The sequence below is a fragment of the Cnephaeus nilssonii genome (genome assembly GCF_951640355.1).
Source record: "Cnephaeus nilssonii genome assembly, chromosome: 17".
In the NCBI taxonomy this organism is placed as follows: domain Eukaryota; kingdom Metazoa; phylum Chordata; class Mammalia; order Chiroptera; family Vespertilionidae; genus Cnephaeus; species Cnephaeus nilssonii.
In genome coordinates this window covers 9,955,128-10,203,802 of record NC_137088.1, presented here as the reverse complement: position 1 = coordinate 10,203,802, position 248,675 = coordinate 9,955,128, and the positions used below count along the sequence as shown (strand labels likewise).

Genomic DNA, 248,675 nt, shown 5'->3' with positions numbered 1-248,675 from the left:
CCAAGGCATGGTGGGTAGGAGGAGGATGGTGTGAGTGCCTGCAGGATGCGGTTTCATACATGGCATAGGGGCCATAGATACTGACATCATCTACCATTTGAATGTGGTTTCTGAGCTGTCCCAGGAAGGGGCACAATGCTGTAGCCAACTGCAAGCAACCCAAATAGTGCTCTTTATTTGGGTACAGCTGCATGAGAAGAAACCCACAAAGCTAGATGTGGCAGAGATTGTAGTTGGAGGACATGACTGCGGCCTTGCACTTGGTGGGCAGTGGGTGATGGAAAATGGTGGAAGAGACCTTAACTAAGTGTGGCTAGTTGGAGATGTACCCAACTGCTGCTGGCTTTGCAGAAACCATAAATATTTGGTGGTGGGGAAAGGGCAAATTTAGGAAGAACAATTCCCTTGTAATGCAATTGGGGGGTGGGGGGTGGGGGAAGGAAAGGTTTAGAAAGAAAAATTCCTTTGTAATGCAACTCAGGTTTATCATAACGCAAATTAATGTATCTGTTCTAAAGTAGTATATGCTAAAAGCCAAAGATCGGTTTATTTATTTTTTTACAAAAATCAACCAAGTTGACAAACCTCTACCTGCACTAAGAAAAAAGAAAAGATATAAATAACTAAACTTGGATATAAGTGGGGATATTACTACTGACTTTACAGAAATAAAAAAGATAAGAGAATACTACAAATAATTAAGTAACGTAAATGAAATGGCAAATTCCTAGAAACAAATAAATTACCAAAAATGGACTCAAGAAGAAATAGAAAATCTGAAAAATAATCTGTAAAAGAAAAAGAGATTGAATCAGAAATTAAAAACTTCCCAACAGGAAAACATCCAGGACTAGATGGCTTTATTGATGAGTTCTACCAAACATTTAAAGAAAAGTTAACATCAGCCCTTCTCAAACTCATCCTAAAAATAGAAGAGAAGGGAACATTTTCTAACTCATTCTATGAAACCATCATCAGCATGATAGGAAATCTAGACAAAGACACCGTAAGAGAACTGCAGACCAATATTTGCTTATAAATACAGATGCAAAACTCTCAATAAAATGCTAGCAAACCGAATCAAACAGCATATAAAAGGATTATACACTATGGCCAAGTGGAATTTATCTAAAGAATTCAAGGGTGGTTCAATATACAAAAATCAACCAATGTAATTATGCAACAGTAACAGAATATTATCATTTCAATTGACATAGAAGCATTTAACAAAATCCAACACCCTTTCATAACAAAAGCACTTAAAAAAGTAGAAATGTGAGAAAACTTCCTCAAAATGATAAAGGACATTTGTGAAACCCTATAGGAAGCATCAGATTCAATGGTAAAAGATGAAAACCTTTTCAGGATTCTAAGATCAGGAACAAGATAAAGATGCCCACTTTCACCACACTAGTCAGCACTGTACTGGAAGTTTTAGCCAGAGCAATCAGGCAAGGGAAGGAAATACAAGGCATCCAAATGGGAAAGGAAGAAGTAAAACCATTTCTATTCACAGATGATAGGGTCCTATATGTAGAAAACCCCAAGAATCCACAAAAACTTACTAAAACTAATAAATTCAGCAAAGTTGCAGATAACAAAAGCAATACACAAAAATCAGTTGTGGTTTTGTGCACAACTGATTGGAAACAATTGGAACAAACAACCGGAAAAGGAAATTAAGAAAATAATTCCATTCACAATAACATCTAAAAGAATTAAATACTAGGACTAAATTTAATCAAGGAGGTGAAAGACTTATATACTAAAACTATAAAACATTGCTGAAAGAATAGCACATGTTCATATACTGGAAGACTTAAAATGGTTGAGATGGCAATATTGCCCAAACCTATCTAAAGATTTAATGCAATCCCTATAAAAATTCCAATGATCTTTTGCAGAAATAGAAAAGCTGATCCTTGAATTCATATAAAGTTTCAAGGGAACCTGAATAGCCAAAACAGTCTTAAAAATAATAACAACAAAAAACAACTTCAGAGTACTTGAACTTCCTGATTTTAAAACTTACTACAAATCTACAGTAAGAATGGACATATAGATCAATGAAATAGAATTGGGAGGCCAGAAATAAGCTCATACATCTATTGCCAGTTGATTTTCAACAAGGAAGTCAAGACCATTGAATGGGGAAAGAATATTCTCTTGAACAAATGGTTCTGGGACAACTGGGTATCCACATGCTGGACCCATTATTCACATCTTTACAAAAATTAACTCAAAATGAATCAATGATGGAAATATAAGAGCTAAAACAATAAAATTCTTAGAAAAAAACATAGAGGTAAATCTTTAAGACTTTTGATTTGAAATAAATTCTTAGGTATGACATCAAAAGCATGATTAACAAAAGGAAAAGAAATAAACTGGACTGCATTAAAATCAGAAACCTTTGTGCATCAAAAGATGTTACCAATAAAGTGAGAAGAAAATATTTTTAAATCATGTAATTGCTAAGGGTTTAGTATCCAGACAATATAAAGAATATCCCAACAACAAAAGGGCAAACAACCCAATTTAAAAATGGGCAAAGCACTTGAAGACCCATTTCTCCACAGAGGAGATACAAATGACCAACAAGCACACGAAAAGATACTCAACCTCATTAGTCATTAGGGGAAACACAAATCAAAACCACAATGAGATACTACTTCCTACCTAGAATGTTTTAATAATAAGTGTTGACAAGGATGTAGAGAAATTGGAACTCTCTATGTTGCTGGTGGGGATGTGAAATGGTGCATCAGATTTAGAAAACAGTTTGACAGTTCCTTAAAAAAAAAAAAAAAGAAACATAGGATTATCATATGACTTTGAAATTCCAGTCCTAGATATGTACCCCCCAAAACTGAAAACAATCAAATACAGCTACACCAATGTTCATAACAACACTATTTACAATAGCCCAAAGATGGAAACAACCAAAATGTTCGTCAGCGGATGAATAGATAAGGAAATTTTGGTCTGTATATACAGGTATCCATAAAATGAAATGTACTGATACATGATGCAATGTGTGAGCCTCAGAAACATCATGCTAAGTGAAGGAAACCAGACATAAGAGTTGCATATTGTGTGACTCTATTTCTATGGAGTATCCAGAATAGGTAGAGTCAGAAAGCAAACTGGTGGTTGCTGGGGCTGGGGGCGGAGAGAAAGGGGAGTAACAGCTTAATGGGTACAGGGTTTTATTCTGGGGTGATGAAAATGGTTTGCAAGTTGATAGAGTGGTGGTTGCACAACATTGTGAATGCACATCTCCCCTATAGTCCCTTGATTTATAGGTTTGTTTTTTGTTATTATTATTTATATGGCATTGAAGTCATGTCCATATATGTATATATCGTTTTGTACCTTTTAGTTTTTCCACTAAACAAGCCAATTTTTTTCCATGTTGCAAATTCTTTATAAACATAATTGTAATGGCTGCATACTGATAAAATGGTTTATGTATTTATTTATTCATTCAACAAATGAATATTCAGAGTCTGTACCAGTTTAGGCTGGATAATGGATATAAAAAAATAAAATATACCCATCTTTGGCCCTTAAGAAACTTCTGCATTCAAATGTAGTAGAAGGATGTTAAGCAACAACAACAACAAAAAACACAATATATAGCTACAAATTCGTATACATACAGGGACAAAAAAGGACAGGATCCTATGAAATCTAGCTTATATCGAAGAGTCAGGGTAGACTTATTTGAAAAGTAATATTTTAACTGATATTTAAAATATGAAGAACAAATAGGAGTTTAATATACAAGGTGATATAATAATGATGGTGGTGATGATGGAGATATTGATGGTGATGTTGATAGTGATAATGGTGTTGGTAGGGATACTGATGGTGATGATGGTGATGGTGAGGATACTGATGGTGATGATGGTATGGCAGACATTTCTTAAATGCTTACTGGCACTGTTTTGTGCTTCACATATAGTGGCCACATCTAATCCTTATCACAATTCTATGAGCTCAATATTATTATTATACTCAATTTTTGCAAGAGAAATTGAAGCACTAAGAGATTCAGAATCTCTCCTGAGGTCAACTTGGTGCTGAGACAATCTGTCTGACTCTACACCTCCTCTCTTACGATGGCATAAAGAATCCAGGCAGCCCTAACCAGTTTGGCTCAGTGGATAGAGCATCGGCCTGCGGACTGAAGGGTCCCAGATTCGATTCCAGTCAAGGGCATGTACCTTGGTTGTGGGCACATCCCCAGTAGGGGGTGTGCAGGAGGCAGCTGATCTATGTTTCTCTCTCATCGATGTTTCTAACTCTCTATTCCTCTCCCTTCCTCTCTGTAAAAAAAAAATCAATAAAATATATTATATATATTAAAAAAAAGAATCCAGGCTGAGGGAGACACAGGTGAAGGCCAGGACGTAGAAAGGAGCTAGCTAGAAAAAGTATGCATGTGTGACTTTTATTTTTTAAATGGACTATTTGAATATACAGAAATGTTCAAAGAATAATGACAGAATGTTGTGTACCTACTGCCCAACTTTAACAATCTTATTTTGCCATATTCACTCTATTTTTAAGAAGCAAAAATTTAGAGCTACAACTGAAATTAACCTGTGTACCTCCCCCTATCCCCCATTATCTTTCTCAATTTTCCTTTCCAGTGTCAACTTTATCATTCTTATGCACGATCTATTTATTTTACTACATTTGTAGTATTGTTTTATATGTTTTATTTATTTTTTAAATTTATGTATGTGTTGATTGATTTCAGAGAGGGGGGGAGAGAGAGAGAGAAAGAAAGAGATAGAGAGAAAGAAATCGCTTTGTTATTCCACTTATTTATGCCTTCATTGGCTGTTTCTAGTATGTGCCCTGACCAGGGATCAAACCTGAAACCTTGGCATATCAGGACAATGCTATAACCAACTTAGCTAGCCCGCCAGGGCCTTTTTTATGTGTTTTAAAATAAAAAGTGATATACAATCTGTAACTTCATGATTTTTAAGATTTATCTCACTTGTATTATTGCCTCTTTGGGGAAAATTGCTAAAAGTAGGAGTACCGTATCGAAGAATATGTTCACCGTAAACTTTCATGCACAATAGAGAAAAGCCCAGGAATCCGATCCTGGTTGTAATGGTTCTGGTGCAAAAGGTTTCCATCTGGTGAAATGAAAACCCAGTTACTTCATGAAAATTTTCATTGCATGAATAAACCACAATTTAAAAAAAAATTTTCTCCTGCTGATGGATATATTAATTGATTTCAGTTTTTCACTATTTAAATAATGCAACAACAAGCCCTCTTTAGATACTTAGCAGAATTTCTCTAGGCTATATGCCAAAGCCAGTGTGGTTATTGGGGGTAAGGCTAAAAGGCTAGGTTGGGTCATGGAAGTCATGGATGACCTTGAGTGATAAGTTCAAGAGTCTTAGGCAATGAGGAGGAAAAGAAGGTTTTGAATTCCAAACCTGCCTTAAATGAATTGGTGCTTTGATAGGGTAAATCTGATGGAGAGGGCAGTATAGACTGAGACCAAAGAAACCTACTAGATGGGTGAGCTAGGAGGCCATTACAAGAATTACCTGGTGTGAGGTAACTGAAAGGAAGGCAATGGAGGGGAAAGGATGGGTGGGTATAGATGAGAGAGCCAAAGGGAAAATGAATGGGATTGTGTGTGTGACTAATTAGGAGCAGAAGTGAAGACATTAGGTTCTTATTCCACATCACCTTGAGCAGTCTTCAAATTAGGGATTTTAGAGCCTCACTACGCAAACACCCGGGAGCTTGTTAGAAAACCATTGGTCGAGAGAAAGAGGTTTTCTGTAGGAGAAAGCGCACTAGATCTGCAGTGAACATTGAGTACGGGTTCAGTGCTGCCCCCTAATGATCTGGATGACAATTCATGCAGCCTTCCTGGGTAGGCAGGCTCTGGAGACAGATAGCATACACTTTGATTGCAGCTCTTCCAGGCCCACCTGGTGAGATCATACGTAAGGCCTCAAAAAATGGGAGCTCCTAGTATTATTTCCTTGTCTGCACAATGACACAATGGACCCAGCATTCCATGCTTCTAAGAATGCTCTCCAAGGTTGCCCTAGCTGACACTATTTTATCTGCAAGTGACAAGTGCTAAGTCTGATCTAGGAGTTCCTTGGGGTAACTATGCTGATTTTCAAGGCAGAAGACTCAGTTGCAGTGTTCGCCCTTTCTCTCTAGACCTACCATCCCAGCACTTGGTTACCCTCCTTGGACCTCACCTTGGAGGTCATAAAACAGGTATATCAGTACCTGACTTTCTACTCTCAGAGGTATTAAGAGAACTCCGCCCTTCCCTCACCAATAAAAAATGCGGAGTAAGAGCTCTTTTGTAAATCCTAATGTACATGTTCATCATTATTCTACTAATATAATGCATACCAGGGATATTCTTGCATTAGCAATCCTCCAACCTCAGTGCATCAGATCTCTCTGGTAGGGCCCTGACCGGTTTGGCTCAGTGGATAGAGTGTTGGCCTGCAGACTCAAGGGTCCCAGGTTCGATTCCAGTCAAGGGCATGTGCCTTGGTTGCGGGCACATCCCCAGTGGGGGGTGTGCAGGAGACAGCTGATTGATGTTTCTCTCTCATCAATGTTTCTAACTCTCTCTCCCTCTCCCTTCCTCTCTGTAAAAACATCAATAAAATATATTTAAAAAAAAAAAACAAACAAAAAAGAACTCTCTGGTAGGCTTGTTAAGACTGGCTTCTGCCGCCTGGGGTTTCTGATTCCGTAGGCCTGGGGTTGGGCAGAGAATGTGAATTTCTGACAAGTTCCCAGGTGCTGCTGCTGTCTGGGGACCTCGCTCTGAGAACCACGGACTTGGATGTGAACCTTGTACTGAGAAAACCTCCAAGGAGAGATGCCAATTCAGTGCAATGAATACACCTTATTGATATGGGAGTCCACTGCAAAGAGCACAGGACAGATGCCAGGAAATGACTTCCTGGCCTGTCTCTGACCCTCGATAGCTCTGTGACCCCTAGAGAGCTTCGGTGGCCTCTCAGCCTCAGTGTTCCTCTCTGAGGTGGGACTTTTTTGAGAAAAACTCTTTTCAGCTTCAACATATCTTTAGTCAAGAAATTACCCAACTCTTCAGATTGTTTGAATTCTCAGCCGTAACGGTGCAGACACTTATTTTTCTCAGAGCTGTTTCCCATTGACTATTTTTCCCTTTTTTGATGGAGTAGTCAAGGGAAGAGGGGGAAGCTTCTGGAGTTTCTTTGTAAAAAAATTCAATTTCCATTCCTCTTTTTTTTTGTAACTAAAATTTTATCTTCCTCTTTTTGTTTCTTGGTGCCGAGCCCTGCCTTTTCTGAAATGTTTCAGTTCCTTCTCTTGTATTTTTAGACCAACTTTCCATCTTTCAACAGATGTCCTTTTTGCATAGCTCTTTAGGGGCCAGGACCCCTGAGGAAGACCCTTTCTGGAAGAGACATGAAGTGGGTCCTCAAATTCTTTCTCCGTTTCTTCAAGGCATGTGGCTTTAAGTGTTTTTGGTTGTTTGAAGCTTGCACTCCAAGCTGGAGGGCTGGAGTCTTCCTGGGAAGTCGCTAATGAGAGTAAAGGCAAAGCCATTTCATTCAGAGATGCTCAGTCAACTCCGATCAAGAATTTTTGCCTATCCTGGTACCTTCTTTTTTCCTTCTTTTGTGATCTATTGAACACCTTTGGGAAAATAGAAGTATATACAGCACAATACATTATGCTCACAAGATACTTCTCTCTCCCTCTTTTTCTTTTCTGATCTCTCAGTATTATTGGCCATGAGGTTAATAAAATGGTCTCTTACTTAGCAAATGTCTGAATTTCATTAACCCCGAGAATAGATTAAAAAGTCTTTCAGACCATGAAAAACTGAAGATTAGGAAAAGATAAGGGTGCCTGATTTTACTACTTCTATTCAACATAGTACTGGAAGTCATAGCCAGAGCAATTAGGCAAGGAAAAGAAAAAGAAGACATCAAAACCGGAAAGAAAGAAGTAAAATGATCTCTGTTGCAGATGACATGATATTGTATGTAGAAAACCCTAAACATTTCACACACACACACAAAAAAACACCTGTTAGAACTACTAAATGAATTCAGCAGAAGGGCATAATGCAAAATAACACACAAAAATTAATTAAATTTCTATACAGTAAATGAGCAAAGCAAAAAGAAAGTTAAGAAAACAATTTTATTTACAAAAGCACACAAAAAAGTAAAATACTTAGGAATAAACTTAACCAAAGAGGTACACTGGAACTATAAAACACTTAAAGAGGACAGAAATAAATGGAAACACAAACGATGTTCATGTATTGAAAGACTTAATATTGTGTTAAGATGCTAATACTAACCAAAGTGATATACAGATTCTATGCAATCCTCATAAAAATCCCAATATTTTTTTTGTAGAAATAGAAAAATCCACCCTAAAATTCATATGGAATTTCAAAGGACCCTAACTAGCCAAAATAACCTTGACAGAGAACAAAATTGGAGGTCTCACATTTCTTAATTTCGCTTAGCATAATGCTCTCCAATTCTATTCATGCTGTTCAAATGGTAAGATTCTTTTATACTGCAGCGTAGTATTCCATTGTGTATATATACCACAGTTTTTTAATCCACTCATCTGCTGATGGGCACTTAGGCTGTTTCCAAATCTTAGCTATGGTAAATTGTGCTGCTATGAACATAGGGGTGCATATATCCTTTCTGATTAGTGTTTCTGGTTTCTTGGGATATTTTCCTAGAAGTGGGATCACTGGGTCAAATGGGAGTTCCATTTTTAGTTTTTTGAGGAAACCCCATACTGTTCTCCACAAGTGGCTGCACCAGTCTGCATTCCCACCAGCAGTACATGAGGGTTCCTTTTTCTCTGCATCCTCACCAGCACTTGTCGTTTGTTGATTTGTTGATGATAGCCATTCTGACAGGTGTGAGACGGTACCTCATTGTAGTTTTGATTTGCATCTCTCGGATGATTAGTGACTTTGAGCATGTTTTCATATGTCCCTTGGCCTTCCTTCTGTCTTCTTTCGAAAAGTATCTATGTTTCTCTCTGTCTTTTCCTCTCTCTTCTACTCTCTCTCTCTCTAAAATCAATGGAAAAATATCCTCAGGTGAGGATTTAAAAAAATAAAAAATCAAACTATAAAAATATTAGAAGAAAACATAGGGGAAAAACTTTATGACATTGGATTGGGCAGTGACTTCTTGGATCTCACACCAATGCGCAGGCCACAAAAGAAAAAAAATTGATTAATTGTATTTCATCAAAATTAAAACTTTTCTTCATCAAAGGATACTATCAACAGAATGAAAAGGCAATCCACTGAACTGAAAAAAAATTATAAATCATATATCAGATAAGAATTTAGTATCCAAAATCTATAAAGAACTCCTACAGTTCAACAACAAAACCCCAAACAATCCAATTTAAAAATGGGCAAAGGACTCAAATAGCTCTATCTCCGAAGAAGAAAATGCAAAGCCCATGCAAAGCTGTCGTACATCACTTATCTTTAGAGAAAAGCAAATCAAAATGCAGATGCCACTCCCCACCCATTTGAATGATATTTTTAAAAACTCAGAAAATAACAAGTGTTGATGAAGTGTGGAGAAATTGGAAAACTTTGCTGATGGGAATGTAAAGTGCTGCAGTCATTGTGGAAAACAGTCTGGCAGTTCCTCAAAGAGTTAAATATAAATTACCTTATGATCCAGCAATTCTACTTCAAGAATCGAAAGCAGGACTCCCTCCCAAGCAGGTGTTTGTACATCTATGGTTATAGCAGCATTATGCACAATAGCCAAAGGTAGAAGTAACCCAAGTGCTCATCAGCAGATGGACAGATCAGCACAATGTGGTATATCCACACTGGAATATTATCCAGTCTTAAAAAGGAAGGAAATTCTGACACCTGCTACCCCATGGATGAACCTTAAAGACATGCTAAGTGAAAAAAACAGTCACAAAAGGACAAATATGTGATTCCACTTACATGAGGTTCCTAGAGTAGTCAAATTCATAGATACAGAAAGTGGCATAGTAGTTGCCAGGGGCTGGGGGAAGGGGGAATGGGGAGTTCGTGTTTAATGGATATAGAGTTTCAGTTGAGCAAGATAAAAACAGAGGTAGATGGTGGTGATGGTTGCACAACTGAAATGTACACTTAAAATGGTTAAAATGATAAGTGTTATGTTCTGTATATTTTACCACAATAAAAAAACACACATCTCTTTGACTGAATTTCATCATATCATGGGCTTGTAGAGCTGGGAGTGATCTTTCTGGTTATTGGGGCAAACCACCCATGTTACAGCTGCAGAGACTGAGCCCTGAGCAATGGCATGACTTGATCGAGGCTGCATAACCACGAGTGGCACAGCCACGATGTGTTATTGCCCTGCACTAAACTCCCACGTGGCTTCCGCAACTGGCCATCTTGCCCTTGACTCTCCTGCCCCCAGTCCCACCCCAAACTTATCACACATCCCCTGCAAAACCTCCAGACTGCTCATTTGAGATTGAAGTTCAGATGTGTGTTCCCCTGATTAAAATCTTCCATGTCACTCCCCGTGACCCGTGATGTAATGAAGATTAAATTCTCTAGTGGGGCATAGCAGACCTTCTGAGATCTGGCCCTCTGCCTCCCCACCCTCTCCTCCTGCTGCTACCCAACGTGAGCTCCAACCCCAGCACACTCTCTCTAGTTCTCCGAAGGTATCACCCAGCGTCACACTGTCTCCTGCCTGAATACCTTTCCTTCTCTCGGCTGTCTGCAAGGCACCATTTCAAGTGCCCTCTCCTCCAGGCAGCCTCATGGATGCCCTGTCCAGGATCAGCCCCGCCCATGTTGATGGCAACATTGTACGGAGTAACACTGCTCCCACCTCCCACTATTATTGCCTTTGTACCCTGCATTGCTGGACCATAGAGGACGGGGGCCAAGTCTCTGATCTTGTTCATAAGCAATTCTCAGTCATGGTCGTGTACCAGCCCCAGTCAAGGGACTTTACAGCAATGCAGATGTCCAGGCCTCCCCCTATACCTGCTGAATCAGATTCCAGCAGCAAAGTGTGTGGCACATCTGGGGGATAGTGAAGGACCAACCTCAGGTATTGGTGGGTTTATGTAGGAAAATGGGAGATAAGCCAGAAAATAAGAAGGTTGGCACCATGGCAGGATCTGGTCCAAAGAAGTGCCACGTGAAATACGCATTCTAAGAAGGTAAGGTTATACGAATTGGGAGGAGAAGAGGCTGTGGGCAGAGGGTTGAGTGAGGGTTGTAAGAGCTGTTTCATATTTGCATTTCTGGTGCCTAATGTGGTGCCTGGTACAAAATAGATACTCAGTAAATGAATAAGTGCATCAACGAACTAGGTAGCAGAAATAGAGCGGAAAACTTTGTCCTGGATTTCAGCTCAACCGCAGACAGTGAGCTCAAGGGTCAGTGCAAAATTTTTCTTTGGCATCTTTTAGAATTTTAATGTGTGTTTTTGTTTGTTTTTCTAACATCTGAGACCGTGCTCATTACACTCTGGCCCCGTGGTGCTGGCAGGAGCGGAACATGTACTAGTACACAGACACACACACACACACCCTGAACAGTGATTGTAGCTGAGCTCAGCAGATTTCTGCCCCACTTCCCCTGCTTCTCTGAGTCATGCCTTTTCCTGGACACACACAGACTTTCTGTAGGTCAGAGAGGAGTTGGCGTTTCAAGGTTAGGGGTGTTGAAACCAGTGCTTCTCAATCTTCGATGTGCACACGAGTCCTCTGGAGACCTTGTTAGGATGTGGATCCTGCTTCCTCAGGCCTGGGGAGGGCCTGCGATTTGCATTTATAAAAAGCTCTTGGTTGATGCTGAAGCTGCCGGGCCCCAGACCATTGTGTGAGGATCAAGGTTCTGCAGAGCTTTCCAAGTGGTGCTGCCAGTGAATGAAAGGATCTCAGGGGGGCCAACAGGTTAAGTCCCCAGCTGCCAGTAGCTTCATCTTGTTTAGGCCAATATACTGAATGTGGCATTTTCTATGATGGTACAATATGAGAATGATTGAGACGTACTGCACAAAAGCATTGGTTCTCTGGTCTGGGTAGGTATCAGAATCACCTGGGAAACTTGGTAAATCTACAAAGGGCCATGCCCCATCCTACATTAAAAAAAAACCCTGTCTTCTAGATGATTCTAATACACACCAAGGTTTGAAAACCACTGCACTAATAGATAACTTTAGATGCCCTAGGTAGTAAGGTCTAGGCTGCAGGAGAAGAGCAAAGCAACTGATCTACTGGTCAGAAATAGGGAGACTCGCTTCCCCCTCCCCCAGTTCTATTGAGGTATGATTGACAAAAGTTAGGGAGGCTCATTTTTGTTCATACATTCACTTATGTATCCGGTCACTCAACAAATGTATGGAGTTAGGCATGGTTTGAATGCAGAGATCATGGGAGCACAGAGATAAGTCAGACATGAATTCCGCCCTCAAGAAGTTTACAGTTTAGTGGGGAGACAGATGCTAAATAGGTCACTGGATTACAGTTATCAGTACCTGGTGTTCATACTCTGGAAGAAACAGAGTAAAACATGAATTCATGACCCATAAAACAGCTATTCTGGGCCAGTTGCTAGGTTACAAAGATGGAATGAAACAGAGTTATGTCCACTAGAAACTCTTAGGCTAGTCACAAAGAAGGAATCTGAAAAGGTTAGCGTGTTGGGGTTCCTTGGAGTCCTGGATAGTAACTCAGAGAAGACAAGGACTCTTCTGACTCACAGATTCTTGAAATTGATGCCTAGTGGGTCACCATGGAAATCGGGTGGGTTCTCATTTGAGGAAGCTAGTGCTCACAAATATTTTTAAGTGCCTAATTGATAGTATTTTTCTTCTGCTCCATCCCAATTACGTCCCACCCATGATCATAATCCATATCACAGGAAACTGGAGGAAGGTAGGGTTTTTGACATTTAATCTTTACAGGGTTTCATCCTTGTTTGACATTCCATGGCCAATGATACCACCATTGTCTGCAAACAGCTCCAGTGCTTGATATTTCAAATCCATATAGGAGACGTAGACTTTGAACACCAGAGAAGAGAGACGTGCCTCTTGCTTTTCCTCATTAGAAGCCTGCAACTCACTTTGAACAGAAATGGGTCACTTCCTCTGGCCCCTCTCTGCTTTGATGTTAAGATTCAGAACTACGTGGCTCAAGTCAGGACTGTGAGAAAAGTTCGGCTGGTAGGACTCATGTGTCTACAGCTGCAATTGTTCTTGTAACAAGCTCAGTAGTAAGGTCATGGACCTGAAATAGAATGTGTTTGTCATGTTCACCATAAACTTACAAACATTAACTATTATCATCATTTGACATTTTTAAGATGTATTTTTATGCATATAAAAACAAGACTTGATATTTATTTCTATTAGATTTTATCCTCTTAGTTTTAACTAGTTATTTTAGGCTGTCAAGATGATTTGTAAATCTGATTCTCTTACTAACCTTATTAGCTGTCACTCTCAATTTTTTTTGCCGGTTCACATAACAGTGAGGCATAGCTATCGTCCTCATTTAAATTAGTGAAAGAAAAGAGTTCAATGTGGTGCATGTTAGCTTTCTCCTAACATGAACCCATGAATCAATTATTCTTAGTACCATTGTTGAACCAGTCTTCATTCTCCTTTAACTATCATTCAATCCAATGCAATCATATTTATTTCTCATTATTTGAGTTCCAAATGCCAAGATATATACTAGGCAGCAGAGAGTCTGCCAATTTCTTGTTATTAATGAGCTTCATCAGCCATTCCTGGATTTACCAATTGGGTAACTTAGTTAAAAAAGGGAAATGTGGTTGGTATGGCATACATTGTCATGAGTGGATTTATGTTGTCCTGTAGTGGAAGAGTTAGTTGCTCTGTGAGGGGAGTTGGGTGGCACAAGGCCAAGGGATTAAGCAACAACAAAACTGGGGGTGGACAAGTGAGGTGGAACTGAGAAGTTGCTTAAGCAGCATGAGAAGGGATAAACCAGAAGTTCCTAAGCGTAGTCAACTAATTGCAGGGAAATTTAGGTCAGAGATTGGGGGGTGGAAATAAAAGACTGATATTCAATAAGTTCATGAACTTTAGACATTGAATATACCAGAATTAATGAGTAAGCATTTGTTTCATAAATCCCCCACCACTTTCTATCCCTACCCTCCATCCTTATCATGTCTGAGGCCCACCTTACTACTTGCCCCTGGGCAGGGCTGACCCTTTATGATTATGTCTTTTTAAACAATATATATAGTTATTGATTTCAGAGAGGAAGGGAGAGGGAGAAAGAGATAGAAACATCCATGAGAGAGAATCACTGATTGGCTGCCTCCTGCATGCCCCCCCATTCGGGATCGAGCCCAAAGCCCAGGCATGTGCCCTGACTGGGAATTGAACCTTGACCTCCTGGTTCATAGGTTGATGCTCAACCACTGAGCCATGCTGGCTGAGCTATGATTATGTCTTTTAATATTCATAAGCTAGCATTTCATTATTCTGCCCAGCCTTTGTGAAAGTTCAGTGCCAATTTCTAGCATAAGTTAATATGCCAGAACTGAACAAAGATATTTTTACCTAATTCCAGTCTTTTGCCTTCTCTTTTATTCTCCAAATATTATTGGAAACAATTTTCCAGTCATACCTGCAAATTCTTCTATAACTCTAATATGATTTATTTGAATAAAGCTCTTTTGGGCCATAGCCAGTTTGGCTCAGTGGATAGAGCATCGGCCTGCAGATTGAAGGTTCCGGGGTTCAATTCCGGTCAAGGGCACATGCCAGGTTGCAGGCTTGATCTCCAGTAGGGGTGCACAGGAGGCAGCTGATCAATAATTCTCTCTCATCATTAATGTTTCACTCTCTCTCCCCTCTCCCTTCCTCTCTGAAATCAATAAAAATATATTTTAAATAAATAAATAAAAAGAATAAAGCTCTTTTTTTGGGGGGAAAAATGGGTGCTTTCAATATATTTCATCTATCTTGGGCTTTAATTTCTTCTATTAAAAAGTTTATTTCTTTCATTGTAAAGGTGATACATTTTGGAAAAATTGATTACCATATATAGAGGAGAGTATATCTATAGTTCTACCATCAAAAGTCTATGTGCATTATGGAGATTTAGTTATATTTCTTTTCAGTATTTTTTTCTTCATGTGTTTATTACTGAATGGCACAATCACCTGGGCATTGGACCAGTTCCTGAAATTGTTGTGATAAACAAATCAGATATGGCTCTTATATTCTAGCTGTGGAAAAAGGGCATAAAAATAAACAAATAGAAACTTTCAGGAAGATGGAGTAAAAGTAATGTTTTTTATTCCTCCCACTGGCATGATTAAAACCCCTGATCATCATATGTAAAACAAACATAAAAATACTACATATGCTGATGAAAGAAATCAAAGATCTTTGCAAATGAAGAGACTTACTGTGCTCATGGATTAGAAAGCTCAACATAGTAATGGTATCATTTATCCCCCAACTGATATACAGGTTTAATGCAATTCCTTTAAAAAATCCCAGCAAGGGACTATATATATATTTGTAGACATAAACAAGATTATTGTATAATTTATATGAGAAGGCAAAGGAACTAGATAGCTATAACAATTTTGGAAATGAAGAATAAAGTGAGAGAAACTAGTCTACTATATTTCAAGACTTGTTATATAGCTACTAGAGGCCCGGTGCACGAATTCGTGCATGAGTGGGGTCTCTCGGCCTGGCTGGTGATCGGGGCTAATCAGGGTCATGGGAGGTTGGCTGGGGGGAGGGGCCATGGGAGGTTGGCCATTAGAGGTTTTGATTGGGGTCATCGGGACCAGCTAGCCAGGGCGGGGGCTGCAGGAGGTTCCGATCGGGACTGGCTGGGGGGAGGTTGGCTGTAGGAGCGCACTGACCACCAGGGGGCAGCTCCTGCATTGAGCATCTGCCCCCTGGTGGTCAGTGTGTGTCATAGCGACTGGTCGACCAGTCGTTTGGTTGCTTAGGCTTTTATATCTACACTAATAAAAGAGAACCATGCAAATTGACCGTACCTCTGCTATGCCCACCAGCCAATCAGAGCAAGTTTGCAAATTAACAAAGATGGTGGCGTCCACGGAGCTGGAGTGAGCAGGAGGCTTGGGTTTCCCCCAGCGATGGAGGAAGCCAAGCTTCCTGCCCGCCCTGGCTGGCCCTGGCCTCCGTTCAAGGCTACAAAGTTTCAATTATAGAAGATAAATAAATCCCAAAAAGATGGTGGCAGCCACGGAGCTGGAGCAAGCAGGAGGCTTTGGTTGCTCCCGGCAATGGAGGAAGCCAAGCTTCTAGCCGGCCCTGGCCTCTGCTCAAGGAGGCACTAAAAAAAAAAAAGAAAAAAAAGAGGGGCTGGGAGCTTGGGTCGCCGGGGGGCGTGGCCAGCCTGCAAACAGCCATCAGCCCCTCACCCAGGCTAGCCAGGCACCCCAGTGGGGACCCCCACCCTGAAGGGGGTGTGGCCAGTTTGAAAACAGCCCTCAGCCCCTCACCCAGGCTGGCTACGCCCCCCCCAACGGGGATCCTCACCCCATGGGGGTGTGGCAGGCCTGCAAACCACCACAGGCCCCTCGCCCAGGCTGCCCCATGCCCCAAGGGAACCCCCACCCTGATCTGGGACACCCTTCAGGGAAAATCAGCCGGCCCCCACCCATGCACCAGGCCTTTATCTATACTAATAAAAGGGTAATATGCTAATTAGACTGGGAAACCTTTCAAGAGACCTTCCGAATGTTCTTCTGGACAAAGCCATGGTGGCAGGGCCAAGGTAGAGGTGGTTAGAGGCCAAGAGGGGAGGGCAGTTGTGGGTGATCAGGCCAGGATGGGACGGTAGTTGTGGGTGATCAGGCTGGTGGGGGGCGGGGCTGTTGGGGGTAAGCAGACCAGCAGGGGGGCCAGTTGGGGGTGAGCAGGCTGGCAGGGGAAGCAGTTGGGGATGATCAGGCTGGTGGGGGGGGGGGGCGGGCATTTGGGGACGAGCAGGCCAGCAGGCAGAGTGGTTAGGGGCAATCAGACAGGCAGGCAGGCAGGTGAGCGGTTAGGAGCCAGCAGTCTTGGATTGTGAAAGGGTTGTCCGACTGCCGGTTTAGGCCCAATCCCTGTAAACCAGCGGTAGGACATCCTTCGAGGGGTCCCAGATTGGAGAGGGTGCAGGCCGGGCTGAGGGACGACCCCCCCCCCGCCCCCCGTGCATGAATTTCATGCACCGGGCTACTAGTATATAGATAGTAATCAATATTGTATGAAATTAGTGGAAATATACTCACATAGATAAATAGAACAGAATAGAGAATCCAGAAACAGACCCACACAAACATGGCCAACTGATTGTTGACAAAGGCACAAAAGCTACTCAATGGAAGAAGAATAAGCTTTTCAATAAATAGAAAGCAAAGCCCTAATGGGTTTGGCTAAGTGGATAGAGTGTCGGCCTGCGGACTCAGTGTCCCAGATTCAATTCCGGTCAAGGGCATGTACCTTGGTTGTGGGCACATCCCCAGTAGGGGGTGTGCAGGAGGCAGCTGATTGATGTTTCTCTCTCACCAAAGTTTCTAACTCTCTCTCCCTCTCCCTTCCTCTCTGTAAAAAAAAATCAATAAAATATATATATATTTTAAAAGAAAGCAAATAACCCTCCCAGGCAAACAAACAAACAAACATATAAACAAATAAAAAAAAACCAAACCAAACCAAAAACCCCCTTTATACCTTATACAAAACTCAACTCAAAATGGATCATGAACTTCAATGTTAAATATAAACAATATAACTTTTATTTAAAAAAAAACAAAACCTTTTGTGATCTAGGGTTAGGCAGAGAGAGCTCTTAGGTTTGACAACAAAAGCTTTATTCATAAAAGGAAAAAATTAATAAATTAAACTTTTTCTAAATTAAAATTTTTTGGTCTGCAAAAGATTCTCACATGAGGGTGAAAAGACAAGATACAGTGGAGAAAATATTTTCAATAATATTCAAACTGGGTTTTTTTTCTGATTTCTGAAGGTATAAATACTTGTAATAAAAAGGGCCTGTATGATTTCCTTATTAGCTATAAAAAAGTATAAGGTAATATAAACTAATGACACGGTAGAGCTTACCTTAAAACATTGTGTGTGGTTGATTATTGTCATGTCATTATCTTACTCCTGGGCTTCTTGTTATATGATACTAGAGGCCTGGTGCACAAATTCGTGCACAGGTGGGGTCCATATGGCCTGCCCCGACCGAGGCTGATTGGGCTGGGCCAGCTGGAGGGAGGGGCCATGGGTGATTGGGGGGCCAGCCCTGCCCCCTATCAGGGTGGGGGTGGCCGATCAAGGGTGGGAATGGCCAGGGCAAGGGGCAGTGGGCAGTTGGCCAGCCACCCCTCCCCCCCCCCCCCCCCCCCCCGTTGAACTCCTGGTCAAGGGGACAATTTGCATATTAGCCTTTCATTATATAGGACAACTCTTATTGTTTTAGTCATTTTTAGTTGTCTTTTCTGTTGGTTGTGTCTAAAATCATAATGATTCAAATTTACTCTAAGTGAAATTAATTATTAATTAATTGATAAAAGACTTTATGGTGCCCTAGCCAGTTGCTCAGTGGTTAGAGCGTTGAACCCCCAGACTGAAGGGTCTCGGTTTGATTCTGGTCAAGAGCACATAGCTTGGTTGCAGGCTTGATCCTTGGCTCCAGTCAGGATGCATTCAGGAGGCAATCAATCAATGTGTCTCTCTTACATTGCTGTTTCTCTCTGTCTCTCCCCCTCCTTCCACTCTCTCTAAAAATTAATGGAAAAAATATCCTTGGGTGAGGATTAACAACAACAACAAAAAGGACTTTATGGTAACTGTATTTAGTAATTCACAATAATATGTGTAAGCATATCTTAAATGGATCCAAGCTATATCTAAACATATATCTAAACTGTAGTACATCAGCCATATAGACACTTCAAAATTGTCAGAGAGAAATGATTAGTTTTATGCTAGATGACAAAGAAGCATTTAAAGAAAATGACTGCCAACCTGGAGAATTTATACCCTGCTAATTTATCATTCAAGAGTGAAGACAAGTTAGAGATCATAAGACAGACACAGATTAGGGAATATTACTGTCTATTGGCACTCAATAATAGAATGATTAAAAAATGTGCCTCAACAAGAAGAAAAAGAAACCTAGAAGGAAATCATGGGATACATAAACAACAACAACAACAACAAAACAGCTGTAAGGCTAAAACCTGATAAAGTGTCTTGGTAAATTTAACTTCTAATGGAAGAAAACTTTGTTGTTGTTGTTGAAAATGTAAAAACAAAACCAAAACAAACTACAAAGCAGTGATGACTACATGGTAGGGAAGTGATATTCAATGGGTAAAGTATGAAAAAAATCAGTTTGTGTTTAGAAGGAAAATATAAATAGTAAAACAAACTTCAGAATCTGTTAGAAAAATGTGTTATTAAATATGCTAAAAAGTAAGAATAACTGCAAAGAGAATTGACTGTAATCTTTAGCTTCCAAAACAGCAGGGTGAGGGTAGGGAGAACCAAAGACAGGAAAAGAGATTTAAGAAAGAAAAAAAGATGATAAACAGAAAAAAACCCACAAGATGGCTAAAGTAAGTCTGATTATATCAGTAACCACAAAAAAAAAAAAAAAGATAAAATGTAAATGGATTAACATCATCTGTTAAAAGACAAATTACCATTTACTGCTTTCACAAGAACTCCTATAAGAAAGCCACATAGATTGAAAATAAAGAGATGGAAAGAGCTATTCTAGAAAAAATATTAACCCAAAGAATGCTGAGTTATACAGTAATATCAAAGTAGAATTTAAGGCAAAACCATTAATTTAGGAATAAGAAAAATGACATAATAGTAAAGGAATGATCTATTAAGAAAGTAATTTTCATTTTGTTAATATTATAGTTAAAATAAGAAATGTAAAATTCACATTATAAAATATCACACACTGACTTTTAAATAAATTTCACAAATAAAATATTTTCCCATTTTTTAAGATGATAAATGAGGTTGCACCCACAGACATAAACCTTTGTCATATATAATGCTGGAAATTGCTGGATACATTTCAGATCAAGATTTTTAATGATAATAATGTCAAGTTTTTGATAATCACCACTAGTGAGAAACTTTAGTCACATAAATAGGTGGTAAAAATTAAAGCAAAATATGTGCAGCTGTACAAAATGTTGCAATAGTTGCAATTATACTGGAGAATCTAATAGTTCTTCTTTCTCTTTCATTAACCAATGTGATGTTGACATTTCTTATATCAAAATACAAAAGCATATCAAAGGCAATCAAATGTTTTATATTAAGTTTTAAAAACGATGCAGCTCTGCTTTACAAATCACACATCATCGTTAGCACAGTCACCCCTGTAGCTGATTTGAATGCCACTAACACGGCACATCAGCCACACGTGGACAGAAGTGGCTGAAATATACAAAGCAGAGAGCGGGCGCTGCTGCCTGGAGCTATGTCTTCCAGGAGCTCCCACTGAGCCTCCCTAGCCCCCAACTTCTACCTGACGCCTTGGCCTTGCAGCATTCCGTGGGCACCTGGAGCATGAACGAACTCCTTCTACAAGGCCACGGACCCCTTGTCTTTGACAGGCAGCGTGAGCTCTGCCGCTGGCTGGTGACATTGGTGTCCACCAAGAGATGCCTCCTTGGCTGGCTTTAGCTCTTTAGTACAGACACAAGGGCTGGATGCAGATCCAGTGGTCGCTGCCTATGGGGGATACCAGGTGAGCTTCCTGAGTGAGGGGCCGCCCTCTAGGAGTGCAAATGAGGTTGCTCATGGTAAGGCCCTGCCAGGCCCAGCTGACCTGAGGGCTGAACAAATCAACGTGTTACCACACACCTAAATGCATTCATGGCTCGCCTGCCAACTGAGAAATTCTGAAACCAAGAATATACAGAGACCTTTGATAAAAGCTGACTGTGTCCAAGTACGTAATAGAGTTATTAGCAAATATGAAAGAAATGGTATCACACAGACCACATTCTCTGACCATCATTTATCAAATTAAAGATAATTTTTATTTCCGTTAGAAAAAACAAAAAAATGGTTTTGAGACTGAAAAGTAGATTTCTAAATGCCTTATGAGTTAAAGGGAAAGCAGAACAAAAATCACAAAGCAATTGGAGTGAATGAAAGTGAAAACCGAGATCCATCACCCATAGTCCACAATTCTGAAACCTCAAAGGCTCTGAAAACGGAAACCTTTGTCCATAACTCCTTCGGTGGCAAAGCCTGAGGTGAGGCTACATACAGTCTTCATTATTCCACCTCTAGCCAGACGGATGAAGGAAAAACAAGAGAAAAGGCACAAATTAGCACTACTAGCAAACCAGCTGTGTGACCCTGCCCTTCGGCCTTGTGCGGTTAGGAGCAGGCCCCACCCTGGCTGGGCTGAGCAGGGCTGTGTGAGCTGCCACCAGGTGGATTGCAGTCACCAAAGGTCACCTGCCCCGTGGGCAGGGGCAGCACCCTTGTTCAGGGCACGACCTGCACAGCTGTCCTTGCCCACCTTCCTCCAATCCACATGTTGGTAAAACCCAGAGCTAGGAGCAAAGATGGCTTTGTTTTGGTTCGGTCTGGTTCCTCTTTTTAAAACAAATCCATATTAACTTTTTTTTTTGCTGTCTGTTCACCTCTTTCTGCATCCCCCACAGGCCACATCCATCCACCCAGCTCAGCCTGGACTCGCCACTTCCTTTTCTTAGGAGTGACACATTAACCACCATGAGCATCTTTCTTTTTGTAGTTCTACAAAGTTCAGGCTCTTAACGTTGATGCTTTTCATAATTCTCTATGCAATGTTTTAGCGATTTCCCCCTGTTGGATACTTCCCAGATCCATTTAAATACTAGAGGCCCATTGCACGAAGATTTGTGCAATAGGTCTCCCTTCCCCTGGCTGCTGGCACTGTTTTTCCTCCAGCACCCGGGACTCAGGCCTTCGCTCCGGCTACAATGGAGAAGCCAAGCCTCTCCACTCTTCAGTTTTCAGTCTTCAGTCTTCAGTCTTTAGTCTTCACTCAGGCCGGAGCCTTCAGTCTTCGTTCCGTGCCTACGTATGCAAATTAACCCGCCATCTTTGTTGGATTAATTTGCATACTCACTCCTGATTGTCTGGTGGACATCATGGAGACACAGTCAATTTGCATATTTCTCTTTTATTTGTGTAGATGAGAACTTAGGGGCTGTGGCTTTCTTTTGCTGTGGCTCTATAAAATGTCCTGTCTTCTTCCTCTCCTTTTCCTCCTTCCCTTTCTTGGTAGAGCTGTATGAATATGCTAATTGTAAAGTCGTGGTGGTTTTAGGCTTACCTGGTTTGGTGCACGTGAACAGCTCTTACTAATGATAATGGTGGGATGTCGGGTTTGATGATTTGACTGGGGATTCAACAAAAAGATGCAACTCTTATGTTCCCTAACTCCACTGGCTGGTTCCAAGTTGGTCTTAATTACTCACACAGCTGTCACATGGCTTCATTTTGCTGTATGTTCTGACTTTTCTCTTTGACCTACAAAAGTTCCATTTAAAAAATATGCTTTTATTTATTTTTTTAGAGAGAGAGGAAGGGAGAGGAAGAGAGATAGAAACATCAATGAGAGAGAAACATCCATCAGCTGCCTCTTGCATGCCCCCCACTGGGGATTGAGCCCGTAAACCGAGCATGTGCCCTGAGTGGGAATCGAACCGGTGACCTCTTGGTGCATGGGACAATGCTCATTCCTCTGAGCCATACCAGCTGGGCAAAAGTTCCATTTTTTATCATGATAGCTTGACACTGAGAGGCCTCAGCTTCAATCCTGACTCTTCTAATGAATGGGAGACAATGGCCAGGGCTTGTTACCCTGCAGGGCCTCAGTTTCCCCAAAAGTGAAGAGGGATGATCAGACTCTCTCCCAGCTCCAACAGCCCATGGAATTGAGAAGTTGTCTCTTGCTATGCATCCTGCGTTAAAGAAAGAAAAGCAGACAGGAGCCACCACCCTGCATGCTTTTTCTTCTGACGTCTCTTTTGCTTATTTCATTATGACTCAACGGAAGCGGAGTGAAAGACAGGCAGGGTTACAAAAATGATTGTCTCCCTGGTTAAATGGGGGGTTTTTGCACTGCTTCTGAGCCCTCCCTAAGGGTGGTCTCCAACTCGTCCTGACTGATGCCCAGATTGACAAGCCCACCTAGAGAGCTTCTGGCTCAGTAGGTCTGGGTGGGTGGGGCCCAAGACAGCTTTTCTATCCACATGTCGCTGGTACTGCTGGTCTGGGCATCACGCTTTGAGAACCAAGGCTCTATAGGACCAGGCTCAAAGCTTGTGACTCCTAGATGTCATAGTCTCACCATGACCTCTTTCCCATGTGCCTGATTGGCTTTCCAAGCGCAGGAGACCCCATTCAATCAGCACCTCACTTCCATCCACTTGGGATAGGGGAAGGGCACCTGTGATCAGACTGGGAGCCTCAGCCCCCAAAGCACAATTAGTGGGTGCAGGTGTGGGTTGCCTGAAACTAGCGGGGCCAATGAGCCTCTTCCAGGGGAACCTGGAGTTGAAACTGCGAGAGTTCAGCGTCTGGGTCTGGCAGCTCTCTATGGCAGACACCCTCAGCCTGTGGAAGTAGAAACAAAGAAAGCTCATTTGCAGCCCAGGAAGAGAAAGGCAGAGGTGAGAGAGGAGAGGTGAGTGAAGGAGCACACAGACTCCCATTTCCCCGGCGCCCATCTCTGTCGGCTGCCCATCTTCCAGGCCCTGCGGCACCTCTGTCTTCAGATTCCCCGAAGAGCCTTGTGTCCTTGAAATAAAGTCCTCTCTTGGCGTCCACCAGCAGCTTCCCCGGGAATGGGTTGTGAAAATACATGGCTGGGTGTCGTTCAGAATTTCTGATTCGGCAGGTCTGCCTTTTTATCGAGTTCCCAGTTGATTGGATGCTGCTGGGAACCTGACTTTGAGAACCACTGGCTCACCCATGTCTCTGTTTGTGTGCTAACAGCTAGAGAGTATCGGTTCAGCCTGGTGCTCTTCCAGGTATCTCTGTCATGGCCTACGGAGTTTAACTCCTCAATCCCCACATGCCCCTTGGGGAGAGGGATGTACAATTACCAGTTTAAAGATGAGAAAGCCTTGGTTGTGGGAAGTAACATGACTGATGTCCCTCTCAGAGGGCCCGTCTGACTTGGAAGCATATGTTCTTAACTAGTACTTCAATTTCACTTCCCATTCTGGCCAAATTGGTCTGTTGCCACCCTCTGGACACAGCCCACACCCCAGCCCTCTGTGCCTTTGCTTACACTGGCCCTGTCTGGTGTGCTTCTCTGCCATGGGCTCTGCTCCGTCATCCTCAGAGGCCATTTCAAAGGCTTCCTCTCCTGTGAAGCCCCTCTGGATTTCCTGCTGTCTCCCTACTCCCAGTCCAGGCTGTTGATAATGCCTTCCTCCTTAGAGCATTCTTTGCACTTTGTCTTGCGTCTTAATTGTTCCTTTCCCCAGCTCCATTGCATGAGGCTGTGAGCTCCTGGAAGGCTGGCACTGGTGCTGGTTTGGGTTTGCATTCACTCGCCCCTCCCCCCAGCACCTGCCCAGGGCTCAGGCACACAGGCATTCAGCAGAAGTCCGTTAGGTTAAACTTGGTGCGGGCTGTGCCCCTGGGAAATGAGTCTGCGGTGACTATTGGGAGTGTTTAGGGAGAGTGTCGGTGGGAGGGATGGACAGGAAGTAGGACCAGGAGGTGGGAGGAGCTGGGCAGCCCTGCAGTCTCAACCAAGTCCATGGGGAGCCATGGATGAAGGCTGCCCTGGGAAGGGGATGTGACTTTGGGCAAAGTGATTGTTTTTAGTCAAAGCGCTTCCAAAAATAAAAGGCTGGCAGCTGAGGCTGTGCTGGCCGCACTCCCTGACCCAAGGGGAATGGACCTGTCGACTCTGAAGGGGACCTTGGGTGCAGCATACTGACCACTGCACCCTCTGAGATGCCGCTGTCCTGGCGCTTCCCTTCCAGTCCCTGCAGCTTGCTTTCTGCATCTTGTACTCAACTCAGGCATTTGGGGTGGTCCTGCCTGGCAGATCACACCGGCCGATCGCCCACACCCACACCCCTGCCTTTGCTACTAACTGTGATTATGTTGAGGACAGCCTCCCTTGCAGCTAGAGGTGGCCATGCGGCACCGTACTGGCCAATGAGACCGACGTGAATATGTACTGGAGATTCCTGGGAAATTTTTCTTTCCTCGTATTGTCACTGCTCCTTCCTCCTCCTCTTAGCTGATTTCTTCTTTTTTTCTTCCTGCTTAGAATGCAAATAAGAAGCTGGCGGTGGACCAGCCACCTGGAGCTCGTGTGGCAACCAGGGGGACGAAAGCTTTACTCTAGGATGCCAGAAAGAGAGCCGGATGAAGCAGCTGGGGCATCAGTGTGGGTAAGACAAGGCCATAATTAGTCAAGCCCCTCACCCCCTGTGGCTGAGTTTCCGTCGTGTGCAGTGTGGGGGAGACTCAGCTGGAAGGCACTGGAATGGCCACTCGTGGGTACGATGGCCGCTGTCTGTGCTGAGGCCTCAGTGCATTGTTCTGGTACGCGTGGCCGTCTAGAAATGCATGGGCTGGAGCTGGCTTTTTCTCTGCTGTGAAGAAGCCTCCTCGTTATGGCTTCATGCCTGGTAAGCAGAGCCGTGTCCTGGGTTGGATCATCCCAGGGAAGTTTGATGGGCAGAGGGCAGGCGGGATGCTAGATGCTCCTGACTTCCTGTGTGTGAAGTATTTGAAATGGGCCTTGAGGGCTTCGCCTGTTCTTCCATCCCCGCACTCCTAAATCCACTCCACATCCACATTCAAGATTTGTCCAAGACCCAGCTTGTCCATGAAGCTTCCAGTAGCAACCCGACTCCAGGCAGTGTCTCCCTTCTGCCCCATTGCCTTTACCAGTGTTCCTCAAACTGTCATGTGCCTGCATGTTTTCTGGGGATCTCCCTTCTCCCCATTGCCTTTACCAGTGTTCCTCAAACTGTCATGTGCCTGCATGTTTTCTGGGGATCTTGCTAACAGTGCAGATTCTGATTCAGTCCGTCTGGGGTGAGGCTTGATATTTGGCCTGTCTGATTAGTAACCAGGTGATGTGGATGTTGCAGGTCCACCAACCTCACGTTGACCAGGGGGCCCACATCAGAGCAGTTAGTGCTGTGGCTTCATGTGGAAACTAGGTCTTACATTTCCCCTGCACGTCCCATCATGCTTTCTTTGCTCAGTGCGGCTTCCATGGCATTGCTTTCTAAATGTTTGGTGGGCACCATGGGAGCGATCAGAAAGCCACACACACAAAAAAAACAACCCAAAAAACACAACCTAATTCCTCAGACCTTCATGGATTGGAGTTAAGATCATGGGCACTTGGAGAGAAGAAAATGTCTTCGCCTGTCTCTCAGCCTCCCACCCCCACCTCAGTTTTGATTCCTGTGTTGAAATCCCCTCTCCTCACCTGTCCTTTTGCCTTTTCGTCTCAGCTTCCGCAGAAGGACCGAAACTAGCAACCTTTGAGTTTAAGTCCTTAGAGTAATTCCCTTCTTGCAGGTTTTGAATTATCGGCATGACTCATCTCTCCCCTGCCTTTTGACAGCCTGCATTTCCTGACCCCTTCTCACCCCAAGCCCACCCACTCCTGCGACGTGTCAGTTGCTTCATCCAGTTTCCCCGAGAGACTCCCCACCTTGCTCTGTCACATTGGCCTTCTCTCTGGGGCAGAGAGACTGGTTGATGCCTCCCCCCCCGCCCCCCCCCCCCCGCCCCCGCCCGGTCCGCACCTTCCTAGCTGCTTCTTGGTGTTTCCACGCACAGCTGCAGCTGCCGCTCTTGGGCTGCTGTGCTTTCTGCAGGAGACCCACACATCCTCCAGGAGAAACGGGATGGCTCCCGGGTCATGGAGGCTGCACACACACGGGCTGGGACCATGACCTAGCTCAGAAACTGGTGGACTCATCACTTTAGGATCGTCTCACCTTACCCCACGTCCCCAGGCAATGTCCAAGCCATTGTAAGGAACACATGCAGATCGGCTGGCAGCGGGAGAAACTGGGCCTGGCCTGGACTCGGGGCAGGAAAGTGGCTGGGCTGTAGACTTGCACCTGGAGGAGTAGGGGCATATGTAGCATCTTACCTTGGGCCCAATGGGGTGTCCTGACCCAGGGTCCTGATTCCATTCAAACCGCTCAGTACATGGGGTGGGGCCTGGTGGTAAAAGGACAGATGTCATCTAAACTGGCATCCAAAACCCAGCGGCTCTGTCCTCCAGGGCCACACTGCAGATTGGGAAGGCTGAGGACAGCCAGGGCAGGGGGACAGCACCTTCCACAGCTCGGCAGGATCTCAGGGCCCCGCAGAGATGAACTAGAATCCGTAGGGGCTACTCTCAAACCTGAGTTGGAAATCACTGCCCCAGAGCCTAAGAGGGGGCGGAGTTGCTCTTTCCTCCCCCACGAAGGCAGCCTGGCACGAGGTACGAGCTAGACTCTGGGGACATGCTCTTTTAGGTGGTGGGTTTGAAAGGAGGTACACATGCTTTCACCTTTACATGATTACTTTTGAACGTGTGCTGAAAGCAGCCTTGTAATCTGGTTGTTAATCTAGAACGGTTTGCTTTGCTAGAAGCGAGCCTTTGGAGGGGAAACCTGCTATCTGCGGTATGAAGTCTATTCCTTATCTCATCAAGGTGTGCCTTTCAACATGTTATATTGGGTTTATTTTTTTTATCTATTTTGTTCTGTAAAATTTTGAAGAAGTTATATAAGCAAATATGTTTGTCTTTTCTTGCCTCTGGATTCCTGTGTCACTGTTGTTAGTCTAAGGAAAGCCATCGGTATTTGTGTGTTCCAGAAGTTTCTTCCTCTTGGGGTTTCAAGACATAGGAACATGCAAAGTTGTACTGATTTTTTCCTTGTTGTACTCACTGTGGCTGTTAGACCCTCTAAGATGATATTTGATATTAAGTTATAATGGTGATGGCCAGCATCTATATATGGTTCCTGAAATGAATTGGCTTAGTTTTAATATTTTATCATTTGGGGTGATACTTTTAGAGGATTTTCGCAATTGATCTCATTGCATATTGTTCTACAATTTCCCCTCTTTTAGAAATCATTGCTGCTATTTTATCAAATAATTTTTCAGTAGCTCTTAATGCAATCCTTTGACTTTTGTTCTTTAATTGGTTAATCTAATACAGAGATTTTCAACCTTTTTCATCTCATGGCACATATAAACTAATTACTATAATTCTGTGGCATAACAAAAAGTTTTATATTTTTTCCCATCTGACAAAAAAATTGGTATAATTTTTATTCATTCACATCTTGTAACTATTGTTGTGTTGGCTGTTGTCATTTTTTAAATTTGACAAACTGAGGGAAAAGAGGTCAGTGCCCCTGACTAAAGTCAGGGATTGCATGTTTTAAAATTTCCATGGCACATTGGTTGAAAATCAGTGGTCTAATGCATTAAGGGAACAGCGCTCCTAATTTGGGTCGCTTTTCATATTCAGATGACATGAATTGACCATAGAATAGTATTCTTTTTCTTTACTGTTGGCTTTTATTCACTAATGCTTTGACTTTGACTTATGAACCCATAAGCAACATTGATATGTAGTTGAATTCTATCTTTAAAATAGACTGGCCTCACAAAATAAGATGGGAAGTCTTCCATCTTTTTCTATGAGCTGCAATAACTTAAATATCATAGAAACTACCTATTCTTTAAACGTAAGGTGGAACTTAGCTGTGAAAACATTTGGTTCTGGTATCTTTTTTTAAAGGTAGGAACTAGTTTGCCTTCCTAATTTTTCTATGTGAATTAATCCATTCGTAGTTCCACTTCTTCTTGGATGAATTTTGATCATTTAAAATTTTCTAGGAGATCTTCCATTTCCTCAGGGTTTCCAAATGTGTCACCATAGTGATGGATGCAGAATTCATCTATGCTTATTTACCCCTTCCACGTTTGTGAATATGTCCCCTGTCTTATCCCTAATGAATGGGCAGTTCACAGAAGAACAAATCCAAATGTTTACAAAAGTAATACAAATGTGCACCAGCACACAAAGTCCACTAAAAGTGGACCGTCACCCTGAGCGCATCACAGGCACCACACTGGAGGAGTGGAACGCCTGGCGTGATGAGTTGGTGCTGGGCAGGAGAAGCGAGAGCTTTCCTCAGACACTGTCTGTGAACAAGAAGTGGTTGGTGTTGTTTCAGAAGCTAAACTGGCAGGGTCTTTCAGACCCAAAGTACATGCCTTGCGCCCCACCAATCCCACTCCTGGGAACCAATGCCATTGAAGTAACAGTACCAGAGTGAGGGGCAGTTATGTAAGAAGTCCGGCTGCCCAGCTGGAGACACCATGTGAGGAGCCCTGAGACCACCTGGGGAGAGAAAGATTTGGCTTCTCAGCCATGCCTATGACGGGGCCAAACTGTGAGTGGAGCTGTCTGCATTCTCTGTCTCGGCAGCCCTGGAATACAGCGCTCTCTCTCTCTCTCTCTCTCTCTCTCTCTCTCTCTCACACACACACACACACTCTCTCTCTCCTCTCTCTCTCTCTCTCTCTCTCTCTCTCTCTCTCTCTCTCACACACACACACACACACACACACACACACACACACACACACCATTCAACACTTGTTCCTTAGGAAGTTTTAAATCTTGAACGAACTCTTGTCTGTGCAGCATACTTGACCAAATCCTGGTTGCCTATCTCAGAATAGTTCTTAACTAGCTTCTCTGAGTCTCCTTTCTCCAGTCCCATCCACGGTATCCTGTGATACCAAATCAAACTCCCTAAAGTAGCCCTACATTTATGTCCACATCAGTTAGTTTCTTCAGAAAGCTACTAAAACTGATGCTTAAGTTCTAAATGGATTTGTTGCAAGGATGCACAGGAAGCTTATGGAATGGAAGGATAAGCAGGACCATCTGGTGTCTGGAAGGACAGGGACTGTGGAAACTTGGGCACCTCAGCAGTAGGGCTCCCGGGACCTGCTCCCTGGAAACCTACCTTAAGATAACTCAGTTCTGTCTACCTTTGGTTCCAGACTGTTTTCATTGAGAGGTTCAAAACTATTTTATTGGAAATCTTTAAATCTGATCATGCAGTGTGGGTCATCCCCAAAGCCAGGCAGCAGAGTGGGTGAGCATGGTCACTGTGGGAATTTCTGTGGACAGCTCTCTGGGTGTTTATCACAGTCCACCCCTTGGCTACATGCAAACATACACTTGATCTTTTTTTCCTGATTATCCAAAGGTGACCCAGGATACCAGGATAAATGTGAAAGCACTCAGACCTTCCATGGGGACCTGGGGGTGGTGGTGGTGGGTGGAGAGCAGTTCAAAGTCAACACCCACTGCTGCACCTAGAAATGAGTTCTCGAGTTCACTGTCATCCAAGTCCATGTGTTCCCAGTGAGGTCAATTTCTACTGGACTTTCACTATGAGCTCATATTGATCATCTGCAGCCTATGAACCAATGTTAAAGTTAACTGCAACCAGCATAACTTATACACAATAACAGGAGGAGTAAAGGAGAAAGAGAATTACAAACAGAAATAATCATACTTATTTTGCAACCGGGATGTAAGAACCACCCTCCACTCCTGTTTCCTGTTTCCTTTCTTTTGGCCACCACCTCCAGGGGTGGAGTCCTTTGAGGTGGCCCAGTCTGTCATTCCTCAATCATTTGAGACCTGCCTGCATAGGATGGTGGTAGTTTCTGTTAACTCCTACTTTGGGGTGGAATAGTACAAGGAGATGCCTAAAATGTTTTCCTACATTTCACACATATGGTATATGCGCTTCTGAAATATATATATATATATTTTCTTTTCTTCCCGCCCCCCTTTTTCTCATTGAGTAAGGAAATGGCAGTTGGTCAGGTGGCATTCTCAGTTTCCAGTTGAGAACTTTTGGGGGTACCTTGGGCACTAAAACTTTAAAACAGTGGAACTTAGTGGTGTGAGGACAGGAAGCAATATTGTGATCATTAGGTAAGAATGTGAGGTGTCACTACCTCCTGCCTCTCCCCACGCATCTCCACCTGCGGCCCCTGGACCTGTGCACTCAGGCTGTGGTTCAGAGGCTAGATCATCGCCATCGTCCAGAATATCTCCGTTGGTAGCTTAGCTAAATGTTTACATAATTTAAAATATTGATTGACTTTTCAGTCATTAAGAAAAAGAAAAGCATTCTACCAATGCATCTTTAGGCTTCTTCTAAGGTTTCCTGAAACATCTATAGTTCATGAAAGAACCACACTAATGTTGCTCTCTTCTTTTCTTTTTTAACCCCTATGAGTCATGAGACTAAATAGTACATGGATTTTTTGACAAGCACCCAGTAGAGATATAACTTATGTAAGAATTCACTGCTGCACAAAGTGGGTTGAGGTAATAGGAGATAGGGGAAAATATGATTAAAAGAATCTAATGTTGGTTTTAACTTTAGAAGGGCAAAAAAGCTAGATGCCTGCATCATCATCATTTTGGGGATTTCTGAGCTTATGCATGATCAGTGGTCATGTGATCATGTAGGTTTTCATCATTTCAGTGCATGTAACACAAGCACACGTTTATTGTAAATAACTGAATATTCAGTTCCAAATGTAACTAAGCATTTGGATATAACTTAGAGTGAAAAATCTCCTTATGTGTTTTATATGTTGAAATTCTGTCAGCCAATTGAAACACAAATGTACATTAAATATTGCAAGAGTATGATGCTGCAAACTAATGACAATATAAGCTGTCAATATTATGTGCAAAAATTAAGATGCTTCAAGTGGTTAAATAAATAAAAAAGATAGAGTGGAGTTAAAACAAGTAATAAGATGCCTGGCAGGCATGGCTCAGTGGTTGAGTGTCGACCTGTGAGTCAGGAGGTCATGGTTCAATTCCTGGTCAGAGCACATGCCCAGGTTGCAGGCTCGGTCCCTGTGGGGGGTGTGCAGGAGACAGCCAATCAATGGTCTTCTCTCATCATTGATGTTTCTATCTTGCTCTTCCTCTCCATTCTTCTCAGAAATCTATAAAAATATATACTTTTTAAAAAGACAAGTAATAAGAGACAGTACATGTTATCTGAATGCTATAGGAAGCATATTGTGTCAGTGTTGGGCTGAGAGATGTTTATAAACATAAATAACATTAAAAGGTAGGATAGAGATTATGGCGATTCAATTATATAATTTTCATATTTGCAGTTATTTGACCTGCTAGAATTATTCATAAAATTAAACAAAATGACCTTTAAGAACTGTAGTTAATTTTTAGGTTAGTCAATTCAATTTCAGCCAGAATCTTTCCAGGAGATTTTCTAAGTGAGAATTCTTCTCATCTTAAAAGCAGAATGACAAGAGTCCCACCTAAAAATTTCCCAAAAGGACTCCAGAAGAATGTGCAAAAATATCCATGATAAACCTTCTTTGATCCAGGCATAAAGAGAATATAAGGCATCAAGAAGAAAAAAAATGTTGAGGAAAGAAAGAAACCACAAAGCATATTTTAATTCACTAGTCAAACTTCGAAACAATCAACTTCACAAGAATGTTTTACTTTTAAAGACACAGCCTTCATCTTCCTAAGACAACTTAAAGCATAGAGGTTAAAATTTAACCAAAAACCTTATCAAAATGATCGCTAGAGATTGCCAACCCTTTTCAGAAATAGAAAGATTTTGAGATTTGTCCAGGCTGTGAATTCTAGATGCAAAGATCCTTCTAGAAGACATTTGACTGTTGGGGTTCTGTGCACAAAAGGGTTCCTGACAATACTGACCATGCCGGTCCTGCTGATCTTGTGCCCTGTGCACCTGGTGTTGGGACATGCAGAGACAACCAGATATCCCTTCCTAAAAATATGTTTTATTGATTTTTAGAGAGAGAGGAAGGGAGAGGGAGATGGGGGTGGGGGGAGAGAGAGAAACATCGATGAGAGAGAAACATTGATTGTCTGCCTCCTGCACGCCCCCTACTGGGGATTGAGCTGGCAACCCAGGCATGTGTCCTGACTGGGAAAAGAACCAGTGACCTCTTGGTGCATGGGATGAAGCTCACACTGGCTTGGCAGGTATCTCTTTTTGTAAAAGTTTGCGATCACAGAGGAATCACACTGAAACACAATAGGCTTTTACTTATCTGCTTGTCAAGAGATTGCTGCGTCTCAAACAGATAGCAACACAGTGAACCTGAAAGAAAAAAGCTCTATCGGATGGAAAATCAATAGAGCGAAACTGTTCTGTAGTTGTCATTGAAAATGGAAAATGATGGTGGAGCGATAAGTGACTTGTGGATCACGAGCCTGAGGTGTTGGCACCTTTCAGTGGGGCTTTCTGAAAGTCCCTGCCACAGGGCATCCCGTCGCAGAGATGCTGGCCGCACACAAAAGGGGTGGAAGGCCAGGTGTGGCTCTCGGGCTTCAGCAGACGGTAAACCGTGCGACACATGGAGATAGTGAGACTGTTCCACACACACTTACCCCAGGGGCACAGCATCCACGCTGCGCTGGAAAGGCTGTTTGGCGAAAAGAAGGTGTAATGCACGTTACAGGTGACAAGGTGTAATGCACGTTACAGATGACAAGGTGTAATGCACATTACAGATGACAAGACTGGGTAGTAGAACTTGCTAGCAACCAATAGTTGTGGAAAAAATAGCTGGTTTACTGGAACCCACTGAAGAAGTCATCTTGAAAGCACCGTCCTGCTGACTCGGCACGGCTGAGAGGACCCTGCCATCCTTCCTCTCCAGAGGCGGGTGTGTGACAGCTGAGCTGCAACCTGGGGCCGTTTATTAAAACACCGAATGCCCGTCACATTTGCTCCACGGCCCGTTCTTAGATTCAAGGTTTCAGAACCAGCTTTTCTCAGGTGCTTGTATGGAACCCCAAGTGCATGGAAAACTAGGAGAGATGGATAAAAGGAAAGTGAAGGCAGTAATCAGGAGCTGTGTCTTGGCTTGCGGTCCCCAGAAGGCAGAGTCCCAGATCCAGGCTCAGGTGCTGGAGTTTTATCTGGGAATGTGATCATCCGGTATTGTGATCTCAGGCTGCAGGGGTGAGGGACAGGGTAGAAAGCAGGGAAAGAGGAAGGACCAGGACAAGGATGCCTGGCGGCCACCACCCCGGGTGCTGGCAGCTATGAGACGCTTCTCCAGACTGTCCATCTTGGGGATGGAGCTGGACACATTTCTCCATCAGCCCCAGTTTCTCACTAATCAAAGCTTTGCCCCAGTGGATGTCAAGTCCCCTGCACGTCCAGTTTGCATGAGTGGGTGCTGAGTGTCAATGGAGGAGTCCTGGGACCAGTGAGAGGGTGACCCAGCCCGGACCAGGTGCCATCAGGCTGCACCTGTGCAAGGCAACTGGTGCCCACGGCAGAAAAGGGGGATGGGAAGTGGCTCCCAAGAGGTGTCCATATAGTCAGCTTCTGAGAACACAGTCATAAGGTGTCTTCTTCAAGCAGCGCACAATGAAATTGCATTATCACCAGCGATGATATCTTTAATTCCAAGAGTTGGGGAGGAGACCAACTGTCACCTTAGTGGATTACCATGAGATAAAGAAAGGAAAGCGGAATAATTCAGTGCTAACATGGCTGTGAGCACTTTCCCATACTGGCAGTGAAACCCCAAACCGCTCCTCCATCAACCTCGGTTGGACGCCAGGGACTATATCGTATCTCACAGGTGCTACATGGTGACCACAGGAGCCACTGAACGCTGACAGTCCTGAGAAGCAATGCCACACTTTAAAATGAGAGCGCTCACTTTTAATATTACATTGCAGTTATCATAGCATGTTGAAACGAGATCTCAGATTGTTCTTAAATCCCAGCTTTTTTTTTTTCCCTGTGATGGTGACCAACAGTCTTGGCCTTAGATGTGGCCAGGTACTGAGTTTTAGCTAACACTGGGCCACTCAGCATTTACCTAAAACGTGCAGTCTGTTGGCCTCTAATTTAATATTGTTCTAATCATTGTTTAGTGACTGTATTAGACAGTGTTTGCTCTTTGTTTGGGTTACTAAGAAGTGCAGGGTCAAGTGCGTGTTTACAGCTTTCAATGGTCAGGGCCTTAGTGTATGCAATAGGAATTAATTCTGTTATGGCTTAATCTGACTCCACTGTTCTTGTTTTCTATTTGCTCTTATTTCCTTATCTAATAACATCACATTTTTAAAGTTACTTTTTATGACAGTTATCATGGAGCATAATAAGCAATTAGAAATAGCATCTCCTGCTCCATCCCTGCCCACTCATCCGAGGCAACCACTTTCATTTCTTTTGGCCATTTCTCCTGGTGCTGACCGCCGCATTGTTAAGTAATATGCTTATACTGCAGCCTCACAGTGTATCAGTTTTTGACATTACTTGCTGATTTCCTGTTCTTGTTTTCCTACTCATTGTTCTCTTTCAAACCTTGTGTTAACTTTTCTTTTAAAATTTCTGATATTATATTTTTAATTTCCAAGAGTGTTTTCCTCTTTTCTAATTGTTCCCATTGTGCCCTGACTGAATTCCTGACCCGGAAATTATATAGGGCTGTAATGACTTGTTTCAGCAAGGGAACCAAATTTAGAAGAACACACACGATTGAATCACTCTCAGATTTAGTTGCAATACTCTACTGTTATTCTCCATTACCCATCCGTTTTTTTATGTCAGTCAACGGGAGAATTAAAAAGAGATATGAACCCTACCCAGTGTGGATCAGTTGGTTTAGTGTCATCCCATGCACCACGAGGGCGCCGGTTCGATTCCCAGTGAGGGCACATGCTGGGTTGTGGGCTTGATCTCCAGTAGGGGGCGCACAGGAGGTCTCTCTCTCTCTCTCTCTCTCTCTCTCTCTCTCTCTCTCTCTCTCTCATTGATATTTTTTTCTCTCTCTCCCTCTCCCTTCCTTCTCTCTAAAATCAATAGAAACATAGTTAAAAGCGAGGTTTGATAAGAGCTTCTAGGTCTGCCTCTTTCTCATCTGTGAGGGGACACTAATCTGCTATTTTTCCCTGGGGGATAGTGTGTTTGTTTTGATTGACAGGACAGGAAGTCTCCAATGGCTTCTACATGGATGAGCCTCTCAGAGTAACCTTTTTCTACTGTCTGAAAGCCAGTGTGGGAATCCCACCCTTTGCTGACCTCAACGATTTCCTGGGTTATTTATTTATTTATTTTTAACACTATACTATTTACAAAGATTTTCTCTCTCTCTCTCTCTCTTTAGAATTACTGTAATTTACAACTGGCATCCAATGATGCCTAACAAGTTTGAATATCATTTTCCCCAGTACATGTGATTCCAGCAAAGTGGCTGCAGGCCCACTTGGGAAAGGCTAGAGTGAGGGTTCCCATGAGTGGCGATAGCGTAAAGCTCTTCCTCAAAGATGTGTGGTTTCCTTATCAGCAAGAAGTGTGGTTTGTGAAATGACCCACTTCTGAGAATTTGGAGAGAGGCCACATTCTCTTTAAATCAACTCAAGACAGGCCTGGTTTTGGCCAGACCTAACATTTTCTTGAGTAAGTCGTGATAGAATTCCTGGGATGGCCATGGTGAATGAACACACTCAGGGGTCTCTGGATGCCAGATGACTCCTCCCGCCCTGATCGCTACCCTTTTTCTGTTGGCTTTTATAATGGCCACACCTGTGTTGTTTCTGGCAGGTCAAACATCCACACTTAGTATATTCCCTAATATACTAAGGTCAAGGATTTGAGGTCAAGGATTGTATTTGAATTACAGCTTCTCCCACTGCCATTCTAGATGACCTTCCTCTCCAATCTTGTCTTCATGACAAAGGACAGGAGGGTCTTCTCCACTACATAGAGAGAGTGAGGTAGAGTGATCAGAGCTCACCTACTATGGACCAGTATTTGGTCCAAATCTGTAGTAGCCCAATCAGAAACCTCTTAGACCTTAGCCATTGAGTTCAGTGTTTCTGGTGAGTGCACATACCAATAAATTCAGCCCAATCCAAAATTCTGTCCTGCCCTCTTTTATGAAGCACTCTCAAAAGCCAAACTCAGCTTTTTGATACGACATAGGAAACAAGTCCTGTAATTCCTTAGGAAATCGTCTTCCCTGCTCTGATTCTGCATGTTATCTTCTGGGCCATGTTAAATTCAAATCCTATTTACTAAGTGGACGTGAAGAGTGGTACATGGGATGAGCTGGGAACTTTCTCATGCTCAGGAAAACGGCTTCGTTAGGAATGAGGGGTGTAGAAGACAGCGTGTCTGAGGGCACAGGAGGCTCAGGGCTTCCCAGCTCCTCTGCGTCCTTCCACATATTCCCAGCCCCATGGATTCTCCCTCTATCTCAATGCTTTCCATTCATACATGGTTTTCTCTTGACTACCTAGGGCCTGCTGTGGCTCGGCATTAGCGAGGGCCCCCTAGTGTTCCCATTTCGCACTGCAACTGTAACTGAAGCTGCTGTTAGCAAGCAAGGGACCATTTGAGGCCAATTTGCCAGGACAAACTGAACCAGGAAGAACCTTGTCCTACCTGAAAATTGAGAGGCTTTCCTCAGTTCAGAAAGTCTAGACTGCATCTGTTTATATCTCTCTGTATATTTGATATAATTGCTTTCCCCCCTCTGCCTTATTTCTCAGCCAGGATCTGGGTCTCTCACAACTTTTTAAACCCTGCAGGCTTGTCCTGAAAATTCATGTGAGCTCCAGTGCACACGAGAGGGCTGAAATTTTGGGGTTTTGAATTCGCCACCAGTATGTTGAACCAACAGGATCCACATGGTATAAACAGAAAGATTATTTATCATTGGGTCTCATGTCCCTTTCAATTGAATTAGAGGGTGAAGTTCTAGCCCCAGGAAAAACTTGGGCAGTCCCATGACCTTTGTCATCACACTTAGGTCCTAAACGTCCCCTAACCACTTGAGGTCACAGAAGGACAGAGCTTTAATTCAGAAATAGAAGAGTTGATCCCCATAGGGATATCAAAATTCAAATTGATTTGACATTTATATCTTACTCTCCATCCCTGCTCCAAGCTGGCTAAGGGATGAACCCATTGCAGGAGAGAGAAATGGGGGTGCCATCCTTGGTTCCACTCTCCCTCCCTGGCATTCCTCCCATCCCCCCAGCTTGCTAAGCATGGTTTCCAGACCTCCGACTGGGTGGGCACTGGGATGGGGAGGAAAGTCGGGGTTAGGAAAGTTTCTGGCCCCAGCATAAGAAGATGTGACCCTTGGGACAGGCTGGTGTTAAAAAGTTGATTCTTTCTCCCACAGACTGCCTTGTAGACATTGGGCACATCCCTGGGAATATTTAACATAAGCTCTGGGATTTTAAAGAAATGCATTTTCCCTGGCTGACAGCGTCCCACTAGCTTCTGTTGTCTGGCGTCCCCTGTACACACATTTGCTCATGGGGTCCCACAGACAGGCTCCATCTGGGCAGTCTTTGGGGGCAAGATTAGAAATCCTCCAGTCAGCACTCTCTCATCTGGTCCATGGAAAAGAAACCCCACAAAATCAACTCTGATGACCCTCGTTAGGTGACCCTAACTATCTGAAAGTAGATCCATCCTAAAGCAGTGGCAGTTTTTCTCTACTTCACCCCCAAAGCAGCCAACTGGCCAGTCTCTTGTCCTCTGATTTCCTGGGCGAGAGTCAGATCCCAATGCACAATGCTTCCTTAACCGTGATGACCTGTCTCAGGCGTACATGACCACTGTATATCAGTGACATTGGCATCGCTCTTACTAAGGCTTGAGAGACTAGCACCCATCATGCCTTCCCCTCCCCCATCCAGGGTAGGTGGCACCAGCAGCCCTTAACAAGGAAATATCTCCCTAACTGTCATCAGTCTCATCTCTTTGTCCCCAGTACAGGTGAGGGGTCTCAAGGGTCAGGACACCTGTTTCTACAATGCCTTTGTCAATTCTGCACATCCAAGATCTCTGGGCTCCTGCTTCCATGGAAACTTCCAATCTGCTACTTTGGCACAGCATTATTTTACTTCACAATTTAACCCTATTTAGTTTGCTTTGAACTGCACCCAAGGTCAAGGTAGAACTATCCAAGGGATCTAAGCAGCTTGTCTACAGACCTCACATCCTGACTCCCCCCCACCCACCCACCCCCCCACACACACACACCCAACCTGGTCTCCCTGGTTAAGGTGTGACTATCCAAGCCCCAAACCCTGCGGGAGGTGGATTGTCAGGGTTAAGAAATTTCTCTAAAGGACAAAAAAGTGAATATTTTAGAACGTGTGGGCCATGCAATCTTTGTCATAATGACTCAACTCTGTCATGGGGCAAAAGCCACTCAGCCAATTGGTGAACAATTGAGCGTGGCCATGTTCCAGCGAATTCATGGTGCAGGCACGGGCCGGATGTGGCCTGTGGCTCACATTACACCCACCCCTGGATCAGATCGGTGCACAGAGAAAGAGAGTGGTGACCTGCCTGTACTGGGGTTTTACCCAGGGGCAGAAATGGAAGAAAACCCAGCGAAGTTATTGGTGGCCCAAAGGCTAGGAAAGAGAGGAACCTGCTTTGTTCAGGAGATGTCATGACTAAAATTTTAGTTCTGGAATTTGAAGAAAACCCAGAAATTCAAACTGGGGAAGGATCATCTTTTTTTTTTTTTTTTAATAGCAGAGTATGATGCTCAACACAAAGGAGGAGGAACAGAAAGTCCACGCTGCCGTGTGTTCATGATCCCCTGCCATTGTCAAGGTCAGATGGTTCCACCATCTGTGTAGTGCCTTTTCGGTCACTATGCCTTCCAACCAATGGACCCCCCTGCCTGGGCACCACCCTCACTTCCACCCTTTGCTTCATGAAAAAGTGGTTCACAAACCAGTTTGAATATGTTGCAGATGCTCCAGCCTTAACTGAGTATTTCCCACACCCAGCTTCCCGGGAGCTTTCCCCAAACTAGGCAGGGCCCTGGGCCAGAGTGCTGGGAAATCAACATCCCCCGGGAGCAGCCCTCAGGAGTGCAAAGTAAATACCCCAATCCCCTTACCCCTGGAGTGGGATAACTGAGGTGTGACCCACACTGTTTCTCAGAGTTTTCTAGCAGTTTTGAGCTCCAGGTGCCCCCCCTGGAAGGAGCTTGGTGATGTGCCCTTTGCTGGCATCTTCCTTTTCCTTCCCCACTCCCTGCTGGAGTTTCTTGTACTTTCCATATAAACCCTTGGCTCTCCTATCCTTGCCCAGGCACTGCTCTTGGGGGAACCCAACCTAAGCAGAATGTCACTCTCTCTGTGTCCGTTGTGAAATGTCTTCATTCTGCTTTCTGCAACAGGGTCCCTGGGTCACCTGTCACATTTCATTACGGTCATTTGAGTCAGATGGGTCTCCTCCACTGAACAATGAGTGAGTTTTCTAGAAATGGGTCTTGTTTGATTTTGTTTGCATCACCGGCATTTCCCCCGGTCTGTGGCACAGTGTTCAAGGCATGTGTGTGCTGACTACAGGAAGCTGGTTGCGTAGGTAGAGTAGAGGTGAAGGGGCGAGTTTGAAGGAAATGACTGCACTACTTAACACATGAAGAAGCCACTAGCTTCACGTGACTATTAAAATTGAATAGAAACTGCCCTGGCTGGTGTGGCTCAGTTGGTCAGTTGGTCGGGCGTTGTCCTGTGCACCAAAAGGTTGCCAGTTCCATTTCTGGTCAAGGCACATGCTTGGATTGTGGGCTCAATCCCCAGTGGGGGTGTGCCGGAGGCAACTGATTGATGTTTCGCTCTCACACCGATGTTTCTCTCTCTCTCTTTCTCTCTCTCTCTCTCTCTCTCTCTCTCTCTCTCTCTCTCTCTCTCTCTCTCCCTCCCTCCCTCCCCCTCCCTCCCTCCCTTCCTCCCTCCCTCCCTCCCTCCCTCTCTCCCTCTTTCCCTTCCTCTGCCTAAAAAACTCAATTAAAATTGAATAAAAATTAAAATTTCAGTTCCTCAGTCACACTAGCCATATTTCAAGTGCTCATAGCTGCACGTGCTGGTAATGAGCACACTGGATGGTACAGATGTGCTGGGCTGGGGAGCACAGTGGAGCACCCTGAAGTCATGATGTGATTGTGGGCAGTTTGTGTGGGTCACAAAGCTCCTAAAAGCCTTCAGGGACCAGGGGAGCATCTAAACAAGCACCTCTATCGGGCACTGTAATTACCTAAGGGCAGACACTACTTCTCAATGAAAGTCTCTCTCTCTCTCTCTCTCTCTCTCTCTCTCTCTCTCTCTCTCATATGATCTTGGCCTTTGATTTTTTTTCAATCAACCATATATCACTCCTGGTGCTTTGACGTCATGCTGTCTCTTGGCCAAGTTCTTCTCTGGGTGGTCCTGCCACCTGTCTTCCCAGCTGTTGCTCTTTCGTTGCCTCCACACTTGCACTTGTCCCCTAACTTATCTCCTGCATGGTTCTGGGACCTCCCCTCCATCTTCGGCGTGTGACCTGATTTATCTTCCTCAGGCACCATGTTGTTAATTTGCTCAGAACATTTTACTAGCTCCCCTTGCCTTCCCAACAAAGCCCAAGATGCTTTGCCTGAAATTCATGACCCTTCCTGGCCCACCAGGCCCACCCTTCCCTCCACACATGTTCGTGCTCTCCCCTCTCACCTTTGTACTGGGCATTTTTGGCTTAAGGTGCCTCCCAAATCCCCTCCTTTGCCAATCCTCTTCCTCCTTCATAAACCTGCTCAAAAGCCACTTCCTCCATGAAGTCTTCCTCTCTCAGACTCCCCCTTCCTGGACCAGGTATAGCATTGAGTATGTTCCTCTTTGCACTGGTGTTATTTGTTTCTGTCTTACACCCCTACTCAGTGAAAGGTTTCCTGGAGGCAAAGATTGTGTTTGTCTTATATATTTTGCAAACTTCCCTTAGCTATGGTTGTGCATCCTGTCTATATCACCTCACACACAGTCGTTGAATGAGTGGTGAGCCAGGCATTTAGGAGTACAGTGTCTGTACATTTCAGTGCTAAGAAATGTCTATGAGCAGGCCTTTATTCTCTATATTGAAAATGCCAAATTGCTCTTCTGTTGAGTCACTCATGGGAAATGTGGTCATTTGGTGTGAATAGAAAATCAACTCAATATTAGAAATGATCAGAGCAGGTGTGGCATATCATTATATTGCTTGAAAATACATAGCCATAAACTGTAAAAAAGAAATAAACAAAAAAAACCCAAACAAGCTCTAGCCGGTTTGGCTCAGTGGATAGAGCGGTGGCCTGCAGACTGAAGGGTCCCAGGTTTGATTCTGGTCAAGGGCATGTACCTTGGTTTTGGGCACATCCCCAGTAGGGGGTGTTGCAGGAGGCAGCTGATCGATGTTTCTCTCTCATCGATGTTTCTAACTCTCTATCCCTCTCCCTTCCTCTCTGTAAAAAATCAATAAAATATATTAAAAACAAACAAACAGAACCTTTTTATCAAGCAAGGAAAGAGGTAGGCACCTTAAGAAGTAACATAATTGATTTATTGTATTTTGTGAAATATGTTTCATTCATATCAATAGCTGGCTGAAGTGAAGATTTAAAATATACAAAGCTTTGCCTGTTTGTAGCTGCATATACTAACTCTCTAACACGTGCGTTAAAATGTATGATAACTCTTCACAAGCAAGGCTCTGCTTTTCAGCATTGACAATAAGTAAATTGGCCAGCCATTGGCCTCTGGTAATGACTTCATGGTGCAAAGATGTACCACAACCATTGTGTCTATATTTTTAATGTCTTCAAGAGCTTTTTCAGTCAGTGTTCAAAGCACGGATGTCATTGGCTCAATGCATTTGCTTCATGTGCCCAGCGCATTTTCTGGAGGCAGCTTCCTGCATCCGACCTAAAATACAGCAGAGAATTCCTGCTCCCCTGTTGACGGGGACACAGAGCTGGTTCTTTCCAGTTTCTCACTGGGAAGGAATAGGTGGCATTTGCCCAGGCGCACCACCACCTGCCTGTGGAAGAAGTGGCGCAGGTGCTGCCGGAACCTCTCCCCGACGAAGGCGTAGATGACGGGGTTGACGCAGCAGTGCGTGTAGGAGATCACCTCCGTCACCTGCAAGGCCATGTCCAGCTGGTTGCTCCGCGCACAGCTGATGTCAAAGATCTCTTGAAAGGCAGAGAGAAGGACCACCAGGTTATAGGGCGCCCAGAAAATGAAAAAGACCACCATGATGACAAAAATGAGCCGGATGGCCTTGTGCTTTTTCCTGCTGGGGCATCTCATCAGCGTCTTGATGATTCCGGAGTAGCAGACAACCATAACGAGCAGGGGCAGAGCCAGGCTCAAGAGGTTCATTCTCAGAGCATAAAACCGCTTCCAGGCGTCCTCCTCGTCCTCGGGGTACAGGGAACTACAGAACAGCATTCCGGACTGCTCCTGGGCCTTATGGAAGATAAATTCCGGGAGGGCCACCAGCCCCGCCAGGGCCCACGTGAGGACACTGCTTACGATGCCAATAGTGACGGTCCGGGTTCGCAGGGCAAACACGGCGTGGACGATGGCCAGGTACCGGTCTAAGGTCAGCAGGATGATGAAAAAGATCTCCCCGTACAAGCCGATGCAGTAAAGCCCCGAGAGCAACTTGCACATCCAATGGCCAAAAATCCACTCATTCCACTTCAGGTAGTGGATCCAGAAGGGCAGCGTGAAGAGGAAGAGCAAGTCACAGATGGCCAGGTTGAGCAGGTAGATGTTGGTGAGAATGCAGAGGCGCCTGTATTTTGTGAGGATCACCACCACCATCACGTTGCCCAGCAGCCCCACCCCGAACACCAGGGCGTAGAGTGGGGGCAGCAGCTGGGTCCCCAGCACTTGGACATCGAGTTTGACACATGGTGTGGAGAGCCCATACTCGTAGAAGGTGGTCTCTTCCTCGATCTCAGGCCAGACTTCAATTGTGGTTGCCATGTCTCTGGTCCCTGCGGTAGAAGAAGCAGAAACAACCCCACAATTACTCGTGGGCACGACCACTGTTTCTGAATCCCAACAAAACTAAGAGCGATAAGCAGCCCGTACGTGCCAAGGTTCTTCAGTGTGTCCATCAGAGCTGCTGTGAGGGAGGAGTCAGAAATGCCAGATGGAAGATTGGAAAGCCGCGATGAGAAAGGAGACAGAAAGGCTGTGGGTGGCGGTGAAGATGGGGGACATTGATTTCTGAAAGTATTTGAAAGAAGTACAAAACAGGAAACCACAGGCTGGACAACAATGACAATAACAATAATATAATCGTTATTCCTATTACTGTAACTTTTAAGATAGTTTGCATTTTATGTTTTGCGGTTTATATATGACTTTCAAAATCATCTTACCTATTTAAAAACTAAATGCTTTTACTAATAATAGTGATTATTATTATTACAAAAAATGGCCTCTCTCCCTGGCCTCATGATAATGTGCTGTTCACCAGAGCTAATGGGGAAATTGAACCTTGAAGAAATTTCGTCATTTACCCCAAACTCTCTAACAAGTGAATACAAAAGTTCAGGTTAGCTCTGGCTGGTGTGGCTCAGTTGGCTGGAATGTCATCTCATTCAGGTTATGGGTTCGATTCCCGGACAGGGCACTTACCCAGGTTTCCTCCTGTTGGGGTGCATACAGGAGGAAATCAATTGATGTTTCTCTCTCACATGGATGTTTCACGCCCCCTTCCTCTCTCTCTGAAAATCAATGAAAGTGTGTCCTAGAGTGAGGATTAAAAAAAAATATTTTTGCCCAGCCAGTGTGGCTCAGTGGTTGAGCGTTGACCTATGAACCAGGAGGTCACAGTTCGATTCCCAGTCCAGGCACATGCCCAGATTTCAGGCTCAATTCCCAGCAGGGGTTGTGCAGAAGGCAGCCAATCAATGACTCTCATCATTGATGTGTCTTTCTCTCTCTCCCTCTCCCTTCCTCTCTGAAATCAATAAAAATCTATTAAGATATATATATATATATATATATATATATATATATATATATATATTTAAGTTCAGGCTAGATCTTCAGTATCTATGACCAATTTTCTCATCACTAGAGTCAAATGCAGTGATTTTTAAGTTTAACTTTTGATGATGTAGCTATGAGATTTATTACTAACAATTACAGCTATAAGCAGTATTAACCTAGGTTAATTAACCCCCTTTCTGCTTCTCATAATACTGAGACGAGCCTGTCATGTAGGCCAATGGGATGGATTCCTTATCAAATTTGATATTTTTAAGATCAGGATCCCCAGGATCAGTGCCTGCTTTTCTTACAATTACACACTTCACCGGAGAAAAAGGAAAACTAGACAAGGAGGGAGTCCTGCACTACTGCCTCGGAAGAAATTCTTCTGACTTAATCCTCTCCATGCGGAGGATGGGGAAGGACATGAATGTTTAAGTCAATGCGTGTGTCTCAAGGCAAGTCATAGAAAAGCCACAACTGGAGCCAATGGCCAGGACTTGTCTTTGCTCCCTAACAGAGCACTGAGCCCCCAAAGATCTGCCCTGCCAGGGTTCTGTGTGGGTGGGAGGCACAGCAGCCGGTCCTGGCCCTTCCTCTCACCAGCTGCAGGCCTGGGACAAGCCCTCACCTCTGAGCCTCATTAGCTCACCTCGAAAATAAGGATCATGATACCACTCGAGGTTGTGGTAAGGACCAGATGAGACAGTGCACATGAGACCACATGTGAAACTCAGAACAGCTGTAACATGGGAAAGAAGCAGAAGTGAAAGAAAGGCAATGAGAAGCCATTTGCAGATGAAATTAGGAAAAATGGGGTCTCTGTGGATCTGTTTTCATGGCTCTGTCCCAGTACATCAGTGACACAGGCAGGTTTTCCAGGTGGAACACGGAGGAATGGCTGATTGATCTGATCTTATCAGCATTCTTATTCCTAATGGCATAATCCACAGCAGCTGAGAAAAAACCCACATCGTTCTATATGTTATGCATTTACAACCACAGAGAGCGTCGCTCTCTGCTTTAATGTCAAAGGAGTAGAGCTGCCTGCTCCAGACAGCAAAGGTGTAGTAGCCTCTATTCAGCATTAATTCTTTGTATTTTCTTTCCTTCTCTCCCAGACTGATCTAAAAACAAGTCCATTTAAAAATTTTTCCTGAAGTTTTGTTCAACTTGATGACTGTGCCTTTAAATCATGTGTCACTTCCATAAAATCAACATGATCGGTGAGCTAACATTGGAGAACCTTTAGGGGGCGCTAGAGTGCAACGCATAGGGGAGCACACAAGCAGATTCTATAGAGTCAAGAGCCAAGTCCAGGATTACTAGTCACATGGGGTCAGAAGTATGAAAACTGACCTCATGTAGTTAGATGCGCTTTTCATCTGTCTACACAGTCCTAAAGAAAATGAATGCTTAAATCTGAAATAGTTAGGAGGTTTGAATTAGGCTTTTAAAAATGGCTATTTACATTTTGGAAAAATAAGACAATAATAGTAAAGAAACAAACATCAACAATAAAGAAAAGCAAAAAACAAATGTTGAAAAGCACCCCAAATCTCGCCATGCTGAGTTTAGCACTAATATTAACATTTCTCCCTGTGATGTGTACACATGGGTATACACTATACCAAAAAGCGACAGAGAGAGAGAGAGAGAGAGAGAGAGAGAGAGATGATACTCTTTAGCTGGTTCGCTAAAATTGCTCATCGTACAGCTCCACTATGCAATGCAAATAAAGCCTCTTTAGTGTCCAAATTATTTGGATCTCTGTTATCAGCTTTGCACCCGCTGGGGAGCCAAAAAAAGAATTCACAAATTTGAGTCAAAGTGGTTTAAACTTAGCCTGGCAACATATAGAGAAATTAGTAAAACCTAAAGTTGTTGCCAGCTCATAATTTTAGTTTCTTGTCTTCTCTCATTGGTCCTTTCTAAAATGGCAGTGGTGCCTGGCTGACATGGCTCAGTGGATGAGCATCAACCTATGAACCAGGAGGTCACAGTTCATTTCCCAGTCAGGGCACATGCTTGGTTTGCAGGCTTGATCCCCAGTGTGGGGTGTGCAGGAAGCAGCCGATCAATGATTCTCTCTCATCGATGTTCCTATCTCTCTCTCCCTCTCCCTTCCTCTCTGAAATCAATAAAAAATATATTTTTAAAATACAGGGCTGAGGAGACCTAGTCCCAACCCTGAGCCTTTTGCTGGCATGTGCTGCAATGGTTTGTAGCTAATGGCATCATGACCCGTGGGTTCTTGGTCTTCCCTGGGCACTGTGATCTCTCCCAGGGGAAAGTGTTCCCTTAGCTCTGGCTGGAACCGAGACCCCTCTGTCAATGCCACATCCCATCAGGGTCCTGGCTCAGGACCTGTGCCCCTTCTCAATGGACAGGCACCCAGGCCTCATACAAACCAGGAACTCTCAAGAGGGCAAACTAGATTTTTTTGCCGCCTGACCACCTACTTAACTGCTATCCCATGTGGGTAAAGAGGTGAGTTGCAAGGAGACATCCTCTTAGGGTTCCCCCCAATTTATTAAAGAGTCCTCTGTACACACAAACTCTAAAGCAAAGCCTGGATGGGAAAGATAGGGAACCACAGGTGTGATGGCTTCACCCATGACCATTGTCTCTTTCCTCTTGATTCCTGGAGGCAGAAGGAGAGGAGCCTCCTCCCCACATTCCTGTCCAGCCAGGTCCAAAGAAATATATATGTTAGGTCCGTGCCCACAGGAGCCAGGTGAAGAGACCTCATTATCATGTTGGGACCAAGCCATGTTGCAGTAGAAAATGAGCCCCTTGGGACTCATGTTGGCTGTGAAGTAAACACATTGCGGACGGATCACGAGAATTCTCGTGTTTTCTGTTCTAAGGCTTGTGGCCAATCATCCTTTAAAAAGATATTAGCTTGTAAGAACATGTAATAAATAACTTCAAAATGCAATGGGTATTTAATTTTAAAGCGTGCCTTTAACGTTTATGTAAAATGTTTTTTGTACTCATTCAATAGAAACTTATCTGGCCACTGGGTAAAGCTAGCAATAAAACTACTGGTCTGCAACGTGCTAAGATCCCATAAGAGGCAACCCAAAGGGTTCCTGGTTCCCCATAATGGGTTGGTGTGGTGGAGAAGGGGATAGGTGAGTAAGAAGTTTATACCGGAGGTGAGAAGTCCAAAGGGGAGGTGACCCAACCGGAGAGAAGAGGAAGGCTGACTGCTAGGTTAAGGCGTCCCACTAACACAGGGTAGCCAGGGGGTCTGGCCCTGGAAGAGTGGACCCTCCTGCCTCACATTCGAGGACTTTAGTGAGGCAAAAGCTGGCAAATCAGAGGGTCAAGGGAAGGGATGCTTTTCAGAAATTTGAGTGGACGGTGTGGTCTGGAGAAGCCTGAAGCCAGGAGTGGAGGTTCCCACAGGCCCGTGGTTTGGGCACCAAAATGTTAGGTCTGCAGGGACAGAAGCCAAGTAAGGGATGTTGTGAGAGTATTTTTGCATTCTCTCACAATAAACCATTGTGTGTGGATGTCAGCCCCACGGGGTGGTTAGGTTCTCTTATGTAGGGTAGAAGTATGCAATATAGGGAGGGTCAGGGTGTCTAGCAGAGGGAATGGAGGGGAGGGGAGAGCAGGAGTCATACAGGAAGCAAGGGAGGAGAGTGCACAGGTCAGTCAGGCGGAGAGGAGTTCTTATCTTGCAGACACCATCTGTCTGCCCCAAGCTACGGAAAAGGCTTATAACAATGTATATTTCAGAAACATGTCTGAGCAGAAGAGATTAGGGGTAGTTCATCCTAACAATATACAGGCAACCTCCCTTGTTAGTGTGGAATATTTAGCAATTACCTCTCCATATTGACAAGCATCATCTTGTATACATAGGTTTAAATTTTAATGAATTTTGCAAAGCTGAATTGAGTATAATCATCTAGGATTTGGAGACACTTCTTTAGAAAATATATTTAGGTTTAGAATGCCATTTTAATGATCACAAAAAAAACAAATTTTAATGATAACACTCAGTGCTGGTGAGGTTGCTCCCAGGAACCTGGAGCACCGAGTCATTGTTTAATAAGTTTTAGAAATCTTATATATAACAAAAACCATCAAGAGACAACGGGCTTTCTTTGATTGAGTAGTTCATCTCCTAGGAATTTACCCTAAAGGGGAAAACACAATTGTGCACAAAGGTGTCCATTGTGGCATCATTTTCATTATAGAAAGAGACAAAGAAATGGAAACTGTCTAAATGTTGGATACATGAAGGATATTCTGAACAAACTGTAGTCCATTTACACAATGGAGTATTTATTATGCAGTCATTGTAGGCAGTTCTGGAGACCAGGTAGAAACACAGACAAATGTTCATGGAAAATGGAGAGAAAGGACGGTGCCTAAATTGAGATCACAACATGAAACTATATGTACATATAAAAGGCAATGGACAAAAAGTACAAATAGTGGTGGCAGGAAAGTGGATTACCATTTTTAAAGTTGTAAAATTTGAAATTTTTCTATATTTTCTTACAATTAAATTGTAACAGAAGGCAAGTGCTTAGAAGCAGTGACCACTGGAAGACTTAGCCAATACCTAAAGGTAATTGGGTTGAAAACCTAGGCAAATTACAAGACAAAGGGCTTACTCATCAGAACTAGAAACCACAGCAGAAACCTAAGAAACCTGAGGTGGAGGCTATGTTAGGTGAAGCATTTGATTTTTGCTTAGAAATGTTAGTGGCTTGCTTCTCCTTTTTGATCTTGTGGGGAGCTGATGTACACAACCACCCAGACTGGGGACTTACTTTTGACCAATTTAGGATGCTGTGTAAATGGTCACTTTCCATGATTTGCATACAACATTTCTGTTAATGTGATCTAAGTTCACATGGAGGGAGTTTTTTTCAAAAACCTCATCACAAGCTAACCTTATGGTCACCTAGAATTACAGATTAGCATGTGATGGGTTTTTTAAAGTGGTCCAAGACTGTCTCCAGAGCACTGTGCTAGGTCCCAGGCAAGACATTTAATGCAAATATTGCCCAACTGAAATGCAGTCAAGAGGAAACCCTAGTGAAGATGAGTGAAGGAGCTAGGGGCAACCACCCTGCAGAAATGACACTTGGGGAGGAGAGGGAGCAAGGTGCTGGCTGTGGCTGGGGGTGTTCAGCATGATCACAGGGTTCAGCTTCCTGGCCCCTGGTCCTTCCACCCCCACCTGTGCCACGGAGAGAGAACCACTGTCTCTTTTCTAGGTAACATGTGTGTTATCATTGATATCACCCTTGTGAATTATTTTATATTCTGACAGTTTAAATTTTATATCCTGTACCTAGTCCCATGTGGTTAAAAATTATCAGAAAATATAATTCGTAATGATTCCAACATATTGTATAGATAGATATTGGTGATTATTTAATCATTGTCTTATTGATAAATAATTGTTTCCAATTTGAACTTTTATAAATAATGCCGCAATAAAAAAACATATTTGTCTGCATTTTTTGTTATTTCCTTAAAGTAGATTTCCCAAAGCACCATTTCTACTTGTAGTCATATTGCTAAGGCTCTTGATGCATTTTGCCAAATTGCTCCCAGAAAGTGTGTAACAATATATTTACTCTAGGTACTAGTAGGTGATGATACCCTTCTCAGCAAGCATCCATCAACACAGAGAAGATTTAAAAGAATGTAATTCTTTTGCCAATTATATGGCCAAAGGGATGTCATTATTGTCATAACTAACATTTATTTAATTTCTTTTTAAACTGTAATTATTAGTCATGTGTATTTCCTTTTCTATGAATTATCTGTTTGTGCCCTTTACCCTTTTTATTCTACTGGCTATGTCTGTTTTTTTTTTTTTCTTACTGAGTCATACAGTGCTTTCTTTCCCTCAGCAGAAGTAACTCAGCCTGCAATGTTATCATCACCACCTTCTGACAAGAGCTGCAAATGTGTTCCAACTCCTATTGCTTCCATATGCTAAAGACCCCATATTCCCACCTTCCTCCCCCAAAACACTCATCAAATAACACCTCATTGCCATCTCCAGCCAATCCAAGGTTTCCTAGATTAGAAAGGATTTCTATCCCTACCTACACTCTAACACAGATCCATGCAAAGCAGTCAACCCAGGCAAAAAGATACCAAATCAGTCCACTGATTCATCTAATAGTCTGACTCAGAAAACAAGTTTTCTTACAAGTCAGTATCAATAAACACAAAACTACTAAGTGTAACCCTCATGAAGTGGTCATCTTCTCAATTAGTTGAGAATTTATGAAAGCCTTAGGGAAGGCAACATGGGCACAGTTATGGGCTATTGACCGAACAGGCATAAAAGGTTGAGTTAGGATGAGTGGAAGAGGCAAACGTATCATGGTATGAGTGGGAGAAAGACAGGGAAATGGGAGAAAGCAAGAAGACAATGGACATATTATACAACACACTCTCCCACTTTGGCCCCATGTTACTTATTAATTGGGGTGGATCTCCCTCCCCTCTGCCTCCTTTACTCAAGAGCACTCCTGGGAGGTATTGCTTCCGCCCACCAAAACCCCTTGCTCCATCTCCTCTTTCCTAGAAACCTGACATTCTACCTGGAAGTCTCTTCTAAAAAAAAAACCCAGCTTCTTTTGCAATTAGTAAATCCTCCCCCAGCTGAAAATAAAAAGAAGACAAATGGTACCTGCTAATTTAGCAAAGTCCTTTAGGCGTCCAGTGACAGCTTAGGTCTCGCCACTGATGAAGCGGAGGTACCATCTGTTCTGAGACATTAGAAAGGTAAGAGACAACCTGACTTCCTCTTCTGAACAGGCTACTGTCTCAGGTTTTGCAAGTTTTCAGAAAGATATCAAGTTTAGTGCAGTTCTTGTTTTCAGTGATCAATATCGCACACTCCGTTGAGTAACCCCTTACAAGAACGCTGCTGATGTTGAGCAGTTCCTAAGGGGTTCTTAAGGGTTCTGCATTCGCTTGGCATTGCTCATTTTTGAGAAAGGGGTGATAATTCTTTTTTTAAAAAAAAATATATTTGTATTGATTTCGGAGAGGAAGGGAGAGGGAGAGAGAGAGAGAGAGAGAGAAACATCAATGATGACAGAGAATCATTAATCGGCTGCCTCCTGCATGCCCCACATTGGGGATCAAGCCTGCAACCCAGACATGCGCCCTAACCGGGAACCAAACCATGACCTTCTGGCTTATAAGGTTGATGCTCAACCACTGAGCCACGCCGGCTAGGCAGGGGTGATGATTCTTGAATAATTATTGCTTTAACCCACGGAGAAGCAGGATAATAAAACAAGACTGGAATTTCCCGGTGCAGGAAGAATGTTGACTAGAGGATAACTTAATTGTTCTGCAGAGCTCAATAGGATATTTCAATGAGGCAGGTTGTAGCACAAGTTTACACAACCCAAGAAAACTGGAGGTTGAGTTTCAGTTGTAGTACCTATAGCTGCATGACCTTGGGTTAATCGTATAGTCTATCTGGACCTCAGCTGTCTCGCCTATAAATTGGGAATAATAACCACATCACAGGGGTGTCATGGAGCCAACTGGATACATGTGCAAAAGGGCTAAGCAAACATGATGTGTGTAGAGTAACATATGGCATAAGCTTCACAGGGCAGAGCCAAGTGCCTGCTGCTGTGCTGATGTGTGCAGGGGGCTTAGCATGGTGCTGGGCACAGAGCAGGTGCTCACCCTACATTTGTGGGAAGAGCTCTGACCATGTTTGGTGCCATCTTTGATGAAATGGCGAAGTGGACAAGTCAGGGAAATTCACCACGTGTTTACGAACCTCTGCTATGTATGTAGGACTGTGCTATATGCTTCAAATGATGCAGAAAAGATAGGAAGAAAGGACAGGCATTCTACCAGGAGGGCATCTGGGCATCCTGGGGCTGCAGCTGGAGGGAACTTAACAGCCAGCACTCAGCCAGCTGGGTCAGCGGAACCCCTGTCAGAGAAGAGGTAGAGGAACTGGAAGCTTCTGGTCTGAAAAAGAGAAGCTAAGAAGTTCTTAGTTGTTTTATGTTATTAGAAAATTGTCCTTTGCCATGGGTTATGTGAGGCATCCCTGGGTGGAGAGGCTACCAGGGCCTGATTTCTAGCCGCTTGAACAAGAACGGTGTTAGGAGGGTCTCCCAGAAGGGGGGCCGTCCTGGGAGCCCACTTCATCCAGAAATTCAGCTTGAGAAAAAGTTAAAATGGGGGTCAATTCACGTGAGGATAAACACAACCACATACGATTCCTGATAGAAATATGACTCAGGAGTCTGTAGACTCTGGCAGGCCATGAGGTGACTCTGGGGATCTTGTTCAGGTTCTTCCCAGGTGGCCTAAAGCTCTCTCCTGGGCCATTTTTGGTATCAAGAGCCTCCGTGTCTTTCAGGTTGTGGCTCCTCTTTGGCTATCACTGGTTAAACTAACTAATCTATCCAATGTATTTGATGTCTCTTATGATCCGAGCATTAACATGATAACTGTCAAGATGATGCCTGTGTCCTCCATTGAAGGACTGTTGTGTTCTCTAATCTGCCATTGCTCAAAAGGGTGTTGTGTGGAACCTCCCGTTTTCTACATAATGCTTCTCTCATACACTGTTTGGAAAACACTCACGGAGATTCAGAGTACACACAAGTCTCTGAGAAGTCCTGCAGTGAGGAACCGATTTATATTCTGTTAACCCAGAACTTCCCAAACCTATTCTTAACATTGAAAGTTCTTTTCCAGATAACACCCATTAACATCCCTCAGAACTAGGGTTCCTTAGGAGAACTCTGGGAGATGCTGGCCTCATGCGTGGCCATCACGGCACAGTTGCCAACTGCTCTTTGGCCCATTCTCTCATTTTGACAGGGGTCTCCCCAGCAGCCCCAGGAGGTCGGCAGGGATGCTCTTGCTACCTTGTGTTATAGACGAGGAAACGGAGATTCAGCCAGGACTTGGCAAAAGCCACCGAGAGAGTGACAGGCAGAGCTGGGCCGACCTCTCAGGTGCTCTTTTCCACCTGCATCATACTGCCATCAGACGGACAGATGCCTGCTGTCCTTCAGCTGAAGATGAGGATGACATCGTGACCAAATGTGAAGGCAGGACCCGTAGCGTTTTCCCTGAGATCTACAGGGGCTTATTCTGTCCTGGCCCTTCCCAAGATGGGCAAGATATTGTTGGTGCTTCTTTCAGGCTACCCATGGTCCTCAGCTCACAGGTAAACTAAGTTATATGTAGCAACCTGACCCCAAAACTATTACCCTCCGATCTTCCAGATTCTCAATGTCACATCAACTAAAGCAGAAATCTTTCAGGAGGAAACAACCAAAACAACAGCTACAACAAAGCAAGCAGCAGTCGGATTAGGACATAGGAGCGTGTGAAAAACAAACAAACAACCTGCAGAAGTTATGAAAGGGCCAGAAGTTTCTTGCAGGAGAGCTCAGGTCAACCCCAGCCTTGAGTGTGTGGAAGGAAGTAATTGCCAGAGCAGCAGGGAGGAGTGCACAGCTTCCTTTCATTAGACCCATCCTGTCCCAGCTCCTGGGGGCAGAGTCTTGGGGCCTACCTGGGACAGGAGGGTTGGGCTCAAGCCAACACCTCCTTCCACTAATCTTTCTCTCAGGAAGTTAATGCAAGGATCTTTGTAGCCAGCAGGGCCAGCCTCTCACACATTGGTGGAGTGTCTGAGTAGGTAAAGGCATATGTATCATTTGACCTACCAGTAGACAGTTTTCCAAGTGGTTGTACCAATTTATACTTCCACCAGCAGCGTATGAGCATTCCAGTTGACCCATGTTAACTTGGCTTCACAGAAGAGGAATGAGACACTTAGGAGCTGAATTAACGTGCCCACAGTCAGTAAAAGGTAGGCTTAGGACAGTGGTCAGCAAACTGCGGCTCTGTTGACTAATGAGTTTGCTGACCACTGCTAGACTAAATGTTACCGTGTAGTTGGAAGCTGTGAGGATGAGGCAATTGTGGCATATTGTGTGCAAAGAGGTAAAGGGTAGTATATGACAGTGGTAGGCAAACTCATTAGTCAACAGAGCGGCAAACCGCAGCTCGCGAGCTGCATGTGGCTCACGAGCCGCAGTTTGCCGACCACTGGCCTAGGATGTAAACAAAAGACTGTCTGATTTCAGAGGCTTGTCACTGGCATGCACCCCTCCACATACACCCTGCTCTCTGCACAAAGGAGGCAAGTTCCAGGCCGATGGCCATCGTTGTCAATCTGTTACCTTTTTACCTCTCTCTTCCACCATCTCTCTGTGGCCAGGCTGTCAAAGAGGGGAGACCCAACCCAGCAGTCTCATGGGATGTTCCCAGGAAGGGGGCACTCGGGCACCTCGTCTGAAGTCTTCATGTTTACAGATGAGGAAACCGAGCCTTGAAAAACTGAGCATTTTCAAAGCACGTTCAGGTTTATGATTTCTGCATGGCACTTTGCGGCAGACTGTGAGAAAGGCTAGCAGAGCCCCTGTTTTACAGGAAAGCAGATGGAAACTGAGATAGACTCAAGCACAGAGCAGGTTTTGGTAGTTGTGGAGAGAATCGTAATAAGCATCACTCATCAGACATTTTCCCTTGTGCCAGATGCTCATGACATTTTTCACACAAGAAGACCTCATACATCCTCCTATGAGCCTAAGCATTCAATAATCTCATTTGATGGAGGGGGAACCAAGACTTAGAAAGGCTAGTGATCTGCCCATGTCTCAAGCGGAGAGCTGGGATTTGAACTTGGCCTGTGTTGGACCATTGCATGAAATAGGAGCCCGGACTCAGAAGAGGTGGCCAAACTCTATCCTACAGACCTGTATTCACTTCAGGCTGGAGGCTCCTCTAAGTAAAATCAACTCTATGGGGTTTGGGGGCTGGGGGTGGGGGAGGGGGCAAACTGGGGAGAAGAGGACAGTGAGCAGTCAGAAGTGAAGAATGTAGAGGGCGCCAAAGAGAAGCTGCTGCCTCTAGTTTATCAGCCAGGTCATTTTGAGGAACAAAGGACTTGATGTTCCGGTTTAAATCCTCCCACTTGCAGTCTTTATTTTTTTAAAAAAAAAGGAAAAAAAAAAAAAAAGGCTACTCACTGACCACAAGAACTCCACGCCCTGCATCTGCCTATCCTTCCATTCCCAGCCCTCAATTGCTCCACAAGTTCTGGGAACACCTCATTGCCACCTCCCTCGCCCAACTCAACTCCACCCCACCCTACCCTATCCAATCCCCTTAAGACAGAGCTCCCCAGAGAGAAGTGCAGTCAAGTGACCAAAAAAAACACACCAAAACCCTTCGAGTGAACTCAGCTCCAGGAAGTGGCCACCGGTGGGCATTGTGGCCATTCATGGACACCCAACTCGACAAAAAGAAGAATTTTTCCCCCTTTCTTATTCTGATCACCTGAGAACCCCCAGAGTCCTATCTCCATCATTACACAGGAAGCTGAGGACTTCCTACTCTATCAGGATCTTGAACCTTGCAAACAGAGACTCTGAAAGCTCTAGAAACAAAGACTTCGTGGACAAAATCCCTTGACGCCAGAGTAAGTGGCACCTGTCTTTTCTGTCTTGTCAGTTTCTGTGTAGGGCACTCTTGGTTTGAATACATGTAGGTAACTAGGCAGGACTGTGGTCCTGCTCACGTTGCAGGGGATCATTGCTTTATCTGTCTATCTCCTCAAACGGAAAGTGGGGGGAGGGATTCTTCGAGGACCAGGCAGATGTCTGAGTAGCCAGTTGATGCACTTGTAAGGCAGTGAACCGTGTAGCCATACCGAGAGTGGGTAGATTTATAAGACTGGGTACTCATGCATAAAATAGGTTTTCATTTTTTGCTAAGTAAGGGAGGCTTTCTTGAATGATAGGTTGTTGGTTACTGATTTAAAAAGTCAGCCCAGTATTAAGGGACAAGAGGCACTTTCTGTGGAAGGCTATTCAAGAGGAAATTACTTGCCAAGTTTCCCCGTGTAAATGAAAGCCATACGTGTTGTATGAAGTCATTGTAGCAAGAGGGAGGTAGGAATTAGAAAAGCCCCTGCAGGTGCAAGGACGCTCTGGTACTGAACCAACTTCTTAAGAAGACTAGAACCAGGGATCCTCAAAGTCAGACGGTGGGCTGAGTTTGAAGGAGGTAGAATTTCACTCCCCTGAAGGCAGGGAGTTGGCCAGATGACTTCTTGGGATGCATCTATTCTGTTTTACTAACAAAGAGGCAGCAGAATTTTGTTCCAAAGATGGAGGGGCACGGAGGCTGCTTGGAGGTATCTACTTCAACTGTTCCTCCGTATCTGGAGGGTCTCAGATTTCCAGAGTTAGAAGTTCCCAGAAGTTTGCAAAACCTGCCACCAGGCTGGGTGCCACTCATTGACTTGTTAGTCCCCGCTCTGACTGGCAGGACAGCTCTTAGGCTATTGAGACTGGGGCTGGGGGGTGGGGGAGGCATTGATGTGCTGCTAAATATTTCATAATAGGTTCTCCTGAAAAGAGCCCTGATTTCTAGTCGTGCCAATTTCCGCGTGTAAATATTCCAACTGTGGTTGATTTCAAGCTACCAAATGCTGAATGTGGAGTTGGGAGGACATGCAAACAGTTGGTTCTTATGAGCCAGGGTAAGCCAGCTGCACACCACCAGGCCCAATGTCTTTACCCTCGCAGACTGCCCTTTCTCTGCTCAGAGACTCTTCAATTCCCAGGCGGGAGGATAATGGCATTGAAAGGTTCCTGGCTCCAGGACCAGAACTGACCACTGTGTAATGACCTGGGGGCAGACTTTTGCAGCTAAAACTACAGCATAGCTGGCAGGTTGGATGGCAACAGGGTCCTTGGTTTCTCCTCTAAGTCCCCTCACCCCCCCAGCCCATCTCCCTTTGGGAGTGAAAGGTTCGGAGTGGGTCAGGATCGAACACCTATGACATGAAGCCATAATGTATCAACAGAGCTTTTATTTCAGACGTCTGGGTGCAGGTGGGCTGAATCCAAAAAAAGGAGTCAGCCTCCACTGAAGGAGGGGAAGGCTTTTTTTCAGCTATTGCTGGCTGCAGGCAGTTTCTGCTGGCGTAAGGGTCCGGTCCTTCTATCTCCCATCACCAGATGTCCTCTGATTATCTAATCTATTCGGTGCTCAAGGCTGCAAGCTTTCTGCAAGATATCTGCTAAGCACAATAAGTTTCCTCTGCCCCGTTTTATTCTCTTTAACCCTTTCAGGGAGCAGTGTGTCCTGGAGTTACTCCATGGTGCCCAACAAGTTGGGAAAACAGGGACTGGAGTTGGAGGTCGGGGGTATGGAGATGGCTCTGCTTAAATGGCATCTGACAATGCTGACTCAATGTGCCTTCACCTTGGCCAAAATTCCCCCCAAAACTGGGCTCATGGGGTCAGTCTTACACTAGTTGTTCTTTGTGCTTCCAAAGTGCTTGTTGCTTCCCTGTAAACCCACTGGGCCCCGAAATGCTGACTGTCGAGCTGATCTGCCAGCACTGGCAATGGCAGCAGAAATCCGAAGTTGTCAACACAGCTTTGTTAGTGACTGCCAGCCTAGGTTTCTCCAGAAAGAGGGCTAATTATTCAATCAAGGGCCAAGTCCAAAGGTGGAGGAGTGAGCCAGAGGAATGGATTTGGCAGGAAATAACAGCCCCCCAGCTGGGGTACCCAACACCCCCCATGTGCATTAATTTCCAATGGCCACTGCAGAAGTGTACATTAATAAGCAGGAAGCGTTCATTAAGCAGTGTAGAAGGAAGAGCACTAGAAACTCCAGATTGAAGATGGGGATTCTGATATTGCTAGGATCACCAAAGGAGGAACGCATGAGGCCGAAAGTGGTAAAGAATTGTAAGTTTATTAGGTCATCTGGAAACCAGATGGGCTGAGCCCCCAAATGGCATCCCTGACCCAGGGACAGGGAGTCAGAGATTTTAAAAGACTCTAGATGTTGTTGTTTTTTTCCGTGTGGAATTCTCTGGGTGGGTCCAGATCCTGGGCAAGTCCGGAGGGGAAAGTTACTGGTCTTAGCAAATAGAATGTGGTCTAAGTGAAAGGGAATGTCGGTTTCGAAATGATCTAAAGGTCGGTTTTGAAATGATCTAAAGGTCAGGAGTATCAATTCGATTATTTGATCAGGCCTAACATTCCAGCCTTTTCGTTTTATGGAATAGGGACAGAGGTCATTTCTTCCATAGTTATTTCCTGCTGAGAGGGGACATCAAGATCAAAAGGGGATGGACTTTGATTACAGTTGGCTAGAACACTGTATAGATGCCTCCTGGTTGGAGCGAGGGGTTGCAGCAGCATAATTTCCCCGAGAGACTGGTTGGCAAAGGCTCAAAGGTGGTCCTAAAGGAAAGATGAAAAATGGCGCAGAATACAGGGGTCAAAAACAATGATGCGGAATAGGAATGTTAATGGTCCTATGATGGGAAGTAGGCAGGTATACCAATTTATATTTTTTAGCCAGTAGTCCAATGAAGTTGACTGACCTCTAATCTTTGTGGCCCTTTCTGTTAATTTTTGGATGGCATCCCTGACTAGGCCAGACTGATTGACATAAAAACAATATTCTTCTTCAAGAAAGAGGTGTAGTTAGGATGTGTAGACCTCTCTGATTTTGGAAGGTGACAGCCGCTAATGAATCTATCTGATCCTGGATTTGAACTAAACTTTTGGCAAGGTCATCTAGGCTTTCTTGTAGGTCCTGAGACAGGAGTTCAAAATATGATAGAGCAGTGTTTAAGCCCCTATGCCAGTTCCAGCACCTGCTGAGATACTAAGGGTTATGAGGAGAGGGGTTATCTGGACTCCCCTTTTGTGTTGGATATGATGGGTTACGGGGACAGGTAAGACTAATTATTAGGGGCTACGTCCTCGTTGGGTGAGAGAAAGACTGGAGTACAGGACCCCGTCCAGTTGCTCACCCCTGTTTTGAGTAGAACTCTGTCTCCTGTTAAGAAGGGATGTAGAAAAAAAAAATCTCTAGCACATGCCAAATCATTAATTACAGTCAGTGTTTGATTAGGATGCGGGGTGGAGTTTATATGTGATACCCAAGGCTGAGGAAACCTGTTGAGTGACTTGGGAAGTAAAAGCTTGTCCTGAGGCAGCCACCGTGTCACTTGTCTGGTTTTGCTGCTTTTCTGGGCCTGGAGCTGAAATACAACTGAGGCCTAGATGTTATTTTTAGGAAGGAAAAGGTCAGGGGTCCAAACTGCCTGACTAGTGATAGAAAAGGGGAGGACAGGTTATCCTGGGGGCAAGGTTCTTGTTTTCCCAGTTTTGCCCAGAGCTTTCTGCCCTGGTGAGTCCATCATCCTTGCTCTGGGGGGTCTCTCTAACATTTCCCTCCTCAAGGATTTTTTGGCACTGAATTTTTTCCCTTCAAAGGGACGATGAGGCATTTGTGATGGTGTCTAGGGGTGGTATTTCCTGAGTACAAATAGGGCTTGTAACCTGGTGGAGATAAACTGTGTTGTACATTTTACTATTATTGGGGCCAAAGCTAGAATGACAAGAATTATGACAAATGGTCTGGTGAAAGGAAAGAGACATTAGTTTGGAGCCAAATATTATAAAGTTTATATTTTTAGGTTCAGTATAGAGTTTTAAATATATATAAGAGGTACCTGTTACCCCTGAGAATTTGCTGTTTGAACTCAGCTCTGAATCTTTGTAAGTTCCTTCCTAGAGCAGGCTGAATTTTCTAGAATATTATTTTAAAACATTATACGCCAGTGGTGCCACCGGGAGGCAGAAAACACATATATACAGACAGACAAACATATGTATACAGATAGACAAATACGTGAAGACCATACACATGATTTAAATTATAAATTTTTCCTTTGCTTTTGATGACTTTTAAGAATGTTAGGAAAGGGGAGAGAAATTCCTAAATGCCAAGCAGGAAGACTTGGTGAGGCTTTGAATGGTAGTGTCAAGGACTGTGAACGAGCAGTGGAAATAAAAGTCTAGGCTCCAATCTAAGAGCTTAAGCAACAGGAGAGAGCCTGGATGGGGCTGCTTTAGCTTACTAGGGGTCCCTTCGGACATCAGGGATGATCAGGTCCTGATTCACTGGACAAACTCTTCTACAGCTTTCACAAACCTTTCTACAATTTGCACAAACCTTTTTTTCTCATTCAGAAATAACCAACATTGGAATAACTCCATTTCAATCCTTGTATTAAACTCATACAATTTTTCCAACTTAATTAGAATTCTTAACTCTTAGAAAAGCTAAGAGCAGGCAAATTTAAAACTTGTCTAGCAATCAATGTTTCAGTATTTTATGTTATTTTAAAATATTTAGATGTTGGTCATTTAACCGAACAATGCTCCAAAGCTTTTAAGTTACCAAAATTTTTGGAAAATTACATATAGGCATAGGAGGCTGGAGAAAAGGTGGAGGGGAGAAGGGAGCAGGCCCCTCCAGCCTGTTCTAGGACTGCAGTTTCCAGGCCTCCAGCCACTTGGATTTAAAACTGCCACATTTTTCCTTAGCGACAACACGCTGAGGTTTGGGTGATAATGAGTTCAGCTTCTGGTAGTAGCAGGACCGTTAAGTAATCGTTTGCGGTTTTGCAGTCCAGAAAGTTGTTCTTTGGGAAGGAGGAGGTGAGAAGGCGCTGAGGTGAGTGCAGTTTTCAGAGCATTAAAGGGGGTAAGAATGCTGGCCTTGGGATCTAAAGGCTCAGTGAGGGGTCCCTTTGCCATCATAGAGGGGCTTTTTGAGAAGACTCAAGTTGGGAACTCAGAGGCAAAAGTGCCCAGTGAACCTGAGAAAGGAGAGTATTTCTTGTCCAGAGTAGGGGACAGTCATGGAGGAGATAAGGCATTTATGGTCTAAGGTAATGGCTTGGCTTTATGGGGTGAGAGTGAAACCGAGGTAGGTGATTATGAGGGGATGCACAGTGGCCCCGGTTGGGCACTGAGGTAGGAAGAGAAAAGAGTGGATAAAGGGGGTGTCTAGTAAGATGATGTAAGGTGGCTGTGAGACTAATCCATCAACCCCCATAATAGAGACTAAGGAGGGGATGAGGGTCCTGGTGAACTTGAGGAAGGCAGAATAAGTGGCCCCAGTGTCAATTAAAAAGGAGATCGGCTTACCTGCCACCATAATTGTTCCCCGAGGCTCTGTCCTGGTGATGTAAGTCTGTGGGCTTTGTCAGGGCCTGGGCAGCTTCAGTCTTCGGTGGCCAGTCCCAGGAGGTCTGGGAGCTGCACACCGGGTCCAGAGGGTGGCCTTGCTGGACTGGCTGAGGTCTGACCTGGAGGGGCCAGACTACAGTCTGATTTCCAGTGGCCTTCCCTTCCGCACCTTGGGCAGGGCCCAGGAGGGGTCTCAGGTTTGGGCAGGACTTGGCCCAGTGTCCTTCCTTGTTGCATTTGAAGCACGGGCCCGGAGGAGGCTTAGCCCTTACTTACCCTTGTTGGAGGACCGGCACTTCATTTGGGGTTCGTGAGAGTGGTGGCTAGGAGCTGAAAGGCCTCCTTCTGGGCCTCAGCCTTGGCCTGATCTCACCTTTGTTTTTGGATTTGGGTCTTATTGTCTCTATTATTAAAGACCTTAAAGGCCAGGTTAACCAGGTCTTTTTGAGGGGTGTGTGGGCCTGTGTCTATTTTTTGAAGTTTATGGTGTATGTTGGGGGCTGATTGGGCTGATGGATGTTCAGAAGAAGGATTCCCTCAGGGAAGGTGGGGTCCAAGGTGGTAAATTTCTTTAGGCCTCTGTGAGGCAGGAGAGGAAGAGAGCTGGGTTTTCGCCAGGGCCCTGAGTGATTTCATTGAGTTTGTCATAGTTGACCACCTTATGGGCAGCCTTTTGAGTCTGGCAATGAGACAGGTGATTATATGGCTATGGAGCCAGCGCCCTGGAGGATTAACCTGATAGTCCCATCTCAGGTCAGTTTGGGGACCGCGCCAGAACCAAACAGGTTGGCCGTTGTGTCCTCTCTATGGAGAGCATGGGCATAGTCCTGAGCTGCTAGCCATACGTGCTCCTTCTTCTCTGGGGTGAGCGAGGAGGACAGGATGACTTAGATGTCGTGCCAGGTCAGTCATAGGACTGGGTCGGGTACTCAAATTCCTTAATAAAAATGGTCGGATTGGTGGAAAAATAACCTCATCTTTTTCCAATCTGGGAAAGGTCAGATGTAGAGAATGGGATGTGTACCCGGACTATCCCCTTGGTTCCTGCTCCTCCCCTCAGGGGTAGAATGGGCGCAGGAATAGAAGTGGCTGTTGAGGAAGGCAGTCTTTGGTGGCCCAAGAGCGAGGGTTAGGTGGGGAAAAGCTGTATTGAACTCAAGTTCTCAGGATTTGGGCTCTCAGGGGCCTGGAGAAAAGGTGGTTGCTGGTTAGGGGGGTGGGGTCTGGGTTTGGGGAATCTAGAGCAGGTGAGAGAGGTCGGTGGTCTGCCGTGTCAAAAGAAGATTCAGAATCAGAAGTGTTAGGGGTATGATGTTTTGTATGAAGGAGAAGGATCTGATTAAGGGTAAAAAAGGCCTGGACATAGGGAATGTCTTTTCCATTGCAGTGACAGCAATTACCTAAATCGCACCATGTGTTAAAATCAAAAGTGCCCTTTTCAGGCCCATTGAGACTCATTGTCTAGTTTATATTGTGGGCAAACAGTGTTACAAACGAAAACGAGGCTCTTGGGCCTGATCTCCTCCATGAGTCTAAGGCGGTCAAGATTTTTAAGGAGACAGCCAAGAGAGGTTGTTTTAGGGGGTGCGGAGGGAGTGTTCCTCATGATAAGGAGAATAAGTGTGGCCCATGAGAGAGGAAGGGTGAGTGACAGACCACAAGTCCAAAGGTGACTGTTTAGGGCAGACATCCCTACCACTATACAAATCACCAGGAGAAACGAGGGGTGACGCTCCAGACAGGGCGCCCCCAGTCTAGAAGGACCTGAGGCTGTACAGCCAAGGCGTCTTCTGGCCTAGCGCTAGGACTTTTGAGAAGACAGACTTTTGAGAAGCCAGTGAGAGTAAGTGGACAGAAGACTCACGATAAGGGAAATCATCACTCACCTAGAGAAGATTAGCCGGTGTGGGGTGGAGGGTCAGCAATGGGAAGGAGAGGTTCCCGATCTGGTGGCCTCCTTGGCTGGTTCGGAAGGAGGCCTAATTGAGTCCTATGATCATGTCACTCCAGTAGAATTTGGAAGTAAGCCCAGGACGAGCTGCCGCTGCCTACCTCTCTCTGAGGAGCAAACTTGGGGTGACCGAAGCTGGGGCAATGGCTCCCATCCCCTGGGGAACCCTCCTGGCACCAAATGTTAGGGTCACTGAAGGAGGTACGCACAAGGCCTAAAGTGGTAAATAATTATAAATTTATTAGTTCATCTGGAAACCAGATGGGCTGAGCCCCCAGATGGCATCAGCACCTAGGGATGGGGAGTCAGAGATCTTAAAGGACTCTAGGCAGGCCTTTTTTTGGCAGGGAATTTTCTGTGCAGGTCTGGATCCTGGGCAAGTCCAGAGGGGAAAGTTACTGGTCTTAGCAGATGAAATGTGGTCTAAGTGAACAGGAATGTCAGTTTTGAAATGATCTAAAGGTCAGTTTCCCAGGGAGGGGATATTGATTCGATTATTTGATCAGACCTAACAAATATAGATGCCACCTACTTTACTGACTGGTGTTTAAGTCAAAGCAATTCAGATTGGCAGAAACATATTGAAAATTTCAAAGCACAGTTCACATGGGAAGGGCTGTTGTGTTCATCATTGTCAGGCAGAATTCACTTTCTAGATTTACTACATAGAGATGGGGGGTGGGGCTGGGAGGACTTGGGGGACATCAGCCAGAATAGGATTGCAGCCTGGGACACATCTGGTGGCAACAGGCCTCAGGGAAGGAAGTCCCCTAATACTTACTAAGGTCCTGGTAAGTGTCCGGGGTGGCTTTTCTCATACTTTACCTTACAGTAGCCCTTCAAGGTAACTGTTACTTTCTCACACTACAGGTGAGGAACTGAGGCTCAGAGAGGTAGATTAACTTCTTCAAGGTCACACAGTTGGTCAGTTACACCAAAGCCCATGCTCCCTTTGGGGAGGTGTCTTCAATAGGTGGTCAGAAAGAATTGAAAAGGACGGTTAAAAAGCCGGGGTTGAGGCGTCCTGTAATAGCCATCTATCATTTTGTTTGTGTTTGTTTTTGCTTGTCTCAAGGCAACCTTGGGTAAAAATATTTAAAAGCTTAGGAAGCAGAATTTCAGTGTCCATCTGGTTGTTGTGTAACACCTCATGGCTTGAGGCTGTTCTGAGCTCTTCCTCCTCAGAAGCTCCTCCTCTTCTCACCAGGTTGCCCCACTCCACCCAGCCTGAGCTTTCCTCTGAATCCTTACAGCTCTCACAGGAGGCCCACAGTTACTGTAGACCTGCCTGTGCCCCATCAGGGCCATGTAATGTGGGCCAGGCTGAGCTCACCTTCGTGTCCTTGATGCCTTCTATGAAGAGATGGGGTTGGCCTCCTAGAATTTAACTATGGCAACACTACTGGGGTTTGGGTGGGATAATTTCTGCCCTGTAGCACATCCTTGGCCCTGCCTAACAGATGACAGGAGCATCCCTAGCCTTCGTGGCAACCAAAAAAAGATCTAAAGTCTACACATTTTCACATGCCCCCCCCCCCCCACACCCTGTGTCACTCCAGCTGAGAAACTTTTTAGCCCCAAAAGCCATGAAGACCCATTGGTTAGTTTTTGACTCTCAGCCAGGACTGTTTTCCTTCCCATGTCCTTCTCTGGACTCCAAAGTGCAAGGTCATTGCTCTGTAATTGGAGGCAGTGGTTTCGGGGATGGGCACCGGGTTGGAGCTCCAGCTCTCATTCTCACCAGATATGTGCTCTAACCACTCGGAACTTCCGTGTCATCGCCTCTAAAATGGGGAACAATATTGGTGCCCCTCCAGGCTTGTTTAACACCAAGTCCAATGCCAAGTCCATAGGAAACACGAGGGAAGCATTGGTGATGAAGAATGTGGGGAGGTCTCCCTTTGTCTGGGTTCTCCATCCATCGGACTTTTCCTTCACAATGCTCATCGCCAAAGTAATTGAATTCATGACATGTGCGCTCAGTTGTTTACTGTCCCTGTCCCCTCCATTAATCTCTAGTTTCCATGAGGGCAGAGAGGACCTGGGTCCCCCTTGCTTAGCGTTGGGTCCCAGGGCGTGGTGCACAGGAGGCACTCAGCAAACAGTTGTCAAGTGGATGAGGACATATAATCACTGCCTTGTCTTTGTTGTCCATAGACCACTGCCTTTGACAGCAAAGTAATACAGAAACCATCTTCCTGGACCCATGGGAGAAGCCAGCATGGAAAATTCAACCACTCCACAGGTCTATGATGTGACCACAGAATATGACTATGAGGACTCAACCCCATGCCAGAAAGGAGAGGTGAGGGCTTTAGGGTCTCAGCTGCTGCCCCCCTTGTACTCCCTGGTATTTGTCATTGGCCTGGTTGGCAACATCCTGGTGGTCCTGGTCCTCATGCAATATAAGAGGCTCAAGAGCATGACCAGCATCTACCTCCTCAACCTGGCCGTGTCTGACCTGCTCTTCCTCTTCACGCTGCCCTTCTGGGTTGACTACAATCTGAAGGATACCTGGAGGTTCAGCGAAGGCACGTGTAAGTTGCTGTCGGGGCTTTACTACATAGGCCTGTACAGTGAGATCTTTTTCATGATCCTGCTGACCATCGACAGGTACCTGGCCATTGTCCATGCCGTGTTCGCTCTGCGGGCCCGGACTGTCACCTTTGGTATCATCAACAGCCTCATCACCTGGGTCCTGGCCATCCTGGCTGCCATCCCGGGCTTTTACTTTTCTAAGATCCAGTGGGAGGTCACTCATTACACCTGCAGCCTTCATTTCCCTCACCAACACCTAAAACAGTGGCAACAGTTCCAGGCTCTGAAAATGAACATCTTGGGACTGATTCTGCCCCTGGTGATCATGATCGTCTGCTACACAGGAATTATAAAGATTCTGCTCAGACGTCCCAATGAGAAGAAGGCCAGAGCCGTCCGCCTGATTTTTGTCATCATGATCCTCTTCTTTCTCTTTTGGACCCCCTACAACCTGACTGTGTTTATTTCTGCTTTTCAAAGTGACATTTTGGTTAATGAGTGTGAGCAGAGCAAACAGCTGGACCTGGCCATCCAGGTGACGGAGGTGATCGCCTACACGCACTGCTGCGTCAACCCCATCATCTATGTCTTTGTGGGCGAGAGGTTCCGCAAGTACCTGCGCCAGCTGTTCCACAGGCTCCTGGTCGTGCGCCTGGGCAAATGGCTCCCCTTCCTCCGCACCGAGAGGCTGGAGAGGACCAGCTCCACGTCCCCCTCCACCGCGGAGCAGGAGCTCTCCAATGGGTTCTGACTAAGACCACTGCAAGAGCCGCCTGGCCGGCCCGCTGGCGGAGAGGAGGCAGCTGGGCTGTCCCCGGCAGACCCGGACCATAGGCACGGCGTGGAAAGACGGGCACCCTCTAGGGTTGAGGTGGTCTTAGCCTAAATCACCTCTGGGGCTTGCGTCTTCTCTATGAACTTCTCCCTGGAAATGAATGAGTGAACGGGAGACCATTCCAGAAGACCAGACAAAGGGTGCCCGTGAAGGGCTTGGGCCCAAAAAAGGGTTTCAGACTTGTGAACATTCACATTTGTAAACAAAGCCACTGAGCACCCCCTCTCCTCTATCCCCGCCACCAAGGAACTTGCAAATAGTGACTTCCCACCCGTGACTTGGCTCAGAGCCTGGAGCCAGTCAGGAGCCAGCAGCTGCCTCCCCTGCAACCCCCCACCCCACTGCAGGGTTTGGGCTCCTGGAAACCCTGAGAAACATAGAACTCGTGATGGAAGAACTTGAGTCCTAATGGGAAATAGGACTGGGAAACTGCTGTTGGCAGTGGAACTTCCCTTAAGGAGGATTTTTGTATCTACAAATAGCAAGCAGTTCAGGCAGTGGTCTCCACACAGACCATGTGGGTAATGTGTGTGCTTGTGGAAACAGCCATAGAAGGGAGGGGAGTCATTATTCCCATGACCATTCCTTTCTTCCTGAATATTTCTGGAATCTCCCTTCCCTGTCAGTCAGGTGCTGGGGCAGGAGATTCTGATGGCTTTATGGCAGAAATTACTAACAGGCTAAAGGAGACTGGCTTGCTTTTCTTCCTCTGGATCTCTGGCTCCCACCTTGCGCCCATCATTAGAAAAACGACCAGTGTGTGAGCTGATGGCGTTGAGGCTGGAAGACAAGAGACTGTCTACAGGCAGCACGGGGTGGGGACTCTGTCTTGATGTAGGAGGTTGAGAGGGACCTTAACTCATTTACCCTAAATGTCTCTAACACTTCACCACTCACCAGGCACCTCCCATTTATCATGCTCTGTTCCCTTGTTCCTAAGATTTGTATTTCCTTAAAAACCATTTTCCAATAACAAAAATTGTTTCTAAAAATGCTTTAAAACACAAAGGGGAAAAAACTCGGACATCAAAATCACCCACAAATCCCACTGCCTAAAGGCAACCGCTGTACATTTTTTGTATACTTTCTTTTAGTTTGTTTTTTCTCTGGTGCGTGTTTATGATTATAATGAAGATGGACTTTGGTATTCACCCTTCTGCTCTTGTTGTTCTTAAGTAGTAGTGTGTTCGATTGCTCTTCCAATAAATTATTTCAAAGCTTTGTTTTGGTGTCTGCACTGAATTCTATGAAACAGATACACTTGAACTTGCCTGTTTTCCTTTATTTTTGCTTGCACAAATCAATTCAATCCCATGCGGCAACTGAGGACCTGCTCCAGTCAAAGCAAACCTTGGGAAGCACAGGTACAGGATGGAGGTCTCCTCTCCAAGAGCCCTCTGCTCAGTGAGGTGGACAGACACAAGGACACCAACAGAGCCCAGGTGGGATGGGTGGGGCAGCCATGGAGCCCATGGTGCCAGGACAGCCAAGGGAAGGAAGAAATGCACCCGAAGGGACTGGGCACCCCCCCTACAACACAGTGACACCACTGGGCTGGCCTCTCTCTTTAGACATGCTCTTACCAAGCCACCCTTCCATTCAGGTGGGGACCTACTATGTGTTTTCTTAAATGTTTTTATTGATTTCAGAGAGATGAAGGGAAAGGGAGCGAGGGATAGAAACATCAATGATGAGAGAGAATCATTGATAGGCTGCCTCCTGCATGCCCCACACTGGGAATCGAGCCAGCAACCTAGGCACTGTTTGGGAATTGAACCGTGACCTCCTGGTTCAAGGGTTGATGCTCAATCACTGAGCCACACTGGCTGAGCAGGGGAACTGCTATGTTTGCAGGTAATCTTTTTGCAAAGAAACTCGTACCATGAAGGGTTAGCAAACTTTTGTCTGGGGAGAAGGAGGTCACACTGCCCTAGGGTTTTCTTGACCCAGCAATCCCACTTCCGGATATATATCCAAAGGATCATGATCTCAAACAGAAATCTGTGTCCCCTTGTTTATTACCGAATTATTCACAATAGCCAAGGGCTGGAAATAACCTGTTAGCAGATGAATGGGGGAAATGGAATGACCCAAAGCCAAAGTCCCATTCTGAGGTTTTTAATGTGTATCATTTTCTTTTCTTTTTTCTGTATTTATTTTGTGGTAAGATACACATAAAATATACCATCTTAACCATTTTTAAATGCACAGTTAAGTGATAGTAAATACATTTATAATGTGCAACCATCACCACCATCCAACTCCAGAATTCTTTTTATCTTGTAAAACAAAGTCCATACCATTAAAAAATAACCTCTCACTTCCCACCCCACCCCCGGGCCCTCATGGAATTGTGGGATCACACAGTATTTGTCCTTTTGTGAATGGCTATTTCACTGACCGTAAAGTCCTCAAGGTTCATCCATGTTGTAGCCTACATCAGAATCGCCTTCCTTTTTACAGATGAATAATATTCCATGGTACATATATACTACATTTTGCTTATCCACTTATTCATTGATGGATACTTGACTTGCTTTCATGTTTTAGCTATTGTGAATAATGCTGCTATGAATATGAAGGTACAAATATCTCTTTGAGACCCAGTTCTTGGACATCCCAGGAACTACAAGTTTGAGGTAGTTTACAGTTTCAATATTAGACTGTAGTACATTCCTTTCAAAGTTGCTATATCTTTGCAGAGCAGTTTCCAGTGGTTTGAGAAAAAGCCGTGGGGAGCAGGAACTGAGGGTGACAGTATCCAGGGGATTCCAAGATTCGAGAATGGGGCTGTGCCCAACAGGTATGCATATCCCACTGACACTGATTATTTAAAAATAAAATCAAATATGTTTTCTTCCAATTTGTGTGTATTTGCAAACAGCTATACACAAAAGCACTTAAATTGTTTGAATCTAACCACTTAACCCTTTGCACTCGCTTGCTTTTTTCTCGATTCCTTTATTCTAATGCTAACCGTGTCGAGTCACACTCGACATCCGAGTGCAAAAGGTTAATAGGTGGAACAGTTTGGTGTTTCTTTGGCCTCAGGGCACTGAGGAGAAAGTACTGAAATGGGAGGGACTCTGAACTGAAAACGTTGGCGCTCCTCTGGACCAAGGACTTGCTTAGAAGCTAGAGAGTATGTGATCGTGGGAGCTGGCATGAGTCTGTGCAGGCTACTGCCTGGCATCCAGTACTGGGAGGGAATCTCTGTGGATCAGCCACACAGGCAGTCAGGGAGAAAAGCTAGGTGTGGACAACAGCGAGGACCAAGTGGAACCTGGCAGGACTAACCGCAATGCACGTGGACAATTAGGCCTCACGAGGACAAAGCGTGTGCATAGTGACCTGCATGCCAGGCACCCAGCCCAGGACTCAGCGGGGAAGCAGTGGGACCTGCAGTCGCTGTGAGGCCAGGTGCTCCCCGACTCCCCCAAGAGCAGCCAGCAGGTGGACTACAGTGCGTGGAAGCCACCATGGGCCCGGTGCCTGCTTGCATCTGCAGAGCATGACATTGTTGCTTCACTCTTACAAATGGCTCGCTAATTATCTCTCCTGGAGGACACTCACATGGACCCCTATAGGCCAGGGCTTCTGGGAAATGTCGGTCCAGCTTAACTAGACTGACACTGGACAAAGCCACCAGGAAGGGTGAAGTTCATTTTCATCTGTGCCCTCTTTCAGTGCTATCTTTTTAACCCTTTGCACTCGCTTGCTTTTTTTCTCGATTCCTTTATTCTACTCGGGATTTAATTTTTTAAATACCCCAGATTTTACAAAGCGCGGCCGTAGAATAAAAAACTGGAGTTTCTTTTCATACAAACTTATTTATTTGGATTTTTTTATATTTCAAATTATTGATACATTCAAAGAGTAATTTTAATCTCTATAATTTTTCATGGTGTGATATTTTTTGAAACATTCATCCACATGAAGACCTGGTTTACATTCACATGTTTCGCAAATATAAATCGCCTCTCTTCTTCCTCCTTTGATTTTTCTGTTAGAACAAACAACACAATCTTTGTGTTTTTTGTTAGGGTGAGGTGTGATTATATGGAGCTTTCCATCTAAACATTGCTCAAAGTTAGTGGATAATAATCTACCCCTGGAAGTTAGTGTACCATCTCTGAATTCTCCAACAAGATCATGTACTAGTTTCCTAATAAATTTCACAAGCGTTATCGGTTTTTCATTTTTTCTTTTTTGGCATTCTTTGTACAATATATAGGAATTTACAACACTGACCTCAAGCCCCCAGAAAAACAATTTACACCACCATTTTAGAGTCTTCCTCATAAAACAGTATGTGCCTGTGTAGCTATATCAACACTCCCCATAAACTTTGTATAGTTGGTCACGACCTTGGGTTTGAGAACTATTTCCTTCCCACCACCACGCACTCTCCTTTCCACAGACTCAGTCTCTGAAGTGTCCCATGTACTGAGCATTGTGACTATCCTCTTGTCTTTCCACACAAGAAGCATTACATTTTCATCCCTGAAAGCCACTATCTCTCCTTTCATTAGCTTTGGATGTTTGATAACAGGTGGATTATCTTTCCTATTGGGCATTATTGTCCCTGTCAAGTGTGTTTTTTCCTTGAACAATTCCTTTGCAAGAGTGACACTAGTGTAATACCTGTCAGTGAAGAAATGATAACCTTGAGAACCAGGTACTGAGTTCTTCAGTCTTTCATGAAGCTCTAAAACTATTCTGCTAGTAAAAGGGAGATCAGGTCTCACCAACATTTCAGATGTTATTCCTCCATAATAAGGGACAAATGAATGTACGTAACCACATTTTGAATCTGAGATGACATATAAACGAATACCCCATTTTGTTGGCTTTTTAGGATTATATGTGATGAAGTGTATCTTTCCCTTGAAACCAACAACAGCCTCGTCAACAGCAATCTCTCTTCCAGGACAGAATCTCTCCCTAAATTTCATATCAAGGTATGACAAGAAGCAGTTTACCTTCTCGGTTCTTGTTCTCAAATCTTTACTTGACTTTTGGTCATTTTTCAAGTGTAACATCCAAAATATTTGCAAGAACCTTTCTCTTTTGAAAACAGATTGAAAAAAATGGTATATGAAACTCAAAATCCATGGACCAATAACTCTGCAAGTTGGGTGATTCAATACACCCATATTTAGTATTACACCAAGAAAAGCCTTCATTTCCTCTATCGTCACATCTTTCCAATTATTCCAAGTGGATCGCTGGGATAGTTCTTTCTGGCTAATTTTATGCCTAGCATACTCATTTGTCTCATCCATTATATTTTTTATCAATGTCTCAGTAAAAAACAACTGAAAAAAGTCTATTGGTGTGGCACATCCAGAAGGAACTTGAGGTCCAACATGTAACTGACCAGTGGAGAAAGGGATTCTGCTAGGCTCTTTGTCATTCACAGATGTAGATGCCACTTTTCTTTTTCCTGTTTTCCCCTAGAAATGTAACTTTCACTGGGTCTTATACCCGATTTCTCAATGATATCACCTATATCTCCATCACTCTCACTCAAATAAACAATTGTGCGTCTTCGTTTTGCCTTTATGAATTCAATGTCACCGTCACTGTCAGTACTTTCAGCCAGATCTTTGGGCAAAGCAAGGGACTTTTTCCTTTCTGTAGTTCCACTAGGACCAGCGATTTGTTCATCATCTCCACTCGCATCCTCGGAGAACTCACTTTCGTCACTATTACATTTTTCACTTTTTTCTTCGTTTTCAAAGTAAAATTCATCATCGCTGCTTTCTATGTCTTTGGAAAACTTATCCATCCTGAGGAGGGGAAATTAACTCAGAAGGTGCGACTGCTAGGGGGCAAACCAATCATCCAACTAAACCCTGTGTCATAACAACATCTGTGATATGCTAATAGAAACCTAAACAAACCTAGGAGACGAAAAGATAAGGAAGGTTCTTTACCAAGGGAAGATGATGCAAGCTCAAAAAGGCATGATGCACGACTCATGCCTTGGACCCTCCTACTCAAGATTGCTGCCTATGCAAAAGATAAGCTTAGGTGGTGGCATCAGTTGAGACGGCATTTACATTTTACTTGTCCTTTCATGCTAATGAAAACAAGAAAAGATACTGGAAAAATAGACAAAAATCTCCCTTCCCCCGCGGTGAAACTATGTGTCAAGTGTGGCTCGACATACGAGCTGCTACCGATGCTAACTAACCGTGTCGAGTCATACTCAACATCTGAGTGCAAAAGGTTAAAAAACAAAAACAAAACGCATCATAAGAAAATCTATTCTTTGTGGGGGAAAAAAGTGAAGAAAGAGAGGGATGAGGGGAGGGAAGAGCAAGGGGGAAAGTTGAGGAAAGAGAGACAGAGAAAAGAAGATGAGAAGTTGTTTCTGAAAAGAACAAGTTTGGGATGAGCATGTCAGAATGAGGGTATGGTGTCAGTGGAGACCCTGAAACATGACACCGTCTGGGAACCAAAATGTTGGGTAGGATTTCCACAGTGTGCATGGGGAGCCACCCGGCACCGGGGTGGGAGGGATGAGCTGGCAGATGGTCAAGAGCGAAAGGCCACCAACAAATATTGAAGTTGAGCCTGGCCGGCGTGGCTCAGTGGTTGAGCATTGACCTATGAAGCAGGAGGTCGCGGTTCGATTCCTGGTCAGGGCACATGCCCGGGTTAGGAGCTCCGTCTCTAGTGTGGGGTGTGCAAGAGGCAGCTGATCCATGATTCTCTCTCATCATTGATGTTTCTATCTCTCTTCCTCTCTCTGAAATCAATAAAAATATATTTAAGAAATATATTGAGTTTGAATTTTCTATCAGGAGGTGACTCACACTTTGAGCACAGGCTTTCTAAGATGGTATTCATATACCAGGAGACCCTGGGTAACATCCCTCTGAACTTCACTTTTCATATTAATAGAAAAGTGTAGTTAAAATAGTGGGGGTTATGAAGACTCGAGATAAAGTCCTTGTCCGGTAGTACTAATTGCTCAGAACCCTCCTGTCCCCACAACTCCTACTGCTGAACCTCCTACTGCTCACCCCTCCTGGGTATCCCAGGCCTCTTTCCGCCTGGTAACAGAGTGGAGCACACTGGGTGGATTGCCGCAGAGCTGCAAAAGGGGATTTAATAACTGAACTGTCCATGAGGAGCTGCTGCCCCAGAGTGGCCCCCATATTTTAGTTTTACTTCTAACAAAGTTTTCTGAAAAGGAAGTTTGAGTGTCTTTTCTTTGAAACAGTGTCACACTTCAGTGATTTCCTTGTATTACTTGGATGCCCAAGACACCCTCAGGAAGCTGCTGCTGTGGCCATTCACACCAGGCATCACTGGGGTCTCTCAGGACGACTGCTGAGCCCTGCGGGGCTGCTTAATTCGATACTTGGTTCCCGAGAAGGAGAGAAAAAGGAGAAGTCACCCACATAACTTCGATTCTGAATATGTGTCTTTGCAAAATTGCAGAAGTTCAAGCAGCTTTGTACTTCTGCTTTGTCAAAATTCGGTCTTCTTTATTTTCACCAGGAAGCTAGGCTGGGAGTTGTCCTGAAAGTAAATAGAATGGCATTACTAAATGTGACCACAGAAAGGCTGCAAGGATGTTGCCCACAGCTGTGCCTGTTTTGAGAGAAAATGAGGTACTTCCTGGAGGGCCAGCATTCATTTAAAGCAGTGAATAAAATAGACTGCTGCTTCCTGCTTTCTTGGACACCTTTTATACATTGAAAGTAAAAGGGGGAACAAACAAGAAGCAAACAAAAAAAAAACAGAAAACCCCAGGGGATTGGTCAAATAGATCCAGTAATGATGTTCTGCAGCCCAAGAACCAATTGTGTGATCTCTTTCCCAACTCCTTAATAAGTCATATAACATTGGTGTCTTGCAACTGGACATGGTTAGCATATTTACACCAGGGAAATTGGCAATGCTACAAATCAGGGCTGAGGTTTTTTATTTTTTTTGGTTCATTTTCTGTTCTGTTTTTTGCTTCTTTTGAGAGACAGTGATTAAACATGAGGACCCCACTGTTTGTAGTATATTCATGAAATGGAATATTAAGCTCTTATCAATATTAACATTACAGAAGAATGTTTCATGATAAAATAGTATGTGTAAGGAAAAGATCAACTTAGACCCTCACCTCACACAACACACAAAGATGAACTCAACAAAAGTCAGACTTAGATGTAAGAGCTAAAACAAACCTTTAAAAGAAGACAGGAGAAAATCTTCAGACTTTGAGCTAGGCCAAGATTTGCCCAATGCAATACCAAGAGCATGGATCATAAATGGGGGAAAAGTGAGAAAATGGATTTCATCAAAATTCAAAACGTTTGCACTTTCAAAGATACCATTAAGAAAATGAAAAGACAGGAAATAGACCAGGAGAAAATATTTGCAAAACATATATCTGATAAAAATACTTGTATCCAAAATTCACAAAGAACTCACACAACCTAAATTCCTACAAGTAAGGAAGAGGAAGGTAGAGGGAGATTTGGCTGCTGAAGAAGAAAGGCAATGCAACAACAAAAGCAGAGATTAGAGTGGGGGGTGGGAGGACGGTCACAAGTCAAGGAATATGTCAGCCAAAGATATTGAAAAAGTCAAAGAACAGATTTTCCCCTGGAGCCACGAGGAGGAACAAGGCCTGCCAACACCTTGATTTTAGCCTCATAAGATTCATTTTAGACTTGTGGCCTCCACAACTGCAAAAAAATAAATTTATGTTGTTTTAAGTCACTACATTTATGTTAATTTGTTACAGCAACCATAAGAAACTAATACAGACACCCCGGTCACAATTTCCATCCTTCCTGGAGCTGGTCATCCAATCACCATCCATCACTTTACTCCTTCTCCATCCAGACACTTGATCCCAAGCTGTCCTCGTGGCATCTATTATTTTTAATATTTGAAATTTTATTTCAAGAATTTCTTGACAGCTATTGAATGTTGCAAGACTAGAGTCAAAACTCACTCATGACTTTCAGTTCCACATTTGACCCTTTTGGAGGTTGAAAGACTCTTCAGATGGTCATTTCGATGTGGCAATACCCCCTGCGATAGGCCAACCAAAAGCCATCCGGCCCCTTTTGCATTCTTCTAGTAACTGGGAACTTGCTTTCTTCTAAGAATTTACAAAGAGAGTGTGCCCTTGTTCAGGTCAGCCAATCTCTAACTAGCCTGAGACCCAAGAACCACAACAGATGTTGAGAACAGAGGAGCATCTGAAAAACAAAAAACAAACAAAAAAACAGGATCAGAATTGAGACCTCATTTCTAACCACCCACATCTAGAGCATTTGACCAACTACTTGGTATGAAGGGGCTTCTGAGTTATATGTGTGGCCATTGTTGAATATGTGCCCCAACTGGTTATTATTTTAACCCAGAGGTAATTTATCCACCGTATTCTTTTGATTCTCCCCAAGTGTTGGGAGAGTGGGGAAAGAGGAGTAGAGTTCCTTTGTTTTCTAAGTCTAGAGATATTCAGATCTCTGTAATCAGTTTTCCAGAAAAGTGTCACAGGGTTGGTTATTATTGATCTAGTTGTAGGGTAAGTCTTTTCCACTTTTGACGTAGTTGTTTCCCCTGAACTGCTTTCCATCAGATCTTACCATCTAGTTCTTGTGCATGACTAATGTTTTAAGTATGAGAGCATGAATTTACTTTCTTTCCTAGGAGATCTCATCTTGTTGGTTTCAGTTCGGCAGCCCAGTTAATCAAGATCCATTGGAATCTTCATCTTTGCTGTTCCCCTTTGCATTGCAGTCATAACCCATGTTCTCCCTCTCAAAACTGACAAGCTGTAAATGCTTCATGGGAGGTTATTGTGTGAAGTGTTATCAGCTCTGTAAGAAAACTAAAATTTTGAGCTGTATTCACTTTCTCTCCCTTGAGGAAGTCAAAGGTCAATGCAGTAGAGATAGGAGTAGTACAGAGTTCACTGGGCACTGTGGCTTAGGAGCTGTGATTACAGAGCAGAGGATCCTGGTGTGTACTCACGCATGTGCACAAAGAGCAAAAAAAAAGAGGGCTTCTGTGAAAGAAAGGGATCTGGGAGGGTAGAACCAGCCCATCGAGATGAAGACCAGGAAGAGTGGACACCAAGACTCCTTGAGGTGCCTTGTAACTACTTGCATGACGTTAAAGTTGTTATCTGCTCTGTATTCAGGTCCCGTGGAGTGAAGGAGAGAAGGAACCTCAGCAATTCAAAGGCCTTTTGCAGAGAGATCAACTCATGGAGAAGGGAAGCAGAGGCATATAAGTGAGTGTGGGCAGAATGCAAGGCAATTGAGGGAGGAAGGGGGTGCGTGGATACCCAGCTCAGACCCTTAGGCAGAGCCATCCCTGTCCCCACACAGGTGGGGAGCAGCAAGATAGGATGGAAAGCAAAAATCTCTAAACTTTTTTAAAAAATTATTTTTAATTGATTTCAAAGAGGCAGGAAGAGGGAGAGAGAGATAGAAACATCAATGATGAGAGAGAATCATTGATCAGCTGCCTCCTGCACGCCCCCTAATGAGTATCAAACCCTAACTTCCTGGTTCATAGGTCAACGCTCAAACACTGAACCAGGCCGGTTGGTCAGGTCTCTAACCTTTTGAGGACAGGCTGCTGTCAATAAGTGCTGGGCAAGTCTCTCCAATATGGGAATACTCATTTATTTATTATGACATATGTGTCCCAGCTCCACTTTTCTTAGCTATGTGACTGTGGGCAACACTTCATTTTCTCTCAGCCTTCGTTTCCTCATCTGGGAGGTGGACATTGACCTCAGTATTCACAACAGAGAATGTAGAGCCTCGGGGAGGGTTCAGAGATACTTATACCATCCAAGGGAGTGTGTGACATCTGGGGGTCAATAAAAGCTCATGTCTCTAATTATGACCAAGGAGAAAGGAGGAGGGGATTTGGGAAGTCCTGGTCTTTAGTTTAGTTCAGTCCTCCATGGCCTAAGCAGGTCATTTTCCCTCCCCGGGTTCCAGTTCCTCCATTTACAACAGGAAGCCGTTGGGCCCAGCACTGACATCGCAGAGGAAGCTGTAGACCGGGGTGTTAGGTCTGCACTGAAAGACATTGCGAGAGTTTAAGCAATTGTATTACTCTCTCTCTCACACAGAGAACAGTGTGTTGGTGTCAGCCCCAAGGGGGTGGTTAGGTTCTCTTTTCTAGGTTAGAAGTATGTAACATAGGGTCAGGGTATGGGTGCGCCAGATGGTCAAGTGGAGGGCATGGAGGGGAGGGGAGGGCGTGAGTGGGTCAAGGGAGGCAAGGGAGGAGAGTGCACAGGTCAGTCAGGTGGAGAGGAGTTCTTATCTTGCAGATTCCAGCTGTCTGCCCCAAGCTATGAGAAAAGGCTTATAACAATTTATATTTCAGAAACATGTCCAAGCAGGAGACGTTAGGGGTAGTTCATCCTAACAAGGGGAACAATGATCAGGGATGTCCTGAGTCCTTATGGGGTGAATAACCTGGTTCAGACTCAGTCAGATAAGCCTTAAGCAATGATCACATGATCTAATCAATTAGACTTTATATTCCCTGTCTCATTCACGTGACCAGCTTAGGGTATGTATTGTCATTTGCTACATTAACAAAAGAAACACCTAAAGCTTGCTGTCCTAAAATAACAAAACTACTTATTATCTGGCATAATCCTGTGGGTGCTGAGGGGTTCTTCCGGGTCACGTGGCCTTGGCTGGGTGCCGGGAAGGCTGGAAAGTCCAGATTCACCCAGTGTTAATATTTGGGCCCCCTCTTGTGCTATCATTCTCCTCCCCCTCCATGTGTAATATACCCATTATTTTCCTGGTCAATGAGGAGGAAGTGGTAGATATCATGTCCTGCAAACTTTCTAAATACTTCAGGGTGTATTTCCTAAGAACAAGGACATTCTTTTGTGTAGCCACAGAACAATGATGAAAATCAGGAAACTTAACATCCATCAGATCCACGGTCCATAGTCACATTTTGCCAATTGCCCTGAAACAGCCCTTGGCAAGCTATCTCCCCACAATCCAGATCCAACCTGGGATCCTGCTTTACAGCAAGCTGCCACGTCTCTGTCTTCAGCCAATTTTCACCTGGAAGAGCCCTCGGCCTTTCATGGTCCACACCTGCTCTTTAGGCAAGTGGATTTCTGTGTGAGGGCTGGGGGTGCTTAGAGCCATCTCCTTCCTGCCACACCCGCTGCCTGGCCCATAAGAGTCCATTAGAGTCCATTAGTCTATTTGCTCTTTGTCCCTAATCCTTCTGTGGGGTAGACCAGGAAGCCCCACTGAGCAGCCTCGCCCTGGGGCTGAGAGAAGAGAGAGGGAACGTAAAGTATTCCTCCTGTGTTGTTTTCTTGTGACTTCTTTCCAGCCAGGAAAATGTGATTCTGGTAACCCATGCTTGTTCCCTTTCCTTTTAACCACATTTTGTTACAAAAACAATATGCTGGCCATCATAAAGGGAACTTCGCGACAAGGACTTTCCTCTCTGAACCTGTTTTTTTTTTTTTGACAGGTGCCGGTCTAGCGATGCATTTTGGATTTTTGAGAGAGATAGAAACACCGATGATGAGAGAGAATCATTGATCAGCTGCCTCCTGCACGCCTCTATTGGGGATCGAGCCTACAACCTGGGCATGTGCCCTGACCGGGAATGACGTTCAACCATTGAGCCACGCTGGCAGAGCTAGCAATGCATTTTATACACTTGAAGCCACTATGCTATGCCTGTGTCTTCTGCTTTTTCACATTTTCTAAAATCTGATTGTTCCCTGTCACTCCCCTCCACGTAGGACATGCAGAATAAGGTGGGGACATGACCTCGAGTGGCTTGGGAGACCCCTGCCTGTTCTCACCCCAACACGTGGCTCCTGTGCTCCACACCAGACCACCAGGCTCTCTCTCAGCTGTGCCTTTCCCTGCCACTGATCATAGTGCCACCTGTTAAATGTCCCTCGGGGTGGCCGAAGCATCACCTCCTGCTCTCACCACCCCAGCCGCAACCCCAGACCAGACCAGTCACTCTCGCTGACTCCAAGTAGCTGTTACCACTGTTTTGTAAATGGGCTCACGTGCCTGCCTCCCCGACTGGACTATCATTTCCTTGGGGTTTCAATGTCCCCAGCACCACATGGAGGTACCCCCGAAACTCTGGGGATGAATAAGGCAGATGTGAGGATCAGTATCAGAACCTTTATCCTGATTTCACTTCTAAGCCGTGCTCGTAACACTCCTCTCTTTTAGCATCATGACATTTGCTGTGCCTCCCCCCACCCCCGCATCCCCACCGACTTCACCCCCTGGTCTGACAGCTCCTTTTTGGATTCTAAGTCTGTTTAACTCTAACAAAGTTCTTTGCTTGATCAAACTTGAATCAGGCTCCTGAACCTTCTCCTAGGCCCATACATCAGGGCACTTCTTTGTAAAATTCGTTTTTTTATCAAGAATCCTGCAGAGTGGTTGTAGTAAGAGCTTCCACCCTCGATATCTGATCACCCTTAGCCCCTGACTGGGTTCCTCAGGCTCCACCACCCCATGTGAGGTCCGGCCACCCTGACCAGCCTCAGCAAGAATCCTGTTACCTTGCTTTCGCCAGAAAAACCCCTGCACCCCTAGTGTTTCCTTGAAGTCATTTTCCATGCACTGCCCCCCACCCATTCCTGGGTTATAAATTCCCACTGTTGTCCTCACTGCAGTGGTCCCTGCGCCCATTGTGATAGCTTGAACCAAGTGCTTTCACAGGTGTCAGTGAACTTGATTCCCTCTAACAATTCCATCTCCCCCGGGGACCAGCTGTGTAAAAAGGGACACTACCCTTCTGTCCTTGAGTTTCTTGACCTCAAATCCTTTGTCCTCCCCACCCTTCAGCCACCCACACTACAAACCTTGTCACCTCCAGAATCTGCCTTACCAAGAAATCTTTAACTTAGCATCTCCCTCTCTGACCACAACTTCCTACCGTTCCCATCCCCTCTTACCTTCCTGTTTTCCACGCTGTCAAGATCTCTGGCAACTTGGACCTGCTATTTTTATTATTATTATTATTATTATTATTATTATTACTAGAGGCCCAATGATGCATGAAATTCGTGCATGGGGCTTGGTCCTTGCAGCCCCAGCTTTGTCCAGAAGGTCGTTTGGCTGTCTGGTCTAATTAGCATATTATGCTTTTATTATTATAGATAATTATTATCAGCCCCATGCTGTCTTTTTGTTTTGTTTTGTTTTGTTTTGTTTTGTTTTGTTTTGTTTTGTTAATCCTCACCCAAGGATATTTTTTCCTTTGATTTTTAGAGAGAGTGGAAGGGAGGGGTTGAGAGACAGAGAGAGAAAAACATCGATGTGAGAGAGATACATCAATTGGTTGCTTCCCTCAGGGTGGAGCCTGCAACTGAGGTATGTGCCCTTGACCAGAATTGAACCCACAACCCTTCAGTCCGAGGGCCAACACTCTAACCACTGAGACAAATGAGTCAGGGCCTCATACTGTCTTGACTTAATTCTTCCTCCAACCAGACACATGGTCACTACCTCAGTCCATCTGGTCCCAATACAATCTACACACTGCCCTCTGGCACCTCTGCCTCAAGGAGCCCTGGCTCTATCTAGCAATTCCACTTCTGTATTTATGCTCGGCCTTCTAGAGAACTTCACCCATGTGTGACGACTCCACAGACTCATGGTCTCCAATGTCAAGTCCTGGCTCTGCCACTTCAGGCCATGAAATGCTTGTTACTCCATCTCTGCAAGGCTTGGCTTCCTCACCACCAAGTGGGAATCAAGAGCACATGGCTCTCTGGAGTGCAGGGGAGGATCGGAGCGGGCATGCAGCACACTGTAGTAAATGTTAGTGACAGCAGTTGCCATCATTGCTGATGGCCAACCCTCCACACTAGGGCAAGGGGAGGTTTCTCTGAAACCACTCACAGCTGGTCCAAGCCTCCATCTTAATTCTCCAGCCCCTCATCCCGCCTCTTCCGTGATCGTTCACCACTCAGCTCCTCCTTCCTGGAGGAGACGAAGCCACTGGCGTAGGTCTGGGCATTCTGTCTCATTCTCATTTCACCCTCCGCCCATTCTAGCTCTATATTTAGGATGTGCTCTTACCCTTCCCCTGCCCAGGGCTGATTCCCCTCCTCGGCCTTCAGGTGCCAGCCTTGCCCTCGTGTCAGCTTCCATCAGCGGGTCCCTCACTGTCTCGCACCTTTGACCTCTCCAGTGGCCCCATCCTTCCAGCAACAAAAAGCAAGCACCTACAGAGACGTCCACTTCTGAGAAGATGGAGTCAATATCGTTTTCCTGTTCCCTTTTCTAAGTACAACTAAAAACCCAGGACGTTATATAGAAGACAAACATAGGAAGACTGAAAGGTGGAGAGAGGAAGACAGACTGACTACGGATCCCAGGACTAGAGGAAGTACACGGTGGTGAGTTACCTGGGTTTTCTTTTTCCCTTATCTATCCCAAAATTGGAGCGATAGAAGCCAGCAACCAGGAGACACCAACAGGGAAGGAGGCAAAAAGCCCTGCTAGGGTTGCTGTAATGAAATACCACAGATTGGATGGCTTTGGTATTGGGATAATGCTTGTCTCATAGATGTGAGGTAGGTAGAAACTGTTTCTTCCTCTTCAATTTTTGAGAAGAGTTTAAGAAGGATTGGTGTTAATTCTTCTTTATGTGTTTGGTAAAACTCACCGCTTAAGCCACCGGGTCCAGGACTTTTCTCGGTTCAGAGATTTTTGATTACTCATTCAATCTCTGAACAAGCGTTATCCGAATACCAAAGCCAGATGAAGAGACAAGAACACTACAGACCAATATCCCTTATGAGTATTTATTCAAAAATCCTCAACAAAACACGAGTAAATCAAATTCAGCAGCATATTAAAAGGAATACATACCATGACCACGAGGGGTTTATTCCTGGAACGCAGCTATGGGTCAACACCCACAAAACTCCGTCAACATAATATACCATTCAGGAACTGCAGCTACAGTGTTAATAAATCATCACAGGCTTTTCTGCTTGCTATGTGCTTCTTCCACATTTTGCATTCTCATCAGCATGTGACCTGTTCTGACTAAACGGATCAGCTGAGATTGAATTAATTCATTTATTTCAGCAAAAGCATGAGGATGTGCGTGCGGACGGACGGACCTCTCATTCACAGCTGGCGGAGGTGCGTGGATGCTCGCCCCCTCTCTAGAGGGTGTCTTTCTCTAACTATATTGTAGATCTTAAAATTGTTCATACCTTTTGACCCAGGAACTTCATTTCTAGATATGACCCTAAAGAATTAATCAGGGGTATGTGTGCAAGAATATTCAATGTTCTATCAGCATTCATACTGAAAAGTGAGAGAGAGCTTAACCGCCTAACAGTACGTGTCTGGCTAAATCAATTATGGTATACCCATGTGACGAACTGTATGTGGTTATTACAAATTATTTTAGAGAATTGGAATGATATAGGGAAATACAATGCCATGCTAAGTGAGAAAAATGGAAAACAATTTGATTTCAGTTTCACCTAAATTGAAGCTAGAAGGAAATACTTCAAGTTATAAGTAGTTATTGCTGAGTTGTCTTATTGATTGGGGGGTGAAGTCTTGTTTCTATTTTTGTGGTAGTTCTCTAAGTTTTTGTTAGTAACTCTATATTTCCTTTCTAATGGTTTTCATTTATTATGAAATATTTCAAACATTCAAAAAAATAGAAAGAAATGAGCAGATATAAAGATTTCAGGATACTGCACATTATTTTTTTTTAAACACTGAAGATATACATTAGGTCTCTACCTCATACAATAAAAAAAATTAATTCCAGATTAATTAATTAATTCCAGACTGTGGTACAAAAATATGAAAAGCAAAAGGGAGAGACTCTGAAAAGAGAATATAGAAGAGCCTGTCTGATCTCAAGGTAAGGACCTCTCCTGCTGATCTCTTCAGCAAAACACGTGCTGTTTCAATATTCCCGTCTAACAAGCCAGCCCAAAACTCAGTGGCTTAAAGCAGCAACCAGCTTTCCCTGTTGACAATTCTGCAGTTGGGCAGTTTAGTCTGGGCTCAGTGGGGCAGTCCTTGAAGTCTTTACTGGGGTCATTCATGTCACTGTGGCCGGCTGTCAGGTTAGCTGGGGACTGGCTGTTGGCTGGGTCACAGGGTGTCTGGGCCACACATCCATCATCCAGGAGGCTAGCTTGAGCGCATGTACCTGGCAGCTGGCAGGGTTCCAGGCCTCTGAGCTCAGAGCTCCCACAGCCTCACTCCCACCGCATTCCCTTGGCCAAAGCAGGTGCTGAGAGCCCAGTAGGGTAGCGATAGGTCCACCTCCTGACCGGAGGAGCTGTACAGACATTGCACGGATGCAGGAACACAGGGAGTGGAAAGATGGCGCCATCTGTGCAATCGACCATAAGGAATAAAATGCACAAACCATAAAGGAAAAGATTGATAGTCTGAATACATAAAAATGAAAAACTTCTGTAGGAAAAATGACACCATATATGTATTACTTTTATAATCCTAAAACAAAGTTAAAATAAAGATTTCAGGATTCTGCACATTATTTTTTTAAAAAAGCACTGAAGAAAATATCTGTGTGAAAATCTGAACTTCCAAAGTGGGGAAATAATTGGATCAATGGTTTCATTATAGTTGGATGCTTTCTCCTCAGATAGGCGTATTACAAGACTCAGTCAAATAGTAAAGCCCACCTCCTGCATTTGAAAAGGAATTCCTTCCACAGAAATTCTTATTACATATCTATTATACAGTACATAACAAATTGTGTCTATTTAAAATTGTAAGTGCTGCCTTAGCCAGTTTTGCCCAGTGGATAGAGCATTGGCCTGAGGACTAAAGGATCCCGGGTTCAATTCCGACCAAGGGCACACGCCCGGGTTGCTAGCTCCATCCCCAGTAGGGAGTGTGCGGGAGGCAGCCGATCAATGATTCTCTCTCATCATTGATGTTTCTATCTCTCATTCTCCCTCCCTCTCTAAAATCAATAAAAAAATATTTTTTAAAATAAATAGTAAATAATAAATACATAAATAACAAATAAAAAATAAAATTATAAGTGCTTCATCTTAATTCTTCTAATTCCAGGAAGATTATCGAATCAATCACCAGAATCTTGGAGGTCTCCTGTTAAAGAAGCAGGAACATTGAGGGGATTGAGCTTTCCTGTCTTCAGAGACAGTGAGTAAGAAGGGACTGGGTCTAAGCACAGACTGAGGGACCTACACTTTCTTTTCTTTCTGAATCAGTGCTCAGAAATCCAACCTTTGCCTTTTGTATGACTCTGGAAGTGCCCAAAACACCAGCCCCTGAGGCCCCCTCCAAGGCCAAGCATGAACAGTTTGGGTCAGACCATGAGTTACCCTAGTGGCTCATGGCCCGTCACAGTGTGAACAAGAGGGGGTTGCGGTATCTCAAGGACGTGATCACAAATGCACCCCTGAGCAGCAACAAGCCTGCTGTGTGTATCACATGCTCAGAAAGCAAACTTTCAGCTGAGAGCAGCAGCCCTGGTCCCTTTCTGGCTTGTACCCACAGATGAAAAAAGAAAGGGAGTACCAGAGATCGAGTGAGTGGAGGGGCACAGAATTCTCGGGGTGCCTCCATTCACCTGCCCGCCCTTCATACCCACCGCGCCGGCCGGCATCCTGGAAAGAGCCCCGTTTCGGCTCAGAGACCCTCATGTCAGAACACCTGGGTAGTGAGTCACCTCTGTCTTCGAAGGACCCACCAAGGTGACAGCTGAGAGCTGATGTAATCTCTTCACCCAGCTTCCTGCCCAAGTGGCTAGAACCGCAAACTGCAGCTCGCGAGCCACATGCGGCTCGTTGGCCCCTTGAGTGTGGCTCTTCCACAAAATACCACGGCCTGGGAGAGTCTATTTTGAAGAAATGGCGTTAGAAGAAGTTTAAGTTTAAAAAATTTGGCTCTCAAAAGAAATTTCAATCGTTGTACTGTTGATATTTGGCTCTGTTGACTAATGAGTTTGCCAACCACTGGGCTAGAACACCAATCACACCCCCTTGCTGTCTGCTGGCCCAGCTCCATGAGGGGGAGGGGGCGGCAGCATGGTACCCCATCTACATGTGTCAGGGCCCTGCTTCATGCCTGTGGCGTTGCTTGATGATAAATATGGCAATTTCGCCTTTACCAATATTTACCTGCACCTCCAAGGGCCACAGGGAGGATTCACAAACACTTGGTTTCTCACAGAAACGCTCTGCAAAGGGGAAGGGGAGGGTCTCTTTCCCTTGTAGCCACCAGGAAAGCTCAGCGTTTTAATCTACCTTCACGTGGGTGAGGGTAAGGCTTGGACCTGGAAGCACGGGCCTCCCTTCCCCAGTTCTGCGGGAGATTCCAGCCGGCTACCCGCTACCCTAGGGACGGGCAGAAGGAAGTGACTGAGGACCAGTGGCCAAGAGAAGGGCAGTGTGTTTGTGACCTGGGAGATGGGAACTGTTCTCCTGGGGGTGGGAGTGGGGTTGGGGTGGGTTTGAAGTGGGGGTGTAGGGGAGACAGGTGCCTCTGGTTTGCTTCGAGCTGATGGTTTAGCAAGGAGCGTGGCAGAGGCAGTTCGGGGTCATTTCTGTGAACAGCGCCTCCAGTTGTCCTTGGCGTCCACAGGTGCTGAGATGCTCCTAGCTCAGTGCACAGGAAGTGCTGACCACGTGTGAAACCGACCCTTGTCGCAGGTCTAGTCTCGGAAGGGCCACTGCATGGGCCCCGGGGGTCTCTTCCTGTGGGCTCAGACTCCCCTTGGGGGCCCACTTTTGACACATACGCCATCCCACCTCTGCGTGGAGTGCAGTCATTTCCCGCAACAGAAAATGTCCAGAGTTGCTTCTGCAAACTGCAGATGTTGTCTACAGTACCCCATCCCCCACTCAAATCATGGGTGTCATGGAGACGGTGGTGACCTGAGCGGGAGGAAACATTATCTCTGGAAGAGCAGAGGAGCCCCCAAGGTGACTGTGGAGATCAGTCTGTTGAACCCAGAAACATCTCCCCCAAGAAAAATGATGCTGACTCAGCTGCAGAGAGACTCAGAGACTCCAGGAGGACTGGTATGCTACGGCTGAATAAAAGAGCATGTGGTCAGCCCTGGCCAGTTTGGCTCAGTGGATAGAGTGCTGGTCTGAAGACTAAAGGGTCCCGGGTTCAATTCTGACCAAGGGCATATGCCCAGGTTGTGGGCTCGATCCCCAGTAGGGGGTGTGCAGGCGGCAGCCGATCACTGATTCTCTCTGATCATTGATGTTTCTATCTCTCTCTCTCCCTCTCCCTTCCTCTCTGAAATCAATTATATATATAAAGAGTATGTGTTCAGAACCCATCACTAGGTCCTCGTTTTCTCTCCTTGTGAATTTTGTATGGTTTCAAGGCCCCATGCGAACAGCCCTTGCATGAAGTCTGCCTGCGTTCCTCCATCCCCAGCTGCCTCTGATCTTGCCCTTCTCCCACCACTCCCCAGGCCAGAGCCTGGGTTGGCTTCTTCTGTGGCACCCTCATACCCACTGAAGAACTGAATGATTGCAACACTTTAAAATGTTCTGACTTCAGGAGCAAGAAGTGGTCTTTATAGAACACCCAAGGAAATAACAAAGAAGAAAATTTTTAACAAGAATGAACCAGACTGAACGTATTTCCCTGCCTTCTAGAACACCCTTTTGGTGCTTCTGGACCATGGTTTACTTGAGGGGGCAGAGCACAGTGATGAAAAGTGTGGCTCTGGAGTTGGACTGCCTGAGTTGAAAGGCTCGGTGACCTTCAGCAAATCAGTTAACTTCTCTGAGCCTCAGTTTCTTTATCTGTAGAGTGGGGATATCCCTCACTGGTTTGTTGTGAATACAAATGTATCTAAAGCACTTAAACAGTGTCTGGCCCATGGAAGCACTATATTAGCATCCACCGTGTTCTTGCTTTATTCAGTCTTATGGACTTGAGCATATACTAGTAAAGGTCAATGTTACTACTCTAAGTATCACTGCATTGACCATCATGGGTTTGTATGGGTTGTTTTTTTTTTTTTTTAAGGATAAATGGAACTTCTGCACATTCTTAAGGTTTTTCTGTGTATGTCAAGTTCTATTGACATGGAACCAGTTTTAAAACCACTAGTGCCCGTCGACAAGGAATGATGGAGCATTTTGAGGCAGAGGAAGACCTATCAGGTCATAGAAGGCTCAGCAGTGTCCTACTCATCCACCTATTACTACTCTAGATAGTACTGGACTCTATGTCAAACCAAGACCCCATTCAGGCTAATACATTTGTGCAAAGAGCTATTAAAAGCAAACAAAACCAACAAAATAAAGCCAAAACAAAGAGTTTTGGTTTTTTTTTCCATTGAAAGCGGGAAATGCATGGGAGTTGTCTATGCTTTTAATATTAATTGTATTAGGTGGAAGTCGAAACAGATGTCATATTCTCACTCCCCCACAAATCCAATAAACACCAGAGTTCTGTTGTTTTAAAACAGGCAAAAGTGCTCCAGCGGCTCTCAAACCAACAAAGGAACAAATGTCACAATATGTACTGCTTTGCAAAGTGCTGTCGAAAACAGAACTACAACATTCCTGACGTCAAGTGGCTGCCCCAGAAGCGAGTGATGGCACTGGGGCGGGGAGCAGGAGGAAGTGCCCTGGAAGCTGAGTGGACAGAGTGTGCAAAGTGTGACTTAAACCCCCCAATTTTAAGGAAGTAGATGGAGATGAGCAGTTTCTAGAATAGAAGCCCTTCCTACCAACATGTCAGGGGTAAAACGAAACTCACAACAAGTACAAAGAAGAAAATAAGCATTATTTGCTATCTCTTCCCTCACTGATAACACTATGAATATGTGTTTTACATCATCGAAATTATGTGATACATACAATTTTTTACCCTTTTTTCACTATTACATCAAAAAAGTTATCCCACATAATTAAAAATTGCCCACAAACATCACTTTTAAGAACTATAAAGTATTTGTAGATGATACCATAATTTTCTTATTTCTTTATTGGTAGATATTTGCCCCAATTTTTCTTTCCTTTTTATTGATTTCAGAGAGAGGAAGGGAGAGAGAGAGAGAGAGAGGGAAAGAAACATTAATGATGAGAATCATCCATCGATCAGCTACTTCCCGCACACCCCCCACTGAGGACTGAGCCCGCAACCCAGGCATGTGTCCCAACTGGGAATAGAACTGGTGACCTCCTTGTTCATGGGTTGACTCTCAACTACTAAGCCACACCAGCCAGACCCAAATTTTCAATATTATAAATAATACATCAATAAAACCACTGTGTATCCTACCTATGTTTTCCAGAGATATACTTCTCTCTTAACTTTTCCTTGTAAACACCCAGAAATAACTATGACAAATTTTGGAAAAGAGAAAACACTCATATTGTTATGAAAATAGAGGTTAATGGGCTGGTAAAATGCAAAGATATTATATTATAACATATCACATTATTAGAATATAATTTTACCCACAAACTTGAGGATATTTGGATCATTTAATTATTTCCCAAATTATCTACAATGAATATATATTACTTTATAACCAAGAAAATGACAAAAAGAGGATAATTTGTGAAAAAAAAATACAGAAAGTGTCAATTCAGGTTGGCCAATATATGTGTAATAGGAGTTTCAAAAAAGAAGAGGAGTGAAAATGGAGAACATTATCAAAGAAGTACCAGAAAAAGATTCTCCCAGGGCTGAAGAAAGACAAAAGGATTAGTCTGAAAAATCCTGAGTACCCGGTACAATGAACAAAGAACAATTCATAGAAGCAACCTCATGGAATTTCAGAGTTCCGATAATAAAAAGAGATCCTAAAACACTCAGCGAGAGATAAGAAACAGATAACCAACGAAAGACTAAGTCATTCTTCTCATCAGCAACATTGAGGCTTGAAGATAATGGAGCAACTACCTTCAAAGTCCATAGAAATAATTTTGTACCTAGAATTTGATATCTTGCCAAATGATGGATCCGGTGTCATGCAGGAACTTGGACTCCCATATAGTTTTTGGAAATAAAATTACTTGATGATGTACAACCCAAGCAAGAAAAGACTATGAGAATTAAAACCAATTTAACCAGACTCGAAAGGCAATTTGAAGAAACTCCATTATAAATGCACAGTTATCCTAGCCGAAGGTCTGTATATTTGGAGCAAATAAATGATATTATTAAAGAGCTGGAAGGTATTTGTAATATTATAAAGAAGATACATGCTTCTTTGTCAATCAAGTAAAAATTCCAGAAAGTAGTAAGTTATGAACACACACACACACACACACACACACACACACACATATCATGGCCCAAATATAAAGCCAACCAATATGTATGATTTTGTACAGTTGATGGAGTCTAAGAAAAGAAGACCCACTTGGCCTTGACATTGAAACATTCCCCTCTACAGATCCCAACATAATACCTGCTTCTGTAGAGACTAATATTTACAATATCTGTACTTTAAATACAGCTTGTTCATTGGCTTTCAATGATCAGACTTAACTGACAGAACATGGAGAACAAATTTACAAATTTGCTATAAGCCTTGGCAACCTTACAGAGGTGGTATAGCTGAGAGAGGGTGAGGAGTAGACGGGAGAGAAGCAGTGGACGGAAAAAGGGGGGTATTAATTTTCCATCTTACATAGAGGGGGGAACCAAGAGTTACCACCAACAATTAATGGGTCAATAAACAGAAATTGAATATTCTGTAAAATCATAAGGTTAACCATCAGAAGAAATAAAAATACACAACTATTCATGATTTGCAGGTGAGAGAAGGGGATCGATAAGTGAATAAGTTTCTCACCTATCACAGCTAAAATTCTTTCAATAATGCTTGGAGCTGATAATTGAAGACATAAGTGTAGTATGCTACTTAGCACTATCAAGCTAAATGCCAGAAGAAATAGAAACAGAAAGAATCAAATGAAGAAATCTATTAGGAGGAAACTAGGAAATGAATGGGAAAGAAAACTTACTTTTTATGGTGTTCTATGTGGTTTTAATGTTTATTTCCAGGCAACTATATTTTAATAATTAAAAAGCAAAATAAGAAAAATACCAAAGGATTTTAAAGTAGTAGATATGCATCAGGTCAATAGGTGTTTTTTCCCTCTGTTTTCTAATTATACTGTATGTAATATGGTATTTGTTATTTCCATAATGGAAAAATTCATGAAGAAAAGATAAATAATTAATGCATCATTTTTATCACATCATGGTTAGAAGTTGTAGGAAATGAGGATGACGAGGCAAAGAAATGCATCTAAAATATCCAAGGGAGGATTTTCTACAATGGTCATGAAGGCCAGGCTAGCTGTGCGATCTTGGCTAAGTCACTTAGCTCCTCTGGTCTCAGTTTACACCCCTGAAACACTGAGGAGTTGCCTTTAGAAATTTTCAGGCCAAGTTCGGCTCCCAGAACGTATGAATCTCTGAATTTCCAGCAACTGTGAGCATTGCCATTGAGATCAGTGACCCAGGCAATCTTGACTACAAAATAACTGGCTCCTCTTTTCTGTTGTTGAGGGGCTGTTTCCTCTTGGAAGGTGAAGCTGTGAGGTGCTGCAAACCTCATGTTTTTCTAACAGAATTGCAGTTGTTTGCTCCAACAACAAGTACAAGGTTCACATAGATTATTTGCCCTGGTGTGTGCTCAGAAAAAGGCCAAAGGCCTTGCCGTGAGGACCAAGGATGTACCCCAGGTCCGACTCAAGCCCTCGAAGAAACCTGTCATCATTGGGGCTGTCACTGTTTTACAAGAAACACAGGAAGTGTGTTGAAAGCCATAACCACAATAAAACTGCCACATCAATCCAGGAGGTATCTTTTAAACACGGGAAATCATGCACCACCAGGACCCGGCTAGAACCAGATCCCGCTGCCTGCGGGGTTCACCATCTCTCTAAGTCTTGGCATTTCATCCACATTGAAGTTCTGCCTCTAGTAGGTTATTAACAACAGCAACAAAACAGAAATGAAAATAGAAAGTTTGTGGTGAGATCAAGTAACAGATGACAGTTCATTTGCTTTTAGTAATAGTGTCTGAAATTGTCCGGTCAGGTTTTGAACACTGAGGGGCAGTATCTAAGGAATATCTACAGGTCAGTGGTAGAGTCTATACTCTTGCCATAGGAAGCATGGTCCCCAGAGCAGTGGCATCCTGGGAAGCTTTCACATGTACAGAAGTTTAGGCCCCAAACAGACATGCCCAATCAGACACGGCCTTTTACCAAAATCTCCAGGTGACACTTTTGGGCAATAAAGTTTGAGAGATGCTGGTATACAAGACCTGTGAAGTCCACACACCTACCCACATCAAAAACTGAGGATTTAACTATACACAAGGTCAAGTACCTAAGTCCACAAAGCTCTACAAGGAAGATGATTTTTGTTGTTGTTATTCTTATTATTCCTCCCATGTACAGATGAGGAAACTTGGGTTAACATCAGCAGGACTGGGCTACCAGGAGCTTGCAGAGAAGGCTTAGAGAAGTTAGAAACTTGCCCAAGGTCATAGGTAGCAAAGGGCAGAATTGAGATTTGAAACAAGATCCCTTTAAATCCCAGACTCATGTTCTTAGCCATTACTTTCAGTTGCCTCGCTAGAGTTGAATGTTTTCAAGGGACTCCAGCAGGCTGATATACAGGCTGCCACCATTGAATCCAGTTGGTAGCATGTCAAGAACCGTTTTCCAGAAGATCAACCTTAGGAGACATCCTCGGGAAGCTTCTTTCTCACCCCTCCCCCGACCATCAGGGGTAGATATGGATGTTCTGGGAGGGATCCTGCCAGAGAGTGTGACCCTTCTAGGCAATTGAGTCTGAGTTAGCCAGCCCCAGAATAAAGCCTAAGAAACGCCTGTGTTTAAAAACAGAAGGCAAAGCTTCCGGGAAGGATGACCTATTTTATGATACCTTATGGTTTCAGAATGACTGTGGGTCCCTTCACCTACCTCCTGTGGGCTAAACACCATCATCTACCCTTTGACACTATTGGGTCTAGAGACAGAAGGGTAGGGGGTGGAGGCAATTGCAGCTGACAGGAACCTTGATTTTCAAGAACCTAGGTTCCCGGCCAAGGTTCCCCGAGCCCCTCATGGTATGACTTGGGGACATAAGGGTTTTCTAGAAAGTCATGCATGCTTTTCCTGGGAGGGAAGTGGGAGGACCCAACAGCGACCTTCTCAGCAGTCCATTCTTCAGCCCCACTTACTTGGTGACACCATATGGGGTTCATCTTCTCTATTTGCAAGAACTAGATTCAACTGCAAACAATAGAAATGATGATGATCAGGATGATTGTGATGATGGCTTAAATCAATGCTCTTCGAAGCATCATGTGCTCATGAATCACCTGTGAACCTTGTTGAAGTACAGATTCTGATTCAAAAGGTCCAGGGCCGGCCCTGAAGTTCAGCATTCCTCACAGGCTCCTGGGGTGCCCGTGCTGCTGGACCACAAAACACACTGAGAAGTGAGGGCTTCAGCAAGACAAAAGCTTATTCCTCACTTAGGTCCAGAGTACCTGGAGGCTGACCCTCCAGCTCTAGGGCACCATAGCAGCATCAGAGGCTCTAACTCTGAGCTCTCTGCTCTTCCCTCTTCAGCACGTGGCTTCCATCCTTAAGATCACCTAGCGATCCAAGAAGGATCCTGGAGACCCAGCCCGCCCAGCCGTGCTGCAAACCTGCAGAAGAGTTTCTACTAACCAAACCAGCTCCTCTGAAAGAAGGTATGCGGGCCTTCTGCTTTGTCCCTTGGCCACCCCTAACCCGCAGAGAGTCTGAAAATTGGGTTTCTTTTCCTAAAAGAGGGCAGAATGAGGGCTGATGGGCAATTAGGATGTCTGCCCATCTCTCCATCCCACCCATCTTTCCATCATTTTGAAACTTTAGAGGAATACGACCTTGGCAGCCCCTCTTTTCCAGAAATTACTCTGGGGAAGAAGAAGCTGGGCCCCACTGTGCATTGTCTGGATGACTGTGAGCCATGGGTAGGAGCCAGTGAGAATGAATGAAAACATGCTGACAGCAGGGCAGCAGGGAAGATGAATCCAGCGGAGTGGTCTGAAATCTGCTAGAGTCAGGCAGAAAAGTGAAAGATCATGGGCAGACCTTGTACCCCACATTTGAAAACTGTCTTTGGTCTTGCTTCTGACACTTAAGCTCTACTTTGCACCCCCATGTACCTGACAGTCTCTTTTAGTCTCCTTGGAACACAAGTCCTTTCTTCCATGTCCCAGCTGGGCTCTTCCCAATCTCCCTCCATACCCAGAAGTGCTCCAGCCAAAGCCTGGAGCCTCACTTTTGGCTCATGCCACTAGCACCTGGTCTTAACCCATTCTGAGGTCCCTTATCATGCTTTCACTAGAACCTCTGGTGCTAAAACCTGCCAGAATCATCAGAAGTGGCTGCAGCCAATTCCTTAATGCTTTAGGTGTGTTGTTGTTTTTCTATGCCCAATGCCCCTTTGACTGAAACTGCCTAGCATACAGCCCCCAACCCACCTACCCACCTACCTAGGGAAAGCAGTTATGGGATAACTTTTGGACCGGAGTGACCACAGAAGGGACCAGGAGTGGACACCCTACTATAGATTGCTAGTGGCTTATGACATGGTCTGATGCAAAGGGAGCTGACAAAACTAAAGTGATAACATTCATTGAGCCAATCAGAGTCCCTCACCAGGGAATTTAACATGAAGTTACTGGATAGAAAGAGGCAGTTGTGGTTGCCATGGAGTCAGATTAAGGATACCTCAAACTCCCATTGATGATGTCCCCAGCTCTCAACACCACTGAGCTTGGAATTTCCAACCTGGTGTTGTTCATCCTGCTTGTTATCTAGGAACTCCACAGATATTCAGACAGACACAGTTGACATCCTTTTCTATTCATCTAGTGAAAATGACCTGTGACATCTTGTGATGTATACAGTTAATGCTGTGCGAGTCTCTGGTTTTGATGGCTGCCCTGCCATAGTATATGTCCCTTCCTGGCTGAAACTGCCCTTCCCACAGGTATTCTCTGTGGTAAGATGGTCACTGATTGGGCCAAAGGACCCCAACCATCGGCTTTCCAGTTGAGGCTGCTGACTCGTGTTTTCCTAAAGGTAACAGTGGCTCAGCTGCCATGGTCAAACCCCAGTCACATGGTTAAAACAAATCTATGTTTCCTTTTTTCTCTTGTGGAAGTCTACACTAGTATGGCAGCTCTATTCTGCAAAGGTGTCAGGGACCCAGGCACTCTCTATCTTGTTGCTCTGCCAACTCTATAGTTTTGTCCTCATCTTCACTGTCCAAGATGGCTTGCAGCATCCACATTCCAGTAAGTAGGAAAGGAAAAAGGACCCTGGAGGACATGCCCCTTCCCTTTAAAAGCTTAACCTGAAAGTTGCATAGATAACTTGTACTCGCATCCCATGGACAAAAACATGAGCATATGGCCACACCCAGGTGCAAGGAAGGCTGGGAAATGTTAGTCCTATACTAGTCAGCTATGTGCCTAGTTAAAAAATCGGGGTTCATATAAAGTAGGGTTACAGTTGTGAGTATACAAAACACAGAGTTTATTATTTATTAATTATTGTAATATTTTCCATACAAACAACCATAAACCTACTTTTGCCCCACCCTGTATTCTGTGCCTAGCTAAAAATTAGAAGTCCTATTATTTTGAAAGAGAATGAATAAGAGGGGGCATGTCCAGTCTCTGCTGGTCAGACCAGCTCTGTCTAGAGTCTGGGCCTGAAGAAACCAGAGATGTAAGAGGAGAGTAAGAGGAGATAGATGGTGACAGGCAAAAAGAGTCACAGCCATGAGGCCCATGAAAGCATTCAAGAGCATGGATACACCCCAAACCACCTGTGACACCAGACAGCTCCCACTCCTGCTCTCTGCTCTCCCACAAGGTGTCCTCTTGGAAAACTCCCTTCTCTTAAGGAGCGTGAGACACTCAGAAGTCTTTGCTGCAGGTCCAGGGCAGTCCTGTTGGAGGTGAGGAGCGAACAGTGTTTTAACAATGGTCCCATTCTCCAGATGAGATAGCTAAACCCTAGGTGCTTCATCATCTGTCCTCAGGCAAAGGAGAAAACTGCATGAGAATCTGCTGCTTCAGCCTCTAGGTCAGAGATGAAAACAAGCCATCGGTACACGTACACAATGCTATCTGGCTTCCTCTGTGTGGAAAGTGCTGATAGGAATCGAGAGGGTCCTGTTTGCCGAGACCACAAGCTCCGGGTAAGTCAGTGTAGAAATACATCAATAGATGAGATGTGAAGCTGGGTATGTAAATAAACACTGAACACCTGACACACAGGCCTCACTGAGGCTCCGAATGTGTGAGGCCTTTCTGGAGACCACTGAGCAGTTAGCCACAGTGCACACAGTAGGGCCTGCGGACAGGTGGGAAAGGAGAATGCGGTCAGGACCTGGGCCCCAGCTAGCGCCACGGGGACAAGATTAGTCTCAGGTCCTGGGGCCAGAAGTCCTTCTCAGAAGGCAGAAATAGTTCCTGAAGAGGATGGCCAGTATGATACCTTCCCTGACAATATAACTTTCAAAAGCAAGACACCCAAATCACTTCTCAGGCCTTAATTGATTTGCAATATGCCTGATCTGGCAGTGGGCAAGTCCAGAGGTCATAGGCAACCTGCAGCCCCGAGTGGGGGCGTCTGCCAGACACACTGGCCACAGGCCACCTGCACTGGAATTCTGAGGTCTCTGTTTGGGCCTGGGTAGACCCCGGGTTTGGATTGAGACACACTGGGCAGCATGGGGAGGACACAGTGGGTGACCATAGTCCATATCAGCAAGCACCAGGGACTCCAGCAGCACAGGGCTCCCACAAAGAGTGAAAGTTTGGTCCTGTTCAGCAACTACTGACTACTGTTGACGGTGAAAAAATTAATCAGATACTTAACTTTCACCAGCATGAGCAAAAAAGGGAATCTGTGGGCTGCATAACCAACCCGCGCAAAGTACGGCGGTACAGCTGGACCCAGGGGGGACGGCCAGATTCAGAGATTCAGCTATTATCCAGACTTTCTCCCCAGTTTGGGCTGCTATAAAAAAAAAAATACCACAGATTTGGTGGTTTAAACAGCAGGCATTTCTTTCTCACAGCCCTGGAGGCCAGGAAGCCTAAGATGAAGAAACTAGCATGTTCAGTGCGTGGGGAGAGACAGCTGCCTGGCTTGTAGAAGGCCGCCTTCTTGCTGTGTCCTTGCCTGGTCTCTTCTCTGTGTGAGTGCACATGGGGAGAGAGCGTGAGCTCTGGTGTCTCTTCCTCTTCCTAGAAGTGTGCTAATCCCATCATGGGGGCCCCAGCCTCTTGACCTCATCCAAACCTAATTGCCTCCCAAAGGCCCCACCTCCTAATTTAGTCACATTAGGGTTAGGACTTCAACATATGAATTTGGTGAGGGAGGGGTATGGGATATAACCATTCAGTGCATGACTTAGGTCTCTGATTTTCTTTGCATTTTGAATTCATTCTCACAATGTAGCTTTCCCCCTCAAGGCAAAAGTCATGAATGCATGCAGCTTTGGACCTAAATACTATCGAGGAGAGAGAGTGTCCTCATCAACTCTGGCTTGAAAAATGCCTCCAGGCAGTCTCTTGATTGGCTTTGCAAGCCCCTTGCCTATTCCTGGACAATCACTTTGACCAAAAGGATGTGGCTACTATGATTGGCCCAAGCAGGTCACTGATGGTTGGACTGGGAAGAAGCAGCTTGCCCCCCAAATGAGGAGTGCTGCTGGAGGCCTGCCCAGGATCAGATGCCCATTGCTAAGGGAGCTGAGGGTGAAAGGGATGAAGTGGGAGCTGTGCTGAGCTAGCGAGTGGCACTAATGGGGAATCTGTGAGAGATGCCTGGGGTGCCTAGAAGTAATTCAGGGGATGTAGTTTGTAAAGGGCTGAAAACCATGGAATAATGTCTTGTAAGCCAAAAACATGCAGTTTATTCCTATTAATATAGAGATTGGGGTGTTCTGGTGCTATGATATCTACCATTGACTTTGAAATTCTTTATCACTGGAAGTGCAATCTAAGGGTGAGTGGCTCCTTTTAATCCACACCCTAGAGGACTCCTGTCACCCTAACTATGGTGACTCTAGCAGTGGTCAATAGAATGTAATCAGAAGGCCATTTGTGAGGCAATCCCTCTTCTGGGTATCTACCCCAAAATTTTGAAAACATTTATTCATAGAGATAAATGTACCCCTATGTCCATTTTAGCATTATTCATAGTGGCCAAGACATGGAAATAACCAAAGTGTCCTTCAATAGATGTTTGGATATATATATATATATATATATATATATATATATATATATATATATATATAACAGAATACTACTCAGCCATAGGAAAGATAAAATATTGCCTTTTGCAACAACATGGATGGATCTTGAGAATATCATGCTAAGCAAAATAAATCAGATGGGGAAAGTCAAGAACCATATGATTTCACTCATATTTGGGATATAAAAGCAACAAATGAACAAACAAACAAACAAAAACTTATAGACACAGACAACAATATGGTGATTACCAGAGAGTAAGAGGGATAGGGTAGAAGAGGGTAAAGGGGGTCACATATATGGTGACAGAAGGAGAGTTGACTTTGGGTGGTAGGCACACAATGCAATATACAGATGATGTATCATAGAATTGTACACTTGAAACCTATATAATCTTATTAACTATTGTCACCCCAATAAATTTAATAAAATTTTTAAAAATATTTTTATTGATTTCAAAGAGGAAGGGAGATGGAGGTAGAAACATCAATGATGAGAGAGAATCATTGATCAGCTACCTCCTGCAATCCCCTGGGGACTGAGCCCACAACCCAGGCATATGCCCTGACTGGGAATCGAACCTCCACCTCCTGGTTCATAGGTCTACACTCAACCACTGAGCCATGCTGGCTGGGCTTAATAAAATTTTGAAAAGAAGGCCATAGGCCAGAGGTACTCCCACAAGTGCTTCAGCTATCTTTATCTCTGATCAATACCAGAGGTCTTGTTAATTAGCATAATGCATGGAGAGATGGGCTTTCATTGGTGATACATGAAGAAACTCCACAATACATAGAAACAGGGATTAGACTCTAGTGAGCCTTCCTCCTCCCCTCTTAGGAACGCTGCCCATGGCTATGCCCAGCTGCTGATTCCAGAGAATATGGGCCAGCCTGAGTCTGACTGGGTGGTGCGCCAATCCCACTATGAGAGTCTTGTCACATTTGCCCCAAGTGAAACTTTCTTTCATGCACAGAGCTCCCTACAGAAGAGAGAGTTTGGACTTTGTCAAGCACACAAGGCGGAGTGATTGATTTGTGCCTACTTGCTGTTAAACATCTGTTTGAGGGAAGAACTCAGCCTGAGACTTGCTTGTCTGGGGACCTGGAGCAAGGCTGCAGGGAGGAGCTGGCCCTTGACTCCTGTAACTAGTGGTGGCTGCTGATAGTAACCAAGAGGAACCCCAGGGTTCTATGTGGCCAAAGTGGGGAGTAGGAGGTGCCCTTGCAAGCCCAGGGGCTTATCAGTTTTCCTCAGAAAGATCTGTCACGCATTAGGTCTTAGGGTTCCAGCTGGGGCAGGAGTCCAACCCCCAAAGGTGGGGAAAAGCTGTTAGGTACAAGGCAGGACCTACTCAGAGTGAGACTGAGAAATGAACAGGTGTCCATGAGGCAGAGAGGAGGCGACTCAAGAAATGAGGCAAAAGCCCAGTAGCCAGAACTGGAGGATGACCTTGGGACCCAAGGATGACCTTGAATGTGGGCCTCAGAGTGGGCCGCAGCCTCCTTAGAGACCTGGCAGAGGGGAGCTTGAAGGAAATGTTGGATGGGGCGGGGAGGGGGCTGCAGAGACTGAAACCAGGCCCAGGCTGGCAGCTCTCTACCAACCCAGGGACACCCGGACCACCCCAAGGAAAAGCAAAGAGATTGGAACTCCTGATGCCTCACTCTAGCGACAGCTTTGAATCATGAACCTTTTTCTGCACTGACCACCATGTTAAAGATAATTGCAAAGACTATGGAGAAACATCTCTGTAGCTGCTGGCATGAAAGCTTCTTTGAGAAGAAAGGGTCTTTGAGAAGTCTGCTTTTCAAAGGGTGGAAAGGGAGTTTCCAGCCTCGACTTTGAACCCCTCCTACGTTTTCTGGAGAAGGAAGGGGCTTTTCTGGAACACAAAGGAGGGAGGAGGAAGGGGAGGGCTGGTGTTGAGGTCAAAAAGACAAGGAAGAGAAGAGAGTTGCCTACACAGCCCAGAGGAAGGTCTCAACAAACCTGCTGGACACATATGTGTGAGGTTAACTTGCCCTGCTTCCCCCCTCTCCCCACAAGCCCCTGAAATCTTTAGCAAATTCCCCACTGCTCATTAATGCATGTGTACCTCCTACCCCTCCCCCCACTCTGCCCCTTAACTTCACTCCAGGTCACCAGAAGAGCAAGTCTCAGAATGAATTCTGCCCCCAAATACTGATATTTGTTAGCAAGCAGGAAATCCTTTGAAGTGCAAGGAAATCATTTGGGGCCACAGAGAGGTGGTGAGGATGAAAACAGAGACCTCAAGCGAAGATGAACATATCTTAGTGAGAACTGATGTAGATGCCTTTCTGTATATTTCTTTATATACGCCTAGTACTTCATTCCAAATCTTATTGGAGGCAGGGACTACTTATTTTGCTTTCACAATCGCATGTGACCTCACTCCCCAACCAGCAGGGGAGAAATATGTTAAAACGTGAACAGCATACAAATGAGCCTTCTGCACTGTGAAACATGAAAGGTTTGACTTGAAGGTATAACTATGGGATGTTGTACCTCCCAAACCAAGCATTTCCCCCCAAAGTGTCCAACAGGAAGATCTACATGGAGATGCCCTGGAGGAGACACAAAGGGAGGGGCAGGCTTCATCTGTCCAGCTGCAGGGGAGGGAGGAGGTCCGGTCCAGCTGCAGGAGCAGAGTGTCCGGCATCTGCATGGTACAACACACAGAAACCAGGTGAGCATCCGGTGCTGGGGTCCGGCCAGCCATGCACCAAGAGGTGCAGAACTCAACTCAAGAAAGAGGACCCCAACAACAGAGCCTTCCAAATTCAGGAAGGTGGCAAGTGTGGGTAGAAGGGCATCTGGGACAACAGTAGGTTAAAAGGCTGCAGCCACTGGAGTGAGATTTGGGAAGAGCAGAGGACTCCAGCCCTGAGAAGAAACTGAGGATAACAGGAGCAATAAGAGTGGGTTCTGGAGGGACTGAGCCTGTGACAGGTGGAGGTTAGGGACGGAGAGTGAGAGAAAATCCCAGTTACCGGAAACCACGTCAGGTCAGGGCACACTGCCCATTCCTGAGGCTTAGGCCTGGCATGTGAGTTAAATCTCTTTGAAGGTTCCTTCCTAAAGTCAGGGCTAATGCTAGAAACAGAAGGTTTTTATTTTTTTCATTTTTTAATAGATTTCAGAGAGAAAGGGAGAGGGAGAGAGAGATAGAAACATCAATGATGAGAGAGAATCATTGATCGGCTGCCTCCTGCATGCCCCATACTGGGGATTGAGCCCAAAACCCAGGCCTGTGCCCTGACCAAGAATTGAACCGTGACCTCCTGATTGGTAGGTTGATGCTCAACCATTGAACCATGCTGGCCAGAAGGAGTATTTTAATTAGGAGGCATTTAGCTGCAAGTAACCAGAAGCTGAATTAAAAGTGACTTTAACAAGAAGGAGATCATTGACTCACAAATGAAAGGACAGTAGAGCAGGCCTATGGTTGACCAATACAGTGGCTCCAACTCCACTTTTTGGTGACTTTTTTTTACTCTGCCTGTCATGGGATGGTGGCTTCATCTGCAGGCTTCATCCTGCCATGCTGGTCTTGGGTGTGGACAGAGCGACATTGCAGGCTCAGCTTCCTTTGGGCTATGAACCATGTGGGCAGGATAGACACCTGCACAAAATTATTCTTCTGTTAGGAAGAAGGAAGGAAATGATACCAAGGGCAGGATGAAGTGCAGGTGGGTGGCTGACTTGGGTTCTTCCTACTGATCCTCTGACTAGCTGTGTGAGCTGGGGGAAGCCACTTCCGCTCTCGAGGTCTCATCTGATAACAAAGAGATTGTTCTAGAGAATCTTTAAGTGGTCTTGGACTCTATCCAATGAGATGTTCATGGATTACTCAATGCAGGCCTTCGAGTGTGGGAAACGATTCTAGTCGTTTGTGGAAGATGGTACTTCCCAGAGATGACCCCAGCAACTTCTCCATCCCACACACTCATCTGCAGTGGAACCTTGCCACTCCACCATCAGGAGACGGAGTCTAATTCTCAGCCCCTTGAATCTATGCTAGCCTGATGACTCGCCTGGACCCAGCGGGCCACAGTAGCTTATACCTAATAAACTGTAGGACAAGTGACACTGAAAAGGCCATGCAGTCTCCAGTTGGTTCTCTCAGAACACCAGCTGCAGGAGAATCCAGCGCCATATAAGAAACCCAGCTACTCTGAGATGGCCTTGCTGGAGAGGCCCTGCAAGGCATTCATGTGGACAGCTCAGCTGAGCTTCCAGCCCAGAGCCAGCATCAGCTGCCCACAGTGAGTGTGCGCCACCTTGGACCTCCTGCCCAGGCTGACCTTCAGATGATTGAACCCTCAGCTGACATCAGATCGCAGCTCCATGAGACATCCCACAGGATAGTCCCGCTAAGCCTGTCCAGAATTCCTAACCCAGAATATCAAGAGCAAAAGAAGATGATTGCCGTCTTCACCCTTACGTTTCAGAGTGATTTGTTATGCATCAGTGGTAACCAGGATATCCTTAGAGTGGAGTGGGCATAAGTGAACCAGGAAAGATTTAGACTCAACTTTGAGAAGTTGTTTCTGATAGTTGCAAAGCATTGAAAATATTTTGATTCTTTTTTTATGGCTACTTACGAAATCAGGAGGAGAGATTCTTTGAGGAATGACCTGGGGGAGTCTTGCCAGGAGGTCATAACAATGACCTTCTCATTTAGGCAGCCCTTTGGAGTTTGGGAAGGGCAAATGAACTCATTTGAATGTCAGAACGAAGGGCTAGGGCACAATTCAAGCCCCATCTTTATTCAGTCCCCCTCCTGGAATTCCTGATCCTTGCCCACCTGTTTTTCTTAGAGAAGACTAATGGATGAGCAAAACCTCCCTTCAGTGAGCACCCATATGTAATGGGCCAACTTCCTAATCGTCTCCACATTATACTTTCACATGGGGACAGCAAAGAAGGCTGGAGGCCTCTGAGCTACAAGTTTCCTTGTTGGCCCTCCTGTGTTCCTCTGATGGTCTCAGGGTCCAGCCCCAGCAGCCCCTAGTACAGCTGTTTTTAGCAGCTGCTGCCTTGGCCCTTAGCAGAAGCACCTTTGATTAATGGTTTTTCTTGAAGTTATACAAACAAAACCAATGATGGCTCTGTGAGGCGGGCAGAGCAGATGTTATTAACACTATCGTGGTAGCCAGCCTTTGAGATGGCTCCCGATAGTTTGTACCTCCTGGTATTCTCATCCTTCAACAGGTTGACTTGGGAAACAAATGGGATAGAGTTTAACTTTAGAGGCTATGTCATAATCGAGTGTGGCTTCTGTCTTGCTCTCTCAGATTGCTCACTCTGGGAAAGGCCAGCTACCATGTCAGGAGGACCCTCAAGCAGCCCCATGGAGAGACTCCTGCCAATAGCCATGTGAGTGAGCTGTCAGTAAGCAGATCCTCCAGCCCCAGTCCAGCCTTCAGATGACTGGGGCCCCAGCAGACACCTTGACCCCATCTCATGAAAGATCATGAGCCAAAACCACACAACTGAGTTGCTCCTAAATTCCTGACCTAAGAAAATTGTTTGAGATAATAAATGTTTATTATTTAAGTATTTATTAAATCTTTATTAAATATATTTATTAAATCATATATATGATTTCAGGGAGGAAAGGAGAGGGAGAGAGAGCTAGAAACATCAATGATGAGAGAAAATCATTGCTCAGCTGCCTCCTGCATACCCCCCACTGGGGATTGAGCCCACAACCCGGGCATGTGCCCTGACCAGGAATCTAACTGTGATCTCCTGGTTCATAGGTCGATGCTCAACCACTGAGCCACGCTGGCCAGGTTAAACTACTAAGTTTTAAGGAATTTAAAAAAGAGTAATAAGTAATTACAAGTGAGAAGCTGAGGCTCAGAGTCATACAGTGACTAGCCCAAAGTGGCAGAGCTGGAACTGGGAAGAGTGCCCTCATCTTGTGCTGCTGATTCATTCAGACAGGTTCTGTTAGCCCATGACTCAGCCATTCTGTAATTTAGCCCCAGAAGAGGGGGAGATGAGGCTGCAGGCATAGAGCAGTGGCGGCCCAAGCAACCCTGCCACACTCAGGCCGCAGACCCACACGGCTCCTCCCCAGGAATCCAGGGCTAGGGAGAGTGGCTGAGACCCTTGGCCCCCACTTGCATGGGGTCTCCATGATGAGGAGAAACAAGCCAGCATCCGGACCTTCTCACCTGGTCAGACCCACGCACACGTGTTCTGGGCCTCAGCCCTGTCCACTAAGGACACAATTGCTGAGCCAGGATGCTGCAATCCTGCTGGGCTGTGGCGCAGATGTGTGTGGGGGGACTAGGGCCTAAGATCCCTGACGAGGACTCAGGGTCTGGCCTGGTCTCCAGTGCCCTCACTGCTGACTCAGGTGTCCTCTTTAGAGAAGTCACTCCCGTGAAGGGTGCTTTCAGTTCCCATGTGAATCACTGGCCACATGATGACCGGTCACCCTGCCGCAGGCTGTGCCTGTGGCCTACGTGAGCTCTCAGCGGTGACAGTGTGGGTTGGTCATGCGGTCAGCATGGGGCAAGTCTATCTGGCTGTTTCTTCATCCTTCCAGCTAAATGGGACTTATTCCAGCAAGAGCCACTATGCTCTTTCCACCCCCTGCATAGAACTGGGTTTGGGCAGGTCAAGAGGATGGTTTAAAACAAAGGGTAAGCAGTTGCTGCTTGTCTTCAGGGTCTCAAGTCTGGCTGTCGGCGCTGTGGAGGGAGCACCAGATAGAGGCCTAAAGCAGGGGCTGGGATTGGCAGCAGGAAGTGGAGAAATGCTCACAGGGTGGGCATAGGATGCGGCGGGGAGCAGCCCCTTGGCTGTGCAGACCTGTGGAAGGAAGCAGGGAGAGACCCAAGGTGACGTTTCTTGATAAAGGACCTCAACAGCCCAGCGGAGGGTCTTATGCCCATGACCTTGTGTGGCATTCAAGGACTTCCATGACAGAAGAGGAAAAATCCAGTTATAGGAGACCTGGGTTCTAATCTACTCAAGATTCCATCACTTGGATAACCTTGGAAAAGTTGTTGGCCAATCTGGGCCTCGGTTTCTTCATGAGTCAGGTCAAGCAAATGGTATTCAGACTGGGTTCCCTGGAACCCTAGGGTTCTGCAGACCTACCTTAGAGTTTGCCATTAGGAGGGAGCCTCTAAACCAGTGCTGTCCAATAGAAATATAAAGTGAGTCACATGTACAATTTTAAAAATTTTTAGTAGCCACATTTTAAAAAATCTAAAAACAAATAGGTAGAATTAATATTAATAGTACCTTTCAACATATAACCAATTTATTAAGTTTCTTAAGACATTTTAAATTCCACGCTTTGTACTAATTTTTCAATATTTGGTGTATAATTTGTGCTTAAGCACAACTCAATTCGGACCAGCCACTCTTCCAGTGCTCCTTAGCTGACCTGTGCAAAGGCGGAATCAAGGCTTTAAGAGCAGAAGCCTCCCCCTGGTGGACAAAGCGGAAAGTACAGGAGAGACCAAAGGATTTAAATGAGTAAAACACCTGAAAGCACAGAGAAGACTGATAAGTTGGGGGCGGCGGTGGCTCAGTCCAGCCAGAGCGTAAAGGTAGGGGAAGGAGTGTATCAGAGAGGTCATGAACTCACTTGGCTTCCTCCAGCATCATGGGTTTTCATGACATCGAGTCAAGGTCTCAGTTCCTTGATTGAATGATAATGTATAATGCGGGCATCTGTGAGGGCATCTGGGGAGAGCACGGGCCAATCAGAGATGCAGGTCACGGCCAAACTCCTGAGGGATTTGGGAGCGAGAACTGATGCAGACTCACTGCTGGGAAGCGAGGGAATGTGTCACAGGGGGATGGGGCATGGACGAGGGTGTGTTGAGCAGGAAAAACCTATTTGGACAATAATCCAGGCTGCAGAACAACTGGCGCCATCGAGTCAAAGGAGCCAGAGGCATTCAAGAGGCAAAATAGCAGAGGTGTTAGGAATAGACTCTGGAGCCAGCTTCGCTGCTTGCTGGCTGTGTGACTTTGGATAACTTACCTTCCGGGCCTCAGTGTCCTCATCTGTATAATGGAGGCGATAATAGCACCTGCCCCTTGTGTCTGCAGTGTGATGAGTTGTGTTTGTGACGATAGATTCTTTCTTTCCTAATAGCATATGTCAAATGCGTAGAATAGAGATAAGAAAGTGCCATGGCTTCCCTTTTATAATTACAGGGATTGCTTTAGAAGGACAACGTTTTCTGTGAGTGCTCACGCAGGAGCCAGCCTCGTCCCCAGTGAGTTGACGTTCAAGTGCAATCACAGGACAAGTCTGTTCTCTACTTAGAAATGGCAATATTGTTTCAGTAGAGGGCAGTGGCCAGCCGCGTATTTCTCTAGCGTCTTCAAATGGAAGCTGCCAACAAGGCCAGCTTCCTGACCTGGTGGGGAATCAGGACCACAGAGGTTCAGCCCTTGTGTTAGGTTTCCCTCTTTCCCAGGGAAAATGTGGGTGTATCAGGATTCACAGTTCTCTCTTCTAACTTTGATGAATCCAATGATCTTCTCATTTAAAAAAATAATAATAATAATGGCTTCGGTTCGTGGAGCCACCTCTAAGTGGCAGTCAGTGACCAACATCCCATCTACGCCATTCAAGTCTGCAAGGCCTTTGTCTCCCGTTTCAAAGCTGAGGACCCTGAGGCTCAAGTGTCATCAGAATTTGCCTAAATGACAGGATTCCCTGGAGCAATTGTTTGACGTATAAAATCTGAGCCCTGGGCCGTGGTGCTCAATCTTGCTATACCTGGAATCATTGGGGTGAGAAGGAGATGGGGGGGTGGGGAGTGACCTTGTAAAATCCTGGCAGTGCAGGCCCACCCTCCAAGTCAATCAAACTGAAACTTCCTGCTGTGAGACCCAGACATCAGTGTTTTCAAACTTCCTGAGTGAGTTAGTATGGAGCCCAGATTGAAAGCCACCCATTCGGAAGTGGTTGTTCTGGTTCCCAAACCTGACCAATCAATCCCCAGTATCATGCCTGGAACATTTTTGCAAGTTGCCTAGATGCACGGAATTGAGTGGATGTTCTCCTCACCATGGCCTGCTGCAATCACTGGTGGTCCATGCCAGAGGAATATGTATTTATGTTCTTGAAAACTCCAGTGTGCGTGCATTTAGTTTACGAAAGTGACACTGTGCCATCAAATATCATTTGGGATGTGTTGTTTTTTTTTTAATTCAGCTTGATGTTTTTGTTTTTAAATATATTTTTATTGATTTCAGAGAGGAAGGGAGACGGGGAGAGAGAAACATCAATGATGAAAGAGAAACATTGATCGGCCCCCTACTAGGGATCGAGCCTGCAACCAGGCATGTGCCCTTGACCAGAATCAAACCCGGTACCCTTCAGTCTGCAGACCGACACTCTAGCCACTGAGCCAAACCAGCCAGGGCAGCATGATGCTTTTCTGAGCTAGACCCATGCAGCTGTAGTAAATGTATTTCTGATTTCTGTTTTGTCTTCCTGCGTGTCCACGTATCAACATTTTATGTGTCCGTTCCCTAGGGATAGACACTCCAGACTTTGCCACCAACTACACTGCCCTGAGCATCTTCCCACAGTCTCCTGGTGATCCAGCCACGTTTCTCTGGGTGCGCAGCCTAAGAGTGGAGCTGCCCAATCAGAGGGTATGTGCGCCTTCAGTTGTCCCAGCTTGTCTTCAGGACGCTATACCAATTCACACTCCCACAGGCTTGCCTCGAGGGGCCTCTCTTTCCCCATCCTTGTCAGCCCTTGATATTATCTGTGGTAGGTCCGCAGAAAGCAGCCAGGCCCAGAGATGTTATGAGAGTTTTTAAGAAATTTTATTGCGCTCTCTCACAGCGGGCTGAGACCAGTGTGTGGGTGTCAGCCCCGAGGGGATGGTTGGTTGGGTTCTCTTATCTAGGGTAGAAGTATGCAACATAGGGTCAGGTTGTGGCAGCACCCGTCAGTCAAGTGGAGGGAATGGAGGGGAGGGCACGAGTGGGTCAAGGTCACAGGTCAGTCAGGCGAAGGGGGATTCATCTTATCTTGCTTCTGCAGGCGCCAGCTGTCTGCCCCGAGCTATGGGAAAAGGCTTCTAACAAAATATATTTCAGAAAACATGTCCAAGTAGGAGAGATTAGGAGTGGTTCGTCCTAACAATCTGACTTTCTAATTTTTGCCAAACACATGGGTAAAGAAATGACATCTGACAGCTTTCATTTGCATACACCCGATCCTTCCAGACTTGAATTCACAGCTATTCTATGACTTGCCTCCTGCTACCTCTGTAGTCACACCTGCCCCCACCATCCCTAACCACTGGCAACCACACCTGCCTACCATCTCTATGGTTTTGTCATTTCAAGAATGTTATGTAAATGACATTGCACAGTACGTGACCTTTTGAGAGTGCTTTTTTTTTTTTTTTTAACTAATCATAAAGCATGAGTTGGGAAGTGTTCTCTCTTCTTTAAACATTTGGAGTAGTAGCCCATGATATGGAATTTAGCCATTCATTCATTAAGAGACATTTTGGTTGTTTCCAAGTTGGGGCTATTAAGAATAAACCTTCTATAAACATCATGCATAGTTTTTTGTGAAAACATGAATTTTTGTTTCTTTGTCATAAATGCCTAACAGTGCAATTGTGGGATCATGCAGTGTGTGTTCCAGTTTTTTTAGAGGACGGCCCAGAACAAGGCAAGGATGTCTCTTGTATGTTGACTATGATGAATCTTCCAACCCATGAAAATGATATGTTTCTCCATTTATGTAGATGTCCTTTGGTTTATCAGCATTTTGTGGTTTCAGCATACCTGTTTTGTACACGTTTTGGTGATTTATGCATAAGTGTTTCTTTCTTGGGAGAAATGTTATACATTAATTGTACATTAATTTTGCTTTCCACACTTCTGTTGCTACTGCATAGAAATGCAATTGATTTTTACATGTTGCTCTTGTATCCACAGCTTTGCTTATTATTCTAGGCACCATTTCAGTTTTTTGTTTTTGTTGGTTTTTTTTAATATTCTTTGGTATTTTCTATGTAGACCATCATGTCGTCTCCAAACAGGGACAGTTTTATTTCTTCCTTTCCAATGAGTATTCCTCCCCCACTTATTAAGCTGTCTGGGACTTCCAGCACTAGATTGAATAACAGTATTGATAGCTGACATCCTCACCTTGTTTTCAGTCTTATGGGGAAACACTCAATCTTTCACCTTTAATATGAGGTTAGCCATAGGTTTTTAAATAGATATTCTTTATCAAGTTGAGGAAGTTCCCCCACCCCTGTTTTTTCTGAGAGTTTTATCATAAATGGCTGTTGAATTTTGTCAAGGGTTTTTTCTATATCAGTTGATATGATCATGTGATTTTTCTTCTTTAGCCTTTCAATATAGTGGATTACACCGATTGACTTGAAGTGTTGAACCAGCCCTGCATCTCTGGAATAAACCCCATATGCTACTTGCTAATATTTTGTTAAGGATTTTATTCATGTACGTGTGTGAGGGATATTAGTCTGTGGTTATATTTATTTTTGTACTGTCTTTGTCTAGTTTTGGTTTTCAGGTTGATACCGGTCTCACAACATGAGTTGGGAAGTGTTCTCTCTTCTTTAAACATTTGGAAGAATTCTCCAGTCAAATTACCTGGATCTGGAGATTTCTGTCTTGAGAGTTTTAAATTATGACGTCAGTTTCCTTAATAATTGTCAGGCTAATCAAGTTATTTCATATTGGTGAGTTGTGGTAGTCTGTGTTAGTTGAAGGATTAGTCCACTTCCCTAAGCTGTAGAGCTGTTCGTAGGATTTGATTAATATTTATTGATGGCTGCAGAGTCTGTAGTGCTATCTTCTATTTCATTCCTGGTATCAGTCATTTGTGTCTTTCTCTTTTTTGTCATTCTTCTAGAGGGTTATCACTTTTATTGATCTTTTCAACCAGCATAAATTTTTTTTATCTCATTTCACTGTTGTTTTCAATTTTATTTCTGCTCTTATCTTTATTTTTCCTTCTTTCTACTTAATTTGGATTTATTTTGCTTTATTTTCTATGTTTTTAAAGTAGGAGTTTAGATACTTATGTGAGACATAATGTGGGCTTCTAGTGCTATAAATTTCCCTCTCAGCACTGCTTTAGCTGTTTCCCACAAAGTATGATGTGCTGTATTTTTATTTCATTCAATGTATTTTTTACTCCCCTAGAGACTTCTTTGATCCTTGGATTATTTAAAAGTATGCTATCTAGTTTTCAATAACGCACTTGGTGAAGATTTTCAGGTACAGTAACTTGGTTTACTATTTTATTTTATGTTTTTTCAGCTGATAATTTCATAGTGAGGATGGGCTACAAAGAGAACCACATCTTTTGTTATCAAAGGAGCCTGGAACATGGTGAGCTAACTTTGTTAACATGGCAACATATATAAAACCACACATACATTCATGCACACATACTCACACATGCATACATACATATATACATACATGGCACTTATACCCACACTTATCCAGCAGAGTTCAAACTCTCATTTTCAAACAAAAAAAAAATGAACAGGAAAAGGAAGAATAAAAATATCAGGTCAGCAATACACCTCTAAAAAATTTAAGCCAAACCAGAAACCTCTGGCAGAAATATCAGATTTGGGGGTGACCGTACACAAGCTGTATTTCTTGTAGGTTAGCAAAACCCACCTCTAAGCCAATGTCCTACCTCACCACTGCCCCCATCATAGCAAGAGCAATCCACCCATTCTGCTTTGAAATTTTGGGGGGAAAAAATGAAGGGCACTCCATTTAACACAACAGTGGAATGGAGATTTCAGGAACTAAAGATGTATCCCATAGAAAGAAAGGTATGTCCTGTATCCCATAGAAAGAAAGGTCTATCAGCATGAATAGATAATAATTCCCAGGTCTGATAGATAATAATTCCCTTCTCCAATGGCATGTGCTGAGGAGCATGGATGTAGTCTATTTATGTGTAGTGTGTGTAAACATATAAGTATCTTTATAAGGCCTTTCCTATCCTATTATAACTCTTTCTGCCTTCCTGGTTTAATGGTTTAATTTCTTACACTTAAACCATACAAAGTGTGGCTTTATAGTACATTACATATCTGGCAGTGTCTAGGGTCACTCAGAAGCTAAGCCAGACAATGGGATCTTCGGACTCTAAGCTCCGAAGAGTGAGGGAGGGAACTCTACCTTCCCCACTTAAGCTAAGGGCACCCAATCAGTTGAGGCCAGGGCTTTGCAACCTCGGTGCTATTGCCATGTCGGTAATTCTCTTTCATGCGAGTTTGTCCTGTTTGGCTCCATCCTTGGCCTCTACCTGCTAGACGTCATGAGCTTCTCCCCAGTTGTAATAACCAAAAATTCCCCCAGACGAGAGCCACTCCTTGAGACAGATGCCTCCTCGCTTCCTGTTCTGGATGTTGTAGAAGCCACATTGGCCGGAGCCATAGCAGCCACCTTGCCATCCTGAGGAGTGAAACCACAGAGAGGCTGCGGCTGGGGTAAGAGATAGATAGGGCCCTGGCTCTTGCTGACAGGGCAGAGCTGCTGCACCAGCCCTGGCATTTTCTTCCTAAGGGAACTCAGCAGCCTCCCACTACGTAGGCCGTTGTAGCCATGTGCTCTGTCCCTTACATCCAAGAGTATCCCGGTGAACCCACTGATCACCCTATTCCTCTGCTGAGACCTTCACTAGGTCTCACTCAGCAGGAATTTCAAACGCCTTAGTTTAACCCAGTTGTCGGCAAACTGCATCTTACAAGCCACAAGCGGCTCTTTGGCCCCTTGAGTGTGGCTCTCCCACAAAATACCACGTGTGGGCGCGCACGTACAGTGCGATTGTAACTTCGTAGCCCACGCGCAGAAGTCGGTTTTCGGCTCTCCAAAGAAATTTCAATCGTTGTACTGTTGATATTTGGCTCTGTTGACTAATGAGTTTGCCGACCACTGGTTTAACCCAAAGGCCTTTGCCTCCCTCTCCTCGTGTCTCACCGGTCCTCTCCTTTAGAGCCATAACTGGAGTCCTTCGAGCCAGCCCTGATTCTCACACTGGCTGACCTTCTCCACCCCACGTCCTTCCTCCTTTTGTCTTCCTCTTCATTTCTACTCACCTTCCAAGAGTTAGCCCCCGTCATCTTCCCCTGGGAGTTTTCCCTGAACCTCCATGAGGTGGTCCGGAAGCATGGACCCACCATTATTTAACACTTTTCTCATTGAGAGTGCTCACGTGTTTCCGTGGGCGGGGAGTCGGGCCTCTGTGGCTTCTTGTACCAAGGCAGAGTGCTGGCTGACTGGTCCAGGGCGAGTGCTGTTGTTTGGTACACCAGGTGGCCTTCGTGGTAAGGATGTGCCGTGTGTGAGATGAGCTGGCCAGAGCCGAAGGCATCGGGGACCCAATTCAACCCAGAGAGGTTGCGCATCTTTCCAGCCTCAAACCCTGACAGTCCTGCCTCTCACGCTACAGACCTCATCCGCTCTGACTCAGCAGGCGGCCCAGAACGTGCACTACAGCGTGTGTTCCCCAGCACGTGGCGTTCAGCCCCTGGATGACTCCTACTCATCCTTCAGAACTTCCTTTGACGTCACCTCCTCTAGGAGGCCTTCCTTGCTCTCCAAGGCTGGTGTGCTCAGAGCCAGCCGCTCACATCGCACTTACCACCCTGCATCCCGATCGCCCATTTCCACACCTGTAAGCCTCGAGCATCTTAGGGGCAAGGAACACGATATAGTCCTTCTCGAGCCCTCTGCACCTACAATAATGCCAGGCCTGACATGGCACAGTCAGTGAGGTGGGTGCTGTAATTCTCTGCAATTCATCTAGGGAAACCGAGGCACCAAAACTACACGGGCACTGCATCTTGAAGTCCGAGTTGAAACCCTAGCAGCCTACTTCCAGCGCCCCTGATGTTACGCTCACTGCTTGGCTTCCTCCTCCTGAGCCGCCTGGACACCTGTTACAAAGGCAGAGGCCGGCCTGGGTCAGGGAGGGCCTGGGAAACCGCGTTCATCATGAGCCCCAGACAGCACTGTGTCCACACCAGCTTCCTGCTGAGAAAGGATGGCTGTGACCAGGAGCAGAAGGAGAGTCCAGGGCTCTTCAAGGCCCCGCCTTCACATGCTTGTCTCGCTAAATCACAAACACATCCTCCCTCTTCCCCAAACTCTTGTTCTGCCAGAAACACTGTTACCTTCCCCCCACCCACCCAAGCAATGGGAGAGTGAGAAGAGGCTCCCCCCTCCCCGCCCTACTCAGGAGGAGCTGGCACATGCCCCGGGCCCCAGGGACATCCCCACAGGACCCTTCCAGAGGCTCCGGGGCAGGTCCAGAGGCCCCAAGCTTCTCGGGTGTCTGTTTAGTCATTAGTGCTACCAGAAACATCCAGAATTCTCCACACTTTGGGAGCGCACCCACCAGGGGTCAGTCCTCTAACTGCAAGCCGTGGCTGCCCTCCGATGTGGCTGCCCTCCGATGCCCCGATGGTTCCAGAGGCGCTTTGCTCGGCGTACACCCTGGGAAGCAAGGTGGTGTGTCCAGGGGCAGCCCCCGGCCAGCCGCCCGCGTTTCCCCAGCTCCCGTGTGCACACCCTCCAGCCAGACCCTGCGTGGTCCGGGGGGCAGAGCATGCTAATAAGGAAAGGACCCGAGTCAGTGAGTTTGCTGCCACCAAGGTCGAAGGGGTGCCGTGTGAAGACTTGGCAGGGGGCCCGGAGCAACTCCGCTGTCACTTGGGGGATTTCCCGGCTGTGCTGCAGATGGAAGCTGAGTCGAGAGGGCACCCGCCTTCAAGCCACATTAAAGGGGAGTTGCTGGAGAGTTCACAAAACTCCGGGTGGTGATGTTTATCTGAGAGTGTGGGATGGCTGAAGGCAGGATGGAAAAATAGGCTGGGATTTCCCCCTAAGCAATCTTACACGTTCTGTATGCGGTCTCCTAAAGCACCCAAACAGAAGCTTAAAAGGAGCACCATTTCATTATTTCTCATAATTTTGTGACTCAAGAACTTGAGCGGGACTCAGCTGGTGAGTGTGTGTGAACGTGTGTGTGTGTGTGTGTGTGTGTGTGTGTGTGTGTTGCATCAATGGAGGTCCCTTGGTGCTACCGAGCTGGTGGATGGCTTTTGGCAGAGGAGACCAGTGAGCTGGGCCCAGACGCTCCCAGGAGGTCTTACCAGCACGGCAGCCTCAGGACAGTGGACTTCAAAAGTGGTGGCTCAGCCTCAGCCGGTTTGGCTCAGTAGATACAGCATCAGCCTATAGACTGAAGGGTCACAGGTTCGATTCAGGCACGCCCATCCCCAGCCTGGTAGGAGCAGTTCAGGAGGAAACCAATCAATGTATCTCTTTCATATCAATGTTTCCCACCCCCCCCCCTCCCTTCCACTCTCTCTAAAAATCAATGAAAAAAATATCCTCAGATGAGGATTGAAAAAAAAAAATACAAAAAAAGTAGTGGTTCAGGGCTCCCAACCAGGATGTCCCCAGACATTCTGAAGGCTGCAGACTTCCTATGACCTAGAAGTCCCAGAATGTCCCCTGCACTGGGTTCTATTGGTCAAGCGAATCGCTAAGACCAGCTTATATTCAAGAAGAGTGGAATTAACAGTTAAAACTTCACACTAGGAAATACTTGCTAGTCTTGCTGTGGGGACTTTTTAACCCCACGTTTGCTGAACTCCTAGTGTGCGCCAGGCACTGTCCCAGACACTGGAAAGAGAGAGAGCAAAGAACAAGACACAACGTGGTCCCTGCCCTCATGGAGACGTGCTCTAGACAACCGTCTAACAAATAGTTACCGTGTCTGGCATCAGTGCTCAGCACATGTTGGCCGCTGGCATTATGACTGTTCAATAAATCATTATTGGATAAAAATGTTGTCGTAAGAAGAGCCATGCTTTGAAGAATGACAGGGCGCAAAAAACCACAATCAACACAAGAGCCTGACCTGTTCAGGAGGGGGAAGTTTAAGCCCAGGAGGAGGAGGAATGAACTCGGGGAGGGTGGCCAGGAGAGCCTTCAGGCAGAGGAGACAGCGGAATGCGGTGGGCCAGGGAAGCGCGCACTGAATGGGGCAGGATGGGGATGGATCTCCCATAGCTCTGAACTGGTGTCTTCCCTTCTCCACCCTGCCCCGTGCTCCCATGAATGGGCTGTATCACCAGGCTCCCTCGCCTCCTTGCTGGTGCCAGGGGAAGGTACCAGCAGGAATTGGGTGGGGTGAAATGGGGAGGAGAAAGAGGTTGGAGCATGTATTCCTCTGGGTCCCTTTCTGCTGGGCTAGGGCTGGAAGTGACTTGTTCCTCAGCCAAAGGCCAGGTCCCAGGTCCAGCCGCCTTCTCCGGGCTGTAGGTCTCACCAGCCTCTGCAGTGGCTTTCCCCTGCCCACGCTGCTGGGTCAGGGGCGCTTCACCGTTGCTCCTTGCCTTTCCCACACCCTGACCCCGGGTCCCAGCTGCGTCCAGTGCACACTGAGGCTGCATGCCACTCCCCCCACACTCCCTGCTGCTCTGGCCAGTGTCTGCGTTTGGCAGGTAGCCGATCCCTTTCATTCCCACCCGAACCAGAATTCCCCTACGCTCTGCTGGTCTTGGTTCCAAAGGGAGGAATGCTTACACCAGGAGACACAACAATGATTCCACTGAACTAGAAGTTGAGGCTGCCATCAGGCACTTCGGGTCCTCTTACCTCTGAATCAGCAGGTAAAGGAGGGAGTCGCTGCGCAGGCTGGCATGAAACTGACCTGCCACTACACAGTAGACGTAAGAAAGAATATGTCTGGAACATGAGTGACTCCTTGGGGTGTCTCTTAGTACTACGTGCTGAAATGCTAATGGTCCAGGTTTTAGGAATGAAGGGTTGGATCAGCAAAGAACCATGACCAGCTAAAGTATTTGCGGAGGGCAACGAGAGTATGAAGTGGGTAGTGAAAGAAGGTAGCTGTCAATACCAGCTATGACTATGTGGCCAGGTGCAGAAATGTGAACCAGAACTGTTATAAGTATCTCTTCCTTATTTTGTCATGAATATGTCTATATACGTATGTATTAAAGCAGATAAATGTGTCTGCCTTCTCTTATCCTCTAACGTAAGATATAACAAATAACAAATAAACTGTACATTATGTATTCAAGTTACCAGATATCCAGGAAAAGAAAGAATATCACCCAAGAACTTTGAAACCTGTCTAAGGAAAGGGTTAGCACATTCTCAGTGGTACCCAGATAGTGGTATCACGTAGGAACAAGTATGACTTTGTTATTGTAACTGTGTGTATACTTGTTATTATAAATGTATCTATAAATATATATGTATATAGTAACTGTATATATTTATAATTTATATTATATATAAATATATGATTTGATAGTATATAGAAATACGTATTTATAAATATATCTAAATATCATATATATGGATGTAGGTGTATATATACAGGTTGTCCCAAAAAAATATATACACACTTTGAATAATTATTAATCCCAATGGGTTAAATCTGAAAAGAAAGAAACATCAATTGAGCTATTTTTTGGGACATGATATATATATATATATATATATATATATATATATATATATATATATATATATAGAGAGAGAGAGAGAGAGAGAGAGAGAGAGAGAGAGAGAGATTGCTTTTTCATCCTACTGATTCTCTTTTTCTGGTCGAACCTGCCTAATACATACCTCAATAAAATCGAACCAAAAAATAAATCTGGGAGGCTCCAGTGGTCATGGGTAGTTGGACCTTGGTCAAGTGACAGGGAAACGTGGCCAGGCACCCTTTCCTCTTTTTGGCTAGAAACGGGAAACGCAAGCTGCATGTTCTGTAGAAGTAAAAGTGAGAGTCCTTTCCTCTCTATACCCCAAACTGGGAACCAGGAAACCAAGATTTCCCCTCCGAAATCAACTCGCAAATGTGATGCGCACAGGCTGCGATCGGTGGGACTGGACCCAGGCACTGTCTGGAAACAACATGACTGAGAGCATGGGTACCCATTGCTCTTCCCAAGCAAGTGAACAAGCAGGTGCAGTGCTCCAAGGTCTGCCCGTTGGGAGGACTGCCCCTCACCGCTGTCCTTCCGGGATGTCCAGCAAGAAGCTGCAGTGCCTCTCCGGTGGACCCCTTTTGGGCGGTGTCTGCAGGTCTCCCAGAACCATCTGTAAACCAGACATGAGTTTTTCTCCTCCTCATTCAACTGGACATAGGGAATTCCTCGTGAGGTCACAGGTTGTGTGGCCGGGCGTAAGAAGGCGGTGTAGCAAGAGCAGGGGCCGTGGGCATTTGGGTCACTTCCTCATGTAACTTACCTGTGCTTTCAGGGCCTGCTTGGTCCTGTCTCATGTATGACATCTCCGTTCGATGATGGCTTGGTGGGTCATACAGAGGTGGAAGGGCTGCTTCTACTGGCCACGGAGGGGTTCCATACCCCCAGCTTCCTTGGGATCTTCCCATAGGTTCCCGTCCCAATTTTCAGGATCTCTCTTTCCCAATGCCCTCACGTTAACAGAAGATACCCTGCAAGGCTGTAGATTTGGTTTGCATTATGATTTGGCCACTGCCGATTGAGAGGTGATTTTGGTTTCCAGAAATCTCAGTCTGCTGGCCACAGGAGATGGATTTCTTTAAGGACAGATACAGAAGTTTTCATGTCACTCATGCAGAACTTGAGCTGACAATCGGAAGCCCTGAGCTAATCTTCTTCTTTGCTCACTTTCTCTAGGACAATGGAGAGCCAGCAGCCAATGTCATTATACGCCTTAGACTGAGTAAAGCATCTTAAAGTATCAAATACATGGATGGTCACCCAGAACCTTACCTTTGTAAGTATTTGATGAAGAGCACACATTGGCAATATTTTCCATATCTCTATTGCCACATCACAACAAGAGAACCAACTTTGTATCACCCCCAGAAGTTTCATCATGCCCCATTGTATTCAAACCCTATCTCCACCCTCAACTCAGGCAACCACTGGATCTGATTTCTGTCACTGCAGATTAGTGGGCATATTTTACAACATTCTAGAAATGGAATCACCCAGTCTATCCTCTTTCTCACTTCCTTCACTCAGCATCATTTTGAAATTCATCTGTGTTGTAGCACGTGTTAATAGTTGGTTCCTTTTTATTGCTAAGAGCATTCCACTGTTATGGGTATTCCACAGTTTATGTATCCATTCACCTGATGATGGACACCTGGACTGCTTCAAGTTTTGCACTATTACAGATATAGCGGCTATGAATAGCAGATATAGCTGCTATTATGAACAAAATTTTGTATGGACATTGATTTTATTTCCTTTTTTAAAAAATATGTTTTTATTGATATAAGAGAGAGGAAGGGAGAGGGATAGAGAGATAGAAACATTGATCAGCTGCCTCCTGCACACCCCTTACTGGGGATTGAACCCCCAACCCAGGCATATGCCCTGATCGGGAATTGAGCCAGTGACCTCTTGGTTCATGGGTTAACGTGCAACCACTGAACCACACCGGCTGGAGCTGGGTTTTGTATTCTTGAGTAAATACATAGGCGTGGGATGGCTGGATCACATAAGTGTGTGTTTAAATTTTGAAGACTCGGTCAAATTGTTTTCCAGAATGGTTATATCGTCCCTTCAAGTTAAAGCTGTCACCAAATAGCCCTTCATTGATCATGTGGGTCAAAATCTTTGTGTGAAAAGAAATCAGTGTTGAAATGAAATCCTGAAATGCTAGTCTGACAGATATAATGAGGACTGAACCTCCTCCAGGCATTTCCAAAAGCAGTAAGAAGACAGATGGAGGGGGACATTCCACCCCAGCCTAAAAGGTCAGATACTCTTTAACATCCCCAACCCCAACTCTATGCCCAATCTTGGAAAACAGCTTGAACCAAGCCACCCCCAAGAAACCTGAGTCCTTGGAGTCAGGCAGCCTGGGCTGAATCCCACTCTGCCACCTCACAACAAGATGCGGGATATGATCCTAGGTTGGATCTTGACTGGAGGGGAAAGCTATTATAAAGAACATGATTGGATCAACGGACTAAGCCAGAATACCCATAAGTAGATTCGACACCAGTGTTAACGTCAACACAGAATTTACTGATATTGATAACTGCACTTTCTTGCTATTTGACTGTGGCCCAGTGACTTAACCTCTGGGCAGCTCTGCTGGCTCATCCATAAAATTCAAATATCGATAGTGCACTCCTTACCGAAATGTTGCTATGAGGTCTAATCAAGTCAAGGGTTGGCAGAGATGGAGGCTCCCTAAAGCCATGCTTGTCTATGCAGATCCTCCTGCTAGACAGGCAAGAATCCCAACAGCCTTGGGCTTTTGAAGTTATGGAATCAGGGCCTCCAGAGGGGCGTCTGGGCCCTCTGTTCATTCCTTCCCAGCCTGAACCCACTTCAGAGGGCACCTAGGGATACAACTTAGGAGAACTTCTCTTGCTCCCACTCCAAGGTCCAGATGTCTTATCTGCTACAGATTCCACCAACGAACGAATGGACTACTTGGCCAGAGGGGGAAGTTCGGAGTACTATACTAACAATGAAGACTTCTGTAGGAAGCAAATGGAAAAGCAAGGCCATTTGGGTGACTCTGAGGAGGCGGAAACTCTTTGAGGAGGCTGAAACTCTCTAGATCATGATTTCATGCAAAAATAACCTGATTGTATTTGCAAAGAGAAACTTTGGAAGAAAACAGCAAGAAATTAATCAAAGTGGTTCGAAGGGGGACAGGAAAATAAGGTCTTGCACCGTCTACTTTTTGTTTGTTTTTAACTTTTAAACTCTTGATTTGAAAAGAATTTCAAACTGAGAAAGATGACAGGACTAAGAACAGCACATACAGAACTCACACTGTTGCCACTGTCACTGACTGTTCCTAACATTTTGCCCCACAGCATGTGCTTGCAGGCATTCTCTCTCTCTCTCTCTCTCTCTCTCTCTCTCTCTCTCTCTCTCTCTCTCTCTCTCTCATCTCTTTTTCTGAATTAGTTAAAAATAAATTGCATAGCCCATGACTCTTCAATCCTAAATATTTCAGTGTGTACTTCCTGAGAATAGGAATGATGTATTACATAACCACAGTGCAGTTATCAATGTCAGTAAATTCTGTGTTGACATTAACACTTGTGTCTAATCTACTTCTGGCTATTCGCCTCAGTCAGTTTACCCCTTCATGTTCTTTATAACAAGTTTTTCACTCCAGGCAAGATCCAACCTAGGGTCATATCCTGCATCTGGTTGTCATGTCTCTTTACCTCCTTTAATCTGGAATCGTTTCTCAGCCTTTCTTAGTCTTTCTGGCCTTGGCATTTTTGAGGAATAGAGCTCCCCTCTTTCTTTTTCTTTTTCTATTAATTCCTGAGAGGAAGGAAGAAGGAGAGAGAGAGTTAGAAACATCAATGATGAGACAGCATCATCTATTCTCTGGCTCCTCCACACCCCCCACTGGGGATTGAGCCTGCAACCGGGCATGTGTCCTGGCCGGGAATTGAACGGTGACCTCCTGGTTCATAGGTTGACGCTCAACCACCGAGCAATACCAGCCAGGCAAGCTCCCCCACTTCTGAATAGAGCATTCCACATGTTGAGTTCCATGAGTTGTCATCTTTGGATTTGGGTGATGCCTCCCTGGCTGGAATAGTGATATTGTATCCTTCTCAGGACATCACATCTGGAGGCACGTGATGTCCACCTGCATGCTCATTGGGGATGTTAAATTTGATCATTTTGTCAAGATGTTGTCCAATTTCTCTGCTATATAATTACTATTGTTCAGTAAGTAGTCTGTGAGGAGACACTTTAAGACCAGGAAAATATCCTACTTCTCAGTAAAATTCCTCACCCTTAGACTTAAGCGTCCATTGATGGCTCTTGCTTGAACCAACCTTCACTATGATGACTGCACAGTGATTTTCCAACTCCAGCTCTCCCTCCACTTTGACCTGCTGGCCTCCAGTCCTCTCCTGTATGCAGAGCCCTCCCCTCTCACCTATCTATTTTCTTACTTGCTTTCTTACTATCAATATGGAATCGTTTCTCAATATGTATCTTTGATTTTGATCAATGATTCACATTGACTCCTGTGACTGTATTACTGATGCAATAAGAATAATGTGCAGTGACCTACAGTGACCTTCATAGAGTCACATCTTTCTGTAACTATTGAAGCTAAAGCTATTTCATGTCCTCCTGTAGATCTAACTCTGCCTTAGACTCTGACATTAATAGAAGGGCCCAAATTCTCCAGCCTAACACTCAAATAGGTCACTCTGACTTCAAAATTCAGATTACATTGGCCCTCGCAAATACATAGCCCCCATGGCAGGACCTCAGCACTAGTCTTCCTAACTCTCATCTCCCAAAGCTTATTCAGTACATAATGAGGTACCTGAGATGGCCTCATGTGTTGTCATCAACAAGGCTGCAGTATTCTTCCTTTCCATCCCTTCAAGGTATCCTTGGCCTGCTCGGCTACCCAAGGCTGCCCCTCATCACTGCCATGGTTGCATATGTTCCCTGTGATTATACTGCTCACTGAAGCCAGGATGCTCTCCCCAAGGGCTCCCAATGCTGCAAGACTTTTGATGTGAATAGGCCTATGACTGGCCTCATGTCCACGGGGCTGAGGCTCAAACAGAGCCATCCATGTTGCTGGACTTGGTCCCATTAGATCATGAGACCGTGGAGACCTACAGTCAGCAGTTCATGTATTAATAGCAATTCATTCCTGCCAAGGACTCCACTCTGATGCGGATGCCAAAGACCTCTGACGCTGTTCTCTGCCCTGGATCCTACTTTCCCACAGACGGGTCCAGACCTTAACAGTGGTAACCAGGTCGCTGTTCACACTGTGATATACCCAAGACTGGACTTCTCCTTTTGCATGTTGAGTTTGCATGAGGCTGGAACTCAGCCCCACCTCTGTGCAGCCTGACCACTGTATTAGAACTTTCTGTTTTAAAATGTATACACTGACCCTGGAAAGGAAGAAGTAAAACCATCTCACTATGATAATTGCATGATTTTACAGAAAATCCTACATTTATAAAAACAAAACAGAACAAACAAACAAAAAAAACTAAAAAAAAACCAAAAAAACACCACTATTAAAGCTAGTAAAAGATGAAGAATTTAAGATCAGTATTTAACAATCAGTTGTATCTTTATACTCTATTAATGAACAATCTGAAAATAAAAGTAAGGAAATAATTTCATTTACAACAGCATAAAATTAAATACTTAGGAATACATTTAAGCAAGAATGCATGAAATCTATATATCAAAAACCACAAAACACCATGGGAAAAAGTTAAAGAATACCTAAGTAAATGCAGTGTTCATGGATTGAAAAACTCAATATTGCTAAGATAGCAATACTCCCCAAATTGATCTACAGGTTCAAGGCAATCCCTATTAAAGTTTCTTTTCTATTTATTCATAGTGTCCTTTGACCCACAACAGTTTTGTAGTTTTAGTTCTTACAATTGGGCCCTTAATCCATTTTGAGTTAATTTTTGTATCTCACATGAAGTAGGAGTCCAAATTTATTCTTTTGTATCTGGTTGTCCCTGCAACATTTGCTAAAAAGGCTAATATTCTCCCCCTGAGTAGTCATGGCACCCTTGTTAACACCATTTGCAATCATACTCCATTTATCTATTTACAATCTTAAACAGAAGAATACAGTTGGAAGCCGCATATTTCCTGATTTCAAAACTTACTACAAAGTTACAGTAATCAAAACAGTGCGATGCTGGCCTAAGACAATAATGGAATATAATTAAGAGTTCAAAGCTAAAACTGAAAAACTCTGGGCAGGAAACAGGTACAAATCTTTGTGACTTTGGGTTAGACAATGGTTTTTTAAATATGACACCAAAGCCACAAGAAACAAAAACATCTTATAAATATACCTTTATCAAAGTTAAAAACTTTTGTGTATGAAAGGACACCAGCAAATAATTAAAAAGGAAACCACAGGATGGATAAAGTTATTTGCATATCACATATCTGATAAGAGACTAGTGTCCAGAATCTATATATATAAAAGCCTAATATACAAAGTGTCCCCTCGGGAGTTCGACCACCCCGGAGTTTGATCACTCACTATGACGTGCGCTGACCACCAAGGGGCAGCGCAGAATGAAGGAAGGCCTCAGCTGGCAGCCAGCAGCTGCTAGGGACCCTACCCATGCACGAATTTTGTGCACTGGGCCTCCAATCCTATCTAATAATAGAGTAACATGTAAATTACCATCACTCCGCTACGCCCACGATTGGGCGGTGGGAGGCTGGGGGGCGGGACTCGGGGTGGCCTATCCGGCCATTGAGAGGCACGGACCCGCTGCCACTGAGGGGGGCTACCCTGCGCCTCTCAACAGCCAGATCCCCGGCCGCTGAGGGGGCCTGCCGCGGACACCCAGCTGCGCCTCTCAACGGCAGGGTAGCCAGGTGTCTGCGGCAGGCCCCCTCAGCGGCCATTGAGAGGCGCAGGGGGTGGGAGCCCCGCCCCCCGCGCCTCTCAACAGCAGGGTAGCCCCCCTCAGCGGCCGCAGACCATCAAAAGTGGGGGAGCTGGGTGCCTGTCTGCTCCAGAACCAGCGGACAGGCACCCAGCTCCACCGCGGAAAGCGAAAGCGTGTAGGGGACCCTACACGTGCATGATTCAATCATGCACTGGGCCTCTAGTATATAAATAACACTTTTAAAAATAAAAAGCCAAATAACCCAAATTTTCAAAAGGCAAATGTTCTGAATAGATACTTCCCCCAAAAAATACCCAATAAATTTCCAAATGACATGGAAAGATACTCAACATTGCTATTTATTAAAGAAATGTGAATAAAAATCATAATGAGTCATCATTACATACCCTATAATTTTTTTTAAAGAAAGGAAACTAACAAGCATTGGTAAAGATGTGGAGAAATTGAAACTCTCATACAATATTGGTAGGAAAGTAAAATAGTGCAGCTTTGTGGAAAACAGTTTGGCATTTCCTCAAAGAGTTAAACGTAAAGTTACCATACAATCCAGAAAGTTCACAACCCAAGAGAATTAAAAATATATGTCCACATAAAATGTGTACATGAATTTCAGAGCAGCATTATTCATAATAGCCAAAAAGTGCAACCAACCTAAATGTTTGAATGGATAAATGAAATGTGGTTTAATCATACAATGGGATTATGCAACCATTACTTAGTTATTTAACCTTAAAAATTAAAGAAGTACTGACATGCCACAGCATGGATGAACCCCTTCAAAATGTGCTAAGTGAAAGAAGCCAGACACAAGAGATCTCATATTGTATGATTCCATTTACATGAAATGTCCAGAATAGAGAAAACTCTGGAGACAGAAAGTACATTAGTGGTTGCCAGGGGATGGAGAGAGGTGGGGAGTGGGATTGATTACTAACAAGCATGGCATTTCTTTAGTGGGGGATGGTAATGGAGACGTTCTGAAATTAGATAATAATGATGATTGTACATTGTGAATATTCTAAAAACTTCTGGATTCCACAACTTAAAATCATAAATTTTTGCCTGGTCAGTGTTGCTCAGTGGTTGAGCATTAACCTATGAACCAGGAGGTCACGGTTCCAATCCCGGTTAGGGCACATGTCTGGGTTGCAGGCTCGATCCCCAGTAGGGGACCTGCAGGAGGCAGCCAATCAATGATTCTCTCATCATTGATGTTTGTATATCGCCCCCCAATCCCTTCCTCTCTGAAATCAATAAAAAAACATTTAAAAAATAACTAAAATAGTGAATTTTACGTTACATGAATTTTATCTTAATTTAAAATAATCATAATTATTTATAACTGGTACATTAATCAAATACAATTTTTGATAAAATAAAAATACAACTTAAAAAATGCATTATCCTTTCATATCCCTTCTAACTCCAAAATTACCCGAACCTACACTTGATAGATTCCAGGTAACAAGCCTGGTGGTGGGAGGAGGAGGGATTAGTCAAGACTCCATCTCCCACCTTCCTCCAGCCTACTGGGAAGGGCATGTTTTGGTTTCTCTGAGCGAAATATGAGAAGCACCATTTCTGCCTGAAGGCGCGTGGAAAGAGGTGTAGCTCTAGGTGAGTTCCTTTTAAAGTTACATTTTCCTCTCATTTTAACAGGGATTCTTAGACTCTGGTGGCCAGCAGAACCACCTCAGGAGCTGATAAATGGGCAGATTCCTGAGCCCTCCCTCCAGAGGCTGATTCCATGGGTCGGTGGATGGTGCTTGGAGTAGAACGGTCACATATAACCCTTTTCTTTTCCTTATGCTAAAGAAAGTAGATTTAACTGGTTATACGTTTTTATGTAAGGTGTGGTTGTTATTGGTAGTTGGATAATTTAGAACTGTGTTTCTCAATCCAAAATATATTGCGGACCAGAAAGATAAGTTTACTCACGTAGGGTTGAGAGGGCCAAGGAGGTGGGAGGGAGAGCAATGACAGGCAAAAGGGAACCAAACGAGGATGTAACTCAGAGTGGTGTGGGCTCTGGCAACATTCTCCTTCATACCCCCAAAGCCTTCCATGCTCAGACCAGGAGTACCTCTCAATTTTTGAGTAAATGAATGAATTGCCAACAAAAAAGTGGAGTGGTTTTTGTAGATGCCCAATATCCCCTTTATTTTTAACTTGCTGAGAGTTTATGTCATGAATGGGTATTGAGTTGTGTCAGATGCTTTTTGCATTTATCAAAAAGGATGATGTAGTTTTGTCATTATTCTGTTAATATGGTGACTTATATGGATTATTTTTTAAAAGAACAATTCTTTTTTAAATCAATCATGATTGATTTCAGAGAGGAAGGGAAAGGCAAACAGAGATAGAAAAATCAATGATGAGAGAGAATCATTGATTGGCTGCCTCCTCAATGGGGATCGAGTCCACAACCTGAGCATGTGCCCTGACCTTCAGAATTGAACGGTGACCTCCTGGTTCATAGGTCGACACAACCCTGAGCCATGGCAGTAGGGCAGATTAATTTTTCAAATATTGAACCAATCTCATATTTCTTGGATAAAGACCACTTGGTCATGGTGTATTATCTCTTTTAAATATATTGTTGGGTTTGATTTGCTAATATTTGGTCAAGGGTTTTGCTTCTATGTTCATGAGGAAGTTTGGTCTGCCATTTTAGGGTTGGTTTTTTTGGGGGGGTTTTTTGCAATATTTTTGTCTGATTTTGGTACAGGATTGTGCTGGCCTCATAAAATGGTTTGGGAAGTATTCCATCTTATATTTCAGATAGTTTTTATAAGATTTGTATCATTTCTTCCATAAAGTTTCACAGAATTCACTAGAAAAGTCATCTAGCATTTTCTTTGTGGGAAAATTTTTTTATAGATAACTAAATTTCTATAATAAATGCAGAACATTTCAGTTTGCCATATCATTTCATGTCCATTTTAGTAAGTTGAATTTTTAAAAGTTTTTTCCCATTTCATTTAAGTTGTTGAATTTAAGATAAACTTATTATATTTATTTGTTATTCCTTTAAAGTCTGTAAGATCTGTAGTAATAATCATTATTTCATACCTGCTGTTGACAGTTTCTGTTCTCGTTTTGATTTCAATCAATCTAGCTAGAGTTTTATTACCTTTACAAATATTTTTCAAACAACCAGATTTTGTTTTGTACATTTTCTCTCTTTTATTTTCTATTTCTTTATTTCTTCTTTTATCTTTACTATGTCCTTCCTTCTACTTACTTACATGGGTTTAATTTGTTCTCTTTCCAGTTTCTGAGTCACCGATTTTAGATCATTGATTTTAAAACTTTTTTTTCTAATTATAGCATTTAAAGCTATAAAATTTTCTCTAAGGACTGCATTATGTTTAGTTACATTACAGTTAGTTACATTTCATGAATTTTGATATGTGCTATTTTCATTATTATTCAGTTCAAAATATTTTACAATTTGCCTTGTGATTTGTTCTTTGACTCATAGATTCTTTAGAAGTATGTTGTACTCCCAAGTTATTGAGGTTTTTCTAGGTATCTTATTGTTATTCGTTTCAGATACTCTCAATGTCTAGATGGAGCCCTCAGGCATCCCAGAGTCCACCACCCATTATGATTATGATTCGCAGAGCTTTTTGTGTGAGACTCAAACCCTCACCTTTGCGACCTTCAACACCACCATCCTGTACTGCCTGGTGTTCTTCCTCAGCCTGTTGGGCAACATTCTGGTGTTGTGGGTCCTGGTGAAGTATGAGAGCCTGGAGTCCCTCACCAATGTCTTCATCCTCAACCTGTGCCTCTCAGACCTGGTGTTCTCCTTCCTGTTGCCTCTGTGGGCCTTGGAGTACCACTGGGGCTGGGTGCTGGGAGACTTCTTCTGCAAGCTCTCCAACTTGATCTTCTCCATCAGCCTCTTCAGCAGCATCTTCTTCCTGACCATCATGACCATCCATCGCTACCTGTCTGTGGTGAGCCCCCTCTCATCCCTGAGAGTCTACACCCTCCAATGCCGTGTGTTGGTGACCACAGCTGTGTGGGCAGTCAGCATCCTGTCCTCCATCCCCGATGCCATCTTCCACAAAGTGTTGTATGAGCCAGAATCTTTATCAGAACTTTCAAAATGTGAATATTCAGAACTCAAGTGGTACCTGGCCTCCGTCTACCAGCACATTGTCTTCTTTCTGCTCTCCATGGGGATTATCCTGTTCTGCTACGTGGAGATTCTCAGGACTCTGTTCCGCTCGCGGTCCAAACGGCACCACCGGACAGTCAGGCTCATCCTCACCATTGTGCTGGCATACTTCATCAGCTGGGCTCCCTACAACCTGGTCCTATTCCTACAGACACTGTTCAAACTTAACATCATTCGGAGCTGCCAGGCCCACTCGCAGCTGGATTATGCCTTGCTCATCTGCCGTGATGTTGCCTTCTCCCACTGCTGCTTCAACCCAGTGCTCTATGTCTTTGTCGGGGTCAAGTTCCGCAGACACCTCAAAAGTCTGCTCCGACACTCCTGGCTCTGCCGGTCACAGGTGTCCAGCCCTTCCCCATTACCTCACTCCCACGGTGCTTTCCACAATGAGGGCGCCTCCTTCTATTGAAAGGGAGTTTGGTGCTGCAGGTTGAGATGGACAGAAGAGATTGAGTGGGAGCAAAGAGAAGTGGTACAAGAAAGAGCATTGCAGAAGGCACAACACCGGGGATGCTACGGCTGCAGGGGTGGGAGGTGAAAGAAATACGTTACACCAGGAGGTCCTACTGCAGAAAAGGGACTCCCTGCCTGTAAATTTTATATTGCCATCAAGAAAAACATTTCTTGGATTCTGAGTTTATTATTCATTCCTTCATTTATTCATTCATTTAGACATGGATTTGTTATCATTGCTTAGTTCAGAAGGTTCTAAAACATGAAAGGATTCCCAGAAAGGAGCGTCCTTCAAGACTTGATGAGGGGCTGAAACTCATGTGTGATAATTGTGCAAATGTAGGCTGCTGGCAAGACAGTCTCTCCCATTCCTGACTGTACGGTTGTCCCAGCTAATTTTGGAGAGTGCTCCTCAGTGATGACTGGATGAGGACAAAAGTAACCACATCCTCAAGTAAGCATAGTCAGATGAAATCTGGATTCTAAAAACCTACAACTGGACTGGAGATGTATTCTGTATCATAATTCCAATTTCTAGCATATGTAGTCTATAGATCTTTTATTGAAAAAAAAAAGAATGAATGCAATAAGTGCTGCCGTCTGCATGAAGCAAGTACTTGGAGGACATAAAGATGAACAAGGTACAGTTGCTACCTTCCAGATGCCAACGTCCCACTCTGAAGGCCTAGACTTGCACCCATCTTGGTGAAGGCAGTCAAGGGGAAGATGTCCTCCAACATCTCATTCTCTCCAGGTAGCTATTGAGCTGACACTTCAGATTCATCATGTTCCATCTAGAATGTTCTCCTGCTTGGTTGACGGCACCAGATTCCCCCCAATTGCTCACCCTCCAAACCTGAGTCCTCTTCAAGCCCTGCATTTCCTTTCCCTCCACTCCCATGGCCAAGTTCTATTGACTCTGCCTTCCCAGTGCCTCTCAGAGTTGTTCTCGCCATTGCATGCTCATGGATTCATCCCCAAATGGCCTCCCTTCTCAGCATCTTCCTGCTGCTCATCTCTTTCCCCACCAGCGTCCTTTGCATTGAAACCAAGCTGCTCAAAGCCCTTAGTGGTTCCTTATTTCATACAAATAAAACCCACACACCTTAGCAAGTCCTTCCAGACTCCTAAAATCCACTGCTAACTTGTGCATTCTATCCCACCCTAAGCCCCCACGCCACCAGCATGGGATCCAACCACAAAAGACCCAGTTTCCTCTTGGCCTCTGCCATGCTGTCACCTGGGCCTGGGACACTTGTCCTTCTGCTCCCTAATCTACAAGCCCCAGCTGAAAGGCCAGCTTCTTCAGGAAGCCCTCCCCAATCTTTAAATCAGGAGAGCACTCTCTGGTTGTTTTGGCACTTTGCCTGTCCCTGAAAAATATTATTTGTCACTTCCCGCCACGAGTCATAGTTACGTACATGCATGTCTTATCTCCCTGCCCCATCAGACTGCAAACTGCCTGAAGGCAGAAACCTGGTCCTGCACCCTGCCAAGCATGGACCCTGGTGCTCTATCATTGTGTACGAAGTGGGAGCAAAGAATGACAGCTGTCATTATTCTTCTATTTTATGCTTTTGGGGGATGTGTGCCATGGGGCACTTTCCACCTTCCTTGCCCCAAGCCACTTCTTTATAGATATTTACCTTTCTTTCCTAGTCTACACTCAGAGCACATTGCTTAATCTTCTATGTGACAATGACTATATTTGACCTTGCCTTTTCATTCATGATACGCATGCCTGCCTCTTCCGTGGTCCCATAGCTTCACATCCAAGGACCACCCTCTAAATTTTCCCATACCATACAGACCTGGTCCCAATCTATGAACCTGATTCAGCTCTGGACTGGGGCCTTTGGAACATCTCCCCAGCTGATTCTGACATGTACCCTACTTAGAAACATTGGGTACAACTCCTTGAAAATGGGAATTCCAGAATCTTCCACAGTTCATTGAGCGGGACTTTGCAGAGTCACTGTGGCACTCAATATATGTTTATTGAGTAAAGTAGCTACTAATACAGCCCTCAGCTGGAGCCTGGAGAGCTTATAAAGCATTTTCCCCTTCAGTTCCAGCTATCATTTCAATAATCTAGTTGCCATTGGGAGGCCAGCCTTGGAGGACATTAACCTTGCTGGGAAGAGTGAAGGTCTAATTTTAAGAATTGGTCAGTAACACCTGCTGGAGAAGGCTGGGTGGTGCACCAGTGAAGGGACTAGCTAACCAATAGGTGGGGCCATCACCCACCACCTATGGAAGAAATAGCCCATCACCTAAGGAAGGAGATGATTTCAGGGTCTGAGCTAAGCCTATGGGCTTCTATCAGGCCAATAATTTGGCACCTCCTTAAACTGGTATTACTTAAATTTTGTTCAACTTTTATTTAGATGGCAGGCTGAGGCCAGGGAGCAGAAAAACAGAGGATTCCAGATCACACACCCACTTGGCCAAACCAAAGCTCCATTGGTTTTGAGCCCACTCTTCTTAGAAGGCAGGCTTAAGGGGTCTTGTATCACCATAGCGCATGGCTTTTGAGAGGCTTGATCCACTGTCTCCTTACCCCATCCCATTCCTTCAAATCCCAAGATGCATATTTAAGTATTTCTTTCAACACATAAAGCCATATCCCTAGGAGCATTTCATGAAATACAATCATGTCCATCTCTTCATTTCTAGTGATGTTTTGGCACTCCCGATAGACTAGCTCTTAAAGTGATCTTTAACCACGAGTCTTCTAATCCAGTTCCTTGGGAATCCAAGGAAAGAGGCATGGAGACAGAAAGGTAAAAGCTGGAAGATAGAGGGACACCCTATCAGAAAGGGAGTGTGGGTGAGGCCAGGGACTGTACTCAACATTCTCTGACCACACCCTCCATCAGCTACAACCTCCTGCTTTCTCCTCCCTCCACCCACTAAAACCACTGTTCAACCTCAACCGGACTCTTGTGGGCCTATCCCTCCCCTAATAGTTGAAATATGATGCCCTGGTCACAGGGCTGCAGACCTGCCATACCTGAAACATATAAAATCCCTAGTGGTACCTAAGAAAGATCCTCTTCACAGCATTTCCACCTCCACACTCCCTCAAACAAAATCAAGAGGAGAGGAACCTTGCTGATCTCCAAATAGGAATGTGCCTCCAAGCCCAGGGCAGCCCCAGACCTCAGATGACCCCAGCCAGAGCGGAACTTCCTTGACTGCACAATCTGTGTTGCATATCTAGAACCTTCCTTGGCACCCCACAATATGTGTGGTTGGTTGAGTAAGTGGATAAGGAGACTCTCTTTTTGGTGTGTGTTTTTTTCCTCTACTTCCATTTCCTCTTCTGACTCTTGCTTATATTACATCTTCCAGTCAACTCCAGGTACCATTCATAGGCTTCCCATGGGTTCTTCTCCAGAGCCCACCAGCCCAGGTATCACGTGGTTTTTGAATTCCCATGGCTTTCATTTGTGAAAACTGCCTCTGATGGGACAAAGAAACCCACAAGCATGGAAAGCCCAGTAGAAAAGACCCCCAAAGTAAACTGGCTGAGAAGTCTCTTGGGATTTGAACCCTGGACCCAAACTGAAAATCCAAGCTCTTGACTCACTCACTGTGACCTTGGAGCTCTCAAGAGCCTCAGTGTCCTCATTTGTAAAACTGTGTATCAATCACACAAAAACGGATTCTACTCACACAATGGAGGTGCACATGAGGTTATGTGTGTAAAGTACTTGCTTTGTAAATCATTCAGCCCAGACTAATATGAATTACTATTGCAATCATCTAATAAAAACAGAAAAAAAAATCATTGTATCATATACACAAATAAATCTCTACCCAAGATCATTACATAAGATTCCTAAAAGTTCTCTGCTTATGGGGGGAACTGGGTTAGGATTTGGGGTGAAGGGAGGGACGCAGAAGAAGGGTTGGAGATAAAGTGTGAAATAAATCCTGTGTGAATCAGGATGGTGGAAAATTGGCTGCTCCATTTAGGCCTTAGGCAAAATTGTCCCAGGCCAAGTCTGTCTTGAGTGTTCGTTCCCTGGCTCAGTTTTTTGTCCCTATCTCTCCTCTGGCCTAACACTCAAGTCTCTGTCTCCAAGTCCAGGGCTTTTTCCTATCTCTTAATCCAACTGTGTCTGAACAAGGACCACAGAGGGAATGATACTACTTTCTACTCGGAATTTCTTTTTCACACTAAGTCTTTGGAACTCAAGTGTATTCTGCACTTACAACACATGCGCAACTCAACTCAAACTAGCCACATTCTCAAAAGTCACACATGGACGGGGCTGCTTTCGAGAAAGATCCCAACACCGTGGTTGGTGTGTCTTGGGAGATTGAAAAGGTTAACCCTACAGCCAGATGCAAGTAGGCGTTGCCCACCTCAGCTCTGCGGAGCATGCTGGGAGTTGTAGTCTGAGCCCATATGCCCCTGGGGTCCGATGGGCGTTGTAGGCCTCGGGCCTGTGGAGCATGCCGGGAGTTGTAGTCCGCACCCGCTTGTGGCGGGCTCTGCGTATCATGGCGTCTACGCCGCGCTCCCGCAGTCTTCCGCTTGGCCCCAGAAAGTTTCGGTTCTGCCCAGCGGTGGACCCACTAGCGCGTAAGTGCCACCGGGGGGCCGGCCGGACTCTGGGGGCGCCCAGGCTGCTCTCGGCCCCGGAGCGGGAAACTTCAAGGCACCTGTTGCCCTTTTCGTTCCCACCCCGCTGGGGCGTCCCGCAGACCCCGAGCCCTTGTCCAGCGGGCCTGGGGAATGTCCACAGCGGGTGAAACTGGCCCTGGAGCCCAGGCTGCCTGTGGTGACCAGTTAGAAAGACAGACCCCCCCCCCCCCAACACCTGCTCCAAGACCTCCAACGGCCGAGGGGCCGCAGAGGAACCCACCTGGTGGGGGTCTCAGAACAAGCCTGGGGTGTCTTAGGCGCAGCGGGGAGCGGTCCCCAGCTTTCCGCTTGCATTGTCCAAGGCACTGACCTTAAGAAGCCAGTGCCTGGCTCAGCGGGGCCAGGACTGCCCAGACCCTTCACTTCGCGCTGCTCCACCGATGCCCTGGTCTCCCCTCCTCCCCATAAGAGGTTGGTTTGTTCATCCCGAGACATCCATCCTCAGATCACGGCCCTTTGCCCTCTACCCACTGCCCCTGGTGCCCAGACCCAGGGTCTCAGGTTGGCCCCCGGCCGTCCTTGCTGAAACACCTGTGGGTTTGTGGAGTGTCTCTAGGGTGGCTGCTCCGCACTTGAGCAGAACCTCGGCTGGGGGGGATGTAGAGAGGGTGCTGCATTTTATTATTATTTTTATAGGAAATCATGTGTGGTTGACACATTAACCACGTGGCTGCCTGTTACTGCATCTTCTGGTGCCTTTTTGTCACTCTTCACAGTTCCCATTGGCTGCCCTCCCCAGGAAAAAAAAAATAAAATGGGGCGCTTAGTGAAACCGCCCGTGTTGGCCACAGCCTCTCTGCCCCTCTCTGCTCGTCTTACCACAGCAGCTTCCGTTTCCGACAGAGAAATGGGTCAGGGGCCCGGAGGGCAGAGGATCAGGCCTTAATCGGCTCACTGCCCTCCTGCCGCCTCCGGCCTTTCCGTCCCCGCAGCCAGCTTAACTTCCCTGCCATCTGCCTCCTGCGGATGCTGGGGGCGCAGCCGGGGGAGCGCTGTCGCCCTGAATGTTTCCTGCTTTGGGGGCTCCCACCTTCTGAAGGGGGCCCAGGTTGAGTGGGCCGCACTCCACCCCTTCTCCCCTTTCTGTGACAAGGACTGCTTCTAAATGATCGGATGCCCTGTACCGGTTGTGGGGCCATTATTATCTTCACCCCATTATCTCCGTGCTGGGCTGTGTGGCCTTCTTTGATTCCATGATTCCAGTTTTTAGGAACCGGGTTTTCTGCTTCAGTTAGTTTTTTTGATTGTTTCCAGGATTTTGTTAGGAAAAGAGTTCCACACACAGAATCTTTGGGAGACTGGCATAGGGAACACACACCCACCTGTTAGATTCTATGATTAACATTTGACGTCGGTGATTTTTGTGCTTCGGAGTCAGCCCTCTAGCGGCTCCTTGGATGGTCTTTGCTCCTTGCGGCTGGTTTCAAGGCACCCGTGTGGGTTTGGGAGCCACGCTGTTAGCCTGGACCAGTGGTCGGCAAACGGCGGCTCGCGAGCCACATGCGGCTCTTTGGCCCCTTGAGTTTTTTTTTAGCAAAGGCCAGCTTAGGAGTACCCTAATTAAGTTAATAACAATGCACCTACCTATATAGTTTAAGTTTAAAAAAATTGGCTCTCAAAAGAAATTTCAATCGTTGTACTGTTGATATTTGGCTCTGTTGACTAATGAGTTTGCCCACCACTGGCCTGGACCTTTGGGGGCAGGATGGCACCCACAGATGTTTGTGATGAGAGGAACCACTTAGAGCAGATGTCGGGGAGGAAAAATTATCCTCTACCCTTCAAGATTCTTCTGGTTGGACTAATAGTCAAATTAACATGAGGCAACTTAGCAGGCGAAAAACAAATTAGAGTTTAATCACACGTATCCAAGGGAGAGACCCAGGGAGAGCTGTGTAACTCACCAAAATGATGGAAGCCAACATCTTAAATACCACCTGCAGCTAAAGACAAAAGCAGATGTTGGGGGTGGAGGGTCCGCTCTGGGGAAAGCATGGTACCCCAGGGCGAGGTTGTTATGCAGATGTAAGCTCCTGCCTTCTCCAGTGCTGACAAAAGCAGGCCTGGTCCCCTGAGGTGGAAACACCCTTACAAATGGAGATTGCCCTTACAAATGTAAATGCCCTTTTCCTAAGGGTAACTTCTAGGTATTTTGAGCTTCTGGCACCTCTGCTGTGTCTTAAAATGAACTGGCCTGACGTGATCTCCATCCCAGAGAGGCCCATTTGGAGTGGTAGACGGCTTACCCTCCAACAGCCACGCCAGAGCAGATGGTGAGGGTGACCCGTGTTGGTCACCGAGGCCGTGGGCGGCTGCCACCGGAACGCCCAGCCGCCCACCTCTCCTGGCAGTCCTCCTCTTCCCTCTTGGTTGATGGGTTTTCTGGTGATTCCAAGGGCAGCTTGGGTGAGTCAGGACTAGAATGCCTTTAAACTTGAGGCAGAGGAAGGGTGTTGCCTAGCTGTGGTTGTAAGACCCCCAAAAGGAGACCCTTACTCTGTCCCACGAATCGACGGCAACCCCAATCAGCCACAGGAGGCGTCACTTGATGCAAAAGGCAAGAGGTTTTTATTCCAGCGCGCTGGGGCTCAACTCGTGACTCACGCAGGAGCAGAGGAGTTGGGCCCCGAATGTAGAATCTTACACGCTTATAAAGGGAAAACTATAACCTGGGGCGGGGTACAATGTAATTCGGGGAATTTTCCAAAGTGGACCTGGGCTTGTTTACAGTAAATTGTTACAATAGACCTTCTGACTTAGTCAGTTGTTCTTATCTGATAACCCTACCCCCTATTTTTCTTAATTGTTAGCACCTGTTGCTCAGAGCTGTTTCCTGGAACAGTTTAAGGCCTTTGTTCCCAGTACTGGAAAAAGGGGGTTTGTGGAACAGTTTAAGACTTTTGCTCCCAGTACTGGGAAAGGGGGTTTGTTTAGAGCTTCTGTTTTGTTCTATCATTCCCCCATTTGCTTTTTTGTAAGTTCTAATCATGGAACTTCTGTCTCTATATACCCTTCTCCGAGGCTGTCTCCGTGGCAGAGGGACTGGTATTGTTGCCTGATCATTAGAACCTGTACAGTACTTATTCTCTCCCTGATGAAACCAAGGGGATTGGCTGTACCAACTTTCAAACCATCCTATTGTCCAAGCAAGCAAGTGTGTACAGAAGCCAGAATAGCAGGGTTAAAATTCAAACAGCAGTTTTTACCTAAGTATGGTTGCTATCATATTTCATTACTTTCTTTAAGGGCATTCTCTGTTCTGTTCCTGCTCTCCCACCCCCTAGCACATCTAGCCTTACTTAGCCCTGGACTTTCTCACTGGCTAGAAAAATGTTCTTACAGTTACCAAGGCCCCTAGTACCACAGTCCCCATCAGTACTGTCCTCACTGAAGTCCAGTTCCCCTCCTGCAGGTGTTGAGTCTCCTCCTGGCCTGCGTGGAGCCCAGGCTAGGGATCTCATGGGTGAGGCCGCTGGTTGCCAGGATCCAGGCCGTTTCCTGGTGCAGGAGCTGGGAGTGATGTAGCCAGATCTGGGTGCCGTCCACTTCAACAGCCGTGGGTATGCTCAGGATAACAGTGTAGCATCCCTTTCAGGTTGGGGTGAGTCCTTGGGCAGTGAACTTCTTTATCTACACCGAGTCCCCGGGCTGGAAGGGATGTACAGGGTCCGCGGTGGGCACTGGCAGTGCATCTCGAACAAGCTTATGGGTGGCTCTCTGGGTATAGAGCCTGTAAGGACTTAAGGAAGGGAATGGTTATGAATTCCAGCTTTCAGTTTCTCCCTGACCCTGGGAAGGATGGGGGAAGGTCTACTATACATGATCACAAACGAAGGGGGAACCCCTTCTGGTAGGGGGTACACCTGGCCCATAAGATAGCGAAGGGCAGGAGGTTGGTCCAGTTTTCACCGGTTTCTAGGACAAATTCAGTTAAAGTACTTTTAGAGTCCTCCTCATGCCTGTCCAGATTCTGGGCCTAAGGCTTGAGCTTTACTTAGAAATACTTTGGCTACAAAGGCAGGCGGGGCTGTTATCTGATCCTATGACTACTGGCAGCCCGAAGCTAGGTATAATCTCCTGGAGTAATCTCTTGACAACTATAGAGGCAGTTTCTGTCCTAATGGGGTATGCTTCAACCCAACCCAAGAGGGTGTCTATGAGAGCTGGCAGATATTTATACCCTGACGCTGGTGGCTTAATCTCTGTGAAATCCACCTCCCAATGCTCTCCTGGGGAATTTCCATGGGGCCCGAATTCTCAGGGGGACCCTCTTACCTTGCTTAGCATTTACCTGTGCACAGACACTACTTCTAGTGACTATGCCTTTAATTACCTTATCTAAGCTTGGTAGTACCTGCCTCGCAGAAGTTCAGAAGTCTTGGTGATGCCAAGTGGGTAGCCTGGTGTAACTGGGCAACTCACGTCCGACCTAGAGCCTCTGGGACCAACAGTCTGTCATCTGGTAGGATCCACTAACCATCTGGTCCTTTGATGGCTTTCTTCTGTTCTGCCAATTCCTCCTCTTGTCTGGTGTAAGAGGGGGTCTGCGTAGGTCCAGGTACGGCAGGGTTACTAAAACTTGTAAAGGCCCCATTGGTTTTTGGGCGGCTTCCTTGGCAGTTTGGTCTGCGGCTCTATTTCCTCTGGCCGCAATTGTCTCTCCTTTCTGATGTCCTTTGCAGTGCACTATTGCAACTGCCCTTGGGAGCCAGATGACCTCTAATAAGGCTAAAATCTCTTCCTTATTTTTAATGTCCTTTCCCGCTGTAGTTGGTAACCCTCTTTCCCGGTGGATGGCACTGTGTCCCCATCGAAGGGCCTGGATTAAGGCCAAAAGTTCGACTTTTTGTGCTGTGGTTCCCCTATTCAAGGACTGCGCCCAAATGGTGCGGTCCAGGGCTACTACCGCTGCTCTGCATATCGGATGCCATCCTGAACATAACTGCTCCCAACCGTGAACAGTACCTTGTCTGGTGATGATAGCGGGACATCTGTCAGGTCTGGGCGAGCTGTTAGTACTGCGTCTGTTACCTCTGTGCAGTCCTGAATAGGTTCCTCTGGATTATCATCTGGAAGCAGGCTGGCAGGGTTGATGGCCAGTGTCTTGTGGAACCGGACACAGGGCTGGTCTAGGAGAAGAGCTTGGCACTGGGTGATCCTGGTGTTTGACATCCATCTCTCCGGAGCACCTCGAAGGAGGGCCTCCACACCATGGGGTGTTGTCAGGGCCAGTTCCTGGCCCAGAGTCTACTTATTTGCCTCTTTCACCAGCAATGCTGTGGTGGCCACTGCCCGGAGGCACGCTGGCCACCCTGCTACCACGGGGTCTAGCCTCTTAGACAGATAGGCAACAGGTCTCTTCCAGGGACCTAGAGTCTGAATGAGAACCCCTTTGGCAATGCCCCTTACCTCACTCACGTGGAGGTGGAAGGGCTTCGTGACGTCTGGCAAGGCTAGGGCAGGTGCTGAGACGAGAGCCTTTTTTAGCTTCTCAAAGGCCTGTTGTTCCACTTCGGTCCAGTTCAGTGGATGCATTCCCCTAGTACTTGAGTACAGAGGTTTAGCAATCTCCGCGAGCCCCGATATCCACAGGTGGCAGTATCCAACTGCCCGTAGGAATTCCCGCTCCGTCCCCCTCAAAGGATATGGTGGCACATCCAAATAGTTTCTGCAGGAGGTCACGTCTACACAGGGGGTACGGACATTCTGGCATGATCAGAAATGAATGCGTTACCGTGTCCTTTCGAGGTCTACAGTCCTTTTTGATGTCTAAGGAAAACAGGAAATTTGTCCGGTGGCTCCCTGGACTGATGTCTTCTTAGAGGTTACGGGTCCCATCGGCTCTGTCAAGACTGAATAGACTGCCCCAGTGTCCACCAGGAAACTAACAGGTTTGCCCCCCACTTGTAAGGTTACCCTGAGCTCCTGGGGGCTCAATGGAAAGGAGCCCCAGTCCTGTCAGTTCTCTTCCTCTAAGTTAAAGACCCTTGGAGTCTGAGTAGCTAATCTGCCAGGACATTCTCTCTTGCAGTGCCCTTGCTTCCTACAATAAGCATACTAATTCCTTTCTATTTGCTGCTGGCTTTTCTTTCTTTCTCTGTTCCCCTTTCTCATCACATGTACAACCTTTACAAAAAGCTTTATAATTTTAAATTAACTTTCAAAACTTCTATTATTTTAAAATATTTAGAAAAAGGCAGAGGGAGGAGGGAGCAGGCCTATCACCCTGTTCCCAGGCCTCCAGCTGCTTGAGTCCCAAATGGCCACATTCTTCCTACAGATAATGATCTCAGATTCTGATAAGCCTGAAAAGAGGAATTACTAGCTGTGCCTTCTTTAAGCCCCCTAACAGAACACGGTGAAAAGTGTCCAAGGAGTCGTCAGGGGTTCTTGGGTTCTTGGGTCTCATTGGGGCGCAGGGGGTCACAAGGGAATTTCCCTCTTCGTCGCTGCCTCCAGCAGCTACTCAAAACAACCCCTGGAGGGGATGGACACGGGTTGGGCAGAGGCAGGGAGCACGGCGCGGGTCCCAGGTGGTGAAGGAATGCTCCCACCGGGGCGTTTTCATCTGGCAGTCCACTCTCTGTTCCCATTGGGAAAAGCTCTTGTCTCCTGCCAATGAAGGTGGCATGAGGGGGAAACCAGTGACCCTTACGCTGCAATCAGACTCCCTGACCTTTCTGAAAAGCCCCTCTACTTGAGTGTGTTTCCATTAAAATTACTGATTTTAAAACTACAACTTAAGAGTTGACACACACACAAGGACCAAGTGGCCCACAAAATATTTTCCTTTCCTTCCTAAAGATTTTACAATGTGCTGTAATCATTAATCACATCAAAGTTAAATGGCCAATTGCGACAAACACTTCTGAGACCGTTTCTCCACCACTGATTAAGACTGGGTGGCAGCAGGTGTCAGAAATAAGATTCATTTAGTTTCTGAGCTTGCTGGGCAGACTTGGTGACTTTGCCAGCTCAAGCTTCCTTCTTATAAATAGTTAACTTTAAAATTTGGTCCCTGCTTTTAACCTCTTGGACCACAATTGTTACAACTTTATACCTTCAAATTAATAAACATAGACAGAAATTATGTTAGGCGGGCCGATTCCCCCTCTGACAGAGAGCAAACACCCCTGGGAAAAAAGAAATCCCCGTGGCCACTCAGGGCGATTTGCTATGTGTCAGAGCACTCAGCCTTAAACAAATTAAATGTTTCTTTTTTTTCTTCTCACAGACTTCCTTACATGAACAAATAATTATACCCAGGCAGACAAACAAAATATCAAACAGACGTCTGTACTTACACCATTTCAGTGAACAAGTATTCTTATAGTTTTGTGATCTGAGCAGATAACAGGAACACTGCCTCTAAGTCCCCTGATGGGGGCCTCCCTTTCCCATATCCCAGGACAGGATTCTCGACTCATGTTTCAGCAAAACAGAAATGACACTCATATTGGACAAAGGAAACAAGACTAATATTCCAGGGACTGTGAGGGGAAAGTTATCCTACAGTCCGGCGTTGACCTGGGGGAAAAAATGCTTGGTCGGGGAGGGACAGGTTACACATAGAGTGTTATTTCAAGAGAGGCAAAACCTTGATAAAAGCTCAGTAATCCAATTACACAGTCAAAGGTTAAACAGGAAGGGAAGAACCACTCAATGTCCTCTGAGAGGATTTTAACAAACTGATAACAAACTGACAAAACCTTGACAAATCAAAACTCAACAAATAATATATACATATAGGGCCCAATTATGACAGAAAATATAAGACAAAAAGACAAAACAAACAGTCCTGATACCAACATGACAAAACACAAAACAAACACCTGTTGAGAGGGAGAGCCTCCATCCCCTTCTGGGGGGTCCCTCTTTCCTCTCGCAGGAGGAGATTTCTTGTGAGCTGAAAGCCTGGATGGCCTCCTGAAAGAAAAGATTTTTAATCCAGTTACAGCTGCTACTAGAATCAGAATGAGAGAGGAAGGGAAAGACCAGGTTATGTCCTCTATAAGGATCCTAATAAAAACAGTAAGTTAAACAAACGGTTAACGGGGTCTATAAAGAGTTAATAGTAACTTCAGCCTTAGTTTCACGTTGGACTATGATGTCACAGGCAGGGACAGGGCCTGTAAATCTCTCCACCCCGCGAAGCTGTCAATTTAATACAGTAAATTCACAAATCAGAGCAAACTGAAACTTTTATTTATATAAACAGAGGAATTTTTATCTAAGTGGGCTGATTCCCTCTCTGACGGAGAACAAAGGACTCTGAGAAAAAGGTGTCTCAGCAGCTGCTAAAGACCTTTGTATTCCGCCATAGCAGGTCCGCCCCATCTTTAAATAAATTAAACAGCAGAAAGAGACAACAAATACTTTCACATTTATCTTTATATACTAAACAGTCTGAGTTTTTGACTCCTATTAGATATTTACCAGAGTTTAAACAGTCACCTGATTAATTTGCCTGAGGAAGCTCTATGGCCTCCAGGTGTGGGGGGGATTAAGCTCCCCTTTCCACTCACTTGGAGTGGACTGAGTCTATCCCATAACGTCCGTCCAGTAATTCCACAGAAGTCCACAGAAAGACACAGAAACCAAACAGACAAAGACACTGAAAAACTGGACGATGGCCCTGTGCCAACCAGCGGGAGCGACCCGCTTCGTCCCTGAGTTTTGAGGGGGAGCCACTCCCCTCCAGACGGGGGTTTTTACGCCCCCCAGACGGGCGCGATCTTAACAATAAACCAAACAGACAAAGACAACCCGATCAGCGCCCTTACAGCAGGAGACCACCAGGCGTCCCTGGCTCTCCTCCACCCGTGGGGCGTCCCCCCGGGCTGCAACCTGTGGTCCTCCAGGCACGTCTACCGACCACTGTTCGGTCACTCTCACGAGTCGCCGAACGGCTGCAAAACCAGAAGTGCGCACACAGAACCAGACCAACTAAAACACAGGACAAAGACAGACAACTTCGGGGTACCCCTTCTTACCTCCAAGGTCGACTCCGCGGATGAGGGGGGCCGTCAATTTCCCGGCCAACGCACCAAATGTAAGACCCCCAAAAGGAGACCCTTACTCTGTCCCACGAATCGACGGCAACCCCAATCAGCCACAGGAGGCGTCACTTGATGCAAAAGGCAAGAGGTTTTTATTCCAGCGCGCTGGGGCTCAACTCGTGACTCACGCAGGAGCAGAGGAGTTGGGCCCCGAATGTAGAATCTTACACGCTTATAAAGGGAAAACTATAACCTGGGGCGGGGTACAATGTAATTCGGGGAATTTTCCAAAGTGGACCTGGGCTTGTTTACAGTAAATTGTTACAATAGACCTTCTGACTTAGTCAGTTGTTCTTATCTGATAACCCTACCCCCTATTTTTCTTAATTGTTAGCACCTGTTGCTCAGAGCTGTTTCCTGGAACAGTTTAAGGCCTTTGTTCCCAGTACTGGAAAAAGGGGGTTTGTGGAACAGTTTAAGACTTTTGCTCCCAGTACTGGGAAAGGGGGTTTGTTTAGAGCTTCTGTTTTGTTCTATCATGGTCTCCTGGTGAAAATCACTGCAGGGAACTCGGAGTTTGGTGCCTCATTCACCGGAGCAGCCCCCGTCGGCAGAGCAGGTAAGGCTGGTGAACTGGTGTCTTGTAACGAGGCAGAAGCCGCCCGTGAGCAGAGATGAGTGGAGGTTGGCCTTGTCGACATCTGCTCACCTCGTGGCTGAATGTCATGGTTTTGCTCAAAAGATAAACAATGTTCTCTATTTGTAATCTCAGTGCCAGGTTTGTTTTGTTTTGTTTTGTTTTGTTTTGTTTTTAAGCTCTTGGTTGGCATAAGAGCCTCTGTTTGAGCAACTGAATAAACGAGTAGAGCGGCTGTTGAAATGTTTCCGTGGATCTGTGTTTATCACCTGGCTGTTCTTAGATGTGTCCCTGTACTGTCCCCATGTTAAGAGGTTCGCCCTCTGAGCGCATGGGCTCCATGGCTTTTAGAAGATGAAGATGGCAGAGATGGGCCGAGTTGTGCAGGAGGCATGGTCCCCTCTTCCTCACAATGAAGCCACTCAGCCTGGTGATTGTAGTGACCACCCGTGGTCCTCGCTGTTCATGCAGTTCTGGGTGGCATTAGAAAGACACCAAGCGGCTGTTTGCAGCTGGGCCAGATCCTGTTTTCAGGGACGAGGGTGTGTACATCAGTGTAGATCTGAGGACAGATTTTAGGAGAACCTGAGGTCTGGTTACAGCTCTGTGGCCCTGCGGCTGGTTCAGGGACCCAGGGGCAGGTTTGACCAAACCGTGGGCGGATGTAGGTAGTGCACCCTCAGCCTGAGGCAGAAAACTCTTAGGGATGAACTTGCAATTAAAAAAAAAAAAAAAGGAAGCAGAAAAAGCATTCTAAGCAAGTCACTAGTATGCAGAGGGTTAGGGCAAGAGAGTCCCTGTAAGAGGTCCAGGATGGACGGACAACTGAACCGGAGGTGGTGTCCATTTGACATAGAGCTGGAAGGGATTTCCTCAAGCTGAACCTGCAGCCTGGGTCAGGGAGGTGCAGCTCTAAGGAGGAGCCTCAGCCAAAGTTAGCCACTGAGAGTATCTGTTCTTCTCTTTCCCCGACTCCACGAAGGAAGGTGAAGGATCACCTCCCCACATTGTACCAAGAAAACAAATTTAAAAAACCACCACACACACACACACAAGGTAGGAGGAGGTCAAATAATGTCCCTAGGACAAATAGATTTGCTAAAATTGCCTGAAAATAGTTTGGTGAGCGAAACGTACCATGGTTCTCACCCAATCGTGGTGTGATCTTGACTGCATTATTCGTCGCATGATAGGTAATGGGAATTTCACATGACTAGTCCGATTTCAGATTTGAAGAGCATCCAGATTGGGAATACTCAGCTACAACTGATAAAAGAGAAGACCGTTTTCTTGCCCATTGCCACAACTCCCACAATCCTAGTTCTTGCTTGCCCCTCCTATGTGCCAGCATAGCCCCACCCCCTACCCCACCTCCACAACCACATTGCTGCTCTTGTCATCCAAGGAGCACAACCTAACTCAGATCCATCAATACCTTCCACACCCACCCCTGTAGATGGTTCCTGTTGATGGTTCCAGATCCAAACTTCCAGGAGTGGAGGAAGGAGAGGGCCTTGGGGAAGGCTGGGTGATTGGGGAGGTGGTGGTAGTGGCCGTGGTTATTATTGTGCTGGGTGGGGGAATGGAGGCTTCTGGGTAAGGCTGCTTCCGGGTCAGAGCTGTGGTACACACTCTCCTGTAGACACACTTAATCCATCCAATCCCTAAATTACATAATTCCATTCATTCTCAGAGTAATAACTATAGTATTGCCACAATAATGATGATATAATGTCTGCATTTACAACTTGACTTTTTAAATGCATTATTTTAGTCAACATAAAAGTATTTTATGCTCAATAGAGGCAAATCGAAAAATCAGAGAAATAGATTTTTGGGGGCAGATTTACCTGTTTCCCACAATTGAAGGATAATTATCATTATTTACATGTTGCTACATTTCTAGTACATTCCTATGCCTGAAGTTTAATTTGGTTTGTGGAGCAAGAGTCAGTGGTTTGTTTTGTTTTCATTCATTCATTCATTCAACAAGTAATTTATTGAGAGCCCTCCATGTGGCAGAACTGTGCTGTGTGCCTGGGAAATGATGAATAAATAATGAATAGCGGTGGAGCTTACAGACAAGTGGGAAAGACAGATTAAACAAGAAATTACCGGACCGGTAGATGGCCACCAGAGTGGAAAAGAGGCGAGCCCCCCTTCAGTAGGGGCTTAGAATCGTGAGCAAAGTAGAGTTTGCTGCATGGTTCACCTGTTTTCATCACAGTGCTTCTGAGGCCTCCGGTGATCTCTTATTTGTCTATAGGCTTGTGCAGGAGGCGTGATCGATCATGCTATCTGCTTCTCCCTCATGGAGCATGAGTTCCTTGAAGGTCTGGGACTCCACCAGCCCGTTCACAGCTGTAGCCCCCGATCCTGGATCAGGCCTGCCTCTTAAAAGTGGTGCCCAGCAAACCCAGTTGGCTGGCAGGAGGTTTGTTAGCACATATGGGTTCCCTGCTGTCTTCCTCAAGGCCATGTTTAGTGGTGCAGCATCTTCTGCCAGAGATTTGGTCCGGAATTCAACATTGGCCGGCCTGGCTCCCAGGGTACAATTTGGGAGCATGCTGTTTTCCCACCTGCATGGGGTTTGTGCTGTTAGGGGTAGGTGCGCCAGCTTGTTCTCACTTGTTTGTGCAGCTGTCCCAGAAACTGCCCAGATTTCACACGCACATGCCATTGTGGCCTCCCGGGTGCTTTCTCTGGCCTTCGATGGCACTGCAGCCCCAAGTACCAGTACCGATGGGTAGCCCTTCCTGGGAGCAGCTGCCCACCTTCCTGGAAAAAAAAAAAAAAAAAGAAGACAGCTTTCCCCCAGGCCCAGAAGCAACACTCCCCGAACCACAGGTTCCTCTTCACCCTGCTCTCCTAGGTCAGTGGGCAGGAATTGGGACCAGATTTGTGTGTCTTCCAGGACAAGTGACCAAGAAACCAGAAATTGTTGGTGGGGGATGGGCAAGAAAAGGTTCAAGAAGTGATGACAAAGTCTTAAGTCTTCATTCCCTTTGAGAAAAGGAGAAGATTGCAAGCAAGAAGGTGTGCTTGGGAAAGATGACCCAGGCATACAGTGGGTCAACATTTTAATTACAGGTCTCGGGGGTGGGGTTGCCTAAGGAGCCTTTGCTCACGTGTGCTGAAATGTCTGCTCTGAGCTGCCTCTGACACACTGCTGAGCACTCGCCCAGGCACCTTCTTGAAGCTGGTGAGGGCAGCCTGTCTGCCAACCTCCGATTCAGCGCCGACAACCCATTCAGCGCCGATTCAGCGCCGAGCCAGCAGAACCGTGGGCCTTCAAAGCCGCAGGTACCTGCCTAGTGCTCCCCTTTCCATAGACGGCTGAACCAGGCCAAGGCAGCGGGCTCTTCCAGAAAGACTTTCTGCTTTGACTGATCTGAACGTCGTAACATCCTTTCTCGGCCTGGGTAGAATTTACGACTGGTGTGTTCCACCTTGTTTGAGAGTGAGAGGAGGTCCACTGGACGGTGTCCTCTCAGGTCAGTTCTTAGTTATTGTGTTGTTATCAGTACTTGCTATTGAACAAGTAGGACAGATTTTGAGAGCAGGGCATGGTTGCCTTTCATGCCTCAAACCTCCTCTCCTTTTTTTTTTTCCTCCTTGGACCCTTCTGCTGCTTCTTTCCTGATGTAGCTATTCAAACACTATATTGCCCCTGCCAGAACCCATTTCTGGGCAATATAAATATTAGTCATTTGCACCATAGTATAAATAAATTTATGTGAGTCAGTCTTTGTATCTTGATTTGGGACTAAACTGCTGTGTCTATTTAGGGCTTCAGGGCAGGAATTCCTATTTTTGAGGCGGTGGAAGATCATTTACCTCTAAAATAATTTTTAAAAGTGGATATAGTCCCTTTTCCTCTTTCAGAAGATTGGATGTGTTCGGGCGTTCTGTCTAAGCTTAAACATAATTTTCAGTTGTTGGCAAGATAATCCAATGTATCCCCAAGTAGCTAGTGTCAGGAGTGAACTGAATTGTGGGACACGCAGTTGTCAGAACTGGTTCCTGGTGTGGGGAAAAGCCAGAAATGGTGTGAGTTAAAAAAAAAAAAAAAAGATAAAAAGCTTCATCCCTCAGCCAAAGGCCAAGTTATCTAGAGACACCGGAAGTTGACCGTGGTTTGGAGAGAGACAGTGCCCCTGCCCCTTTCTGTGTCTTTCATTGGTTAATGACCTCAGACCAAGGAAGAGGGAAGGCAAAATGCCAGGTCCATGGAGCCCGCATCCCTATGGTAACCATGCCGTGTCTTCCAAGGAAGCTCTGACTTCCCGAAACCGTGTGAGGTGGTGACCCGCAGCCTTGGTGGGAAGCCCACTGCGACCTACAGGCCCAGCAGCCGGTGCTTAGGGCTCAGGAGCTTGGTGGTGACGATGACGGTGACGCAGGCTATCTGGAAAAGCAGCTCAGGTAGTTGGCAGCCGGCACAGCTCACCCCGTGACCCGGGAACTTGGCTTCCGCTGGGCACACTGCTGGGTCAGGCAGAGAAGGCCTGGGCTCGGGCCCACACCAGGGCAGCTTCCCCAAAGCGCCAAGAAGTCTTGAAGGAGCATGTCTCTCTCTGTCTGTGCTCAGGCTCGTCATGCCAAGGTGCCGGTTTGGTTTGCAGACGCTGTTTCCCTCAGGCCAGACTCCAGAGAGGGCTGGTTTCTAGGATAGGCAGCTGGCGGTATAGCTCCCGCATTGTCCTGGCCTGAGCCTGCCAGCTCTCCTCCACCTGCTGTTTTCACGCCTTTCCAAGCTCCGCCCTATCCCAGGTGTGCCAGCCTTGCCTCTGCTCTGAATAAACACCCAGGCCCTGTAGGCTTCCTTTGAGGACTCTTGGGGTATTAGTCATCTTCCTCCGAGAGGAGTCCTCCCAGAAGCTGCAAGGCTCTCGTGTTGACAGCATGCAAAAAAGAGGGACGTCGTCGGTAGAGAAACAGGCTACGCGGACCCTCCTCCCTGGCGCCCTTTCCACCTTGTGTCCCTTTGAAGACCTGTTCATTTTCAGGCCTGGCCCGACACGGCTGCCATCACAGTGTCCACCACCCTCCCCCTTCCCCAAGCACAATGCACTTTCCTTCCCCGGGTCCCACCGCAGCTTGTGCTTGTCAGATATTTACAGTCAGGTGCCCACCGCCACAGTCAGGATAGAACAGAATTGCCCCCCAAGTTTCTGCATGATCTTGTAGTCAGAGCCTCCCTTCACCCCAGCCCCTGGCAACCACTGATCTGGTGTCTCCCCAGTGTTTTTGCCTTTGCAAGGACATGCATGTGGATCGGAGAGCATGTAGCCTTTTCAGTCCGGCTTCAGTCACTCAGCATAAAGCACTTGTTATGTGTATCTGTGGTTCATGCCTTTTCACTGCCGAATACCCATGACATTTTACCCAGATGTCTGCATGGACCTCTTCTGTCCTCTCCTGATAGCTGGATGTTTTTCTGTCTGTCTCCTCAGTGCACAGCCGAGCCCGTCCAGGGCTGGCCTGTGCCTTGCCTGCCTCTGTGTCCCCAGCCCACACGTAGTAGGCCCGTGACAGAGCCTGGGCCAGGGCAGCTGGGCACTGCCTCGCCAGTGGGTCCGAAGTGTCTGCCTGGGCAGCAGGGCCCCGGCCGAGGTCTGGCCCAGCCTGGGCTCCGGCTCTCTCCAGGCCCGGGCTGCTCCCTGCTCAGTCTGTTTAGCAGGCGACCTGGGCAGATGGGGCTGGGTGGTCTGGCCTTTTGTAAACCGCTCCCCCCCTCAGTTTGGTGTCTGTGATGGGCAGGGTGCCAGCACTTGCTGGGGGGCTTTGGCGGGTTCTCTCTGGATCCCCCGACTCTCTGGGGCTCCGTGTCATGCGTTACTGGGAGTGTGTATGGCCTAGTTCCTCCTAGGCCAGAGAAGCCCTCTCTGGGCCTTGTTTTCACTGAGTCACAGCTGCCCTAGCTTGTTAGTTAAAAATAGGCCTGGCATGCCCGCCCTGTGACAGGCCCTCCCCACCTCAGGCTGACACCGGAATGCTTATGTAAATATTTGTAGGAGCTCAGGTTGGGATCATTTCTATTCCAGGATCTTCTTGCCTCGACTCCTGGAGCAGTGAGGGGACGGGGTGGCGGGAGAGTGCCCCAGCACGCGTTGGGGTAGCCGCACAGTATTTGGGAAGGGACTGGGGTTCAGGGTGGTTCCTAGAAGCCAGTGGAACTGGTTGGCCATTCGCTGTAGTGACAGTGGCTCAGCTGAAAGTCCAGTTTGGAATCAGACTGGCCGGGGTTGTTCAAACCCCATTTCCACTCCTTGCTGGCCTGTGGTCTTAGACAACTTACACGACTCCTGAATGCCAGTTTCTCCGTTGTGCGTTATCTACCCCACTCGGGCGGTTGTGGGAATTAAATGATCACATGTGTAAAGCGCCTGACAGGACCCAGCATCGTTTAGTGTGGCTGCTACTACGGCACCTCTAGTCTTGCCAGCTGCTGTGCCAGCAACCATTGCACCTTTGCATGGGACATCTAAGGGAAGAGCTAGAGGTTCTGAAAGGACAGCGGAGTGTCCACATGCATGCCCAGGCCTCTTTCCAGTGCTGCTCAGATCTCACCATTGTTGGGTTCAGCCTCTACAGTGTCCTTAAATCACTTCAGCAGCTGCCCAGTAGGGCTGGTAACTCGGGACTCACCAGCCGCAAGAGGACAGTAACCGAGCTTAAAATAGAAGTGTCCCTGAGGGCTGCGCAGGCCCCTGGGGAAAGGCCCAGCAGTGTCTGCCCACCCAGGCAGAGCCGGACTCTGGGCATCGGGGCTGCAGACCTTCCCCCACCCCGAGAGGCAAGCCAGGCTTCCTTGGTCCAGAAGTCCTGAGGGTACGTGTCCTGTCTCGCCCACCGCTCCTGGCCAGAGGTTACTGAGCCGCCCTCTGAGAAAGCAAGCCGGGGAGGATGTTGGGAGCTAGGGGTCTGGTGGTAGCCGGCACCAGAGGCCTGGCAGGCCAGTGAGCGGGGTGGGTTGGACTAGTTCTGGCTTTGGTTTCAGGGTGTGAGGGAGCCACTGGGAGGCATTTTTAAAGGTGGAAAGTGAAGCCGGGCTGTCTAAGAGGGCAGATTAGGAGAGGCTAGGCCAGGCTATTTGGCTGATGTTTTTTGTTTTGTTTGTTTGTTTTTTGATTGTTTTCTTTTTGGTTAATCCTCACTCGAGGATATTTTTCCCATTGATTTTTTCTTTTTTAGGGAGAGTGGCAGATAGAGGGAAAGACAGAGAGAAACATCGCTGTGAGAGAACTACATCGATGGTTGAGGAGCACTGACTAGGGCAGGCCGGGGAGGAGCCGGCAACCAAGGCACGTGCCCTTGACTGGAATTGAACTCGGGACCCTTTGGTCCGCAGGCTGACGCTACATCCACTGAGCCAAACCGGCTAGGCCTTGTTGTGTTTTGTGTGTGTGTTTTTAAGGCCCCAAACAGTCATTGTGTCTGAATATAAGTGTGTCAGAAGCCAACCAGGGGATGCCCACAGAGCAAGGCCCACACCGAAAGGTCAAGCCCTCCCCATTGCAGGAAGATGCCCAGACGGGGCAACTTTGTGCTCAGAGCAGCACCCCTCTGCTGTTTGTACATAGTGTCTGACTGCTGCTTCCTCCCCGTGCAGGTGCCACCATGGAGTCTGACTTCTGCTGACCGGACCCAGGCAGGAGGGCACAGCCGAGCCCGCGGCCTGTAGCCAGTCGCCATGGCTTCCCCCAGCGCGGAGAGCCAGCTCCAGAGGATCATCCGTGATTTGCAAGGTACGGTCAGGCCGCCAGGCACGCGGGTTTGGTGTGGAGGGAGCTGTGACTGTGCTTTTGCTTTTGCGGTTGAAGTTCAGCCCTTTCATCTGTGTTCACACAGGGAGGGGTCGGGGGGGGGGGAACATTGATTGGAGCGCTCAGGACACAACGTATTGAAATATTCGGGGCTCAGCTGTCCATCCTGTAGGGCTGGGAGAGCCCACGGACCCTCCTCTCTGGGCACTGTAAGGGCACTCTGTCAACAAAATCAAATACTCCTCCAGATCCGGGTCTGGTGTGTGTGTGTGTGTGTGTGTGTGTGTGTGTGTGTGTGTGTGTGTGTTTGTGTGCCTGGCTGAAGCATGGTCTCTGGGCTCTCTCTGATGGAGAGGGGGAAGAATATTCTCCTTCCCTCTGAGCAGGAAGACCAGACACCGGTCTTTCTTGTTTTGCTGTCTCGCCTGCTGGCAGTGGGCAGGTAGCCTATCCTGGACGAACTCCCGGAGCTCCGGTTGTGGGCCTGCTGCTCCTAGGCATCGCCAGGAGCAGTGACCGAGCCTGAGGGTGCAGAAGGAAGGCCCTTGCCACCCCACCCCCAGCCCAAGCGCTCAGGGCACAGCAGTGACCTGACCTCTCTGCCAGCTCCTCGTCTGTAAAATTCTACGTTGCCCTTACTCTTTTTCACGTTTTAACAGCTCTCACGTTGGGATCATCTTAAAAATCAATTGCGTCTGAGATTTGTTGAAATAAGGCACTTCCTGCCTCACATGGCTACATTAAAGGGGAAAGACTTGCAAAGGCCTGGCCTCTAGCTGGGTCCCCGTTAACAGAAGTAGGAGATTGTCATTCTTGCGATTGTCTCATTACTCTTTGCACATTCTGGGTCTTCTTGAAGCCTGGACTTCCCCGTCCTGAGTGGTGAGGTGATAGTGAAGAACCACAGAAACATGGCCAGAACGAAGGACAAGGCTTTCTACACAGTGCGGATTCGGGCAGCCAGTGTTAGGGGACTGCTCAATGATACATCCACACAGCAAACATTTGTTGACCAAGTAGTACGAGGCCTGCATGGTGGGCCTGCAGGGATGGCCCAGAAAAATGCCCACCCAGGGAGCTGTTGCAAGGTGCCTGTGGGCTCTGGGGACACCTTAGCGCCTTCTGGCTTGGCCTTACGTCCCTGGATGGGGACACAGCACTTCACTTTTGCGAGGTGCTTCGCCATCACCAACCACTGCCGCCTCGTGCTTCCCGGTTATCCTGCTTGTCCCCTGGAGGTTGGCCTCCACCTGGTTATGTGTTCCTGTTTGTTGTCTTAAAGATGCTGTGACAGAGCTAAGCAAAGAATTTAAGGAAGCAGGGGAACCCATCACAGATGACAGCACCAGCTTGCATAAGTTTTCTTACAAACTTGAGTACCTCCTTCAAGTAAGTGACTCTGTAACGTGGTGATTTCTGCTCTGTTGTCTTGTTTCCCTGATGGGTGACTCATCAGCTTTGAGGATGTGGTCGAGAAAGCTCAGTGGAGCCATTAGGCCATCCTGGTTAGACCGAAGGTCAGAGCAGTCCCCATCGAGAGCTCGGGCCTCCAAGTGCCATCCTCTGGGGATTTGGCAAGTTAGTTGCCCCTTAGGATGATTTGGGAATCCAGAACATTCTTTCGAGACTTAGGTCAACTTAAGGCAGGTAGCAAGGTTCCTGTATAGCAGGGATCTTAATTTGGGGCAGTCACGTCCCCTTTTGAAAATCAGGTGAAAGCTATGGAATCTCTTCCCAAACAGACATGCATATGTGAACACACCAGTCACATTTTGCAGGAGCATGTGGGCCTCTGAAGGTTATCCAGTGGCCTGTGTTGTGGTCCGTAGGCCGCAGCACCAGCTCACCCAGGAGCAGGCTGGAAATGGACACTTGGTCCCCACTCTGAGGTCAGCCCAGGGAGTTTTTTGTTTTTTTTCCCCGCACACTCGCAGCCTAATGCTTGTGTCCGCTGGTTCAAGTGCACAGACCAGAGAACTCTGCAGATGCAGAAAAGTCCATCAACTACAACAGGAAGGAAATGGACCGATATGTTAACAGAAATTAATCTTGGGCATTATAATCTTTTCTATTTTTAAAAAATATTTTTTATTTTTATTGATTTCAGAGAGGAAGGGAGAGGGGGAGAGATAGAAACATCAATGATGAGAGGGAATCATTGATCGGCTGCCTCCTGCACGCCCCCCTACTGGGGTTCAAGCCCACAACCCAGGCATGTGCCCTTGACCAGAATCGAACCCGGGACCCTTCAGTCCGCAGGCCGACGCTCTATCCACTGAGCCAAACCAGCTAGGGCATCTTTTCTATTTTTTAAAATCCAGATTTCCTAACATACCTGCATGCCTTCTAAATCAGAAAAATAAATGCTATAAGATGTTGTGTTATATAAAGATATGCCAAACATTTTGAGCACCATTAGTTTTCAGCGTCACATCCCACCAAGGTATACGGGATGAGAGCCCGCTGGAGGGGTGCCCCAGCCTGTTGGAGGACTCCTGCCCCGTGCCCTTTCAGCCTGTTCTCTGTTTTACATTGTGAAGATATTTATGGACTTTTTTTCTCATGTAGCCTGTTTAGGTTTTGTATTTGAAATGACTCATAGCTGACACGTATGTGTATTGACACTTGGGTAACGTGATAAAATCCTAACTCATTTCCCTAAATTGAGACCTAGTTAACACACTTCATGTTGCCCTTAAGACTTTTCACTTGTATTTCTTTGTCATAAGTTGTTACATATCTCTATCAAGGCTGTTACTAGCAGACTTTGGTGGTCTTCCACCCAACTCTATGCATAGAGATCTCTTCAAGAGATAAATCTTTTGGGGGGTTGGGGAGTGGACGGGCTTCTATTCCTGAATCTTAATAGCTGTATGACCTTGAACTAGTGACTTAACCTCTCCCAGCCTCAGATCCCCTATCTGTAAATTGGGGATTAAAACACCTTCATTTGACAATAAATAGAAATAATGCCTGTAAAGGGCCTTGCCCAGTGCCAAGCAACCAAGAAGCTGTTGTTATTTATCATTTAATGAAATGAACAGCAGTGGGTTTGGACCACCTCTCTCTGTCCCTTCCCCTACCCAGTTCGATCAGAAGGAGAAGGCCACCCTCCTGGGCAACAAGAAGGACTACTGGGATTACTTCTGTGCCTGCCTGGCCAAGGTGAAGGGCGCCAACGATGGGATCCGATTCGTCAAGTCTATTTCCGAGGTAAGCAGAGCAGCCAGGGACCCCACGTCTTCCTGTCACCGGTCTTCAGCATCTCCTTACAGAGACCTTTGCTGCAGACAGTCAAGTGAGGAAGTGGGGTTACGGGTGGTGAAGTGAAAACATCGGCCCAGGTACACTCAGTGCCCATTGTCAGCACAGGGAAGCCGCCCACACGAGCCTTCACCCAGCGGCCCTGTTACCAGACCGCAGCCCACACTTAAAGCGGGCTGTTCACACCGTGGGCTGCCCGTGGGCCCCGGAGGTTTGCAGCACCTTCTGAAAGCATCGGTTTCTTAGATAAATTCTTCATGTTTGCTGGGCTGTTTGCCTGCAGGTTTTCCAGAAACCTTAGATTTGAAATGAAGAGAGTGATGTGGGATCTTAAGAGACATTAAACGCCGGTGTGCTAAGCAGCTTTCCACGTTCAGTTCTGAGCCCCTAGAGCAGAATGCCGTGGCTCCTCTGTTTTGCAAAACTCCAGAACAATCTCTCTGTTTCTATCTCTCTGTCTCTCTCTCTTCTGTCTCTTCCCCATCTCCCACTCCTGAGGAATCTCTTTTTCTCTCATAAGCCTAGTCCCATGGTCGGCAAACTGCGGCTTGCGAGCCACATGCGGCTCTTTGGCCCCTTGAGTGTGGCTCTTCCACAAAATACCATGGCCCGGGCGAGTCTATTTTGAAGAAGTGGCGTTAGAAGAAGTTTAAGTTTAAAAAATTTGGCTCTCAAAAGAAATTTCAATCGTTGTACTGTTGATATTTGGCTCTGTTGGCTAATGAGTTTGCCGACCACTGGCCTAGTCCATCTGAGAGTAAGAACTTTACATATTAAGGAGCAAGTGACCCCCTGGATTTAGAGCAGGAGGCCTAGAGGATTTGAACATTTCATCTTCTCAGCGTCTTGTCTGTAAGTTTAAAGAAAGATACTTTAAAGGCAGCACCGTGCTCCTTGGCTGGCCTCCTGCAGAGACCGCAGAGTCAGGTGACCCCAGAGTCAGGTGCTCCTGGGAGAATTCCTTTCCAGCCCTGGAGCCAGATGGTTTCTTCTTATAGAGAATGACAGATAGGCTGGCATGAGTGCTGGGCATTTTCCACCAGCTGCACCTCTGACATCTGAGATCATGAAAGATCCCGACGTGGAGGAGTTTGTTCTGCCAGTGTCTTTAATGTCCGCGTAGCGCAGGGTCTTGTGAGATCTTGCCTGGTGGGCCACTCGGGTCTGTGATGTAGAGCAGTGCTTGCTGCACCCCAAATCTGGAGGGGGTGCTCAGTGTTGCCCTCCTCTCCATACGCCTAGGAGTTCCCTTGCACTCCATCTCCCACTCCTCACAGCAACTGCAGCCTGCGACCGCTGACTGCCAACAGCTCAAGTCTGGAAGTACATTTAGTTTAATCCTCATTGCCCAGGGTTATGGAACGCTTACATCTACTCTCTAGCTGGCTCTTATTCTTTACTCACAACGCAGTCAAACCTTTCAAGGCCAGGAATCTGTCTTCTAGAAGCAAAAGCGTTCCCTGCTTGCACAAACGTTGTTGGGTTTCTGGGGGCTGACATAGGCTCCCCCTCCCAGAGGGTGCAGTCCTCTCCATCTGTTGAGATCTCTGCTCTCTGGGCACCACTGAGCTTGGGATGTCACTGGGCAGGATGGGCTGCAGGTACTTGGGTTAATTTAATCAACGATCAAGTGCCGTCCCGGCCAGTAAGCCAGAAGGTAAAGGTTCATGGGCAAGAGCATCGCTGGGCCCCTCTGGCCCCTTTGGGCGGAGGCAGCCATTTGGACTACAGCAGCCGAGGGCTCTGACCCACCACTTCTAGAGGGTCAGGAGGGGCTCACGCTGGGCTCCGCACCGCCCCACGATGGGCAGGAGCAGAACCTGCGCTCAGCTTGGTTGTCAGGCTCCTGGCACATGGCCCGGCGTAAAGCGGAATCAGCTCTGGTGTACCTTGCAGACTTCCTGTCCTTCACTGCTGCTGTATTGCTTCCTGGTAGACTGCATGTGAGTTCTGATTAATTGCTAACAAATTTCAGGAATTAGGCCATAAAAGCGGACCCAGGATCTAAAAAAAGTAGAAAATAAAATAGCTAGGCAGTATTTTCATTTGTGATACAAAGGAACTACTGTTCTCTTCCCTAAGGGATGTTTAAAAAGACCTTAAAATAAATAGCTCCTTTTCGGTACATAAAACACACTCTGTTGATAGGCCTGGTTAAAAACAAGACTCACGTGTTTTCCATTAAAAAAATAAGTGTCCCAAATGCTGTGACAGTGGCTGTTTCGCTCATAAAGACAAGCCGCTCGCTGGGAGCTCACAGACCCGGCTGTCCTGTGCGGTTGACGCGGTTCCATGGGGCCGGGGGGTGGGTGTCTATGTGGCCGGCATTCTTCGCTTCACCGCACCAGCTCAGCTGTTCTCGCTGCCGAGTTCCCTGCCGTCACCACCGAACACTTTGTTCTGACTTCACTCCTCAGTGGCAAAAGTGTTTGGACATAGTGGTGTCATCAAGGTCCCCCCCCAGGCATCTGTCACAGCCAAATGCCTGCAGACAGGCCACGGCGGTTTTATAAAGCCAGGGCCAGGCTGCCACCACCTCCCCCCAGGCATCCTGACTTTACCCCAAACCCACAAAGCTGACATGGAAAAACGTCTTACAGCCTTCGTGATTCTTGAGGTTTCACACCTTCTTATTTTTTAAAACGACTTCATGTTGTGGTATCATCTCCTTAAGTCAACAGTGAGAAGTCGGATAGCTCTGAGCTAAACGGTGCCTGGCCTTCTCGGGCCGAACCATCGGCAGTATGAATCCTGCTTTGCAACTGGTCTCACATGGCTTCTGTGGCTGTCCCCTAGGTCTCGTCCATCTTGGCTGCTGTGTGTCCCCAGCTGGCCGAGTCTGACCAGCACACTCCCTCTCCACAGCAAGCTTCCAGAAACCTTTAGAAACCATGTTTTGTTACCGTGGGGAGAGGTTTCGAAGACAGTCCCATACCCAGACGCTCCTACACCCTGAAATAGAACCGCGCTCCTTTTCCGTGACCCCCACGTAGCTGGGCCACCTAGACGCACCCCTGCTTTCCCACCCCGGACACCTGCTGACTAAATGAGAAACCCACCAGGAAAGCATCGACGATAGGTGCACTTCGCTGCTGGTTTCCTGAGGGTGCAGAGGAGGCAGTTACACAGGCATTAGAACTTCTTAAAAGTCCCCTTACACACCCTGCCCTCTGCCCTCCTCCCGCCCCCTCCACAAGGGCTCCAGCCAAGCCCTGTAGGCCTCCTCCGCCCAACAGCCAGACTAGCCACGCTGACCAGCTCTCGCTCAGGCTCACTTCTGCTGTGAGAAGTCTTTATCGGCCTCCAAGTTTCATTCTGAATATTCCAAATTAAATCATACAGTTCTTCTCTGACTCCAAACCCAGAGACTCTGATGGGGTAGAGGAGAGACAGGGGCACCCCAGTGGAACCCACAGGTGTTCGGAGCCTCGTGAGCACATCTTTCTGAACCTGTCTAGGTTATTCTATAGGCTATCCTATAGGTTATCCTATAGGTTATTCTATAGGCTATTCTCGGATGGAGGCCTGGAAGAAGGCGACTCACGTCAGGCCTCGCTCTGGGGGATGATGTTATCAGATGTTTGTGTCCTTGGAGGGACGTGAGTGAAGCCAGTGTATAGGGTGGAACTGGGTGACGTGGTCCGCGCTGTTTCTGTTTTATGCAGGCCATCTACGGGTGCTCACAGACATGCGCCATTATGACTTAGGCTAACAGTTCTGCATCCCCGTGCCATCTTTTTCCAGCTCCGGACATCTCTGGGGAAAGGCAGAGCATTTATCCGCTACTCGCTGGTGCACCAGAGGCTGGCAGACACCCTGCAGCAGTGCTTCATGAACACCAAAGTGACCAGGTAAATGCCGACAGCTCTGGGTTGACCCTGGCCGTTCACAGGTGAACCAAAGTCCCTGGTGAATGTGATGACACCTGCGCTGCAGGGTCTGTCCTTGTGGCACAAGCCGAGCCCTCCCACACCTGTCATCCTCTTCCCCCCCCCCCGCCCCCCACAGTCCTTGACACGTGGGGGGCAGGGAGCACTGAGTGTTGACAGGTGAGGAAGATGAGGTGCAGGGAGATGCTAAATGCGCCCGCCCCCCCCCCCCCCCCAAGCTCCCCGTGCTGAGTCTGAGTCCTAGAGCAGGAGCGTGGGTCCAGGTTGACCAGCAGTTTTCCCTGGGGGTGGCATGGCCTTGGTGCAGGCACTAATGAGTGGACACACCCCACCTGTCACCCTGGTCTGCAGAATCACCTGTGGGGATTTGAGCCCCACTGAGCCTGAGCCTCACTGAGGTAACTGCACCTGCCAGGCACATCTGGGCTCCCTGAAGGTGGTGATGGGCACCAGTGTGGGAACCTTTGTGCCACTAGTGAATGACGCCTGGGGTGGGGGAGGGGTTGAGTGTGTAAAGCAAGTGGAGTGAGTGTGTCAGACCAGGACCCCTCTTCCAGCTCTGCCTCCCTCTCCCTAGGGAATGTGCCTCCAGGTAATCAAAGAAATCATTGATGAATTAAAAAAAAAAAAAAGAACTGTTGGGGGAACATACTTTGTTTCATTTTGTCACCTTTAAGATGGATTTGCCTAAAGGTGTATTTCTCACACATGTGACACGTGGGGGGCTTTGTGAATTCATGTGAGGTGAGAGAATCTTCTTCATACATTTGATTTGCAGGCTGTTTTGTTCTAGTCTTTTGATGAGAACAGCTTGGCTTCCAGTGTTTAGGAAGCCAAGTTCACGGGCATCAGCCAAGTAGCTCTTTAAACTCAGCAGTGTGTCCTTTTAAATTCTTCCTGCTCCAGGAAGTGAACAGCGGACACCACACAGTGCAGATCTTTTGTTCTTTGTCTTTTAAATTGGTGTCAGGACAGAAATTAGCAGTGAGGTCGAAGTCCTGTAATGAATTCTCCAGGGGGAATCGCAGATGAGACAAAAAGGAAGTGTTCTGTCCCCTACAACTACCCTTTCTGGGCAAGTAATTGAGATTTAAGGTTTCTCATATCCTTTTTGGGAAATAGATCTAACAGAAATAATAACTGTATAAGTATCTAGTTCATCTCAGAAATTTCTGTGAAGAGCAGGCTTATAGGGGAGTTAGGAGCTGCAGTGAAAATCACATGGGGTGGGGGGGGCATGTGTCTGTCTGTTTACCTTACTGTGTTAGAATTGGATGGGGCAGCGCCATGCTGAGAGGACCGAATTCACTCTTTCCTTTCCTGCATTTCTTGTAACCTCACCTTGTATGTTTCCCTGCAGTGACTGGTACTATGCCCGAAGCCCCTTTCTGAAGCCGAGGCTGAGCTCTGACATCGTGGGCCAGCTCTACGAGCTCACCGACGTTCAGTTTGACCTGGTGTCCAGGGGCTACGACTTGGACTCGGCCTGGCCGACGTTTGCCAGGTATTGTAAAGAATTGCTTGGTTTAAAAGATGGGCATGGGGGGATGTTTGAAGTTTTAGAAATTGCCACCAGTCTACTCAAAGCACCTTTGTACTCAGCACCTTTGTATGCTCAGTAAATACGTAAAGCTTCGCCTCTCTTATGCCTGTTCATTGTACAGACTTTGTTGAACTGTGACTCACTAAACATCTGAAGGCTCCAACCTTAAGCTGACCTAATTGGCCAGGTGGCATGAGTGGAAATGCTTATGCAAAAGCCAAGGTTTTTAAATGTGAAGGGACTGTGTGCCAGTCTGGGGAGGAGCGGGTGGGCCTTTTCCCGTTCGTGTTCTTAGGGGTTATGGAGGCTCCAGGCAGGAAGAGGGAGTGGAAGCTTCAGCCCAGCCATGGAAGGGTTGCTGGGAAGGTTGCCACGTTTTCACTTTTTACACCAAGATGGCGCTCAACACGTCATCCTGCTGAATCCTGACAACCACACCAGGAGGGTGGGGCTGAGGACACGGGCTTAAAGAGGGGGGACTTGCCCAAAGTCACACAGCTGGTGGGCAGCAGAGGCAGGGCCTGCACCGAACTCCCCAGGACAGCCACCTGACTCGAAGCAGGTCTGTGAAGCAGTGACCATGAGCCCCTAAGCACAGTGTGGCCTTTATGTACCACGTTGACTGCTCCTTGTTCCTCACTAGCAGACAGACTGAGGCAGGCACCAAGAGTTAAGGAAAATTTAAACCAAAAATTGGGAAATACTGTGCTCACTTAGTTGTTGTTTGGCACTGGGAGGAAAGCCCTCACGTTTAAACTTTAGCAGCAGACCGATGTGGATGTGCCCTTTGGTGGACACATTCTTACACTCTGTCTGGGAGGGCATTGTCTCCCCGCCCACCCCACCCCCAGCCCCCCACCTGGTTTCCGTGCACGTGTGTGAGCTTCCTGCTGTGATACAGGTGTGTCTGTTCTGTGCCCCGCAGGAGGACACTGGCCCCCGGCTCCTCTGCCTACCTGTGGAAACCCCCCAGCCGGAGCTCCAGCATGAGCAGCTTGGTGAGCAGCTACCTGCAGGTAATGCCGGAGAGGCTGGGGTTTCCCCGCCGCAGCGTCCGCCAGGGTGTGTCCTTGCCCCTCGCAGCTCAGGGCCATGTTCTCAGACACCTTTGTTCCGGCCAGAGCAACGAACCCTCAGTTACACCCAATATTTTCTAGAGTCCCGGTTTTTATGACCAAATAGAGCTTAGGCCTCTTAAAAAGTAAATTCTTTTAAAAGCGTTAAGGTATTTGAAAAGAAGCAGGTTAACATTCGGGTTAAAAGCGGCTGAGTCAGATCCCGACTGTCACCTACCAGCTGTGCCCCAGGAAGATGCCTGACCCTCTGGAAGCGTCAGCTCTCTCACCCATCCGAAGGGGATCGAAAAGTCAAAAGTCACCGTAGCTTAGCGGGTGGTGATTGTGCGGGTGGGTGCAGGAGCACGTGTACTGTGCGTGAGGGATTCACACAGCAAGTGCTCAATAAATGCTAGTGGGTCGGTTAGTTTTGGTAGAAATGTGAATGTGTCAGAGTTGTATATAGTTTTGTGGGAAAGGCTGCTGGGATTTTTCAACAAAACAAAACAAAGGGAATCAACATAAGCAGCCTTAAGAGTAGAAAATCGACTAATCCTTTACCCTGTTTTGTGGTCTAATCACCACAGGAGTTGTGGGCATAGTGCAATGGTGGACAATAGTTTAAGTTATGTAAGTTAAATTAGTAACATTTTTATGTTACTAATGCACAGGAAGTTGAATGGGAAGCAAGTTCTGAGTCTCGGGGCGCTCACGTGTGTGGCCCTGGGTCTTCAGGGTGTGCTGCTGGCAGGTGCTATGAGCAAAAGGGTCCTCGTCCTTAGAATAGCTCGATGGACTAACCTTAGGTCATGTAATTGCTATATTTTTACTTCTGTTCTCATTAAACTCTAAAGCTTTTCCAAATAGCCACGTAGCTTCATCCCAAAGCCATGTTTTTGTGTCCCCCCCTTTCCCCCCCGCCCCCAGACTCAAGATATGGCCACCAGCCTTGACCTGAACAGCCCCTTGAATAACGAGGCCCTGGAGGGCTTCGATGAGATGCGGGTGGAGCTGGACCAGCTGGAGGTGCGGGAGAAGCAGCTGCAGGAGCGCATTCAGCAGCTGGACCGGGAGAACCAGGAGCTGCGGGCAGCCGTCACCTCACAGGGGGAGCAGCTCCAGGTGGAGAGGGAGAGGGCCCGCTCTGCCGCCGAGGACAACGTCCGCCTAACGCGCATGACGGCTGAGCTGCAGAAGCAGTGGGAGGTCACCCAGGCCACACAGAGCACCGTGCAGGAGCTGCAGAGGTGCCTGCAGGCCCTGGAGCCAGGCCCCGCGGAGAAGGAGGGGGATTCCCACTTGGCCCTGCGGCGGCTGGAGCCCATGCTGCAACGCCTGGCGCAGGAGCTCGAGGCCACACGGGACGCGCTGGGCAGGAAGGACCAGCTTTCAGCTGATGTCCCAGGTCCGGGCATGGCTGAGCAGAAGGCAGATGTGGCACCGGACACAAAGGGGCAGCCAGAGCTCGACCCCAGTGCCTCGGCCCTGGCGATCCAGCAGCTGGGGGAGAAGCTTCACGCCCTAGAGCAGGAGAGCACCAAGGTCCAGGAGCTCAACAGGCAGCAGAGCGCGCAGCTGGAGCAGCTGGCCAGGGAGCTGCAGCTGAAGGAGGAGTCCCGTGCCGGCCTGGAGCGCGTCGTCAGGGAGATGGCCTCGCTGCAGGAAGAGCTGTCCGCGAAGAGGAAGGAGGCCACCCAGCTCCGGCGCCGGCTGCAGGAGTCGCTGGCCCACATGAGCACCATGGAGGAAGAGCTGGCAGAGGTGAGGCAGGTCGAGCGGCGGCAGCGCGAGGAGAAGGAGCTGCTGCAGCGCGAGGCCAGGTCCCTGACGCGGCAGCTGCGGCTCCTGGAGACCCAGCTGGCACAGGTGAGCCAGCGCGTGAGCGACCTGGAGGAGCAGAGGAAGCAGCTCATCCAGGACAGAGACCGCCTCAGCGAGAAGGTGGGGACGTTGGAGCGGCTGGCTGCGCAGCCAGGCCCAGGCCTGCCCGTGGCGGTGGAGAGCAGTGAGGTGCTGGCCCCCCAGGATTCTGCCCTGCAGGAGGGACCGACGGATGGTACTACGGTGCAGGCGAGCAGCCGGGAGGAGGAGCTGCGGCAGGCCAACATGGAGCTGGAGAAGGAGCTGCAGAGCGTGATGGCCCGTAACCAGCGCCTGGAGGACAAGCTGCAGGCCCTGCAGGTGGATTACCAGGCCCTGCAGAAGCGGGAGGCAGCCATCCAGGGCTCCCTGGCCTCCCTGGAGTCCAAGCAAGCCAGCATCCGGCATATGGGTGACCAGATGGAGGCCAGCCTCCTGGCTGTTGTGAAGGCCAAGGAGACCATGAGGGCCCACATGGCCGAGAAGGAGGCCGCCCTGCAGAGCAAGGAGGCCAAGTGCCAGCAACTGCGGGAGCAGATGGAGCAGTGCCGGCAGCTGGCAGAGACCCGGGAAGGGGAGCTCAGGGCTTTGGAGAGCCAGTGCCAGCAGCAGACCCAGCTGATCGAGACCCTCAGAGCAGAAAAAGGCCAACAGGGGCTCAGCCCACCTCAAGAAAATGCATCCCAGGAGCTAGCTGCCCAGCTGGCCCTATCTCAGGCGCAGCTGGAGGTCCATCAGGGGGAGGCTCAGCGAGTGCAGGCTGAGGTGGTGGACCTCAAGGCCAAGCTCCAGGCAGCCCTGGGTGACCGAGAGATGGTGCAGAGCCAGCTGAGCGTGACTGAAGCAGCTCTGCAGGAGCACAAGGCCCTTGTGCAGCAACTGAAGGAGCAGAACGAGGCCCTCAACAGGGCCCATGTCCAGGAGCTGCTGCAGTGCTCAGAGCAGGAAGGGGCCCTGCAGGAGGAGCGGGCCCAGGAGGCCCAGCTGAGGATGGAGGAACTCCAGGCCCTGCAGGAGGAGCTGTCCCAGGCCAAATGCAGCTCCCAGGAAGCCCAGCTGGAGCATGCCGAGCTGCAGGAGCAGCTGCACCGGGCCAACACCGACACCGCCGAGCTCGGCATCCAGGTCTGCGCACTGACCGCGGAGAGGGAGCGGATGGAGGGCGTGCTGGCCTGCACCGTCCAGGAGCTCCGGGACGCCAAAGAGGCAGCCGCCAAGGAGCTCGAGGTCTTGGAACACCAGGTGGCGGGGCTGCAGCGAGAGAAGGAGAGCTTGCAGGAGAAGCTGAAGGCGGCCGAGGAGGCAGCTAACTCCCTGCCTGGCCTGCAGGCCCAGCTGACCCAGGCCGAGCAGCGGGCCCAGGGCCTTCAGGAGACTGCACACCAGGAGCTTGACACCCTCAAGTTCCAGCTGAGCACCGAGATCATGGACTACCAGAGTAAACTTAAGGTAATCCTGGCCTTGGCCATGGGCTGCACCTGTCTCCTTGGCCATGGGCGGCATGACCTGGTGGGTTCATGAGGGGATAGGACGCACCTTCAGCCACGGGCACATGAGGACCCAGGGGTTTGTAGTCCCGTCCCGCCATCATAGCTCACAGTATCCTATCTGCAGGAACATGCTAGGGGCCCAACATTGGGGAATGATGCCTTTGCCCACAAATCTAAACTCAAGGCCATGGCACACAGGTTTGGCCCACAATTTATTTTTAATTAATAGTCAACATGCAAAAGCAGGATGTTTACACATTCACTTTGGGCACTTCTTTCAAAATCTTGAGAGATTCTTTTTCTTTTTTTTTAAATATATTTTTATTGATTTTAGAGAGGAAGGGAGAGGGGGGAGAGAGAGAGATAGAAACATCAATGATGAGAGAGAATCATGGATCTGCTGCCTTCTGCACGCCCCCTACTGGGGACCGAGCCTGCAACCCTGGCATGTGACCTCCTGATTCCTAAGTCGATGCTCAACCACTGAGCCACATCGGCTGGGCTGAAATCTTGAGAGATCTTAAAGCCTATGCCGTTCTCAGTGTGGCAGTGGTCAGCAGGAGCTGGGCGGGCCCTGCCCACATTAAAGGGGCCTGCAACCTCTGGTATTTTCCTTGCAATCCTTTATGCAGTTACCCAGCCCTTTTGGGCATGTGAGTTTGAGACCCCTGCTCTAGCCTCTGTGACCTACTGCAGAATGCCAGCAGTCCTGGCTGCCTCGAGGCCTGTGTCTGTCCCTTCAGGTGCCATTCTGACAGCAGGTGCGGTCGGAGGGAACCCACTCAGTTATCACAGGGCCTTGGAATAGATGAGAACAGCGGTTACCATGTGCCTTTGATGCTGCACAAAGAAAAGGAGTTAAAAGTGAGGACAGGGATGACTGTTCTCATCTATTCCAAGGGCCCCGTGATAAATCGCATTTGTTTCCCCAGATGTGCCTCCTACCCTGTCGCCCCATGCCATGAAGCTCCATGGGGCTCAGAGGACACTTTTCTCTTGCAGAAATGAAATTCTAAGTTTGGGGACCAAGCTAAGTCTCTCAGTAAACGAGAGAGTTTTATTACCAATGAAGCCTGATGCTTATTGAGTTTGGGGGGGAAAGAGAGAGGTAGCTTGTTTTTACCCATTTGGGGAATGTGGCTGGGGAGTCTCAGAGCAAGAACCCCACTTCTGCGATCCCTTTCTCGTCCTCTCCAGACTGCCAGCGAAGAGTGCAGGAGCCTCCGGGGACAACTTGAGGTACGAGGCCAGCAGCTGCGGGCCGCCAAAGAGGCTGTGGGCAAGCTGGAGGTAGGCCTGGCCGGGGAGTGCCCCTCGGGGAGCCCTGATCAGAGGCTGGCACCTGGGAAGGGGAGACCGATGTGGTGGCCTCCAGCTGGTCGTTTCCTCTCTCAGTGTGTGGACCCATCAGGGGCGAGGGGATCTGGTTTGGTTCTCACTGGACCATTGAGGGGCTCCCCATAGGACTTCCCATTCCCAAGCTGAAGGGGTCATCAGTCCACTTTTGCAGTCACCCTGAGTTTGTATCGTGGTCCCTTTCACTCCCCGGACACCTGGCTGGAGCTGCCGGATGTGTTTTTCACGCGGCCTCTGGCAAGGAAGACATTGTCCTCTGGTCGTGCTCCGAGTCAGTCAGTCTGAACTGAGCAGGGACAGGGGTGGCGCTGGCACCGCAGTCTTCAGGGCAGTGATCTTTTTCATTGAATCCTGCTCCCTGCCGCCCACCCCCAGCCCCACCCTGGAGAGCCTGACACCTGCCTCCCCTCCAACCACCACAACCAGTTGCCATTGATGCTTAAGGGACATCATTACAAATCGGAGTGTCACACTCCACAAACATAGATCAAAGGTTCTTGGCCTCACTTTAAAACAAACAAACACACAAACAAACAAAAGTCCCTCCAGTTGGACAGGACCAGCCAGATGGCGAGAGCACAGCCTTCGCTGCAAGGCGTCTGACACGTGCTTCTGCGCCTGAGAGTCTCCTCCCTGCCTTCCTGTGCCAGGCCGCCCAGGCGGACATGGGAGAGAAGCTGAGCCGCACCAGCAGCCGCCTCTCGGAGTGCCAGGCCGCCATGCTGAAGAAGGACAAGGAGGGGGCCGCCCTGCGCCAGAACTTGGACAGGTTAGTTACGCGGCCAGGGGCCGTCTTCAGGGAAGGGCTGCTGGGTGCAGTCATTTAGGAAGTCAGCCACTCGTGAAGTTGAAGTTCTTTTTCAAGAAAAGCCACAGACCAGAAAGCGCTTGTGCCGGAAGCATGCCACCGAGAGCCTGGCCGTCGCCCCTCACAGCCCTGCGGACCGCAGGCCCTTCCCGTTCCACTTCCACTTCCTTACCCCTGGCAGGCGTATTTCAGTCTGTAGCGTCGTGTTTTGGAAAAACTAACAGGAAGTGAAAGTTGGAAGATAATAAAGGCAATAAAAGCAGCAGACGCTTCAATAATGCCTGCACTGGAACAGGCACCGTCTTAAATACTTGGCATCTAGTTGCCCATTTAATCCTCCAACAGTTCAATGAGGGTGGTATTATTTATTCCCATTTTGTAAATGGGAAAAATGAGGCTCAGAAGAGTTCATTTGCCCTCCCAGGTCAGCAGGAGGTAAGCGATGGTAGGATTGGAACCCCGACACTTTTGGCTCCAGAGGTCTGTTTTCTCCACAATATCCGGACAGACATGTGTTCTGCTTTACTGTGGGGCACTGGTGTTTGTGTGTGTGCGTGTTTCCCCCGCTGTGGCGGTGCCTCGAGCTCGCCCTCGTTTCCCAAGCTCGTCCTGACAGGGAGCGAGTGTGCCAGGACCCTGGCCGGCTTGTGTTCCCTCAGCCGCTCTGGTGCTGTGTCTGTGCAGAGCACATCACGCTCTCACCCTTTCCTCGTGGCTTTTTAACCTCACAGTTGGGGCCTCCGTGCGGCCAGCCCCTGCGCCTCCCCGAGCCTCCTCGTCTTCAGGCCTAGGGACCACCTGGAGCACGAGCCCACCGCCTGGTGGTGGGCCCCAGCTCGTCCTGCCCGGGGCTGATGGGAACAGGTGTAGCAGGAGGAGATGCAGGGACCGAAATGCACGTGTGCCCCCTCCACCCCCAAGGCAGGCACCCAATTGTGCAGAGGGTTTTACTTTTCTACCCTCCCCTCCTCCCACCCTCCTCGGAAGCTGGGCCCACCAGCGGGAGATGCAGCGCATGTTGGAGGTTCAGTGACCGGCTCCTGGCTCCGTTAGCCAGGTCACGCTCACCTGGCAGATTAAATAGAACGTCTACATTGGTGATGGGTTGTTTTTAATGCTGTAACTGGTTGTGAAGTCTCACAGCCGTTGTTTTAGCTGCTCCAGGTTACATTTTCCATGTGCCCAGCAGTGGGTTTTTTGTTATCCACGGTGTGAGCAGGCCGTGGTGGTCTGCATGTATACTCATTTTGGTGACGGGGTCTAGTGCACAGCCTCCTGACAACATTGTGCTGGAGGTGAAAAGGCTGGATGAGATGCAAATGAGTTCGTCTCTGCAGAGCCCTCTGTCCACTGGAGCTTTTACAAACATCTTGTGGGCCTTGGGGTTTAGAGAGCATCCGTGGAAAACCACTGCCTTAGGGGATAGCCAGGCTGAACGTGGGGTGGGCACGGGCTGGCCAAAGCGGCTCAGCCAGCACGCTCTGCGGGGCTGTCAGGTAGCACATCTGGCCGTGCCCCTGGAGCGCCTGCTGTGTGCCCGGCACCATAGTCTGTGTGTAGAGTCGCAAAGACATGAAGGCTGTCCTCCTCCAGGTGGTCGCCTCCAGGAAGCTGTGCCCCTCTGTCCTTTCTGTCCTGACTCCTTTTCCTCTTGCAAACACGCCCCTTCCCCAGCACTAGCCCCTGAGCCTTGTCCTAGGGCTCCTCTTATAACCTCAGTTCAACTCATCCTGGGGTGCTCGAGTGAGTACCTGAGGTTACCTGCTCTTCCAGAATGCCCCTTGTGTTTGGGGTGAAGAGTTTGGGTGTGTGAGGGGAGTCCTCGAGGCTAGGGGAGTGTGCTACCTGTGAGCAGGCAGTGCTGAGGGGCTCCTTCACTGTGGGGGGAGGCCGGGAGGGCAGGGCCCCCTATTCGAGGCCCAGGGGAAGCGGGAAGGAGTGGGGAATCAGGGAACATACCACTCCTCCACCAGGACCCAGAAGGAACTTGAAAAAGCCACGGCAAAAATCCAGGAGTATTGCAACAAACTCTGCCAGGAGGCAAGAAGCCGGGAGAAGAATGACCAGAAGATGCTGGCGGACCTGGATGACCTGACTAGGACCAAGAGGAACCTGGAGGAACGGCTGATAGAGCTGCTCAGGTGAGTGTTGGTGTTTCTTTAAAGACATGCAACTGCTCTTAACAGAACTCTCCATGGAAATGCGCCCCCTCCCCACCTGCTTGTGTTCTGTTAAGTCCTCTCCCCCGTCACACACACACAGACACACAGGCACTCACGTACAGGTGCTGCTCAGGCCCATGGCAACCTAGTGGGAGTGGATTTCGGTTTCACAATTTTTTCAATTGCTTATAATTTTCCTAAGCAGGATCTAAATTAGATCCGTACATTGCATGGCGATATTTTTCTTAGATCTCTTGAGTCTATGGCCGTGGTCGGCAAACTGCGGCTTGCGAGCCACATGCGGCTCTTTGGCCCCTTGAGTGTGGCTCTTCCACAAAATACCATTGCCTGGGCGAGTCTATTTTGAAGAAGTGGCGTTAGAAGAAGTTTAAGTTTAAAAAATTTGGCTCTCAAAAGAAATTTCAATCGTTGTACTGTTGATATTTGGCTCTGTTGACTAATGAGTTTGCCAACCACTGGTCTATGGGTTTCCCCACCATCTCTCTTAACTTTTTTTTTCCTTTGCGATTTATTTTTGAGAAAGCCAGGTCATTTATCTGGTCATTTCCCCGTAGCCGGGATTCTGCTGATTGCATCCCCATGAGGTCATCTAACGTGCTTCTCGGCCCTGACTGCCCATTAGCATCACTGGAGAGCCATTAAAAAAAATAAAATACTGCCCTAACCAGTTTGGCTCAGTGGATAGAGCTTCGGCCTGTGGACTGAAGGGTCCCGGGTTCGATTCCGGTCGGGGGCATGTACCTTGGTTGCGGGCACATCCCCAGTGGGGGGCATGCAGGAGGCAGCTGATCCGTGTTTCTCTCTCATCGATGTTTCTAACTCTCTATCCCTCTCCCTTCCTCTCTGTAAAAATCAATAAAATATATTTTTAAAAAAATAAAAAATAAATAAAATACTTATGTCCAGGCCTCACTCAGACCCAGTGGGAGTGGGTTCCAGGCATCAGCAAGCCAGAGCCAGGATTTCTGCTGTGCTAGAGGCTTGCTCAGACTCAAGTTCACACTTGTGGCCAGGACGCTGCATGGAATTGGCTTATAGTTCTGAGGCGTTCAAGGGCCACATCGATCTGATTAGCCCTTTCTTTGAACGTTAGCAGCCATTGATAAGCAATGCTAGACCTAATCATATTTGGGGTTGGAAAATGGCGATATTAAATTATAACTAAGGTGGACGTTTAAACACGTTGCCCACATGTCATCAATTTGCAGAACTGAGACCTCTGAGCACAGACAGCTTCCCCCGATGGGTGAGGAGGAAGCCCAAGTCCGCGGCATTCCCACATTCCCGGGGTGTGGGTGCCTGGCCTCCTGGGACAGAGAGGACATGCTGTGGAGCAGCCGGGAGAAATGCTGGGCCAAAGAATGAGTCTTCCTGCCCCTGACAATGTCTTGTGTGCTTGGAAAGCCAGTCGATTCCGTGTTCTGGCTTTGGGGGTTAGGGGGTTGGTCTGGGGTTGCTGTGAGGTCTCTGGCTGGGCGGAGCCTGTTTCCCTCAAGGCTGAGGTGGCTCTGGTATTGGTCATCAGGGTTGAGGTGCTGCTGGGCCATGTTAGGCCTCAGGATGGTGACTGGGGTTCCATCCGGGAAAGAATTAAACTCTAGAAGCCGGAAGCCCCGAAAGTGACCAATGGCAGCAGTACTTCCCTGGTGTGTCGGGCACATTCGGATACTGCCAGGCCTTTCTCAAAAGCCCCCCGCTTCTTTCAGACTTGCTTCCTGGGGTGACTGCTGTCTTTCGGGGGAACACGGGGTGATGGACATCACATCAGATTTTCAGGCTGGGAAAGCTTTGATCCCCTGCAGTGATGAGATGTTACTTGAACCATGAACCATAAAAGCGTAAATTTAAGATTTGAGAGGGCAGTGTGCTCGTGGTCCTTGGCTCACAGCATGGACTGTGGGGTAACCACGACAGCACGCTGTAGCTTCAGCTCCTGTGGCCTCCTGCATTGTCATCTGGACGCCTGAGCTGTGTCACCCTTGTCCGTGCCGGCCGCTCTGCAAATGCCAGAGCCTTTTCTGCACGTCCCAGGTCACCTCTGTGCCTTCACGTGCGCGGTGCCAGTGAAGGGCCTGCACATTGGAGGGGCCTGCGGAGTCTGGGGCTGCTGTGGGTGACAGGAGACCTAGGGAGGGTGTGCTTCTAGGGTGCAGGTGAAGTTTCCTTCTGTGTCTTGGGGAATTTGGAGTCCGTTTTTTAAAATGAATCAGGGATAATTCCATTGTTTTCATGGATTCCTTCTTTTTTCTGACGTGGCTTTGTCCCAGGGACAAGGATGCTCTCTGGCAGAAGTCCGATGCCCTGGAATTCCAGCAGAAGCTCAGCGCTGAGGAGCGACTCGGGGACTCGGAGGTGAACCTCTGCTTTGACTGCAAGCGGGAGTTCAGCTGGATGGTGCGGCGGCACCGCTGCAGGTTAGCAGGCAGCACGCTGGCCAGCACCGCCCCTGGCAGGGCCCGGAACAGGGCAGGCAGCCGACGGGCCGGCCCGAGGCTGTGCCCACAGGAGCAGAGTGCTTTTTGGTTGTGAGGGACCTGGGCGAGGAGGGTGTCTTAGGCAGGGTAATAGCAGGACACCCAGGGATCCTGAAGGGAAAGAGCCTTTCATACAGATGTGTGAGTGGAGTTAGGGGACCCAAGGGGACGGGGAGCACCCAGGCCAGTGGGGCTAAAGCTTCCCTGGAGGAGCACAGAGAGCAAAGACCCCTGGGGCCCAAAGAAGGGCAGACAGAAGCGGTCTCCAGTGGTGGCAGAGGGGAACACCGCACGGCCTGGGTCTTTCTCTCAGGGCCTCGGCCACACCCGGACCCTGTGTCAGGGAAGGTGGTCTGGACCGCACACTTTATCCCCCGGCCTTCCACAGCCTTAGGAAACAAGACATTCTCCCACTAAACCTACCAGGATGGAATCTTATTAGATGGGCCTTACGGCCACATTCTAAAATGGGGGGCAGAGCCAGGTGTGACGAGAGCCATGTGGCATCTAGAACCCAACCCAGAGCCCCTTTCTGGTGCTGAGCAGACGGCTCAAGGCCCACCGCACCGTCCTCACAGCCGTGCTTGCTTGGTCCCCAGGATATGTGGTCGCATCTTCTGTTACTACTGCTGCAACAACTACGTGGCGACAAAGCCGGGGGGCCGCAAGGAGCGCTGCTGCCGAGCCTGCTTCCAGAAGTTCAGCCCCGGCTCCCCGGACAGCTCCAGCTCGGGCACCAGCCAGAGCCAGCCCAGTCCCACTCTTTCGCCGGCCCAGGCTGGGCTGCAGGCCGCCAGAGGCCAAGGTCAGACTCCTGCTGCCGCCCTCGTTCCCCGGGTGCCATCCCCACACCGCTGCCCCATCTTGGCTGGTTAGCTGCCACAAGCTCAGTTCAGTGTCTTCCAAACCTGGGCATTAGAGAGGTCTAAAAATGTAGTCCGCCAGTTTGAGACTTTCTTTGTGAGGTACTTGGGATTGAACAAGGATTGAAAAGGGAATAACTCTCTGCCGGTGATTCAGCTTTGTGAACGTGAGGTCTGTGTCCCCGTTAGCTCACATACTGCCAGAGACCGTACCCCACACATGGGAGATGCTGCTGTCTCCCACAGCCTGGGCCCCGACGTCCCACCCTCTCCCCCAGCGTGACTGGAGGCAGGAGCTGTGTCTGGAAATGCCGCCTCCTGCACTCCTTCCTGGGGCTCACGGTCTCTCGGTGGCTAAGGAGGATGTGTTCTCCTTCGTGTCCTTTCACTCGGTGCAATAAAAGGAAGCAGGATTTGCTGCTCCTGCTCCCAGCACCGGCCCAGCCCAGGTTGCTCTCGGGGGCTGGCCTGCGGGCGTCCCGGGAGGCAGAGCCGGCGTGGCCAGGGCTGAGGGAGTCTCATCTCTGCTCAGGCAGCGTGGCCTGCTGGGCTGCTCCCTGTGGCCTCCCTTGTGGATCCAGGGCCGCCAGCATCTTTTGTTTAACTGGATCCTCAAGGAGGTTGGCAGGCCTCATCACCACATTGGGTACAAAGAACCGCTGGGCGGGGTTGGGGGGGGTGCTTGGCATGGCTTTAGTATTTCTTCACATCTTTTGCTCATTTAAAACTTTTTAATTATTGCATTTTGAGAGTCCTTTAGATATTCTGGATACAAGTTATTTACAGATATGTGTTTTACAAATATTTTTTCTCAGTCTACAGCCTGTCTTTCACTTTCTTTCAAACAGCACAAGTTTATAATTTTGATGGCCAGTCTATCCATTTTTTTTCTCATGGATCAAATTTTTTTTATTTTGTGTATCATATGTATCTTTGCTTAACCCAAAGACTCAAAGATTTTTTCAAGTTCTTCTAGAAGTTTTAGGTTGCACGTGTGGGTCTCTGACCTACTTTGCGTTCATTTATGGATATGGTGCAAACTCTCGGTAGAGATTCTTTTTTTTTTTTTTTTTTGCACGTGGTTGTCTAATTGTTTCAGTACCATTGGTTGGAAAGTGTATTCTCTTTCCTGTAGAACTGCCTTTGCATCTTTGTCAGAAATCAGTCTAGTCTTCCAATCCATGAACATAGTACAGTTAATTACTGTCTTTTTTTATTTCTCTCAGTGGACATCAGTTTGGGTCTCTGATGCTCCTTGTGTCTGGGTCTATACAAAGAAACCAATTCCTGGCCCCCTTTTTCAGCCGCTCCTCAGCCCTTTAATTATGTAGACTTCAGACAAGAGGAAGAACAGAACGTTCCTTCTAAAGCATGGCCCGTCCCATAGCCATGTGGAGGGCCCATCCCATAGCCATGTGGAGGGCCCGTCCCAGGAGCCATGTGGAGGGCCCGTCCCAGTAGCCATGTGGAGGGCCCGTCCCATAGCCATGTGGAGGGCCCGTCCCATAGCCATGTGGAGGGCCCGTCCCATAGCCATGTGGAGGGCCCGTCCCATAGCCATGTGGAGGGCCCGTCCCAGTAGCCATGTGGAGGGCCCGTCCCAGGAGCCATGTGGAGGGCCCGTCCCAGGAGCCATGTGGAGGGCCCGTCCCATAGCCATGTGGAGGGCCCGTCCCAGTAGCCATGTGGAGGGCCCGTCCCATAACCATGTGGAGGGCCCGTCCCATAGCCATGTGGAGGGCCCGTCCCAGGAGCCATGTTGAGGGCCCGTCCCAGGAGCCTTGTGGAGGGCCCGTCCCATAGCCCTGTGGAGGGCCCGTCCCAGGAGCCATGTGGAGGGCCCGTCCCAGGAGCCATGTGGAGGGCCCGTCCCATAGCCATGTGGAGGGCCCGTCCCATAGCCATGTGGAGGGCCCGTCCCATAACCATGTGGAGGGCCCGTCCCATAGCCATGTGGAGGGCCCGTCCCATAGCCATGTGGAGGGCCCGTCCCATAGCCCTGTGGAGGGCCCGTCCCAGGAGCCATGTGGAGGGCCCGTCCCATAGCCATGTGGAGGGCCCGTCCCATAGCCATGTGGAGGGCCAGCTGGGAAACTTGTTGCTCGTAGGAACTGGAACCTTCTTTTTTTGCTCTGACTCAGTGGTGCGTGTTCTGGCGACCACAGAGGGTGGCCCTGAGCCAGCACGCTGAGGTCACTTGTTTTGATTTCTGGTATTTCCTGTCTCCTCTTGTCTCTCTGCCTTCCTCCCTCCCTCCCTGTCATTCTCTTCCTCCTTTCACCTCAGACCTGCCATCACATTTTCCATGACATATGCAAGGGGGTGCTTGTGGGTGGGGACGGGCACAGGAGCACGCACAGGGCATCCTTCCCGCCGAGTGGCCCGCAAAGCTCAACACCAGTCCCCTGGTCAGGGCCACGGTGGCCGCTACAAGTCCTTGAGCAGCGGGAGGTCTCCCCGACCCCACGGGATGGGGATGAAAATGCAGGCCAGACAGAATTCCAAGGGGCGTGGAAGGTCATGTCTCACAGAGCGAGGACTCGGCAGCACAGAAGGGCCTTTACTTTTCCGTTCGGGTCTTTCCTGATAAGGTTTTGATACATGTTTTCCTTCTAAACCAGGGGCTTCAGAGGCCATGTAAGAGCGTGAAACCTCTCCAAGCCCCTGACTGAAGGGCTGGAGAGAAATCTAAGTTGTGCGTCAGCTTCCTCTGTAGTCCCCACTCTGCTTTTCTGGCTCTTCCCGCTAGCCACGTCCCGACAGCCATTCCTCGCACATCTGGGCAGAGGAGCTATCGTTGGGTGATTCCTCCCTGTGTGTCCCGGTGGCTTGTCCTGCGTGGCTGCAGCCCTCACGTCCCCGAGGCCCCCTTCCCATCCTGTGCATGACCGAGTGTGTTTCTCCTCTCTCCTGATCTGCCTCTGCGGTCCAGGCGCAAACCCAGACTTGAGGTCACCAGACGACACTGTGTTCGACATCATCACGGACGAGGAGCTGTGCCAGATACAGGAGTCCGGCTCCTCCCTGCCTGAAACGCCCACCGAAGCCGACTCCCTTGACCCCAGCGTGGCCGAACAGTGAGTAGAGGTCACCGCCATTTCCCGAGTGCTCATTCAATGCCTGGCCCTTGCGCTCGCTTATCAAAGGACCGGGAAATGCTGGAGGGAGGATCGCTGTCCTTGCTTAAGGGAAGGTGCCTCAGCACAGTGCTGGGGAGCAATGGCCCTCAGAGTTCAGGGCTCGGGGATGGTCACTGTTGAGCTTTGTCAGAGACGTCCCGGGAAAGTCAGTGGTGCCCGGATTTCAGCAGTAAGGCCTTTCTTGGCGTGGGCAGCTACATTAGCCTGCTCAGGCTGCCATAACAAAACACCACAGGCTCGGTGCTGACACACCAGAGATCAGTTTTCTCACTGTTCTGTAGCCTGGAAGTCCAGGTCAAGGAGGTGGTAGTTTGGTTTCTTCTGGGACCTTTCTCCTGGGCTTGCAGACCATGACCGTGCCTCCTTGCGTGGTGTCTGCACGTCACCTTGGTGTGTCCTACCTCCCCCTCGTCCAAGGACACCACTCAGATTGGACGAGGGCCCGTTGTCCAAACGCAGTCACTTTCTGAAATCCGGGGGGTTAGGACAGCAGCGTGGGTCTTGATCTTGCCAACTCGTATTGATCTCTCTTCCTCCCCAAATTGAGAGGCGGCTGTCACCCACAATTTCTGCTGCATGGGAGGGGATGCATTTAATCGTCATGGGACTCTCAACAGGAGATTTTAGGCGTAAGGGGACCTCTGTATCTAGTGTTCTCTTACTAAAGAGTGACTGCACTTACCATGGTGTGGCCTCATGGATAAAGCCAACCTGATCACCCAACCCAAGAGAGCCCCTGCTCATGTCGCTTCTCTGGCTTTGGGCCTTTTCCTTCTGGAATCCCCAGAATTCTTCCCGGCGGCCTGCGCGTTCTCCCCAACCCTCACAGCCCAGCGGTCCCCAGGGCGTGTTCCGTCCCATTAGCACTAAGTCACTGTCTGCTGTCCTCACCTGGCACCTCTTCACTGACGTTGCCTCGCCTCCCAGCCAGGTGGTGGTCAGGTGAGCAGGACCGAGCTTCGGGCCTGGGAGGGCAGCCTCGGCTGCAGCTGCATGAGAAAGTGAGCCCCCTGCAGCCCCGGCCCCTCTCCTTCCCCTTTCCCAGTAGGAACAAAAAGAGAAGGTGTTCTGAGTGCTGACAGACTTGTGCATTTCAGTCACGTGAGTCAGGAAGTGTCCCAGGGGAGGAAACTGCCAGCGCTTCTGTGAGGCTTGCCTGCGTTGTGATGTATAGGGCTGAGCTGGCATGTCTGTTGTGTGTCCCCGTTACCGGGCACCTCGCGGCCCCCTTGTCTTCTCCAAGGAAAACCCCTCAGATGCCCAGATGATACTGGGCTCAAGCTCACCCACACAGCATCGTGGCTGCTAACGCTTAGAACTGATGCTTCGTGGTCATGTGCTTTGGGGAGCTGTGGTGGGTTTGTCACCAGCCAGGAGACTGATGCCTGGTATCTCAGCGACAAAATGAGGACAGGATATGGCGATGCTGATTAAGGTTAGGAAGCCACGCTGGGCTTGGGTTAACCCACAGCTCTGCCTTCGGCTGAGTGGAGCTGGCAGGTACCTTGGGCCCGTCAGCTGCATAAAACCTCGCCACCTTTTGGGGGAGAAGAAAGTCTCCCCACTGGGGTCCTCGCCCTCGTTCTGCTGTGTGAGCTGTGGCGGGTCTTAGTCTCTGAATTCGTTTCCGCGCCTGCAAAACGGTGTTGGCAGTTCCCGGGAGCCACAGACCGGGCACAGGGAAGGGGTGCTGCCTTGGGAGCCCTTGGAGGAGAAGGCTAGCGTGCGCGCCCTGACCGCTCCTGGGCCGCGTGTTCTCTGCTCTGCCTCCACCCCTCTAGTGGGGCAGCTTCGGGTTTCTGTCCCGCAGCACCCTTTCCTCAGTCCAGAGCGCTCACGGAGGTCACCGGGCGGCTCCCAGGTAGCCTCTGCAGCAGGTCACCCTGTGCTCACATGGGACAGTGCGGCCATCTGTGGTCTCTACCAAGTGTTGCAAACATGGTCAGCGAGGAACACTTTCTTTACCTTCAACCCTGAGGCCACTCCCCAGGCAGAGTGCCCACACCCAGCCTGCTCCCCGTCCTCTCTGTCTCCCTTCCTTCCCCTGCCTCTTCACCAACCCCTCCCCCCCCCGCGCCCTTTTATATGACGTGCTGATGAGAATATGGGGGCCTTGGGGAGAAGAGCAGTTCTGAGCGTGGGAACTTAGACTTCTGGGCTGTTGTGTGGATGGAATGAAATCAAGACGCAAAAGCCCTGTGGTGTATGTGGGCTGTGCCAGGATCTGTGGCCAGTAATGAATGGTGTGTACCCAGGGCAGGAGGTGGAAAGTCATCCCTACTCCCAGGTGTCTCAGATAAGGGCCCAGAGAGTGTAGGACCAGTGAGTGACCAGGAAGGTGAAGGTTTCAGCTGCTGTGCAATTCTGGGGACAGGTGGGCGGGTTTGCTAAGCTGTGGAAGGGCCGGGGGTGGGGTACGGACTGGCGGTGCCAGTCAGGGAGAAGCCAGTGGCCCCAACAGTGGCCCTTGTGTTGCTGTGGCCAGGCAGCCCCCAGCTTGGCCCTCGCAGTGCACTGTCCGGGCCTCACTGTCACTAGCCAGGCGTGTGGGTGGTGACGTGGGCCTGGGGCCTGAGTGGCTTTCCCAAGGACACACAGAGGGGGGGCTGCCACTGAGCCGGTGTTTGAGTGACCCAGGGCCCTGCTTTCCCATCACCACCACCTCCCCCCACAGAAGCCTGTGGAGATGCTGCAGGGCCTCGCCTCCTGCGCTGGGGCACGGTCAGGAAAGTCGGGCTAGTGGCCCCGCTGTCAGGTGCTCACCACGAGGTGGAGGCACACAGGGAGATGGCAGCAATGCCCCACTGAAGCCAATTTAAAGAAGATGAAAGTCGGCCTTGTCCCCAGGAAAAGTGCAGATCTTGTTTGGGACGGACTCAGTGATCATGAGGCCCGAGAATAGGAAAGTCACTCATGGATGCATTGGGCACGGTTATGAATCAGCAGGTGGGATCACGTGGGCCCTGTGCCGGCTGGCAGTGCATGTGGCTTGCCACACCCCTCTGAAGGCCCGAAGCAAACCCTCCCGAGCCTCGCCAGCACAGCGGCTTCCATTTTGTGTTGCTAGTTTTTGTTTTTTCAATTTATCGGGGTGACGTTGTTAATGAGATTATATAGGTTTCAAGTGTACATCATCTGTATATTGTATTGTGTGCTCATCACCCTTGTCTACCCTCCTCCGTCACATATTTGACAACCCCCCCCCCCCCCCCCGTCCCTCTTCAACCTGCCCTCACCCCTCTTCCCTCTGGTAACCACCATCCTGTTGTCTGTGTCAATGAACTTTTTATTTGTTTCTTTTGTTTGTTCATTTGCCACCTTCTGTGTTATGTCCTGCACAGTGAGTGAGAACATGATTCTTGCCCTTTCCCATCTGATTGATTTTGCTTAGCACGCGACTCTCAGGATCCATCCATGCTGTTGCACATGGCAGTGTTTCATCCTTCTTTGTCGCTAGTTCTCGGGACAAAGAACAGTAACTTCTGCCATTTGGGAGCCCTCCTGCCCACGAATGCGAACTGTGCCCAGTGTTCTGTATGCATGGTCTCCAGTCCGCACGCCAGCCCAGGAGGTCGGCAGTGGTACAGTCCATGTCTCACCAAAACAAGAGAGGTGAAGAGATTACCAGGTAGTGAGGGTCAGAGCTGGATTCAGCTCTGGTCCATCTAAACCTCAAAACCACACTATTCAGCCCATAATTCTGCCTGCAGAATAACTTGTGTTAGCTGTCCTCCTTTTTCAGTGAGTGACTTGTGACTCATGAACCAAGAGGCAACTTTAAGCCTACTGAGCAGATAGTTAGGATCTAGTAGACATGACACGCACAGTGTCTGACATTTAAAACTCTGCCTCATTCTGTGACCACATTATGGAGGTTAAACAAATACACCTCACATGGTGGGCAGGAGATTGGAAACCACAGCGAAGGCTCTGGGTGGTTTTCACTGGTATATTCCACTTCCTTGGTAGAGCAGTGCCCTGAGAGTTTGCAATCCTAACTTCTTTCTTGTGCTTTGGGCCCACAAATAAGCTCTTGATATATTCCAGGCATGCCATATTAAAGTAGAAAGTGCCCAAGGGGTAAAAGTAGTTTGGAGACTTCTAAAAGTTTTATTTCTTAGTCATGAAAATCATATGCTGTTTGACATATGTGTGGAAGAGAAAGAATTACATATACATAAAGAATTTGTGCATACGTGTGTGTGAAAGGCATAGGATAATTGTGTTGTTGGTTTTTTAAATATTTTTGTTATTGATTTCAGAGAGGAAGGGAGAGGGAGAAAGAGGTGGAAACATCAATGATGAGATAGAATCATTGATTGACTGCCTCCTGAACACCCCCTACTGGGGACCACGCCCACAACCTGGACATATGCCCCAACTTGGAGTCGAACCGAGACCTCCTGGTTCATGGGTAATGCTTAACCACTGAACCATATGAGCCAGACAGATAATTCAGTTTTAAAATGGGCAGAACCAACATAGACTCCATTTCAGAACACTTTTTAGATTCATGGTGATCTTACACTCAGCTATGCACAGTTTTCTAGCATTCTGTGGACCTCTGGGATTCTCAGCCGACTAAATTGTTTTGGGCTGTTCATATTCCCTGGTGCAAGTCCTTCCAGGATTAATCACAGAACAAGAGCGTAAAAGTTAAACCAAAAGTGAGGCAGAACCTGACCTCCTTGGTGAGGTGCCTGGAGATTGAGGCTTGAGCCCAAAGGAAAAGGGTCAGCACATGTTCTCAGGGCTGCTCTCATCCCTGCCTCCCAGAAACCGGAAGAATCTCCTGAACTTGGGAGCTCAACGTCACCTGCTGTCAGCAGCTCTGTGGTCATGGTGCCTCTTCAACCTTCAGTCTCAGTCTCAGTGAAGGAGAACCTGGGGTTTTTAGAGTCACACGCCATTCCCCCTGGAGATGGAGGAAGGAAACGCCTTACAGGTTTTAGCTTCCCCTGTGAGCTTTAGGCCTGGGTGTTCAAGGAGAGAACAGGTGTGTTCATGCCTGAGAAGAAGCATTGCTCACCAGCTACAGCGTTTGGTCACTTCTCTGCGAAAATGCACAAGCTATAAACAAAGCCTTGCCCATCGCCGCCAGAGGACACGGCATTCTGTGCTCCTGCAAGTTCCTGGGCAGCTTCTCTGAGCCCCAAGGCCTACAGCTGGAACATGCTGGTACCCTCCACTTGCTGGGAGGCGGAGCACGTCTTGGAAGTGTCCTCCGAAGACTTCAGCTGGCTCGAGGCTCCCACGTAAGGGAGGCAGCCAATGTCTTTCACAAGTTTCCAGAAGTTCTTCCGAAACTTCAGGCCAACAAAAGCATAGAGCACAGGGTTGAGGCAGGCCCGCAGGTAGGCAATGGCCTCCGTCACAGCGAGGGCATAATGGTAGCTGGTCATGGTGTGGTACACCCAGCTCGTGCTGCCCACGAGCTTCACCAGGGTGAAAGGCGTCTGGGTCAGCAGGAACACAGCCACCACCAGGAAGATGATCTTGAGAGACTTGTGGTTCTGAAAGCCTCGGGCACGAAGCAGGGTCTTGATTATGACCGAGTAGCAGACAATCATGGTGAGCAGTGGCAGGAAGAACCCCAGAGTCATCTGGGTGGCGAGAACCACAGTGGAAATCTCCTCGTTGTGACCACAGACCCACTTGTCGTTCTCACGGACATCGCCGTAGATGATCTGTGGCAAGGCAAACAGCAGGGAGACCACCCAGATGCACCCGCAGATGGCCTTGCCCCAGCTCATCCGCTTCGCCTTCTGGTTATAGGCCTTCGTGGCCCGGACCACCGCCATGAAGCGGTCCACGGTGATGCAGACGAGGATGAGCATGGACGTGTAGAAGTTGAAAGTATAGATGCCCAGCAGGATTTGGCACATCACCTTGCCGAAGACCCATTCGTGCACGCCAGCGTAGGCCCAGAAGGGCAGGGTGCAGACAAACACCAGGTCAGCCAGGGGCAGGTTCACCAGGAACATGTCCGTCAGGCTCTTCAGCTTCTGGTAGAAGATGTAGATGACCAGCACCAGCGAGTTCCCCACCAGGCCACAGAGGAACACGGCCACGTACATGCAGGGCAGGAAGAGCTTCTGGAACGCCAGGAAGTTATCGTGCTCTTGCTTATTGGCGTTGGACTCGTTGAACATGTAGCTTGCAAAGTAGTCGTCGTCCCCCATAGTGTCTGTTCTGACGAACACCTGTGAGTCAAAACACAGGAATGATGTTTGGGCTGAGGGTCCACACCCGTCTTCCCACTGTCCCCTCGCCCAACTCCGCCCTGTGCAGTCTCGTACACGAGTGGGACAGGGAATTCTTCATGAGCCTTACAGTTCTCAGGACTCACCCGCCTGGGAGACCCTGCGCATCCCAGAACACCTGTGCTCACTTCGGCCTCAAAGGGCACCTGTGGTGACATGGGGTCGGTGCCCTTTGGCAGAGCAGCACAGCAGGGCCTGCTGCACCTGCCCAGGCCTCACAGCACGTGCCCGCCCATCCTGTGCCCCACCTGCTGTTACTTTGGATCCCTGAATTATTGGTGAAAGCCACGGCACTATTCCCCAGAAGGTGTATGGGGGATGGCCCGTCCCTCCTGCCTTTTGCTCTCAGCCACATAGATTTTAAAGGACGAACGACCGATAGAAAAACAAGGCAAAGAAAAGCACGTGGCTGCCCTGCACTTTGGCTGAGCTGGCCCCTGACCAGGGATTGGGGAGTTCTCACAGCCCAGCCTCATCTTTCCCCTTTATCACCTGTCCCAGTGACAGTGTGCCCCGTCAGAGCCTCATTTCCTGAAGATAACTTGACCTTCAGGCATCTCTTAAGTGGTAGGTTTCCCCAGAAGAGGGCACGGCTTTAGCTTTTATGACAAGCAGTTTAGGCTGAGGGGTCTGCTGTAACAAATGGCCAGCTTGGTGGGTGGCCAGAAGCCGGTGGCAGGCCTTGCAGGGGGGCTTGTAGCTAAGCCCAAATCGCTGCCTTTTTGCCTGGGGCTCCCTGCCTTTCAAGGCCCACACTTCCCTTTGACCCTTCTCTTTGCCCTGTGACCCTGCTGAGGACCCAGGCAGGACATAACAGAGGTGATGTGACCCGTGGCGTGGGCACGGCGCCTGCCTGCAGCAGCATCGAGTTTGGAGTGCCAGGCCACGGCCTGCAGCTTCTCCACACACAGTGGCTCATTTCCAGGGACCCAGTGCTATATCTGGCCAGTACCTCAAGAAGATGTGTTGTTTTTTTGTGTTGTTGTTTTTTAAACGAAAACACAGTATTCCTTATTGCACTTTCATAGTTGGAAGGAGGCAGGTATTTGGATTAGCAAAGTCAAAATCTCCACCGGCAAAAAAAACATGAACCGGCCAGGCAAGGGCATGTACAAGGTGGCATCATCCTCTCTGGTCTCCTCGAAGACTTTTCTGACTGGAAGCGCCATCAGCCCTGGTGCTGTCCCCTCAGTCTTTCCTGGGAACAAAGCGCCCTTCGCTGCAAGGAAGGACCTTGCCTTCAGGGGAGACTCCTCAGTAAAAAGACCCTGCTCCTTGTCCGGCTGCGGTGGCTCAGTGGTTGAGCATTGACCTATGAACTAGGAGGTCATGGTTCGATTTCCGGTCAGGGCCCATGCCTGGGTTGCATCCTCAATCCCCAGTGGGGGCTGTGCAGTAGGCAGCCAACCAGTGATGCTCTCTCGTCGTTGATGTTTCTAATTCCTTCTCTGAAATCAATAAATCATTTTTTTTTTCAAAACCTTAAAAAATTACTTTTCCTTCTAGAAATGTGAAAACCATTTACTTCCATAACCAAAGTTCTATGTTTATTTCTGAAAATAAAAAATAAAAAATGTAATATATGCAACTTTGGAAATAGTGTAAATGTCTAATAATAAAAAAAATTAGCTAATTATAATTCAGACAAAATAGAATATAACTAATGTTTAGGAAGTGCTTTTAATATTTTTAAAACTGTAACACATTTGAATTGCTCAGAAGAGTATAAGCACTACTTAGTACTGGCTGTTACTATTGCAATGAATAGGTGACAGGGATATAGCATTGATCCTGGTTCTTAACCTTGGATCATAAACCCCTCTGAGCACCTCATCGAGGCCGCAGACCTTTTCCTCAGAAACAAGTACACACACTTGCACTCGTGGGGTCCGTGAGCCCTTTGACACTGCCACCTACCCGACCACCCTGGTCTAAAAATCCCCGATAAGCTATAGGGTTTTGACTATATTTTTTTAAAACAGAAAAATGACCAGATTTTATCAGCAGTTCGCTCTGGCTGGTACAATTTGGGGTGACCTATTTACCTTATATTTTCCAAAAGTTGTATAGTGGTAAACCATATTCTGAGATAGGAGCCTGCCTTATTAAATGCAAAAGAAACAAAAACAAAAACAAACAGTGAGTCTCCTCATCTCCCGGGAGGATCTGACTCTGCCGTAGCTCCCCAGGACCATTCGCTTCCAAGCACTTCCAGTGCCCAGGACCCCTAAGTCATTTCCCTAACCCTCGGCAGCAAGCAGCAGAGATGGGATCGGAACCTGGGGCAGCTAAAGCCTGGGCATTTCAGGGCGGCTGCTCCAGGCAGGATTCGGAGCCCTGGCTTCTACCTGTAGAGAGGAAGACAAATGACTCACCCACCGAGATGCCTTTTCAGTTTGTTCCAGAGATGAGCTGTGCCCCGCAGCAGGCCCTACCTCTGCCTCTGTGATGTGGTCCATGTTTCCGCTGAGTAGTTTTGAAGAAGCCTCGGTTGCTGATTGGAAGAGGCCCAACCCATCTAGCAGATCAGAATCCACATGACCAGTCTGCACCCATGTAATTCGAGGTCAAAGATAGGAAGCTGTGGCTCCGTCACGAAGACCCCTCTGCCCCCGGGCTGGCGACCGACTAGCCCACTGGGACCTGAGAGGGCTTTCATTTGTAAACCAATGGCATTCGAGTCTTAAAATTCTTTCATTCACTAGTCACGTGTCTCTTTGGAATAGATTGGGTCTGGACCAATGCAGAGTGCATGCTCTGGTCTCGTTCTGTGTATGCATGCAGCTCCAATGTGATAGCCACGGGTTCTCAACCCTGCAGAACGGGTATCCCCGCTTTATAGATGAGAGCACCCAGGGCCATAGTTGAATTAGCCTCATGTGCACACAGCCTGTAACTGGCATTTCCAGGCTACAAACCCAGCTCTGTCACTGCCAGGCCAAGGAACCAGATGGCTTCTATGTGAATGTGGGTTAGACAAGGGGTAAGCCAGCCATGTCATTTAGGACGAGTTCCAGAGCCAGAGTGTGAAGGACCAGAGCCTTGTCTCACACACGCCCGGCTGCGCTCTTCTCACTTGGTAAGCACTTAGTCCTCCGCGAAGTGCCTCTTGTGGTCTTCCCATTTTTGCAGTGTTCCTTGTTTCAGGGCATTCCTTTTCTTGGAAACAAAACTAAGCTGCTTAAGGGGAGGTAGCCAGTCATATGCCTTGGCTTTCCCCTGGAACACTGCAACATTTTCTTTTTTTAAATTTCTTTATTGATTAAGGTGTCACATATTTGTCCTCATCCCCCCATTCCCATCCCACACCTCTCCCCACGCATGCCCCCACCCCCCTGTTGTCCTTGACCACTGGTTAGGCTCATATGTGTGCACACAAGTCCTTTGGTTGATCTCTCCCCCCTACCCCCACCCTCCCCTCCCCTCCCTCTGAGGCCCGACAGTCTGATCCATGCCTCCTTGTCTCTGGGTCTGTTCTTGTTCATCAGTCTATGTTGTTCATCATTTCCCCTAGATGAGTGAGATCATGTCCTACTAGAAATACACTTATAAGAACCGAAAATGAGACAAGCAATAATGGTTATGCTGAAAGGCAAATGAATCAGTCTGTAGTGAGTTTCTTCCTGGGCCAACTGTTCTTTTGAGACCCAATTTCAATGTCAAACAGTTCCTTCTGTGTACATGTCAGCAATGATATTTCAGTTCTGGGTGGTGGACAAATGGTGGTAATGCAGGTCCGACCCTCTCACTGCAACGTTTTCTAAACGGGGGAGGGAAAAACCCAAGGGGCATGGCAGCCGCCTGCCGCACACCTATCGTGGAAGTCAGGCTGCGCTGGCCTCGCTCTTCCTCAGCCCCTGACACTCTCGAGCCAGAACTCCGGTTAGGCTGTCAGGACCCGGCTGGGGCCGTTACAGCTGCTGGCAGAAGAGGCTGCCTGCAAGACTTTGGTGGGTGACAGGGCTGTGGAGGGTAAGTGAAAAGATCCTAACACTGGCAGCCTAACCAAAGGGCTGCCAGGGAGTTGGGTGTGGCTTGCTCAGCGGCGCCCCCAGGTGTTGGTTGTGAGAATGGGCCTGCAGGTTTGTCTTGTTATGTCAGACCACAGTTACCAAGTAATCAGAAATCAAAATACCAGAAGTGTTTGCTTGGTTTTTGGGCAAAAGGAAATCAGTGACTAAAAGAAGAACTACTAGGAATTTACTTTAATCGTAAAATAAAAGGATACCCCGATCCACAAAATGACTCACCCCAACCTCGCAGATGAGGCTGTTGACTAGAGTCTCCTGCAGTGACGGGCACGTCCTGGACCCGTGCTGTCCCGCACAGTGGCCACTAGCCCATGTGACTGCTGAGCACTTGATGTGTGACTAATGCAACTAAAGAGTCACATTTTGTGGCTTTAAAATAATTTGGTGAATCTGAGTTTCAATAGCTATAGCTAGTGGCTATCTATTGGACAGTGCAATGGTAAACCAGACACCTCTGCCACTCACAGGGCCCTGCTCACAGATGCAGGCTGCCCTGGGATGGAGTAGAAAATGTTCAAGAGCCAGAGTGTGAAGGACCTGGGGGACTGCAGGACTCTCATGGGTCAGAGCACCACTCCTAGCTGTGCTGGGCTCGGCCAGGCAGAGCCGTAGATGGAGCCCCTGAGGAAGATGGTCAGCCAGACCCTCAGGCCATAGGGGCATTCCCGGCATCCTTTCCTGCCCAGCCAACCCAAACGAGCGGGCAGTCTGCTATCCAGCAGCCTGCAGAATTGACGCACAGCAATTCAGTAAAAAAGAGGCCAAGGCATTTTGATCTGTGGGAGGAAAATACTAGAGATTGCAGCTGCAGAAACCAAGCTGGAGGACCCCACCCAGGATCCCTCCTCCAGGCCGGCATGAACCCCTGGACTGCATTCCTGGGGACTTCTCAGCATCCACCTTGTCTGTGATCACCACTTTCTTCTTACTTAGTTCTAACTTGGAGCCTTACCCAGCTGGCGTGGCTCAGTGGTTGAGTGTTGACCTATGAACCAGGAGGTCACAGTTTGATTCCCGGTCAAGGCACATGCCCAGGTTGCAGGCTTGCTCCCCAGTGTGGGGCATGCAGGAGGCAGCCAACCAATGATTCTCATCATTGATGTTTCTATCTCCCCCTCCCTTCCTCTCTGAAATTAATAAAAATATATTTAAAAACAAATAAGTAAATTGGAGCCTAGGTCATGTCCTCCCTTGGGGGCATTTGAGACAGAAAACTGCCTTAGCCCGAGGCACCTAACCTGGACACTTACTGAGCACAGGCTGTGTGCAGGGCAGGTGCCCAGGGATGCCGAGATGAGCACCCTCAGGGGGTGGAGCAAGTTGACGTAGATGCCTGTGCATGAGGACAGGTTCAGCTGGACTGGCCGTAGGCTCGGGGAAGTGTGACATGCCATCTTCCCCACGAGGCTGCTGTGGCTGGCATTAAGCTCCCATGGCTGGAGCTGGGAGGAGGAAGGTCACTTGTGGGCAGTGAGTTTTTCTCACTCCATTTCTTAGAAAAGCACATCAATGACAACAGAAGGAAATGGGTCTGGGAGGAGATAGGCTGCCCCCTAGTGGCTTTGCTTTTGTTCCCTGTCAATCTCACATTTTTAAATTCTTTGACATCTTCTAACACAGCTGCTTGGACATTTTGTACTACATCCCACAGTGAGAGTACATGTTACCTGACTCCCTGGGTGTGGACATGTGTAGACTTCAAATCAGAACAAGAGCTTCATGAAACAATACTGAACCCTCCCCACATACATTGGTCATTTCCAGTCTGTTTTCCTAATGTTGGCCATAACTTATTTACAACCTACTATGTGGGTCATGACCCACAGTTTGAAAATCTATTGAAAACTACTCACTACCTTCCCAACTTCATCGCCCACCCAGGCATACTCCCCCCTCTGCCCCTCCCCACCCCTCTCAGCTCCCTCTCGCAGGGCCTCAGGCAGGACCGGCGAGGGTCTGAGGCTCCTACTCTGGGAATCATCTCCTTGTGGGTTGCTGGGGGTTGTCTGTCATCGTGATGGTCAGAGACGGGGGAGACGCAGAAAGAGAGGGAACAATGTGTAAGGACATCTTTTGTCCTAAATGTAGGAAGATGGAGAGAACCAGCTGCAGTTTTCAGAGTTTGTTTCATCATATGTTATAGATCTTTCTCGTTTACGGTGTTTCCACTTTGAACAAGGATAAAAGCAAATGAAATGAGGTCGGCCTGCGTGGCCTTGGGCCCTCTCTTCTCCCCTGGACCCCTGTCTCTTGAGCTGCTTCTTGAGGGACATTCTGTGATTCTGTTTGTCCCCGGGTCAGAGGTGGGGGATCTGGAAGCCATGGTTAGAAGAGCAACAAGAAGGGAGGAGGGCAGAGGTGGGGCAGGGCCTGGGGGAACGGAATGGCGAATGACAGGGCTTGCCTTGATGGCAGCAGGCACTTTAGTAAGCACTTGGGCCAGGTTTTTGCTGCCCCTTCCCTAGGGAGAGCAGAGAAGGCCAAGCAGACTAAAGCACCTTCTCCTTGAGACGTACAGCTTCTTCAAGCCAGCAGAACCTGGAGTGCATCTGCTTCCAGCTCCTCAAATTTGGAGAAGAGAGAACTCAAGTCTCAGGGAAGAAAGGGCTTAGCCAGAGTCACGCAGTTAGTCGCAAAGCCCAGACCGGAACCGCCTTGAAGCGGTGATTCCCAGCACCCCCACCCCGAGCTATGCTACCTCTCTGCCCTCTGAGCCACAGTGGGCTCCAGTGGGGGGCTGACTGTCCTGCTTGTCATGGGCTGGTGTGAGCGGTGCAGAGACAGCACCAGCCGGGCACCTGGGCGCTCATGGGTGTCTGGTGATCTAGACACCCCTGGGGGCTCCCAGTGCCAGCCCTCACCACCCCCGCGTAGTTGCACCCCGAGAGCACATTCTCACATCCTGCGGCCTCCAGCAGTAGGCAGACAGGAGCAAGGTCGGGCAGTGGGAGCTCTGGTGGCGAGCAGGCACGATATCCAGGCTGTCCAAAGGAAGCCAAGAGGTCAGAGCCTCTCTCTGTAACTCAGCTGGTGTGGGATGGGGGTGGTCCGTGTGTGTATGGTCATCCCGTCCCCACACCCGCGGGGAAGATGTTAGAGAGATCACTGCAGCCCTGTTGTCCTCTCCCACCCAGTGCCCTCTGCCCACAGGTTATGCGGGCCTGTCTCACGACCTCTTGGTTTCCATGGGGTCTGATATTGGCTACATGACTCCAGCTGTGGGCCTCAGGTTGTGGGCCCCTGTGTGCTGATAGCTAAATGGCTGTACTCTCGTGACATTTCAGGGACACCACATCAAACTCACTAACCCCCGAGGACACTGAAGACATGGCCCTGGGGCAGGATGCGGAAATCTGCTTGCTGAAGTCCGGAGAGCTGATGTAAGTGCCCATCCCCAAGCGGGGCATCCCAGGGCAGTGGGTACGGGGGAGAGGAAAGTGCCCGTCCCTGAGGGGCATCCCAGGGCAGTGGGTTCGGGGCAGAGGAGCCTGGCTTCCCAGTGCCGGAGCTGGAAAGCACCTTCAGGCTGACGGGGCACCGGTGGTTGTGCCTTTTTTAGGTATAATTTATATACAGTAAGACCCCCTTTATAGTGTGTAATGCTTGGCCTTTGACAAATAATACAGTGTAATAGTCACCAATCATCCTGCCCAGCCCACACCCAGCTGGGCCAGCAGCTCATACAATCTCAGCGACCTCAAAGCCCACCCAGCTGTGCTCCCCACTTGCTGCTCAGTCTTGGGCAAGTTACCTAACCTCTCTGAGCTTTAGTTTTAGTTTCCACCCCTGAGGCAACATGTTTTTTCCAGAAAAGGCAGAGTTGGGAAGATGAGACTGGCTCCAGCCTAAAACATTCCTAAGTTGTAGCCCTGAGCTAACATGCTGCAAAAGAGGAAACCTAGGACTAGGAAAGAAAAATGGTACAGACCAGGTCCATCACCCCCAAAAGTTCCCATCCCCCTTTATATTCACCCCTCTCCCATAGCTATGCCCTATGTTCTTTTTTTGAAAATAACTTTGTTTTGTTTTTTATCATAAACACAGTACATTTTCATTGTAGAAAATTAGGAAAATAGAGATAAGTAAATCACATTGATATGTAGCCCTCAGTCTTTTTATACACATATACATAATTTTTACTTCAATATTGCACATGGTATTTTGCAGTCTTTTTAAATTTAATATTGCATGTGTATTTCCCCATAGCATTCTTGTTCTCTCCAGTGTTGTGTCCATTGGCTGCATAATAGTCATTGAATAGATTTAGTCACTCATTGATCAATGTTTATTCAGTACCTCCCGTGTACCAGGTACCATTCTAAGTCCTTCGAGTACATCATTGAACAACACAGAAAAAGACTCCTGCCCTCATGTTCAGCATGTAATCCAGGAGGGTTTGACAAACATGAGTAAATAAGTAAATTATATAATACTAGAGGCCCGGTGCATGAAATTCATGCACGGGGGGGGGGGGGGGAGGTCCCTCAGCCCAGCCTGCACCCTCTCCAATCCGGGACCCCTCGGGGATGTTCAACTGCCGGTTTAGGCCCAATCCCTAAACCGGCAGTCAGACATCCCTTTCGCAATCCGGGACCGCTCACCTGCCTGCCTGCCTAATTGCCCCTAACCCCTTTGCCTGCCTACCTGATTGCCCCTAACTGCCCTCCCCTGCCGGCCTGATCGCCCCTAAGTGCCCTCTCCTGCCAGCATGATCGCCCCTAACTGCCCTCCCCTGCCGGCCTGATCGCCCCTTTCTGCCCTCCCCTGTCAGCCTGATCGCCCCTAACTGCTCCCCCCTGCTGGCCTGATCGCCCCTAACCACTTTTGCCTCAGCCCTCGCCACTGTGGCTTTGTCCGGAAGGAAGGCAGGACGACCGGAAGATGTCCCGTCGACCCAGTCTAATTAGCATATTACCCTTTTATTAGTATAGATGTTGCAAGGTAGCTTGCTAGGGGAAAGAAACAAAGAGTCGGGTGAGAGGTCAGGGGAATTTGCAGCTTTAGATAGAGTGACACTAAGAAGGTAAGACTTAAAGGAGTTGCCATTCAGATATGTGAGGTACCAGCATCTAAGCAGAGAAAACAGTCAGTGCAAAGGCCCTGAGGCAGGATGGTACCGGCATGTTCAAGGCATAGGGTAAGGGCCAGGGTGGCTGAAGCACAGAGACCTGGTCAGAGAGGGAATGAGGGCTGGGAGGTCCACATCACTTCAGACCTTGTTGGCCATTGTAAGGACTTTGGTTTTTAATCTGAGGGGGACATGGGAGCCCCCAAATTAGGTTTGGAACAGAAGAGTGACTTACTCTCATTTACATCTGAAAAGGTTGGCGTGGAGTATGACTGGGGATCAAGGGCAGAGTAGGGGGACCAGTAGAATTTATATTTATGATGCGAGTCCTGTGGACAGTAGGCTTTTATTTAAGATTTTATTTGAGCAGAGATAGCAAACCCTTAATTTGTCTTTATTTGCATCTCCTTTGGGGAGACTGGGTATTGTTCTTTACTGAACATGTAATGTCTAGAAAGGCCAGAAACATTAATTGAAGGCACAATCACAATGACGATGCGGGACAGTTCTGGAACATAAATTGTAAGATAGCCCCAGCCTTGGCGGGGTATTCCGTCAGGAAGTGACTACACACATGGTAATGTAGTAACACTTCATGTTACAAGAAAGACCTCTTCCCCACAATGAACCTCTCTGCCTACTCTCAGATTCTTTGAAAAATGTAAACATTGGAAAGGCCTTTTATACCATAATTAGAAATAAAGCTTAGTACATGGAAACATGTTTAATGGAATTCAGTTTTCACAAAGATGAATGACTCAGATCAGAGCTGTTCTTTTTAAAGCATTTGGGTTTTTAAATCGTGGATTAGTCTTCTCGTTAGCGTAGCTTTGGGGAGTGTTTCTGTCTATCCTCACAGCTTTGGAGGCAGACAGAACTCTCAGCACCAGCACTTGCTGCTCAGTCTTGGGCAAGTTACCTAACCTCTCTGAGCTTTAGTTTCCACCCCGGAGGCAACATATTTCCTCCAGGAAAGGCAGAGTTGAGATGACTGGCCCAAGCCCACCACAGTCCCGGGTTGTAGCCCTGAGCTACATGCTGCCTCTGGAGTTGCTTGGTGCAAGACAGGGCGCCCCCTAGTCAAGACAGGTGGCATCAAGGAGATTTCCCTATTTCCTCTTATCACCATCTCCACACCAGGCAAGAGGCAGGTGGCTGTCTCTGCATATGAGGAGACTGAGGCTTAAGAGAGTCAGCCGGCAGCAGTAAGAAGTGAGGCAGGCACCAGAATCCAGGCCCCTCTGGCTCCACACCTCATTCTTCACATCCCAGCTGGCTCCTGCAGAGGGCCTGCAAGCAGAGGCACTCCCTGTCACTAGACCCTTCACACTTCTGGAAGAGGCTCTTACCCACCTCGTGAGAGTTAGAGCCAGGGGCACAGCCCCAAGAAGCCTTTTTCCCCAAGGCCATCCTACCAGCCCTGCATTAGAGAGTCAGGGGAGGGGATCCAAGATGGCAGCGGAGTAGGTGGAAATTGCACTCACCTCCTCCCAGGACCAGACTGGCATTACAGCTGGAACATAGCACAGCTCACCTGAATAATCAACTGAAGACAAGCTGAACAGAAATCTTAAAGCTCGGGATTTACGGAAGAAGCCACATAGACACTGGTAGGAAGGGCAGAGACTCCAGAAGGGCTGGCCCACCCCAATGGGTGCAGCTGAAATTCCAGAAGGCTATCTCAGCTGCCAGGGTTCCCCCGAGGAGCGAGCGGTCTCAACCCTACACCAGGCTCCCCAGCCCAGAGTACCAGAGCCGGGAAAGAGGCACCACGTAGCATCTGGCTGTGAAAATCAGGGGATTCTGTCCTCCTTGGTTTCCTGCTGGAAACTAAGGTGCCCTCTTTAAGGTCCAGCACACAAAATCTCGTTGGCAGATACTCACCCCGGGCTCCAAAGGAGGGAGGGCGGAGGGACTAGAGTTCTGTGAGGAGAGACTGGGGTTTGTGGCTCCAGGGAGAGAGCTGAAGGAATGGCCACCAGGGTCCCTGTCCTAAGTTTCTCTCCTATGTTGTAGATGCTATCTTTCCTGGGTGGAGCACTCTTCTCCTTCCAGCATCAGCCTGGGGGAAATGCAAGAGTCCCACCCTCCAGACTGCCTGTGGTCCTATGCAGCAAAGATCTCATCCTGCAGAGGAGTCAGCTGCTTGGGCGCTGAGTGTAGAGGTCCAGGCAGGTTCAGTGAGTGTTAGTGACTGAATTGTGTGGCTCTTGGGTGGGGGCCACACCCCTTACTTTCCCCCAAGACTGACCATTGCCTCCCTCTCACAGGAGAGGCAGAATCCGGGACAGACAGGGTTATGTGGCTCTTAGACGGTGTCAGTTTTTTTTCCTACACGCCCAACCAGTACAGAGCCCTTCACACAGCCAAGTCTTAGTCTGTTTGTGCCTGATAAACTCTTCTGCCTCCCCCTGACGACTCCCTGAAACCCTGCCCCACCACGAAGGTCTGCAGGCACCAGCAGCTGGAGGCTAGCCTTAGTTATAGTTACCCCGGGACTTGAGTGAGTGGCCTCAGACCCAGCACTGAACCTGAGTTTGAGCCTGTGTCAATGATAAACACCACTCACTCCTCCCTGGTGACTCACTAAGAACCTACATCAACCTGAGTACTGCCGGAAGCTCTCTTAGTGACTGAGCCAACAGGCAGCCAGAAGGCAGAGGTAAATCTCAGAGTGCCTTGTACCTTTCACTAACCTGCCCCCAGGCTCAGTGCTACTGAATGCCAGCCTTGGTGCACAACTTGGTCCTACATGCCCAGGCCCTGCAGAGGCAGCCACAAACTGTGGGTTGTTTTAAAACTCCAAACAGGTTGCCTAGGGCCAGTCACAGGCAGTATCTGACATTGACCTGCACCAGAGTCCCTCCCAAGAGCCACCAGAACCAACTAGTGGCAAGCATCAAACAACTCCAGAGCAGGATCCAATTACCTTCACAAGGGGCACCAGACCCGGCTGAGGTGAATTCTGCTTCGTGTGTGTGGTCAACTCCTGCACAGCAGCTCGTACACTGGTCGGGGTCAATCCTCACAGTTAGCCAGCCTGAGGGTCAGCCCCACACATGAACGGGCAAATCGGAATTAAGACTCGGTTACAGTAGGAGGGCTCATATAACCCACACAAGGGGCATTCCTGGAGCATCCAGTCCAGTGGTCAAAGAGACGGTGCCACTGGGACACACCTACTACGTAAGACCACTCTATGAAGACTGGGAGACATAGCAGATCTACCTAATACACAGAGACGAACACTGAGAGGTAGCCAAAATGGGGAGACAAAGAAACATGCCCCAAATGAAAAAAACAGGAGAAATATCCAGAAAAAAAAAGACAAATGAAATGGAAGCAAACAATCTACCAGATGTAGAGTACAAAACAGTGGTTATAAAGATGCTCAAGAGGCACCTGTCTTGCCCAGCCAGCCGGCCAGCCTCCCCTCCCCGGCTGCCCTGAGGAGGCAGAGGGGAGTGCTGGGCCGGCCTGTGGGTGGGTGATGATGCCGAACTTCTGCGCGGCCCCCAACTGCACGGCGAAGAGCATGTGGTTGGATTTGGCCTTCTTCAGGTTCCCAAGAGATCCGGCCAGATGCCAGAAGTGGGTGGAAAATTGTAGGAGAGCAGACTTAGAAAATAAAACACCTGATCAACTAAATAAACATTATCGATGATGTGCCAAACACTTTGCGACTTCTATGGTCTGTTGAACTAGTCCTTATACCAACAATACCTTTAACCCTTGAAGAGAAGGAAAACAAAGAATACTTAAAATCTTCATTTGAAATTTTGATTCTTACGGGAAAACAAAGCATACCTCTAGATGGACATGAAGCTGATGAAATCCCAGAAGGTCTCTTTACTCCTGATCACTTTCAGGCACTGTTGGAGTGCCGGATAAGTTCTGGGGAAGAGGTTCTGAGAAAGCGCTTTGAGACAACAGCAGTCAACACACTGTTCTGTTCAAAAGCACAGCAGAAAGAAGCAGGTGCTAGAGATCTGAGAGAGCTGCATTCGGGAAGAAACGCTCAGGGAAGTGAGTCTCTTTTCCATCATCACTGATGACATAGTAGACGTAGCAGGGGAAGAGCACCTGCCCATGTTAGTGAGGTTTGTTGACGAAGCTCATACCCTGAGAGAGGAATTTGTGGGTTTCCTGCCTTATGAAGCTGATAGTGAAATTTTGGCTATGAAATTTCACACTACGATAACCGAGAAGTGGGGATTCAACATGGAATATTGTCGTGGCCAGGCTTACATTGTGTCCAGTGGATTTTCTTCCAAAATGAAAGTTGTTGCTTCTAGACTTTTGGAGAAATACCCCCAAGCTGTCTCCACACTCTGCTCTTCCTGTGCCTTAACTATGTGGTTGGCAAAACCGGTGCCTGTTATGGGAGTGTCTGTTGCATTAGGAACAATTAAGGAAGTTTGTTCTTTTTCCCATCGGTCACCACAACTGCTTCTAGAGCTTGACAATGTAATTCCTGTCCTCTTTCAGAACAATGAAGAAAGGAATAAAGAACCGAAGGAAATTTGCCATTCTCAGTGGACAGGCAGGCATGATGCTTTTGAAATTTTAGTGGACCGCCTATAAGCACTTGTTTTACATTTAGATGGTATAAATCATGATACAAATATTGATGGAGTAACTGTATAGCAGGCTGAGCATTTGTACTCTGTAGTGCAGTAACAGATTTTGATTTCGTTGTTACCATTGTCGTTCTTAAAAACGTTCTATCTTTTACAAGAGCCTTTGGGGAAAAATCTGATGTCTTCTTTGAAGCCAGTAGCTTGACTGTGGTGCTGCATTCACTGAATGAAGTGATGGAAAATATTGAAGTTTATCATGAATTTTGGTTTGAGGAAGCCACCCAGGTGGCAACCAAACCTGATATTCAGATGAAGCTCCCCGGAAAATTCCGCAGAGCTCACTTCTGCGTGATCTCTACTAAAATCATTTTAGACATAACATTTATTATCACTGTGGATCCAGTTGTCAGGTGTTGAGTAATCAGTTCTTCAAAGAAATAAATTTTGAGGAGGTGTGGGAGGAATATGTTTCATAAAACTTTACAGTGAAGCTCATGGCTAACCTTTGAATAGCAGGAGTTTTAAGTATACTATTAGAAATCTGTAATGGACAGTTAAGGGGATTACCAGCTAGTGAAAGAAACGGGAGCTTGCCAAACAAGGATTTCAGGGTAGATTTTGTCTTTATTTGATGATCTTAAAGGAACAAGTTACTGTTAAACATTGAAGGAAGAACCTGCCATTGTTCCACATCTGGGTGTTGCTGTTTACATTCCTTTGTTGAGCCTATATCTTCATAAGCTTTTTAGCAAGTATATGTCAAACACTTCTGTTTCAGGGTCAAGACAGGATCAGAGATCATGGATACTGACAACAGATTGGTCTGTTTTATCCTGTCTTTTTCCATGACTGTATCTACTGCCTTGTCTTGATTTATAAGCAAAACCTAGAAAACCTACAAAAAGTGTGTTTTGTCGTTTATCTAGGAATAATACAGAAAATATTGCTGTTATTTTTGGTGAAGAAAGTCAATTTTGTACAGTTTATTTTGACATAAATAAAATTTGAATTTGTTTAAAATAAAAAAGATGCTCAAGAAACTTAGTGAGAACTTCAACAGCATGAAAAAGGACATAGAAACCATAAAAAAGGACCAGTCAGAAATGATTAATATAAAAATATGAAATGAAGAATATAGTTATAAGAAATAAACAGTAAGTTAGATTAAGTAGAGGTTTGAATCAGCAATTTGGAAAACAAGGTAGCAGAAAATATCCAATTAGTGCAGCAAAAAGAAAAAGACTTTTTTTTTTTAAATGAAGATACTTTAAGGAAACTTTGGTACAACATGAACTATTACAACATCTGCATCATAGAGGTACCTGAAGAAGAAGTGAAAGAGCAAGGGGTTTGAGAAACTTATTTGAAAAAATAATAAGTGAAAACTTTCCTAATCTGGAGAAGGTAAAAGAAACACAAGTCCAGGGAGTGTAGAGAGTCCCAAACAAGATGAAACCAAAGAGGCCCACACCAAGACACATCATAAGTAAAATGGCAAAGGTTAGAGACAAAGAGAGAATATTAAAAGCTGCAAGAGAAAGGCAGTTAGTTACCTGCAAGGGAGCTCCCATAAGATTGTCAGTTGACTTCTCAACAGAAACATTTTAAGCCAGAAGGAATTGGTATGAAATAGTCAAAGTGATAAAAAAACAAGGATCTACAACCAAGACTATATTACCCAGCAAGGCTATCATTTAAAATTGAAGAAGAAATAAATAGCTTCCCAGACAACAAAATGCTGAAGGAGTTTATTACCATTAAGTCAGTTTGCCCATGTTGATCAGGTCCTTCTCTGCATTTGTTTTTTTAGGGTAAAATTGCCCTTCACAGTGGATGAGATTGCCAGCTTTGGGGAAGGTAACAGGGAGCTGTTTGTGAGGTCCAGTACCTACAGCCTCATCTCCATCACTGTGGCTGAGGCAGGCCTCACCATCAGCTGGGTCTTCTCCTCCAACCCCAAAAGTATCTCCTTCAGCGTGGTCTTCAGGGAGTCAGAGGACACACCACTGGATCAGTGCAAGGTAAGGCCAGCTCCCTTCCAGCGGGCCCAGGCTCACATCAGGGCGCCTGGCCAGGCCCTCCCTACAGCAGGGCCGTGGCCGTTCTGCCTTCTGGGCAGGCCTTTCTTGAAAAGTTCTGGGTCCCAGCTGTGAGAGGGACACCGAGAGAAACCAGGGTGGGAGAGCCCTTTGGGCTGCATCACAGAGCAGGCACTGCGCCTGGGCTTGTCCAGCTTGGGAAAGGAGAGACCTGGAAGCTCAGGAGAGCAGTCTTCAAATGTCTGCAGGTCACTCCTTTGTCAGACAGCTTCAGTCTGACCTTCAGATAGATCGGTAGTTGAAATGTTGAGGAATGCAGATGGATGGCTCAATGTAAGGATTATTTTTTAACAGAGTCATGCATGCAGAGCAATTAAGTATCACTGTGAGAGATCACCATCTTCTGAGATCCCTGCTTCTGGTCATTAGCTTTGGGTGTTCAACATCTCACCACAAAAATATAGCCACTGTGTCACTTGGGTTGGTTGGACTTGAAATCTTCATGCCAGATACCAGTTCATACACTAAGACATCCTAAGCTTGCAATATTGACGGTGGCCTGGACCACAGTTCTCAGCCTGGGCTTCACATGAGAAACACCTGGGGAGTGTCTTTAGCTCCACTGTCGAGGCCACTCCCCAGACCACGAAATGAGATCCGCGTGTGGCAGGGACACAGACATCCCTGGGTGATTACGGTGAGGGGCCAGGTTGAGGGCCCCTGGGCTGGATCAAGGGGAGGAAGTCAAGAGGGCAGAGGTTGCGGTGGAATTTGGGACATGAGCAGGTGAACAGGACCCGTGGTGGCTGATAGAATGTGGGGTGAGGAAGAGGGTCAGAATCCATGCCTGTACCTCTGCAGGGACATGGTGCAGGGGACAATGGATGAGAGTTGGTTTGGGTAAAACCCCAATTCCATTTGATTCACTGAGTGGAGGGAATGGTGAGGACAGTTAGCCACGCTGGACGGGGGTTAGGGGTGGATCCTAGGCCTTAATTTCCTTGTCCAAATCTCCATTTTCCAAAATTGCAAGAATCAGGATAGAGAAGAGCAATTTGGGGTGCCCTGAGGCTTTGGGGCACTTCCTTCCTGAGAGGTGGCGATCCCCCAGCCCGGAGGTCCTGGAGCATGTGGTCTGAGAATGGACCCAGGGTCACCTGCCAGCTGGGCACCGGGAGGGTGGTGTCTCACTCTATGGGCAGGTCTTCGTCCGGTTTGCAGATAAGGAAGCTGATGTGCATAGTGCCTTGCCTGTGTGGTTGGTTGAGCAGCAATGATACCGATGCACTTACCAGCTCCGCGCTGACCCTGCCACACAGCCAAGAGCTTATACCAGCACCTTCGCTGTTCACCCTCCCGGTCCCCAGGCCCACCAAGCGCCTAGCACTGCGACCACCGGGATTAACACTATGGGTGTTTGTGGCCGGGAGGGAGGAGGTGACTAAACCAGGTGTCCGGGCCTTTGCCATTCCACCTGCCCACACGTGGCTGAGCCCTGGGTCTCTCCCCTTCCCAGTCACTCACCTGCCACACCTGTGTGGTTCGTACTAGGAATCACAATCTCGGGGGCCTGGGGGAGCTGTCCTCCTGTCTGGCTTCCAGGTGCCTTCTCCGGGTTATGACCACCATTGCCTTTCCCACAGTGGACGCCAGGGGGCAGAAGAAGCCCATCTGCTGGGGGAGTGAGCTGGGTGCTCAGTTGCTCCTCTGCCTTCACAGGCCCACTGTCCCCAGCCAGCTGTAGGTGGAGGTTGTTATTTCTGCCTGAGGTCCCCAAACAGATGTCACCCTGGGGAAGGTCCAGCACACATCCTCAGCTTCGGTCCTGGGGACCCCCCTGTGTGGCCCCCTGACAGCCTGGGTCCTACGAGAAACAGCGGGATGCAGTGTGATTGTGAAGGTGCAGACACAGGGAGTGTGCTCGTGCTGTTTACAACCATTTATTGAGCTTCTGCTCTGTACTGGGCTCTGTAGGGCCCGTGGGATCTGCCCTTGAAGAGCTCACGATAGAATCAGAGCCCCTAGTAAATAGGCAGCCGTGATTCTGGGGTGAGTGTCATAATCAGAGGGAGGGGGCACTGTGGTCACCTAACCCAGCCTGGGGGCCAGCGATTGGGGCAGGAGACCCTGGGCCAAACCAAGAGAAGCATATGGGGCCATGGGTTAGAGAAGAAGTGTCCAGGCAGGAGCGGCACAGCAGAAGGCCGGCCCCATCTCTGGTGGCACCGGTCAGACACTCCCCATCCTGCCGCACCCTCTCCAGGGTGACTTCCTCCATGCCTGGACACCGAGCTTAGAGACTGAATTTGGGAAGGCACTTGTTAAAGAAACAGTACACCAGGAACTAGAGTCTACCCTTGTGAGGGCACAGGCCTGCACTCCGGGCAAAGGACCCAGGCTTGGTCAGAGAAACTCAGTGGCCGCGTGGGGCCACAGAGGGAGTCAAGGGAGGAACCGGGACTGGGAACAGGATCTTTTTAACTTCTTTTTTAAAAAATTTTTTTATTGATTTCAGAGAAGAAGGGAGAAGGAGAGATAGAAACATCAATGATGAGAGAGAATCATTGATCGCCAGCTTCCTGCACCCCTCTCCCCTACTCCCCTCCCCCCCCCCTACACACACACACACACACACACACACACACACACACACACACACTGGGGATTGATCCTGCAACCCAGGCATGTGTCCTGACTGGGAATCGAACTGTGACCTGGTTCATAGGTCCATGCTTAACCACTGAGCCACGCCAGTCAGGCTAACGTCTTACTTATCGAGATACCATTCATCCATTTAATATGTATAAGTCATTGGGTGTTTTTGAGTATATTCACAGAGTTTTGCAACTACCACCACTGTCTACTCATATCATTTTCATCACATCCCCCCAAAATATGGACCCACTAGCCGTCCTTTCTAACCTCTACCCAGCAACCACCAGCTTACTCTCACTATGGACTTGCCTATTCTGGACATTTCATGTGAATGGAATCAGACAGTGTGTGGCCTTTTTAACTGGCTTTTTCCATTTAGTATAGAATCCTTGCTTTATACCAGGACCCCAAGCCACTGGAGCCCATAGAAAGATCAGTTAAACCAGTGGTTGGCAAACGCATTAGTCAGCCAAATATCAACAGTACAACGATTGAAATTTCTTTTGAGAGCCAAATTTTTTAAACTTAAACTTCTTTTAACGCCATTTCTTCAAAATAGACTCGCCCAGGCTGTGGTATTTTGTGGAAGAGCCACACTCAAGTGGCCAAAGAGCTGCATGTGGCTCGCGAGCTGCAGTTTGCCGACCACTGAGTTAAACCAACGTGGACTGTTTTACAGACACATCACCTACATCAGGGCATGACCACAGGCATGGAGGCCAACAGGAGGTGTCCCCAAACATCACAGTGGAGCCCTGCCTCAGGTTTATGCCATTATCGTCCCATCACCTCAACTGCATGAGCTCTGACACCAGAGCCATTATGAATCCCCCCTAGATGTCTTGATGTATTTATTTAAAATAATGAAGAGTCTTATTTTAAATGTATCCTCTTCAGAGGACCTGCCTTAACGAGCCCTTGGTTGTTGCTTTGTAGTCAAGGCTGTGGCTGTGTAGGTAGGAGATGCAGGGCGCACAGGTGTCCCTGTAGAAATGGCAGCCTTTCTGCCCAGCAGCTCCTTCCTACCTGTGCTTGCAGGAGTGTCTCAGGCCAGGCTCAGAAGTTTTAGGTCATGGACCACAGAAACAAACCCAACCACTCGGCTCCCCGGGGATCTCAGACCCCAGTGGAATTAGAATATTATCGAACATTAATGAAACTTAAAGAGATAATGTGCAGAAGTAGCTGCCACAGAGCCCACACATAGTAGGTCCTCATGCATCTCTGTCCCCTCCAGGCTTGTCTGGGGCCCGTCCTACTCCCTTGCCACCAGCAGCTTCCAGCCAGAGCAAATGTACTGTGGTGTCAGGGACACACCCCGTGCACCCTCTTACATGCCTTTGGGATCTCCCTTTTGATTTCTCTTTTACTCGTGTGTTATTTAGAAGTGTGTGATGTTGTTTCCAAGTATTTGGGGATTTTGCAGAGATCTATTCATTTTTAATCTAATCCCATTGTCAGAAAACACACTTTGTATAACTTGAATCCGTTTAGATGTAAGTTGTTTTTTTTAACAGCCTAATAGAATACCTGGTAAATGTTCCATGTGCACTTGGAAAGAATGTGTATTCTGCTGTTGTTGGGTGGAGTGTTCTATAATAATCAATTAGAACAAATTGTTGATAGTGTTGTTCAAGTCTTCTATTTCCTTTCTTTTAGTTTGCATTTTTTATTGATTTTTAGAGAGAGGGGAAAGGAGAGACATCATTGTGAGAGAGAAACATTGATTGGTTGCCTCCCATACATGCCCTGACCAGGGATCGAACCCACAACCTTTCAGTGTTCAGGACACTGCTCCAACCCACTGAGCCACACTGACCAGGGCCTATTTTCTTACTGGGTTTCTGTCTACTTATCCCCTCAATTATTGAGAGATATTGAACTATCCAACTATAATTGTGAATTTATTTCTCCTTGTAATTCTACCTTTTATTTTATTTTATTTTATTTTATTTTTTTGCTTCATGTGTTTTGAAGCTCTGTCATTAGGAGCATAAATGTGTAGGAATATGTCCTCTTGATGATTTGACATCTTTATTGTTATGAAATTATCCCTGGTCATATTCTTTGAGATAATACTTTGATATTAACCTTTTGCACTCGAATGTCGAGTGTGACTCGACACAGTTAGCATTAGAATAAAGGAATCGAGAAAAAAGCAAGCGAGTGCAAAGGGTTAATATAGTCAATCCAGCTTTCTTTTGACTAGTGTAGCATGGTACATCTTTTTACATCCTTGTACTTTTAACTTATTTGTATCTTTACATTTAAATTGCATTTCTTTTTTTAAAAATATATTTTTTATTGATTTTTCACAGAGAGGAAGAGAGAGGGATAGAGAGTTAGAAACATCGATGAGAGAGAAACATCGATCAGCTGCCTCTTGCACACCCCCCACTGGGGATGTGCCCGCAACCAAGGTACATGCCCTTGACCGGAATCGAACCTGGGACCTTTCAGTCCGCAGGCCGATGCTCTATCCACTGAGCCAAACCGGTTTTTGCTTAAATTGCATTTCTTATAGGCATGATGGGGTTGGGTCTTGCTTTTATCCAACCTGATAATCTCTGCCTTTTCATTGGGATGTTTAGACTATTTACATTTAATGTGATTATTGATGAGGTTAGGTTTGCGTATACATCTTCCTATTTGTTTTCTGTTTGTCCTGTCTGATGGTTGTTTCCTTTTCCTCTCAAAGCAGTGAGCTAAGGCTCGTCTTGTTCTCTCAGAGATCCCTGTCCTTCATTTCCTAGTGTCCAGTCTCTTGAAAACTGCTGCTTTGTATAAAACTGGGGCCAACAGGAAACAGCCAGACGGATTTCACCTAGAATGAGCCCCAGCTTCCTAAAGCCAGAAAGGGACTGCTTCTGCGATGGTGGGCGTTCTGGGACTGGCCATGGTCAGAGGGGGCTGGGGTCTACTCCTTTGGGGTGTTGACCAGTTCATGATCTGGATGAAACTCATGCCTACCCCTGCTACAAGTTATCAACAAACCATGGCATATGGAAGGCACCCCGCTACCTCTGGGGGCTGATCCCAGCCCAACCCAGCTCAGCTCTGACCTCAGGACACTCAGTCTCCCTGGGTCTCAGTTTCCTCCCCCCAAAGACCCCAAATAAAGGGTCTTCCCAGAGGGTCCATGGGGCCCTTTCAGCCTCTGATGGTTTTCCTTATCTGCCTTCCTCCCAGGTCCTCATTCCCACCACCCGATGCAATTCCCACAAGGAGAACATCCAGGGCCAGCTCAAGGTCCGCACACCAGGCATCTACATGCTCATCTTCGACAACTCCTTCTCCAGGTAGGGGCTCCTCATTCATCAGATTCTGGACCAGCCACCTGCCCCTGGTCTCAAGAACAGAGGTGGACATTAAAAATAGATTAATTATCATTCATTTATTATTAAGAGCTCTTTGATTTTAGACCCCTATACTACAGTGTTCCGATGCGTTACCAGTTTTATAAACACACAAGCTGATACTTACAGTCTTCCTACATGTCGGGTATGTTCTCAGCCCTCCACACTTACGGACTCACTTCAGCCCCACAGCATCCCCAGGTAGTAGGGACCATCTCTCTCCTAATGTTACTGCCAAGGGACTGAGGACCAGAGGTAAACGAGTGACATTCCCAAGTCACACAGCTAGTGATGGAGCCAGATATGAACACAGCTGGCCAGCTCCAGACTCTGGACTCAACCGGCATGCTCTCCTGCCTCTCTCTGATGTCCAGGTTCCCAATGTCCAGGTCACAGAAAGGCTCAGTAAATACAGTGGAAGGATTCAATGGGTGGGTGGGTGGGTGAAGTGACAGATTGTTGAAAGAGAGAGGAATAAAAGAATGGCGGCTAAAGCTAGGGATAAACAGGACTAGAACTGTGAGGCGAAGTCCCTGGCCCGCTTGTCAGGGAGCAGGGGCATCGTGTGCCGTCTCTGGGAAGCCCTGTACCAAAGCAGCACATCCAGGTCCAGGAGTGGAGGGCCAGGGGGCGGGAGATGGCAATATAGGGATACGGCTTGAAGGGCAGCCAAGGAAGGATGTGGGGGAGGACCAGCAGTGGATGAGCATCGACCATAAGCCAGGGCTCACAGAGACTTGAGACAGGGGAGCTGCGGTTATGGTCACCTATCCCTTTGATGTCCTCTGGCTCCAGCATAAGCCCTTAATTGGGGCTGCCTCTTAGGAGACCTGCCTGATCATCACGCAGCCGTGTCTCTTCTGTGTGGTGCCCAAGCTAGTGGCCACATCCCCCCACCTGGGCCCCCGTCCCAATCCACTTGGGTTTTTAGCAGAATGACTGGATAGAGCACTCCGAAAGTCCATGGTGATATCCCAGGGCGCCTGATTCTTTGCAGAAAGAGAGCTCAGCTGGACAGACAGGAAACGGGGTACGGCCCAGGCCTCTGAGCAGAGGTCCCCTCGAAGGGCTCTCTGTGCCAACCAGCACCCTCACCCACCAGGCCCCTGCAGCCTCGGCCTCTCGGCTCTCAGGGTAACACTCTCCATGTCCATCTCTGTTTCCTCAGGTTTGTCTCCAAAAAAGTGTTTTATCACTTGACGGTCGACCGGCCCGTGATCTACGATGGAAGTGATTTCCTGTAGCCTCCGCACCTGGATTTCAGCAGTTTCACTTCACCCACAGGAAACACTACTCTCTCACCTGCCACATAAAACACTAAAACAAAAACAACAAAAACAAGCAGCCACTCCAAGCTGATCAACTGTGCGACTCGGCGACACCCTGGCTGCTCTCCCAGCTGCATGGTCCCGGCAGCATGCGCTCAGCTCTGTGCTTCACGCTCAGCCCGCAGCTCAGCTCCCGAGGGCTCACGCAGCCTTTCCCTGGCTGCCTCACCCCGAAGGGGCACTGCCGGAGGGCTCACCACTCCTGGGGAGTTTCACAGGCCAGAGGTGGTACCTGCTTCTGCCCATGGAAAGAGTTGCCCTGCTCTGCCAGCCTGGCCTGGCATCCTGAGAGACCATGAGCCAGATGCCCTTGCCAGACCCGGTGAGGCCTTGGGTCCCAGCGTCATCATGAGAGTCAGGGTGCCAGGGGCCCTCACGAGACCTCAGCCAGCCTCCTCCAGCCATGTTCCTGTCCCTTTCTATCCCAGTAAGTTCGGTGTTGGCTCCCACACTCAGCAATTCCAGAGGCGCCTCCAACCGCCCCTTCCTCCTGAGCCTTCTGCTGGGCACTTCTGTCTGCGAGCAAAGCCCTTCATCACCAGGCCTCTCAGATCTCCCCTAAGAATCAGAACTGGAAATAATCCTGTGTTCAGGGAACAGAACCCACCAAACGCCGATTAACGCCAATGTGTGACCAGAAAGCAGGCTCGTGCTTGGCATGCAGATCCCACTTCTTGGCTGATGGCTTTCATTTATACAAATGGGAGCTGCCTCGTGTGCAGATATGTTTACTAATGATCATAATCAGGATGAGAACCACTTTCAAAAACGGGGGCCTTCTTAAGTCTTAGGTAACTCACGTGTAAACAGGCACAACTCATGAATCTGCTCTTTGTTCACCGTTTGGTCCCTGCCCCCCACCTGCCAGATTCCCCGGCACCACTTGCCCACTTCCTGCTGCTCAGCCCGAACCTGATGCCCAGGAGCCACCTCCCCTGGGGCAGATGTTTCCTTTTCCTGGTCTCCGGCCCTTGGCTTCGCCCACCGCAGCAGCTCACCTTTGATGGCCTCTGTGCCTGTTGAGGGGGGCCAGCCACCTGTAGCCAGGGCCTCAGTCCTTTCTTCTGAGCAGAGCGTCTGACCAGGCAGCCCACGCTGACCGCTGACCGGGGCTGAGGGAGAGAGCGCTGGGCCCGGGCAGCCTGCTGACCAAGTCACGTCACAGCACCTCGGGCTGCACTGTCATCCATGAGCCTGGCCTGACCGGTTCCAAGAGCTTGAGGCTGGGTCAGGGCCCCCGGCTAAGAGCAGCACCGACCCCGCGGGCACTGCCCCAGCAGAGCACTCCGGGGGCGGGGGTAGGAGGAAATGGCTTCTGTGATGGGCTCAGACCTGTCATTCAAATGGAGACTTGGGCACTTGGGTTCCTTTAAGTGGGGCGTGGGGAATGGTGAACGGAACCTTCAGGAGAAAAGCTGGGCCTGTGCTCTTTCCTTGGAGCCACCAGAGCCTCTAGCACCTACGGCCAGGGACCTGGCGGTGCCTGCACCAAACCACACGGCAGGGCCCGGAGACCTCACAGCACGTGCTTGTCCTCAGGTGTGCCACAGCCCCAGATGGAAGGTTTCAGAGCTCGTTGCTCTGCCTTTGAATTCCCCCTCCCCCTTCCAGGAAAGCTTAATAGGAAGTAGCTGGCTCACGTGAAAGAACTAACAGTTAAAGGAGAACGCAGGGCAGTCTGGGATCTGGTGAGAGCTTAGCTTTCGCAGGATCCCGGGGAGACGGGCCCAGCTGATGGCTCCGCTGCCACCGCCATCTGCAGCTGGAAGCAGCCTCTAGTGAGAGCTGACGGCTCCTGTGAAAGGCCTGGGACATTCTATTCGTGGTCCTGCTGCAGCTTTAAGACCACTTGGCCCGTCAACCCAGAGCCACTCCTGGGGAGCAGGGACCCTTCATGGTGAGCACCCCTGGAGCGTTGACTGCAGTCACAAAAGGGTCTTCGCTGGTGGGAGGACTGTCTGGTCCCCAGGTCACGGCGGCCCCTGTAGCATATTTTTTGTGTTGGATGCACTCCTGTCTTAATTTGTGTGCGAGCTCAAGTTTGCTGTGCACCCTGCAGCTGGAGACCGCCTTGGCCTCCTGAGCTGTGGCTTGTGGCAACAGCTTTATTATTCTAAACAGGGTCCCTGCTTTACTGAGGCTTTGGGGTTGGGGTACTTTTTAAAAATGCAAATGACAATGAAGACCTAGCGAAGGTGGTAGCTCAGCCAGTAGACAAAATGGCACTAGAAATCAACCAGGAGGAAACACCTTGGGGTCCCAGGTAATGAAAAAGGGAAAACAGCTGGCCCAGCTCTCTGAGGGAGTCACTTCTTTTTTAATATTGATGCTGGCTGGCTTGTTCACTACAGCCTCAGCAGCCACCACTAATCCAGTGGCCTCTACAGAGCCCACCGCACTCAGGCCGACTGGACCAGGAGCAGACCAATTCTCCAGCAGGAACCGGAACGGGAAAACCCCATGGGGTTTGGGAAGTGGAGAGAAGCCTCACACTAACTCAAACATGAAGGGGATGGTTTCTCCAAACATGTCCGTTGTCACCAACCTAATGTGGTGAAGCCATTCCACTCACATGAAGTCCCGGCTGGGGATGAAACCGCAGTCTGTGGCTCATGGTACCGGTTAGATGTCCACTGCTACACTCATAGGACTGTCCTTTCTTAAGGTCTGCGTTGGTGACTCCATGAGAGTCCCACCCGTGGACGGGGGTTGAGAGTTATAGAGAAGCCGTTTGTGGTGCTCAGAGCCGGGGGTTGCCCTTCACGGCCACTGCTGTCAGCTGTCCACCTTACAAAATTCCCAAAAGGCGCTTTTTAGCGGAACTTTGGGTAAGTTTTTCTTATTTCATTGTGATTCTTTCAAGGAAATGGGAAAGACTGATTAAAGCCTTTCCCCTCTGAATCACTTCTAAAATAATGAAATATATCTAAATATCGGGAGGCATTTTGGTAAAAAGGCTTCCGTGGAACCTGGTTATCCAGACGCTCTTGCCTGGTGGCTGCAGAGCAACACCAGGGCCTCGGGTGCACGGCTTCTGAGCGGAATTGCACTTTCATCGACTAACCCTCAGTGCCTGTGGACTTGCGGGATAGTGGGCCTGGGAACCTGGTTCATTCACCTGCCAAAGAATTACCCAGAAGCACATCAAATGCCAACACCCCACTGCACAGTGGGGGTGAGAACCTTTTGTATCCCCAAACATTTCTTTACAGCACCTGCTGCACCGTTTGGAAGTGTATTTTTAACCTCAGGATTTAAATAAACACTATGACATTGAGAATGGTGTCATCTTTAACTCCATTGGGACATAAGGCACACGAAGTTACCCAGGCCAGTCAGGTTAAGCTGCCTTGCTGGGAGATTGGTTCTGAGAAGTCGCAGCACAGCCTGATCTCTTGATACTTCCCGGTCCACTTCGGCGGGTGTCCAGACCTGCCTGGGGCCAATCCCCGTTCCAGCCCACCGCGCTCCGCCAGGCAGGCTGCCCTCGGCTCACGTGTCCCAGCCCTTCCACCTACAGCACTCATTTACCAGAATAGTGGGGGTGGGAAGGTCATGGATGGCTTAAAACCACAATTAGTCCACCTGTGGTACAAGGCCGGGCAGCTGGCAGAGGGAGGAGCGCAGGCTCCCAGCTCACACGGCCCAGAGCTGTGTCGCAGTCCCTCCTGGACGGTCAGACTGAGCTCAGGCTGGGCTGTCCGCACCATACACGCCACACCCGGGGATGCCAGAGCTCCCTCCCTTGGCTTCCCTGTGCCTCACAGAACACCTCCCAGCCCCCTTCCCTAAAACCATCCCCCTCCCCCCAGCTTCTCCCTTCCCTTTAATCGGCTATATCAGAGTAACTGCATCTGTGTGCTCCCTGGCTCTGTTCATCTCCACCTTCCTCCTTTCCCTCACCCTCTCAGCATTGAGCACTACCAGAGTGACCCAATTACTGGATCTTTAGGGACGCTGGCCGGTCCTGATGCCTTAGTCAGCTGTAAGCCCTCAGCAATCCCATTGGCCAACTCGGTGAGGGACAGAAGCTCCTGGAACTCCCTTGGCCTACGAGAGGTTTAGAGAGGGTGCAGGTGAGGTGAGCAATCAATGGCTCCTCCCCCTGTACTCCCTCTTATTATGTCCTCAATCCAAGCCTCATACTGTCCAGCGACAGCCTGAAGTAATGGAAGATTGGTTCATCCAAGCACCCAAAACAGCACAGAGACGGGGTCTCTGTAGATGGAACAGTCCCTCCAGAGGCTTGGTGGCTTTGCGGAGTGGGGGCTGGAAGGAGAGCCGAGACACAGATGTACGTGCTGCGTCTGGGGCTGGGATTTGGGGGCCTCCGTGTCAGAATCCCCATCTCCCACCGGCTAGAGTACCAAGCAGACTTAGGTCTGCTCCAGGCTTTCCAAGGCCCATGCTTGATCCCAGGCTCCTGGCCAGCTCAGTGCCACCAGCTCCGTGGCACGTGGAGGGACCGCGCCTCCTCAGGCCACGTGCGTCCCTCGGTGCTGGGGGAGGTGGCGGTCCCCAGGTGACTCAGAAGGACACTCGGCAGGGTCAGCCCTCTCGGTTTGAAGACGCGTGGGAAAAATCTGGCGAGAGGAGCTCGCCGCCCACACACACATCCGAAAAGCCCAATAGATAGTGAAACCTGTCGCCCCCGTTGAGAAAACGGGCTTTTTTTGGAGGGAGCAGTTGAAGCTGAAGCCATGAACAGGCAGGGGGGCGGGCACAGCTGTTCTGAAAGCCGTTCGAAGTGGGTGAGGGTTGAAAGAAAGGTCAGCCTCTTGCTTTTCCCACGCCCCGGGCTTCTGCAGGAAGATGGTAGAGCCGAGCAGAAGCGCCATGGCCAACCTCGGCCTCTGATGTGTGTCTCCTCCCTCCCCGCCGCCGAGCCCCGTGGGAGGACCGAAACTGTGTGGTTTCCTCACACCTCCTGGCCCGTGTGCACTGAGGTTATCTCCGAGTTCGCAGCCCCAGCTGGAGCCGGGAATGAATGGTTTTCTTGGCTAAAAAGGGACCCAAGTGAGACGGGCCTCACGAGACCCGTCCTGACCACGTTTGGCTTGGGGCCCGTGGCTCCATGGCCTCACCAAAGAAAAGGTGGGGTTCAGGAGGCCCTCCCCCAGCTTTCTGCTCCCAAGGAGCCCGACCGAGCCACGAAAGAAGGTGCCCATTCCTGGGAGCCTAACGCTGTCTGCCAGGTCAGTGGGCGGCACTGTCTTCTCCCCGGAGGCTGTGGGAGGAGGAGGGGCTCTAAGGATGGGAGAGCAAAGAAGGGGTGAGGAGAGGGACAAGCAGGAAGGGCCTTCCCCGAGGCTCCCGGCAGGGCTGGACCGCAGGCAGGTTAGCAGAAGTTGCCTTTGTCGTCGGAGGAAAAGAGCGGTGGGGAGAGGGCAGCGTGGGTGTGGCCAGAGCCAGCTACCCCGTCCAGCGGAGGCAGCGTGTTCGTGGAATGGAGACCTGGGCCCTTTACCAAACAGACACCAAAGGCAGGGACAGCAGACGTGGAAGAGGCAATGCGCTTCTTCCTCGGACTCCGGCTGCCTTCGGGGCCTTGGTGCATCCACAGAAAGGCACTGGGGCGTGCGGCACCACCATGCTTCCAGAGGCCTTGGCCCAGGAGACGGGTCCATGCGTGGAACCGGAAGCCTTTGTAAAGACAGCCCTGGCCATCAGCAAGGACGCCCACTGAACGGTTGGGTGTTCTCTTGCCCTGGTGGTGGAAGAGGGATGGGGAACCAGGACCCATCTCAGATCAGGCCCGGAGCCGCCTGGGTTGCCAAGGGTTCAGACATCAGGAAAAGCCCAAGACTGACCCAGGGCTCCGTTTTGCTCCAGAGTCAAGCTGTTCGTGTAGTGTCAGTAAATGGAAAGCAAGTACCAAAGAGTTTCTTAGAAGGAAGTTCTCTTATTTTGGTTCCCGGGTGGCCTGTTGAAATGCAGATTCATGGGCACCACCCAGTCAACTCTGGTCCACCTGAGCTGGCTCATTCACAAGTCTGCCCGGCGATTGAGGCGGAGGTGGTCTGGGAGCCACATCGAGAAGGTCCTTGAGGATGGCCGCCGTGTCACCACTTTGGTTAGGGCTTGAAGAAAGGGGGTAAGATGAGCTAATGGATCTACTTCTTAATTTAACTCCAACAGCGACCCTTAAATCTTGGAACCGGGACTTCTCCCTCAATGTGTTGGCCCAGCCAGATGCAGTGATGGAAATTTCATTCTCGGAGAGGAAGGCATTTCTAAACAAACCCACTCGTATGAAAATATTCCACAGGTAAAATCTTTTTACACCCACATTGTTTATGGCTTGTATTTGTATTCAACGGGCATGTTGCTAACTGGCAGATGGTTTGTAAATGGAAAAAAAATCCCTTTCCCCAAATCCAAAAGAGTTCCTTTCATGTCCAAAATTTAAGAATCAGAGGAAGAAAGGTGAGTTTGGTACCAATGGGTATGGGTTGGTGGAGATCAGGTTAAACAAGGGATTCCTACACACACACACAAAAAAAACAACAAAACAAATAAACCTAAAAACAATAAACATGGCTCCCAAGCTGGTCCATACACTGATTTCAGAAGCTCTGAACTTGGGTTAGGGGGAACTGGCATCTCTCCCCTAACTTCTAACTAAAATGTAGGCCTGCCCTAGCCAGTTTGGCTCAGTGGATAGAGCATCGGCTTGCGGACTAAAAGGTCCCAGGTTAGATTCCGGCCAAGGGCACATGCTCAGGTTGCGAGCTCAATCCCCCCCAGTAGGGGGCATGCAGGAGGCAGCCGATCAATGATTCTCATCGTTGATGTTTCTATCTCTCTATCTCTCTCCCTTCCTCTCTGAAATCAATAAAAAAAAAAAATATATTAAAAAAATAAATAAAATAAAATGTAGGCCTTCCCGCAGTTAGGGATGTAGATAACCTGCCACACTAGTATGAACTAGCAAGACCGGTGACTTTGTCACCAGTGGAAATGACAGATATTTTCATGTCATGTGACAGCTGCTGCAGACTCAAAATATCATGGGTGCTCATCTCCACCCAGAAACAAGGGCTGTCCTTAGACCTGCTGTAGATTTTATTTAATGCACCAACAGAGAGGCACACGTATTACTAGCTCATGAATCGTTTTAATATTTGGAGAATTATATACCAATAGAATTGGTTTCCTTTGTAATCCTATATATTTGATTCATTTTAAAACACCGAGCAGGGGGCTATAGGTCTTGTCGGATTGCCAAAGGTGCGTGAGACCCAAAAAAAAGAAGATCCATTGGTCTTGATGGAAAAGAAGTCAAGAGAAAGATCAGCTCAGGGCAGCACCGTTCACTGATGGCAATCGTGGCGTTTCTGACTTAATAGGCTCTTGCCATCGTCAGCCAGCTGGTGCACATGAGGGAACCAGGGCCCAGGGAACGTCTGAGCTATTTAAAGAAGATGCTGTTCCCGCTGCTCATGCTCAGATGGCTGTGGGCGTGGTTTTCTCTAAACCATTCTCATTTCACTGGAGCATAGATTATGAGATGATTTTTTTAAAGTCCTCCATTAACCAGGAATTTCGAGGCCAGGATGGGGCAGAAGATGCCTTTGCCCAGACGCTGACCTACTTTCCATGTTAAGCTCCAACGTCTGAGGCCAACTCAGATTTGGAAAAGCAAGCACACCCACTCAAAGATTGCAAACACAGAACACATGTGACAGCTTTTCATTTATTGAATCAGAAAGTTACCGGAAGTGTCCAAAGGTCTCATCCTCCATGGCCGCCGTCGCTGGGTACATAAGCCCATCATGGAAAGACCACGTGTGAGCACCACCCTGCCATGGCAAAGGCCTCCAGGGAAGGGTGACCAGGTCAGAACGGCAGGCGCTCACGGGGCTGCTTGCTTCCTTATGCAGGACTGTTTGTAACAGCCACCGAGGGCCAATGCAAGAGATCACACACACACACACACACACACACACACACACACACACACACACCTTTCTCAGGAGTTGGCCGACGGCAGTCGGAGCCACTCACCAGGCTGTGGGGAGCACCGGGTCCAGCCCACGCTAGCCAGCCCTCCCTGGACCACCCGCTCCACTCGCTGCCTGTAGGGAAGGGTTGGCATTACTACCCAAAGGACACAATGTGCCATTGCTCCAGGTTGTCCATCTTTACTTTTCCAAAGTTTCCTGGCAGCTGATTTCTGATACCTGCAGTACAAATGACTAATTTTAAATTTTAACCAATTTATTCAACATGCTGTGTCTACTACATACAAGGCACATACACCAGATCAGAAACACACATACAAAGCTGCTTGTCCAAGGGCTCGCCCAAGGAGGCTGCCATGTGAGTTGCGTGTCCCGGGAACTGTCTGCAAACCAGTTGGTAAGCCGTACAAAGTCCAGCCTCGTGATTCTCAGCCAAGGGCTATCCCTGACAGAGCCTTCCATAGCATTCTCCCAAATCTGAGTTCCCGTGGCACTTGGCCTTTCCCTATTGCTGGGATGTAAGGATCTTGTATTCCCACTATAACCTCAGCGAGTAGAAAGGTTCATGGTACATATGTGAATGTTTGCTGAATGGCTGCATGAGTACTCTGTAGCCTGAGCGACAATTTCAAAAGACCAGATTTCAAACTGACTAGTTCAAAACAATGACTCCCACTTGAATATACATGTTGTGATGTGTCACCTTAAAATTAGTTGTTGCTTTTTTAATTTGTGGTTGAAAAGCCATTTTTGGTCATGGAAACATCATATTTTATTCACGTTCTTCATTCTTCTGATGCATAGAGTTTCTAGTAAAATGTAATGATATACTATAATACTCCTTTATTTCAAAAAGCACTCACACAGCATGTTTTCTGGAAATGTTGGATGATCACAACTTCCTCCTGGATTTCCCCGTGTGGACTCTTCCAACTTTTTATCTTAAGATGAGTCTGTCCCTGAAACCTAGTTTAATTTGAATGTAAAATGGCCCTATTTATGCAATCACTTAAAAACTAAGGCAATTTGCCAACAACGAATCTTAAAGCATAACACAGTCACAGCATGTCTTCCATCCTATAGTGTAGCTGTTAGGACCGGACAGTCCATAGTGACAGTGGGATCCTAAAGGAAACCCTTGGAACTGGGCGTGATGACGTGTGTTAGGGCGCAACACAGGGCTCGTAGTCCTTGTGCTGTTCCCACATCTCTTTCTTCAAAATCAGAGGGGAAGGTGGGCCTCCTGGCACTGTTTTGCCAACCAGCCTACACTGGTCAATGTCTTATTTACCTCTAGACTCCTACCGAGTCAACATCACAATGTAGACTCTAGACTGAGAGGAGATTCAGTGACCTCAATCCTGGCTCACCCTCCCCCCCCTCCATCCCCCATCCTCAGCTCCACGGGGCCCATGACATGTCACACCAGAACCACAGTATCGAGAGGACCCAGACAGAAAAGTTGTGTTCTTCCCGCCCACCTGCACACTGTTATTGAGGTTTGGCCCATGCTTATTCCTTCTTCTTCCAAGTTCCTCAAACGACATCTGGGTCTCCCGGGAATGGTGGCCATCCCAATGGCTCTGCCCATAGACTGACCTTGGAGAAGTCACCCTCCCCTTGACTGTGAGCAGAGCTTGTGGGACTGGGGCCCTTGTTGATGTGCTGGTCCGAGGCCAATGCTTATTCGCCACCAACTGCCCCACACGGGATGGGTTAGCGAGGTCTTTGTGCTCCCTGGTTGCTGCGTGTTTTGTGCGCGCTTTCCCACTAACGCATCGTTTAGAAGCAGGCAGAAGAAGAAGGGGGATGTGGCAGGGTCCAGTCTTCTGTGTCCCCTTTGGAAGGGATGGCCTGGCCTTGAAACCACAGTAAGTCCCAGCACACGGAGAATCAGATGCTTCCTCTAGACACCTGGCAAAGCTGCTCTAACAGTCCTTGGTGGTTCCCCCGCACTAACTGGGGAAACCTGGGAAGTGAGTTTGACCAGAGGAGAGAGAAACGGGTCAGCCAACATGGTTCCCAGGTCTTTTGGAGATTCCTTTTCCTTATCCCAGTCTCTTCCTCCTCACACTCTTCCTATGGCTCTTTTCTCTGTAATTGTACATATTTAAAATACAGGGACAGAGTGAAGAAAATGACCTGTAATAGATATTTTAAAATGTATATTAGAAACTATTTCTAGTTTACCTAAAACTAACATAATATTGTATATCAACTGTAATTGAAAAGTAAATTTTTTTTAAATTTAAGCATTTTTCTAATATATGAAATATTTTCAAATGTGATCAAATTGCCAAACAGCTAAAAGAAAGACACAAGCAAAAAAAAAAAAAAAAAGTTATATTACTTTTTTTCCAGTCTAATGTCTAAGTTGAAAGCTTTTAAACGTGTTAGCTCTATGAGCAAGGAGAAGCATGGAGGCAGATACCCTCCCAGCAGCCTCAGCAACAAGAGGCCGATGGACCAGCCCATTTATAGGGAGCCAAGTGGACCCTCACAAAAGCCACTCAGCCGAGCGAGCCCACGGGGGACCCGGAGCTGGTCCTCCTTGCACGGGCTGGGGAGACCGTTTCCACGACCCCGGTGGGCAAGCCGACTCCTCGCCACATCAGCCCTGAGGCAGGTGTGGAATCGCAGGGCCTCCGGCAGGACACAGAAATGGGATGGAAGCCAACCGAACCCAGACGACTTGCTTGGATGGTCAGTCGCCCAGGGGCTCAGTGGCCAGTCCTGCAGATCGTTTCTAAACAGGCTCAAGGGCCCTCCCTGGCCCAGAGCAGATCAAGGAGACCCGGGGGGACTGGATCTGAGGTTGTCAGGAAAGATTCTAGATTAAGACTCAGTAAGACCTGGCATAGGCATCAGCCTCAAAACCAGGATAGAAACTCCCCAAAGATGGAAGTTTCCGTGAAATCTTGTGCTTTTGTGGACTATGCACAGTGGCCAATGCTTCGGAGTCTGCTTTGGAAGGGGTGGCTGTAGAACTGAAACCATGGCAACTCGCGGCGCTCTGAGAATCTCAGATGCCTCCCGAGGTCAGATGCATGAATGCTCAGGCCAGGGGGAGCTGGGGTAGTCTGCATGATGTCCATCAGTTCTCTGAGAATCGCAGGCATGGAAGCCAGGAGCCAGTGAGTCTCCCGGGATGGCTAGGCAGTTTTGAAAACTCTGGCTTGGCAAATTCTGACTCAAACTAATAATGTTCCAATTATTCCTTTCTGAGTTGTCTCTCTCTCACTTCCTTTTTCTTCTGTGGTGTCCCTCTGGTCCCATCAGTGGGGAAGCTGTATCTGCATTTATTGTCACTTCCCAAGGGACCATCTACCCCTGCAAGAAGGTCTCTCAGAGGGAGAGAGCCCCCGAGGTTGTCTCCAGCAGCACCGAGGAAATCTTCAAGCTACCCTGTCTTCTGGCAAAGGAGACCCACTGAGCCTGGCTGATGCAGCCCAGGTTCTTCAGGGTCTTCACAAGATCCCGTCGGAATCTCTCACCCACAAACACATAGAGGACGGGGTTCAGGCAACTGTGGAAGAAGGCAATGGTTTGAGTGACCTGGAAGCAGATGTCCAGGTTGATGGAGATGGCACAGTTCGAGATGAACCTGGCGTAGGCGTCGATGGTCTGCACCAACAGGACGCAATTGTAGGGGAACTGAGATAAGACAAAGACAGTAAGGACGGTGATGGTCACCTTCAGGGCCTTGTGCTTGGAGGACTTCTTGGCTTGGGTCAGAGTGTGAATGATGATGGTGTAGCAGCAAGCCATGACCACAAAGGGAAGGAAGAACCCCAGGATCACTTTCAGGGTCAAGACGACCGACTTCGGCTTGGTGCTCTCATCATGAGGGTACACCATGGTGCAGATGGTGATGTTGGAATCCCTCTTGAGTTGGCTGTACAGGATTTCTGGGATGCAGAGAGCGGCCGCCATTACCCAGACGACAATGCAAACCATTTTGCTGTACAGAAGCCTTTTCTGCCTCCAGGTCTGCGCTCGCATGGCCTGGGCAATGGCGATATACCTGTCCACGCTGATGCACATGATCAGCAGCCCGCAGCTGTAGAAGTTCATCTTGTACATGCTGTTGACCGCTTTGCACATGAAGGTCTGGAATTTCCACTGGTCAGCAGCGGCAATGGCCCAGAAGGGAAGAGTGGCCAGGAAGAGAAGGTCAGCGATGGCCAGATTCAGCAGGAACATGTCAGTCATGGTCTTCACCCTGGTGCAGTACCAGTAGACGAGGATGACCAGACTGTTGCCCACGGTGCCCACGATGAACACCAGCCAGTACAAGGGAGGGAGGAAGTGGCTCGCAAACTGCCTGACGTTGCTTTTCTTGCAGTAGAAGTCCAACAAGTTGAAGTTCTCATAGTCATCCACGGAAGACGTGGAGTCATAGATGAAGTCATCAGACAGATTAGGGACAGGACTCTGCAAGAAGACGCAAGACGGCATTAGGTCAAGGACACTCTTCTGGAGGCTCTGTCTGATGGCAGAGGCATGGAACACCTGACCCTTCCAAGCCCAAAAGCCTTTGATAAGACAAAAAAAATGTACATGTGGAAAACAGGGATTCTGAGAGCATCTGCTTGGATCATAACAGATTTATTTAGTCAACAAATGTTTGTTGAGCACCTATGGTATGTCAGATACTCTGTATGTGCTGAAGATACAGAGGTGAATAAGTCCGACTTCGTTCCTGCTCTCCTGGAACTCACCTACCCATGGAGGGCACACACAAGGAGTGAGCAATTGCAGGACACGTGACAGGTCTCTGATGGGGTAATGCCCCTCGGGACCACTGATGGCCACAAACTGTTATCACACTCTGCGAATGATGCGACTGCCCCTTCTCCTCTCTGTCCTGTCCTCCCCAAAAAGGTCCTCAGAGGCCCTTCAACTTTTCCGGGTCCAGATCCCTCTGAGTCTTCTGAGAGCTGTGGGTCCTCTGCTCCAGCAGCACCAACCGTATCCACACATATGAGCACACATGTACACACATGTGCATGCACACACACTCTCACACCCATGCACATACACAAGCCCTGGGACAGGTTGTGCCATTTTCAGGGTCCCTTTTTCAAAATGTGTTAAGAATTTAAAAACAGTAGAGCATTCAATCAAGCACGTGGCACCTCTAGGTACAGGGCCCTGTGCAGTGTACAGGGCAGACTCCCATGACGCAGGCCCTCACAAGCACACATACATGCAAACACATGCAATTCATGCATAGATTTGCACACACACACACTCACATATGCACAAACATGCACACATGCACATATACACATATTGCACACACTGTTCAGACACATGTACACACATGCACACTCACATAACACCCCTCCTTATAGTTTGGATGGGGTCCTGGCCCAGAGCCGGTCCAGAATCTCTGCTAGGGGAAGTGGAGATAAGGGCTGGTGATCAGAACTCTGAGCCGTGAGCCCTTGAGAAAGGGAGGGAGGATGGAAGGGAGCAAAAATCTAAAAATTTTCCTCTATCTTCACAACATACCCCAAAGGGCTTCTGGGTCTCCACATTTGTAAAGCCCTCTGCACTGTGCATTGACTGCCTCTATGGGGCGCTGCTCAGCAGGGATCTTACCCAGGAAAACCTCCCAGAGAAATCCCTCCCCCACCCAGGATTCTTTCCCACACCCCCAAAAAAGGCAAGACAGGAGTGCGTTTCAGGAGCTGTACTCACTGTGAATTCTAGGGGTGTCATGGTGCGTCAGAGGCAAGCTCGCTTCTAGAAAGAGAGGGCAAAGATAAAGAAGAGGGCTTGTCAAGGAGCAGTGATACACACCTAAGGATGGAGGTTCAATGTTAAATCTGTTTTTCTCATGAAAAAGACCGCAAGCAAGGTTGGGGTGCCCGCTGTGCGATGTCAGTCAGAGTCTACATTCCAGAATCATCTTGGTTGTTCAGGTAGACGTGAGCGAAACCTTCCTCCGAGAGCCCTGGGCCAGGCCTTCCCATTCCCGCCATCCTGTCCACCAGCTCGGCTTCTCTTGACTCAGCTTCTCCGTAGGAGTCTGTTTACCTGTATCCCCCTCTTCCCCATTTGATCAGCCTGCCGACCGCAGGACAGCGGGTGACAGGGGAATGCTCGGGCCCAGACTCCGCAGGGGCAAGGCCTCTGGGTAGCCAGGTGGCAAGAACATGGCATCTGCCAGCATCGGAGTCCCTCTCCCTGGGGGCCCAGCGCCCCAGCACCTGCCTGCATGCTGGTTTACCAGCTCAGAGAAGGGTAACAGGCCCTGTTTTCCCTGGATCCTGACTCCAGCCCGAAAAGGAAGTCCTAGGTTTGTTTACCAAAGAAAAGGTAGTGGCCTCGGGTGCAGGCCTCGGCTGACCGCAGTCCGGCTCCAATGCTGTTTCCAGAACCAAGGGAACCACAGCCGGACTCCCTCGGGGCAGGGCCTGTGCCTGAGCGGGCAGGTCCTCTCTCTCTCTCTGTGGTGTCTAGCGCCACACCCAAAGTTCTAGAAGGAAACCTTCTCCTTCATCGATCCCACCCTAACCTGTTGGTTTCCTTTTCATAACACAGCACCGTGACTCGTCCTGCTTTTCTGAAAGCCCAGTGGTTTTCAGTGCACACCGTGTGAGACAACCGCTTTGGAAAACCATTTGTCAGTTTCTTAAAAAAATGAAACTTGCCTACACTCACCGTGTGCTTAGCCATCCCGCTCGTAAGCGTTTGCCTAAGAACAACGCGAGACCGTATCCACACAAACACTACGGGACCAGTGTTCGTAGCAGCTTTATTTGTAACAGCCCCCACGCCCCTCAAGCGTAGTGGATGGATAAAGAGAATATGAGCCCTTACTACAGAGGAGAGGTACACCGGCCGGGTGAACAGCTATTTGTCTTTGATTGTTGTTGGGCCTCGGTTATGGTTGGTTATTGCTGTTTCGGGTTGCACACAGGGATCACTGAGAAAGGTGTTGGTGGGAGTTCGGGGACGGCCTCGGTGCGGCTGTGGGGAGTGTAAGTGTAGGTGATCTTTTGGAGGGTTAAGCCGTATCTGTCAAAATTACAAAGCACAACAGCTCTGACTCAGCAGCTCATCTGCTGGGAACACACCTCCTGGTGTTATCTCAGAAGAACACAGAGCCATGCACAGGGCCGTGCACCAGCATTTCCCCCAGGACAAAAAAACAAAAAACAAAAAACCTAGAAAAAACCTAACTATCCAGAAATTGGTCATATCCCGATGCATCTGTTCAATAAACCACCCGGAGCCAATCAGTAGAATAAGGTAGGCCTCACAGTGTACAAAGAGCTCGGCAAGATGCTTCGGTGAAAGTGCCCGGTGTAGAACGATGTTGCATGATCTTTTCAAATCTATGTAAAAGGCTACACACCGCACCGCTGATTCCCACTGAAACATTTTCTGGAAGGAGCTTGAACAAGGAGGGCCAGTGGAAAGTGAGACTCTCATTTTTTTCCTTTACTTTGTGCATGAAATTTCAAGAGCTGTCATAAAAATAACCTGTCCGCTTTACTTAAAAAAAAAGAGAGAGAGAGAGAGAGAGGCCCTGTTGCTCTTCCGCTCCGTGGACCTGTTTGCAAAGCTCGTCCAAAGGAGGAACTCAGAGCCGCCCAGCTGGCGGGGCCGCTACCCGAGCGCATGTCTCCCGTTCCGTTCCCCAAGCTACTCTGCGTCTTTGAACCCCTGCACTGGCTTTTTATAAAGGGCTGTCTTTCTTCCGTGGCAAAGGTGTTTCTGGCTCAGAGAACATTTGGAGAGAGCCAAAGAGCACAAACGAACCATTTTCCTCCCCAGACCTAAAGGCACCCCCGGCGGCCTTTCTCTCCATTCCCCTCTACCTTAGTCAGAATACTTGTTGAGTATTTTATTCGTCAACTGCGAAGCCTCAGAGCGCGCTGTCATTTTCCTCTTGCCCCTGAGAAGGAGGGAAAAACAGAGGGGGGAAACCCCACATACGACAACAGGTACAGAGGCTGCTGGGAATGCCCTGGTGCCTGACTCACTGATGCCCCAGATCTCTGCCCCTGCTGCTCAGAGCGGCCTCGGCCCGGGCTCTGCCGCCTAAACCGGAAAGCCCGCCTGTGCGTTGCAGCACAGTGAGCTGAGGCGGGGAAGCACATGGGCCAGAAATGAAAGACCCCATCTGCCCCTGGGCATCCCTTTCTGCCTGTGGACCCTGGCAAGGAGTGACCGATCCTCACTGAGCCTGGGTTTCCTCGTCTATAAAAGGGAGGTGAGCCCAGCCAGTGTTGCTCGGTGGTTGAGCATCGACCTATGAACCAGGACGTCAGGATTCGATTCCTGGTCAGGACACATGCCCGGGCTACAGGCTTGATCCCCAGGAGGGGGCATGCAGGAGGCAAGCCGATCAATGATTCTCTCTCATCATTGGTGTTTCTCGCTCTATCTCTCCCTCTCCCTTCCTCTCTGAAATCAATAAAAACATGTATTTATAAAAGGGAGATGATAGCCAACCCCCTCCAAGGGCTTGTTGGGAGGGTCAAGAGCAACGCCATGCATGAATGCTCTTTGCCGAATGCAGAGAGCTCTGTGAGAACAAGGGGACGGTCTTCATCCCACAGCTCACTTGCCGAGTGTGCCTCGATGCCTGACACACTTGCTTAGCTTAAACAGTGTATAAGACATGACCTGTGTCCTCACAGCTCACATTCAAGTGACACGTCATGGCCACAAATACCAACAATGGTGAATGCTATGAAATGCTTTTGGGAATTAGGAGAAAGAAATCATATTTTCTAGAGCTGGGAGAAATCCAGGAGGGCTTCACTGAGGAGGTGGTGTTTTTGCTGGACCTTGAAGCCTGGAGCTCACGGAGACATACAATGACGGGAGAGAACATTGCTCCAAGGCAAAGAAACACATCAACAAAGGCATGAAAGCCAGAAAGCATGATCTGTGTGCCCCTCGCATCTACCTTGGAGGTAGAGGGAAGCGAGAGAGCTGCTGAGTCTCCAAAAGTGGAACGTGCCTCTTAGACAAGTCAGCCTGGAATCAGTTATTTTTTTTCTGTTCTCTACTGTCCTCACGTAACCAACATGAAAGTGAGCAGGGAGCAGCTGTGGGCGCAGTAACGCCCCCCCGTCCATAGACTTCGTGGCTCACAGTAGTAACCCAGCGAATCGGACACTGACGTAAGTCAGGAATGTGGGCCCTTCCTTTGATCTTTGTCCAGTTTGCTACAGGGTCAGCCCCCTCCCCCCGAGTCCCCATAGGCACTGACCTGGCCCCCGGCGGCTCCCAGTGGGAGCCTGTGAGTGGGGCTCCTGAGTAGACAGACAGATCCTGGAAGAAAGAGGCTTCCCTTAGCTCTGGTTTGTTCCATCCTGGAGGAGATGGGCGTGGGGACTGCTGGCTGCACCCCACCCCAGGCCAGCACCCAGCCCAGCTCACCTGCCCTGCCAGTGGCGGGGAGCAGCAGCTGACGAAGAACTCAAGAGGGGTAGGTTTGAAAGGCAAAACAGTACTCATTGATGAGTCATTGAAAAGAAAGTAGCTTGGCTGATTTCTGATTATAAAGGAGTCTTTTCACACTGTCCCAGGAAAATCCCCCAAAGCAGGCACGCATCATGAAGGAAATGAAAACACGAACGCCTCTAGTCGAGTTTAGCCGCTGTTAACTTTCCCAGACACCACCGCCTGTTAGATGATTCTCTGTAACGCGCGCGCGTGCGCGCGCACACACACACACACAAACACACTCTTAATGGTGAGGGAATCTGACTGCACACACAATGCTCTATCTTGCTTTCTAGTGAACAGTGCCTCATGGGCCACTTTTAATGCCAATTTAACATGGAGCTACAACATCTGAGTGGGTGGCCGCTGGGTATTTCGTTGTCTGGATGGGCTACAATCTATTCAACCCATCACCTCTTGGGCAGATCATTGCTCACGCTGGAAGCCTGGTGCTCATGACCACTGAACACATACACCAAAGCCTGGGTCTCTGAACTATTGTGACTGCACACAGCTGAGGGCACAGGTGGCCCTGGGGAGGGGAGGAGGAGGTAGGGAGGTACTCACCTTGAAGGGCAGCACGCCAGAGAGGCTCGGGGAGAAGGGGCCGCCAGCCGTGCCTGGGAGGGGCTGGCTTGCTGTCTGCCTGGGACGAGAGGCAAGCCTTCTGAGCAGGCAGCCACCCGGTGAAAACAGCACAAAGGAAGCCAAGGCCACCCCTGTGTGTGCTGTCACTGGTGGGGTGGGCCCAGAGGGTGGGGAGTGGGGTGTCACCAGCTGCAGCTTTCAGCAATTCGCAGCATCGATGGTTTGCAACCAGAAACGAAAAGCCAGGGGAAGCGGGGCTAAGCTAAAACCATCTCTGACGACACACGCACAGGCTGATCATGCAAGAATAGCGTTTTTTTCCTGGACGGTGCGGCTGCTTACAGGAAAAGGGAAGTGGAGAGTCCCGGTGAGGGCCGGGCCGTCAGCTGGTGAAGGTGCATCTGTAAGGTCCCTTCAGGTGCTGATGTCTGAGCAGGCCTGGGGGATCGTTGCCCCAGAGCTGTCCATCACCTTGGGACCCTTTGGCCTTGACCTAAACCCATCGAGCCGTGCCATCCAATACAGTAACTGGTAGCCCCGTGTGCCTCTTTAATTTAAAATTAATTCAAATGTAACTAGTTCCTTAGTCACACTAGCCACACAGCCACTGTGAGGTAGCCGCACATAGCCAGGGACAGCGTGCCCGTCCTCGCTGGCATTCTGCCGAATGGCACTACGTTAGCCAACGTGTGACGCATATCTAGGAACACAGGGAATGCTGGAGGACCACAAACACCTTAAAATTGGGGTCAAATAGAGTAAGATTTTATTTGGACATGACCACTATGCATCAGATACATTGACACTGATAATATGTTTCATTTTATTAATTACTAGAAACCCGTTGCACGAAGTTTCATGCAATAGACTTTCACCTGGCTGCCGGCAGCAGTTTTCCGCCAGCACCAGTTTTCCAGCACCAGTTTTCCTCTGGCCACCCGCCGATCAGAGCGCCTCCCGCCAGCGCAATCGGCTACCCCGAGAGGAACTCTGATCCGGGAGGCGCTCCGATCGGCGGGTGGCCAGAGGAAAACTGGTGCTGGCGGAAAACTGCTGCCAGCAGCCACGCAATCGGCCACCACCAGCGTCTTCCGCAGGCCCCATGGGTCCTTCCGCAGCGTTGGCCTAACGGCCGGTGGGAGGAGCGGGAGTCGGGGACTCGCGAGTCCCCGCCCCCTGCTCCTACCGCCAGCCAATCGGCCACCCTGAGTCCCGCCCTCCGCGCCTCCAGCCGGCCCAATCGTGGGCGTAGCGGAGTGATGCAATTTGCATATTGCCTTTTTATTATGTAGGATGGGTGTTCAGATGAAATTTTGGAAAAGCCTAAACATACAAAATGTGTTTCTAAAAATACATTTTTATTGATTTCAGAGAGGAAGGGAGAGAGATAGACACATCAATGATGAGAGAGAATCATTGATCGGCTGCTGCCTACATTGGGGATTGAGCCTGCAATCGGGCATGTGTCCTGACCAGAAATCGAACTGTGACCTCCTGGTTCATACGTTGATGCTCAACCACTGAGCCACGCCAACCGGGCCAAAATGTTATGTTTTTAACGAGGCTCGCAGCGGGCGTCTTCCCAGCCATGTCTATGGCGGGCCTCGGATCACGACACAATTGCACCCCCTCTGGACGAAGAAAAAAGCCCCAAGTGGGTCCCTTGTTGTGATTATGACAGACGCTTGTATACTTGCTCTGAGGACAATCACAACCACAGTCCTGTGAAGACAGTTCCCCTTGTCAGTGTCCCCCCACCCTGTGGACCCAGGGGCGCCCTCCAGCAGAGCAGGCCTCCCAGACATGGAGGCCCCTCAGTCACCATCAATCTGGACAGAAAAAAAAAAAAAAAAAGGGTGAGATGCAGTTGGATAGATTATCTGCATAGGAAAGGCCAACACTCAGCCCCTCAGAAGGGTGCAGGCGTGAGCAGTAAGAATGAAAGCAGCGGTTGATGCAGCCGCCTCGACGGAGCCCTGAGTTCCCTTCCCTCGTCCCACGTTCACGGAGCGTCGTGTCTAAAATGGTGCATGGCTGAGAAGCAGCCTCACGTCTCCCTCTGCGCTGGCCACTGTGACAGAGAAGGCAGGGGCAGCAGAGGGAAGACGATGCGCTGTGAGCGCTGAGAGCCCGAACCTGCTTCTCCCTTGTCTGACGGGCCGGGCCCGGAAGGCTTTTGGGAGGCTGGGCAGGCACGCACCGAGTGCAGGAAGAGGCTGGGCTTTCCACCTTCTGGGGCTCAGGCTGTTTGTTCCCCAGGTAAGGGCATCCCGCTACTTGCCCACCTGCTGCCTGGGTGAGACGGTGGGAGGAAGGGAAGTGGGGCAGGCAGGCGGGGAGAAAAGGATTAAACGCACCATAGGGAACCCTGGGGCCTGGAAGAGTGCCCTTAGAACTCCCAGGTCCCCTCCCCGGGGTGCAGAGAGGAGCCTGGGGAGGGAGAGGCTGCCGGGAAGCGGGAGAGAGGACCCACTCATTTCTCGGAGGAGCCTGGGACCCATGTGATTGTGTTAGCTGTTGTGGGTTTAGGTTCGTGCCTCGGAGGGAAAGCCCCATTCTTTTGTTTTCTTGGCTGCGTTTCTCTCTTTGCAGGTAGAATCCAGAGCTGGGCGGTTCTGAGAGGTTGCAGGTTCCCCTTTGCCATGGGCATTCCTCTCTGCATTTTCACCCCATGAAGGGGAGTTCCGGAGGGCAGGGCCGGGGTGCGTCCCCTCCAGGTCCCCGGTTTGCCTGCCGTCCTCCGTTTCCAGGGCCTCCACGTTTAAACGGGGCTCGTGGTCTTGTCCTCCTTCTGAGGCTCCCACACAGTCTGAGAGGGTGACATTCCAAAGGCACCATGGGCCTTCGGAAGAGGATGATGTGAGGTTTCTACTCTTCATTGACTAAGGCCTTCTCTGAACTTGGGGAGCCCAGAGTGTCTGCAAGGGGTTCACAGGAGCCCGGTGGGGAGGGTCTGATGGGGGGCAGTGGCCAGGGGCCCCAATGGCAAACATCCGAGTGATACGTCTGTAAGGCTGGGGACCCTGGGGGCTTGGCCATGGTTGCAGCCCAGCAGCAATTTATCTCTCTCTCTTTCCCTTTCCCTCTGAAATCAATAAAAATATATTTAAATTTTTTTAAATTAAAATTGGTTTAAACTTAAATATAAACAGCTACCTATGGCCAGTGGCCACCATGGTGGACAGTTCAGGTCTAGACCTTTCAGCAGCTGATATCTCTCCCTAAGCCAGCGCCTTGGGGCGGCTCAGTCTGTGATACAAGCCGAGGGCCTCTGGTGCTTGGGGGCCACTCTCCTCCCGCCAGGGGCAGAGGGGCTTGAAGGGGAGTCCCTCCCTTCCCTTTTGCCAGATTCAGTCGCCAGGACTAGCCATTGAAAGTTGGGAGGCCGGATAGGAGGCAGTTGTCAGAGGCAGAGGGAGGGAGAGAGAGAGAAAGCGAGAGAGAGAGTGAGAGAGAGAGAGAGAGAATGAATGAATGAATGAGTGATGGTCCCCATCCTGCAGCAGCAGGAATGAAAGGGATGGGGAGACACAGCCACGTGGCCCCCAGGAGCGCAAGGTCACTTGGAGGCTCCGGAGAGACTTGGGTGCCTCCACGGAGAGGGGACGTGGGAGGAAAAGTTGGTTTGAGCCGACAGTGACGCACTTAGCTTTGGATGTGATGTGGTCCAGGGATTGGAGTGGACGTATCTGGAGCTCAGAGGGAGGTCAAGAGTTCATCTTGCCGCCGCCAAGCTCTTGCAGAACCTGAGCTATTGATAAGGGGGAGGAATGTCCTCCCTGCCTCCTCCGCGGTCTGTGCCTGCAGCACGTGAAACGTGAGACCAGGTGCAGGATTTATCTCATGTGCCTCAGCTCTTACCGATAAAGCTCATCCCTTCTGCCTGGACACACTTGCTCACTGGAAGAGCTCAGCTGAGTCCTTCATTCAGCATCTCTATGTCAAGTTCCTACCCTGTGCCTGCTCTGATCTAACAGTCAGGGATGAAGCAGTAAACAAGACAGATCGTATGAAACTAAATGACAGAATTAGAGCAGACAGATGACAGTGTGGCTGGGGGGCTTCGGGAGGGCTCACTAAAGAGGTGACATTGAGGAAGAGAAGTTCCCATAAAGGTGAAGACCATTCCCAGCAGAGGGGACTGGTGGCAGGAGGAGCTGGCCATGCCCCCGGACATCAAGAGCATATGCTGGGGACAGAGAGGGCTGGGGGGCAGCCAGGGTCGTTGTTTTGATCTGATGCCAGGCGTGAGGTTTATGTAAACATAAGAGGTTTACACAGACAGTGACCTGACCCCGCTTCCATGTCTAACAGCTCACGGGCTGCTGCGTGGGAGACTTCAAGGAAAACAGCAAGAGCTCGTGGTTTCTCCGCAGGCTCTCAGCGTGAGGCCCACCTGCCAGAGCAGCTGGCGATGGGCGTGTCCCTGAGCTCCGCCCGCAGGAGCCAGACCCCGTGTCTGCCGGCCACTGTCCCTGCTCCCTCTCTGACTCTAGGGAGGCATGCGTGTGAGTCAGAACATCCATGTCCCTCCCTCTCTGACACCCAGGCTGAGGGCGGGCACCCCGCTGACGGCAGGTAACTTTTGCAGCGCTGGTGACAACCAGACCATGAGATGTGCTGATGGCTTTTTTAAAAATAAGCTTTGCATTTTTAAAAGCAGTTTTGGGTTCACAGCAAGTTTGAGCAGAAGGTACAGAGAGTTCCCACACTCAGGCATCCCCACCAGAGTGATTCACCTGTTACCACCAATGAACCTCCATTGACATCATCACCACCCAGAGTTCACAGTTAACCCGAGGGCTCACGCTTGGTGTTGTACGTTCTTGGGGTTTGGACAAATGTCTAATGACGTATCCACCCTGAGAGTATCACACAGAGGAGTCCCACCGCCTGAGAAATCCTCTGCTTCTTCACTCCTCTCCCCCACCCCCTGGCAACCACTGATTTTTTTTTACCGCCTCCGTCATTTTGCCTTTTCCAGCATGTCTTACAGCTGGAATCATGCAGTATGTAGCCTTTTCAGATTGGCTTCTTTCACTGAGTCATATGCGTTTAAGGTTCCTCCACGTCTTTTCATGACAGGATAGCTCGTTTCTTTTTATCACTGAGTGATATTCCATTGTCTGGATGGACCACTTTCTACTTATCCATTCACCTACTGAAGGACATCTTGGTTGCTTCCAAGTTTGGGCAATTGTGAATAAAGCTGCTGTAAACATCTATGAGCAGGTTTTTGTGTGGGCATATGTTTTGAACACAGTTGGGAGAATTCCAAGGAGCATGCTTGCTGGATCACAGGGTAAGAGGAAGTTTGTTTTGTAAGAAACTACCCAACTGTCTTCCACGGTGGCCATACCATTTGGCATCCCCACCAGCAGTGAACGGGAGTGTTTGATGCTATCGTGTTCTGGATGTTGGCCATTCTAATAGGTGTGTAGTGGCATCTCATTGTTTTACCTTGCATTTCCCTGATTGCATATGATATACTTACGTGCCATCTGTGTATCTTTTCTGGTGAGGTGTCTGTTAAGATCTTTGGCCCATTTTAAATTCAGGTTATTTATTTTCTTATTGATGAGTTTTAAGAGTTCTTTGTATATCTTGGAGAACAGTCCTTCATCAGATGTATCTTCTGCAAATATTTTCGCCCCAGCCTGTGGCTTGTTTTCTCAGCCTCCTGACATTATCTTTTGCAGAGCAGATGTTTTTCATCTTAATGAAGTCCAGCTTCTCAATTCGTTCTGATGGATTGTGCCTTTTGAGTTGTATCTAAAAAGCCATCGCCACACCCAGGACTCCCTAGGTGTATCTCCGTGCTATCTTCTAAAAGTTTTCTAGGGGTTTTTTTGGTTTTGTTTTTTAAATATATTTTATTGATTTTTTTACAGAGAGGAAGGGAGAGGGACAGAGAGTTAGAAACATCTATGAGAGAGAAAAATCCATCAGCTGCCTCCTGCACACCCCCTACTGGGGATGTGTCCGCAACCAAGGTACATGCCCTTGACCGGAATCGAACCTGGGACATTTCAGTCAGCAGGCCAATGCTCTATCCACTGAGCCAAACCAGTTTCGGCAAGTTTTCTAGTTTTGCACTTTATGTTGAGATCTGTGATCCATTTGCATTCATTTTTGGAGGAGGTGTGAGGTCTGTGTGGAGACTCACTCTCTGCCTGTGGATGGCCAGCGGTTCCAGTACCATTTGTTGGAGAGACTGTCTGTGCTCCATTGAACTGCCTTTGCTCCGCTGTCAGAGATCAGTTGACTGTATTCATGGGGGTCTATTTCTGGGCTCTCTATTCTGCTTCATTGATCTAGTTGCCTGTTTTTTCACCAATACCACACTGATTGCCAGAAGGGTCTTTAACTTGGGGGAGTTTTGTGAACCTAAAATTTAGACCATTACATTTTTAACTCTTCTTTTCCCAGAGGAAATGCAAATTACAAATGGACCCCCATCCCAGAGCCTCATCCCGCCCCCAGTTTTGCCTGGGATTTTGACCCCCCAACCCTGTCTCTGACCCTTGGGGACGCTGGAACTTGATCACTTTTTTCAAAAGCTGAAAGTTCAATGGCTGGTGTTGTTTAAAAGTCAGACATTTTCCATGACATTAATAGAGCTGTGTCAAAACGTTCTGTCTCAAGATGGCCACATCAGAACCACCACATCAAATGTCAGGCCCCTACGTGGAGCTCAGAGGAGACTTCCTGACGGGCAGCAGCTGGCCCGCAGCTCGGCTTCCTCCTCTCGCCACACACCTGAGCTTCTGCCTGCTGGACGGGGCGGGGGGGGGGGGGGGGGGCACGCGGGGAGGGAGCCCCGAATTCAGACCCCAGCCCAGGTTTCACATTCCTCACCCCAGGCTTCAGATTCCTCACAGGGCTCCACCTGAGAAGCCACTGCTCATGTTTCAATAATTACCATGTGTGGTTTTTTTAAAAAATACACCGGCAAAGTTCATACTGCAGCCTTCCAGACAGTCCTAAGGCCCAGACAGAGTTAATACGTCTCCAGCTGTAGGAGTTGGACCCCCGTAGTTTCTCGCTCTGACAAGCCCTGATGAAGCCTCTCCCCCTACATCCGAGATCATGTAGGAGGGTCACCTGCTGTCTCGGCTCCCCACCTTGTATTCAGGGGAGAGGAGGGGCCGGGGGAAGGGGGCCTCTGAGCAAGGGTGGGGGACAGTTCCCCTTCCTCTCCCCAGTCTTGCCAGCACTACAGAAATGACCCGCCCTTGCTTTCTGTTGGCCTCAAAGATTGAGCTCATTTCTCTTTCTGTTTTAAGGCTCCTGCTAGCTACCCGATTTCTTGAACTTCCCCCCAGCCCACCCCACCCCCGGGAATGGCCAAGGAAGAGAGCCGAAAGGTCCGTACTCAGGCAAACAGGGCTGGGATGACTGCCACTTCCTGTGGGACCCTGGGCAAGAGCCTTCCTTACCTGTCTGTGGGGTCAGTGCCCCTCCAAGGGTTGCCGTGAGGGCAAAAGGGCTAAGGTGGGGAAGAGCCGAGCCAAGGCCTGGCCCTCAGCACAGGCCCAGCGAGCCGCACTTTCTCTGGAAGGAGTCATCGCGCTGACATGGTCACACCTGGGGTCTGCCCAGTCTGCACGTGCGCAGGATGGCCTGTCTCAGAGCCTCGGCTCCTCTTCGGTAAAGCAGGGCGTCAGTAGCTATGCCCCAGGGTGCTGTCGGGGTTGCTGTCTGAGAGAGTGGGGTTCAGGAGGCACCAGAGCAGCCATATTGATCCTGTTGTTGTTGTTTAAAGATTTTATTTCTAGACACTACGGAGAAATTCAATAAATGGCCAGGGTAGCCCTAGCCGGTTTGGCTCAGTGGATAGAGCTTTGGCCTGCGGACTGAAGGGTCTCAGGTTCGATTCCGGTCAAGAGCACATGCCCGGGTTGCTGGCTTGATCCCCAGTGGGGGGCGTGCAGGAGGCAGCCGAGCAATGATTCTCTCTCATCATTGATGTTTCTATCCCTCTCTCCCTCTTCCTTCCTCTCTGAAATCAATAAAGATATATTAAAAATATAAAATTTATAAATAGCCAAGGTAGGAAGATCACTTAAATTCAACCCAACAAGCAGGCTTGCCTCGTGATCGCACCCTGGCTTCCCCTTTCTAACAACCTTTTTTCTTTTTAATTTAATGCAATTGAATTGTTTTAAATCTTTATTGTTCCAAGTATTACAAATGCCCCCCCTTTTCCTCCATTGACCCCTTCTACCACACTCCCGGCCCCTCCCCCGGACTTCCCCCACTAATGTTTCTCCATGGGCGATGCATGTGTGCATATAATTCTTTGTTTAGTCTCTTCCCGTTCTTCCCCTTCTGAAATACGTCAGTCCGTTGCATGTTTCAATGTCTCTGGGTCTGTTTTGTTCTGCAGTTTATTTTGTTCATTAGATTCCACTTATAAGTGAGATCGTGTGATACTTGTCTTTCTCTGACTGGCTTATTTCGCTTAGCATGATACTCTCCAGGTCCCTCCATACTGTCTCAAAGGGTGAGAGATGCTTCCTTTGTACAGCTGCATAAGAACCTTTTTTCTTACTGCTTCCAAAGCCGCTCGGAGATTTCCCAGGGTTTCCTCTCCTGTTCCTGGGGAAGAACAGTGCAGGCTTCCTTTTGGCTGGGACTCCCAGTCTTCTCCAGGGAAAAGAAAAGAAAAGAAATGGCCCTAGCCGGTGTTGCTCAGTGGATAGAGCGTCGGCCTGCGGACGGAAGGGTCCCGGGTTCGATTCCCGGTCAAGGGCATGTACCTTGGTTGCGGGCACATCCCCAGGTGGGGGGCGTGCAGGAGGCAGCTGATCGATGTTTCTCTCTCATCGATGTTTCTAACTCTCTATCCCTCTCCCTTCCTCTCTGTAAAAAATCAATAAAATATATTAAAGAAAAAAAAAAAGAACTGTCCTTCGCACCTCGCTTGTGCCAGGAGCTTTACAAACACCACCTCATTTAAACCCCACAATGACTCTGTAAGACAGAGAGTGTATTGTTTTTAAAGATAAGTAAGCTGGGTCTTTGAGCAGCTAGCTGCATTTCTGGAGAAGTGCTCTAAAGGAAGTAAGCAAGGTATACCAGTTGGCTATTGCTGCGTAACAAACCAGTCCACAGTTTAGTGGATTAACACAATGATTATTATTTAGCTCATGATTCTGTAAGTTGCTATCTTTTTAAAGACACCGCAGCCCCGCTGCGGGGACCAGCCAGGACTTCAGCCTCCCCCACATCTAGAAGCTCCTGGGGCAGACGTGACCCCTCACCTGCCACCTTCCAATAGGAGGTGTGGGCGGCCCTTAGGCCATCACATCCCGTGGGAGCTTGTAAAAAATGCAGAGACAGCCCTGCCCCAGACTCACTGAGTCAAATCTGCATTTTACAAGATCCCAGGGGATTCAGGTACTCATTATAGTTTGAGAAGTGCCAAGAAGTTGGTTTGGGGAATAGGACTGGGACTGGGGGGGAAAGAACAAGGATAAGGAGGTTTTTGTCTTCATTCTTCAGAGAATTATTTGGCCTTTATTTAGCCAAGTGCATGTTATTTCTTACTTTAATTTTACCTGTTTTCAATGGTTAAAAAAATAAATACCTGGGGAGAATGTGGTTCCTTTCTAATATGTATTCTTCGTCAGTTGAAGCTCATCCTGGCCCTGGCCTGGCCCTGGCTTAGACTAGGGCCATCTTTTTAAAGGCACCGCAGCCCCGCAGCAGGCATCAGCCAGGACTTCAGCCTCGCCTGCCTCTGGAAGCTCCTCGGGCAGACATGACCCCTCATCTGCCACCTGCAGACTTTGCCATGAGGGCATGTCTGAGTTTTTTCCGACTCTCCGCCTCCCCTCCCCAGCAGCTGAGAGGAGACCACAGCCACAAACCGTCTACACAACCTCCCAGCATCTGTTTGGTTTTCTCCCCGGGCCCAGGTTTTTCTGGGACTTATCTGAGCCCTGGGGTTCTAAGTGTGTTCCCCGGGCCACCAGCAGCCCTGCGCGCTTGTTAGAACTGTGGGTGCTGCAGAGCCACCGAATCAGAAACGGGGCTGCCCAGCAGTCTGCACTTGAACAAGCCCCCAGGTCCTGCTGCCGCCACACCAGCGCGTTCCCTCCTGGGTCTGTTTGCCACAGATCTCCCCTGGGCTCCCAGGAGCACCTCCTCCGTGATAACTCCAGCTTCCTAGCCGCTTTATCTTTTTAATTTATTTTTTATTGTTGCCTAGCTGCTTTTCACAAAGGATAGAACCACAGCCTCCCTGAGCCTGTTTTCAAAAAATGGCTCGAGCCTCTCTTTATAGAATCTTTTTATTTAATTTAATTTTTATGAGTCTGTTTCTATTTTCTTTGTTAGTTTATTTTGCTCACATATGAGTGAAATCATATGGTGCATGTCTTCCTCTGACTGGCTTATTTCAATTAGCATAATACTCTTCAGGTCTATCCGTGCTGTCTCAAAGGGTAAGATCTCCTTCTTTTTAATGGCTGAGTAGTATTCTATTTTGTAAATGTACCACAGGATTTAAAAAAAATTTTTTTATTGATTTCAGAGATGAAGCAGGGGGGGAGGAGAGAAACATTAATGATGAGAGAATCATTGATTGGCTGCCTCCTGCACGCCCCACACTGGAGTTGGAGCCCACAACCGGGAATTAAACTGTGACCTCCTGGTTCATAGGCTGACATTCAACCACTGAGACACACCGCCCAGGCCACCACAGCTTTTTTAACCACTCATCTACCAATGGGCACGTGGGCTGCTTCCAGATCTTGGCTATTATAACTAATGCTGCAATGAACATAGGGGTACATATATTCTTTCTGATTGATGTTTGGGTTTCTTCTTACATATTCCCTGAAGTGGAATCGTTAGGTCATGAGGCAGTTTCATGTTTAATTTTTTGAGAAAACTCCATACTGTTCTCCACAGGGGCTGCACCAGTCTGCATTCCCACCAGCAGTGCACGAGGGTTCCCTTTTCTCCACATCCTCGCCAGCACTTGTTGTTTATTGCTTTATTGATAGCCATCTGGCAGGTGTGAGGTGATATCTCACTGTGGTTTTAATTTCCACTTCTCTGATGATTAGTGTCGTTGAGTCTATGGAGTCCTTTTTAATGATCCATTAAATCAGAGGGTGAAAGGGATCATGTCACAGCTCCTTACTCCACACCACACCTCACACCTTTGGAGTCTATGCTGTATCTGCTCCCTGGCCTCATCCGCACACATCAGAACGAACTGCAGAGAGCTTGGGTCTCCTGCCCCTGCCCCTGTGGCCCCGCTGCACCCTCTTCATGCCCGTTCCCTCGAGCCCCCAGACTTCAGCTGTCAGCCAGGAAGATGCCCGTGCAGATAAGCTCCCCTGCGGTTGAGGGTGAGTCGGTGAGCCCAGGCTTGCCACTCCTTGCTGCCACCTGCTTGCTCCTCTGTCTGTCACTGCGATGAGCCCCTCAGATAACCCCAGACGAGGGCCACAGACTTACATCACTTCCTTAGATGAGCAACTGACAAGCCAGGGCCCAAATCCTAAGCTCCCGCCGCAGAGAAGATTCCCACCGGGAAGAGCTGGCCCTGGGCGGCTAAGGCAGCCTCCCGCGGGCCAGGAAGCCGGATTCCGGGCTTGGCTGGAAAGGGCTTCTCTTGTTACTAGCCTGTTCTTCGTCTTTCTTCTTTGCTGTTGCAATCTTAGGGGCTTCACTCCGTTTTCTAAGGTGTGTGGGTGTTAAAGTCACGCTATGGAAAAAAGATGCACACACGTATACCGCAGGCTCTTTTTTCTCCACGCAAGCAGATGTTTTCGTGACTTTCTGAAATAAAGAAAGCTGTTACTTTTTTGCAATTTCTCTTAGAAAAGAAATTCTGTCCCTACAAACTCAAAAGACAAAGACAAATAACCCGGATTTAAAAATATACGAAAAGGCGAAGAGGCAGCCATTCCCAGAGGAGGGGAGAGAAACATTGGAAAAGATGCTCTATCTAACTAGAACCAGGGAGATGCACATTAAGCAGCAATGGTATTTGCACTCTGCGCCCAGCTGGCGTGGCTCAGTGGTTGAGCGTTGACCTATGAACCAGGAGGTCACAGTTCAATTCCCGGTCAGGGCATATGCCTGGGTTGCAGGCTCAATCCCCAGTGGGGGTGGGGGATGCAGGAGGCAGCCGATCAATGATTCTCTCTCATGATTGATGTTTCTATCTCTCTCTCTCCCTCTCCCTTCCTCTCTGAAATCAATGGAATATGTTTAAAAAAATATTTGCACCCTGCAAATAGGCAAATCTTTGTGAGCTGACTATTGAGCACTGGGGTGGGAACGAGGCGCTCCTCCAGTCCTGAGTGTGTGCACATTGGTTCAGCCACATTGGGAGGGGATGATGGCAGGATTGCGTCCCTGTGTCCCAGCAATTCCACAATGGTGTCCCCTTTGGAGAAGATTCATGCAAGCTCGCAAGATGGTTGTGGTGAAAATGGAAAACAACCTCCATGTCCATCCATAAGACAGTGATTTCATAAAGGATGGTGCATCCATTCTATGGAATACTGTGCAGCAGCTAAAAAGAACGAGGTGGCTCTATATGTACTAACATTGAAAGGTCTGCCGGGTATGTTTCTGAATGAACAAAGCCAATTGTAGGTATGTTCATTAGAGTGGTATTTCTGGTGGAAACAAAACGGAACACCAAGGTGACATTCTCTATATGCCTAGGAAACTATTCACATTTCTAATTGCAGAGAAAAGACTTTGGAAGGAGTCATACCCAGGTGGCCACACTGCTTACCTCCAAGAAGAAGTTGGGGGTTGGTGGGAGGTGGTCAAGGGGGAGTTTACCTTGGTCTGTAATCACTGCCTATTTTACCATGAGAGTGTATTCAGGAATAAATTGCATAATTGTGTAACTAACCTTAAACATTTTAGGATTCTAAGTGTTTTTCTATCTGTTGAAAAGTACAAAAATCCTGTAACTTGTCTTCAGTGGTAAGTAGACTTTGTGCTTGGGCAAATATATGATTACTTCTCATTAGAAAGTTATTATAAAATCATCCCATTTGTCAAAATCGCTTTGTTCATCTGATAGTTAAGAGCAAAGATAGGCCCTAACCGGTTTGGCTCAGTGGATAGAGCATCGGCCTGCAGACTGAAAGGTGCCAGGTTCAATTCCGGTCAAGGGCATGTACCTTGGTTGCGGGCACATCCCCAGTAGGAGGTGTGCAGGAGGCAGCTGATCGATGTTTCTCTCTCATTGATGTTTCTAACTCTCTATCCCACTCCCTTCCTCTCTGTAAAAAAATCAATAAAAAATATTTTTTTTAAAAAAAGAGCAAAGATAGGCTCTCTGTTCAACCCCCGCCCCCCCCCCCCCCACACACACACACACGCACGCGCACGCACACACCATCACTCATCCCGGGCATAGCATTTCCACCCTGTGCCACACTGTGCTCACTTTCAGGATGTCTAAACCACATCCAAGCGGGCCATCTGATTGACTGATAACTTTGTTTCCAGGCTTCCGTACCACCTGATTGTCAACTCATAATTTCAGAGCTGCCAAAACCCAAGAGACACCTGGCTTGGTGGTGGTGCCTGGGTCTGTGGGTGTAGCCTGGCAGCCAGGCGCCTGGTTTCCTGACCCCAAACCACACGGCTCCCCGTGTGGCCTTGTGAGCACCCTGTCCCTCCCACCAGCCTGAGCTTCAGAGCAGGCACCGGGGAGATGGTGACAGGCCTAGAAGTCATCTCAGGAACATCTTTATTACAACTTTCTAATCCGTACCCCCACTTACTGAGGCGGTGCTGTATAACGGAAAGACACAGAGATTTGAAGGAAAATGTCATGGGGACTCGAGTACTTTTGTTGGCATAACCACTCTCTCCATGGGCGGACTCACTGAAGAAGCCAAGTACAGGCCTAGAGTAAATGGTTTTAGACAAGAGTTTAGAAGATGATGTAAATGTCATTTTAGATTCTCCCAGACTCTGGGGTGACCTCCCCTTTCTGGATCAGACATACTTAATTATTTTTATTTCAATGAGATGGGGGTGGTAGGATGCAAAAATCAGAGGTTTCTTTGGATTTTCATTCCTTACCAACGCCATGCCAAGCCATCTGCAGACATTACCCACACTGCTTCCAGTACCTTCCACAGATGAGGGCTCCTCAGTGATACAAGCAATTATGGGCTCAGAGTTGGCTGTATTACCTCCAAAATTAGGAAGGTATGCTCCGTCTTTGTCCTGTCTTCTAGGAATATCCTCATGAGTCTTGAACCATAAAAACGGGTTACAATCTGCCTCCTAAGGGTCTCCTGGGACAAACGTGCAGGGTCAGCAGGCTTGGGTGACTGATGCATCCCTCACACAGCAGGACTGACCTTGCCAATGGCCTTGAGCCAGAACCCTCCGTCCATGAGCAATGTTGGGATTGCCTGTCAGCGGAAGCCTCCACAGCACTCCTTTGTCTGTTCCTCCCGGCCTGACCAGCCTGTTCAGTGCAGACCTGCTGGCCTGGGGGGAGCGGGGGGCACTCCCTCTGTTTCTTCCTAATGACTCTGTGTATCTCTGCTCTGGTCATGATGTGTACATTTGATGGCTGACAGTCCTTTCAAACTTTAATCTGCCAATACGTCACCTGGGGATTTTGTTGAAATACTGATTCTGGTAGGTCTGGATGGAGCCTGAGAGTCTGCATTTCCAACAAGCTTCTGGGCGATGCCCATGCAGCTGGGCCAGAATCGCACTTCAGGTAGCAGATGTCAAGTTTGGGAGACGTGGGGAGAATCCCTGCCTCGGGGTAGCAACCTGAACAGAGAAGGGTGGTCAGGGCCTGAAGGACCTTGTAAACGCTCGTGAGCAGGGAAAACACTGGCTGATATGATTACTTTATAGTATATAACTTACTTGCTTGCTTTGGGTTTAGAGGGAGCTGGAGTTGTCCCTCTCACCACTTACTAAGTGGAGGGTTGGAGCAAGTCACCCATCTCGGTTTCCTTGGGTATAAAAGGGGGTGGTTATTATTTAAATAAAGATATAGTTGCAGACATTCTGAGTCTATATGTATATTCTATACATATATATGTTCATCTTCTCTTTGCTAAGGTGAATGAACAAAAGGTGTGTGTGTGTGTGTGTGTGTGTGTGTGTGTGTGTGTGTGTGTGTGTGTGTAACTCACTGAATGTTTCTGCTAAATGCTGAGACTTGAGAACCAGGACTTGGCTAAAAATCCCCTCCAAAATCCCTTCAAAACAGTTCAATCAAACAGCTCAGTTGAGAGTCATCTGGCTTCCTATGGTTTACAGAGCTTCTTCGGGAACCTAGAATGATTTATGGTCTGCTACCGCAACTCTACGAAGCTAGTTGTTTCAGCCAAATTACTTAACCCTGAAATTCAGCAGAAAGCTGGGGCAAGTCCACTCAAAAGAAAATTTCTCCCCTGAATTCTTTGGGTCCCCAGAGCTATCCAGGGCCAGAACTTGGAATCCGTTCCATTGGGGCCAATATTTATCTCTGGCTGAGATGAGTTTTCTAAAGAGGTGCTAAACAGTGGTGCTGTAACTTGCAGACCTTATTATTTCATTCCAACCCATTCCAAAGATTCTTTAAGCCAGGCTGAGAGGTGTGTTCAGACTGACAGATCCCAAGAACAACTTTTTGAGTTGAGGGAATTTACATGGAAACATGGATAATTCTGGCATAAATATGGCTCCAAAGTGCCCATCATCACAATTTTCTTTCTGCCCAGCCTTGTCATAAGCTCTGTGTGTGCACCATCTCCTTTTATCCTCACACCCACCTTGAGAGGGGGACACTATTATTACTTTCATTTTACAAAAGAGGAAACTCAGGGAGAGAGAAGTTAATTAACAAATGAATTTTAAATATGGAAAATTTGACTATGTTATTCTTATCGGCACAATGTAAAATTAAATTATTAACCTGCTTAATTGGATCTTTGGAACTCCCCATGATATAATCAAGGATGTATCCACAAAGCTGAATATCACAGCACTATTGACTATATTGAAAAACTGTTAACCCAAGTCTAAAACCAGATACTGTATATATCCATATGGTGAAAAGGTGTACAGACATAAATATATTTTCGAAGAATTTTTAATGACATGAAAAAGTTCTGACATAATAGGAAGCGAAGAAATTAGGGTATTTCCACATTCACTTATTCATTCTCAATGGTTATCGAACGATTGATTTTCCAGCTTAGTGCTTGGACTACACGGCTGCATCAGGTCGACTTGCCCTTATAGAACTTACAGCCTGATGGGTGTGAAAATTTCATAGAAGAAAAAGGTCTCAAAATGTTAGCAGTTGTCTTCTCAAGGGAGTGAGGATACTATTTATTTTTTCGTCTTCATTCTTATGCAATTTCCAAATGTTCTATATTAAGCATGTATTTTAAAAGATTCATGGAGGTATGATTGTCACACAATAAACTGAAGCTATTGACAGTGTACAGTACAGTTGGAGAAATGTTGATATAGTATCCGCCGCTGAACACACCACCACAACGAAGCGGTGAACACATCCATCACCCCCAAAGGTTTCCTGTGCCCTTTGGCCATCCCTCCCTCTCACTCTCCCCATCCCTACTCCCCATTCAACCGCCCATCTGTTTCCGGTCACTGTAGTTTGGTTTGCATTTCTAGAATTTTATACAAATGGAAATACATAGCATGTACTCTGTTTTGTCTGGCTTCTTTCACTTAGCATCGTTATTTTGAGATTTACCCAAGCTAATGTGTGTATCAATAATTGTTCCTTATTGTTGTGGGAGAAAATGGGTTCTTGTGGTGTCGAGAGAAAAGAATTTCAGGGGCACATGCGTGGGAGAAGTATAGGTGCGAGATTTGTTGGGGCGGAAAGAAATAATATGCCCTCGGGGATGTAGAGAGCAGGCCGGCTCTCATAGCAGCTGCGCCCAGGTCCTTGCCAATCCTCCATATATTTCCTTGGTTTCGGGACAAGCAGGCTGTCTTTTAAACTAGCTAACCTCCTTCCTGAGTTTTCCCAGCCTGTGCTGGGCCCTCCCCCTACCTTATCCGTTTCTGGGATCTTCTGGGGTCTGTGCCCTTTTCCTCACTGATCCATTTCCCAGGTTTTCCCAGGCTACACTCCTTCCCTTATGGTCACTGTTTTGGCTCCTACTGCGCATGCCTCCAAGTTCTGGCATCTACGGGCACGTGCTTAGTACAAGGACCTCCCTCTGCACCATCTCGGCTTCTACTGCACATGGCCCCTGCAGAGGATTTTCCCCCTTGCTGTTTATCCCTCTCTCCCCCCGCCCCCCAATCTGTTTTCTGGGGGGATTGAAAAGCCGGTCTTTCCTGCCTGCTCTAGGATTAATGTCCCTCTGGCCCAGGATGTGGCTGTCCCCTGAAGTGTCTGTGAAGCTGTAGCTTCCTAGTTAATCTGGCTTAATCAGATGTCTAGCTCTCTTCTCTTTCATTATTACCTAACTAGAGGCCCGATGCACAAAATTTGTGCAAGGGGCTCAGCCCTCACAGCCCCAGCTTCGTCCGGAAGGCCATCTAGAAGGTCGTCTGGACGGTCGTTCCGCTGTTCGGCTGTCCAGTCTAATTAGCATATTACACTTTTATTATTATAGACTAGCTGCCTATGCTGACAGTACTATTGACTAGTGTCCAATGTACGGCTTTACCACACAGTCTGTTGTCCATTCCCTGGGAGGGGACATTGTGGTTGCTTCCAGTTTCTGGCTGTTACAAATACTGCTTCCATAAACATTCATGCCTTCATGCATACATACACGTTTCTGTTTCACCTTGGAGTGAGATGGCTGGGTCACATGGTAACTCTAGGTTTAATTTTTGAGGAACTGCCAAACTGTTTTCAAGTGACTGTACCATTTTTACATTTCTACCAAGAGTGGATGAGTTCATCTTTCCTTCTTTTTAAAAGTTATATAAGAATTAAGTGAATATCTGCTACTCTAAAAAGAAAATTTCAGAAATAGAGTCTGAGAAGTTTAAGTTCCCTTTTATTCTGATTCTTTTCTGGTTCATGTTATTATTATTATTACTATTATTATTATTATTATTATTATTATTAAAAGTTTGGTGCATGTTTATCCAGAGCCTTTTCTTTGCATGTGCATGGCTGTGTGTCTATGTGTGTTTGCATGTGCATGCATGTACACATTTGCATGTGTATACATGTGCATGCCTTGTGTGTTTGCATGTCTGTGTGTGTTTTGCTTGTGTGAGCATGTGCATATGCATGTGTTTGCATGTGCGTACATACACACGGGTGTAAGTGTGGTTCTATGATACCTGTTGCTCTGGCTTCACTCTCTGCACGGTGAGGCCTGGAGGTCTTTCCTTGCCAATGCTCCGGGCTCTGCCGCAGTCTTTTGACTGCTGAGTACCCTACTCCAGTCACCGGGGGAATGTGTTTTTCACCATGGTTAGAATTTTACTTGCCTGTCCCATGAAAGAGGCAGGTCTCTTCTTTTCTCATGACTGAGGAAAGGCTGCCTGTGAGGAAGGACTGCGTTTCTCAGGTTGATCCTGGTCTCCTGGTTGCACACAGGTTGGCCGCTCTTCCCGAGAGCGAGAGAATGTTCCATGAAAATGCCCTGGAGGACCTTAGGTTCAGGCTCTGACCCTGGGCTGGGCTCCTCTGTTTGTCCCAGCAGAATCGCCCGGTCCTGTGCTTGGTGGTGAGGAGGCTCACTTCAGGTGAGTCATCCTGAGAAGGGCAAAAGGGCTTCACCTCTTCAACTCTCAGTTTTGCAGATGAGCAAAATTAGGTTTCTCTTTATCGTGTCAGAAATTTACCACATCTGCCCAATGTGGTGAGAACCTACTCTCTTCTTTAAAATAGACTGCATCAAAGGGTCCTCTTTACCTCTCCCTCAGCAAGTATCTGGGGCTCAATCATTTTCACTTACATAAAATTGGGACTATATGGTGATATAGTTGTTATACCCTGTCATAAACATGTTTTCATGTTATTAAATATTTAATCCAAAAGTTAACTGAAATCCAAATCTTAATGGCTAATGATTTCACAATATTTCAAATAGGGACATACCATAATTTATCTAACCATTCTCATGGCTAATCGATTTTTACTAGTAGATGAAGATTTTGAGTAGCACTGAGGAAAGAAAAGTTATAAAAATCATTAATTGTGATTATCTAGGAATAATACAAAAATATTGCTATTATTTTTGGTGAAGAAGGTCAATTTTGTACAGTTTATTTCAACATAAATAAAATGTGAATGTGTTGAAAAAATCTTTCATTGTGAACATACTGAAATTAAGTCAGTTCCCAGGTTTTCATAATTTTTTTTTTACTTATCTTCTCATGATAATGCCTTCCTCATTATTTTGAACTAAACATTTAATGCTATCCTTTTTCACTTTACTCACCAGCAGGACATCCATCTTTAGAAGATGGTGTACAAAATTTGTGCTCATTGTTTGATAGCAACTTATAATTGCACGTTACTTGCTAGTGTGGTTGTCTCTGATACGTGCGGCTGGTACAAAGTCTGTGTGTGCTCAGCCCTTCCATGGGGGAACCTGAACTTCAGTCTATTTCATATGCAATGTCCCACCGTGTGTCATCCGTGAAGAATAGAGACCATGACATGACCCCCTACATACCTCGAGATGCATTCCTAAAAAGTAAGAATACTTTCCTACATAGCAAGCAATAATGCTACCACAGCTGAAATTAATCATCTCATATCCTGTATATATTCAAATTCCCTCAAAATGTCTTTTGTAGCTTATTTGTCCAAACCAGGAACCACACCCAGACCATGCACTGCGACCGGTTGTTAACGACCCATGGGTGTCTTAGTGTAGTCTCTTGTCTTTTCTTTGTGGGAATCTCCTTGTTTCAGCCACTGGGCCTTAGAGGACCCCTTGCTTACCTGTGGTGTCATTTAACTTGTTGCTCTCTCCCCTGTATCTTTTTTATTATTATTATTGATTTCAGAGAAGGAGAGGGAGAGAGAGATAGAAACATCAATGATGAGAGAGAATCATTGATTGGCCGCCTCCTGCATACCTCCTATTGGAGATCGAGCCCACAAACTGGGCATGTGCCCTTGACAGGAATCGAACTCGGGACCCTTCAGTCCACAGTCCGACACTCTATCCCCTGAGCCAAACCGGCTAGGGCTCCCCTGTATTTCTTTGAAGTTACATCTATGGGGCTTGCTTCCAGGCTGCTCCACACATCTCTACTGGTTCCCAGTGGAGGATGCAGAGGCTACAGTTAATCTGCAAGTTTCTCCCAAGGAAGAGGGACGTTTACCACCAACTCGCTCAGCTTTACGACTCACTTGACCTCACAACAGCAGTGACCCCTGAGCCTCAGGTGGTGTCCGACAGGTCTATCAGATCCAAAATACATCCCATGAACAAGAAAATGAACTTGATTTGCAAAAGTCCATAGCTGGCCATAAACAGGGTGGGGCAAAAGTAGATTCACAGTTGTTCGTATGGAAAATAATATAATCATAACAATACAAGAATTAACCTGTGTTTCTTGTACTCAAAACTGTATATCTCCCTTTGCCCCATCCTGTGTAATTTTATTTGCTCAGGAAAAATGACCTCCACACCGATAATAATGACAATAGCCACCAGACAGGGAATAAACGCTTTGACAGTGACTTTGATCCTTGGGCAAGCCACGTGGCTGCTTGGGACCTCGGTTATCTCCAAGGCAAGTTTGTAATAAATGATATGAATGTCCCTCGTGGCTTTTAGCTTCAATAAATAGATTTCCCTTTTAGTGAAGTCTTCCAGTTAGTTACCTGGAGATTTGTAACTGGTGAAACCTCCTAAGAAAAGGGTTACACCTCAAATCAGTTGTGCTTGAGCTTGTAATAACATGCCCATAGGGCCAGGCTATGGTCTCACCTAGGGTCTCTGTAATTTTGCCCCTTGTATCTGCAAATACTAGTAAGCAGGCATGACAACACACCATACACCATACCACACACACACACACACACACACACACACACGTATCCCCCCCTCCCCCCACACACACACCTTTGCAGATATCATTCATTCATCAGCAGGGGCAACCCATGCATGGGACTTTTTTTTAAACACTTCCTTCTTCCCCACCCCCCCCACCCCCGGCTCTGCACACATTGAAGCTGTATGTAGTAAATGGTTCTCATCTGAGATTAGCAGCCAGTTAGAAAAACCTTTTAGGAACAAGGCAGATGTGTTCGATAGCTTCTGGCTCAGAAAAAACACACATGCAGCCAACCAGACAGCACTTCTGGGCGTTCTGAGCTTTCTAGTTTTAATCAGCGTTCTCGATTTTACTCACCATCCATCTTCCCTTTTACCATTAAAAATAAACCCTCCCTTGAACTTTTGCCCTTGGAGGGGCTTTTTTCATTGTTGTTGTTTTGCTTCTTTGCATTCTTTCAACAGAACTAGAATGCCCACAAGGGGTACCTGAGATTTGGAATAAGTGCCACTCCCAGTGTCTCTGGTTTCCCAGAAATGATGCCTCTCGGGCTAAGCTCATTCCTACGAGGCCAGTGTGCTTGGACCCTGTGCATGTTTTCTTATCTTTTCTCTAAAAACTAGTGGCCCGGTGCACAAAATTCATGCACGGGGTGTATCCCTCAGCCCAGCCTGCACCCTCTCGCAATCCAGGACTGCTGGCTCCTAACCACTCACCTGCCTGATCACCCCCTAACCACTCTGCCTGCCGGCCTGATCACCCCCAACTGCCCCCCTTCCAGCCTGATCACCTCTAACTGTACCCCCACCAGCCTGCTCGCCCCCAGCTACCCCTCCGCCAGCCTGCTCGCCCCCAACTGCTCCCCCCTGCTGGCCTGCTCACTCCCAACTGCCAACCCCTGCCAGCCTGCTTGCCACCAACTGCCCCCCCAGCCAGCCTGATCACCCCTAACCACCTCTGCCTCGGCCCCGCCACCATGGCTTTGTCCAGAAGGACATCCAGAAGGTCTCCCGGTCTAATTAGCATATTACCCTTTTATTAGTATAGATAATCCCAAAGAAATATGCCCAAATGAGAGTCAAGCAGGAAAATGTGGGCCATGAACTGGACCAGAATCAGTTGGGAAACCTAAGCTGAACATCTCTCCTCCTCGCAGAAAAAAGAGCGACTTTTAAACTAAGGGGCGAGGGGTACCTAACTGGCTCACAGACTGTAACTGGCTCCACTACTCCATGTTTATTACGTAAACCCCTGAGCCCCGTTTCCTTGTGCCGGGGCTTATGAGACCGGGTGAGGACACAGCCTGCACCTCCACTCCCAAGCCCCCGGGGAGCTCCCTCTGGCCTCTTGTGATCCAATTTCAAAATGACTTGTCTGTTCCACCTGCTCTGAAAGTCTCGTGGTGGCCTCTTACAGAAACATTTGAGTCCGGCCTAAGTATTTGAACAAAATCTAAAATAAGGAAAGATTCATTTCAGGCAAAGAAAATCTCCCACCATGCTAGTATTGGAGAATTCGGTTATTCCCTTTTGCTCATTTTCATCACCTACAAAAAGCATTAATTAGGATAAGCTCGTGATAAATGCCCATCCAGCATCTGAATTAGCTCAGGATTCCCAAGTCCTTTCCTGTTCATTTCTGCTCTTCCCCACTAACACACACACACACACACACACACACACACGCACACACACACGCGCGCGTGCACACACACACACTCATGCACATCATATATACACTATATACACATGTGCACCCCTACTGCATCCCCATACGTTCATACACACGTTAACACACCCATACACAACACACACGCACATGTATATGCACACACACGCTCATAGACACACACTCTTTTTACATTCTCTTGGCATAATTTCTTTTTTTGTTTAAATATATATTTGATTGATTTCAGAGAGGAAGGGAGAGGGAGAGAGATAGAAATATCAATGATGATAGAGAATCATTGATTGGCTGCCTCCTGCACGCCCCTTACTGGAGATTGAGCCCACAACCCAGGCATGTGCCCCAACCGGGAATGGAACCGTGACCTCCTGGTTCATAGGTCGACATTCAACAACTGAGCCACACCGGCTGGGCTCTGCATAGCAAATTTTTTTAAAATACAAGTTAATTTTATTAACCAATGTCACCCTAATAAATTTAAATAAAATAGAAATCCAGGAAGAGATCAGTTCCCATGTCTTCCCCACGAGCTGTATTACCCACTCACTCTCCAGGAAAGCGACTTCCTGCACTTGGTTTTTAAATTCAACTGTCAGAGCCGTTTTCTTTCAGCTGTAAATAATTTTTTCAAGGAGCAATACCTCCAAATGCCTCTTTCTCAGAGAGCATCTTAGAGCAAGCATGTCACACTCAAAGGCTAACCCGGGCCAAATAAACGAGGCATGCAGCCCGCGGGCCGCGAGTTTGACATGCTTATTCTGGGTTCAGTCCGTGGGTTCCTCACAAAGATGAGGAAGTAAACAAACCTCCCCCAACAACCACAGCCTACAACTTTGAGTGAACAAACACCAACTTCTATAGTAAACATCCCATGACAAATTTTGCAGCCTCAAGGTTCAGATCAACAATTCGTAGAATTATTGTTTTAATGATGACATTACAGGAAAACTACTCGCTCTTTGGGTAAAGACAATGAGATAAAATAGTAGTCCAGACTTCGCCAAGTTCACTGTCCTTTTTGTTTGGATCAAACAAGGCACTTTCCCAGCAGTCGTGTCTACAGCTTCTCATTCTCTCAAGATCTCTCTTTAAAAAAAAAAAAAAATTAAGGTTGTTTTTTTGTTCTACTTTTTGTTTTTATAGTATATGTAGCATTTAAGTATAGTTTGCAAAATACAACATGGTTTTAAGTTTCACAAAGAATAGAAAAGATTTTAGGGATGTTAATAGCTAATCTCCATGGCATTAGGTGAAAACGTAGGCGAGTGTGTTAGTTCACCCGTCGCTTTGAATGCTTCTCTGTCACCATGTTTACCCAGAGGTGCTGTGCTCCAGCGTCTCCCTTGACCTTGGAGGAAATGTTGAAGGGGTCATCATATTTGGGCTAAAGTCCTTGCACTTGTAAGTACTCACGGAATCTTTCCGAGTACAGAAGATCAGCACAAGATGATTTTGTTGCGAGTCAGTTGGTGTTTCTTTCTTGACACCACATTCTGACAGTTGTTAAAAGAAAAATACAGTAGCATTGATTTTTCATCTTCTATTCATATCTTTATTCAATGTTCTTGGGAATGGATGTAAATTAGCCAGTTTTTTTTCTCCTGAAAATCAAGTGTGTGAAAGTCCTTAAAAAAATTATATATATATATATATATATATATATATATATATATATATATATCCATCCATTGATTTAATCCATTTCACAAGAAAAAATGCAAAATTAAAAGGCATTAAAACCAGCACTTCTTTGATAAAATGATCATTATGTTTAACTGATTTGAAAAATTACAAAACACTGTTTTTTTATACGTTAGAAATAAAATCTAAACACAGTGGTCTTTATTTGCCCAATAAAATTTCTAGGGAGGTTAAAATTATTTTTTATTTTAAATATTTAAGTATGATTTTTAGCCCATTGGGCAATTTTATTGATGTGATTAACTTCTAGGTTGGTATAACTAATATACCCCTCAGTCCACGTCAGTCATTCGAGAACCATCACTTTGATTTTCCAAGATCCAATTAAATTTTTATTTTAAACTCCCATTTCATGGGGAAGGAGGAGAATATGCATCATTTTGTACCCCACTCATCCAACCTCCCGCATGTTTTCCATGAAGCTGATCTAAATTCCAGTAGGAGAAAGCTCTGTACATTGACGATTGCTGTAGACATATCAGAATTATATTTGGTTATTGTATTGCTTTTTTATTAGTATTCCAGTTAAGAGGAATGGGACCAGGGAGTAGCTGTCAGAATGAAGAAGGGGGAGTGGTAATTTGGAAAGTCATTTCAGGAGATATCATCGCTGGATACGCTGGAAGCAGCAGGAGGGAAAGGAGAACTCATAGATGCCTCTGAATCGTCTCATGGGTGGATGATGATAAAATGATTGATGATGCAATGGGGTCAAGACAGACTGGGGGACTCTCTTTCGGTGCACTGAATTTCGGTAGCCGTTGGGACACCCCATTGGAGCAAACCTGTAAGCTAAATAGAAGTTGGGTGTGCAAGTGAGAAGCATGGCTTGAAGGTGCAGATTTGATGGCCATCCTCAGACATGACAGATGAAACCCTGGGAATGAATGGAGTCGCACAGACAAGGAGGGGACAGTGCTAAGACAGAGCAGCTGAGCAGAGACTTGCAAGGGGCATCAACTTTCAGAGGTGAGCAGGAGCAGAGCCAGCCCTGGGGAGTGAGGAGCAGAAAGCACAGGGCAGAGCAGCAAACGGCAAACACCAAGGAAAGGGTGAAGAGAAGGAGGTCCTTGCTGCGAAATGCTGCAATGCTGACTGCGATGAGGCACTGGATTTGGCACCCATCAGGCCATCTGATGGCTTTCGAGGAGTCTGTTTCAATAGGGAGGAGAAGACAACAGCCAGGCTTCGGGGTGACTGACAGGTGACGTGGGAGCTGTCATGAGAGATTACTCTCTCAAGGAGTTTAGCAAAAAGAGAGAAGAAAAAGATTTGGGCAAAGGACATGTCAGTTTGGGGTTAATGTTTGTCTTTGTTTTGTTACATTTTAAATCTGGGGGAGACTTGAATAGGATTTTAACCCAAGGAGGGATCAAAGAAAGAGGAAGAGAATGAAGATATAGGAGTTAAAACAAATAAAGGAGAGCCCTGGCCAGTGGCTCAGTTGTTTGGAGTATTATCCTCTTACACACACACATACAAAAGGTTGCAGGTTCTATTCCTGGTCAGGGCACATACCTACATTGCTAGTTCAATCCCCTGTTGGCTTGTGCATGGGAGGCAACCAGTCGATGTTTCTCACCTCTCTCTCTCTCTCTCTCTCTCTCTCTCTCTCTCTCTCTCTCTCTCTCCCTCCCTTCTTCCCTCTCTCTCTCTCTCAAATAAACAAAAGCATATTCTTGGTGAGGATTAAAAAAAGAAAGAAAAGCAAAGAAAGGGCATCCAGCTTTCTTGGTGACCTTCAGTTTCTGCCTCATTTCTTCCTTAAAGAGAACAGAAATGAGGCCTGACCGTTAGGAGGAAGGTGCCTTCATTGTGGTGAGCGCATAAAACAATGGCAAATGAAACCAAAGGTGCTTTTGTATCGGCTTTTATTTTCTCTTTACATCGTTAAATAAAAGTAAAGTCCACTTAATAATGAAATTCAAATTACAAGCATGTATAAAGTAGAGCTCAACCACCCCCCCACATCTATCACCTTCTCTTATCCCGGCCCAGATTT

The 248,675-nt window shown here is 47.6% G+C and overlaps 6 protein-coding genes and 2 long non-coding RNA genes across 13 annotated transcripts; 3 read left to right on the top strand and 5 right to left on the bottom strand.

Moving 5' to 3' along the window:
- Nucleotides 1–42,626: 42,626 nt before the first annotated feature.
- On the bottom strand, nt 42,627–51,850 carry LOC307113475 (C-C chemokine receptor type 3-like). The gene is made up of 2 exons (XM_079795086.1): nt 51,716–51,850; nt 42,627–44,027 (listed from the first exon to the last, which is right to left on the bottom strand). The coding sequence occupies exon 2, from the start codon at nt 44,014–44,016 to the stop codon at nt 42,946–42,948; it is 1,071 nt and encodes a 356-aa protein (XP_079651212.1). The 5' UTR covers nt 44,017–44,027; nt 51,716–51,850; the 3' UTR covers nt 42,627–42,945.
- Nucleotides 51,851–56,225: 4,375 nt separating this feature from the next.
- On the top strand, nt 56,226–68,710 carry CCR1 (C-C motif chemokine receptor 1). Its single transcript, XM_079795085.1, has 2 exons — nt 56,226–56,569; nt 66,274–68,710. The coding sequence occupies exon 2, from the start codon at nt 66,323–66,325 to the stop codon at nt 67,403–67,405; it is 1,083 nt and encodes a 360-aa protein (XP_079651211.1). The 5' UTR covers nt 56,226–56,569; nt 66,274–66,322; the 3' UTR covers nt 67,406–68,710.
- A 2,653-nt stretch (nt 68,711–71,363) lies between these two features.
- On the bottom strand, nt 71,364–83,477 carry LOC307113479. Of its 2 annotated transcripts, none has more exons than XR_013814843.1 (3): nt 83,380–83,477; nt 76,461–76,710; nt 71,364–75,025 (listed from the first exon to the last, which is right to left on the bottom strand). It is a non-coding gene; the product is annotated as an uncharacterized lncRNA (long non-coding RNA). The 2 variants fall into 2 exon arrangements; XR_013814844.1 differs by lacking the exon at nt 83,380–83,477 and adding an exon at nt 79,515–79,669.
- Nucleotides 82,792–129,248, top strand: XCR1 (X-C motif chemokine receptor 1). 4 transcript variants are annotated; one of them, XM_079795087.1, is made up of 12 exons: nt 82,792–82,904; nt 83,602–83,658; nt 84,324–84,400; nt 85,591–85,683; nt 94,128–94,252; nt 96,598–96,756; nt 108,375–108,496; nt 111,161–111,232; nt 112,226–112,356; nt 118,573–118,672; nt 125,994–126,085; nt 127,890–129,248. In XM_079795087.1, exon 12 carries the CDS (start codon nt 127,907–127,909, stop codon nt 128,930–128,932), a length of 1,026 nt encoding a protein of 341 aa, XP_079651213.1. In that variant the 5' UTR covers nt 82,792–82,904; nt 83,602–83,658; nt 84,324–84,400; nt 85,591–85,683; nt 94,128–94,252; nt 96,598–96,756; nt 108,375–108,496; nt 111,161–111,232; nt 112,226–112,356; nt 118,573–118,672; nt 125,994–126,085; nt 127,890–127,906; the 3' UTR covers nt 128,933–129,248. The 4 variants fall into 4 exon arrangements, 2 of the variants coding, with proteins under 2 accessions (XP_079651213.1, XP_079651214.1); XM_079795088.1 differs by lacking the exons at nt 108,375–108,496; nt 111,161–111,232; nt 112,226–112,356; XR_013814841.1 differs by lacking the exons at nt 82,792–82,904; nt 108,375–108,496; nt 111,161–111,232; ... (2 more) ...; nt 125,994–126,085; nt 127,890–129,248 and adding exons at nt 101,382–101,534; nt 102,708–103,040 and having other exon boundaries at nt 83,581–83,658.
- A 4,194-nt stretch (nt 129,249–133,442) lies between these two features.
- FYCO1 (FYVE and coiled-coil domain autophagy adaptor 1) lies at nt 133,443–207,564 on the top strand. 2 transcript variants are annotated; one of them, XM_079795083.1, is made up of 18 exons: nt 133,443–133,570; nt 150,885–151,020; nt 152,321–152,427; nt 154,126–154,251; nt 158,047–158,153; nt 159,553–159,696; nt 160,661–160,751; nt 161,718–164,099; nt 165,338–165,379; nt 166,147–166,265; nt 168,278–168,445; nt 170,755–170,901; nt 171,561–171,766; nt 174,757–174,901; nt 188,543–188,638; nt 196,717–196,927; nt 202,790–202,899; nt 204,125–207,564. In XM_079795083.1, the coding sequence occupies exons 2-18, from the start codon at nt 150,966–150,968 to the stop codon at nt 204,198–204,200; spliced, it is 4,332 nt and encodes a 1,443-aa protein (XP_079651209.1). In that variant the 5' UTR covers nt 133,443–133,570; nt 150,885–150,965; the 3' UTR covers nt 204,201–207,564. The 2 variants fall into 2 exon arrangements, with proteins under 2 accessions (XP_079651209.1, XP_079651208.1); XM_079795082.1 differs by having other exon boundaries at nt 165,338–165,430.
- LOC307113480 lies at nt 136,178–143,202 on the bottom strand. The gene is made up of 2 exons (XR_013814845.1): nt 142,627–143,202; nt 136,178–137,372 (listed from the first exon to the last, which is right to left on the bottom strand). It is a non-coding gene; the product is annotated as an uncharacterized lncRNA (long non-coding RNA).
- Nucleotides 179,146–182,494, bottom strand: CXCR6 (C-X-C motif chemokine receptor 6). The gene has a single exon (XM_079795091.1). The coding sequence runs from the start codon at nt 181,144–181,146 to the stop codon at nt 180,124–180,126; it is 1,023 nt and encodes a 340-aa protein (XP_079651217.1). The 5' UTR covers nt 181,147–182,494; the 3' UTR covers nt 179,146–180,123.
- An 8,029-nt stretch (nt 207,565–215,593) lies between the features above and the next one.
- Nucleotides 215,594–218,619, bottom strand: CCR9 (C-C motif chemokine receptor 9; the record flags this gene model as incomplete). Its single annotated transcript, XM_079795084.1, has 3 exons — nt 218,566–218,619; nt 217,955–217,999; nt 215,594–216,682 (listed from the first exon to the last, which is right to left on the bottom strand). The coding sequence occupies exons 2-3, from the start codon at nt 217,973–217,975 to the stop codon at nt 215,594–215,596; spliced, it is 1,110 nt and encodes a 369-aa protein (XP_079651210.1). The 5' UTR covers nt 217,976–217,999; nt 218,566–218,619.
- Nucleotides 218,620–248,675: the final 30,056 nt, after the last annotated feature.

Excerpts from the sequence above, each read along its gene's own strand:
- LOC307113475 (XM_079795086.1), bottom strand. The coding sequence starts at position 44,016 with ATGGCAACCACAATTGAAGTCTGGCCTGAGATCGAGGAAGAGACCACC.
- CCR1 (XM_079795085.1), top strand. The coding sequence starts at position 66,323 with ATGGGAGAAGCCAGCATGGAAAATTCAACCACTCCACAGGTCTATGAT.
- XCR1 (XM_079795088.1), top strand. The coding sequence starts at position 127,907 with ATGGAGCCCTCAGGCATCCCAGAGTCCACCACCCATTATGATTATGAT.
- FYCO1 (XM_079795082.1), top strand. The coding sequence starts at position 150,966 with ATGGCTTCCCCCAGCGCGGAGAGCCAGCTCCAGAGGATCATCCGTGAT. Across the intron at positions 164,100-165,337 it reads ACTACCAGAGTAAACTTAAG|ACTGCCAGCGAAGAGTGCAG; the intron begins GTAATCCTGGCC and ends CGTCCTCTCCAG. Across the intron at positions 202,900-204,124 it reads TTCGACAACTCCTTCTCCAG|GTTTGTCTCCAAAAAAGTGT; the intron begins GTAGGGGCTCCT and ends CTGTTTCCTCAG.
- CXCR6 (XM_079795091.1), bottom strand. The coding sequence starts at position 181,146 with ATGGGGGACGACGACTACTTTGCAAGCTACATGTTCAACGAGTCCAAC.